This window comes from Pieris napi, chromosome 17 (genome assembly GCF_905475465.1).
Source record: "Pieris napi chromosome 17, ilPieNapi1.2, whole genome shotgun sequence".
NCBI classification, from domain to species: Eukaryota; Metazoa; Arthropoda; class Insecta; order Lepidoptera; family Pieridae; genus Pieris; species Pieris napi.
The window spans coordinates 8127190-8401420 of NC_062250.1; the positions used below are offsets into that span (position 1 = coordinate 8127190).

Below are 274231 nucleotides of genomic sequence, written 5' to 3' on the forward strand. Positions count from 1 at the left end.
AATAATAATGGGCCAAGTATTGAACCTTGGGGTACTCCTGATGTAATGTTAGTGAACATGCTTTTGTACCCGCATATTACTGTTGCTTGCCGTCTGTTAGTTATGTATGACTTTATCCATCTGTAAAGGTCACCACGTATTCCAAGGGAGAAAAGCTTATGTAACAGGATAATATGATCAACGCGATCAAAAGCTTTTTCTATATCCGTGTAGATAGCGTCAATTTGGTCACCCTCATCCATACCTCTCAGTATATAGTCAGTAAAAATAGTCAAATTAGAAACTGTTGAGCGATTTTTAGTAAAGCCGTGTTGTTGCTCCGGTAGTTGTTTAGTGATTAATGGACTTATAACATTATGTACTAGTTTTTCGAACAGTTTGCTAAAAGAATTAAGGATTGAGATAGGTCGATAATGGTCAATTCTGTTTTTGGAGCCTTTTTTATGAATAGGAACTACATGTGCTTCTTTCCATTTTAAAGGGAATGCACAGAATGTGTTAAGGGACAGATTATATATATGTGATAGTGGTGCTGCAAGTTCCTTACTACATCTTTGTAGGAAAACTGCTGGTATTCCGTCACTACCTGGACCCTTGTTTATATTTAAATTTTTTATAGCTTTAAAGACGTCGTGTTCCGTTATGTGAATGTTATTATATATGATATCTGACTCAGGTAGTTCAGGTAGGTCATAAGTATCGTCAGGAGAGTGGAAGACGCTGTTGAAGAATTTATTAAAACCCTCACAAATTTCAGGCTCCGATTTATATGACTCATCTCCAAGAACTAGCATACTAGGGTACCCAGATTTACATTGCCTCTTGTTTCTTAAGTATGACCACAACGCCTTAGGATTCTTAGCCATGTTATCTTGTACATGCTGTTCATAAGATAGCATGCACTTTTTGGATATACGCTTTTGCCTACTACGTAACAACGAGAACTCGTCATAGTCTCGCGGGTTCTTGTACATTTTCCAACGCCTATGAGCTTTTAGTTTTTCTTTTATGACGTGTATCAGAGACTTAGTGTACCACACGGGGTACTTATTATTGCATTTATTACGGCTTATTGGGACATTGTTTATAATAGTTCTATTCACAATATCATAAAATTTTGTTGTAACTTCATCTATAGTGTCTCCATTAAGATGCTGTGTCCAGTTGACCTCGCTTAGTTCCTGATTAATAGCTTCGTAATTACCGCGATAGAAATTATACTTTTGACCAACTTTTGGAGACATTTTGCGCAGAAGTAAGTCAGTTGCATCAATACTTAAACAGGGGTGGTGCATATCGGGCTTAACCAATGCTATGTCAGCTCTGGTATTATCTAGAGAGACATTACTTAATATTAAATCCAACACATTGTTACAAATATTGGGAATAAAATTATGTTGTGTTAGGCCAGAAGAATTTAACTTTTTTATGAAATCTTCGGAGATTTCTTGTAACTGGGTCGTACCCTGCTTTAAAATAATAGGTCCCGTGGGAGACCAGTTAATGATAGGAAGATTAAAGTCACCAACAATTATGAAGTAATCATTTGGGTTTGATTCAATTATATGACTGAATGAGGAAATAAACGTCATAAGTCGTTGCGGCTGCTTAGAATCGGGAGGTATATAGACCAATCCAATATGAAGATTACGCCGACCATTAGCTCCAAGTGAATTTTCTGGTATAGTAAGCCACAAAGTTTCGACGTTAGTGCAGTTCCATTCAGGTCTTTCATAAGCCTGCAATTTAGGAGATATAAAAATTAACAAACCTCCCCCATATTTTTTATGTGATGTTTCTTTAGTTCTATCACGCCGAAACATAGTATAATTACCCCCGCAAAGTTCGCTGTCGTAAAACTTATCGCTTAACCAAGATTCAGTTATTAAAACAATATCAAAAGTAGATAAGAGTAGATTGCGATAAAATTCAGTCGTTTTCGTCCGTAAGCCTCGCACGTTTTGATAGAATATGGTTAGGGTTTTATCCAACATTTAAAGAAAAATCTAAACGTACCAACGTTTATGCAAACATTTTTATTTAGGTAGGAAGATCTCGAATTCTGCGTTACTATTAATGTGAAATTGTAAATCAAGAAACAAAGCGCTGCTAAAACCACTGAAAAATACACGAACGATGCCGTAAAATAATTAGTTAAATAATAAAAATACAAATGCAAAGTTGAATCTAAGAAATTTTTGATAAATCCCGCTCCGAATTTATTGTAATGGCTGGGGACTCTTCGTTTCTGCGTAAAAAAATGCAACAGTTTCTGACCCAAACGAATTTGTAACCTTTGTTCGTAGCCATTGTTTTAACCTCTTTTAGCAGATATTTGTTTTCAGGGGTCAGGTGCTCGTTTACAAAGAATTTCTTAGAATTACCAGCCAAACCAATATCAGACGTTTGAATTCCTCGCCTTTTTCGTAAACCGGACAAAATTTTATCTTTAATGTCGCGAGATCTGAGACGAACAACAATTGTTTTTGGCTTTCCTGGCGTTGATTGCTTCGGCTGTACGCGATTGGCGAATTCAATATCGCCCGGTTGCAATTCCACGTCAGCATGTTTTGCAATTTTTTGTATTAGTGAGCGTGTCGACTCGTTGCTAGTTTGAGGTAAACCTACAACCTCAATATTATTCATTCGGTTCCACTGCTGCTGCTTAGAAATTTGCGATTTTAGTTCACTTACAATGGCATTGCTATTCGAGAGATCATTCCTTAGTATATTTAATTCCTCCCTTAGAGATTTTGTTTCTTCAACGAATGGAATCATGAAGGACTTAATTTCTTCTCTCAATTCCATAATAAGAGAAGCTTTTAGAGTTTCGATCAGCTTATTCTGTATGTGACCCAGTTTAGCGTCGATTGCCTGGTTAATTCCCTCTGCAATTACCTTCTGCAAGTCATCCCTAGACAAGTGCTTGTCGCTTTGTCCTGGATCCTTTTTATGACGCCTCGTGGAGGCTTGTGGATTTTCAGGCGATGCATCAGGGCAGCGCCGTCCTCTACGCATGCAAGGAGGACATATCCAAGTGTCACTTGATTGTTCCACTGTAAGTCCTGTACAGTTACTGTGACAACCTCTAAAGCACTGTATACATTGAATCTGCGTGCTTATGTCTAGGTCCTTGGAGCATGCAATGCATTTGAGCATTTTATCTATTCCTCAAATTTTCCCTTCCTTATTATATAGAAGAAAAAGGAAAATATAAAAATATAAAACAAAAATAAAACCTATATGTGTCGACACTCAGGATCGAACTGGCTTCAGTTAGATTTTACGTTAAGAACTTTTGTACGGAGCCACAACGTTCGTGACAAATGATCTGAATAAATCGTATAGTATGATAAATTTTAGTTGCGTGAATATCAATGACCTGTTTAAATAATATTTAATATTTGTATTTCTAATCTCGCACTCACTTTGCCACTATTGACCTTGCACTAAATCACTTCATGTATCCACAATATCACTTATTGTAGGTAAATGATCTCACTGCATTCTTGGTGGTATCATGCGTCGCGTATTGTTGACGTGGTCCTAGAAGATCTTATACGCACTTTTTCTGCTTCTTCTGGGGCTGACAATATTTGACAAGGTAGTTCTTCAATAACACAGTTCGATTTTCACAGTTAATTTGGGATTTACCGCTTATATTTATTTTAAACATTAAATTTATGGATACGATTCGTCAACGTGTACGCTACCCTCAACGCTTAACTTTTAACGATTTTCTTATTCATAAGGTAATATCGTTATAATAATAATAGTAAAAACGTCATCATTACTATAGTTATAGCAAAGGTTATAACGACATTGTCTGAATAAGTAATATCCGTATAATCAAAAGCTTCTTCTTAGGTGTAACTTTAATACTATACTATACTTAATAAACGAGAAAAAAAAAATATTCTTTTAAAACTTAATATTTCTATTTTAAAATATTCTTTTAGTTGAAGAGTAATAAAGTAGATTGTAGACTGCTTACTTTGTTATCTCGCAGACAGTTTTTCTTGGGAAAAACCTCGGTAAGCATTATATTATATTAAAAGATTTTTTGTATTAAGACCTGATGAAATTTTCATTTTCTTCAATCACCAAGTAAACAGCAAAAGAGCTAATCTAATGACCAACGTTCGAATTTGATTAAATTTATTGTTTTGAGTTGAGAGAGAGAAAACAATTTAATTATAGAAGTTTGGCAAATATCTGTAATCGATTTCAAACTAAGTTAAGTTTCTAATAGAAACTTTCTATGCTATTGAATAGATTTTTTAAGTCTCGACTCTAAAACATACCTTATGTGTTAAACTCAAACTTAAAATAACTTTACTCATATAAGTAAACAAGTACACTTATGAACGTCATACAAGAAGTTAAATTAATTCTAAATTTACATTTACTATTTAGCTCGCAAGTCAAGAGAGAAGAGCGGGCAATACGAACTGGCAAGAAACTTTACGCCAATCTTTTTAATCGCTATTTTTGAGTCATACAAATGGTTTGAACTGGAGCAAATCAATCCCAAGGATTAGGATCATTTAAATATTCGTCAAATTTATAAAAAGCTTTAGTGATTAATTTACTTTAAACGAGAGCTTTGAATTTATTTAGTGATAATTCTATAATTTTGCTCGGGAGGTTGTTGTAAAATCGAATACAATTTCTATATAAGGAATACAATTTCCATAATTATCTAATTTTTGTTGAAATAATTAAAAGTACATTTTTGTATCGGATGTTTTAATAAAATCCGTCATCGTAATTAATATTAAGTCCTGTATATTTTTCAATTACTAGCGTGTCTCAGACGCTGCAGGCAGCCGACGATAATTGCGATGCTGTTGACTTCATTATGCACAGCCAGATTCATTAAGGCTACATATTTATAGCTGACATCCTTATAATGTTATTGCACCCGGCAGGCTTTTCAGGTCTTAAGATGCTTAAGGGCTAGCGTACTACTTGTACTTATGCGACTTATATAATGTGTTTTTTTGTTTTATAGAACAGTGCAAATTGGTTATTGGAGGCTTGATCCAGTCCGTCCACACTTACAGTGCCAAAAGGCGCGCAACTAAAGCGTTTAAAAAATTAGTACGTTATTTTTTTTAAGGTTCCTAAGTTAAATTGGTTCGGAAATACCTCGTCAGGCAGCAGGTTCCACATGGTGGTGGTGCTCGGCAAGAGGCACCTTAAAATCGCTCGCACTACGGACATCAAGGATATTGGTGGAATTTTATAGTCTGCCTCGATGTCCGATAAAACTCTGCTATTAATACGAACAGATTTGAATTGTATTACGTAGATTAAACAAAGCTGTGTCTAGAGACGTCGATCAAGTTATTTTAAAACTTTATATCTAGTACTTAAAGCTCTGTTTATTAAAGTATAACCCCATAGACCGAGCTGAGATGTCAACACCATTCCAGCTAACAGAGAGAGTCCATTATAACAGTATAGGACAGTAGCGGCTACAACGCGATTAGAGTTAAGGTGAATTAATTTAAATCTTTGCTACATGTAGCAGCTTAATCTTATAACAGGAAAACTATATTATGAAAAAGTGGGCTTAATTTCAAGAAGTAGGTACACTTATATAATGTAAACGATAAGAATAAAAAAATAATGAACGCACGCCACAAAATATAAAAAATAGGGTTCTAAATAACCGGGTAAGAAAATAAAAAGTTTTCGTTAAGTGAGAACCTCCTTTGTGTATTACAAATATTAATTTGTCTATTCCTGAAAGTGACATATTGCTAGATGTTTCATTACATTAACGTCACGTTTAGCAATTCAATATTGTTATCAAAACTTAAGATCAAGGAGCCATATTAAATGTAATTAATATTCAAATAGGTACATGTAATGCTAATATGAATTGAATATTGTGAAATGCTTTTGATTAACAAAGGCACTGAAACCTTACATTATTCGATTTCACAAAGCTTTGACATTTTTGTCTACGATTATTTATTTTGAGTGTTCCTGTCCTTAGGGGCATATACTGTTGTAATATGATATTTTTATACGTAAGTTTGTATAAACATATCGAATATCTTTGTCAACTACTGCTATAGACAATAGTGTTGTAGATGCGTGATATTAAATATTCATTATTGTCTTCTTGCTGAAAAGGCGATATTGATAGAATTTCTTGGGATAAAAATTACAAAACATTATTTACTAGCTGGTGCCCGCGACTTCGTCTGCGCAGGATTAAAATAATATTTGTCCAAATGATGTAGCATGAAAGACATATATCTACTTAAAACTTTTTTTTAGACTATGGCTGGGCTAGCTTCGGCGCCATTAATAATTTATGCTTATCATATTGAGTTTTTATTATCAAATTGATTCAATCCTAATTTACGAGATAATATGACGTTTTAGAAAATGTACATAAATATTAAACATTGCTTAATATATTGCCTTATAACAATATTTTGGAAAATCAGTTCGTAACAATAACAGTACAAACAACCCTTATCGGTTGTCAGTTACATATAAACATTTTTTAATTTAAAAACACGCGTAGGTACGGTATAAATTTTAGTATAAGAATGTAAATAAAATCATACATCTGCATTGTATAATAAAGTATATAATTTATCTTATGCCAAATAACATACGAACTGATAAGCCCTTAAAACTAAGCAAAAATAAGACTTTATTACAATAATTTATGATTACCCAAGCTTAGTCTCAAGATAAGCGTTCAAGTCGAAGGATTACGACTTGACCTAGTTTTCACCAAAAAGCCGACTAAACACTTTTAAGATTTAAGGGTTTGCTTAAGATGCACAAAAGATTGGGTAAATTACGATGTTTTGTTAAAATACTATCAAAATTTGGAAGATTTAGTGCGAAATACTCAATAAATAGTTATCAAGTTACATTCTCCATATTATTATAAATAGAGGGGATGGGAACGGTTTCTCCAAGCTAAAGAAAGGAATCTCAACCAGTTTAACCACTGACTGGCTCGAACGCGCTATTGGCTAAAGTCGTAAAGTATAAATCTTTAGCGGCGGGAATAACTTCGTTGGCGCGTTTCAGGGTATCATCGAAGTGATTCGTAGACACAGATTGTAGATGTCGCTACAAAAGCTAGCTAGACTAGCAAAGTAAATTCAAACAAAATCTTAATGCATCGTTTTAATTAAAGTACTGTCGTCTCCATTGGTGGAATTGTTTACATTGATGAAGAGAGACTGATCTGTAGTGCGAATCTCGTAACTTAATGAGGTACTACTCAAGTTATATTGTCTTTGCGATGATTTCTACAGACAGAAAGAAATAATCCCATAATGTGAAAATACTTTTTATGCTACTTGCAAATGTTCGTTCTCGTAACAAACTCTAACAACTTAAACTAAATAACTTAGTATATCTATATATATAAAAGAAAGTCGTGTTTGTTACAACACTTATAACTCGAGAACGGCTGGACCGATTGCAATGGTTTTTGATTTGTTGGATTTGTTTCCTTAGCAGAATAAGCAATAAAATATCGGATAAGTTATCGAATAACAATAAATAAATTAATTAATTTTACGAATGCAAAAACCATATGGTGCCATCTGTTGACAAAACTACGCATCATTTTACGTCGAATTCGTGTCAGTTCAAGAAATTCCGATCTTGAGGTGAATGAGGAGATGCATAACCATGCTTTGATCCTGATCAAAAGATGTTGGATATCAGAAAGTGCTTAACATGCAGTATCGCCATATTGACGCTAGAGAGAAGATGCCTAATGTGTAAAACTGCCATTCTTCTTTCGCAATGGCAAGCAATAAAACACTTCTGTATTTGCAAAAAAGTTGTATTAATGTAATACTTAACATTAATGAAATCCTAAAATAAGTTAAAGTAACAACGATATTATAAGGTTGTAGGGCGGAACGAAGTTAGCCAGGTCAGCTAGTAATAGATAAATAACTTATACATTGAATTGGAATGAGTCCACTGGCTTTGCTACCCAAAAATGTGTCTTGACCTCCGAAATGAGAATCTTCCAGCGATCCCTGTGCTGTACCACCTCCCACCAATCTTCAATGTGGCTTTCAGCTGCAGCAGGTCTTCCTCTACTCTGTAGGTCTGACTTACTAAATAGAAAGTTTCTTTGTTCTTCTGCTATCGCCTTGCGAAGGTTGGCGATCATCATGGCTAGTTTAATTTTGGATGCCGTGCTTCTAACAATGACTTGATGCTTTGGCCAAACCATTGCTTATGGTTTTTCAACCAAGACGTGCGTGTTTGGCGTCTCTAGATTTCGTTTACAAATCGTAGCATAAACTTATTGAGTTAAAAGTCATATACATACGTTTATAATTTATTTAATAAGTAATTTAGTTGTTTTATTTATTTATTTTAATAATAAGTTATTTTATTTTTTATACATTCACGCCTTTTTCTGGAAGGCGTAGGCAGTGACCGTGGATCTTCATTTACTACAGTCCGACATACATCTCTCGCTTTATCAATATTCATGACAATGCCGATGCATGCTCTCTAGTACGTCCTGGTCCAGGTATGTACGACAAGGCCTACTTGACCACCATCCACGATTGCCTTGTAAATCCTACTCGTAAGCTGTTTCTCATTCATCCCTTCTAAATGGCCAATCTAAATTCCCATTCGTATCCTTGTCACTACGTCCTCTTTTACACAAAACTGCTCACGTATCTCATATATCCTATCACGTAATGTTTCACCACACTTACTTAACTCTCTCATTTCAACGGCATTTATTCTACTTAATTTTTTTCTCTGCCACACCCAACATGTGACCGTGCACGGTAGTCAACGTCCATTAAAGTTGGGACAAGCACCTCTCTCAGCCTGTCAAGCCGCATTTGAGATCTCTTGGCTTCACATAAAGGAATCAAAGTCAAAGTCAAAATCGTTTATTCATATAGGTAACACAATGTACACTTGTGAAAATAATGCTTCTAATTTTACATTTACTGCCAGTTCGCAGACTCTCGTTCCAAGACTCTCCGCCACTCTTTTTAATGGCCTAGTTTTTTGTTTTACACAATGTTTGTAAGGAGCTGCAACAGTTACCGTGTTCCACATGACTTCTTAAGTAATTCATAGTTAATTAATAATAATAAAATAAATTAAAAACAAAGATTTGTCCTCTATCAGCAAGAGGCATGGTGAAATAGGAGCACGCACTTACATTCTCGTGGGAACAACACGCAAATCATAGTCGAAACAATAAGGATCATAGATAATATAATAAGTAATGGTGATTTAAAAATCCATGTGTGCACTGCAACTCAAGACAATATTTGTTTCGCTGGTTACAACTTAAATACTGGTACTCTGGCCTTTTTTTTAAAAAGTAAAGAGAGGTTTTATGAATCAAAAGTGCTTTGTAAAAAGTTTATTTTGAATAGAGTTTGATTTGACTTTGACGTCGCGCTACGGGGGGCAACGGACTTTAGTACAAATACTATTTCAATAAATAAATAATTAATATCGGATCTCAAACGTAAACATTTGGGAGCGTGTTATTTTATATGAATATTCGCTTTGTTGATTTAGGACAACATTTATTTATTTTCGTATTAATACAGAATTTTGTTTGGAGTTCGATTGCTTGGCTGTCAATCATAAGAACTGAATTGCCCTACATGTGTTCTGCGTAACTATATATTAATTTTATTGAGGTTATAGTTTATATGTTTTGTATCTGTTTGTATGTGCTAATATCAATACACATACAAACATTTACAGAGAAAACATTATACTAGAATATACAAATATGCATGCGTTTTCGTTAGTACCTACCTATGCCAATTTATCCAGAAATAACAATAATTTTAAACAGTTTTGTTTATGTATTCCTACAAATTAACCATAATAATCTTTAGACCAGTGCAGATAGCCTCTAAAATAAATAAAAAGTGAAAAAAATAATAGTAGGATGAAACCTATTGGAAAGGGAGGATAATATTATAAAAATTAAAGGAAAAATAATTTACGGGCGATCTGAGGTCGGGAAGGGGTAGGGGGGGAGGTTTAAGGGTAAAAAACGGTTTATCTCGATTTCCGGCAAAACTAAAAGGTCCTATCGAAGAATGTTAAATGGCAAAGTTGTAGGTAATAAAAAGATCTAAAACTTTTGTATTCACACATTTTTCACATAACCTCAAAATTTATGTGAAAAATTCAAAAAACCAAGTTTTTGGTTTTTTATTTTTATCTTTTACAAAAATTTATTTTTTCAAAAGAAATTAGGTGAAAACTTACCTTTCTATGTCCAAAATACGCTGTAATTTATTTGACTAAAAATATTTATTTTTTCACCTTATTTTGAATTAATTTCAAAAAAACACCCTAATTTTCAATCGAAAATTCACCCGTCAAAATATCAGCTTTTTTCAAAACGTTGGTGTGCTTTCAGTTCGTTGAAATCTCTACTTTCCTATGGTAAAAAAAAATATATATATTACCATAGTAAATCTTCTCAGAAAATGCAAAAATTCGTATGCAGTAACGCCCAGACCCGTCATCCCGATCCAAGATTTTTTAATTCAATTAATTTAATGTTAATATAATATTATATATAAATAGTCAACTTTAACCTTTCAATAATATTAAAAAATTGGATCTGACTCTGAAATTTGTCGGATTGAAATTGAATCACATCATGAAACTTTATTCACTTGTTTATCTTTGTAGGACTCATGTGCTAAAGCTAAAGTACTCATTGAAATCTTGCTTTTCTTTTGAATGTCTTTCAGACGGGCGCTGACTAATTAAGTTAGTTTATGAATAATTTGACTACCGAATATCACAAATGTTTCGAAATAGTATTTGTTACTAATAGTTAACCGTTGGCTACATACAAGGGCATTGTTAGGCAGTTTGAGTGTGAAACTCTCATCTTTGAGGTGGTAGGCTCGAATAACTAAGTAACGAAATGCAATGGACTATGTGCGCAAATTACTTGCTCGTACAGTGAAGTAACAGTGAGGTAACCAGCATTTCTGAGGCCTAAAAAGGCACAGAATTTGTTAAAATTAGCCAAGACCAATGGTTTTTAATTTACGCATACATAATATATGGAATATACCGTACCAACTCGTTTACGACAAATACACGAAACATGTAGTTAACATCGTAATATTTGTTCAGTGAGACCGCACATTTGCATATTACTCATATCATTGTGTAACTGAAATTTGAATAATCTGGGGATTATTACGATACGATACTTCTATCGTAACTTCCAAAGTTAATTAATTTATCTTATTTATGGGTAGCACATATATGGAAGAGTTTTTATGATATATGTAATTCGGATACCTGCGCGGATTCTGTAACTTTGAATAGCGATACTGCGACTTCGGCCTCACTACACTGTTGAGTTTTTGTACCTCGTGAAAACTGCCTTCAAGTGCTATTAAGAGACTTACAAATTACTATACCAAAAACATCGGACTTGTTCACGCAACTGTGTACAGTACTGCAGGTACCTGGAATGAATATAATTTTGTTTAGAACAGGGGTAAACGGGCTAGAGGCCTAACCTAATGTTATGTACTACCGCTGCCCATGGACACTCAATGTCAGAGGGCTCGCAAGTACTTTTCCGGCCTTTAGATAATTGGTACGCTCTTTACTTGAAGGACCCTAAGTCGAATTGGTACGGAAATACTTCAGTGGGTTGGTTCCATATAGTGGTGGTGCGCGGACAAACTGCCTAAAAAACGCTTAGTTGTTGAACGACGTCGCGTTGATGCGCGTGGTATTTCGTATTCTGCCTCGACGTCCGATGATGAAACAGTTGCAGGTAATATAAGAGATTTTACATACAGTGACAAGCTTATAATCTTTTGCTGCTAATAGAAAATAATTAAGCTATTACGACTACTTCTTGTATGTTATCAGTGTCAGGCAAAACCATTTAAATGATAAGTTAATACCAAATTGGGTAACAAGAAGGTGGATTCGATATATAAATAATAATAATTTTATTATTTAAGGACTCAATCATAGGTCCATATGGCTATGTGGTACAATATTGACCTAAATATTATAGTTACGGTTAGTTTAAGGCATATTCAGTCATAAAAAAAAAACATTACACACACAAACACAGTCCAATTCCCGCTATAACCACTATGATAAAGAAACGCTTTTCTCATAATATAAAGTATATATGGCTGTAAAATTTAAAGATAATAAAAACTGTAGACTAAGATTGGATGTTAGGTTCTTTGAAGAAAGGTTATCTGAAATTTACGATGCCCCAATTCTGCAGGTTGGCTGCCGGTTTTAATTCTATGCTTCACCGGTTTCATCACAAAGAAAGTTATTTTTGGCTTCAGCGAATGGTTTAATACACATATGCAAACATTCATTATATCATTAATTAAAATATGGATTTAATTACGCCTGTTATAAATTAATTTTAGATTAAATAATAACATATGTACGTAGTAGAAGTTTCATTACTTTGTCATAGCTATCGTAATTCACACATTGAGCATACCATATCAGATCAGATTTCAGTCAATCCTCATTCAAAAATTTTAGGTTTATTTCCCTTTTTAGTTCTTTACGCACGTTTAAGCAGATAAAACATAAACTTTGCTACGCATCTTATCTTATTCCTTTCTAAACGAGTACGTTTTAGTACTGTGTCCTTAAATCTCTTATATCACTTTCATAAATTAATGAATTTGAGAAAAATATTATATAATATTAGTATATTGATATCGCTCCGTGAAGCCTGCGAAGTGCCGATGAGACTTCTGTGCTTCTGGAAGGAACTAAGCTGACTTAATTAGCCAGGACTTTACACACAACAGACCGATTATGGGTCTAAGTGCGGAAACGGAGTCCACCAACCTATAAATATTAGTACATATTAAAGCATGCAAATACAGGGGTCTAGGCTCAGAATATGATTTTGTCCCATTCGGTGTCGAGACCCTTGGTCCGTGGGGTCCTAGCGCTTTAAGGCTTTTTAAAGAAATTTCAAAAAGGTTTGTCGACATCACAGGAGACCGAAGATCTGGCAGCTACCTCGGACAAGGAATTAGTCTAGCTATTCAAAGGGGAAACGCTGCCAGTATCTTCGGAACCTTGCCTAAAGGAGTCCCTTTAGGCAAGGTTCCGTTTATTTTAATGATATATTTTAGTTTATGTTAAGTATAGTTATTTATTTCAATGTATATTATTTTATTATTATAAGTGTTTTTTATTTAGTAAGATAAGTAAACATTTAACGATGTTTAGTACATTGATAATTACCGTAAGTTTCAAGTGTATCTGATAATAATTTTACGTTAATAATAATAATAATTTCTTCTTCTTTCTCTTTGGGCCTTCTCTCTACTATATAAACATATCGTCGGTATAAGGCAGTGTTTTCCAACCTTTTTTGTGCCAAGCCCCACCTTAGCCTTTCTAAGATTCTTATGTCCACTATGTAACAAACATAATTTTAAATATTAATAATTTAATTGATCACTTAAGAAACTTAAATGATAGGTTTTAGTAATGGTCCAAGATCCCAGGGCCGCCAGACATCACGTATTTTCTGACGGATGAAATGTGGACGATTGGGTAGTGTAAGTATGTACTATGATCGTATGCCTACCTGCTAGCTTGGTCAAACGGCCAATTTCCAGGTATCAGGTAATTAAGGTACACAAAAACATTACTTACTTCACGTAAATTCTCATGGCTGATTTTTATATATGTTTTCGAGTGTATAGTTAAAAATAAATTGTCAATACTCCCAGACACTTTCCGTCGGCCATATTGCTTAACAGACGCTTTAAGGGTCTCAAAATAATTAGTCAACTTCACGTAAATTCTGACGCTCCATTTTTATATATGTTCATCCGACAACTATTTTAAAAGCTTTGACAAGAAGACAGACCGATCCAAGGGGCCAATCATCCCCTAAACTAAATTTTAATATCTCTATGAGTGAGAGAGCATTATCTACGCGCATGAGACTGAGTGAGACCGACTGCGCTGTTAAAGCCATGAAAATTACTTGAAAAATTATTATTATTCAAAAAGGGCAAGCAAAAGCCGTTTAATATTTTGAAGAAAAATGAAGAGTACCAACAAAGCATTTCACCGTTTTGGTACGTTGGATTTTGTTGGTGATGTAGATGAAGAAGAACGTGTATTCAACATAATACAAAAAATTATCTGTGATGTTTACAATTTTCCTGGAATAATTGATGTAGATGCTGCCAGACTACAGTTGTTTATCATTTACATACATGGTATCTGATATAAATGAAGAATTCAATCGAAAGAATTTAAGAAACTTCGATGCCAGTAACTTACCACCTTGTAAAAGTGAGCTTTGGCAACAGTTTCGACGGGCTAGCTTTGGAACAATGCAAGTATGAAGATGATAAATATTTTCAACCCCGAAAACAATGGCTGGACACTACAAGATGGTAAATATGATTTTCATTGGTTCGATGGAGATCAATTACCGGGTTTTGTCAGTGAGTCGCTGGAAGAACAATCAGGTAAATTATTTTCGTTTCTCATATTATTTGTATCTTTTTAGTTTTTTCAGACCTTCATTGTTTAACTTGTTTTTTACAGAGGAAGAAAATAAGGATAATGCTGATGATGACGATCACGATTTAGATATTCAATTTCAAGATTGATATTTGATGATGATGATAATGAAGATTAAAAGCCGCTGTTAAGAAATATTGAAGAATTAATATTTTTCCACTTTGTTTCCAAATTTCCAATAAATAATTAATTTAAAAAATTGCTGCTATTTAAATATAAGTGGTATTTTTAAAAAATATTTTTTAGTTCTAATTAATAAATTGAAAAAAAAAAAATGTCGGCTAACTTTAGTATTATTTATTATGTGTCAATTTTTTTCTTATTTTTGTTGCTATAATTTACTTGTCAATAAAAGTTCTAAAAATTATAAAATATCTGTTCAAGTAATTTTCATGGCTTTAACAGCGCAGTCGGTCTCACTCAGTCTCATGCGCGTAGATAATGCTCTCTCACTCATAGAGATATTAAAATTTAGTTTAGGGGATGATTGGCCCCTTGGATCGGTCTGTCTTCTTGTCAAAGCTTTTAAAATAGTTGTCGGATGAACATATATAAAAATGGAGCGTCAGAATTTACGTGAAGTTGACTAATTATTTTGAGACCCTTAAAGCGTCTGTTAAGCAATATGGCCGACGGAAAGTGTCTGGGAGTATTGACAATTTATTTTTAACTATACACTCGAAAACATATATAAAAATCAGCCATGAGAATTTACGTGAAGTAAGTAATGTTTTTGTGTACCTTGATTACCTGATACCTGGAAATTGGCCGTTTGACCAAGCTAGCAGGTAGGCATACGATCATAGTACATACTAACACTACCCAATCGTCCACATTTCATCCGTCAGAAAATACGTGACGTCTGGCGGCCCTGGGATCTTGCTCTATAACAGCTTTGTAGTACCGTAGCAAATCACAAGCGTCGTAGTCTAACTTACGTCATTAGCCGAATGTGATGTAGAATTTCGACTCGCCGGCACTCAACCGTTTGGTGTAATGGCAAACTACAGCGCTCACCTCACAGCTTATCCAAGAAGAGGCACGGGTTCAAAACCACAAAAGTCCAAATAGTTCAATTTAGTATTTTAATTTAAGATTTTAAATTTAAATTTCTCACAAAACTCAACACAGTGGACACGTCCAAGCGCTTCCGCGGTCCGGAGGGGAGAGAATTACACATTGTGTTAAGTGCTGAATTAACAAAATAAAATATACCAAAGTGGTGTGATATTTGAAGTTCCGTGCAATAAGGCATTGCAGGTACATTTCTGCGTCTGTTACAACTTACTACTTAAACATGTTTCTGTGCCTAGCCAACCGAAAAGTTTACCAACAAGAGCTGAACTCTCAGAACCTCAATTCTTTGCATTCTGTAGTCTGTACCTTCCATGTACTCTGTGGATAAGGCTCTGAAGGTAAGAATAGCTCGAGGCATTGTTCTAAAAGTCCTATATATAGTATCTGTATTTTTTTTGTATCTGTATTAAAATTTAAACTGTAATACCGAAGTATCTCTATCATCAGTGGCGTAACTATACCATCTGGGACCCGTGACAAATTCTTTTGATGGGGCCCTATCAGTAAAATCGTCACGTTGTACTCAGTTTAATTTTAATAAACTTCGAGATTTTCAACGTTGTATATGTCCCACTAATGGCCATAGGCCTCCTTTCTTAGGCGAGAGGGAATGACCTGTAGTCCCCACGCTAGCCCAATACGAATTGGAGACTTCACATTCATCCATAGAACATAGGGGCCCGGGTCCTTGGGTCGGGGGCCCGTGGCATTTTGTCAGCCCTACCACCCTATTGTTAACCCACTGTCTATCATTATTACAATTTTAGTAGCACAAACGCATATATTTTTAAGTCAAATCAGCTTAAAGAGTTGCCTGCTGTTGTTAGCTGAATGTTAGTTAGTGAAACTGAAAATAAATGCTGTCAGTAGAAGTATTAGTAGCTTTAAAAAACGTTAGTTCAAAGGCGTTGTTCGAATTAATATCTGCAGCTGATTTTCATCATCGTACATCGAGGCAGAATACCAAATTAAATTTACTGAAGCGTAACAATTCTTAAAAGGTGGGCAACACATTGGTTTACCTTCAGTCTGAGTGTCCAGGGGTATCTTCTTCTTCTAGTGCCTCTCCATTACTAGAGGTTGGCCGTCAGTATCTTGAAGCGTGTCTTGTCCTGTGCCAGATGCAGCAACTCTTCCGCAGTTGCAATACCCGTCCATTCTCGTACGCGAAGCCATGATTTCTTCCTCCTACCAACACGCCGTTTACCCTGGATTTTACCCATTATAAGTAATCGAAGGAGGTGGTCACTTAACATCAGTTCTGTAAAAAAACTTTTTAGAAAAAAATTACGCATACATCGTTAAGTTCACATAAATTTTAATAAACTATGTATATTTCATAACAAACTAAGCAGGGTTGAGGTTATTATAACTTTCTGTCGAGGGACCAAAGGCCTAAATAGGCAAATAATCCTATTTATCAGACTGTGAAAAACAACTTTTATATTACTTTTCAACATCTAATATGAATTTTTGTGTTATTTTTTTACACGTTATAATTTGTTTGGTGTTTTATTTATGGCATAGTGAATATATTTCGCAATTTAAGTCATTTAAAATTAACACATGTTTACGACGGGTTTTTTAGCTTTTTCCACAAAACGATTTATCCAAAAAATCTTGGAAAGGGCAACAAAGCAGTCGGAATAAAATAATTGGTATTTATAGTCTGCAAGATTAAGATATCCGTATGCTTTGGAAGGTTAAAGCCAACGCATGCAATTAATAAGATTGTTTTCCTAATTACCACTAATAAGAGTCTAGAAATCCTTCTCGGCTATCGGATTCAATTTTGACAAGTTTATAGGATCCTCCAAATAGTTCAAATATCTTATCAAGTGTCATAATTGGTATCAACTATTCGAAACTAGTAGAGAGTAACTGATAATGGAAGTTTTAACCAAATTTAGAAATAGTTCGGGTTAAACTTTTAATTACAACACTATTTACGAGTTACCATAGTACCATAGTAGTATAGTAGTAGTAGTAGTTTCTGTGTTAATATTGCGTGTAGCGTTAAGGTAATTGCAGTGAGTCAGAACAGTCTGTCCTACTAGAAAAAATGTGAATGTAATAGTTGCTGAAATGTAAGGCGAAATTCAATTTTTTCATCTATTGTTACAACAACATAAACTAAAAAATAAACCTTGGTGCCTGAAGAGACACTACTCAACTACGTTCATTACGTTCAACTAAACAACATCACAAAATATTAAATAATACAAATAAAATACAAAAACAAGCACCACATTTCGCACAGAAAAATAATGTGATTTACTTATAAGAGGTTACAGTGCAGCACTGGATTATTATTTTTGATATTAGTCGAAAGCTTCAGGTCTATAAAGTTTAATCTGCGCTGGAATTAGGTTGCCTAGATTACTGAATTGTGATTAGACAAGGGACTAGTTAAGAAACTTCGTCAAGTGAAAGTCACCCGATTAACTTGAAAAGAGCGAAGAGCTTAATGTGATTCTTATTAGAGCATTATTTGTGATTGTTATACAAGAAACCTTGAACTAAGTCGTTCAATAAAAAATCATTAATTCAATTAAAATCTGAATAATAATGATAAAAAGTCAAAACTTGAAACTACAGCTGAATAAACATTTTTTTTATCTTTACAACAACATGTATTGTTAAGTGTTAAGATTTATTCACTTATATTGTACTTATGTATAGCTAGCTAAAATTAATTAACTTTTGAACGAAGACAATAAAATTAAGAGCAATAACCATTTAGGTCTTGGCCTAAACTTTCTGTATCGGTTTTGCGATCATTTATTTTTTTGTATATGCAAGTAAGTGCCTGATATACGCCGTCGACTTTAGGGTTAGACATGACGGTTTTCTCATGATATTTTCCTTTACCGTACGAGCGATAATAATAAAGATTCTTTGTTAAATAAAGCATGATCGTTATGTTTGATAATACTTAGTACTAAAGTGCCAAGAAGGAAGTTTCGCGGCCCCGACTTTGGTGCATAATTGCAAAGTTGTCTCAAGTTTCAGTGATATTTTACCCAAGCTACTTGTACAATGGTTAAGTTCTTGTTAGTGGTCGTCGACATAAATAGCGAACTTTGTTAATTTCGACATTCTACGCCATTTATTAGCTAAAACTTGTTCAACCTATGTCTGTTTAAAGAGTTTACAAAATTAAAAAAATATGTTTTACTAATATGTAGATGTTATTACTTTGATTTCAAGCCTCATATTCATAGCAGTATTAATCTCCCAATAGTCGAAAATATTTTTAGATAGGTATATAACATTATTCGTCCAGTTTTCTCAGAAGCCATGATCATAAACTATAAAAAATATTATTTGAATAACAAAAAAACAATAACTAACCTTAAAATATAATAACTTAACTTAAAAAATATATTATTAAAAGGTGTTTAATATTGTTGCATCTGAAGAAAGTTTATAATATGCATATTAATATATTATTAGTCAACACAAAAGATTAGAACGTGTAGGTACGTTAGACTTTTAAAATCTACTGAGGTTAGGTTAGTAACAAGTCCGTTCCGCACGAAGTCTCGAAATTATAGTGAGTCAACGCCGGTGTTGCCACGCTTTATATAGGTTTCTGCTACAAGATGGCGTTAGTCCGCTAACAATATTATATAAAAAAATTGCAAGGCACTTTTTTATACAAGGCTCTGTACCTTTCAATAGCGATACGGTTCCCAATTTTTTACGTGATTCCACGGCGACAGCGCTGCGGATGTTGAGATTATAGAACATGTAGAATATGTTGATAGAACTATATGAAAATGCAAACAAATACAAGAGCTTCGCTTTTGGAATTTACAGAGAATCAGCTGGGTTCCAATGTATTTTTGTGTAACAGTGTGAGTCAAAGCGACATTGTTCTAAATTCAAAATTGCGACCAAAAACCTAGACAATGTATGCCGCGGTTAAAACGACTCCTTATAAAGCCATTTGGTACATACTTTTAGAATCAAGGCATACCTCAATAAACCCTCGGCCCGCGTAATGAAGTCAACAGCTTAATTACTACCGCCGTTGTTCGCGGAACTTTCTCCTTCACTTCAGACAGATAATTTTATAATTGTACCTCTTTATTATAAAAAAGATCATGGACAGAAGCAATTATATACGATCAAAAATATTATAATAATCATTTTCTCAGACCAAATATCTAAGATTCAAAAGTGACATTATGAGTGACAAATTTTTCATAACATTCTGTTACCAAGTTTAAAAGTAAAATTGTTTGTTACGTTTTGGTAAATAAAAACAATATTAGTGGTAAACATTTTTATACAATATTTGTAAAAAAAATTCAAAAATCTACAATAGTAGTAACAACTGAATTGAAAATCGAAAATTATTATATTATATATTTCATATATATATATATATTTCATTTATTTCAATCCGAATTAATAAAACCATTTTATGATTTAAAATTATATTACATTTGACCTACGAGATATGACAGTTTCCAATATTTAAATCGGTAATTATAATACAAGTTTCAGTAAACTTTTTTTTTTCTTTTTTTTATATTATGGCAATAGTTGTAACTTAGTAAACATTTAGTTTGTATATTTCATAAAATTACGGTGGTCGAAAGTCTTAAGCCTGGCTTCGTATAATAAGTTTAAATTCCGAACGCCTGTTGTAATGTCGTGAGATAGTAAACACAAGTCCCACTTAAGTGCCACTAATAAATGGTCTCCCGTTTTAGTGCAGCGTAGATAAACGTTTCTCCACACGTGTTACATTGTTTCTGGTTTTGCTTTTAAGACGATTTAATCACTGCTGCCCTGCGATTCTGTAACTCACTTCACGAACTCACACAGCGGTTTTTGCATCGGCGGTCGCTCTCAAATCAGGTGGGAGCTTGTAGTTTATTGTTTATCAGAATGCCAAATCATAAAATGACTGCTTCACGACTGATTTGAGAGCGACCGCCGATGCGAAAACCGCTGTGTGAGTTCGTGAAGTGAGTTACAGAATCGCAGGGCAGGATGGTTAATTCTTAATATAGGAGCTAAAATGTGCGTAAAGTTCTTTTACTACTATTACAAATAGGATGATTGTACAGTACTTTGAACTTCTTTAATTATCTTAAACTTTCTATAAGATTATTATTACAGAAGAAAAGAATTCGAAACGGCGAGTTGATGTTTCTAATGTAAATCTTATTTTAATAAAGTTTTTTTATTTCGTCTAATGAAACATATAGAATAAATCTAAGATAAATTAATACACAATTTCTTAGAGTTGTTAAGAATACACATATATAAGATATAGCACAGGCTTTAGAAGTAACAGATTGTATGCTTAGTGCTAACTCCAAAGTATGACCCGATTTTAGGAATCAATTGCACTGCATATTGCTGCTGCATATCACATTATTGGAATTGATATGTGAATTAAGTGTAATATAAGTTGCATTACAATCAAATAAATATAAATCACTTTAATATTAGTGTAATCCTAATTTCTGTAACTGAAAAGTACTACAGAAGCGTGAAATCTGAATGATATTTATGGATGGCCCAATAAACATAAAGTTACTTAATTCATATAACAATACAAATACTTGTCTGTCATATATAAAAATAATAATAGGTAAAGAACGAAAATATTCAAAATACTTTCACTCCATGGAGTGAAGACAAAAATGCAATATATATTTGTTATCTAGTAATCTTTACTCTTCTTACGCAAGTAGATGATGAGACTCTTTGGCAACCTGAAACAATTATGAGTAAAATCGTAACAGGCGACTCAAAAACATTTCTTAATATACAGTTCCTAGTTTGGACTCAAAACGCAAACCAAAAAAGGCGTGTACCGTTGATAACACAAAGTTTTCCAACAAGTTCCAACTTGACAAAGTAATCGTGTTATCTAAAAAACTTATTGATATCATCCAACTTCTAAGTTTGTTTCCAACAATTCCTATATTGTACTTTGGTGGTTAATTTAATAACTTTGTTATGTAACAGTCTTTTATTTACGTATTTACAAAAAATACTCATTTTCACAAAGCTATCTATATAAATAAAATATCAAATCGTCGATTGTCATTTGTTTTTACTATGTATATGTCAATTGTCAAACCATGGTAATGGCACCTATATCGAATTATTCATACGAAAAAGTTGTCATTTGTTTTAATTGAGATTAGCTGTCGCGACCGAATCGGCTTAAAGATCATTATAATAACCTACCTGGATTCATATAGACAAAATACTAAAGATAGGTGAGGGGTACCCGGGTTCGATTCCCGGTTCGAGGGCAGGTTTTAATTTTATTTGTTCTCGGCCTTTGGGAGGGTTGTGCGGTATCGGGCGAGTGCCTAAACCGTACATGGAGGACACGGTCGAATTTCTAAAGACAAGCACGAATTATAAAAAATCCTATACTTGACGCTGGCTAATGCACAAATCGTGACAGAGCCATAATAAAAAAAAAAGTAAATGAGCTCATTCTCGACACATATTTATATATTATCACTAGCTGCCCCCGCGAACTTCGTTTCTCCTTAAAGTGATTTTACTTAGCCTACCTTTTTGTTACATACCAACATGGAACATTTTGCTATGCTACCCCAGAGACTGTTCAGTTTTCCGGAATGAAAACTTTTTAGGTTTTACTACATAAATCTCGGCGTTCAAGTCATAAGTTTTAATTAACAAATAAAAATAGGGGTTGATCGTAGAGGAAAGGTGAGGTGAAAATGAAAAAGAGGTGAAAATTCAGGGTTATATGTATTTTTAATGCCACATAATAACAAAAAAAATTAAGTCACCCCTTATCACTTAGGAATTTGAAATATAGAGCCGATTCTCAGAGTTTCTGAATATGCATAAAAAATTTATAAGAACCAGTCGACCCGTTTCGGAGGAGTATGGGAAGTCGAACATTGTGACACGAAAATTTTATATATATATAGAGATTTTACTTTATTTACCTTTTGTACGTTTCTGTTCATGTAACCTCAACTGAAAATCATTGCTGAAGGATCACGGCTTGCCCGAGTGTAATCCGATAGGCACATCTTATAAGTTTTTGTGTGTATTTTATTGTTAATATTACGTGCGCAGTTTTGGTCTTACTTAATTTACCAAATTTCATTTTTGTTCAGCTATCGCGATATGTTAAATTCAAAGGGCGTTTTCGCTGTATTATCCAGTTCAGTGAGTCTCAAATTATATTTGAACTGAATTCTAAATAGAACAGATATTATGAGACAAACGTGAGTACTTTCTATAGGTGTAAGTTGCTCTCACGACTCTGACACTGACATATTTAGTGATGACACCACATCTTGAAACGCGTTATAAAAGTATACCGTCCGCAGCTTCACACTCTTTTAGCTACTCAACCTTAGCGGGCCTTCGGGTCGGCCAGTCCTTGGTCATTGAGGTTATTTTTACAGGAGGCAGACGGGCAAGTGGCTCACCTGATGTTAAGTGATACCGCCGCCCATGGACACTCGCACTGCCAGAAGGCTCGCAAGCGAGCTGCCGGCCTTTTATGAATTGGTACGCTCCTTTCTTGAAGGACCCTAAGTTGGAGAAACTGTTCACCATCTTTCCTCCATAAGACTGTATTATTCAGAAGGAAGGATAGTGTACTGTTCCTTCAACCTTAATTAGGATCCTCCACCAGTTTGACCATTGACTGCCCCGAAGGCTCCAGCCCGAGGTCGCTCTCGCATTTGACCGGGGCTCAAAAGGCCCTAACATATTACCTAACATTTAATTTTTTTTTAAATTTTGGAGGCAGTATCACTTAACATCAGATGAGCCTCCTGCCCGTTTGCACCCTGTTTTATAAAAAACTATTATAACAATGACTACATACAATTGTCAGTCATCGATTTCGATCATGCATTTGATCTTTTCTTTCTTTCTTTTTTAAGATCAAATCCTAAAAGCCTACCACGTATCTTCTAACAGAGATAACGATTCCGTTTCCAATACTAACTTTTCGTACCACCAATTGCAACCACAGCGCTATGTTAAACCATTTATAGTATTTATATCACAATACTGATATGTCCTTATAACGTCATTTAGATTTGCAATACATTATAAAACAAATCCAGAATCTGCAAGCCAGCCAGGCTTCAATATTAAGTATTCTTACCACGTATTTTCCAAGATCAGCGCTACGACTGTTAAAACATTAATAGAATCATATCAAAATACAGTTTTGTTATTAGAATGTCATTGAGATTAGCAATACATAATTTATTAGCTATTGAGTGATTTCAATCCAAGTTTGTATGTAGTCAAAGTAAAGTTTCAAGTCTATGTAACCTTGCCATCTATTTGCCGCACTAGAATTAATATTAATTGATGAACTTTGAGAAAACATAAAGCGTGCTCTCTCGCATACGAACACATTCTTCACTTCATTCTCACTCAATTAGAACTTTTCGAACAGATAGAAAAAGATATATCTAATGATATATTTTATTAGCAAAAGCATGTTTTATCCAAGAATTCGTAGCAATTTTACCTTATCATATTTTTATAAGGAAGCCTTTTGTGATGAGGGGTGACGTGACTCGAAATAAATTATGTTTATAGACTTATCTGAGAGTTGGGCTTATTAAAGTAAGACCTGCTAAATGAATAATAGCTTGTTGAATTTATTTATATCGTGTATAAAATATATTTACAGAATTGTACGGTTTCCATTCGTTGGTAGCTTACTTAAGAATACGTACTTGAGAAATTAGGTAGTCGATAGCGATATTTTTTATTAATCGAATAAAGTTTTATTTATATTTTTGAGCGCTGCTTAAGGCGTGCTGCCTACTACCGACCTAGCAACCAACAACCAACCAGCTGCCCACTGAAGTATTTCCGAACCAATTAGAAAGGGTAGAGCGTACCAATTCTTTAAAGGCCAGCAACGCACTAGCGAGCCTTTTGGCAATGTGTGTCCATGGGCGGTGGTTTCACTTAACATCAGATGAGCCTCCTGCTCGTTTGCCTCTCGTTACATAAAAAAAAGGGTGCGTGTACTTATGTACGCACGTAAGAAGCTATACTTCTTTGGCATTGTTAAAAATAGTTTTTGATTGCATGCAAATAATTAGTTACAATTAAATAATCAAAGACTGGAAAAGGTGTCATTATAGTCAATAAAGTTCAGTTTACATTTGAAAAATTAAATAAATAAATATTTATCATTATTTTCTTACATTAAGTGTAACATAAATTCTATTATTATTCGAATGTTGTTTTTAAATTTTGTCCAATGCCGTAGCATCTTCCGTGGGCAACTTCATTCTGTTAATTTTGTGTCACGGTGCGCGCGCCTCGTAATATTTCACTCTCATCAATTTTACATAACGAGCCTGAAGGAGTATAACTTCAAAAATATTTTAAGTGTAGTGCCTTTTCTCTATTAATTCAAAGCAATTGCTTCGCGTGCATTCAAAGTATAACTTTCACTTATACGCCATATACCATTGTGCCCTTAATTTTATTTATAAAATTTTGATAAATAGTTTTATGGACAGCCAGATTCTCTAATACATAAAACATTAGGATAACTTTTGATGTCTTTTTATAGACATGATACGCATGTTCTTCAAATTGCTATTTGTAGCTAACATAAAATAGTTTATGAATAAATCAATGAAAACATAATTTTGCATAACGTACGTAAATCACGCAACTCACCTAGTGCCTTATTTCGTCTAGATAAATGTTAAGCATTTACAAGTATTCCAAGATTTATGAGAAATGAGACAGGAAAGACGCGTCTAATATTTCCAGCGAGATTCAGAATGATAAACGGTCTGTTTGTGACGTCTACAGAGTTTCTATTGAAGTTATTTCTCATAAAAATAACTAGCTTGTTATTTTGAAAGGATTATTTACTATTCTATAGCCTGTAGCTGTGGCCCTAAGATTGCTTAAGCCTGAGGTGAAAATACATCGCCGGCATATTAATTTCTGAAACCATATCGGTTATAAACTAAGAATTACTTTGTTGTACAATAGGTCGCTACATTTTAATAATTGAGCGTTTCTCATCCCTGAAGTGATGTGTGCATTAATATTTTTCTTTCAAAAATTATTATGATACCTTCCCAATGTCATATTAATGTGATTTCTTGTTTTTTTCATCTACACAACTCTTTTGATCAATCGACTATGTATAATGCTAATAAAAAGTGTATGGAATTTTCTTCTAGTTATCCTTTCAAGGAAAAGGTGCTCTTCTCAAAAAGGGTTTGTGTTAGTTTAGGTACGTTTATCTAGGCTTACTGATAATGATGAAGATGCTAATATTGATCTTATGTAATATTAAATGTTATATTTCGGTAATCGGTCGAGACAACTTCTGCGTGAGTCTGTATTATGTAATTTTTTTTACTTATATTACAATAATGTACTCAATGTAGATCATAAGAAGAAGAAAATACACTATACTGAATTGTAAATTATCCCAAGTTGCCATCATTTATATTAATATAACATTCTAAAGTGATTTACAGATAGTATGGTCTTTGCCAACCCTTTTTTTTCTTCTGATTGCTAATATTGGTTTATCCTGAGATTCTATTCAAAATTCTCGTCAGAAATCGGTAAGACAAATATAACACATTGTTTGTAGTTTTATTAGTACAGATATCGAATATATAATTTATATATAGATTGATACCCCGTGCGGACGAGCACACAACGTGTTGGTTGTAGTCTCGTAAGAAAGTTATGAATTCATAGCTTTCTTACGTGACACCAGTGTCACACACTCCACTCCATCTCCGTCCATCGCCAGATTCAACAGTGATAAGCCGTGATGGTTTAATCGGTAAACATATACATTGAGATGAACCAGTCGCAAGTTTGTTAAATATAAATAATTAAAAGTAAATAATGAACGGAAAACTGTATCACAACTTAGAACGTTAATTACAACTAGCAATACGAATGTATCAAGTTTACACTAAGTACCGTTTGTGGTTAGACAGAATATTAATTACAAAAGGGATAAGAGTCGAGGCTCAGTGTTAAGTATAACTCCGGTATGTCAAATCCAATACGTTTATAATTAGTTTCCCTAAGTTTCGCTTGAAGTATCCTCCAATGAGATACTTCACACTAATCATAGATCTAACTTTTAGTATTCAGATTTCTGTTCGATAGTTAATAGCGTACTGGAAAGAAAAAAGGGATAACGCCCACCAGAAACCTGGGCAGATGGAATAAAAGAGATAGCGGGGAAGGATTGGAAAATTGTGGCGAGAATGCGAGACAAGTGGAAGAATTTGGAGAAGGCCATCACTCCGTCGAAGTTGGAGTGCTAAGTGCTTAAAAATAATGACACTTAATGTAATATGTAATGTATATGTAGTACTCGAATAAAAGCTATTTTTATTTTACTATTCAGATTTCTATGGGGTGTTGAGTAGACACTTTTATGCCTGTGCCTTGTTTTTTCTGTTCCAATGAACACTGTCTTATTATAAAACGTAATTTGAAGTACGGTATATGTTCCCAAGCTGCCATTCATTTTACATGGAAAGTAGATTGTAACGGTATGAAACGCTTTAGTAAATTTAATCCTCGTTTATAGCCAAGTATAACAAGTGTTTATATATTTATATAATCATGCTCCTATAATCACATATATTAAAACAAAAATCAATTAGAAATAGGAATATGAAAATTGCGGGGGATTTTACGAACTAAGTCGCTTCAGTATAGTGGGCACAGATTGCTGGCATCTTACTTTATTTAAAATTAATAGTAACGTGTCTGCGGCATTGACATTCATGGTGACTTTCAAAGCTAAACAGAAACCGAAGAGATAAGAGTGTTTTCATTTGTTTTTCTAACCTCAGTTATTTTAAAAGCACGCATAACATTGCCTATTATTATGTTCTACTTTTAAAAACAGTATGGTAATTCTTAATTTAAATGCGCATAGCATTTGTTACTTCAAAAAACTCTAGTCGGACCAAATTGAATAATCGTTGGACAGCGAGTTATCTGAGTCGGTGAGGGTTCAAAAAACCCTTATATAGGGTGAACCGGAAGTAGGCGAGCCAATCTCTAAGCCAATCAATTATTATCAAGATTTTGTCTAAGTAATAGGTAATGTGACGGCTACGCAGGCTTAGAACTTAGAAGTATGAAACCAAATTGTAGCCTATACTTTTGTTTTATTAAATAGAGAAAAAAAAGTAAATCATAAATAGAACACAATGTTTGTTGAAGTCGTTCAAAAGGCTTCGAGGGTTGCAATTGGATGTATTGTCTGACGTATGGAAGCTTGTGTGGGGATCTCGGAGCCGATTGAAGTGGTGAAATGAAAATTTTATATCTTTCAATATGAGGTTTATCTACTTTTAGAAGATTGAGCTAGTGGAACTTTTATTAAGGCATTGAACGTTCCTACCTTTAAAATGAACAATGATAGGTGATTAGTAAAGTGAGAGAACCTTTTAAATGTTAATTATAATATTAATAATTTTATAATAAGGATGAGTATAACTTTACGTAGGTATTAAAAGAAATCAATCAAAAAATCATTTATTTATAATAATAATAATAATAAATCCTTTATTTGCCATGATAGTGGTACAAAATAAAATAAAAACAACAACAAGAAAAGTCCGCACAATCAGCCATACAATAACAGGCATGCAAATGTCATAATAAGAAGTCATTTATGAGTAATTGTTAAACTTATGTTCTAAATACTCGGTCACGCTGTAAAAGGTAACAGAATGTACGTCAAAAAAGAAATATCCATTAAATGCTTCTAATTTTACATTTACTGCCCGTTCTCAAATCAAGGGCGTAGAATGAAAGAGAAGAAGTGGTAATAAACTCTCCCCCACTCTTTTAATCGCTTAGTTTTTTGTTTTACACAATGTTTGTAAGGAGCTGCCGCTGTATTGTATGCTGCGCAGTGCGCATATCCTAAATCGCTCGCGCATCAGCCTAGAAGATGCATCGCCATTTGGCTAAGCATTTAGTAAACAGATTACTGGAGTATAATAATTTAGGTATGTTCGTTGATATATAAAAAGAAAAGAAAATACAGAAGACAGTTCTTGTTTGTGACATAAAAATTTAATACAGCCACTTGCATTTTCTATTCAAGTCTTATGATTGTTCCCTTGGAAGTTTCCGAGTCAAGTTCATAAAAGTTTATATCTCGAGACAGATTTTCATTTGTTTTTCATACTAACATAACGAGACTAGAAAATTTATTAATATTAATATATGACAATTTTCTACTTCCATCGTTAAGGTTTTGTATACTATATAGTTTTTAAGGAACATTCACAAAATCATTTAATATTAATTTTCGATTGAATTACATTTGTACTCATTTTCTTAATTTTTATTATTTATTCATCAACAGATGCTGTAAAAAACGTAATAGCAAAACGATGCCATTGAAGTATATAGGTAATGTTTAGGAATTAATATGCTTGAGATACCCATTCACGAAGGCCCGCCTGTAGGAGGCTACGACACGTTTTAACGGATTCTGATGATCCAATCACTATAGTCAATAACAAATTATCAGCCGCACGGCAAAGCAAAATCAAAGTCAGACTAGGGTAAAAACCGCCTTCACCGAAATTGCCGGGTTCCTTTACTTCGGAGTACTTTAGGCGATTGGACTCGCAGAAGTCGCCCTTTCGCTCGCGGCCTCTCTTTTAATAAATAAAGTAATCTAATTAGTCAAGTGAGTTCTGTTCTTTATATATAAACCCAAGACAGATAAGTGATAACAAAAAGTTAATAGTACCACAATAAAGCGTCTTTTTATGACTACTATTCCCTGTACAATAAATACATAAACTCGTTCCTCACGATAATAAATAATCTTGCATTATATACATACAAGTATGCAGTTACTAGTAAGTGTGCAGTGGATAATGTTTATACCTAAATATGACAATAATTACTTATTTTAATTAATAAAATAGTTATATATTATCTATATACGTATAAATGAAACCCGTTTTCCGTTGTCACGACATAACATGAAAACGGCTTGACCGATTTGGCCAATTCTTTTTTTATAATATTCTTTGAAGGACGAGGATGGTTCTTACGGAGAGAAAAATTTAAAAAGTCTATAAACAACACTTTTGTATATTCCCATACATAATATTCGTAATAATACTTAAAAGTCAATTTGAACTTTAATACCATATTAGTCCGGTCAATTTAGACATCCAAGGTTACAGTAATTCGCACTTGGCTGAATATTGGTAGGATTGCTCAATACACTATTATAAAGGAAATGTGAAAAGTCCTCATCGATCCGGCACGTGCAAAAAAATTTACTCGGGATCAAAGTTCACAAAAACGGGTTTTTCGCGATTTTCAGCAAAATGGTAAGTTTTATCATAAAATTAGTTATGACAAAAATTGTAGATCAGATAATTATCTATAAAAAATGTCCAAATACTTTTTTCCTAAGAGCCACCGTTTTTGAGATATAACGATTCAAAAAGTTGAAAGAGTTGTAATCGTCATAATATGCACACGTTTCCACGCCACCTTTGAGGTAGTATACTTAGCGTTTTTTTTTGTAATGTGGTTTCCCTGGTAGGCCTATTCCACTGATCTTTTATGATTCTGTTTAATTTGAAACTATTGAATAACTGTAGATATTGACAAGGGTTGAAAATGATGAAAGGGGTGTAAATTATAAAAAATAAGAAAATTTATCCGTCTGAATCTAAATCATCATTAACTTCTGCTTTCTCTTGATCTTGTTCTTCTTCTCTTCCTTCTCCTTCTTCTCCTTCTTCTTCTTTATCTTCTTCATTCTGGGTGTTAATAAATTGTGCCAATAATGACACATCGCATGTCTCTTCGTCAACATCAATTGTTGGCAATTCAACATTGGAGCATGACCGGCCTTGACAGTTAGTACATGCTACAGAAAAAAACAGTCCAACTTTTTTTGCAACCACATTTAGCACTACATCCCTTTTTACAGTTGCAAAAAATGGTGTTTAGTAGTTTTTCTGGTGCAGGTGGAAGTAAAGTCTGAACTGGCTCTAATGAATTGTCGACCAACTTCCAACCCCAGTCTTTTCCAACAGCACGAAATAGGTTAGAAAAAATAGGTTACAATAAACACGTGTTTTCACTCCAGAGCGATGTTGCTGAAGGTTACACTGGCGTAGAAAATAAAGGACTGGGTTTTTTTTTACCCGAAATTTTCATATTTTATATGTGTAAGTCACACTGACCGATAAAACGATATTTTTGCTTGTATTACGGCTTCAGTGATGTATATACGTGGTGTACTTATACATATAATGACGATTACAACTCTTTTAACTTTTTGAATCGTGATATCTCAAAAACGGTGGCTCTTAGGAAAAAAAGTATTAAGACATTTTTTATAGATAATTATCTGATCTACAATTTTTGTCTAAACTAATTTTATGATAAAACTTACCATTTTGCTGAAAATCGCGAAAAACCCATTTTTGTGATCTTTGACCCGGAGTAAATTTTTTTGCACGTGCCGGATCGATGAGGACTTTTCACATTTCCTTTATAATAGTGTATTGAGCAATCCTACCAATATTCAGCCAAGTGCGAATTATTGTAACCTTACCCCTATTTTTTAGTCTAATTTGACCGGATTATATTATAAAGTTCAAGTGTTAGTGGAGGGGTTCCGGGAAGGTAAATTTTTATTTTTTGACATAATGTATTTGTTGTCTTATCAACTTTCTTTTTTTTATCTTAGTTAGACCGGTGTCCCGAATAGCAGAATAAGTATTTAAAAAAAATAAAGAATCGACTGTTAGGCGGTACGATATTCGCCAGGCCAGCTAGTAATTTATAAATGAATTATCAGTCATTATGTACATACGTAGGTAATATCTTTGACTATAATACTTTTTTAATAAACAAGCCTTTATCTTTTAGTCACACAATTAATTGTTGTCATAACCTTAAGAAGTATACCATTTGTATGTAGAAATAAAATTTACGAAACCGTAAACTTCACGAATACGAAAAGAAAACGTTCACAAGAAATGAGACCGTCAATAAAAACCTCGAATAAAGAGAAAGTTGTGGAAAGAGGAGGATGTAACAAAACCTTTGCGCTATAAACCGTGTGAGAGGCGCTCGGGGGCTACACAGGTGCTTTTATTGCTTTTCGAAGTGCCCAAACTTGATTACTTTCCATAGATTCATGGGTTTAAATCTAGACTAACTTGCCGTTATTATAAATCAAATCAAATCAAAATACGTTTATTCAATTTAGATGCTTCTTAGAGCATGCTTATGAATGTCAACAACGTTTACAAAATTCACGAAAGAGCAAGACTACGCCATCCGTAGACTTGAGACTATGTTTGGTACCATGGTTAATATTTTTGTACGAAATAAATATCGCAATAATGGAATGAAACCGTTGCGATTGAATCATATTCGAATTTTAAATATATACGATATAGAGTCTGGCTAATGAAAGAAGATAACGAAAAAGCGCGGCAAATTCAATTTTTTTTTAGTATGGTATCCCTAAAAGATTGATATATTTTGTGGATTAAACTTACTTGATACTTGATTTTATTTTATTATTTTTAACATGGATAGTATCTGTATTTCTATGAAATTAAGTTACTATCAATGTTTTTAACAGGAAATCTCAGTGAATCGTTAAGTTCGACAGCGCTTCAAAAGTTCTAAGTGACTTAGTTTTATTCTTTCCTAGTTTAGTATATTGTTCTCGCGGGACAACGGAAGGTAGCTATTACTTTATCAAACTTTTGAAACATTCCAAGACCTTAGATTGACCTCTTCACCGAATTATAAGTCATTGTCTCACTATTTAGTTAATCTTTTTTATTTTATTTATTATTTACACAATTTTGACGGTATTATTTATTGCGTCGACAATTGGGTAGCCTAAGAGCGATTCAAATTCTTATTGTTTACTTTTCGTGAGATATCATAAAGCTTTACTTGCGCTGCAAGTGTTTTATACTTTCAATGGTTTTCTAACAGAAGCAACAATGTTAATTTAACAAAAGAAGAACGCCACTAGTTTAAATAGAGATTGTTCCACCAAATGACAATGATGGGGCGCCGGTGCAGCGCACCCTTAGTCATAACGTTAGAGGATCACTAAGATACAACGAAAATTAGAAAAGACTTAAATGTATATCGGTTATGACTTATGAAACTTTTACGCTTTTTTTATTTTCTATTAATTAAAAAAAAATGTTATCAAAAATGACAATGACGATGAGGTTGGAATACGATACTGAAAAGAAAAAGAAACTAATTAATATTTAAATTATTTACCAACTGCCTACTATGTTTGGGATATTTAACAATTATGTAATCTCATAACCTTGTCATAACACATATTGGTATCGCATGTCGTTCGTATGAAGTATGTTTAATGTATGCAACCCGATGCAACCGCATTGCTTCAATATTCCCATTCCACAACGCTAGGTACAGGCGGAACGCAGATTTAAATAATATAAGGAGTAGGAAAATATGTAATAAAAATTGGCCTTTTTAAGTATTATACACACAGACATAATATTTAGTTCGCTACAGTTTGATAAACCTACTATAGGTGTACAAAAAGTTTACACTGTTATAAATTTAATTTAACGCGTAAAAAATATTTGTATCGTCTATGCACATTACAATTTCATTTATCTGTGGCCGCACGCTTTACACCTTTGGATCTACTCATTTACGAGTATGTTTTTACGTTAGATCATTTATGTATTAGGTTTATCCGAATGTATGAGATTATATAAAGAAGCGTTAAATCCCATATTTTAAAGTGCTATCAAACAAATACTTATTATTAGCATCTATGAACAGTTATGAACGTCAATATTTAAAAAAATAGAAGATTTAAATTTCTGTAAGAATTATAAAACAAAATTTCCGAGACCTTGCAAAGACGCCAGAAGTCTCCCACTTGCACCTTACTAGATACATCAGGTGAATTTTTAAAGTTCAGATGATATTACTTCTGGTTGAAGCCGACAGCAGCCAGCTTTATGTTATGATTTCATAAATTTGTTTGAATTTATTTTTAAAATATATCTTAACTCAGAGATTGAGTTACTTTATACATATAGAGTAGCAGTCCGGCTTTGTGCATATAAAATGAACGAAAAAAATGAGGATTTTTATTTATTACTTAATCTGCATAAAAATATTATGTTTACAAAAAGTAAACTGCGCGCTATTGTGATTCCCGCCGTACGCGTAGACTCCATAATGATATTATCAACCATTCATATTCAAATGTAATCCTAATAAATAATTTTGAAACACTAATGTTATCTTTTTGTTACACGTTTGGACTTTTTTAATTTATTAATAGTGAATTATGAATACACAAACAATTAATGAATGGTCTGAAAGATATAAATAATAATATGACAGTGTATTGATGTACAATGCTATTGCTGTTTTCCCGCCAATATCACACTTGGGTCGATGCGATATCACGAGTGTTGCGCAATGAGCTAAAAATGGACCCATAGCGAGAACAATATCAAAAGTTAAATACATAGTTACGTAACGGAATAGTATATCGTTTGGAACTAAACTAATATTTTGTCTATTAATTAGTATTTATGTCGTCTTCTCATGTGTGATCTCCTTAATTTTGTGTTGTCTACTTAATGACTACCGTTCTGCTGTCATGTTTGTATACAATTATTATTTATCTATGAAACTGTTCTAGGATACTCAAAATGTATGTTTTATTTCTTCTTTTAGTTTCTATTAAGCTGTTTGTTACTTTTTGTTAATAAATATATAACCGAAAGCGTTAATATACACCGGTAGAATACAATTAGTGTATAACCATACAAATTGTATGGAAAATCGATGCATTTAAACATATTAATTAAAATATAACGAAGTAAAATTTTCACGTTTGTGGTTTGGTACTATTTATATAGAAATCTCTAGAACTAATAATATATTTTAAACTTTTCACAGGCATACGAATATAGCTAGCAAACGCCAACGTACGGCAACATCTATCGTAAATAAAAAACAACTTATTAACTGATTGTGTATCTGTGTAAATACAATTGCTCAAACATTTACCTGATGAAATAAATTTAGTTGAAATTGTGCACTATCATAAATTACCTGACATAATTATTAATGCTAGAGTCATTTGCATATTAACTCATTTGCATAATTAAAACACCCTTACCTTGGGATATGTAATAACTCCTCTTCACTGTTAACATAATTTTGTTCCACGTCGAATAAATTTAATAAAAATAAAGGAATATTTATGAAATGAATGTTTTATGTAAGGCGCTATTCCTTTTAAAACCATTCATACATTTTTAAATTAATAATTCCATCCATAAAGTATATAAAATAACAGTGGAAATTTTACAAAACGAAATAAATAGTGTAATAATTTAATACAATCTATGTATACTTCACGATAATTCAAATTCAGTGAAAAGAACCTATTACATAATAAGGTTGTTAAGATTAAAATAGGATACAAGAAGCCATAGAAGTATTATATTACGGGAGCCCAGCATTCTAATTACTGATTTTCAAAAACCTACACGCCAGATATTTATATTATCTGTAATGAGAATTACAAATAAAAAACTATATATGAACTGAACGTAACGTTCGAAATTATTTTCATATAAAAAATTGTTTTGTTTAACAAAAGCTTGCCAACGCTTTTACTGATACATTGGAACATAAAGAAATAAATACATGCTTTAATGTGACAAGCACTAATAGACAATTATAACAATCACGAAGGGAAACATCGAATAAAATATTATAAAAACTGAAGAATAATTTATCTTTAAGTATGTATATGGTAACCATGATAACGATAAACTACTTCACTATAAAGATCAAGTTTTTTGTTTTATTGTATTACTTACATAAAAAGGGATTAAGTTATATGGTAGCATGCCTTAAGCGTGCCACAAGTATAGCGTGCCATATGATTTAAATCTACTATATAAAAATAAGTCGGGTTTTCCTTCCTGACGCTATAACTCCAGAACGCACGAACCGATTTCCACGGTTTTGCATTCGTTGGAAAGGTCTCGGGCTCCGGGAGGTTTATAGGAAAGAAAATTCAGGAAACATTTCAACAGAAAAGCGGGATCACCAAACGAAATGTTACATAAAACGAAGCCATCTGGTGGCGAAACGGAGTTCGACGAGTTTGCTAGTTCACCATAAATTAGAATTTCGCTGGTGGAATTAAAGAGGTTGGAACGACACTATTCTGTTTTAGATACAGAGCAAAATGTTCGATCAGGTGTATCTTATTTTTACATTCTAAAGAATTATGAAAAAATAATATTTAATAAGAAAATATCAAATTCAGGTTGTGATGCAATTTCGTGATCGCATAATATTATTCGAATGCAAATGAATGCAAGCTGTTTGCATACACTTGATATGAATGCTAAAAGTTATTTTAATATTTTCATAAATATTTAACTGCTTAGAGTATTTATTATAAGTACGAAATTAAGAAGCGCTTAGAGAATTAAGCTAAGAGACTAGAATTGTCAATTATGCTAATGTCCGAACCATAGAATGTCCAAACGCCATTTCATTGTCATTGTTATTTTACGTTTTCCATTTAGTAATTTTAAATATATCATAATATCGTAGGTGCTTATAATTTTCATCTGTGCTTTTATGTACATTGATAAATAATAACAATAATCAAATCTTGATAAATAATAATGATCTTTTAGTGAAATTGGTAACAAAATAGTTCAACTCAAAATTCTACTAAACAAGGAATTACGCTATTTTTAGTCCCACTAAAGCTTAGAACTTTAATATGTTACTTTATTATTTATTATAAAAATATATACAGAAAAAAAATAAACACTAGGCCCCACCGAGATTCGAACTCGGGATCTCCTGTTTACTAGACAGGCGCTTTAACCAACTAAGCCATGGCGCCGATGAACACTATACGCGAATTTATGGACTGGTTGACTTTGTTTAATTTAATTAGTTCACCTTGACTTGATTTGTAAAAAGCTACATATCTGTCTTGCCGCGTCATAATCCCGCAAGGTCAGGGATGGTTTACGGCAATGAAGATTGTCGTCTATATACGTAATAGGTATTTTAAACACAAGTACATAATAATTCAAAGCTTATTAATAAAAACTTTAATTTTGACAGGACTGCTTTTCGTCGAGGATTTTGTTATACGTTATACGGTTTGATAGAAATTAATTATAAAAATGGTTCGTAAGCAAATTATGAACTTTATTTTAACATTTGTTTCACAAATATTGTTAAACATTTAGAAACAATTTTAATATGATAAATAAGTAGGTACATATATTATATTATAATGTAATTTGTACCTCTAAAATTTGAGAATTCTCTCCTATTTTACTCTTTAATTACAATTTATAAAACGTTTTACATTTTTGTTTATATATATTATTATTTATGTTTTTTTTCTTTAGATTTTACTTTATTTAATTTTAGTTATATTTACATGTTTATGAGTTTTTTTGTTAATTTACTTTACCCACTGTAGGTGTTTCTTTTTTTATTGTTCCATATTAGGGTTGCCTTGAAGAAATCGCTTGTTAGCGATAAAGCTGTCTGCCCACTATCCAGGACAGACACCTTAAGGCCGCCCGTTGTCTAATAACTTACGTAACCTGCTTTTTTTTTGTTTTTTATGTGTATGATTTTGTATATTATGGTAACGAAGTGTAAATAAATAAAATAAATAAATAATAACCTCTATTTTATTATTTAATGATAATGCTAAATAACTGTGAACTGTAGTGTTTTTAATTTCCCGTCTTCAGCTTAGTTATAGTGTTTCTTATGTCACTCTTCATTTTGGTCTGTATTTATCTTGACTTTAACACAACTAAACAGCTGTCATTGACATTCCATGAATTTTGTCATTTTTGACAGAACCACAAGCTTATGACCGTCAATGCTGAGACTCTTATTTAAATCTTGGAACACGAATATTTGTATGTATACGATTAATAATAAAAATCTAATCATAAAACTCATTATTCTTCATTATATAAAGTGAAATTTTAAATTCATTTAAAGATATAATAACCTTGTTAATACAAGTTCTTAATAAAAATCCATTTCTTTTAATCTCTTGCGATGTTTGTGTTAATTAGTAGCCGAGCTCTCTGGTCTTAATAAATGAGGAGAGATGTGTCGTCATTAGGAGAGCTGTGACGTCATTTAAACCACGTCCCGCCAATAGTCTGCATTTAAATAATTCATTTGCTCCTCTGTGTTCGACGGAAATTATTGGCAATAACGCAATAATAGTTTTAAATATTGGGATTTTTTTAGATATTAGAAAAGCTTTTAGTATTATATGCTTTGATATTTATATTAATACAATAGCGACCCGTCCTGGCTTTGTACGGGCAACCGTATATTCGAAAAATTATAGACCTTCCCCATGAGTTCTAGATATTGGGGAAAACCGAGTTTGAGTTTGTCGCAAACAGACAGAGCGATGCCTCCAATTAACACTACTCTAACTCGAAATTCGTAGGTTTACAGGAGAAGCAATTGAATGAAAAAACTTGATAAAATCTTTATTATTACAGACATATTTATGATTTTTTTAATGTGACTAGCTGATTTACTCTTGCTTCAAACCCCATTTATAAAATATTGTTAATCTTTTTGGTTTTAAAGTTAGCACCAGTTAGCGGAATGTAACAGGTAAAACTCCAGTTCAAGATGAGAATACATTCCGCTAACTCACACTTGGCGGAATATATTAGGAAATGTTAGATAATACAGAAAAACAAATGAAATCCTATGAATAATAAAAAACAATATATTAGTTATGTCAAAAATCGAATTTGTAACTTGTTTACATTATTTTATCCAATATTTTCTCCTAATAACACCGATTTATATCAATTTATAGAAGTTGGAGTTTTGTAGTTTGGAATAAAAAGAAAATCTTCTGCCGTGTTACAAGCTGCTAATAAATATATAGCGTAATGTAACTCATGGTGTGTATGGACTTAGCGTTTTGTATTAGTAGATATCAAAGAAAAACAGGATTTTATCCAACTATTTTTGTTTTAAAATAGACAATTAAAACATGTACCTAATATTTATAATACTTCTGAAAAACATTGTAAAATTTTTATTCTAATTATGTAGCAGGAATGTATAAAATATGGAAACAAAGTTTACTTTAAATAGATATTTATTTATTTTGATTATAAATATTTATAAATGTCTTTTTAACACATTATGTACAGAGGTAAGAATATAATTATTAATTTAACTTAAAACTTCTAGAAATGAATATTCTTATACAATAAATCACAGTAGGAACTTAATATAAAGAGATGTTGAGGTCAAGCAAGAAGCCATTGACATTTTGTACTATTATAATTATAATTTAACAATTAAAAGTTCAGTTCAAACTTTAATTGTTTACGTAACTACAAGTATTTTTTCCGGCCCCGTCTAGGACCCAATTTTTTAAAGGATTCAATCTGCTGCCTTTCTTCATCACCTAAGCTATAAGCATGAGCATAACTCGGAACTCCTTGACTATCTGGAGAAGCTTCGATCTCTTTTATTTTATTCCAAGAAACTTTAACTTTACTAAAGTTCTTGGTAAAATTTTTTGCAACAATGCCTTTTTTAAAGCTTATAATAGTAGTTTTCGCTTATACATAATAGTAAATACTGATATGTCCATGCGGTGCGCTTAACACTTTCTGGAAATCGAAAACAGTGCATGCTTTTTTGTTGTCATTACCCGCTTTTAATTTGTTTTCCAGCTCTAGCATTCGAGCATATTCCTTCTCCTTCTGATGTTTTTCGTATATCTGGAGTTGCTCGTCAGTAACTGCAGGCGTGTTCTTAAATTGATGGCAGAGGTCACATTGATCTTTTTTAGGAACATGAAAGCCAATCTTTATATTATAATTTACTATATCTTTATATTGCCTTACAGTCTGCACTTTACTATTATAACCATTTTCTGTACACCATTCTGAATACATGTTAAATATTTTTGAAAATGATAATGAGGGATCTAAATATTTGATGGTTGAATTTTTCTAACATAGTAAGATTGCATCGGTGCAAAAGAATTAACATGATCTAAAACACTTTGTTTCATTTCGTCTGTAACTACTTAAGGTGATATCAGACGGTTCACTCGAATGATTGTTCACTCGAGTGAATGCTTCATTTTTTTTCATTCTATGTTCACACGGCTTAGACGAAATGATACAGAAATGAACAATCATTGTTCTTTCTTTTAAATATGTCATCGAATGAAGTCGTACGTCTTGGAATTAGTTTATATTAATTTGTGATCATTTAATCAAAGAGTTAACAAAAAAGAAGCAAAGAAAACGTCGAAGGTGGTGGGTGCGCCGTGCGACCATGGATTGAAAGAAGAAATTTATTAAAAAAAAAAGTAATGTATTTTGATCGTTCCACTTGAACACCATTTTGCCGCATGAAAACAATATAATAACACACAGAAAAAAAAAGTTATAACTTCGTCGACAACGTGATGTCCGTCGGCTACAGGACTCGAAACAAAATGCCCGATTCCGAATGAACGTTCTCTCAGTGTTCAGACCGTTCATTTCTCGTTCATTCGGAGTGGGAATGAAAGATACCGGATGCCAATATAGGTGATATCAGACGGTTCATTTTTTGTTCATTTTCACCTTTCATTCGGTACATTTCACTCGAAATGAAATGTCTGAACAAAAAATGAAACACGAGTGCCGAATGAATTCATTAGTGAACCGATCCAACAGTGTTGGATATTGGCATCCGGTATCTTTCATTCCCACTCCGAATGAACGAGAAATGAACGGTCTGAACACTGAGAGAATGTTCATTCGGATTCGGCCATTTTGTTTCGAGTCCTGTAGCCGACGGACATCACGTTGTCAACGAAGTTATAACTTTTTTTTTCTGTGTGTTATTATATTGTTTTCATGCGGCAAAATGGTGTTCAAGTGGAACGATCAAAATACATAACTTTTTTTTTTTAAATAAATTTCTTCTTTCAATCCATGGTCGCACCCACCACCGTCGACGTTTTCTTTGCTTCTTTTTAGTCAACTCTTTGATTAAATGATCACAAATTAAACTAAAACCAAGACGTACGACTTCATTCGATGACATATTTAAAAGAAAGAACAATGAATGTTCATTTCTGTATCATTTCGTCTAAGCCGTGTGAACATAGAATGAAAAAAAATGAAGCATTCACTCGAGTGAACAATCATTCGAGTGAACCGTCTGATATCACCTATATCCAACACTGTTGGATCGGTTCACTAATGAATTCATTCGGCACTCGTGTTTCATTTTTTGTTCAGACATTTCATTTCGAGTGAAATGTACCGAATGAAAGGTGAAAATGAACAAAAAATGAACCGTCTGATATCACCTTTACGGTGATGTTTATGCCATCAAAAAAAGTATCAAAATCAGTTGATTCATGGTTTTTTTGTAGAGCAGTATAAACAAAATCGTTACTTATGGAAAAAGTATTCAGGAACATATTTTTACATACTTTTTTAATGCTACTTTGTTTGTTTGTTTTGTTTGATTTAATTGGAAGATGGTAATGCAAAGTGTGTAATCGACGAACGTGTACATTTTCAAGATTCGTACAAAGTTTTTTACTTTTCTTAAAATATTTTTGCGCGTATTTCTTCAGTGAAAGTCATATAACAATTCAAACGACAACTGTTAGCACAACTTCCTTTCATCTGTCTTGCTTTTTTACAGACCCTCTCTTAGAAATACATTCCTGTCCCAAATTACATAAACGTTTTCTTTTTATAGTTACCCAGTCTTCTACATATATGTTGCGCTTACGCCCCGTGTCAGATCTTATCTTTGATTTTCTTTAACTTTTTGGGGTACTGGTCTCATTTCCTAAAGAAAAGGATTCATTGGATATCAAAGACGTAGCAACAGATAGAGGATTCACATCTAACTCTGAATTTTGTTCATTTGAAATTGTACGCAGAGGTGTGTCAGTTGTTAAATCTTCTTCGGAACCATTTCCCTGTATTAGCGTAAAGTCTTTAACAGTTGTCGACTGCTCTAAAGTGTCATCAACGTTGTCAGAACAATGACTAAAGTTACAATAAGGTGAAGGCATTGGAGTACGTTCATTATCATATTCACCATTTTCTGCGCCACATGAAATGAGGGATTTTGTTAAGTCTTCGTTGTTGTCTGGTCCATAGTTTTCTACGAACGGACTGTGTAGTCAGTATTATCGGAGATGGTTTTTGAACAACAAAAACTAAATTAGGAGAATAAGGTTTCATCGGTGAATCGTATGTTCACGTCCTTTATGATCTGGCTACGGGTCGAGTGAGCTGGAGAGATAAGTTGTCTTGAAAATAAATACTCGTTTTGGTCATTATATTTTCACTACACTATTAGCTAATTAACACATAAAAAGTGCACAAACGGGCGAAACACCGCTAACTGTCAATGTCGGCGAGAATTCCCCGCGCGTCACCCCGCCAATCTTAGTTGGCGGAATATATCTCGCGGGCTGCTGCCGTGCGTGCAGCATACACTCCGCTATATTGAGATAGTGGTTTGTCTACCACACGATTGCTGGAAGTACATATACTTAGCGTTATGTAAATCTCAAAACTTTTTTGTTTCTCATGATATTTTTACAAAATTTGGTGGACTTAATCCTTATAAAATAGTTAATCAAATTACGTGAAAAACGAAATTTTCAATTTTTTGAGTTAGAGTAGTGTAAGTTGGAGGCATCGAGAGATAATCGTGGTGCAGGACTTGTTTATAAATAATATTAGATGACCCGGTGACCTTCGTTTCGTCTAAGCGGTAGCCTACCAGTCAATGAATGTCGTGTTACAGATTAGCTCAATTTAAAAATGGAACAATTTGTGAGAGCGTGTCTTTGAATGCTTATAGGTACTAACACAAATTTTAAAATGTTGTTCTTAAATTTGAAAATGGAACAGTTTGCTTTTCGGATATTTACCTGTTTAGTCTTCATTCACTTACACACGTGTTGTGTTAATTTATTGCGAACATGACTATATCAAGTAAGTTTTGATTTAATGGAAGAATATTTTTTGAAAAATAAAGACATTTCTCGAAGTTTGCGGTGATAACAGACAAACAATTAATTTAATTAATTTAAATTAAATATCTTTTTCTAATTTTTGAAAATCATGCGATATTTAAGGTACTTTCCCTTGATATCCCATAGTCTTGGGACGCCCTTTATGTTTAATAACTTTAATTCTGTGAAAAAAGTGTTAATAAATAAAACTATATGATATGAATTTATACTTTATTAAACTGTTGGTTAGCTTAGATATCAAAATATAAATTTACTTTAACAGTCTAATCCAGAAAAATTCAAGGCGAGCTTAAACATTTATCCGTATTTAGAGTTTGGAATTCATCTCCATAATCCCGCGATTTGCATAAATATGTATTTTTAAGGATGGTCCAATATTCAGGAACAGGTGATGTTGACGGCACTTGTTTAACTTTCAGAAACGGTTTAACGAATGACTGATGAGCGGGGAAATTACCTGGTAGCCACACATGATTAATATAAATGCATAAATGCAGTATTGTACCAACACTCGTATTCAATAGTCGTGTCCTAAAGAGCATCGTTTCATTACAATACTCAGTACCTTATAAGGACATACCAATACCAAATAAGGTACAAGCCTTCTGGCAGCGTGAGTTCATGGGCGTGCCTTCCGTCCTTTGTTCTATGTTAAAGAAATTTTTTTTAGCAGGGACACCTTGTAGACAAAGGCTTAAGGCAGACAGGAGTAGTCATAGTTCGTTTTAAATACCCTTAGTGTAAAAGTGAGATTTTCTAAGTAGGATAGTAGAACTCTCTTTAATCTAAGAGTGAAATAAATATTAATTTACACAAATCAGTAATCAGATTTATGGATAACTTTAATAGATTATGGCGGATAGTGCGAGATTGTTACTCCGCCACGGGTAACAAAAATACTTCGTGTATTTAAAAATAGCGTCATAACCAAGCATTAACTAATGTCAATCCCGTACAGTGGCTGACATGAGTTTAAAAAAGAATTAAACAAATGCTAGTTAAAGTTACGCGTAAAAGTGATATTTGAAACTAATGTTGGTGAATAGTGTCAAAGAAAAAATGAATCTATGTTACGATAAGGTAGTGTTGCCATCTAACATTTTTAATTAAGGCTAAGTTATAGATTACCAATTCGATTTTTTCTTTATTTATTCTTTGAACTTAATATATTAAATTTTATTTTTTCTCGAGATTATCATATTGGCATAGTCTGTATGTATTTCTGTAATAAATAAATAGCTCTGAGGAGATTCTAGTTTTCTATTTGGTAGGCTAAGTAAAAAAATTATATTAAGGCGAAACGAAGTTCACGGTGTGTGAAAATTATTCTTCAATTCACTTTATAAAAGTTACAAAGATTAAAAAGTTAAATAAATATTGTATTTGGACTAGTCTAAAACATTTAACACGAAATCCGATTCAAATAACTCAAGGTGTCAAAGCGATTCAATTTCCTCCGAGCTATAGAATTACTCTGAGCCAGAAATTAGACCTGTATTTTCATTGTTTAAATTCACATAAAACCTTTATATAGCGGACTTTATTTAGCTAATTGAAAATAACAAAATGGTAATTACAGTTTCTGACAGCCGTAGCAATCTATTTTTTTTAAATATAGAAACACAAATTAAAACATATTTTACAGACAATTAATTGTCTTTGCAATTCTATTTCACATATTATTTGTGGTCCAAGACAAATGCTAGTCTAGTTGATAATTATAGGCATAAAACAATGGAATAAGTAAAACGTTAACTAAGCATTCTTTACAATTTCCACAAAGCTTCCAAAATTGTTAAGAATTTTTCGGAAATAAGACGTTATTTTACAAGTGTACCTTCTAAAAACATGCCAAATAAACATTATTTCAAGAAAAGAACGTACCGTTTCAAAGGCCATCATCTCACTATCAGGTATAAAAGAAAACAATATTTTATTTTAGTAGGTACATAGAATTCTTATTAAATAAACAAGACAAGACTGTAGAGATTAAGTTCCGTTTGTTTCTAGTTAACCTCCAGTTCAAAGTATCTTTCAGACGATTTTACAAAATATTACTTTGTTGAAGGACAGAGTAAATATACTCTAAGGTTAATAAACCCTTTAATAAAGAAGGGTTTATATTCACCTTTAAACAGCAATGTTGCCACGCTTGACTGCTAGACTGTAAATTTTTCGCATTTTTCATCAATTCGCAACAATAAATTTGTGATTGGCTTTATTTTTAAATCAAATACGCAACAAGTATTTATTGAGGATTATTTTATTGTTGGAAAGTTTTCTTCAAATTGTATTTTGTCTATAAACATTTTGACAGTCACGAGTTATGCAACCTAAGTTATGTTTCATATTTTAATTAATGATCAAAATCAAATGTCAAAACTATCATCTTACTTGTATAATTTAATCAGAGCGTTTTTTGACACAGTTTTATCCGGGCACCACCACTATATGGAATCAACTGCCCAATGAAGTATTTCCGAATCAATTCGACTTAGGGAAACTCATTCAAGAAAAGTGAACCAATTCTTAAAAAACACGGCACATGCGAGCCTTCTACCAACGTGAACGCGTCCATGGGCGGTGGCATCACTTAACATCAGATGAGCCTCGATTGCCCCCTATTATATAGATACTCCAATAAAATCAACAAAGTTTACCAAAATTTACATATACCTATAATATGCCGACATCACATATAATCGTAATAGGTTACTACTTAGTTTTAATAAATATCTCAAGTTACAGTTTTTTGTTAGTCCTGCGTCACAACCACACTACCCCTTAACTTTGTGATAGTTATAACCTCTTATTCTGAACCATTACAGTTACCACATTTCAAACAAAGTCTTTGAATGGAACATCTCTCCAACAACCTTTACCGAACTCGAGTGTTAAACAAAAGGTAAAAAAAGTTTAGATAAGTGGGGCTTGAAGACCGTGTGTGATTTTAGAGTCTGTGTGTGTCTGTGTGTATTGTTAAGTGAATAAATAATTGAACATTAATTGCAATTTAAATTATTAACTGATGATGTCATGACATGTGTCGCATTTCTTGTTTGCTAAAACAATTTTCACCTGCTGAATCCCTAAGCATATTGTCGTTGGGTAATAAATGTATATTGTTGTATTTATATTTACTAACTATAAAAAAAAAGTAAATAAAATCATTTAATCATATAGGTAACATAATGTACACTTATGACTCGTCAGTAAAGAAATACATATTAATGCTTCTAATTTTACATTTACTGCCAGTTCTCAGATCAAGGACGTAGAACGGAAGAGAAGAACTGGCAAAAAACTCTCCGCCACTCTTTTTAATCGCCATTTTTTTTATAGATTTATATAGTAAACGTATCAAATATTGTATAGCGGTTTTACTATATAAGCATTGCTGGCCAGTGGCTTCAGCATGCGACTTACATGCCTAAGTTCCGATCCCTGGCTGTGCACAGCCAATTGACTTTCTGTCTCTCATTCCATACTCGCTATTCGTGAAAGAATACACCTTAAGGAAATCAGATGGCCGAATGGCCTATGACTGGCCATGTCATACTCGTCAACGGTATTCTTGTGGTGACCGGTCGGACTAGAATTCGTGTATGCGATGTTAGTTATTTCGACTATGTATTTGGGTGTTGTTCCCACGGGAATGTAAGTGCGGGCTCCTATTTCACCATGCCTGATAAAGGACAAATCTTTGTTCTTAATTTATTTAATTATTATTAATTACTTAAGATGTCATGTGGAACATGGTGTAAAGGTTGCAGCTCCTTACAAACATGGTGTAAAACAAAAAACTTGGCGTATAAAAGTAGTGGCGGAGAGTTTATTGCCAGTTCTTCTCTGCTGTTCGACGTCCTTGATTTGGAAACTGGCAGTAAGTGTAAAATTAGAAGCATTTTATATGTATTTCTCTTCGACGTTCATAAGTGTACATTGTGTTACCTAAATGTATAAATGATTTTGATTTGATTTGAAATTGGCATGTCCCAAAAAGTTGAAGTATCAGGCGGAGATGACTGATCACCTACTTGCCTATTAGAAAAACAAATGAACACGAAACAGCTACATAAATCTGACGCCAAGACCGCCAGGTTGTAGTTTTTATTTTTGGTTACTAAAACACTTGAACCTTAATATCTTAGTGATTTACTAGTTACTATTAAAATTAATTAATTACCAACATTAGACACGAGGTAGGTACTAAGTATCTACCCGAGCGAGCTAGAGCGGGGATAATATATTCGTGTGAATGCCACGCCACTTGTAACAGGATCAATTTACGTTTCCACTTTCCACGATATTTCCTAACTGAATGATTCCCGGCTCAGCGCTCCGAATAACCAAATTAATCTGAGAAATATTGGATTGGCAACGTCGCGTCTAGATTTATTTAGAATACTTGCGCCCGAAACGAAATCTGATAAATGAAAAAGCTTCGATGGAAATCATAGTCGATATTCAATACGTTGTATTGCATGCATGAAGAAAGTTTACGAATACAATTGGGATTTTTGAAGTGAAACTTCTTTAGGCGCATGAGGGTAATTTTTTTAAAAAACGTCACGAAGATGTGCAGCGCTTTTGTCAAAGAATAGGGAGAGAGCGATTAATACCGATTGAGAGAGAGTGAAAAGAGAATTTATGAAATATTAGTATTTTATATTTTAAGCATAATAACTTATTGAAATCTCAAATGACGAATTGTCTTTTTGTTTGTACTTTCTCTTGTAAAATATTTTCAAGTTTCTGTTCATTGAGCAGATGAATTACACCCTTACATATCTACTTCTATGCATTCTACAAGCTTGATGATGAGGTTTCTTACACCTATTAAACAGTGTAGATAGGAGATATAGAAAGAAAAATGCATAGTTCACCCGGTCCTGGACATTAAAGTTGACATACGAACCCTTTAAAACTACTTCTAATGATGTTAATTAAAATTTAATACAAAATAATGGGTATAGATATATATATAAATTGCAATTAATTAATTGTACGTACTTGTTACATCGCTAAGTCGATAAACGGATTAAACGCTAATACTGACAACTATATTATATCACCCGTATTATATACCAGCAGACTGTAAATGGAGACAAATTAGGAATATTTTAGTTCGAAGTCCAATCCCCAAGAGAACACAATTTTGTATAGGTTTTATAGAACCAGGACGCCCAGAGAGTCATACACCACATGTGCAAGTTCAGTCGGTCCCTGGAGTCATGGCTGGCTTAACAAATTTAATTTCATCTCAAAAATACAGATAGGTTTACAGGAAATATCGATGGATGGTAATCAATTTGAATTACGAACTGACGCGGCGTTATTTAATCAACTACGCAGTTTATCAACCAGTTTGTATCGATATTGGATACTTATGACACTCTGATACACTTAAACCAATATGATAACGTAAATAATTGAATTAACAACGATATTACTATCAAAGACCGATAAGGTTTAAGAAAATCAACACAAGATACCTAATAGTAAAAATAAAATAGTTACATTTAATTTATTAGTTAAAAAATCTTAATTTATGTATGAAAACAACTAGAAGTGTAGGTCTCCAATAATAATAAAACCCGTTTATTTCCAATCTTGACGAATGTTTTGAACTACATTGTTTTAATTTGTAAAATTTCTGTATCCATAGCTCTTTTTCTCCATTCACTTCCTGCTAACGCTTCTATATCTTCTATGATCTATCTTTTTTCTAGGGCTCCCTCGTCTCCTTCTTTCTCTTGGTCCTTTCCGTATAGTTGTATTTTCAGTTATACCATGATTGGGCCTTCCGAAATCAGTGTTGCCCGCTATCTTTTTGATTTCTTAGTCCTAACTTGCGTAAGGCGTCCCTAGGTTTCTTTTACCTAAAGAGGCTTATGTCTTGTTGTATATATTGAAAAGTGTTTTATTTATATATCAATAAAGTAATTTCCATGTTTTAAGCACGCGAACTTCCCCAGGGATTAGTCAAACTTTAACAGATAAACTTTAAATATTGACATACTTTTCAACGGACTCCCAAAAATTGGAAGAAAGAAGTTTACAATACTAAACATGCAATTTTATTCTGTATTTTTATTATCTTTACAAATTTTAAAACAAAACTACATTACAAATTTTGCATACTGTAAAAACTGTGGTATGAAAAAGGATTAAAACACACACATTAAAACACTTTCTTTAAAATTTTTATAAAAGTAAGAATATGTTACATAATCTAGATTGAAATCGTAATATTTCATATACTAGAGTCACTACCACCATTGGTTCAGAATCGTATACAAATCGTGAATTTCAAAACATTCAGTCGCTTTCAAAACGTATTTGATTACCATAATATTGTACTAAGGCAGTGATAAAATACTCGATCGTCACCTAATACAATTATCTTTATTTTACAAGTGAGTCCAATGTGAATTTGGCCAGGGTCGTGAACAAGTAATATACGGAAACACTTCGGTGCCATTTCGGACAGCTGCGGGTCTAAAACTATTAAAATTCATGGCTTTATTCAATCACTATAAAATGTTTTATTCCTCCAATATTTTTTATAGCTTCGACATTATTTTATTGATGCTATAAAAGAAAGGCTTGCTACAACAAAAAGTTCATAAAAGTGTTTTACACATAAGTTACTGATACTGATTTAGACAAGAGGGTTTTTATTACAAGGATAATGTTATAGGATTCCTCAACTATAAATAATTGATGTGACGGCAAACATTGGGAAAAGTCAATACATATATTAAAACAAATTGCTTCGTGATACTGACATTAAACTTTCACTCTTCTTACTCATCCTGAGTACACCAAGTTCATAAGATCATCCGTGTATACAACTGTTTAATCTGACTTATTAATTTGCTCAAAGGCAAACAACTTATTGTTCAACATATAACGATTGAAGTATAGAATTTTCACGTCACACATATTTTTGGTGTAGTATAGTTTCATCTAATATATGAATGACAAAACTATCCTTCCTACTGCGTACAGAAATAAAGCGTGTAAGTCGCAGGCGATCTTCTTTATAACAGCTATACTATAAAAATATCAAAGAAACGAAGTCAGATGTCTAGCATAGGGAGCGGTAACTGAAAATATTCTCTAGAGATCACTACAGGTTGATATTCAATTAATAAAGCATATCTTTACCACCAAACATCTGTTTAAATAACTCAGCGAGATATGATACCAATAAGAGTAAATAATGTGACAAGAATAAATTATCCTGTCCTTCATACTTTATCGATTCATCGTGACACGTGAATAGTGAGAAATAGAGGTCACATCTGGCTGTGAGATTCCGTATATTTCGTAATTGGTCCTTCGGGAATTCCGTTGGACCGCCACGCTAACGTTGGTCACGCTCTTATTTCATTCAACGCGTTCAGTGGAGATTCAGAAATAATACGACAAAAATAGTTCGTTTTGTCAGAAGACATATTACACAGTGTTATATATATGTATTACTTACTGATTTGAGACTGATTCAGTTTTTTAACTATTAAAGTATACGTCATATTTCTTTAGTTTATATTTTAATTAGTTCTAATTTTATTATTTTCAAAGTAATAAGAGAGCTTATGAATAGGGGAATATATCTCTATATATAGGGTATAGGTTTCGGCAGTGAGCAGGTATTCGAGGTCGAAATGCCCTAAATAACTTTGCTGATCAGAAGAGCGGTCACGTACCATCGTTTAATAAATGATATTCAGCCCTCGAGAACTTTTATAGACTCAAGTTTCTGAAGAAGAATTATAATATTAGTTAATAATAATTTTTTGCATACTATAATAATAAATATATCAAAATTGTTAATTATTTATTCATAAGGTAAATAATTTAAATGTAGTTATTTATTTGAAACATTGAACAAAGTCGTGCAATTTGCTAATATGGTAGAAAATTTAATTCTGCGTTTTATTTTCCATTCGATCTTAGACTTTCATTATGGCCGGTAATGAAACCTTGAAGGCTGTGGTCAAGTACTATCTTGATTAAGTCATGATTACACATCTCAACTTACCTGTTCTCATTTATTTTTACAATATTCATATATGTACAAATATTGCAGATACTACATTCCTACGCCTAGTAAAACTTAAATAATAATATGCAAAATTTGTTTTAAAAAACCAGTGGCGGTACAAATTTTTCCTAATAAGTAGGTGATCCGCCTTAGGTGTCTGACACACGTCGGCGTTTTTTTTGCCTTTGTTTTCCTTTACCATACGAGCGTGTGTTAAATGCGCACATAAACAGAAATTATATTCACCAATTGGCACCTCAAAACCGGGATTCAAACCTACGACCACGGGGATGAGATTCGCACGCTGAAGCCCACACTACAAAATTGTTAATAGCACTACTAAAAAATATACTTAGCTAATATACCTAATTTTACTAGGAAAAAGGTCTAATTTGGCGAAAGAATAATTTAAAAACTTTTTGTCCACGGTCAAAAAATACTGATGCGAACCGGAGTCACTTAGGAGAATAGGTAATTTTAATTAAAGGTCCCTTTGTCAACATCCTGAATAAACAAGGCCCTTAGAACCTTTTTACGGACTCAAGAGGCAAACAGATGAAAAGATCATCAAATGCGACAGCGTTGTCAAGGGGGATCATTTTTAAAGTAGATTGCAGAGAGTCTAATTTTACATTAGGTTCATTGGAATTTGCCTTTGTCTGTGGATGTCTACATTAAGTTCTATATATAGACTAATATTTATTCTTATAGAACAATAGACAGGACCTGATGTTATGTGATTCCGTCGCCACGTGTGAAGTGTATTAAGAATCCTTTATTAGTTAAATTCTCGTAACGAACTTATCACATACTAGTAGACTCGGCCAAGCGTTGCTGTGGCTAAGATTTTTGTTATATTACATAGTAGTAAACTATTCAAGAGAAAAGGCAGGAGAACACCAATCCACCATGCTTTTTTTGTGGTTATGCCATTAAATTATTGTAGCTTATGTGAAACGTTAGTAATTATTTTGATAAGGATCAATATCTAGGTACGAATTAAGAGCCTTTTCTAGCGGTGGTATTTTTATTAAAAAAATTAATAAAAGGACGGTTATTGTGACGTAACTATAAAAGATAGAGACATGCTGTCGCGAAAAATTGTAGTACATCATTTTGTTCTATCATTAATAGTTTTCGCAGCGCACACGATTGAAGGAATATTTTTGTTTATTTTTTTACACCTTGGGTTAGATTATTCAAGTTTTAGTAAGCATCCCAATTTTTTTTGAAAATAAAACATAGCCTATGTCACTCGGAAATAGTGTAGCTTGCCAACGGTGAAAGAATTTTTGAAATCGGTCCAGTAGTTTCGGAGCCTATTCATTTCAAACAAACAAAAAATCAAACCTTTCCTCTTTATAATATTAAGTGTAGATTCAATCATTCTTCACTGTTATGAAGCCAGCTATTATGAAGTCCCTCAAAAAGGATAATTTGGGTACGCGGTACAGGGTATGACGTCATCGCAGTGATGACAGCCTCGGATTGTAGATGTATGTATTATGATGTTGACCAAACAGACTAAACGTGCTGGTTTGGTCTTTCGTTCATATTCCAAAAAAAAAAATTACATTTATTGTCATACATAGTAATACAGCTTTCATAGGTGAAAATAATTTTATATAAATAATGACGCTCTCTAAAAGTCTCGTACTACAGCAGTGGTCTTCAACAACACTCGACACTAAAAATATTCATTTTAAAAGCCGCTAAATTATTTTCAACATTTTTATATTTAATTTATTCTAAGTACGAACATGTAATGTTACTGGAAATAATGCATAACCGTTATGCGTTATGCCATAACGCATTTATGGACTTTTAATATTACCACATTCATAGAATGAGTTAAAACATTCAGTCATCACGCTGTTTTAACTGAAGTACTAGGAGCTGTGAAATTGAGTGTACGTTGGTTTAAATAGAGATGGGTAGTGTAAAATCGTTATTGTTTTGTTTTATTTATGAATAACTGCGTTATTTATACATGTTCGGAGGCCTCACGTGTACAAGACGGACATTTATACGTCAATATACCCGGGTAATTAAGGTGTCGGTTTCAATTCCTAGAGAAATAATGATTGTTATGTTATACCCACTTACCGTTAATATACATAAAAATAAACTAAACTTTAGGAAATTCAGTCGAAGTTTCTGCTTCATTATTATTTGAAGGCACCAAGAATATCAATTGTAGTTGTTAAGAGATGTAGATTACTCTATGGTCTATAAAATATTGTTTCAAAATCTTCCTTATAAAATCAGATATATTCCATGAGAAACTTAATATTATAATTAGAACGAAATGCACGTTACCAGTCGTCCTAATTTTATTCTTCTGGGCTCATTCTGATGTATATCTTTAAAGCCCTTTTAAATTAATTAATTGCGCTAATATTTACAGTTAATGATTACGGATAACACGGTAATTTACTAAACAATTGATTACCCACATACTTATTAGATCTCTTCAAATAATTTGTGCGCGGTTGGGCAAGATAAGCAAACTCGCTTGCCAAGTTGTGCGTGTAGTGGTATGTTCGAGTAAAGTGGTATATAGTTAGGTGGGATGAAAAGTTCGTAGGCTAACATATATTTTTTTTATAGAATTAGATTTGATTATTCTCTTGCCTTCGAGAGCGATACAACGATACGATTTTTATGGCCTACAATTTCGGCGATTCCGAGCGAGCATTCTATTGAGGTCTGAGAACTGAAAAAAGTCGCTGGGGACCAAATCCGGAGAATACGGTGGAACAACACTATGTGTGACTACTTGTTTTATCCTTGTTTTTGCTCCTTCCACTTCACCATAATCAACTGAAAGCGGTTCGAATCGTCGGCGGCAAACCCTATCCGAGCGGCTGGATCCCTTGGCGTTGCGTATAGATGTGAGGTCACTTTGCATTTACCATGAAGAGTGTTCAGAGGAGTTGTTTGGATAAACCTGCAGCTGAGTTTCATCATCGGACGTCGGAGGAGAATACGACATTCGACCATTATCACCTCGACGTCCGTCATTCAACATCTGAGTATTTTAAGGCAGTTTTTGCCACGCACCACCACTATATGGAACTAGCTGCCCACCAAAGTATTTTCGAACCAATCCGACTAAGGGTCCTGCAAGAAAAGAACGTACCAATTCTTAAAAGGCCGGCAACGCACTCGCGAGCTCTCTGTTATTGAGAGTGTCCATGGCGGTTTCACTTAACATCAGGTGAGCCCGTTTGCCCCCTGTTCTATACAAAAAATCCATCTCGGTGTAAAAATAACCGTAACAGAATATTGCTTAACATACTGAAACTTTTTATTTTACTGTAAATATTAAATGAGGGAATTCGTTTTAAGGAAAATAAACGTAATAAATTTGCTTTATAAACGTTTCACACCACATTAATTATATTTGTGCAACACTCAAATATGAATTCATTAAAATAAATGATAAATTTAAAGATAAGCGCGCGATTTTATACAAATAATAAATATTACGGGAAAATAAATTACAGTAAAGATATATCGAATAACAGTTCAATACATTTCTATTAGGGAAATATTTCAACGTTTATGGAATTTAAAACACATATTTCTCATTTAAAAACAAAGGTTTTTAAATAATACATGCAAAATGAAAACCGCAGAATACTCGCTCTATAATTACTGAATAAATTCTGTATTGTTCTGAAATCTTTACACATTTTGAAGTATATTCTTTACTTTATATGTCGTCACTGACATTCCAACCTTGTCATACCGTATATAATAATTAATAAACCAGTTGCGCTACAATACTCGGTCTCAGATTTCTGTGCCTGTTTCGTGGTAATATTTTATAGGCAAGTAGGTCGGTCTTCTGTAACTGACACATTCCTTCGAATTTGGAAAAACCCAAGTTTTTAAACATGTCGGTTTCCCCACAATTCCTTTCTTACGTGCCAATATTAACTACACACATTAAAAAAAAGTCCAAGTCGGTGCATAGCAAGGGTTCAAAACTACGACCTCAGGGATGATAATAACATATTTAAGGCACTAGGCCAACACTGCTATTATTTTTATTTAATGTGATGGCCAGAAATATTGTTCAGTATATAAGTTGAATTAAAGATTTAAGTTGGCGCCTAGTCGATAGTACTGGTGACCCCAGAGCTGATGTTTTCCTCGCTCAACGAATAAGTATCGCAATACAGCGAGGAAATGCTACCAGCGTTAAAGGTACACTGCCACAGGGACCAAACTTATTAAATCTGTTTTAATATTGTTTTTATAAATGTTTTATAATGTTTATTATTATATTATAGGTTAAGAAAATTATAAACACTGTATAAGTATATTTATAGGAATGATTATTATAGATGCATTTATGTACAAAAAAATATAAGCTTTATCGGAAATTATTGTATTTATGCTTTGAATAGGCGAAAAAATAAAGTCATGACAGCCACTGATTACGTTACGCCTAGAAAATTTACATTTAAATAAAGAATTTTGATGACTTAACATCTGTTATAGGTATGTACACGTATTATAACTTTTATGACACCTGGTAGTCTATAAGTCAGCCTTAATCCCCGCTTGCACAGCAATGACTTTGCTTTGTGTAAATGAAGAAGGCCGTGTAAATGAAGGAAAATCAGAGTCCATTTACTCTTATTCTTAGATTTAAATCTGCACCCTGTGTGAGACCCAGAATACTTTTATTAGAGACCGACACCCTAAAAAGTAGAAATATTTTCTACCAGTAACAAAATGTCAAAATGTTATTCTTAAATATAAACAAAAGAGATATTGTTAGAAATGTGTACATTAAAACACGACGAGGAGAGAGGACATTAAAAAGAGTATTCGAAAGGACAAGTGGAGATTGACAGGACACACCTTGCTGAGAAGTGGAGTAAAACTATAATGAGTTGGTAACCAAAAATTTTAAAAAGAAAAAAAAGTCGGACGGAATCAACAAACGGACTTAAGTTTGTTTTTAATTGATTGTGTAAGAAAAAGGAACTTGTCCCAAATAAAGGTTTTTTTAATTCTTACATAAAAGATTTGATTCTGTATTCTATTACTGTCTCATAGTAATTATTACCTTGTAGAGAACAAGTTATTACCGGCAATTACTCGCAACCCGTAGCCTGTAACTAAGAGGAAATGTAGCATTTGTAATGCTACGCACGCTACGCAGTTACGCTACGATTTACCTCAGATTTGTGTTAATTCACTTGTTTATTACGAGTTCCCAACTCAGCCGCTTTAAATTAACAAGTTTCTTGTTCTGTACTCCAATTGTATGTTAATCAAGTTCATATTAGAAGGTTTGGATTTTGAACAATAAAACCTAATTGTTCCCGTCAAAATTGGACTTTTATTTCTATAGATTGTCTAAAATGGGTTATTTGTTAATGTGTGGGAGAGTTATAATAATATATTATGTCTATAATAATACTATAGCTTTATTTTATTTCATAAAAACATACGACACGAGACATTAACAGTAAGTAATAAAATGTTGTATTTATATTTATGTGGGCCCTCCATTCCGCCATTCCGTAACTTCAAATTTTTCCATCGCGACGCATCTTTTCACTACGGTCATCGCAATTTCGTCTGTCCATCTGGTTCAACGCCGGCCTCTCGATCTTGTGCCTCGGCGACAGCCATTACACCAGCCTTTGTTTTCACCTATCGTACCACGTGTCAGGTCCATTTTGCTTTGAAGGGAGAAAGCATGATCTTTCTTTCTTTTTCGGATGTATCTGTATTTCTTATTATCTTCTATCTATAGTTTACATTTAATAAAAACGATCGTATAAATAAGCTGTCCATGCCCATCATAGGAACTTATTACTAACATAGGAACTAAATCCGAATTGTTACGCAATTTATGTTCTGTTATAAATAATATTATAAAATGATAAAGAAATTTAAAAGATATTAAGTCTAGACGGTAGACCATGATTTACTTAATAAAACCTATTTGCTCCAGCTGTAAGTGATAACTATAAATCCTAAGTGATATTTAAGATAAATCTTTGAGGTATGCCCGTATAATAAAATAAGAAAGCGGTCCCGAATTCCAACCACGTTCAAAGACAAAGACCGTTATCTTTGCGAATAATAATCTTTTATGCCGCTCAGCAATTTTGAACAAAATATTTATTGAACGAGATTATAAGTTACTATTGGAAAAGTTTTGAGCGATGTTTGTTCAGATCTCGTGTTTGCAAATATTTTTTATTTACCGATATACATTTTTATTTTCCCGGTTTTCCATGGAATGTTTCGGTTCCATCGTGATTTTATTTGTGTAAATATGTATGTGTAATGTAAGGCCATTTGACAGTATGTTATATGATAAAATTAAGTGTTATTCGTGAGTTTAAAAAGCGTTATAGAATAAAATATTGTAAATAAAAAAAATCGATTTTCAAACGTGTCACGTGACACAATTCGGTCACAGATTAGTCAAGTCGGCGATATCGTGGCATGCTAATAAATTATACGCCTACCTCAATATAATCCTAATACTTGGAGTTTAATTTCGTCGGAGTCTAATTTTTATGGAAATAATTATGTAACATATATAACACGTAAAAAACTTGTGGTTTGTTTACGTGTTAAGGCACGTGCATAGGGCCAGGTGCAACGCCATCTTGCTGAGAAAAGCCATTTGGCGGGTTTTTGAAAATATTATATGTTTAATTTGAATTTTAAAAAAAAACTTGGGATTGTATAGTATAAAAAATTGCCTCATTTTTTAATATATAAATAAAATACCAATTACTAATATACCACTCCCGTCCTTTTACATAAACGCACGAACCCTTTTAATTATACGAAACCCTTCCCTCGCGTTTTTTGACAGTAATTATTTTATTTATATGGAAGTGAAGAGATAAATAATGTTAATGCTAGTCATAGAGCAATAAAAGAAAATTATTGTAATAAGTTGGCCAAGAACAAAGGTAGACCCTAAGGGTAGAAGGTGCGCATAAACCGCGAATTTTATTGGATATAGCACACGAAAGTTTGGTATTCCTAAACTTCTCAAAGACAGAAACATTTCGGTTTGTTAAACGAATTCTTTATTTTAAATAGATCCTAGGCGTGGCGGTTATGCGAACTAATATTATAATCATTTTGCTACGTCATTTCATTTAAACACAAACATTGTTTACTCATAATTGTTTCATATATATAATTATTACTGTCGAACTATACTGACATATTGTACCTACATTAGAAAATGATAATGTAGCACTGCACTTCAAATCCCTCTACGGTTCTCTATCCGCACAGACTGTAAATTTCATCAGTTATTATACATAATTTAAATGATTACTAACATATTAAAAGTAACGTTTTAAGCTGTTTTTAATATTATGAATATCGGTAAGGTTACATTTGTATGACAGATATCGTAAATTATATGTAAGTTGATTTCGCAATGATTTAAGTTTTCTCATTTTTGTTTTACAAAACAACTAAGTGGTCAATAAATTTAGTACATAAACTAAAGAAATTATAATTGGGTCATATACATAGATGCTTTTGTGGGTGCATGTTAAATTTTATTCTCATTTATCCATTTAGATTAGCATCATTATCAATTTTTATGATAAAAATATTGTCTTTGTATGGTTCGATTCCAAGGTTTCATTAGTGGGATATTGAGAGAACTACATCGCACTTGCATACAAAATAGTCTTGGTCGGTATCCATGTTGCTTTAGTTGACGTTTCATAGAGTGAGGCGGAATCACAGAGAATATCTCGGAGACCAACCTTCGGCGGGCCAAACCCTAGTCTCACAACGACCGTGCGCTAGAAAAGCCCATAAAGGCCAAGCTACTCTCTCCAAAACAGTTGAAGCTGAGCTGTCTCTACAGGCAGTGAGATTCCATAAAAAAACGATACCGCTATTGGAAATTATAGAACGTGGATGCCGGTGAAGTCACACAATTTATATTTTTCTTCCATATCCCTCTCATAATGGAATCGTAAAGGGGTTGGAAAGAAATAATATTACTCGCTGCGTCGTTTGCATGACAATGTCTTTAACGAGTTCATTAGTCAACGTATTACAATACGCAATTAGTCCCTCACTCGTATACTCGTTGTTACTCTTTTATATAGCGTTTATAAGTACAAAGGTAATAACTATAATAAAGGAAATTTATATTCTAAATATATCTCAGAAATTATGAATTTACATGACTATACTAATTGAATTGTTTTTGTACATAGCGTATGTATAGCGAGGTTTTTTACGCCATTGACTTCCAATTTTATTTACACAAATTACTACTAAATAATCTATATATAAATAAAAATGAATCCCGCGATGTTCGCGCAAAACTCGAAGACGGCTAAATCTTTTCGAGTATTTTTTTATTCCTTGAACTCTGAGGAATATTTAGAATAATTGGAAAAGATAATAATAATAATAAATAGTTTTATTTAGTATTTAGATTTTTCGGAAAAGCGAACAGTGTCTATGGGGTAGCACAGCAAAATTATCCATCTTGGCTACTAAAAAGGTAGGTTAAGTTCAAAAATATTAAGGCGAAACGAAGTTCGCAGGGGCAGCTAGTTTACAATATAATTGGTGTAACAATAATATGAACAGCGTGCATTATTCAAATCAAATCATTTGAACGTCACCCATATGTGTGATTATAAAGTATAAAACATTTGATAGTTTATACGATCAAATTGCGTTTTATTAGAAATTTGCAATCATTTCATAAATAAAATTAAAGCGTGTATAATCTAAATATCTTTACAATGTGAATTTGAACGAACTTGCTCGCCAACTCACCATAAAACAGTATGTGAGTCGACTAAAACGTCACCATATTCTAGAGCTAGAAGACCGGCAGTAGCTCAAGGCAGTAGATGAGCAAATGCAATCAATGATACATGTAATATAAGTGATACATGTAGTATCTTATGTTACATAATAAACATATTTAATGAGAAGTCACTCCACATGACAACAACACAGCACTCGCTAGCCTTAGGGATGAAAAAAAAAACAAAATATTGGTATAGGTAATTGTAGGTGCCCATTTGCTTCAGTATCACTTAACATCTCGTTAGCCAGTTGATTTAAAAAAAAGTTGGTAATACCGTCCAAATATACGGTCAGGTAACCGCCTGGTTTTTCCAATATAGCTCTTTTTTCTATTCTATATTTTTTTAAGTATAGTAAATAATCGTTATATATCCTATGCAATAGACAAAATTCCCTGCAGGTTTTATGCTGATTTTGAATCTTAGATAAGAACTGGTAGACCGACTTTATCTGTGGGTTACGGCATGAAGCTATCAGGACTTAATGACGAAAGATAGGGTCTGTTAACGACACCGGTCGGTGTAAATTTTAGATTAACCTATATATATATTTATATAGATTTATTTTTATTGTATTTACGATATTTAATACGTCAGTTAATTAATCATACACTTGAGGTACAACTCTGCGTGGGTTATCGTTCTTTTTTTTTAGAATACTCACCTGATGATAAGTGATACCGCCATGATGTATCCATACTGCCAGAAGGCTCGCAAGTGCTCTTTTCTTAAAGGTGATGTGGTCTGCACATGTTTTATCACCAATTAGGTGATGCTTCTAAACATACGTAAATTGTTGGGTCTAAAACATGCCATGGTTTTCTCACGATGAAAGTATTCCTTTTACGTAGAAGAAAGTATAAGAGCTTATAAAATGATGTAGAATTCATATATTTTACGATCAGACAAAAAAGATATAAGCGATCCGCGATTCAATCTAGATATTTTGGTAATTTATTGGAACACCTTTTGTACCTGTATGAGTAATTAAAACACTTGGATGTGACGATGCGAAACGGTTGAAATTGGGTCAATTTCCGTTTATCACGACTCCATCCCCTATAACCAATTTTTATGAATTCTTAAATATAATCTAAACAACATAACATATACTTAATAACATACGGACTATAGTACATATATATATATTTTTTTGGTTATTTGATTTAACAATATAACTACATCATATTAATGTATTTTGCCCTGTTATTAATTAAAACAAAAAAAATATAATAATTATTAAAATATCTGCCTCTTTCAACACTTCGTAAATACAAAGATAGAAAAAAACAAATCATTTCGTTAGTTAAAACAATGTTATAATATTTAAAATAATGTAGAGATAAAAATGTTAGAACAATTTATAGTTTGTTATGGATGAAATGGAAACACATTTTTAACTTATACCCTTATATGTAAAAGATAACTCCTGATGATCTGAGATCCTGATACCTATGAATTTTAATGCACATGAACTTAAAACGAATAAACACATTTTTTTGTTTTATTTATGATACAGTTGTTTAATAATAGCATTAATATAACAAAACCATTTCTGTCACAAGCTAACAGCAATATCGGAAAAAGTTACGGAATGATATTTCTATTAGAACCGAGAAATATGTCGCTTGCAGGAATGTCTGCGCTTCGTTTAATCTAGTAAATCCTTACAGCTTACTTTAACTTATTACTCTGTGGAGTTGTAGGTTTCCACTCTATCCCTATACTAGGATTCACATAAAAGGTCCACGCCATATTGTATTCTATTTTTAAAACGTGATGCTCTAATAAAACGTGGACTTTATGGTGATTACTATGGTTACAATTTATGCATGGGACAACATCGTAACCATGGTAACGAGACATAGGTTAGTATAATGAAACCTATTCCTGCTTATGGCTTAAATAGCTGTTTTGTCGTTGTCTTCGCGTCACTTTAAATAAGAAGCTCTGTATGAGAGCTTACTTTCTAATTATCATAAATATTTTTAAGAGGATTAATACTAAAAAACATTTGTAAACTGTCTTGGGTGAAGGCCCGAATTCGATCTCTATGTACATGAAATTCACCCAGTCCTAAGTAAATATGCCATATATAATAAATATGTAGGCGTATGTTAGTTTAGTCTCGCAACAACATGCATATTGAACAAGCTACTGGCCAGCTAGACCCGACTCGAGGCCAATTAAAAATCTTGTTTTTTGTACAATCTACATGCCTAAAACGCCTTGTTATTAGTAAATAAATATAATTATTTCAATATTGCCGCATCATTGATCTAGGCGCTTCACAATTATGGTAATGAAGGGGGCAAATCAGCTTACGGGTCAGCAATAAAAGGCACTTACTGCAAGCCATGGAAAAGTTACCGGCATTTGAAAATTTTAAGAACCAACATTGGTTGTTTAAGTTCACATATATTTAAATCTTTTACAGATAATCAATCGAGTGGTACAGGAACATTACAAAAACATAGTGAGGAGAAATAGAGAACGAGAATGGGCGAAATTTTAGAATGATTATGTTAAATGGTATGGCTACAGTATCAAGTTTCTATTGAAACTGATCTACGAGGTAGATATTATTATAATGCAAGTGTGTGCGCATATCTACGCTCTTATTGTCCGCGAAGTATGTGTCTCCCACACACATGAATACCAACATTATATTGCGCTTATCAGAGATATAAAAAACCAGTGACGACCTTTAGGTCTGGGACTCATATCTGTTTCGTTAGAATTGTGTCATTTTCATCGCACACACTCACTCGGTGTTAAATGCGTGCAAAGAAAAATCCATTGACGCACAGCCGTGATTAGAACACACGACCTCAGTTTTAGAGGCGCACCTTCGAGCTACTAGACCAAACTCGTCAACAGTTTAAAAATAGTAGTCCCTTGACGTTCTTTTAAACGACTAAACAAATGAGGCATTTAATTCCAGTAGTGGAACCTGATGAGCACAAAAAACATTACCGGCAGAGCGTTCAAATATTACGTTACACAATTTTTGGAGATTATTGACCCCCCTCCCCCATATAACTCCCGTAACGTTTTTCAGTACCCAAGTACAGTACTGTACCCAAGTATAGTAAAACGTTTCGTGACCACCTAGTGACTCTTCAGTTACTATTATGTGGTGTAAGTCGAAAATAATATTAACAATAACATGTAATTCAATCCCCGCCCCGCATCGTAACGTTTTACAAAATGACCCCCCTCCTCCCAAAATTCGTAACGTAATACTTGAACGCTCCCTTACCTTGTAATGAGTAGATACCTACATGCTTTTGTAAATGTATGAAAGAGTTAAATATGAATAATTCATCTTCCGTGCAAAGTTTTGTGAGCTTTGGCGAGCTCGAACAGGTTCTAGTTTCCGAGGAAATTGTGCTTGAAAAATTAAGTTTTAATACCACTTTCTTTTGCTTAGAACCTTTTGAATCCTTTGCTTGTGTACTGTTATTAACCTACATAATTTAAATGCCTTATATGAAGGGGTTTTTTAATTAGTAAAAGGAATTTAATATTGCATTACGCTAGGCGAAAACTAGTGGGCAATCTACAAAGAACTATTTTGACTAACTATTCGTATAGAATCTTTATTTCTGTTAAAAATAAGTGCACAGAAACATTTGTTTACAAATAAAATCTCTTTGCATCGACTATTAACAATTATACAACACAAAAATAAAAAAATATATTATTTATAATACATAGAAACAACAATGAATGATAAATAGAAGTAATTTAACAAATGTCACACAAATTTTATTTTATGAGAAACACGATTTTCTATAGAAACACGTTCCTCGTCGTACTCTGTAAAATGTTTCAATGTCAATGTTAGTAATGTAATGGCACTACTAATGATGTCATTAGTTGATAGGGAGTCCTACATCGAAAACCAAGTTTAACAGTAGGTTCCAATCTTGGGACTACGAGGCAAAAAAGTAAAATATGAATCGCTTTTGAAAGAATCGTTAAACAATGCCTTGATAGAAGTGAAGTATAACTAACTAATTTGTCTAAACACTACAATAACCAATGAGGTAGAGTCTAGCTAATGAAAGAAGATAATTGAATTATTTGAAAACTTTCGGATGGCAACACAGAATGTCATTGAATTTCTTAGGTTTGTAGGATTTATTGTCTTGATACTTCATGCAATTACTAATTTTTATTACTTATATATTTTTATTCCAATAGTTAACAGGTATCATAAACTAAACTTTGTTTTATAATAGTTTTAGTTTTCCATGCAATGTATTACTAGGCACTAGTCTAGTATTTAATTTCATAGAAATACAGTTACTATCAATGTATAAAATAATAAAATAAAATCAGGTATCAAGTAAGTTTAATTCACAAAATATATATCAAACATTTAGGGATACCATACTAATTTTTTTTGAATTTGCCGCGCTTTTTCGTTATCTTCTTACATTATCTAGACTCTACAGACAATCAAAAACCTGAAACTTATTATTGTAAACATCTAAACAATTTCAAGTGTCATGTGTCATCTGCCAAAAATTCCAGTTACCGCTAAGCGCGACACAACTTTGAGTTAATCAGAGTAATAGAACTCGCTGTTACCTATTCCTTACAGTTTTACTAGTTTAATGAGACATTTACTAAATGTAAACGATTTCTCACAAAGTGTTGAAGAGAACTAAAAAAATATTTTAACGGAAATAGGAATAACATGCGAAAGTCGTATTTAGTTCACGGTTCGTTTTAAATTGCAGTAACAACATGCAACGTAAATTATGATAGAAAAAGTTCATTTTATTTTAACGAGATTTTTCTAATACTTTCAAACGACTAAAGGTTTTCTTTAACGCTTAAAAATCATAATATTTATTCCTGTAAGTTTTGTATAAAAATTAACGTCAGTAAAAATGTTTCTTAAATTTCATTTACTGCCAGTTTTGAAATCAAGGTTGTAGAACGGACTAAAAGAACTGGCAAGAAGCTTCGCCACTACCTTAATTGCCAAGTTTAAGTATTAAAGAATGCTTGTAACCACTTCACCTTGTGACATAGAATTATGATTTAACTAATAAAAAATAAGCTCCGTAACATTAAAATAAATATAATATTAATAAAGATAACATTTTAAAAATAACTGACCCTGAATTATATAGCTCAGAGTTTTTCGTTGTAGGGAAAGTAGAAAATGAATTATAAACAAACAAAATAAAATTGAATAAAGCTCTGTAATAAGCGTGACTTGATAAAAATTGAAAAAACTGTGAAGAATAAGTCGTATAAAATAAAATAAAAATTGTGATCACATTAATCTATTATTATTAAGTTTATACCTAATCATTTATTTCAGTTTTTTAATGATTATTTTTATTTTTATTACAATGAGATAGAAAGAATGAAAAACATTTATTCAGCCACATCACATAAAATTAAACTCTATTTTTAAGTTACAAACACATACACATATGTCAGTTACAATATTAAAACTCATAAAAATAAATCAAAACTTATATTATAAAAGTTGGAAATGATTAACCAGCATTATCAAATGAGGAAAAAGTAAAAAAAAATGAACAAAAACTAGGCACCACCGAGATTCGAACTCGGGATCTCCTGTTTACTAGACAGGCGCTTTAACCAACTAAGCCATGGCGCCGATGATCAGTGACTTGAAATTTAAGTACAGACTCTGACTTGTAGCTCATTGAAAGATTTCGTAGAACATATTATATTAACATAATTATATCCACAAATCTTATTTCTTCTATATTATAAGGTTAAAAATATATTTGTATTAATTTAAATAAAACGTGTTTACCAAGTATTTTCTACACTGCCTAATCGAAGGAGCTTTCAACTTAAATTTAAAAAAATATAATTTTGTATTTTATAATCAATGTATCTACTACTTATCATTTATTGCCAATATTTGCTATTGGTTAATAAGTATTATCTCTAACAGTTTATTATTTAGATAAATTCATAAAACTTTAATCTTTATCGTACTCTTCAACAGACAGTAAAACGTTATTACAATAAAAAACGTATTTTAGTTCGACAATAAATGCGACTACATGTTTAATAACTGTAATAAGATTACAAATGTAGAAATATTATAATGTATCAATTTGCCACTAAAAAGTGAAGATGGTTTTTTTTATATCTTAGGAAAAAATAAGCAAAACATGAAATTTGAGTTAGATTTGTTTAAAATATAAACTGCGCCTCTAAAATCATAGTATACATTTCATAGCGGATCTATCCAGGAACAGGACTAACCTTAAATGGGCACATAATATGATTCGCTGCATTACATTTGAATTACAATTACGAATACATAGATTAATGCACCTTTTTTATTGTCTTTTGAGTAAACTGACAAAAGTTCTACTATTTGTTAGTGCCTATAGTAATTATTTAATTTTTTCATAAATCTTTAGCTTTTTTTCCTAATTAATATCTTATGTTTTCTTTTTATTTGTTTGTTAAGATACATTTATAAGAATAATATTATTCAAAAACCAGACTGAAAAATTTCTTCAATTGTCTTGGCACATAAAGAATTTTCGAAAAGAATATCTCGAACACCGTAGACATATTTTATAACATATTTTTTCTGAACCGCCACAGCGTCCTCTAGCCGCAGGTATTATATATTAATTCATTTCGCCAGACCTTATAAAAAATCAGTGACAATAAATAATATTTATTAATAGAGGTAATAAATTAGTGACTAAACTACACAAATCGAAATCCTATTGAAAGTTTGTAGTGAATCCATTAGACCCTAACTTTATCTAGTGTTGTTTCCCACGGTGTCCCGACGCCCGGATAACTAATTAATTAGCATTGTTTAGGAGGCAATTTCAAGCTGATAAATTTATTCTATACAGAACTTTCGCTAATAAAATTGTACGGTATTACATGGTCCAATTTTAATAAAATTATAAATATAAAAGCGATTTTATTACACTATTTACATAACTTCACGTTTTGAGTGTCGCTCTCAAAACTTCGTAAATAATTACTGCGCGAAAATAAATAAAATAAAATGTAAGACTTTTTATTTTCCTCCGACAATTGAAGTACAAAAATACAAAAAACTTAACAAAGATTCTCGTTGCTACATGATTAAGCGGTGTTGGCTAATGGTCCTTATGTGCGCATTAAGCACTCGCTCGTACGGTGAATAAAAACAAATGAGGAAACCGGCATGGCTTAGACCAGAAAAGTCGACGGCGTGTGTCAAAACAAATGATCACGAAACAGATACATGAAGCCCAGACCTAAAAGGTTGTAGCGCCACTATTTATTTTTTATTGAACGTACGTTCTTTGACACTATAAGTTACACTTTTAGTCAGAACATATTATTAAAGCTATAAATTAATACACCTATAGGGTTAGGCCGGCACGGAATGAGAGTCTAATGGCCATAGACAAAATTAAACTAATAATAACGTGCCCGTGACTACAGACTATATTTTAGAAATACACAGAGTGGATAATAAAGTTAAACCGTGAACTATTTCCATGTTAATGATTTGAAAAGTATGAATATCGCAAAATTTTGGCTCCACAGACCTGATCCACATATGAATTGTTGGAGCCGTGCCAATCCAGCCTGCTAGTTTGAAATTATTTTTAAATGAGAAACGTGGCACTAAAATTGTTTTGCACTATGGTCTCTGTAGAGTATACAGACAATAATTAAATTAGTTTACACAGATTATTACGCTACAATAATTATTTACCGCCTTTCTTGACCAAAAAATCTTGCTAAAATACAATGAATGCAACTTAAGCTGCGAACGGAAGCTATGTATTATTATTGCTACTTACTAACGCATTTAAACAAGCTACACACATCGTATATTTGATTTTACCGCATCATGAACGGTGTTAGTACGCAGGTGATAAATTACATGTCATATCATACACGTGACTCGAAAAAGGGCAAATTGATTACCAACATGAAAGAATATGCTTTCAAATTAACTGCCGACTAGGAATTTGGGTTTAACGATTTTTTAATTCACTTAAATATATACAAAAAAAATTTGAATAATAAACGAAAAAGCTTCGATGGAAATAATTATTATAGTTGACATTCAATACGTTGTATACATGGCATACATGATTAATATAAACGAATACAATTAGAATTATTGTTAAATAGCGGTGTTGAGTGTCCCATTGTGCGACTATTAATACGTAATGTCTGCCTGTGCTGTATTAATAATGTTTCTTAATAGGGAAATACGGCTCTTGATTATTTTATTTACATATTTATTCACAAATAATACATACACTATCCTTACGTAAGTCAATACGATAATGTCGTAAAAAATTAAAATATAATAAAATACATAGATAATATCGCTAAAATACACAATATCGCTAGTGTAAACACACTCTGCGAAGTTATAAAGATGTCGATAGTGTCGGAGACAGTATTCAGTAGGCGCAACGTCTTTGGTAACGGGGATCAGCCCTGCGATTCTGTAACTCACTTTTCGAACTCACACAGCGGCTTTCGCATCGGTGGTCTCTCTCAAATCAGTCGTGAAGCAGTCATTTTATGATTTGGCATTCTGATAAGGTGGGAGCTTGTAGTTTGTTGACAGCGCACAGTTGAACAAACTGAGTTGCCTTTTGTTTCTCAATATTAGTGATGTGGGTGGATTTTATGAGTATTTGTGGCAATATAATATTATTTATTTATCTTACTTTGTATATTTTGAGATTTTTTTTCAGGCATTAGTTTTTTCTTACGGTAACAATCACATTTAATTTTACAAAGGATTATGCTGTGTCCGTGATAAGTATTCTATTATCATTATCTTCTTCAGGTGCTACTTTATTGCTAAAGGTTGGATGTTAACAACTTGAATAATTGTCGAGTATCTTGCGCAAGTCCAAACAGTTTCTAATGTGATGCCGGTCCACTCCCGTACGTTCCGCAGCCACAACTTCTTCCTCCTTGAGCAGCTTCATGAGCTACAACAAGACGTATCGAAGATGACGCAGAACTGTCTGAGATATAAGAGCATCTCTGCAGTCTGCATAAAAGTTCGTGTCGTTCCGATTCGTTGTAGGACTCTTTCATTCGTCGCTCTTTGGATCCAACACCACATCTCAAAAGCTTCATGGTGCTACTGGCGTAGTACTTATTTCAGTTTATTAAAATAACCCCGGACCTATTAACCGGATCGTATTAATATTAACGTTTACACTGAGATCGACTTTAAAATTGCTTTAGAACTAGACTTCTTCACATTATTAACGATAGCTCTTTAAATATACTTGTCACTATATTAAAATGTGAAAGATTTATTTTATACAATATTCGGATACAATACATAACTCATATGTACAAATTCTTTACAAAATATTCGACATAACTACACAATGACACCCCAAGATGTCCCTTACACAAAAGCTTCGTTGACCCCTGACGGGTCTACCTTCTTAGAAGGGATCGATTAGGGCACAAGGTAAAGGGGAAATTGAAAAGATCCAATAGTAAAGGGTATGTAAATATCATTTAATAATAATGCTTCTGTATTTCTAATAGACTACGAAAAGTAAATTTTCCTTCGCATAACCTTAGCCCAAAGATGTAGAAAATTACGTGGCCTGCGGTTCATTGTGTTTACTTAAATTGGTTATGCTTAAACATGGTAACGTTAAATCTAAATTGTTTCGCTGACAATTAGACCACAAGCCCATGAACAAAAAATACCTGTGAAATGACCCAACCTGAATTACGCTTAGAAGGCTGTTACTATATCTGAAAATAGCTCTGAGCACTATGCCGTCATTTCTGAGCGGTACATGTGAGTACGTGAGTGAATGGACTTTCTCAGGTACAATGGGGGAATTTCGACTAATTATTAATGTACGGCTTTGTTATAAGTGTATAGATGATTAAAAATAAATGTCGAAAAACCTAGTGCCGTACATAAGTGATGGTGCTGGAAGTCGGTACAAATTTTTAATTCGACGACAGTTGCAGAAGCAATATAGGTCATTTATTACTGTACGGCATTTGTGTGATTCCTTTTGGACACATATACAGATACTTTACTCGTAAACGCCGTACATATTCCCAGCGGAGCGGTCGAAAGCCAAGGGTCGGAACCCTACCCCTACACCCATATACCCTAAGGTCATTGTAAAATGTACGGCAACATGTTCAAAATATTATTTAACACGGACAATAATGTTTTATAATTATGCCGTCCAAATATTATAGTTAATATTTGTGTAATTAAATATTTATCGAAATTTCAGGATTTACCAAGTTCTTACTGCTGTAAGATCAGAGAATAATGTACGGCAACTTGTTTTTTTACATAATGTTACTAATAAATGACATACTAAAGGCGGAAACACATTATTAAAACGCCACGCAACGCAACGTGTCGACAGTCGACACCCGATGTGCATCGTGCACATTACCAACACGCGACATCATGACACGCTTGCAAAATGCAAATTCAGGATTCATTTAGTTGACAATAGTTAAGGTGTTAAGTCGCGTGCTAATTGTGCTATGTATTTAATAAATAGCGCGTCAGATGAAGATTTGATGCATATTTTGGGTACATATCTGATACTATATATGACCAAAATTGTCATAAAATGTTTTCAAACTGTTCTTTTCTTCCTGCGACTGTTCAGCTTCTACTTCTACTTTTGTATTTTCTCTTTCTGTCATAATGTGTGTGTATGTGACAGTCTTGTAAAAAACTCGAACGACTGACGCGTGGCGTCTGGTGTTGTCAAGAAGCACACTGCGCACAATGCGTCGCGTCGGGTGGCCACCATTGACAACACATCGATCTGGAATGTCATGCTCGGGCGTGTGCACAATTTGATTCGACTCAACACGCGTCGCGTTTCATCGGGTCGCGTGGCGTTTTAATAATGTGTTTCCGCCTTAATACAACTCGGACCGCCCAAGCTAATACACGTGCCACCACGGACATCTGAAATCATTTTGTTTAGATTTAAGAATGCTTAAACTATAAGGATCAATTTTAGTATAATGATACTTCTAGTCTCAACTTCCAGAGAGAAACGTGAACCACGTTTCTCTTACCTAGCACTCTCTATAGAACTAAGCGACACAATACATCATACCATTTAACAAAGTTAATAACTTTTCTATTCACCTACTTAGACTCTGAAAATAATTTAAATAGCCTATTTTGTCAGTATGAAAAATAAAGTGTTGGAGTTAATCTTATAGCATGGCTTCAAAAGCGTACTGGAGTAAACTTGTAAATAATTATTTTTTTATGATTAAAAATATTTATTTTTATACATGACGTAACTCAAAACGGTCACAGATAAGTGGAATCAACGATGACGTACTCTCGTACCATGCTTTTAATTAACATGTATAATATGTCTGTTTCTAATACTGTCTTAGATTTTAATTTCGTCGAAGACTATTTTCGATCGAAATATAATATATGTGTGTAATTTAAGAATGATAATTAAAACATTAAAACTTGACGTTAGTTTACACGCATGGTGCGTCACAGTGCGACGCCATCTTGCCTAGAAAAGCGTTTTGGTGGGATATTTAAATTATGAATGCTTCATTTGAGTTTTTTAAGCCTTATAGATTTAAAATATCAATTTGTATATTATGTTACATAGACTAAATCTCTGAAATGTTTTGGTAGCTTTTTCTATCAAGAAAACAATAACCTTAAAGTTTTAACAACAAACAAGAAAAGAACAAAATAAGCTTGTTAAAGTAAAACTTTATAAGCCATCCAATTTTTCCAAGAGGCTCGATTTGCCCTGTGCGTAATGAGATCTATGAACTGCGAGATATTTCCCGGCTGATTGCGTTTCTCCATCTTTTCCGACCTTCAGCCGTAGATTGGTTTAACTTTACTGGATGACTTATTTAGCAACATTTTGAAATATGGTTGACATGTTGAGGGAATTTATACAAGTGATAGAGAAAAGTGTAGTTATTCCAAGTATTAATATTAAAGAGTATAAGATGCTATTAAGAGTAAAGTTCTATTTAATTAATTCAATTACGATATTGCAATTAAGGATTTTGTGTAAATATCTATTTATTCGATTTAATATATCTATATTAAATCACTGCGCCAGTGAAACAAAACAAGATAATTTGCCAAATTTTAAAATGTCTAATAATTAAAATTATGTATTTTATAATTTATTAGAATTCGCTAAAAGAGTTCGCTTGTTCGCGACAGCGTAGGCAACCGCAAAATCAGGCCTTTTTATTCATCATTATATTGTATTTTAAGTCAAAGTCATTATGAAAAAAAAACACGAAAAATTAGAGCTATATAACGGGCGGACATGCCACCCTGTTGCTAATAACTGGTAATGTGGGTATACTCGAGATATAAACTGTACGAATTATATTGTTATCATAGTGACCGTAGTGTATAATTTAAATGTTTAAAGTATAATATTTTTCGTTTCACTCTTGAAAGCTGCCGCGATTTACAAATTATTACATACTATTTCAGCTGTAACACATTCGTAATATGTATATTAAAATCATTAATAACTGTAGTAACTTAAATTTAACCCAGCCCGAATGTTCTAGTCTACAAATAAGATCAAATTGAAAGAAAAATTAAGCAACTTTCACCCGCACCATGCTACAGCGCACATACTATATGATACTGTAGTTTTATACTTCAACTACGCATAATGCGTAGATTTAAGACGTGAAAACCTTGAAGGACACGATGACGTGTTTCGTTTGATTGTTATTAGTCAACAACATCTCGAATCACCCGACACGATGCATTGGTTCGTTTGACCAATCAACGAAACACACCGTCTTTTGTTTATATTCTAACCTACCATATCGACAGATTTTTTCTATAATGATAGATAGTATAATGCTTTTATTTTCTACAGTAAACCATGACCTCTGATATTAATAAAAGAGAACAAATATCAATCAATGTTTGAGTTAAGCTCGTCGGTTCAGTTTTCCTTATTTATAACAAAACTTCACTCCCTACGGACTTCGAACGAACTACGAACGTGAGCTTCGGAACAGCTTCTGTAGAACAGTTTGACAAGTCTTTGTATTTGTACGAAGCTTGCCTCTTAAATATTAATTATGTTAACTCGAGACCGCCTTTATAGTTCAGTTGTATTCAAATTGTGTTTGACTAGGCGGTATTCGACATTTAGACGATTTGTTAAACTTAAAAAAAAATGAAGCAAAAAAAAAATTAAATAAGGTAATAAATATTAAAGCAGAACGTCTAAATTGGACCAAAAAGGAGATTTTGGATTGGGACGATGCGAACCTAGTTCAATTTAACACAAATAAAACCTAGCATGTCCAGATTGCTCTACGGAGAATGCTGCATGGAGCTACACAACCAGATTCCGTAGATACGCTGAAGTTTTTACCCTTAGTTTCACCCCATCATTGTTGACAACCCGGAGTGTTGTCAACAATGTTTGACAACACTCCGGGTTTTTCAGTTTTTTCAGTTTATTAAAATAACCCCGGACCTATTTACCGGATCATATTAATATTAACGTTTACACTGAGATCGACTTTAACATTGCTTTAGAACTAGACTTCTTCACATTATTAACGATAGCTCTTTAAATATACTTGTCACTATATTAAAATGTGAAAGATTTATTTTTTTCTACAATATTCGGATACAATACATAACTCATATGTACAAATTCTTTACAAAATATTCGACATAACTACACAATGACACCCCAAGATGTCCCTTACACAAAAGCTCCGTTGACCCCTGACGGGTCTACCTTTTCTTAGAAGGGATCGATTAGGGCACAAGGTAAAGGGGAAATTGAAAAGATCCAATAGTAAAGGGTATGTAAATATCATTTAATAATAATGCTTCTGTATTTATAATAGACTACGAAAAGTAAATTTTCCTTCGCATAACCTTAGCCCAAAGATGTAGAAAATTACGTGGCCTGCGGTTCATTGTGTTTACTTAAATTAGTTATGCTTAAACATGGTAACGTTAAATCTAAATTGTTTCGCTGACAATTAGACCACAAGCCCATGAACAAAAAATACCTGTGAAATGACCCAACCTGAATTACGCTTAGAAGGCTGTTACTATATCTGAAAATAGCTCTGAGCACTATGCCGTCATTTCTGAGCGGTACATGTGAGTACGTGAGTGAATGGACTTTCTCAGGTACAATGGGGGAATTTCGACTAATTATTAATGTACGGCTTTGTTATAAGTGTATAGATGATTAAAAATAAATGTCGAAAAACCTAGTGCCGTACAAAAGTGATGGTGCCGGAAGTCGGTACAAATTTTTAATTCGACGACAGTTGCAGAAGCAATATAGGAAATAGGAAACACATTATTGTGATTCCTTTTGGACACATATACAGATACTTTACTCGTAAACGCCGTACATATTCCCAGCGGAGCGGTCGAAAGCCAAGGGTCGGAACCCTACCCCTACACCCATATACCCTAAGGTCATTGTAAAATGTACGGCAACATGTTCAAAATATTATTTAACACGGACAATAATGTTTTATAATTATGCCGTCCAAATATTATAGTTAATATTTGTGTAATTAAATATTTATCGAAATTTCAGAATTTACCAAGTTCTTACTGCTGTAAGATCAGAGAATAATGTACGGCAACTTGTTTTTTTACATAATGTTACTAATAAATGACATACTAAAGGCGGAAACACATTATTAAAACGCCACGCAACGCAACGTGTCGACAGTCGACACCCGATGTGCATCGTGCACATTACCAACACGCGATATCATGACACCCTTGCAAAATGCAAATTCAGGATTCATTTAGTTGACAATAGTGAAGGTGTTTAGTCGCGTGCTAATTGTGCTATGTATTTAATAAATAGCGAGTCAGATGCATATTTTGGGTACATATCTGATACTATATATGACCAAAATTGTCATAAAATGTTTTCAAACTGTTCTTTTCTTCCTGCGACTGTTCAGCTTCTACTTCTACTTTTGTATTTTCTCTTTCGGTCATAATGTGTGTGTATGTGGCAGTCTTGTAAAAAACTCGAACGACTGACGTGTGGCGTCTGGTGTTGTCAAGAAGCACACTGCGCACGAAGCGTCGCGTCGGGTGGCCACCATTGACAACACATCGATCTGGAATGTCATGATCGGACGTGTGCGCGCATGGGGTCGTACAATTTGATTCGACTCAACACGCGTCGCGTTTCATCGGGTCGCGTCGCGTTTCATCGGGTCGAGTGGCGTTTTAATAATGTGTTTCCGCCTTAATACAACTCGGACCGCCTAAGCTAATACACGTGCCACCACCGACATCTGAAATCATTTTGTTTAGATTTAAGAATGCTTAAACTATAAGGATCAATTTAGGTATAATGATAATTCTAGTCTCAACTTCCAGAGAGAAACGTGAACCACGTTTCTCTTACCTAGCACTCTCTATAGAACTAAGCGGCACAATACATCATACCATTTAACAAAGTTAATAACTTTTCTATTCACCTACTTAGACTCTGAAAATAATTTAAATAGCCTATTTTGTCAGTATGAAAAATAAAGTGTTGGAGTTAATCTTAAACCATGGCTTCAAAAGCGTACTGGAGTAAACTTGTAAATAATTATTTTTTATGATTAAAAAATATTTGTTTTTATACATGACGTAACTCAAAACGGTAACAGATAAGTGGAATCAACCATGCTTTTAACATGTATAATATGTCTGTTTCTAATACTGTCTTAGAGTTTAATTTCGTCGAAGACTATTTTCGATCGAAATATAATATATGTGTAATTTAAGAATGATAATTAAAACATTAAAACTTGACGTTTGTTTACACGCATGGTGCGTCACAGTGCGACGCCATCTTGCCTAGAAAAGCGTTTTGGTGGGATATTTAAATTATGAATGTTTCATTTGAGTTTTTTAAGCCTTATAGATTTAAAATATCAATTTGTATATTATGTTACATAGACTAAATCTCTGAAATGTTTTGGTAGCTTTTTCTATCAAGAAAACAATAACCTTAAAGTTTTAACAACAAACAAGAAAAGAACAAAATAAGCTTGTTAAAGTAAAACTTTATAAGCCATCCAATTTTTCCAAGAGGCTCGATTTGCCCTGTGCGTAATGAGATCTATGAACTGCGAGATATTTCCCGGCTGATTGCGTTTCTCCATCTTTTCCGACCTTCAGCCGTAGATTGGTTTAACTTTACTGGATGACTTATTTAGCAACATTTTGAAATATGGTTGACATGTTGAGGGAATTTATACAAGTGATAGAGAAAAGTGTAGTTATTTCAAGTATTAATATTAAAGAGTATAAGATGCTATTAAGAGTAAAGTTCTATTTAATTAATTCAATTACGATATTGCAATTAAGGATTTTGTGTAAATAGATAAATTAAATCACTGCGCGAGTGAAACAAAACAAGATAATTTGCCAAATTTTAAAATGTCTAATAATTAAAATTATGTATTTTAGAATTCGCTAAAAGAGTTCGCTTGTTCGCGACAGCGTAGGCAACCTCAAAATCAGGCCTTTTTATTCATCATTATATTGTATTTTAAGTCAAAGTCATTATGAAAAAAAACACGAAAAATTAGAGCTATACATATAACGGGCGGACATGCCACCCTGTTGCTAATAACTGGTAATGTGGGTATACTCGAGAAATAAACTGTACGAATTATATTGTTATCATAGTGACCGTATGTATAATTTAAATGTTTAAAGTATAATATTTTTCGTTTCACTCTTGAAAGCTGCCGCGATTTACAAATTATGACTTACTATTTCAGCTGTAACACATTCGTAATATGTATATTAAAATCATTAATAACTGTAGTAACTTAAATTTAACCCAGCCCGAATGTTCTAGTCTACAAATAATATCAAATTGAAAGAAAAATTAAGCAACTGTCACCATGCACCATGCTACAGCGCACATACTATATGATACTGTAGTTTTATACTTCAACTACGCGAATTCGTAGATTCAAGACGTGAAAACGATGAAGAACACGATGACGTGTTTCGTTTGATTGTTATTAGTCAACAACATCTCGAATCACCCGACACGATGCATTGGTTCGTTTGACCAATCAACGAAACACACCGTCTTTTGTTTATATTCTAACCTACCATATCGACAGATTTTTTCTATAATGATAGATAGTATAATGCTTTTATTTTCTACAGTAAACCATGACCTCTGATATTAATAAAAGAGAACAAATATCAATCAATGTTTGAGTTAAGCTCGTCGGTTCAGTTTTCCTTATTTATAACAAAACTTCACTCCCTACGGACTTTCGAACGTGAACTTCGGAACAGCTTCTGTGGAACAGTTTGACAAGTCTTTGTATTTGTACGAAGCTTGCCTCTTAAATATTAATTATGTTAACTCGAGACCGCCTTTATAGTTCAGTTGTATTCAAATTGTGTTTTTAGGGATGTTTGCTTGAGGTTGACTAGTTCAGAATTACTTGGTCGATGTTAAAATAAAACTCCCTAATTACTTGTAGAGAAGAGGTGAAGATGGAATAATGAATGAATGAATGATATTTATTTACAAAACTGTGTACAATTATACTTAAAAATTATCCTACACTTACAACTAATATTGACATGTGGTGCCAAGATGCGGAGCGTTGATTGGTTGCGCAGGTACCAGAGTAGGCGATAAAAATGCGGCGCGGCAAAAAGTTGGTCTTTTTCTGCACGCAGCCGTCGAAGCGTACGAACGTGTTCTTCTCAGAACACTTCGGTATCGTAGCAATACGATAACGCTGAAAACTGTCCTTTTCAGGACAAATTATCGTATCTCGACTAAACGTCTAACAACTGTCCTTTTCAGGACATATTATTCTTGTTTCACGACGAAAACGTTTGACAACTGCCCTTGTCAGGGCAAATTACCGTGTCTTACGACACGATGAAACTGTTCTTTTCAGAACACACGACCGTAACTATTCTGATATGTTCTTGTCTGAACACATCACTGTTTCAATACGACACGTTAATCAATCACCTACAGGATTCCCCCTCTAGCGAAGCGTACCGGCAGGCGTATAACGCGGCCTCGGCGAGTTGTCCTTGTAGGTATTGTGTTGTTCCCAATGTCTTGTTGTTTCAGGTCGTTGTCGTTTTGATGTTTCAGGTTGTTATCGTTTTGATGTTTCAGGTTGTTGTCGTTTTGATGTTTCAGGCTATTTAATGGTTCATGTGTTTCGTTCGCACTTGATGTGATTTGCTTGTTGCAGGTACTCGGTATTGTATCAGTGGGCACATCTGGCTCGGCAATTGTGTAGGCGGGTTTGAGTCTGTCAATAGAGATCTTTGTTTCACGGTTAGGTAACTGCAGCGTGAATATCTTGCTGTCTCGTTTTAGCACGCGATAGGGTCCGTCGTAGGGTGCTTGTAATGGCTTCTTTACGGCGTCTATGCGTACGAATACGTATTCACATGTCTGCAGGTCGCGGTGTATGAATATAGGTTTTGTGTTGCTGTGTGGTTGGTTAGGCATTGGTTGCAAGTTACGAATTGCGTCGCGCAGCTGATCGATGTAGGCAGAGTCCATAATGACGTTATCGCGGGTCGTTGTTAAGAAATCACCGGGTAAGCGTATGTTGCATCCGTAGGTAAGTTGGGCGGCGCTTACGCCGGTGTCACTTCGCATAGCGGCGCGTAATCCAAGTAGGACGGTTGGTAGCTCGTTAATCCAGCTTCTTGCGGTCTGTAGTCTTGCTTTCAATGCGGATTTAAGGACACGGTGCCATCTTTCGATGATACCGTTACATTGTGCGTGGTATGAAGTTGTACGCGTTTTTTCGATTCCGAGTAAGCGAGAAAGAGATGCAAAAACTCTGCTTTCGAATTGGCGTCCTTGGTCCGTTGTTATTGTAGCAGGGCAACCGAAACGGGAAATCCAACCTTCGTATACTGCTTTGGCGACGTCTTCGGCTGTTATTTCGCATAATGGGTATGCTTCGGGCCATCTCGTCGCTCTGTCGATCATTGTCACTAGGTATCGATGACCGGTGGCCGCGGTAGGTAGCGGACCAACGATATCGATGTGCACGTGTTCGAATCGTTCGGTTGGTGAAAAAATTGATAATGGACTTGTTGTGTGGCGTTGTATTTTAGCGCGCTGACACTGTAGGCATACTTTTGCCCACTTGCCGACATCTGCGTTCATTGAGGGCCAAAAGTAGCGTTGCGTAATTAATTTCCTCGTGGTCTTTATTCCAGGGTGGCTAACGTTATGTACTGCGTCGAATGCGGTACGTCGGTATTCTTCAGGTAGGTACGGACGTATGCATGAGGTTGAAGTTTCGCAGAGTAATTTGATGTTTGACGCGGGCAGGTTAACTTCCTTGAAAGATAGGTTGCTCTGTAGACTGAGTGCTTGCATTGTATCGCTATCGCGCTCTTGAGCTATTGCAAGTTGATTGTAGTCGATCGGCGATGGACATGTGATTGCGTCGATGCGTGATAATGCGTCTGCGGCTGCATTTTGAGACCCACTGACGTGTCGTATATCAGTGGTAAATTCGCTGATATAAAGTAACTGTCGGGTGCGTCTCGGTGATTCGCTGTTAGTATTAGATTTTGTATAAGCGAATGTTAGCGGTTTGTGGTCCGTGTATATTATTATTTCACGTCCCTCGAACATTTTTCGGAAGTGTTTGACAGCCATATAGATGGCGAGTAGCTCTCGATCATATGTACTGTAGCGAGTCTGTGCGTCGCTGAATTTCTTCGAAAAATAGCCGAGTGGTTGCCATGTGTTTTTTACAAATTGGTTGAGTGCGGCACCAGCTGTTTTGTCGCTCGCGTCGCTGAATATAGCAAGCGTCGCATGGTGAGACGGATGAGCGAGTAAAGCGGCGTTTTTTATGCTCTCTTTACATGCTTCATACGCTTGCGTCGATTCAGCGGTCCAGTCGATCTTAGTTTTATCACGTTTCTTGATGTTGTGCAGGTAAGTATTTAGCGGCGCTTGTATGGTGGCGGCGTCTTTGATATTTTCGCGGTAGAAGTTTATCATACCGAGAAAACGTCGCAGCTCTTCTACGGTTTGTGGCTTTGGAAAGTCTGTGATAGCCTGTACCTTCTCTTGGGGTGGCTGTATTCCTTCCGCCGTGACTTGATGACCGAGGAATTTGACAGTTGGCTGGCCGAAAACACATTTTGATGGGTTGATCGTAATGCCGTATTCTTCTAGTCGCTGTAATACGGTGCGTAGGTGTCTTCGGTGCTCATCCTCGTCGATTGACGCTATCAGTAAATCATCAACGAAAGGGAATACGTAGTCGAGTTCGCGCAGTACTTCGTGAATGAAACGTTGGAATGTCTGGCCGGCGTTCTTTAGGCCAGGACACATGCGCGGGAACTCGAAAAGGCCAAATGGTGTGATTATGGCGGTTTTCTCCACATCTTGCTCGCTGACTGGCAGTTGTTGGTAGGCGCGGTTGAGGTCAAGTGTGGAGAAAATTTTCTTCCCTGCGAGTTGGTAAGTGAAATCACGTATGCGTGGTATGGGATACCGATCGGGCTTGGTTATGGCGTTGAGCCTTCGGTAATCGCCACACACGCGTAACTCTCCACTCTTCTTAGGCACGACGTGAAGAGGTGATGCCCAAGGGCTTTTGCTTGGTCTGCATAACCCTTGATTTATCATGTTCTGAAATTCTTTCCTGACCATTTCGTAGCGATGCGGCGCAATGGGGCGTGGCCTGCAGTGAAGAGGCGGTCCATTTGTTTCAATGAAGTGTTCGACGGAATGCTTAGGACTTAGCTTCATTGAAGTGAGTCTAGTTGTGCCTGGGAAATCTGCTAGTATGCTGTGGTAATTTTGCTCAATGTCTATACTGCGAACTGTAGGTATGCCCGCAGTACTGAGTTGAGCGTTAGTTACCAGCTGTGTTTTCCCGTCGATCAATCGTCGTTTTTTTACGTCGACAATGAGGTGGTGGTACTGTAAGAAATCTGCTCCCAGGATTGGCTTGGACACATCTGCTACGACGAATTTCCATGTGTATGGTCTTCGGAGGTTAAGATCGAGTGTGAGTGACTTCTCTCCGTATGTAGGAATTACAGTATTGTTGGCGGCGTAGAGTTGAAATGGCAGTGGTTTTTCGCGTGAGCCTTTTTTCTTTGGTAGCACGGAGATATTGGCTCCTGTGTCGACCAAAAATGTAAGTTTCGTTACCCTGTCGGTAACGAAAAGGCGGTGTGATGATTCGGTAACGCCAGTTCCCGCCGCGGCCAGCGTTACTTTTAGTTTTCCGACTGGTTAATAGGCTTGACGCTGCATGGTGGTGCGCATTTCTTCGCGTCCATACCGTAGCGATGATGGTAATAGCAGTACGGCATTGGAGATTTTTTTCGGCTTCGGTCTTCCATCTGCGACTCTCGTTGGTTTTCGTTGTGATGTGGAGATGCGTTCCGCGAGCGTGATAGGTAACGGTGGCGAGAGCAACTGTTGCGGTAATTGTCGCGAGGTTGTGCTCGTAGCTCAGCAACTTCTGAAGACAATCTTCTTATTTCACCGATGAGTGTGTCGATGGTTGATTGTTGCGGATGAGGTGGTGGCACGCGGAGCGACAGTGAAATACCGGAGACTTCTTGGCTCGACGGTGTTGATGAAGTTAGACGCTCTGCACCGGAATTTTCTGTTGTCGACATCTTCAATGTTCTTGGTGTTCTTCTCGGGGTTGTTCTTCACGGGGTTGTTCTTCACGGGCTTGTTCTTCTCGGGGTCACCACTTTAGAGATGTTGCTTGAGGTTGACTAGTTCAGAATTACTTGGTCGATGTTAAAATAAAACTCCCTAATTACTTGTAGAGAAGAGGTGAAGATGGAATAATGAATGAATGAATGATATTTATTTACAAAACTGTGTACAATTATACTTAAAAATTATCCTACACTTACAACTAATATTGACATGTGGTGCCAAGATGCGGAGCGTTGATTGGTTGCGCAGGTACCAGAGTAGGCGATAAAAATGCGGCGCGGCAAAAAGTTGGTCTTTTTCTGCACGCAGCCGTCGAAGCGTACGAACGTGTTCTTCTCAGAACACTTCGGTATCGTAGCAATACGATAACGCTGAAAACTGTCCTTTTCAGGACAAATTATCGTATCTCGACTAAACGTCTAACAACTGTCCTTTTCAGGACATATTATTCTTGTTTCACGACGAAAACGTTTGACAACTGCCCTTGTCAGGGCAAATTACCGTGTCTTACGACACGATGAAACTGTTCTTTTCAGAACACACGACCGTAACTATTCTGATATGTTCTTGTCTGAACACATCACTGTTTCAATACGACACGTTAATCAATCACCTACATGTTTGACTGTTATTGCATTGTTATGAATAGGCGGTATTCGACATTTAGAGGATTAAATAAGGTAATAAATATTAAAGCAGACCGTCTAAATTGGACCTCAAAGGAGATTTTGGATCGGGACGATGCGAACCTAGTTCAATTTAACACAAATAAAACCTAGCATGTCTGTATTGTAAAGACATAAAATTCTTAAGAATTGACCGTCACCTTTCAGTCTTAGATTGCTCTCCGGAGAATGCCGCATGCACAACCAGATTCTGTAGACACGCTGAAGTTTTTACACCATCACCCTTAGTTTAACCCCATCATTATTGAAAACCCCAGGTGCCGCACTGCACGTATTGGAACATCGTTTCTTGTAAAAACAGCAAGGGAGTGGAACTCCTTGCACCTTTTTATCTACTCTAGACAGTTTAACATGGGTTCATTCAAGCGGCGACTAAATAGGCATCTTCTAGACAGGCGTGCCCTTAGATAGGCCGCATCTCACTTAACATCAGGTGGGATTGTGGCTAAATGTCTGTCCAGTTCTGTATTAAAAAGTGCGTGCGTACAAAGTACACATGTTAGAAGTGAAACTTCTTTGGCAAACTAATTTTTAACTCTTGTTCATATTTATACAAATCTAAATCTTTCTAGATTTCCGAGACTTAAAAAGGAAGATATGTTAGGAATTTAATGAATTTAATTGTCATTAAAATATTAAGTTTAATAAATTTTTTTTTTTAAATTTTTCTTAGATAATAAAAACACGTGGCATTTTAATTTACAATTCGTCATTTGAGATTTCAATGAATTATTTTGCATAAAATATAAAATACTAATATTTCATAAATTCTCTTTTAAAATTATTACGAAATTTTAATTTTAAAAATAGAATTTCTATAAGGTAATTCACCCTCCTCGCTCTCTCTCAGTCGGTCTCAATCGCTCTTTCCCTTTTCTTCGACAAAAACGCTGCACATCATCGTGACGTTCCGTAAAAAATTTACCCTCATGCGCCTAAAGAAGTTTAACTTCAAAAAGATACATAACAAATTTTTCTTAATATTAAGTTCGTGCACCATACTGCGTGCAACAATGTTTATATTATTTCTACTCATAAATAAAATACTTATTAAATAAATAAACCAATTGCGTTGGAAGCAGGTAATATCGTGAGGATTGTCACTGATTGATGTGCTCATTTTCTCGGCCCATAATAAGGTGCCCCGACAAATGTTGGAGGCAATTTCTTTGGCGACAAACTCACACCTACGCTGATGTAATTATATTTCACTTTCTACCTGTTCTACGTCAATCCTTTTTAGTGAGTTGTCAAATGTAACTCTGAAAAATGTTTAGAGTAACTTTGTTTGTCAATGACATGGATGACCTGTAGTATAATGAAATAAAAAAACGTAAATTATTCAAAGCAAAGACACAACCTTTTACCTCAGATCCGTATCTGTTTCGTGATTATTTGTCAATCTAATAGGCAAGTAGGTTATCAGCCATCTGTGCCTGACACACGCCGTCAACTTTTTCTGTAAGGTCTAAGACGTAACAATATTATCCGTCACCGCACGAGTGAGTGTTAAATACTCCCGTAGAAAAGTTCATTAGTGCTAAAAGAAGATCCAAAGATCGAACCAACGACCTCAGAGAGAGTCGCACGCTGACGTCACTAGTACAACACTGCTCAGTGCTCATAATACAAATAAGTATATATTATAGATACTCGAAAATTGAATAAACCGCTTGTTTTTTATCAGAGCATGGGTGCATTTAACATTTTACAGGTTGAGACGATTACGATATAATAATGGAAAGGTAAATTAAGAAACGTATAGTTTTAAATTTAGAATCTTATTGGATTTGTAAAAGTTTTCCTCCAAAATCTCAGTATAAGCAAAGATTGTAAGTGGCCAATAACTTTTTGTCATCAAAGAGGTTGCTTTACCTGATTATGAAACAAGCAAATGTATCTTTCATAAGATATCGAACAGTTTGCCGCAAGCTAATTTGATTTGTAAATTATCCGTCTCTCCACAGATCAATCGCAGACTGATTGCATAATGTAAAGATACAATATTCCTCAGCAAGCTTATATATTTAACAATTTAATTCTTTGTTTTGGATTTCCTTATACTGGAACAAGATCCAATATCTTTTTTTTATGTATCACAACATTGTATGCGCACGATGTAAATTCAGTTAAAGGGTTCTTATATAAATTTATTTTACTTATTAAATATGTACCTACTAGTTAGACATATGGTATCCCACCTCAAGACCTCGTCTCACACGATATTCAAGTGCATGGGGGCGTTCGACAAGGCTGTGTACTCTCGTCACTACTTTTCCTAGTTGTTCACGACGGGATAGAGAACAATATCAGACTAAGCGCCGTGAAATAGAGTGGGGATTAATCAACATCTTAGAAGATTTGTATTATGTCGATGACGTATGTCTGCTGACATGAAATCCGAGTTGGACGACCAGGAACGCGAGGCGGTATCTGCAGCACTTAAAACCAAAACCAACTCATTATAGGTCAAATTTTATTATAACGAAAACCAGCCTTGCAATTTGCCAAAATGTGTATTACAAGCCATAAATGTAATTAACTCGATTCTTAGTAGACAAAATATAACAATTACTTTAATGTCAAAGTGCCGCAATATAACATTATTAGTAGATTCAGGGTGAATGCGGTTTGTGTGAAGGAGTTAAAAGCTTTCAAACACACGATCACCGCACGCTGTAACAAAGGCACAATTTACGTAAATCGGGTACAGACGAGTACAAAATTCAGGAATGATTACAAACCAGATTACGGAATAGTGTTGAACAGTCGCGGCCACAATGCCTTTTAAAACTTCTTTCTCCTTACTAAAACAAATCGTTGTTATTATGCCATATAATTCATAAGTAATTAAATGTTTTCGGGTTTTCAATTAGAAATATTTATATTTTTGGTGTAGTTCCTGTTAAATACATATTATATTAGTAAAAAAATTATAAGGTTGTTCCTTTTTTTGTTGGTTTTTGATATTACAAGTACATATTTTGATTTATATTTCCAGTTTCCATGTGATACCAGGGCCGGATTTAGAGGTCTGGAGGCCTCGGGGCAACAAAGGAGTAGAGGCCCCCCTGGCTCCAAATTATTTTCGCAATTTTAACATTTTTTTTAGTCGAGTTTTTCAATCAATAATATATTGCGAAACCAAGTAGGTAGATTATTTTAGTATTTAACAAACAACTAAAAATATATCAAAAAAAAAAAAGATAGATAATACATAACTGAAAGAACATGAATCAAACATTGGTTGTAAATGTTTTGGCAATCAATATTTAAATAACGTTATTACAAATAGCATTTCGATAAAAATAATTACTTACGTGCTTAGTTGTTCAATATTACGTCCTTTCTCTTAGTCAACAAACCCCGGTCTCCCCTAATTACAAAAATTTCGAAGTCTTTATGTGAGGCCCCCTCATTTGTGGGAGCCCTGAGGTTGTAGCCCCGGTTGCCCGCCCCTAATTTCGGTCCTGTGTGATACCATTTACTAATAGGGTTCTTAATACTTTTCTACACTGTTGTTTACACAGTAATGTAAGTGCATATTTCACCGTGCCTTGCTGTAGATCGTTTGGTTTTCTTATTTATTTATTATTTAATTAAAAAAGCTTACATGTGACAAGGAGCTTGATATAAGGTTGCAGGCTTACAAACATTTTGTAAAGAAACCTTGTAGGTTTAATAGAGATTGCCATTTTTTTTCGTCCGTTCGTCACCATTTATTTGAGAACAGTGTTAATGTAAATTTAAAAACAAACTTTACTGACGTTCAGAAGTGTACATTACCTACATTAATAAATAATATTTTGTTTTCGTTCTTTATTACTTTCAATTGTGATAGCTATACCAATGCTAATAGTTTTCTGATTTTGATTTTATTTATTTAATAAAGAGCTGATCTAACCTTGGGCACGCGCAATACTGGCGTCATAACGCAGTCGCTACCGCTATTGAGAGTACTGCTCTTAATTCATATCAATGTTTTTCTAAAATGAAAAGTGCTTGCAGTAATAACAATAATCCAGTGGTCTTACTTTGGGTCTTGGCTTTGGACGCGTTAGGGAAAAATGATGAGAGTAAATTTTTACGATGCGCGTCACAAAAAACCGACACCCTGAGGTCAAATAGTACTTTTTAGTTTTTTTTTGTGATATTTAACTAGATAATTCGTTATAATATAACTTTCAATGTATTAAATAACTTTTTTTCTATAGTTAGTTATTTCTTCAAATTTTGAAAAGCTTTTTATCGTGTTACGCCAAGGAAATATAACTTCGGACGCGTGTACATAATTACACACACTTTTTTTTATTGACAAGTAGGTGATCAGTCTTGTCGTCACACACGACATGCCGACTGCTTCACGATATTTGTTTTTACTGTATTAGCGCGCATAGAACGTAAAATCTATTGATACAACCGTGATTCGCACGCACAACTGATGGAGTTTATACCAGTCCAATCTTTGTTGATGTTTAAATAACATATTATTTTCTAGTCTAAATCCGAAAGTTGTATGTAAATGTACTTTATTCTTGTCTGACACAGCTGCTTAATGTTGATATGTTCAGTGACTTTGCTCATTTCATATTCGGCCGGAGTTTTAATCGTTTTATGGCCCACCTGTGCATTTTAGGTATATGCATTAGCATACTAAATTATTAGTACGCTGTTCACTGAATGATTATAGCTTTATAAGTTTTAGAGGAGTAGAGAAAATTGAACATCACCAAATTTTCGTTTTCGCCACTACACATTGTTTTTATAGAGAAGATAGAATATATTTACTCTTTATACATATATATATATTTTAAGCTTTTTCCTTACTAGGGTTTCCTTGAAGAGATGTAGCGAAGTCTCATATAAACGTCCACTTTTTGGGTGTAAGGCAAGGTTTACTCACGATGTTTTCCTTCACTGTTCGAGCGAATGTTAAATGCGCACATAGAAAAGTCAATTGGGGCATAGCCGGGAACCGAACCTACGACCTCAGGGATGAGAGTCGCACGCTGAAGCCACTAGGCCAACACTGCTCTAACTCTAATTAAATTTATAGATTCTTTTTATAAATGGATATATATATACACAATAATGATTCTTTAAAATTCTAAGTCGAGTCTTAAACAATCAAATAGGATATAAACTTAAGACGAGGTAAATTATATTTTGTACTGAAAACAATATGCGAGATTCTCGACGTCGTTATAAAACTTATTTTCATAATCTCCTTATTCTGACTTACGTAAATTGTCAAAGTTTTTTTTTTAAATATTTACTGAGTTAGCGATGATTGAGAAATGTTATACCAAATAAAAAATAGAGCTTTAGATTGGCTAGTTAAATTTAAGATACGATTAAAGGAAAATTCATTAAATACATCTTTGATTTGATTTGTCTACATTCATCGTAATATCCAACTTGATAAAAATTTACTATTTTGAACTCATATTAAACGAAGAAAAGATCTGTTTTTGTTAGATAAACTCATCTACTACGTGTGTGCCGTTGGCACAAATAACACAAAAGATATAGTTTACGTTATAAATAATAGAAATAAAAACACTTTAGAATTCAAAGTATTAATATAGCTCGTTGGAATAAAGGTTAGCCAATTTTCTAAACAATGAAAAGGACAGTTACAAATACTAGTACGTGCTGTGTTATAACAAAATGCAATTAAAACAAGCTTCCGTAGTTTCTTGCAAAAAAAATCGTCTCCATACAGGAACAAAGATAAACTATACTACATCTAGGGAAAATTCCTCGAATTATATATTTGACATAATTTTGACGGTTTGTGACTGAGACTGGTTAGTTTTGCTTTTGCAAAAACATACTTTATTGGGTTAAAACGCGTTTTCATAAAGGTGGGAACTGACCAAAGTTACGAGGTGTAATTTAGCATTCGCATCGAGCGTGTTACGCATCGAGCATGTTACGCTGTGTTCTAAAATCGGCGTAACATGCTCGTCAAAACACTGGCGGCGAAAGTGGCGCCGCCAGTGTTCACGAGATGTGATAGTGATAATGTTGATATCTTTCATTCTATTTAATTATTGTTTCATCCAAATTAAGAAGAAGAAAAAATGTTACTGGACATAAAACTTATTTAAAAACACAGGCGTATGAGGTGGTTTGTTATTGATTGCAATATTAAAAACCAAATGATTACTGGACAGTATAAAAACTTTGTACGCAGGTCTCGATTTTGAAGAACTGTTGAATTTAATTGGACCAAAAGTACTTAAAAAAGACACAATTTACAGAAAATCATAATCATGATCACTCGCGACGTGCGACGCGTAATTACTGAACCGCGTAACAGTCTAAGGATTCGCCAAAAAACCGACAGCCGGGTGGAGCACTCAAAGCGAGCAACGAGCCGCTCGTTGCTCGCTGTGCATTCAATGCCCTGTCATGTATTCGGGTTTATATTTACCTACTTGTAATCGAAGCATTATAATTTATAAGCCTTGGTTTATCTGCCATGAGTTAGACGTTATACAAAAGCGAGCGTATTCGTAAAATATTGTTATGACTTTTGCGCAGAGCGCGTTACCGGTTACCACAGTCTATCCACAATATTGTCTAATAGAAAAATATGTATAAGATTCCCGACGGGCACTCAACAATTCTATTCGCCTTGCATGCAATGCATTGCATTCGGTTACATGTGAAGACTGTATGAAGTATTACTTTCCAAGCTCCCTTGGGCATGCAGAGATAAAGTTACACTTCGATATCTCATGAAGACTCTTTTAATCAAACAAACAGTTACCACTATGTACACTTTGCAAAGTAAAACAATACCGCGTTTCCAGATGCAACAACTGCCATTGATCGGGATGATAATCATCTAATTATCTAAAGATTGTTCTCAACGGTACGAAAAACGGGATTCTCCGTAAACTAAAAAAAAGTCCTTCAAATACCTTGTCACTCAAATAAAACAGCCAATCTTATAACAAAAGAAACAATGTGGCAATTGTAATGCTTATTTATTAATCAATATAATTCAATTTATATCACATATGGTTAAAACTATAAAATTGAAATATAACTTTATTCTCACTCTATAATTTATTTATTTAATATTGTATTTCTAAAATTAAATTTTACTTCTGACACTAGATCTCAATTGATCTAACCCAATCGCTACGGCGTCCATTGCAGTGCCCGGAGCGCACATAACACCATATCCTCCGTGACCATAGCAGTGAACTACTTTCAACCCACTAACCACCTCTGATTCCACCCTCACAGGTACTCTATGAGGCCTCAACCCGACCCTTTGCCCCACAATCTCCACATTCTTTAACGCCGGCAACAGCTCAACACATCTCTCCATTATAGCTGCAGCATCATACTTACAAACTTTGGTGTTATAGCTATCATATTGTCTCACACCTCCCAGGGTTGCTATACCATCCTGTCCCGGAATTATATACGCATCGTAATCGCCGTAAAAAGCAGTCTTCAACCATGGAGCCTTTACCTTAAAGACTTGCCCACGAATTGGAACTAAATCGTTATCTTTGCACAAATATTTAGCTCCCATCCCCGTGCAATTGAATACTAAATCATACTTAGGTAGTGATGAAAAGCTTTCTACCTTCCCTGTAATGATTTTACCGCCTTTTGCCTCAAATGATTTCTGCATCCAGGGTAAGTAGCGATCGCAACCAGTTTTTACAGTTGTGAAATAGGATCCATACCTCCAACCTTCGCTTACGATCTTCAACTCGTCCTTATCGACTGCCCGGTAAATTGGCACTATGTCCTCAATCAATCCATTTCTTGTAACGTGATAGTTTTCTTTGGAGAATATGTAGCAACCGACGGATAAAACACCAGCTTCTTCAGCCTCCCGAGTTTTGAGTATGTCCTGCCAGAAGTACCAAGACTTATCGATCCAACGTTTCGTGATCGCTTGCGTGGGGCCCCGAAAGCTAAGGCCAGGTCGGAAGATCCCTGCAGCAACGTCACTAACAGTGTTCTCTCGAAATTCGTCCGAAATAATTGTAATATCGGCATTTCTAAGTTCATCTTGTAATATTTTGGAAACTGTCAAACCTATAACTCCAGCGCCGAGGATGGCAATTCTTGGCGCGTTTTTGTCCATTTTATTGAATCTGAAAAAGAATAAAAAAGGTTCTAAGTGAGTACTAAAGCTTTCTGTCGTAAAATAATTTCTGAACTCAGAATACTTAATATGCCCTTAGGGTTATGTTACTTGTCTATACTATAATATTATAAAGAGTTGATTTTTGTTTGTTTGAAATGAATAGGCTGCGAAACTACTGAACCGATTTCAAGAATTCTTTCACCGTTGGCAAGCTACACGTTTCCCGAGTGACATAGGCTATGTTTCATTTTCAAAAAAATTTGGGATGCTTACTAAAACTTGAATAATCTAAACCCAAGGTGTACAAAAAAAAACAAAAACTTCCTTCAATCGTGTGCGCTGCGAAAACTATTAATGATAGAACAAATTGATGTATAACAATTTTTCAGGACACATCACTATCTATAAAAGTTTAAGTTTAAGTTTCGTCACAATAAGCGTCCTTTTATTAATTTTTTTTATTAAGTTACCACCGCTAGAATAGGCTCTTTATTCGTACCTAGTTAGTTACTTAGTATTGATCCTTATCAAAATAATTACCAACGTTTCACATAAGCTACAATTTAATGGCAAAACCACTAAAAACGCATGGTGGATTGGTGTTCTCCTGCCGTTTCTCTTGAATAGTTTACTACTATGTAATATAACAAAAATCTTAGCCACAGCAACGCTTGGCCGAGTCTTCTAGTAGGTACAATACAAGTAAAATAATTGAACTTTATTAACAGTTTCACGGAGTTAAATTATATTTTCATTCTATTATAATACAAAGTTCGTATACAATAACACTTTAATTATAACCTTAATATTGGAATGCTTTAAATCTAACCATCTGTTACATACATAATGTAATAATTATTTTATTCACGATATGCTATTGCTATTATTACTTCTGCTTATCTTATGAACGCGAGATAAATTTAAAAGAGTAATGATATTGACATTAATGCTAAGGATATACTTTAGATGGTAACCATAATTAATAGTTCCGTTATATTAGCCAGTTTTCTTGTCTATACCCAATGTTTTACTAAGGATGATAAGATTACAACAAGCACCTCTGATATTATGTTTTTATAAATATTGGCAATCTAAGGTCGTTAGTTTATCAGTTATATATGTATATTATATACATATATAAAACTATAGATTTTGTCTGTCTGTGGAAATTAATATCCAAAACTACCTAACGAGTGTCGCGGTTACATTTAAGCTTTGTTTATGACAAACCTGATGTCTCGAAAAAGTTACTTCATTGAATTGTGCTCAAGCATTCGCCTGTTAAAAATGACATAGCAAAAGGTTCCTAGACGGGCCTGTATCTATATGATGAAATAAAAATGTTGGAATTTGTCAATACTCTCCACCATTGATTAATAGGTAATAAGTATCACACCTAATACGTGGACAGAATGGATCTCACAAGGTGCAGAGTCAAACCAAAATTCACGTGAATCACATCGCGGGCTCCCGATGGGCGAAACCCATCTAAAAATTATATCATGTAAAGTATGTGTGTCGTACTAACAACGTAATTAATACCAACCAAACCAGATTGTAGATCTAAATGTCAAGGTTTACTATATTTTTATCAAGTATATACAAATAAACGACGTAAAACTTATATTTAATTATAATTCCTATTTACAGATTCACGACCACCCCGAAAAAACTACAACCAGCTTTCTTCAAACGAGAAACTCGACAACAAACAAAGTGAAGATATTCATATCGAGGAAGCTGAGATAGATTCAGATGCAAGTAGTACTGACCTGGATGAGCGAGACACGCGTGGAGTCTGCCCGCCCTGTGCGCATGACCGATACAACAATAACATACGGCAAACGCACGACGACTTCAGTGACGACACAGACTACGGTACGTGATAGATTTCGTCAATAACAATAATATTAAACTATGTAGACCATTTTATGTTTTTTTTAAACTAAATACTGCAGTGAAGACTCAAGACTGACATTGTCTCTAGAATAATAATTACTGCCGACTGTCACTTTGACAGACAAGTCAATCGTCAGTTGATACTTGATAGCTGATTCATTGGTCAACTCTTCGTATTTCGCGTATGTTTGGGAATGTGTTTAAACATTTAATAAATAATCGCAAATATCCGGAATTATTTTGTGCCAATTATTTTAAAATTAAGAAGAAATGGCCACGTTAAAATCGGATTTAGACGATTATTTACTTCAAAATGAAAGCCGTCGAAGTTATAAATTCAATTTACCCTTTTCGACGTCGAACTTTTTTACCAGAAGTAATGAGGAAACTCCTACCAGCACGAGCACTACAGCCTCTTGGTTTGAAGAAGTACAGAAGGAATATTTCACACTGGTAAGTGCCATTAAGTATTATATCTTTAATACTTTGTTTACATATACTAATGAGGTCAGCCACAAGTAATGTTTTGATAAAATACATTATTGTTTCAGACTCGAACACAGCGGTTTATGGGCTTCGGTATCTGTTTATTCTTTGGCATCCTATGTTTCATATTGTCATTTTTGTATATACCTATTCTTCTACTACAAGCAAGGAAGTTTGCATTGTTGTTTACTCTGGGAAGTCTCTTTTTTATTTTTAGGTAAGTTTGTAGTATAATGCAAAAAAAGCCAATGACTCATAAACCAGTTTATTACATCAATGCAATGCTAAAACAAGGTTATTAATAAATATATTTCATTCTATACATTTAAAAAACCATTTATTTCCTATAACAAACCTGCATTTAACTAGAACAGGTTTGAATTTCACTTAAACTAGAATAAAAGTTTACATTCCTTTTCATCCATTAAATTTTAACATGCACTGCATTGTTCATGTCATGCAATTATAAAAGCAAGAAACAAACACTTATCATATTTTAAACAGTTTCAGTTTTCTATGGGGGCCTTGGTCACACCTCAAATCTCTATTTTCAAAGGAGAAAGCATTAACAACATGTCTGTATGGCTCAACTCTAATTGCCACTTTGTATTGTGCATTGCACCTACAAAGTACACCGTTGACAGTCATCTGTGCTGTGGGTCAAGTGCTGGCATTGCTTTGGATGATGATGGGATCAATTCCGGGTGGTGCATCTGGAGCAAGATTGTTTGGAAGCGTGTTTAAATCATCCGTGTCCAACACGCTACCCATATAACACAGATTTTATAGTTTTCTACATGGATTAGCTAATATGTTGGAACTCCAATTGCCTATTAGATTTGCCATACTCCTAAATGCTGCTAATTCACATAAGAATGGATGTGGTTAATGTGACCTCTTTCATAGGTACTTAATACCTTGACTGAATTTATGAAACTTTCAATGAATCTTATATACTGTAAACAAACTGTTTTATAATTATTTATCATGTTCTTTACACAATTACTATTTATTAATTGAATATATTAGTCTGTGGCTTATGTGATAATAAAAATTGGTGCTGATGGCATTATAGGATACTTTAATTTAACTTTTAATCTTTATTTTAATGTAAAAAGCGCAATTATTAACTTAGACTTAAATATTTTATCAAATATTTTGTATTAATATGTAATAATTTAGTACTATTATTACATTTGTATCTATTATGCTCAGTTTAAAAAAATTATAAAACATCATTATAATGGTAATATTTTATTTCTTTACAATTTAAATGCAGAATTATACTTGTTTTTTCTCATTTTAAGTAATATTATAATTAAAATGTACATAAATATTGGTGCTATTCATTAAAATTCCCCAAAAGATAAATCTAAGCAATATGTAAAACAGCTGATTATATAGTGCGTAGTGTAGTATAATAAAGTATGAAAATTGATCATAGTTTATTGGTTAAATATTTTTTTTTTAAATCAGACACATAAAATATCATGCTTTTAATTTTAAATCATCCTTTAGGAATGGTACTTAAAAAATATATTTTATTATCTAATCATCATAAAATACATCAACTGCCTGAATTGCATGTTTCTAATACTTGGGTTTGATGTTGATGAATTGGTAAGGGCTATGTTTAAATTATTCTGTAACAGTTAATACAGTATATTAAGGATAAGTGCACATTGCTGTACTGTAAGTAAAGTTTATATACTGCAGATATTTTTTAAAATTATATTAAAGTATTTTTTATTTTACTCTAACATATTGGATTTTCAATGAGACGTGTTTGTTTCAGACGAGGCATTGACTTGCAATGTTTGCGACAGATCGTTTCCCTCACGTCGTCTGCTAAGCGACCATCAACAGAAAAAGAGGCACTTTGGGTAATTGCACTTTAATATAGCTATATTTAAAAAAAGCAAATGCTGCCTTCGTGGCATTTTTGCAAGTGTAGGACTACGTTCAGATTCGACAAAATAATAACTACGATAAAAAACAAAACATGCAGAATTGCATATAAACCATAGAATGCATTTACTAAGGGTTTACCTGGTACATCTCACTCCTTGTACAAAATCGGTTTATCAGTGCAGGCGTTTTCAATATTAACGTGATAAAAAAGCATCGTTAATTTAAAGTATTGATAAATTGCAGATGCAGCTCGTGCGATAGTCTATTTCCATCTCTGATGGCACTCGAGCACCATAAAGAAGAGTTCCAGCACTGGAGTGACGACTCTTGCTGCGACGCGTCACGACACTCTTCTGACAGCGAGTCGGACGACTGTCGAGATGATGGTCGACTCATATAATGCCGCCACCTCATTATTGCCGGGGACAGACCGCAACACTTGGGCACTTTTGTTTAATAACTGCTAGTATGGAATACTAAGATATGAGAAAATATATTGCCAACTTTTCAGTGGTACCAAAATGCTAATTCCAACTGATATGAAACAATATTAAAATTACTGTATAATTATGGGTGTAATGAAATATCTAACAAGTCTCACTAAAATTATAGATTGTACTCTAGCCGCAAGAATTAAAAGTTGTGTATCAAATTGGACTAAAAAGATTTACAGTATGACAAGGCCTATTGTTCTTAGCATTAAAAATATCAATAATAGAAATATGTACCTACTAATTTCTAAATGTTTTATGAAATATAAAGTGAAGATTTTACATATCAATGTTTTGCTGTTGCTTTCTGTGAAGTTATTCCCGGCAATAATGCATATTAACGCGTTTACGACTGATGATCTGTAAATATTATAATAGGAGCTTGTGAACGTTTTGAATATGTTGTGTAACAAACCTGTTAATACAATTCGTTCACGACCTCAAAGTACTGTATATTGTTTTTAGATATTAAGATAGGTATTATTAGACGCCACATTATTTTAACCTAGTCAGGCCCAGCCCTTATCAAGATAAGCGTAAAATTAATAATACTCAAATCATTTTAAATGAATATATGTAGGCGCTGTTCACATTTTTCAAGGTGAGTGCAGTTTGTAGCAGTAGATACGTAATGACCGCATGGTATTATTTCTTTTTATACCAAAGGTTAAAAATGCTACGAATATTATCTAGAAGGTATAGATTTTAAACAGGGCATAAATACATGTCAGAGAAAATAGGTTTCAAATATTTTTGTATAGAGATATTTCTAACTAGATTAAGATTAGGATTCATAAACCTACATAAACTTTTAATTAGAATGTCAAATTTGGTAAATGTAAATGTGATGCCTTCTCTACATAAGAATTTTATCCATTTTCGTCTTACGTAATAAGTTTTATTTAAAAAATCATAGAGAATGGCATGATGCAATATTGTAAATATCAATAGTACATTATGATATATCAAGGATGTATCTAACAGTATTATAGATGTAGTGAATTATGTAACTTTGTACAAATAAACTGACCAGTGACATCTTTTTATATTTTTTTCTACTTCCTTGGCAAGCTGGTAGTCACACTAGTATTTTCAGGGGTCCTTTAGTAGACGTGAAAGGTAGAAATAAAACCAAAGTTGAAAATATGTACAGAAATGTTATATTTATAGGAGTCGAGTCGCGCGTGGCCTTGCTTCGGCTCGGCGCGCTCGGCTCAGTATCGTCCGGGGGAGCGACGTACACATTGTTTAATTTTTCATATAATCGAGTAATCACGAATACAAATCACGAATCTCTTACGAAAGCATAATACGAGTGAGTCTAGTGGCGTGGCGACGCGCTGCGCCCAGCCTAGTGAGTCCAGTCAGTAGAGCCGCCTTCGGCTGAGTCCGTCCGCGTGCACCGTAAACGTAGTACGTACGTACTGGACAGGGCGTCACAAACGAGAGTGGCATGCGACACTCGCTTCAATAACATATCAACTCAATGATATCATACAAATAAAAATAAAATCGTACCACACGACGTGACAGCGTCTCGGACGCGATACCGGGACGAGATAGAGGCCTATATCTAGTTAGTCAGAGTCGAAGAAACGCTATAACACACGCAAACCTAAACCGTCGATAGCGTCGCCGCTCGGCGAGCGCGGGGTCGGCCGAGCGAAGAAACTTATAATGAAATGACCTATGACGAGTGATCCGCTTCGCCGCAGTCGGAGTCAGAATCGAAATGTAAGTTGACGAGTCGGGGTCACGGCCGGCCGAAGCGAGCGGTGGGGCCTCGTCCCGTATGGCGACCGACGGCGACCGAGGGCCCTACGCTGTGCCGTTCACGAGCGGCTCGCCTTTGGGTTTGGCCTCGCGCTTGCCTTTGACCGCGCCCGCTCGCCCGCCCTCGCCGCCGCCGCCGCTCACGCCGTTCTTCCACCCGCCGCCTGAAAACATTCATGCTTACATTATTGCGTGCTTACAATAATTTACAGTCGTAGGTTAGATTTATTTAAGTTATAATCTAAAAATCTTACATAGAACGTAAACAATAAATTATTTACTAAAAGTACTAAGACACTAAAAACACGCTATTAAAAACCCTATATATTAATTAAAAATTAGAGTCAGACACGATCAAAAGCTCATATTTAATATTAATGTGTAAAAAAGTTAATTTACTAAAAAATTCACACACTCCCACTAATATAAGCCACATATAGAGTTAAAATTAAAAATACACGATTTGTTACTTTAAATACCACTTACTAGTTTAACATAGGTTCGAGAATCTCAAGTTACAGGTGCATGCATAACTATCAATGTATGCCTGTGTGTGTGTATATGTTCCATACAATACGTCATAGCGCAGGTATATTTTAATAGACGAAATAGTGCGTGCAGATAAGTGTAAATGTATGCGTGCGTATACCTCCTTGCTTGCGTCGCCTTCTCCTGGAAGTAGCGGGTTGCTCTTCGGTGTTCTGCGTCCCCTCCGAAGACACGGATTCTGCACACGTCACCACTACACTACACTACACTACGGCATACTCAATACCAAAACATGCCCTCTTAAACTATTTGACAAAATTCTATACTAATTAATAAAAATAATAAAACTATAAATATAAAAATAAATATATCAAATAATTGTAAAAGATATGCTTATACCGAAATATCCAATCATAACATAGGGCATACCCAAAAATAAATTAGTATTAGCAGTTTCAATTAAAAATAATTCATGCAAACCATACCAAATTAAATAATTTTTAAATATTAAATAAAAATATCATTAACACATCAGCTGTTATTTAAGAATTAAAAAAAAAATCAAAAGACAGTCTACTTTACATCCATGTCATCAAAATAAACAAAAAAATGTTACTGTACTATATTTAGCAGATGTAATATTTTCAGATATTAGTATACAGAAATTGGAGTTTAGGCATTGAATACTATAAAAAAAGTTAATTTCTAAGAAAAAAGCAAAAACACGCAAGCAACATGCACTAAAGGTGGGATTCAGAGTCCAGACCTAGCGCTACTACCTACTTTGAATCTGGGTACGTCTTTCATAACCGTTAATTCAAATTAAACTGACGTCACGTGCGTGTTCAAAGCGTATAAGCAGTGTTTACGTACCTCGATCGGCGCTGGAAACGTCTTGGCTGTCGAGAGGTGAGCTGTCTTCATCAGTCTGCCGACGGCCGGGTTCCCTCACTTCGCGGCCCTCACGCCGTCTGCCGCTCTACATAAACAACATTTAAATTCACATTCATTCAATTAAAGTACAGACGCAAGCAAAACAAAAACCTGAAACTGATTTTATTGAAAAGCTTATCTCATATACAGTCAAACCTGGGTAAGTGAAAAAACTCTATAAGTGAGAGTAATAGCGGGGACCCGTCATTTTAAACTCCCAAAACCTCTATTAGCGAGAAACGGGACCTCCGTAAGTGAGATTGCTACTTATCTATACCTCTCTATAAGCGATAGTCGAGCTTCATCAAGCTATATTCGACAAAATTTATGAGTTAGAGAAAAACATTCAAAATACAAAAACAGGAACCCAAACGAAATTGACGGATTTTTTTAAGTGTAAATAATTTTTAAATAAAATATTTATATATATATTTGTATATATATATAAATATTTATACATAATATTTATATATTTGTACATAATATTTAGGTATGTTATCTAAAGCTGGCGGCTTCATCACATTTACACTTTGTGCTTGTGTAGTGTCTGTGAATAAGCGCGAGACGTGATGTCAAACTAAAATGTTGATCTTTATTGTACATGTTGATCTTTTTTTTAAACATAACCAGTGCAATCTCGTTAAATGGTGCACAATGTTTTTAATTATTTTAAGCATCTTAATAAAAACAGTTTAATGAAAAAATGTTATATTTAATTTGACATCAGATGCGACTGGGGTTTCTAAGAGGAGTATTGAAAGAATAGTTAGTGAAGTAAAAGTGAAGTGTGTTGAGCTAGATGGAGCTTATGTCGAAAAATGAAAAATTATTTACACAAACTACTCTTTTACGTTCTTGGTCGGACTTACAACTTTGGGATCCATATAAAATATATTTGGATTTTTAAACATACTGTATAGTGAAATTGCATTAGTGTGAGTACTGTGAACGCGCCAGCTTTCGATAACCGACCTATACCTATTTACTACATTCGTAGGTACTTGCTGTGACATGTTATTGCTGCGTACCCCTATAAGAGAGAAAAGCTACCCATGTACCTGCATTAGCGAGAAACCTCTATAAGCGAGAATGATATTGTGCTCCCTTGACCTCTCGCTTATCCAGGTTTGACTGTACATGCATTACGCATATTTTGCAAATTGTTTAAGATCATTGAGTCATAAAAGATATAGTTCAGTTTAAACATTATTTTTTTTATTTTCTTTAGATTTCTTGAATTTTAAAACATTTTCAGTTGTATCCGTTTAGCCGTATGTTGCTACTTCTTTTGTAGAAGAAATATAGTTCAATACTAACATTTTCCCTCTGGTCTCGCGGAGTGTCTCTTGCATCTCGTGGCGGTCTAGGATGGGCACGCCCGTTCTCTAGTGGGACGCGCCTCTCTTCGCCGCGACGCTCACTCGACCTGATAAAACAATTTTGATTTAAATTACTACAAGCACATTTCTGAGTCTATATGTATCTCTATGTATATCTATATATATAAAAGAAAGTCGTGTTTGTTACAACACTTATAACTCGAGAACGGCTGGACCGATTGCCATGGTTTTTGATTCGTTGGATTTGTTTCCGTCCCGAATAGCAGAATAAGCAATAAAATATCGGATAAATTATCGAATAACAATAAATTAATTAATTAATTTTACGAATGCAAAAACCATATGGTGCCATCTGTTGACAAAACTACGCATCATTTTACGTCGAATTCGTGTCAGTTCAAGAAATTCCGATCTTGAGGTGAATGAGGAGATGCATAACCATGCTTTGATCCTGATCGAAAGATGTTGGATATCAGAAAGTGCTTAACATGCAGTATCGCCATATTGACGCTAGAGAGAAGATGCCTAATGTGTAAAACTGCCATTCTTCTTTCGCAATGGCAAGCAATAAAACATTTCTGTATTTGCAAAAAAGTTGTATTAATGTAATACTTAACATTAATGAAATCCTAAAATAAGTTAAATTAAAGTAACAACGATATTATAAGGTTGTAGGGCGGAACGAAGTTAGCCAGGTCAGCTAGTATTCATATAGATTTAAGTAGTAAGAGGTACTTTTAGAACTAATTATCCTCTTAAAGTGTTTAATAAATCCTTTATTACTAAAATGTAATCAACGTTTCATGAATGCCTTTAAAGTCGAATCTAGACAATGGCTTTAAAGAAAAAAAAATTGAAAAATACCTGTTAATTCGCGGCGGCCTCGTCCGCCCGCGGTAAGAGCCTTCGCCGCGTTCAGGTCGATCATCTCCTAGTTCCGGTGTCGTGCGTCTGCCGCCTGCAAAATTATAATGCTGCTACTAATACCTTGTAACAATTGTGAAAGCTTTGCATTTTTTGAACTACAAACAATTTTATTCTATTCTTCTACGGTTACTCTTAAGGGAGAGTTCAAGTATTACGTAACGTATTTTTATGGGTCCTTTTGTAAAACGTTACGATGCGGGGCGGGGATTGAATTACGCGTTATTGTTCATATTTTTTTCGACTTACGCCACATAATAGTAACTAAAGAGCCACTAGGTGGTCACGAAACGTTTTACTATACTTGGGTACTGAAAAACGTTACGGCGAGTTACATGGGGGAGGGGGGGTGTCAATAATCTCCAAAAATTGCGTTACGTAATACTTGAACGCTCCCTAAGTTATAAACCATAAAATCATACACCAACAAAATACGTAAAAATATCTTAAGATTTCTAGTAATATTGCATTTTAAAGAAATTTAACGATAGTCTATTTTCACCATGAAACCATGTATGATCCATCTATTATTAATATTCAACATAAGTTACTAAAACTGAAGTTCCCCACTGGTTAGACGTTCATTACGTACCAGGTGGATATCTCTGAGTAGAGGGCGGAGGCCTCATGCGTCGTGCTCTTTGGGCGGGGGCTCCACGCGGAGGCGGGTACGACACCGAGCTGCCTCCCATTACCACGCGCAGCTGCTGGTCTATCTCCTGCTTCTCCGCACGGAGCTGCTCTACTTCCTGAAACACACATTTTCTAGTCAGATCTGACTTACCTTTTTTTATTACGGTACTATAGCATCCATGTTAGTCTTATATGCGAGTTTGCGAGTTTGTTTAAAATACAGTGTAAAGTACAACGGCATTCGCTAAAACGAAAAATTCTTTATAACGTAAACATGAGTTAAATTTGTTTGGATTAACGCAAAACCCATACATTAATACACCCTTTATAACGGAACAGCCATTCTCTATTACGAAGTAATGTTCTCATATTTAGACATCAACATACTTAAGTGTAATTTCTTAAAGAAAGACTGAAAGACACCTGAGGTCATAAACAGCTGTCTCGCGTTTGTTATTGTTAATTGCATTAACACGTGTACCATTATTCTTAGATTACATGCCTGTAGGAAATTTTGATCGAAGTACAACAAATATTGGCATAACAAAATACGTCAAGCAAAGTTAACAGAATATATGTATTTAGAATAATTTACCTATTGATAATAATAAAATTAGAAATTATTGTAATTGGTTAAATTACACTGCATTTCTATATTGTCAGTTACCTTGAGATGTGCCACGTGGTACTCCACCAGCACCTTGGCGTCGGAGATGTTCTCCCTCGTGCCCACGAACACAAACGGCACCATGCCTTCCTCACGGGGCCCAACCGGTTGCGGCTCATTGTCACCTTCTACTTTCACCTGTACATGACACCTCAATATTATATTAGCTTTTCGCGACTATCTTATGTACATAAAATATTGTCGTCACTAGTTAACTGGGTTATTGACCTGACCATACATGCAAAGCAGGTCATTTCGCTAGCTTAGCAAGCATGGTTAGCCAAGAACACAGTTTAATATAAAAAGTTTACTTTTCAATTTATTACATGAATCAAAACTAAAAGTTATGTTAAATACACATTTAGCAAAAAAAAAATTTTTTAATAATACGTAAAAATAACCTTAGAAAAAAATATAATAGAAGTAAAGCTCATAAAGAAAAATATTACAAATTAAAGAATTTTTAGAATGCAGAAATTAAACAAATTCTTGTCTTCTTTTTTTGTTATACTTAATTCTATCATCTTTTATAATTTTTAATATTTATTGAACTTACCCTGACAACACCAGTCTTGTCCACTATCTCTTGTATAACTTTTCCGTTTTTACCAATCACCTTCCCCACCAGCTGCCTTGGCACCTTCACCATCTCCTCGGCGTACTCAAGTAGCGCGCGAGCAGTACGGACAGCTTCGGCAGACTGACAAACAAACACTTCATATTCATAACCATATTTTGCCGGTCCTTTGATTGTAAAGTAATTGGCGCTACAACCCTTGTGCCTTCTGTGCTTGACACTCGCCGATTTTTGCTTGTAAAGCTACGGTTTCCTAGAAAAGCGGTGCCGGCCGGTATCTAACGGCCGTAATGTAACGTTGGGTGACGTCACCCATACGTTGTCTATAAATAATATCGGAGTAGGTTTACTAGAGAACGTCGAGTATCACCGTAACGTCAAATAGCGGTGGTGTCATTTGCATGACGGCCGTCATAGCGGCGCCGCATATTTAATTAATACAATGACATGGACGAGCGAATGTGATGAACAATTAATTGATTTTGTTAAAAATCATGAAGACTCATCCAAAAATACTAATAATGCTACGTCCAAATCGTCCATTTTTCACCAGTGCACGACCTAACGCTCGAGTGAGTACTGAGTGACTACGTTTGAATACGGTCGCACTATCTATGAAACCACAGCTTGGCTACTGTAAAGACGGCCATTAGTTAACGGCACCGCTTTTCTAAGAAACCGTAGCTTAAGGCTTTCCAGATTTCTTCAGATATTTTTCATCACCGTATAAGCGAGTGACAATTGCGACTTAGAATAATCCATTGCGGAACTGCCGTCATTCGAAGACACGACCTCGGGGTTGTGAGTGGCAGCCACTAAGACCAAACACTGCTCTTGTTTTATTTCTAGTGATATAGGCTAATTAAAGGTGGATCTCACCTCTCCACAAAGCTTGAAGGTGCAAGTGAGCTCTTCCAGCTCGATATTGGTGATCCCAGCAACTTTCCGGGCCTGCTGAATGTTAGCACCATGCGTGCCAATCGCCAGCCCCATTAGATCTTCGCGGACGCTAAACTCGTCCGTGTACCTGAAACAATACCCAAAATAAATAAGCTCGGTCCAATCCAATAACTATCAGTTTGACTAACAGAAGGCATAAACATCAATCAACATAATCTTGATACCCGACAACATTTTTTAATTCAATGCCTTACTGTTAATTACCATTACAATATTACCTTTTTATTTTTGAATATTTTATATGCCCAATAGAAAATACATTATAACAGTTGGATAATCATTTGGAAAACACAAAAATTTTATGACTCTAAACATAAGTTTTAATTAATATATTTATCTTTAAATAGAGTCCTAGGTAATATTTGTATTTATCTTTTATAGAATAGTAACGTAATACTAACCCGCCTTGATTGTGTATTTTAGTTGACTCCAGCTGCCTGGCTGCTTCTTCAGTCTTTTTCAACAGTAATAGCTTTTGTGTTAAATTTCTGAAATAATATCAATAATTGCTTATAATTATATTTAGTATGGACATATTTCTGTGACTGACATAATAAAAACTTCTCTATAATGTAAACTTTATATGTAATTTATATGCAATCGATAAATCTGTAGGAAATACATACTACCTATCCGGGCAATATCTCTGAACCCTTGGCCCTGTATTTTCCATTTACTGTAAGCACTAGGTTTGCATAAGCAGTGAGTCGGCTGCTTTAACAACAAACAAGACGCTAAATGTTAACTGAGCAAATAGCGTCTTACGGAGTGCTATAATTACATGTTAATAGTATATGTATACTCAAACTCAAAATATCTTTATTCAAGTGGGTAACCAAGTATACTTTTGAATCGTCAAGTTAAATTAATCGTAAATTTACATTTACTACCAGTTCGCAAGTCAAGGGCGTAGAGCGGGTAAGAAGAACTGACAAGAAACTTTCCGCCACTCTTTTTAATCGCCTCTTTTTTATCGTAATATATATACTACGACATATTTTTTGGTTTTAAAAACCAAAAGTAACCATACCAGTATTTGTAGTGTAAATGAATTTATTTAGAAAGCTACTCATCCTGTGTTACTATAAATTTATTTATAAACGAGAAAAAAATACAAATATAAAATGTCGATCCAAAAATTCAAACAAGCTATGTAGTGAATGAGGAAGTAAGTGTATGAGTTATTTACCTGAAATGCATCTCGTGGAGCATCTGCGCGCGCTTCTGCGAGGTGTCACACCGAGAGATAACAGCGAGCACGGCGCGCTCGGGCACGTACCAGACAAGTGCCGCGCCGATCGCCTTCTGAAACTCCTTGTGCGCATTCTCCACTTTCGCGCTGTGCATATCGTGTAGGCTGGAGATTAAAAACTAGTGTTAAATAATACGTTCTAGTATCTGTAAAAGGTTTGTTATTAAAAACAATTCAAAAGTTTCATAATATTAATTTAGAAACGAATGCAGTGTAGATCGAAAGCATACTTTCATTTTGAATGCTAATATACTATACTTCACTTTCTAGAACTTAATATTTTTATGAAAGTATCAGTTTATTACTTTAATAATAGACTTATCATTGGTACTTTCACAGTACTAACTAAATATTTGCATCAACCAGGGACTCTGTAACTTCAAATAGAGATACCGACAGCGACCGCGATTTGTAAAATGGTTTTTTAATACAGTTGCTCAAAAAGTGGCGTATTGCAGGGACGTATAGCGTTCGGGATGTGGGCTATTACACACTCGTGCTTTTTCTTTACCTTTTCCGAACTAGTGCGTTTTCTTTCCCAACTGTCAAGATAATGTCTATTAAAAAGAAAAAAACAACCACGAAGTTTTTACTAAAAAAAATGATAGAAGTTTTTATAATTCATGCAAATATTTTAAAAAAGAAGCTACTCATTTGTTTTAATATCAGATTTAATGATTTGATTCAATGAGTTTTAGGTTAGGTTTCATTTCATTTCATCTCATTAAATTTCATATCAATAAAAAAATTCTACTGAAGATTTGGCTGTATGGGCATAGTTCCCTTTGTCTGGGTGAAGAAAAAAAAAATCTCTGCTCATATTCTTTTACAGTTGGCGCCATTTTCCAAAAATGTTCTTTGCTAGTTTAGTTGTTTGTTATATTAAATATACATGAACAATCATACGAAATTAATAATAGTTTGTCTCAAACAGTAAATATTCAACCTAAAACTTCCCCAGTTAGTAAAAAAACTGTAATTTCAATGAATATGTGAATTATACCTTTTATAAGAAATAAATGATTAGTTAGTTGAGGTTATTGTGTTTTAATATTTTATTAAATTGCTTAATTTTTTCGCAACTGTATTAAAAATAGTCGTTCAGTACACGTGCGGAACCATCATTGCAGCTCGTTCCGACTGTGAACCCTCACCTTCGGCTGCGCCTCGGCTCGGGTAGACATTTGTCGGAACTCTTTGCAATGACAAGCTTTCCGCACTCGTAATGAAATATACTATTTTGTTACGCGCGCTCCCAAGGTTGCAAAATCATCGCCACGAGCTTGCATATAAATACGTTAGGGTCGATATCACTGTCGCCATTGGAAGTTGCAGAGTAACGGCCTAGGTCTTAAAAATCTGAGACAACGAAATCTTAAGATATACATACTAGTCTTTAAGGTCTTCGGGCACGGGTATCTCGAACTTGTGAAAGGTGTTCTTATCAATGGGTGTCTTGGTCTGTTTCACCCGCAGTCTGTCTCTTGGCACAATCTCTGTATAGCAGTTGTCCCACTCCAGGTACTCTATGACCAGGAATTCACCCCTCATCATCTGTAAATAAAATTATTTTATTACTTTCGAATTAAAAATAACACTAAATACTTTCTTAGAACTGCCAAATGGAAGACTCCTACTTGATGTGACATTTCAGTCTAAAGGCCGATTTACATTATCTTAGTGTTTAGGAGAGTGCTTTAGGATAGTACTTTAGTTGAAACATGTAAACGCTACTTGCTTTAGTAAACGCTACGCTAAAGAACTTGCCTTTCAAGTTGTACTAAAGCACTCTCCTAAACACTAAGATAATGTAAATCGGCCTATAGACTATTTGATTTTATAATGCGTGTAAGAATGGCGGAGAATTTCTTGCCAATTTTTCTCGCCCGATCTACTTGGGAAGTGGTAGTAATATAATTTACTTTTTTTAATATTGACGTACTTAGGCATATTGTCACCAATATGATTAAATAAAATTTAATTTGTTTTAAATGCTTTCATGTAATTTCTTCAAAAATCATTTGAGTATACAAAATTTAATAGTCAATGTGTTTATTAATAACTGACAATGGTACTAATGCTGTTGAACCCAAATTAGAGAAATTCAATGAACTGTATAATCCATTGTGAACTGTTGAACATTCCATGTAGTTGCAAGAATAATTATTTATTTCCAATATATCTATAATATATATTACGAAAGCAGATTTACTGCAATTTACTTCCCTCCCCCCAACCTTGTCAGCAAAAGTAAGCAAAGCTAAAAGCTTACTTTAAAGTACTTTAGTACTTGTAAAGCCACTAAATACAAAATTGAAGAAAAAAAATGCCAGATTAAGCTGTAAAATATTTTAATTAAATATTTATCGTGTAATGTAGTAATTGTTGGTACAGACTTAGTTAAGTCTTGACAACAGATTAGCGCTGTACTTAAACATACAAATTTAAATAGCATGTAAAATTAAATTGTGTTCTTACTAAAATACTTTGAAGTAGAGTAAACAAAAGAACAGTTGAACACTAAGTGAAAGTATTGGGTCATCGGAAAAATACATGGCTGGAACGATGTACATTGCGTGATTGGTCATCAAATCGTAAAAAGAGTAAGTGGGATCCAAAGCATAGTCATAATTATCCGACCAGCCAAAATACGCTAGCATGTTTAAATATGATAGAGATTAGTACGGTACCTACTTACGAAGAGTTTATAGGTACTTACAACAATAATACATTACGAACATTACTAGGCTTGTAATGGAAAAAATGAGTTAGGCTACGAGGATATTTTTTTTTATTTATTAGTATTATTAAATATAATACTCTATGTATTATATTACATAACCAAAAACCTCTTAGACACCCTTGTGAAGAACCTAGTGATGTGGGTAGTATAGTGGATATAGTGATATAATAGCAAGGGAAACCTTTCGCCCTAGTAAGAGTTATTTGCACGATCGTTCTAAAGGGAATTAAGTGCGATATGTAGAAAATTAAGCGTTTCATCGTATTTATTTAAGAAAGCTCCGAGTTGCAATAAAAATAATATATAGGATACAACAAAGACAAATATTAAAGCATGACTCAAAATCAAGATTTAAATAAAAAATTGGGTAACTCTTAATTTCGCAAAAGGGGACTTCTAAATCTATGTAGAAAAATCTTCTATAAACTCGATAAAAGACAAAGGAAATGTAAGAGAAACGTGAATTATACCGAAAACACATGGTATTTAGATAATTATTATATTATATTGTACGTGAATAAAAGAGAACGTAACTCAAAATGCCGCGTGTGAATTTGGGCCCGAAATGTGAATAATAATTGTAAATTTTGGTCAGATTTCAGTTCCACTTTTTTATTGTAAATTTTCGTGTAACGTGTATCAAAAATTTAACATACATGACCAACCTAATTCCCTAATTCAACAATTCAACGGCAAAAATAATAGGAAATCTTGTTCACATACGAATAGAAATAAAATAAATCTTTATGAAAGTTTCACTAAATTTAATAGATTTACGGTCTTACTAATAAAAAATCACTATACATGCGTTATGACAAGGTGATAGTAATTCAGTGAATAGAGCTTGTACAGGGCATAAACTCCTCTTTGACTAATAATCGATGTGTATTGGTTGAATAACAAAACGACCCTTATTTATTGTTACCCTGGCAACCCGCCGTGTTTGATTGACGTTTGATTTAATAATTTTGATACGACTCATAATTCTAATGTAAGTTGTATTTATTTTATCAACCAAAGCAATTATATACACATTTACTCAATATACTAATAACATTTTATTATTTGCAGCTAATAGAAACTCCAAAACCTCAGACAAAGAGGACTAGAATTTTACATAAAAAGCCGCGTTCTGCAGTACAAAAGTTAGAAGAGGTTAGTATCAATGTGATAGAGAAAGGACTATTTCATTCAAAATCCCTCAACGATCATACTTAAATTTTTTAGGCATCTCAAATAGTGGAAAGTGCCAAACTCCGCAACACGGTAGTGTTCCAGTGTTACCAGGAAGAGCACGAAACAAAACAAAGGCAGATGGCTGAAACACATGAGCTCAAACAGAAGCGACTCGCCGAAGCTCACGAAAGGGCTAGACAGAAGCATCTTCTAAGGCTCAAATTGTTACAGCAGCAATTAAATAAATAATTATATACTTATAAAAAAAATAAAACCCCCGTTTTAAATGAAATATAACTTTTTATTTATTTCAAGTCCTTAACTATCCACACCTATGTAAATAAAACAGCCTTAAAAATATGTTTCAATAAAAGCAGCTCTAGCAGCTTGTCTAGCCAGATTGCTTGGGGGCGTCTAGGTTGGCCTTGGTTCTTCTGGAGCATTCTCAGTGTCATCAAACGTAACATCCAGGTCTTCTTTGATATCAATAGCAATATTGTGGAGGATTGCCAGTGCTACTATATATAATTTGGCATTTTCTAATGACACTGAGAAGCCATGAAGAAGACACCTAAATCGAAAACTCTCCACCTCTAGTACTCTTTTCGACATCAGCTCGCACTCTGTCACAGATCTTCATAACATACTTCTTTGAAAAGCGGTATTTTGTTTTGAAATCGCCATGCGAAAGTAATAACGGATTGCACCGAGTTTGGTATGTTCTTTGACTTTCCTTGGAGGCGGCAAATCTTCAATCGTATGTATTAGCTGCATATCAATATTATCTAAATCTTCTATTTGATCTATAAAATCTATTTTCAACAAACACAAATATCTACTAACTTAAATCTTTCCTTGAACTAAACAGTCAAAAAATGCTGTCAAACGCGAAATCAGATGAAATTACGCAATTTTTGTCTTATACACCCGTTAAACTAGGCCTCTGCGTTGTATAAGCATTGTACAAGTCTTCATACAAACCAGACACTTGTTATAACAGCAGTATACACCAACCTTGTCAATTCAGACATTATTAGTAACATTTTTCTTATAACAGGCTTATGCGATGTGCATAAATCTTTATTAGTAAGACCGATTATTTTTAAGCTGCTTAAAATCAGTTTAAGTCAGCGTGCGTAGAACGCGTAATACATTTTTCATGTATAACACGCGAGAATCTTAATCTAGTGGGCGGTTAAAAATGCGTATTTAAAGATTTCAGTGTGTCCTAGTTCTCACTCAAGGTTGCCGCAGAATGTTGCGGCATGCAGTGATCGAAATTGTAACTTATTGGTCACCTCGTTAGACAAAACAACATGGCATAACCACAAACAATCTTTTATGGTGGATATATAATATATTATTGAAATGTCTCATTTAAACTAGCGGCTATTCCCGGCTTCGCACGGGTGGACATTTATTTTTTAAACATTTTTTGTAGATATTGATAATGTGTTTTTTTTGTTTTATAATCAATAGTTTTCTTAGCGCCTGCGATGAAAGATATTTCATAGGCATTTTTTTTACACCGTAGGGAACACTATTGTACTTAACTTGCAAACAAATATTTCATCTTTATAATATGTATTAGTATAGATACTATAGATTACTAGCAAACATAAGACTCCGAAATGGGCAACGATTAAAAAAAATATTAAGTTTAAATAACAGAATTACACTTATATTATTGGAGGGGCTTCAAATATATATTTTTATATTATGTCAATATATTCGTAATTATTAATTTATCTGTACATTTACCATTCACATAATATAGAGTAAAGGAATTAATAATTCACGTTTGTACTACTATTTTTAGAACTATGACAAAATATTGATTTACTTATAAAAAATAAGTATATAGGCAATTATTAATGTAGTCATTTTTACATAGTTCAATCTACCGCATTAACAGCTTACTAGGTAAAGCACAGGCATCCTGCATCACCCTTGGATTGGTGGTCTCCAGAAAAGATATAACGATTTTGATTTTGGAGGCACTAAAGTCTGATCACCTAATTTCCTATCAAAAAATATATGAAACATACAGAAGACTATGGTGAACTTTAAAAATAATATTATGCTTTATCTCTTTAGATTAGACAAAAGAAAAGATTCTGATGAAATAAGGGAAATGTAAGACCATTAATTATAGCCAGGCACCCAAAAGAAAATAAGCTAAAATGAATGAATAAACTTATTTCTATTGCCATTACATTTTTACTACTACCTTTTGGATAAACGATAAAGATGCATTTTACTCTAAACTAGACCCGATTATTGCAAATATTAAAAAAAAAGCTTTAAGCTTACAAATGATAATACAATTTAATTGTTTTTTTTTAGGATTGCTTAGCTAAAAATAAATTATATGAGTAAAATCAGATGTGATATCTTGAATACAGGAAATCGTAATCGTAAGTTTGCTTGATTAAGCTAAAATGTAACTATAATTTGTTTATTCACATTAACATTATTTTATACATACAATACAATAAATGTATGTAACACTGGTCTACTAAGATTTTAAGACGCAACCATATTTTTTCTAATATGATATGCATTTAGCTCTAGCACTGAACATGAAATCTTTGCTCTTAGGTATAGATAGTTCAAACAAAGATCACTAAGTACTACATTTGTCACTTTGTCTTGTCATATGGAATTATAAAATTGATTTTTTTTTAATCTCTAACTCAAGTTGGTCTGGTTATGGGTGAATAATTCAGAATCAAAAATGCAGAGAAAAATTTCAACATCATCAAATACTCCTAGAAAATTGTCTAACAGGAATTAAGATAAATTTAAGTTAATTGCTTATGTTACTATAGGATTGGGTAAAAACAGTTTTAATATGAATAATAAATATTGCTCTGCCAATTAAAAACTTTGGAATTAGTAATTTCCAATATCTTATCAATTAAAATATATCAATCAAGAAACTATTAATAACTAAGTTACTGATTGTAAAACATTAAAATCTTCTAAAATTGATGGTATAGCCATTATGGTATTTTTTTTCATTAGTTTTAAGCAGAATATACACAAATTAAATTTTAAGGTGTATTTAAGATTTTTCAAAGTTAACTATATTATGTGCCAATATTTAAAATTTTGTGTGCTTATTTATGTAATTTTGATTAACTCTAGATCATAAAACCAAAACATTTATACGCATAGATTATTTAGAAAAACTCATTTCTTCTAAAAGAGATTTTTATGTTGTGTTGTCACAAAAACTTCCAGTTTAAAACATAAATCTAAGAAACAAAAGAACTTAAATTTACTTAGTTCAAATTGTGCCACTATTTATACTTATTCTACTGAGATTGAGTCAGACTTATTTAACATAACAAAAAATAAATACATATTAAGAGGACTAAGACAATCTAACCGAAACCCATACATAATTTTTATAAATATCTACCTTGATATTTGCAGTCCACCACCCACATGCTTCCTTTTCATTTGATCTCGCTAAAACTTCCACCTCTTGGTTTTCCACAAATTCTATCTGTTTGCTTGTATCTTTAGGTGGCAAGAAGACTTGCGAAAATGGGAACTTTGATTCTGGCTGCCAGCTGCAACATTGAAACAATGTAAATAGCGGCGAGCGTATTATAACCAAATATTGGAGAAACGCTATAAAAAACATTGATAATGTTAACTTACTCATTTTCAAAGGCTACGAGAACCTCGTTGTCGAGCACGTCGGTGACAATGGCCTAAAATAAAAAAGAATTATAAAACATTGATGCTTTCATACAGATGGTAGTCCACAAGAAACAAGATGTTTCATTGTTCCAGCAGGCGAAATATGCCTGTAATATAATTTTGCGTTAAAAGCTCGATGACGGTTTCACTATTCCTGTTAAAAATATTATAGGTAGCACGAATAAAACGCATAGAAAATTCACGCCCTGTCAGGCGGACATGGCGTCCATTCCAGCCGCGATCATCTTCCCGGACAAAATATTTTTGTAAGTATATGACTAAAGATTAAAACCATATCCTAAGAAATCTAAATTTGATTAACAGGAATTAAATGTACGTCTTTTCACTTAAACTATGGCGTACTTCACGATTTACAAACCTTATAATAAGCACCATTTTCACCGTACACCTCGACCGACAAATCCTCCATTTTGATTTGAAAGCGTATTTGGCGTTTTCAGTACAAGAATGAAGCACCAAATGATTTTATGGACCAATCATAATTTAGAACAACAGCATAGACAAGTCGGTTTGTTTTTCTGTTTATTACTGGCAATTCATAAGTAAAACACCGCGAAATTTAAAATGTTCATTTATTATTTGCTTTTATGTTAAAATGCCTAAAATTATATCAAAATCTGGGTGTCATTGCGTGTGGCAAGGAAAGTTAATGTTGTAACCGAGTGTACAAATAGTTTCGAACGAACAAATTGTATTTTTAAATAGACGTGAAAATTTTAACATAAAAAAAATAAAAAATTAACAACCAACGAATGAAAATTATAAAAAATGTCAACAAAAAATATTTGTTTTCTGGAGTTACGTTTACCTCTCATCAAAATCCAATACAGTTTTGACGTATGGAAGTCAGACTTAGCGCTAATTCTCGTTTCTGAATGTTACCCTAAGTCTCATAGATGTATTTAAAGCTTATTATTATTACCATCTTCTTCTTATTCTTGCAGGATTGACTGATTTCTCAATGTTTACATTTTAAGCCTTGGAATAAGCTGATTAAAGCTTAATTTTATCAATTTTTAGCTATAGTCGAAACACCCTATCTTCGCCTACCTTAACCAAAATAAAATGTCAATTTGTAAATGACAAAAAAGTTGCCATCGTGTGTTTTCAAATGTTCGTTCTACAAAATCGAGCCTGTGGTATGGGGTTTTCTATATAGAGGTTAGTAAACCATAGGGATTTTACCCTTTTTTAATCATTTTTCTTTATTCTTATTAGAATTACATAATATATCATGTGTTCGAGAATATAACGAACGCTACACAGAAGAACGTACAATGTACATACTTATTTTTTTTTAATTATTTTCATAAGTTTCATAATATCCTTAACTAATATTTTGTATATTTGACAACATAACTATGTTTGACAAATGGACATATGCCACACATCTTCTAAACAATAATTCTTCGTTCAATATTATTCTGTTTTCGTTTTCTTTTCATGAAAATAAAATATAATAATAATTCGTTTTTATTTCATTCTATATGAAAATAATCTTTCTTAAACGTTAAAATTTATAAATTATTTTGTTTATTATTTTATCATATTAAATTAATAGTAAGTAAACTATTGCCAACACGATAGCGAATCCTACATTGTAAGTTACTTTAATTATATTGATAAGAATTGTAACGTTTTATGCTCATACATTCAGTCAAAGTAGATTTATCAAATTAATGGATAATAGGTACATAAGTAGTGCTAGAGGAGTCTTACAAACAAATATCGATGTCCCAGATTTATCTAAATAGATCTACTTATTTTTGTGAATTTGTCAGAATATGGGGTCAAGAAAAGAAAAGATTATATTGGTCACGGGAGGAACTGGTTTAGTAGGACAGGCTATAAAAACTATAGTGGAAGAAGAAAGAAAACTGGGATCTCAGGAAGTTCAAAATGAAACATGGATTTTCTGTGGCTCAAGTAACATTGATCTTAGGTGAGTTTTTAATGTAATCTCCTACCTCTTTGGTATTATTTTCAACTTATTTAACCGAAAAAACTTTTATATTAGTTACACTCTCTTGAATTAATTAAAAAAGTTTTTCAAAAAAGGTCCATATATTACAGTATTCTATGTACACGTCATGTCAAAAAAATTAGTCTTGTCAATAGAAAACATTCCTTTTCCACCATCCTTTTTTATTAAATTTGTTAAATAATATTTAATGTCAACACATAAAATAATACAATAACTCGAATAAATGATAACCTGATTTATTGAAGTAATAACTGTTTACAGAAAGAAAGATGAAACAGATGCTTTCTTTGAAAAAGAAAAACCTACACATGTAATCCATTTAGCTGCAATGGTTGGAGGTCTATTTCACAATATGGCTCACAATCTGGATTTTTTTGTAAGTTTGAGATCTATACTTTTAGATGCTTTACATGTATAAAAACATGGTGATGTTGTTGCATGAATTATCTACCAACACAGATTGCCAACCATAACTTAAAAATTAATATTCCACTTAGATAAAATTTATTTAAAGAACTAGACTTAAATTTTTTTATAACACAAGAGCTTTACAGCAGTTGTGGTAAGCTAGAGCCATAATGTAAATTAAGTAATTTTCTGTATATCCATGAAAGATAATTTATTTAAATATGTAATCTAAGATAATATTATATTCCTATACTCTATATAAACTTTTACAAAGTCATAATACTGTTTTTGTGGGAGTGCCATGCTGCTGCTTTAGGGCTTCAGCCAAATGGGCAGGCACGACCGGGGCAGTACCACTGTCTCACAGAAAACTGGCGTGAAGTGATGCAATAAGTTCATCTTATTGTACTCGCGTTTCGTGCGGTGAGTGAGACTCCCGGAGCCCATCAATCCCCCCCCCCCCATAAGTATGAAGATGCAGTTCAAACAGAGATTACCCCAAGGGGGTACCACACGTTTACGCTGTGGAGAATCCCCTTCTGGGCGTCCATCATCGGAACAATTGGTATTCGATGGTGGATGCACAGGCTGCCCTTCGTATTCTGGGGGGGGCAAAAACTGCTCTAAAAACTTATGCATTAATAGGTTTCGATCTCGGGGCAAACGGAAGTATTTACCTAAGGCAACCCCTTCCACGCTCACGGTGGACTTTACAAATGTTAGGGGGCTAAAAACTAACCTAAACGCGGTTCACTTTTACTTAGAAACTGCGAAGCCGGCCTTATTCTTCCTTACTGAGACTCAGATATCCTCCCCGGCTGATACTTCTTACCTCTCCTACCCGGGGTACAAATTGGAACATTCATTTGTGCCGCGGGCGGGAGTTTGCGTGTACGTCAGGGAGGATATCTGTTCTCGTCGCCTCGGGACGCTTGAAGGAAGGGACCTATCTAACCTCTGGCTGCGCATAGACTGCGATGACCATCCGCGATTCTATGCGTGCCTGTATAGGTCCCATAGCGGAAATGACGAAACTAACCGACTCATCGAGCACATTCAAATGGCTACAGATTCCCTGCTCGAAAGGGTTCCTACCGCTGAAATCGTGATACTTGGCGATTTTAACGCCCACCATGCCGATTGGCTTGGCTCTGATACCACCGATCACGCGGGAAGATCCTTTCACGACTTTGCTTTAGCCTACGACCTGACACAAATGGTCCCTGCGATTACGCGAATACCAGATGTGGATGGTCATAAACCCTCTTTGTTGGATCTTCTGCTGACTTCACATCCGGAGAACTATCAAGTCTCTGTTGACCCGCCATTGGGTTCATCAGATCATTGTGTGGTCCGGAGTATTGTGCCTTCTACGCGCCCTTCACGGCCCCGCTTTTTGGGTTGTCGCCGTATTTGGCACTACAAGTCAGCAGATTGGGACGGGATGCGGTCTTTCTTTGCGTCCTACCCTTGGGGGCCTATGTGCTTTTCGTCGGAAGCTCCAGATTCCGTCGCTGCCTCTGTCGCCGAAGTGGTTCTGCAGGGCATGGAACTCTTTATTCCATTTTCTGCGGTGCCGATCGGTGGCAAGTCTCAGCCCTGGTTTAAACGTTCTTGCAAGGCGGCCTCGTGTCGAAAGCGAGAATGCTTTAAGGCATGGGCGGAAGCGGCGAAATCTTGTGATGCCAATACCAGCGAACTTAAAAAAGCATATAACTCAGCCTCCAGGTCCTTCAAACGGGAAATCACTAAGGCAAAGTCAGAGCACATTGCCAGATTTGGCGAGAGATTGGCCCAACTCCCTTCAGGGACTCGAGCCTTCTGGTCTCTCGCCAAAGCTGTCCAAGGGAATTTTTGTCAGCCCGCTATTCCACCACTGCACAGGGAGGATGACTCGCTGGCCCACACTGCGAAGGAGAAGGCCGACCTTTTAGGCTGTCTCTTCGCGTCCAACTCGACTTTGGATGACCGAGGAAGATCACCACCGACCATTTCGCGGTGTAATTCATCGATGCCGGAAATCACATTCCGGCAACGTGCTGTCCGCAGAGCACTATCTTCCTTGGACATTCATAAGTCGAGCGGGCCGGATGGTATCCCCCCAATTGTGCTGCGTACTTGTGCTCCTGAGTTGGCTCCGGTCTTAACGCGCCTTTTCCGGTACCTGTACTCGCTTGGCACTGTCCCGAAGTGCTGGAAAACCGCTTCGATACATCCGATCCCTAAAAAAGGCGATCGCTCTGATCCGTCCAACTATCGCCCAATAGCCATAACCTCCTTGTTCTCCAAAATAATGGAATCCATTGTTAACTGCCAGCTCTTAAGGTATCTAGAGGGCCACCAGCTGATTAGCGATTATCAGTACGGCTTTCGTCGTGGTCGTTCGGCTGGTGACCTTCTTGTATACCTTACACATAGATGGGCAGAGGCAATTGAGTCCAAGGGGGAGGCGCTGGCGGTTAGTTTGGACATAGCGAAAGCCTTCGATCGGGTGTGGCACAGAGCACTGCTCTCGAAGCTTCCAGCCTATGGGCTACCCGAGAAATTATGCGATTGGATCTCCAGCTTTCTGGCCGATCGGAGCATCAAGGTCGTCATCGACGGAGCATGCTCCGACCTTAAACCCGTGAACGCGGGGGTCCCACAAGGCTGTGTTCTATCCCCGACCCTGTTTCTTCTGCATATCAATGATATGTTGCAACTTAGCAACATTCATTGCTATGCGGATGACAGCACTGGGGATACTTTTTACACTGGCCGGGCAGGTATTTCTCGGGCAGATGTCGATGAGTACCGGAACAAACTTGTGTCTGAAGTCGAAACTCTTCTACGTGGAGTCTCAGACTGGGGCAGACTAAACCTAGTCCAATTTAACCCCAAGAAGACACAAGTTTGCGCGTTTTCCGCTAAAAAAACACCCTTTGTCGCTACTCCTCTTTTCGAAAACACTCTTCTTAAAGCCACAGCCAGCATTGGAATACTTGGCGTTGACATATCGAACGACGTTCAGTTTCGCGGTCACTTGGAGGGAAAGGCTAAATTAGCCTCCAAAAAGCTTGGTGTGCTCAGCAAGGCGAGACGGTACTTGACTCCGGGCCACCGCATGCAACTATATAAAGCGCAAATTCGGCCCCACATGGAGTACTGCTCTCACCTCTGGGCGGGGGCTCCCCAGTACCAGCTCCTTCCACTTGACCGTATTCAACGCAGAGCGGTTCGAATCGTCGATGACCAATCCCTTTCCGAGCGGCTTGATCCTTTGGCGTTGCGTAGAGATGTGGGGTCTCTCTGCATCTTCTACCGCATTTACCATGGAGAGTGTTCAGAGGAGTTGTTCGGATTAATACCTGCAGCTGAATTTCATCATCGGACGTCGAGATAGAATACGAAATTCCACCCGTATCACCTCGACGTCCGCCGTTCCACAACTGAGCGTTTTTCAAGGCAGTTTTTTTGCCGCGCACCAATTCGACTTAGGGTCCTTCAAGAAAAGAGCGTACCGATTCCTGAAAGGCCGGCAACGCACTCGCGAGCCCTCTGGCATTGAGAGTGTTCATGGGCGGTGGTATCACTTAACATCAGGTGAGCCTCCTGCCCGTTTGCCCCCTGTTTTATAAAAAAAAAAAAAAAACAGCTATATATATAGCTATAGTTATATTATGTAATGTACATACTATATAATTCTATTAAAACTTCAATTTTCAGAGAGATAACATGAGTATAAACGACAATGTTCTTCATGCTAGCTTCAAATATAAAGTTAAAAAAGTGGTTTCATGCCTGTCCACATGTATATTTCCTGATAAAATCACATATCCTATTGATGAAACTATGGTGAGTATTAGGCACCATACAATAAATTATATTTTATGTGAAAATTCTTTGGTTGAGTAAGCAAATTTCATTGCTTCATGGTATTTATATGGAATATAATGTGTACAACATGTATTCTTATTGGTATCTTTATATATAAATATGCATTTCTTCAGTTGTAACTATTATTGTTCTATGGGGGTTTGAACCCAGAAATAAAACATTAAATGTCACAGCTATGAGTTTTAATATAAGTTATATAATATTTATCAATTTATTTGACAATACAACATAAACTCTATTGTTTAGTATTTAAAGCTAAATGTTTAACCATGAGGTTCCTGGGTTTCCCATCTAGCCTGTTTTGGCCCATGTTCTAACATTTACACATAACAATTTAAACCGGCTTCACATAACAATTCAACCCGGCTTTATTCACTTTAAGTGATCTCTTCCAGGAAACTCTACATAGTATAAACATTTTTCAAATAAAATAAATTTTGAATATTGTTCTTAGGTACATAATGGCCCACCACATACCTCCAATTATGGCTACAGTTATGCTAAAAGGATGATTGATGTTTTAAACAGGTACTTATATTATCTTTTGTTACTTTAAAAGGCATTATCATAGGTTACATAAAAATGCACAAATAACAACATTAACCAGTTCATTTTAAATTCCATATCTTTATGGTTAATCAATCTTCATAGATAAATAGGTGATAAGCTAATTCTGGAAGTTTTACAGTTTTGACTCTAAGCGGAATTCAGAGCCTAGACTTCGCACTAAGTATGGCCCTTATGTTAAATAACCACAAACCAACTGCCCACTGAAGTATTTCCGAACCAATTCTACTTAGGGTCTTTCAAGAAAAGAGCTTGCCAATGCCGGCAACGCACTTGCGTGCCTTTTGGCAGTGTAAGGGTCCATGGGTACCATGTTACATATGGTGAGCCACCATTTGCACCCTGTTCTGTAAACAATTAATTACTTTATTCAAAAGTAATTCAAAGTCTGTTCGTGACATTCTAGTAAAGTATTTGAATAATATATCATCTAATTCTTTACACAATGAAAATTGCGGCCAAAAACGACCGCACCCAGATACGCATATTCCTTTTCTTTCTTTTTTTGTTTTTGATTAATAATAAAAAAAGCGCTACAAGCCGCCGCAGCAAGAACAATGTCGTCTATTGCGAGTGAATACTGAATTGTTCGTGTAGGACAGTATTGCCTAGTTGATGAAGTTGCGCCATATCGCTCAAGATTGTATTGCGCAGTATTGATGCTTGTTGCCGTTGCCGTAAATTGCTTGATGTAGTCGTGACGTCATAGTTGACGAGTATTGACTGGAATTGAGCAATTTTAGTTGCCCGTGTAAGCGCACCTTTAGTAATACATAAAAACAATTCGTATTTGAACGCTATTGCGTTGTCTGTTATTTTTGTACTGTACCAGTACTTAGGTTGAATTTTTTTACTTCTTTAATTCATATCTTGCGTCATTGAGGCATCTTCGTGATAAAGCACATGCAAGCATGCGCAATTTGTAAAAAAAATTAAAAAAATGTGCGTGTACTAGTGTACACACGTTAGAAGTGAAACTTCTTTATGACCTTATTTTTCGAAAAATTATCTATATGCAACTAACTTTACAGAAATTGGTTAAATAAAGTTAAATTAGATAAAGTTTAACAAAAGGCTTTTAAAATCACAGACTTTAATACAAATAATACAATTATTTCATTTTACCTTATTACCACTAAGATTATTACAGAATTTCATAAATTGTAATATGTATAATTTTTAGTATCATTCTTATAGTTATTATAAATTTTTGTTATTAATAGTTTAGAATCTCTTCAAATCAACCGTGGTAGGGACGAGAAAAAGACGCGCGTAACGGTCAAATGTGACACGTAACCGAAACATGTGACGCGTAACCGAAAAATGTTACACTAAATTTTTTTCCAACCCCGATAAAGAAGTTTCACTTCAAAAACGGATTTCTTGAAAAGTTCGGTACGTATGACGAGTACCGACAGTCGAGTTTATTTCTCGTACAACAACGTACACAGCTCTGCAGTTTTAACTAATTTCGGCAACTTCAAAAGTTCTTTTTAGTACCTATTTAATTGTTGTCATTATTGAGGGTGGGTGTAATGCTATGTAGAGTGTATCACTGTATGAAAGACAAGCTGAACCAAAGAAAGCCGAGTGATTTCGACGCTTTAGGGGATTTGTCGTTAAATCGAAGGATGTTACACGTAGTTTACACTGTAATTACTAGGCCAACACACATTTTTTTTAATTTCAGAGGTTACCACGATCAGCATGGCTGTATGTTTACATCAGTGATTCCGTGTAATATATTTGGTCCAAATGACAATTTTTCGCTTACATCAAGTCATGTTATACCCGCGCTGATACGAAGAATGGACGATGCTATGACTAATGGTATGGTAAATAAAAAATACTGTGTTAACAGATATGACACACATTCAGATTTTGTGAGACAAAAGGTCTCGGTTTGTTACGAATCCTGGTGCTTATTTTCATCCAGTCTTGGTTCCACTATACTTTAGTGTAAAAATATATAACAGTGGCGCTACAACCTTTTAGGACTGGGCCTCAGATACTGTTTCATGATCTTTTTTTTTTTATAGCCGCGTCCACACCGAACAATCCATCGCTATCCGATCGCGCGCGGCATGAGCGCGATCCAAATGTGCAGGCGGTGCGGACGTGTCGCGCGCTTCAAACCGCGTGCGATCCATTTGCTGTCGGTTTTTTGTTCACGCTCAAAGGGGCTTCAGTCACTTGCCGCGCGCGGTGTGGACGGTTGTGATTTTGAATCGCGTGATCCACCGTTATGGATAACCCAATACTGTCTTTTTCGTTGTCGTAATTTTTGTCATAAATATACAAGTAAAATGTAGCTTGTTGCTGCTACGGCTATTTTTCGTCGTCGTTACACATGTGACTCCATAGCCAGACAAAGTTCAACTGATTCAGTATGGATCCTCTGGAGCGTGTTGGATCAGCCAGTCAGGATCGCTGAAAGATTGCTGTCGGATCGGCCTAGTGCGATCCACGCTCCACACATCGCGATCGCGGATCGCAGGATCGCCGATCCATTATGGATCGTTCGGTGTGGATGCGGCTAATAGGAAAGTGGGTGATAAGCCTTCTGTGCCAAACAAACGCCGTCGACTTTTTGGGTCTAAAGCATGCCGGTTCTCTCTCGTACAAACGTTTTTTTTAACGTACGAACGAGTGTTAATTGCGCAAATATAATCTCTATTGAACGATCTCTGCGTTAAGAGTTAACAGTACCTACTAAATAAACAATTTTTATGGTTTCAGGTGACAAAACATTCTCAGTATGGGGAAGCGGGGCTCCATTACGTCAATTTATTTATTCATTGGATATCGCAAAGTTGTTTGTGTGGACTTTGAGACATTACCAAAGTATTGAACCACTCATTTTATCAGGTAAAAATGAAACGGAGTTCTTGTCAAACATCGTGAAGTATGGTGCGTTTTCCAATTATAGCACTAGAGCGCATTATGCGGCATAATGCTCAACGTTGAATGTTCCAACTACAGCAACGCTTCGCACAATTGAGCACTCTCAAAACTAATGCTCTCGCGTGCTTCTCGCAATAAATACCAACACAGTGACAGAAAATTGACCAGTGTTTTTCATTAAGTTGGCATTTATCGAAATTTTCGTTAGTAAATTTTATTTATTGTTGAAAAATTTGTAAGGCTTTCGTTTCGTCGTAGATTTTGAAAATAATTAAAGTTATTTCAAACTGCTAAAAAAAATATAAGTATGGATGAAGGTATAAATAGTTACTTTTTTTATATTCCACATTTAAAATATGAGTACAATTTTATTTTAAAATTCGGATCTGTAAACAAATTTATTTTACAGGATTATACTTTTTTAAACATTGCAATGGTTTTGAAAAAGTATATAATTTTTTTTGAAATCATTTAAAAAAAATTACTCAAAACGTAAATGATGTAACTTCTTACATGAAACTATATTATATTTCACTGTTAATTTAGCTTGTTACCTTATATTCTTTAAAGGTTTTCTCTTATTTCAGTAAAAAAATGTTAATGAAATAATTTGATTATTAAAATAAGTGTAAAAAGTTTTCAACCAATTATTATTGTTAACCACATTATTTATACATTAATGAGGTTGCTAACTCTATTCAGAAAATTTTTTTTTTCAACACGGACTTAGCGCAATCTTCTGATGCATTTGAAAACTAATTCACGTTCCAATTAAGCTTCAGCATTATGCGGCATTGAGTCGCATTATGCTCTGTAATTGGAAAACGCACATGGTTTCTATTGTTTTTGGTATTACAGAAAACAATTTTTACTAATCTGTGAAGAGTGTGAAGCCATATAAAAATGCAATAATGCATTACAATAAAATTGTTATACATATTAATTAAATCTAAAACTGCAAGAAACATTTTGAAAGAGTTAAATTGTAAGGAGAAAATAATTTCTTGTTTAAAAGTACCATAGATATGCGAAATCTTAATTTTAAACATATTCATAATTTTATTTAATGTTTTATTTGTGTTATGCGTTACAAATATATTATTCATTATCTGTATTTAATTACACGATTGTTCGTTTGGTGGCGCCAGTTTTGCTTGGTGATCACTTGGCAGACTAAGCCCAAGTTTGGACTTGGGTGTTTCTGAATACCAAAATGAATGAAAGAGATGAATTTTGACACGGGACACGTATTTTAGAACGTTATTCGTTAAACCTAGTTCAATGAGCTGTCAAACCGTTTATTCTGTATGAAGTTTGACATGTTTGACAGCTGTCTAAAATATAGACCTTAAATCTTACACAGTTTCTCATTTCAGTGGATGAAGAAGACGAAGTTTCTATTAGCAAAGCAGCCGAAGCTATTAAGAAAGCTCACGGTTTTACCGGTGAAATTATATATGATACTAGCAAAGCGGATGGGCAGTTTAAAAAGACTGCGTCTAATAGGAAATTGAGGTCATTGTATCAAGAATTCAGCTTTACGCCATTTGAGCAAGCCATTCAGGAGACAGTCACGTGGTTTAAAAATAATAGGGAAACTGCTAGATTATAATAAATTATTTATTGGTGTTTTTGTTTTATTTTATGTTAGTATTTTCCTTACTAGGGTTAGCGCTTAAGGCTTTAAGGTTAACAATATAACCTATTGTATATGCTATTGTTTTTTTTGTGTTATATATTAATTTATTTATATTTATGTAACTTCTTTTATTTACAATCAAGTATACAGTATTTACAATTTTCTTAACCTACAAAGTAATAATAGAAATAATTAGTAGGCCTTTGACGCTGGCAGCATTTCCTCGCTGTATTTTGATACTTATTCGTTGAGCCAAGAAAGTGCCAGCTCTGGGGTCACTGGTATGCTATTGTTGTAGATAAATAGCAGCTGAGTTTCACTATCAGTCGCCAATCAGTTCATCCGTATCACCTCGACGTCCGTCGTTCCACAACTGAGCGTTTTGTAAGGCAGATTTTGCCGCGCACCAACACTATGTGGAACCAGCTACCCACTGTAGTAATTCCAAACCAATTCAATTAAGGGACCTTCAAGATAAGAGCGATACAATGCTTAAAAATCCGGTACTGCATTTGCAGCTTTCTGTCTATTTCACTTTTAATCAGATGAGCCTTTTAGCCCTTTGTTCTATAAATGAAAAATAATATTAGTATCATGATCTATTTGTTTTCAAGCACGTGGATAAGTTTCGTACGTGTATGTATGTTTGTCCTGACATTTCTCGGAGACTAAGATACAACACATGATTTTAAATCAGATTTGAGAGAGGATATCTCTTATGCTACACTTTTATAATTGGCTGTATTATGTAGTGGGTTTTTTAGAATGAAACAAAAACTCAAACTACAATTATGTACTTATATAATATACATTTTAATACATGATCTAGTTAATCTCATTATATAAACCAAATTATTAAATTGCAACTCCTTGTTCGTCATAGGTGACGAATATCTTCTCAATCGCGTTTATGTAGGCGGCTGTTCTCACGTCTATACCCAAATTGTGCGTAGACGCAGCTTGTTTTACGTTCTGCAAAGCAAGAATCGATCGTAGTAGTAAAGTATTCTAGGACATCAAACCTTATTACGAATAATTAAGTGTTCGAGAAAGTAATAAACAATTTACTTAGTTTATTGTTAAATTATTTTCATCTGAAAGCTGTAAAATCATTTGTTCTATGAAGTTAGATTACTCGGTGCTCAAGTTCGAGATTTATTCGATTATAATCTACGGGACACTATTGGGTGCTGCAAGAAACTACTAAATTATTGTTTTATAAAGCTTGCCCATTTTAGTGTTTACGTTGCCGGAATTAAAGGGAGGAAGGAGTATTCTCTCTTATTAAATAATTGGGGGTCTTTCCTCTCAGGGTAATCATTATAGTAACATACCTCAAATACACCAAGACAATTTAAACATATGTCCTTAGAACTAACTAACTAACTTCGTTAACAAAGGAAGATTACTAAAATATAGCGAATTTAATATTGCAGACTTAGGGCTTCAGGGTTATTATTGTAATTGATACTCCAACTCACATTGCAAGCGTTGATCATAGAATATTCCAGTCCTGATGTTACAATGTGGTGTTCGCTGGCGCCCGACATCAGAGATTGGAACAATGGTGTTGGCTGGATCTTTGCGTCTATATTTGAATTCTTAAGGGATTTCTCCACTGAATCTGTTAATTCAGTTATGGCTTTAGAATAGCCTACGTGATCACGCAATTTATTAATTATTAGGTAACGAATTTAAATCCTTTATATTAATTGCATTCGACGACTCATTGGTCTAGTGGTTAGTACCCCTGACTGCGAATCCATGGGTCCCGGGTTCGATCCCCGGCTGAGACGAACATCGATGTAATGAGCATTTGGTGTTGTGCTTAGGTCTTGGGTGTTTAAATATGTATTTATATGTCTATCTATCTATAATATGTATGTATATCCGTTGCCTAGAACCCATAACACAAGCTTCACCAGCTTAGCATGGGATTCGGTCAACTGGTGTGAAATGTCTTAAAAAAAAAAAAAAAAAAAATTAGATGATACTTTTCTTATAGACAAGTAATCACTTTCTTACAAAAAGCGTCGGCATTTGGATCTAAGACATGCCGGTTTCCTGATTCCTATTACGAACCAGAACGTCCTCATAGAAATAGAAATCACTAGCTGTCGAGCTAAATCGCGCCAACGACATTAGGGGTAGGTAGGGTAGACCGAGGCGAATCGGATCACAGGGCGAATCGGATCAAAATTAGAAATCTGTTGATAATTCAAATATCACAATCACATAGAACGCACTCAACCGGCGTTTTGTGTCTCTCCATTTACTAAGCACCTACCCACATAAGCAGTATTTCGATCGCGCTTGTGGATCAGTGGCAATGCCGATCGTCAGCCACTCGGTTTTTTGTGTGTGTCGCAATTTGGCGCTCATCTAAGGTACGCGTACTTACGATTTCTTTGTGTCATATGACGGATTTGTCTTAAAATTCAACTACATTGGCTTATATTGTTAAGCAAGGTGTTTATATTAAAGAACCAATTAGCTTTTAAGTATAATCTTAGAGGTTAACGTCTAAAATATGTATTTCAAAAGTCCTAATTATGGGGCTAATCGGATCATATCCTTAGGAGCGAATTGGATGATACTTTTAAACTGATTTATTACATGTTTAAGGTTATTGATTCATATTTATTTCATGACCGCCGGAGAATGGTCACAAGAAAAAATGAAAGAGGCTGTAAATAAAGTCCAGAACAAAGAGTTTACCTTACGTAAAGCTGCTAAGATTTTTTCAGTACCGTTCACGAGCTTACAGAAAAAAAGGACCATATATATGTGAATTATGTGCCAATAATCAAAATTGATCTTATTATTATATATTTTTACTGATTCCAAAGTTATTTAACACTATACCTTAAAATTTTGTTATATGTTGTGTACGATCCGATTCACCCCGACAGTTGGGGCGATTCGGATATTTTCCTTTTTTTAGTTTTTAATAGGTAATTAAGAGAATATATGTATGATTTAAGTTTTCAAATGTTTGTTTCATAGGTTATTAATACTTCTTACGATTTTATCAATAAAAATAACATTATATAACACTTTAGTATGATTTACTCAACCTCAAAGAAAAAGTGATCCGATTCGCCTCGGTCTACTATATAGTGTATACCCAGTGGCGTAACAATAGGGTGGCAGCCGGCAGGGCTGGCAAAATGCGACGGGCCCCCAACCCAAGAGGGCTTCTGCCAAAAGAGATATTATTTTCTATGGATGAATGTGAAGTCTCCAATACACATTGGGCTAGCGTGGGGACTACAGACCATTCCCTCTCCTATACAACGTTAGAGTACGTTGAAAATCTCGAAGTTTATTAAAATTAACTTCGACGACTTATTAAGTGATTTTTGCTGATAGGGAATTTTCAAGGAATTTGCCACGGGCCCCAGATGGTATAGTTACGCCACTGGGTAGGTATACCTACAGGCATGCAATGCCTAACTACGAGATTAACTGTACACTAACGCGGTGTCCTGCGTAAGCGACGAATACGACGCGACGCGACGCTGTGAACGCGACCAACGAATTCAAATCAACGGCATACCCTACTTACGGCCTATGTGACAGTCTGCGGCGAGACGCGACGTCACGCGGACTTGTTTTGAGGGCGACCACACGCGACACTACGAACTATGAAATGGTTGATTCTGAAGCGTTGATCGCGTGAGAAAAGATTGTTGTGAGACAAAAAACATAAACATTATGGGAATCGTTTATTAGTAACACTCCACAATATTGTTTAAACATTTTAGAATCGTTTCTTAATTTTGGATATAAATGATGGAACTCGCCAAATGTGTTTCTTTGTAAAAATATTATATTTGTTTTTTTTCTATGCTTTTTACGATATTTTTTTAAAAGTCTATATTTTAAGTATGAACTTTCGATCAAAATTGTACTGTACTTTTCCATGATTCGAGAAGTAATGACCAAATTACGTAGGACATTTGTCGCGTGTAGCATCGCGTCGCATTACGTCGCGTCGTGTTGCGTCGCGTCGCGTCGTATTCGTCGCTTACGCAGGACACCGCGTAAGCTACATATACCTACGTTGTCTGTCATAACACAGAATATTTTTATGGAAACTAAAAATTGTGTAAACTTTCTTTGGAAAGATAAAACTTCAAATACTGTGATTGGCGGATTGACGTATTTTGTCTAGAGTTAATAACGACATCGGGGAAATTTTGTGGGATTCAATGGCTTGAACAACTAACACTAATTACGGAAAATTTCTCACCTAAAAGCGCAGTATTGGAGTCCCTCCAGAACTTAATACTCAACTTTCCAAAGCTGACGTGGTTGATGTTCTTGAGATACTCGAAGTATGAGACAGTTACGCCTCCTGCATTCGCGAGCAGATCTGGAAGACACAGGATCTTCTTCTCGCGGAGGATGACGTCAGCAGCTGGAGTTGTTGGGCCATTAGCGCCTTCCACTATTATCTGGCGTAGTCCAAGAGTTTAAAATCAGATATTTCTTTATGAACGTTTTGAGAATATAAGTCATTTGACAGAATAAACGTTTAATCTATACTAATATTATTTATATGTATTATTATAATATAATAATATCATTGTAAATTAAATCCATGTTTTATAATAAGTCCGAGAGTTAATTTGTTTTTTATTTTGTTAATCTCAGGAATTTATGGTACGAATTTAAAAAAAAAAACTTTGTTTTAAATTACGCTACGACGGTTGTAACGTGTTATTCATGTTATGTGGAGGAAGGATGGTGAACAGAAGGCCCCAGTGGCTAAGGTCGAGAAGTGGTAGGTTATATCTTTAAGTTTAGCGATGGAAATAATTTTTTAGCGCACAGGGTATTTTTCAGGGTATCTATTTATTTGTGAAACAAAACAGATACAGCTCTATACAATAAAACAAGTAAAAAAATAAAACATAAAATAAACACATTGGATGTATCCACAAAAAGTTTCACTAATAAAAAATAGGATACAGAGCAAAGCAAAACAAAACATGACAAAATGTATAAATCCGGAGAGCGGCAAACTAGTAGCTACAACAAAGAAGAAAGATACAAGGATTAGGACATTATTTTTAAATGAAGCAGTAGAGGAGTGCGAAAAAGGGTTTAAAAAAGGTATGATGTCATCGCAGTGACAATCAGGTTTTTGCTACACATACTAGCGATGTTCATAAAAAGTCACAATGAGTAACTATGAAATGCAACTATCTTTTATTCAATGTTATTTAATTTTTCGAAGCAGTCATCGTTCAGGTCTACTTTGTTTATCTTTTTTCTAAATCTAAAATCCTTTTTAATCTTGTTCCTGACCCCATATAAAATCGGTTACAGCAGAGAGTCTTCTTTGGTGATTTTCTTATTTGGTGATTACGTCAACAGTAATTATTTAGGTACTTATTTACACATATTACCCACACATAGTCTATGCTTGAAAAATAAATGCATTTTTATTTTTTAGGGATTCCTACAAAAAAATATACGTTTATGTACTATTATTTTTGAGAGGTTTGCTTACTTTTGCTAAAGGGGGGGGGGGATACACCATTACCTTGCAATTAAGTTTTCCTGCGTTTTCATGTGTGATGGTTTTTTCAAGGGCAGCCACGACAAGTATATCACACTTCTCAAACATCAGCTCAGGCCCACATTCCTTGGCGCCTTGGAAGCCTTTGGCACTACCACGGTGCTTTGCCTTGTACTCTTGTAGTTCCTAAAACATCTAATACTTCATATAAAATTCTCATGTCATGTTCGTTCCTATACTCCTCCGAAACCGCTCGACCGATTCTTATGACATCTACTTTTCATCCCCCTTAAATGTTAAGTGTGGTCCCATCCCTAATTTTTTCTTTTTTAGACAAAACTTATTGTTTTTATTTTTTTATGATACAGCATACAAAACTGCTATTTTTTATTATAGTAAATAGTTATTTTTGTTGAACTAAAAATCCTAGAAATAGTATACGTGGCAAAACGACGTTTGACGTTTGACCAGACTATCTAGTTTTATTATAAAAATTTAACGAACGAAAACAACTATCATTGTAATAGCATCTTTATACCATTGTTCTAAAGTGCATTTTACATTGACGATTCTTTGATCCTGACCTTACAGTTGATCCCTTCAGGGTTGCACAGGTTGCAGTCAGACTCCAAAACTCCGATAACCTTCACACCACTTTCCTGGAAGTGGACTCCTGCCCAACTGCCCACGTTGCCGAAACCTTGGATTATCGCAGTCTTTCCCTTTAATATTTTAAATAATTAAATTAATACAGTTACAGTTAAACTGAATTCAGATAAATTATATTAAAGGAAAAATAAGACTTTTAAAATAAGCTTTGATTATCACAATTTTATATTTTAGTGTAACTATAAAACATTTTTTACCATTAACGGGAAAATGTATGGTTAATTAGTTTCGGTTTTTGCGTGCTTTAAAGCAAACACAGTAATGGGTTGACTTTATAATTCGAAATGTTTGAAAATTTGTGATAAATTAAGTAACAAATGAAAAATTTACGAAATATTGATTAGGGAGCGTTCAAGTATTACGTAACGCGTTTTGGGGGGGGGGGTCCTTTTGTAAAACGTTACGATGCGGGGCGGGGATTGAATTACGCGTTATTGTCAATATTATTTTCGACTTACACCACATAATAGTAACTAAAGAGACACAAGGTGGTCACGAAACGTTTTACTATACTTGAGTACAGTACTGTACTAGGGTACTGAAAAACGTTACGGCGAGATACATGGGGGGGGGGGGTCAATAATCTCCAAAAATTGCGTTACGTAATACTTGAACGCTCCCTTAATAAATGAATGATAAATGATAAAATTTTAATTTTTTATTCGGTAATTTATCTTTAAAGTATCTGATATGCAAATTAAAAGTCCTTTACAAATTACACACCGACGATGACGCAAAAACCTTTTGGGAGCTAATTCATATAAAATACCTTGAACCCCGGTTCCAAGTCTATAAGTTTCATCCACTGTTCGTCGTGTATGAACTCACTGATTGTTATGAATACACCACGTCCAGTAGCTTCTACTCGGCCGCGAATACCTCCGCCATTTATGGGTTTGCCAGTTACGCATGCTGCTGCGTTGATATCGTTATAACCTGTAAATAAACAACGAAACGATTGTGATTATGTCCGTTTGACCAATCACAAACTCAATGTTTCGTTTTGCGATTTCGTTTTACATTCTCACTTCCAGTTAGAGAATTTTGGCGAAACGCTTACTTTTAGGGTATTTTTTTAACAAAAAAAGAATGTTATGGAACAAATTATATTGTCACCAGGATTATTTAAATTTAATTTATCATTCATTATTCAATTTAAAGTAAAACTCTTGCACCATGAATGGTATTTGATATTTTTAAAGTAGGTAATATGAAAAATCATATTTTTTTTGCTTTTTTAGATTTTTCTTCTGTGGTCAATATACTTAAAAGTCTTACCTAACGTTTTAATATAGGTGTCAACTATCCAGGACATTTCTCTTCCAGATGTGTTAACATCAGGAGCTGGGACATCTATTCCTGCACCTGCAAATATTATTTGTCTAAGTAATCATTTGTTTTTTGAGGACCCAACTTGGTAAAAGAGGTGTAGGTACTTAACGAATTATAACATTATTCTCATAAATCGACGTCTCGATTTCAGCGGGAAAGAGTTAAAATTTGATAAAACATTGTGTAAGCCGCCTAAGTAGGCTGATTTAGTTCTTATTAGTCAGTAGTTGAAATGCTAAAACTAATGTTGTAACTAAATTATTTAATATAAACAAATACTTAATGTGGAAATAAATAAAATATTTCGAACGAACGCCTATTTGACCCCGATATATCTATCAAAAAATGCCATGAGATGAATATTTTTATGCCAACGAAATTCGCGGTCAAGACATTTAGATCAGGCAGATAGTAGTATAAGCGGCGATCTAGGCAATATCCCTAGATCGCCTCGTGTGTAGGCAAATCGTACCCGTAATAGACGTGTTCAGTGTGCTTCTTTTTTTTTTGGAATGGATTCTCGCTGATGGCCTTTACAGCTCAGCTCGGGCTGTTTTGGCGAGCGTAGCTCGGCCTGAATGGGCGTGTTTTCCACGACTAGCGCAAGGGCGACTCCTGTGAGACTCGAACCTCGGCTTGGGCCGTCGCGGAGTGGTCAATCGCCTGAAGGGCAGGACGGAAGCTCACTGGAGTAAGCAATGTACGCAGTAAAGTTCCTCGCCTTGCCCGATGAAGGCGGTTTTTTACCCTAATCTGATTGTAGAGTATGCTACTGCTGATTCGAACTACGAGCCGATTTCATCCCCACTACCAGTGTCCCGATATCGCCACTGATTTTAGAGCCGTGTGTAGACACTTCAAGTCAATATCACTCAAAGTTGTTTAGAATTATGTTTACCTATGTAATGCTTCTTCGCTAATTCTAGGGTGTAGCGTCGTGTTATTCTTTGTAATTCAGCCACCGTATATTTCTTTGGGTTTATCTAAACACCTGTAAATGTAAGTTGTTTGTTGATTACAGATACGTGTCCCAATGGCTTAAGGAGCAGTGGCAATCTAATTTCCAAGATCTATTAATAATCATATTTATCCAATTGAAATAAGGAATTGTTACTTTTTATAAGGATCTGATAATTCTCTACAATATATGACAAACTAATATTTCTAGACTTAAACTTCATATAAATTATAAGTGAATAAGGGATGTATTAGCCCATTCTGGATCTCAAGGATTTGAAAAATTCATAGCCGAGCATAAGTTTTTAGTAAGAATCGATTACGTCAAGTAGGTACCTCCTTTGGAGCCTCCAAAAGGAATATTGGAACAAGCACATTTGTACGTCATGAGTGCAGCTAGGGCTTTCACCTCTTCAAGATCAACTTGGTCAGAAAATCTTATACCTGTGACATTTAAAATCTATAACAGTAGCCTCCAAAAAACATACAAAGTACTTTTTTGTAAGTATTAAGTCATAAGCCCTGTGCCTTCAGGAATAATAAAATACGTTCAGAAATTAGTTAGTTTCAGAGTTAAACGAAAAAGGTTTCGTACTGATCGATATCATCGTACTGTATATCCGTATGGGGTGGGGAGGCATCGTCTTCAATGCTGAAGAGTGCCCAACGTGCCATTCTTAAGATATCCTATGGAAAACCTGTTCCCTACTCAACTTCAAAATTGTACATGGAACATGGAACGGTTAGACAACTATACGCCATAGCAATATGCAGACTTTTTTGGAAACAAACATAGACTACACAACAACATACATAAACGCAAACCTACATATAAGCTAGGTACCTAAAAAGCTCAACGCTTTTTCTCCTTCTTTCATCTTTAACCACTTTCTTAAAAACAAAATTTTCACTAACTATTCAAAACTTTAAATTATATATATATTTTATTTAGTAAATTACTAATAATCTTAAACAACATCTCAACCTGTCCTATGCTGAAACAGATATTCTTATTGAGCAACAATAGTTTAATAAATTAATGTAAGTGTTATAATTATCAAGTACCGTTACAAGTCAAAAGAAAGACTCTAGCTGGCCATGACTCAGGAAACCTAAATATCCTTTTTATTATGTATAATAAAGCTTTCTTTCGTTCTAGATAGGTTAAGATTTTTCATACACCTACCTATCTTAAATAGAATGTATTATTGTCATAAATAATACTGTATAAAAGTGTTGCATCAGTCATTGCTGAGAGCTGAGACCGAGAGAGATCTTTAAGGATTTTTATTACCTCCTTTACAAGGAAGCCGATGTACGCTATGTTGCGAGCGATACGCGTGTATGATTTCGTAGTCTCCGTTCTTGCGTTGTAAGGGAAACTCAAATTGTAAAGAACTGTTGCAAGAACCCATAACCTGAAATTTACAAGGTTATAGCCGAATTTAATTTTAAAATGTGCGTACTATTAATTACCGCTGGAAGATGGAACACTGAATGATGTATATTTAAATACATATAAAAAATCAATGCAAAAATATTTTCTATTAGAGGTTATGGGTTTAATAAATATATTATTATTGTAGTCACGTACAAACTAAGTTTAAAAATAGGCTCATCTATAGGGTCTGTTGAACTAAGTTAAGGAAGGAAACTCGATCTAAGAAGTACCACCTACTTCCGAAATCCAACTTAAATTTATGAAATAATATGTAACTTATAGCTCTAGGAACTGCACACTAGGTACCTACCTAATATAAATTGACACAAGTGTGGTGTCGGCAAGGAGTGCTCTATCTGAATTTTTAGAAAAACAATATTGTATTATAAAGTTCATGGTCCAAAGTGTTCCTCACTTAATTTATTTTGTTGTTTTCTTTGTAACAGTTAGCCTAGATTAAAATGATTTTATTTGTATTAATATCCCTGAATATTACATACTTGTTTGTGTGAAGATTTTCTTATTGGCGCAAAGTTATTTATATTTAGTACATAATTTAGTTATAAGCTTCTTCTTAATAAATAAAAATAATGTATCGATATCTAGCAGTCGGTATACCTTCCAATTCTTCTATAAAAATATAACTTAATACCTTTTAACTTCAGGACTTCTATCCAGATTATTTAGCGTAATACCAAAAAATATTTAAGAGCGAAACACACCTTTAAAATGCCAGCAACACGCTGCTTACGTTTCTTGTCTGATAAATGTGTATATTTTTTCAAATAATCTTCAAGACTTGGTTCACACACTTTCACAGCGTAGTGATAGAAGTATTGGACCATTTTATAAAAACTCGGGTTTGGATCTTGTGCTACATCTTTTAATTTTTCAGGAATCTCATAACTTCTAACACTGATCAGTAGGGGACTTCTTTTTAATATTAAATTTAATACGATATTCTTATTTAACGTTATTAATACCATATTTAAATTATTAATGACATTAATGTTATAATTAACAATTGACTTTTATTATGTAAAAGGTTTTACTAACATTATTTCTTAAAAGGCAGTGAAAAGCAATCATTACGGGCAAGTATAAGGTAGTGACTTGCGGAATCGAGCATGGACACGGTCGTGTGTTGTATGTGTACACTTATGTAATGGCTCATGATTGAAAGTTAGTAAGGGGATATCTTGATTCCCCGTAAATTTGGGGTAAAAACACCCAAGTTGGCATCACTGCGATACGCAGTAAAATAACATCAAATGTGCGGAGCCCGATGCGCGCTATGCGTCACTTACACGTTATTGAACCTCTAGGTGTCTAGTAGTGAAATTTAATTTTAGATAGATTTGGAAGAACAACGCCAAACTGTATCTCCATATTTTGCTTTATATTGGTTTGCCCCCATATGGTAGCAAATTTAAAGACGTATTTACGACAAAACCAAGTATTTTGTTTTGCAAACTCTACAAAAATCAAAACAGCTTGTTTCTTAAATTTCATCATTAAGAATTAAATCTTAACAGGAGTAGAATGAGAGAGAGCGCCCAGATCTTAACACCCTACAAGGACTTAGTTTGACATACTCAAGGGACGACTCTTGGATGTCCATTCTAATATGTTTTAGGCATATCGGAGTCCCACTTAATACTAAGTATCTTAGAATAAGAACTTTAACTACAATTCTCGGATATCTGAAAATGTATTGAATTTCGACTCTGAAAATAACCTATAGACAATATGCCATACAGAGTATAGTAGTTTGTGTGTCTTCTGTGCAAATCACTGTATTGCCTAATAAAAATTATTTTCTCGGTATCAAGAAAGTATGTGCGATAATTCTAGTAAAAACAAATGGTAAGTCGTAGATAACGTTAAAAAAAATGTTGTTTGATGATTTAATTAAAAAAAAAAATCTAATTTTATGTGTGTATGCTTACAAAATTCATTTCGTTAATGTTTAATGCATAAGAACGAATAAATGAATTAATAGACATAAATAAATAATTTATTTTCACTTATCAAGCCTACAAATCGGGTTGTTTTGGACCATCTGAAGGTCCACTTTGGGTCCAACCAGGTCCCTTATATTATTAAGGCCATATTTGATCATAGTTGGACGTTCTAACGAGAGCCCCCACGCAATCACGTTAACATCTTCAGGCAGGCCCATGGGTAGAAGCATTTCTGGTCGGAAAACTCCGGAATTTCCAATCTCAATCCATTTCCCAAGACCTGAAAAATTAAAAGTAGTTTTTTTTAAATAAACGTTTTTCATAAGTTGTTAGATAAAGCATTACTAGTACTTCTCAATATTCAGGATTCGCGATTCTCAATACTTATGACTTCCTGAGGTTATAAACAAATGTATTTTATGGTATAGAACGTTTAATAACTCTAACGTTTGTATAATGTATCGTTCGAAAGAAGTAAACTATACAAATTGTATGGAAACTCCATATTTTAAGTTCTTAAAAGGATGAAATTATTTTATTGTCTAGGTGACTAGTGTGTTATAGTCTTGTTATTGGTAGCGCCATCTAGTGCATATAAAAGTTAATGTAACTGAATTGACACACACTATTTTGTTTCCATTACCATTCATCTTCCACTGCACTAAAATGTAAAGTGTGTTTCAAGAAATAATTTTTGTTCTAATAGACTATGAGACTAACATCAGAACAATTTTGTAACAATCATATTTTATTTTAAAGTAATATTATTATTATTATCATAGATTAGACCTCTTTTTTAACAACATTATTATTTTATTTATTTATTTATACTTTATTACCTTATTCAAAAACATACACAACAAAAATAAAAAAGCAGGTTTCAAAAGTTATAAGGCGACGGACGGCCTTATCGCTAACAAGCGATTTCTTCCAGGCAACCCTAATGTGGAACAATGAAAAAGAAACACCTACAGAGGGTAGCTACGTAGGTAGAGGGTACTATAACTAAAATAAAATAAAGTAAAGTCTAAAGAAAAAAATAACAATAATAATATGTATAAACAAAAATTTAAAATACAATAAAAAGGTTAACAGAGTCACAATAATTAATATATATAAGCATATTATGTACTTCTTATCAAAAATACGTCTTACCAGTATGATACGCGAAGATCTCCATACTTGGTTCTGTATATGGGTTGTATGCTGGTTTGAACTGTAGCTGGTGGAAGCCGAGACGCGAGAAGAAAGCATCTAATTCGCTAATGAGATCTGCCAAGCCAAGGCCTCTTGCTGCTACCACGCCTTCCACCTGGTGGAATTCTGCTAGATGGGTAGCATCGAGGGTTTCATTACGGAAGACCTGGAACATATTTAAATTAAAAAACCACACTAATAAGGAATTCATTCAAAGCATTTTTATAAAGACTTTTTTATTAAGATTTTCACAATATCTAATCATTAATTAGTATAATGGCAGTGATTTGTATGATAGTTGTTCTGCTATACTTAAAGCATAAGAACTAATCAGATGTCTTTTAGCAATTAAATAAAAATATATAACACAAAAACTTGTTTTATTTCCATGTTTTTATTACTTGTTATCATCCAATTTATAGATAACGAGAAATTTATTTATTGAATGACAATAAGTTCATATTAACAATAAATTCATCAATTTTACAATAAAAATAATACCTTATCTATACTGAAGTATTTCTGTGGTTCGAACTTAGCCTGCTGAGCAAGTTTGTACAGCATACGTGCACTGACTGCTGTTGTGTGGGTGCGGAGCAAATTCTTTTGAGCCTCTTCTATCTTCCAATCATATATGTAGCCCTACAACTCTCATATAATACATTACTGTGTTACAATGCCTTATTAGAAGTATTTTTATAACAGTGGTATCATTGACAGTAAAGCTCTTTCATGCATGCATTATCTGTACAGTTCCTGGGTCAGGGGAAGGTTTTAAATAATATAAAATATAATGTTTATTACCACTTGCATATAACAGAAGATTTAATGATAAATAAATCAAATTGTCAATGGTAAATGAATTCTAAAGAGTGTTTGCGATTTAGCTCTTAGGTTTTAATTCTAATTTAGGAAATCGCCACACTTACACTTAGAAAATGATATAATTTGATATATTTTGTTTAAAATGTTAAAATATGTAAGTATATTGTTAATTACAAAATTAAGGTGAATACTCAACATAAAAATGCACATATTAACAGTGTACAAATGAAAACTTTTTGTCATCTACACCTCTAAAATAATGGTTAATGACACAGAAATAACAATGTATCTATAAATTATAATATTGATGTATTACACTTCTTTAGAACAACACATTATTTTAGCTTCTTTGACTTACAAAATACTATGAGAGGTAATGTATCCATAATTAACATTAGAACACATGCTTTCATTCAATTTCAGCTATAAAACTAATTGTTACATTATAAGTTTAATCAAGTGGGACTAACATACCTGTGATCCATAGCCTCCTTTGCTATGCACTTTTTTAACTTTTTCTAAGTAATCCATAGGAAACTCTGTACTAGTAGCAGGTGATGATATGAAGAATGTATCATGAGCATCCCTAGCAGGGTGCTGCTGTGGTTGGAAGAGGGCATCAAAGTTCCAGAAAGAGCTCTCAACATATTGGTTAGTTGGCATCTCCGTAAAACCCATTTCAAGAAAGATTTCACGGAATTCAGACCTCACTTTAAGGAGGGGATGTAGGTGACCACATGAGGGTGGTTGACCTGGACATAAAGAATAAGCTTGACTAATTTGTTGTAAGTGTTCTTAAATAAAAGTTAACATTATTAATTTTTATGTTTTAAATGGTTTGTGTACACTATTTTTATAATTGGAAAAAAGAAAGGCTTGCCTAGTCTTTTAAATATCTAACTCTAGATACATTAAAAAAAACTTCAGGCAGTGGTGGTATCAGGTAACATGAGGTGAGCTGCCTGCCCGTTTGCCCTCTGTACTTTAAAAAAAACTTACCTAGTGCATCAAAATTGTATGGCTTAAATTGTAACTCTTTCCATGAACCTGTCATCAGCATTTCACTTGTTAAATCTGTCTCTAATTTCTTTATAGACGTGGCAAATTGTGGGCCTTTAGTCAGTTCAAAACTTTTTAATGTGATTTCTTGGAGTAGTTTTCGTTTTTTATAATCATTCCGTACATTATCTGTTAAATTATCTATACCTTTCCTAATTTCAATCAAATTTTCTTGAACAGTATCGGATATAGTTTCAACTTTACGTTTAACTAAAGGTGCACCACCTGATTTATCTATGTAAATCCAACCAGCTGACATAGCTTTGCTGAATCCTACTTTTGCATTAGGTACTTTCTGGAAGAATAAAACATTAAGTAGAGTTTAAAATTATACATAGAGAAAGTAAATAGTGCTTTAGGACAGTTACTACTAGTCGAAAAAAATAGACTCGTAACCTTCATAACTTCAGCTTGTGGCGAGCCATCATCAGGAATATTTCTGTATAAAACAGCTTCGTGGCTTCCCTGATCAGCGACCATTTGTCCTTCTTCCGTTAATCCCCATTTCGTAGACTTTACAGCTTCTGAAACGATCATCTCTAAAGCCTCAATACTTTTTACTGCACCAACAATTTTCTGATGATCTTCGTTAAATTCATCTGCAAGTTTCAAAGTGTTTACTTTATCACATTTATCTAAATAATGCAAAATTCTTTCATTTAGTTCCATGATTTCGGGTTACTAAGTAGTATAAATTTAAATTATCTCAATATTTTTGGTTATAAGAATTAAAATATTGTGAACGAAATTTTGAAGATGTGACAATTGAAAGCCGGTCACTGCTGTCACTGTCAAGTGTCAAGTATTGATTGTACTCGGTGTGAAATGTTTGGAAGTCAAGACTAGAATCATCATTTATTTAACTTAAATTGTTTTCTTAAAATACTTAGAAATAACCAGCAACTTATTTTTTCGAAATTTTGAAAATTAGATCTAGTGCGTGTGATCACGATTTCTTATGCGACCTTAAATACCAGGACCGTTCTCTTTTCGTACAGATTCTATCATAAATATTGACTAATTATATATCTAAATATTTGTATAAACATGATTCTCGAACAAACAATTATTGTGGGAAAAACGATTATGAGCGATAAGTGTAGACACAGTTCATAAATGTTTACTCTCTAATAGTTATTTAGCCTGTGCAACACACGCATGTTCATCACTTTATAATTTTGCTTTTCGCTCTGCCGGCGCGGTGCGACAGTTTTTTACATTATAAAATATTAATTCCTTGTTATTATTAATATTATTGAAATTTATTAAATATAAATCGAATTAATAAGTGTTAATTTCCACGATTAAAGTATCGGTGTTATAATTTTAAAGGTATGTAGGTATTAAATTTTATAATATTTCGAGTGTTATATTTTCTGTACTTGTGTACCGAAACAATTTAATTGTTACGTCAGCTGTTTGTAAAATGGAATAAATTCACAGTCCACATCCAATGAATTGTAACAAATATTGCAATTATATTTTTTAAAGTCAGAAAATAATATTTTATCGAGGAAGCTTAAATTTTACTTCGATTGTAAATATTATCGTGTCGATTCGTCATCGGTTAGTTTGTATACCGTACCAATTGAATTGCGATTGGAGGCATTTCTTCTATTATTTATAAATTTAAAAATCCGTTTCGCCGGGATATAACTTTAAATAACAAGGGATATTTTTTTAACCATGTGGCTTACACGTAATGTAGTATAATATGTATTTTTTTTAATATTACAAAATAACGTATGACGTGCAACGTGAAACTTTGGGAATGTTTTATAATTCACTAGTTGTGCTGCGTGTTTTGCCTCACATTTATTACGTCGAAGCGTTCTTCGATAATTGGACTGTCTAACACAAAGGGAAATTTAATTCGAAACAGTTCCTAAGACAAGTAAGTTCAGTTAAAGCAATATCACGTCACCAAAAATGTATCAAAATGAAAATGTCGCAAATCTCGAGTCTCAACAAAATATTCCTATTTGAGAGTTTCCGTTCCGTGCGTTGCATAAACTGTGAAAGTTACACAAAAATATTGTACGACGGAATTATTTCTTATTAAATTTTATATAAAATAGTCCATTACCATATGCCATCCTTTAATGTGACTCGCTATAACCAACGTTGTTTTTAAGACATACGTTATCACACCTAAGTAATTTAAAAACAATTGCTCTGGACATAAAATTTCAATAAATAAGTTAGATGTTCATATTGTTTAAATAACTCGACAATGCGCGGATATATGCGCATGGGTCTTAAATTAGCGTGTCAACAATTAGTTAACCAACCAATACATTTTACCCAGACAGTACTTGATCCTGCGTAGTGCGCAGTTTCGCTAGTCCGTTCTATAAATAGCCTTCAGGTCCATCATTCAAAAGTGGATCTTTGTTCCAGCAGTGATTTATTAGCGTTCAAGCGGTTTTACCTAAATTTGTTCTTTCATAGATGTCTCGCCTGGACCTGGTGATATTTGGTGCGACGGGGTTCACGGGTAAACATGCCGTGATGGAGATGAGTCGACAGTTGAAGCAGTATCCGCTTACGTGGGGTATCGCTGGACGCTCCCAGAGCAAGCTGGAAGATGTGATCAAGGAGGCGTCACAGAAAACTGGTAAGAGCTATGTCGTTAATATTTATTACAACGAATATAAATTCTAATAATACATATTGACTTACACGCGAGCACTTTATCTAAAAAAAATCTTTAAGGTTATTTATTAATCAATAATTTAACTCGACGTTTCAAATGATTGACTGCAGTCCGCTCTCGTTAAATTCTTGTGGCGCAAACCAATGTTATTATTATTATTAAATGGCCAACGAGGTTCACCCGAATGTAATAAAAGAATCTTTTGTGTTCGTGTGATTCGTATCGTATAAATGTGTCATTAATTTGGATGGGTAGCGATATACAGTTTTTTAATACATTTTATTAAACGCTTATATAGATACAATGTAAAATACTGAAAGTAGGGAGCTTGTTGCCATGGTTACGATTAAAATGGTAACCATGGTAACAAAGACCGAACTGTCTTTATTTACAAAGATTAATTAATACGTTAAGATGACCTTCACGTCGGATACGTACAGATCACGCACAATGTACAAAAACACGTAAATTATCATAATTTTTTCAAGGTCAGGCTGTTAAAAATTTTTTTTTGTACAAAGCGTAAAACAGGTTTAAGTGCCGATTCTGGAAATGCAACTTGGTAGCGTCTCCGATGCTCGAAATTTAGTTGGAACTCCGATCAAACAATCTATAAGTAATAGTTATCTCTTTTTTATAATAACGTCTGCGAAATTATGGAGTTAAGGTGGGCCAGACAATAATGAGTTGCGTGGGTAAAATGATTCACGATCATGAATTATGTCAAATTCTTTCATAATTCTGTCATTGCCAATGACGGGGATATCATAGATACTCGATGAACCTGATGTTAATACATTTTACATATTGTTACGAGCTAGGGGATCTGGTAGAAAACGCCGTAAATTTCTTCAAGGATTTATTTCCAATAAAAATTTGTTTACACTAAAAACCGGAAATTACGCACGGAAATTTACTAATTACACATACACAAAATACTGTCAGTAATTACTTTAAATACACCCAGTACACAGTACTTTATCACTTGACTTCACTATATTCACACTTTATCTCTTTGGTGTTTATCTCTTGAAATCGCATTCGCCACTCTGTCGCGTATGATACGCGTTCGGTCTAGAATATTCCTTCATCAAAGGGGTATAACCAGGCCTGAAAACGCCTGAAAACGGGTTTCCTGAAATGTGTACCACTCGACTACACTTGTTCTGAAGCTGCCGGAAACAATGTTTCAGCCACCTGATAACTAGGGTAACATTTTTTAAACGCTTTATATTAGCTTCACCTGTATGTATGTATGTATGTAACCGACTCCTTCGGACTCGAATTTGACCCACTTTAAACGGACAGATTTAATTCAAACTTTGTACACTTATAAAGAATCAGCGACAATATAATAATTTCATAGGTTTATATCGAAAAAACAATGAAATTTAAGTCCACAAAGCACGTATTGCTGCTAGGACTAAAAAGTGGAAAATAAATTTAGTTTAAAAAACCCACGCTTTTTCACAATAAAACCAGTATTTTTTGTTCATTAAGATTTTCAGCCTAAATTAGGAATTATTTTTCACTTTTTAGTTTGATGTGCTTTAAAAGCATGTTTTATAGTTTTTTAAACTAGATTTATTTAAATTACGATTTTCTAATATGTGATTGACTTCCTGAAACGGTCAGAAATCACATTCACAGCCTGCTTGTAAACATTGTAAACATTGTAGTCAACCCGTCTTCGTAACAATATTTCAATGTTTAAAGCTTTGTTGTTATTGTTGTCTCAGAACTATACGTGTACCTGTTTTAGCAGTGTGCAATTCAAAATGTACGATGCGTCATTGATTTTGTTCAAAATGCCAGATGGCTCTTTTTTATTCGAATTGCGATGCAGTTGCCCGTCTCCATGTCTGCTCAAGGTTGTGAGCAGGGCCGCGCCGACCCCCGGCAGCGCCTGTGTGCGAAACCCATGAAGCGCCTCCTATTTTTTTATAGGGGGGCAAACGAGCCTGCGGGACGACCAAAAAGGGCAGTCATCGCAGCCCATAGACATTTTAGTGGGTGTGTTGCCGGCCTTTGAGCCTTATTTGAGGTTTTCGACCTATTTTTACGAATCTTCAAGTTTCAATGTATTTTTTATTATTTGTCAATTTTGACCGAAAGAAAAATGTTCTTTAGTTTAATATAATTACTTAAATAATATTTTCTTAAGTAGGTCCGTCCGCTTGCTAATTGCCGTGAAAAATACCAAAAACGCGAATTAAATTGTTACATACTTTATTTATTATGTTATATCTAACTGTTTTTAAGGTCAGGTTTCAAAGGTGTCTTTATGACATATTTTTTAATAAATCCCATCTTTTAGTAGAGGACGAAAAATATTTATATAATTCTTGCACAATATCAAAAAAACCCAGTCGTATGATGATTGAGGTTAGCAGCGTCGTTTACTATTTAATTTAAACTATGGCTAGCGCACAGTACATAAAAAGCGCTGGGATTTAAATCCAGCAATATTCTTACCGTGCGTATTTGAGCCATTATCAAAGCCTTGTCCCCTTAAATGGTTTATGTCCAAATTAATTTCGTTTAATTTTTCTATTATAAATGACGTTACTCCAGCGCCATTTGTATCAATAATAGGACAGAAAGCAAGGAAATGCTCTCTTATTTCCAACTTTATAGTTTCCATGTTAAAATTGACAAACCTTATTATCATACTAATTTACTCTTCATGTGAAACGTCAGGAGTACAATCCAGTATTATTGAAAAATATTTATTAATTCGATATAAATTTAAAATAAATGTTGAATTTGGTTACCGAGTATAAAAATTAGTTCATTTTGGATTTTATTAAGGTATGTCGGCATATAATTGAAATCATAAGACAAACACACTCAAGAAACTCACGGCGCAGCGGCCTTTCTTTTGATTCGCTAAGCTCTTGAGTAATTAACGTAAACTAAAACCCAAAGCGTAAAATGACACTTCAAAGTTCAAACGTACGTAAGAATATTGTAATGTAACATAAATAATTTCGGTGGCGGCGCCCTCTTTGTCTTAGCGCCTGTGTGCACCGCACACTTCGCACACATGGGCGGCGCGGCCCTGGTTGTGAGGTATTTGGAGCTCAATACAGGATACCTTCGTTATCTAAGAAATTATTAACGAATTGATAAATTAATTGTTTATTAAATACCCAAGTTTCTATGATACGAGCGACATAGATAATTAATAATAATAAAACATTGGGAACAACAAGTAATTTCGGACTCAAAAATATATAGAACGCGTCTACAGAACTTAGTATCATTTTACTTGTGATAATATTTTTAGCTGTGTTTATTAAATTAGCTCTTGGTCTTTACCAGTCATAGGTAAAAACGTAATTTTAGTTACTATGCGATAAGTTTTACGGTATATATGAAGATTAGCTTTTAGATTATTTTTTTTTAAGTTGTTAGTTTTAAAATTGTATTATAAATAAATAAATTTTTGTTTATTTAATTACACTAATTTCTTTGTTTTCTGTAAGCCATAAGGCCGTCCATTGCCTCCTTAATGTTATCTCCTTGTATATGTACTATTAATGCAACACTGTTAATAAATAAAAAATAAATATATGGTTTATTCCTTGATGAAACGCACTTTAATTGATAAATGTCAGTACTTTCTAGTAGAGGTTATCGGTCAGATAAGAAATACACTGATAAGGATTTATTAATACTTAAATTATTTATAAAAAATACTCGTATAATATGCAGTGTTTACATTGAATGAATCTACGTAAATAGTAATAGTAGATATACTGCGTTCGTTTTTCATATCTGTTTTGTTAAGTAAGGTTAATCAACCTCCCATAACATCTTTCGACAATTGCAACAAAATTATTATGGTATTGGAAGCAACAAAATAGTTAGAAAATCGAAACGCGGACAAATATGTGATGATCATAAGAATATGAATAAATGATTTTGACTTGACTTGACCTATGTTGTACGGTTATAGGACTGGAAACAAGGTATATTTGATAGGAAGTAGTTTCCTCGTTTATGTGTTACTGACCTCTTAAACGCGTTACATCATATTTAGGACGCGTGTCGCCATATCAACATTTGTATTCATTTTGCTGGGAATTCATTTATACGTATACAACGGAATAAACTAGGAGAGACGGATAATTATTCAAGTGGGGTCACCTGAGGTTAGACTCAATAACTACGTACAGAAATTATAATTATAATGCAGTCTGGAAATTATATTACAAACTCGTTAGCGAATTCCAATCTACGACGCGGTAACAAAAGGTAATTTTGAGATTAAATTATTATGTGTATACTAAAGATGAAGCTTTTACACGTTTCTCTTTAGTAAATAAAGAAGTTCTAGCTAGTCCCAACACTAGGGAGCCCCTGTGTTGTGGGTAACTAGACAATTATCCCGTCGTACATGGTAAATAAACAATAATTATATTTAAAACATTTTTGTAGTGAACTTCTTTAGGCGCATGAGGGTAAATTTTAACGGAAACGTCACGAAGATGTGCAGCGTTTTTGTCGAAGAAAAGGGAGGGAGCGATTGAGAGAGAGTGAGAAGGGCGAATTACCTTATAGAAATTCAACTTTTATAATTAAAATTTCGTAAAGAGAATTTATGAAATATATTAGTACTTTATATTTTATGCAAATTTTTTTATTGAAACCTCAAATATCGAATTGTAAATTAAAATGCCACGTGTTTTTATTATCGAAGAAATAAATTTAAAAAAAAAAATTATAACTTGTATTAATTTTCGACACTTAATACTTTAATGACAGTTAAATTCATTAAATTCCTAACATATCATCCTTTTTCCCTCCCTCTAAGTCTCGGAAATCTAAAGTTTTAGATTTGTATAAATATTAACAAGACTTAAAAATTAGTTTGCAACAAAAGTTTCACTTGTGACTTTGTACTTTGTACGCACGCACTTTTTTATATAAAAAGTAGACTTAAGGCGTGAATGTATGAGTATGTGGATGGGTATGTGTGCGTATTATACACACTGTTTTTGAAAGTTATTGCAGTTTTAAAAAACGTCAAAACTAACCTTGAAACGCCTCCACGGATCATTTTGTATGAAACATACTTTGGCATTACCCGAATTGTCTTTTGTTTATTTGTCTACAGACAAAAAAAACTTTAATAATCCTTCGTTTCAGGTAATGACCTATCGGAAGTGAAAATAATAGTGGCTGATGTAGGCGATGAGAAGTCGCTTAAAGAGATGTGCAGTCAGGCCAAAGTGTTGGTGAACTGCTGCGGGCCCTACCGGCATTATGGCGAGCCGGTCGTGAAGGCAGCTATCGAGTGCAAGTCACACTATGTGGATGTGTCAGGGGAACCACAGGTACAAAATACTAATCTATATATATAAAAATGAAACCCGTTTTCCGTTGTCACGACATAACATAAAAACGGCTTGACCGATTCGTCTGATTTTTTAATAATATACCTTGAAGTTCGAGGATGGTTCTTACGGAGTAAAATTTAAAAAAATTGAGTGAAAAAGTCTAAAAACAACACTTTTCTATATTCCCATACAAAATATTCGTAATAATACTTAAAAGTCAATTTGAACTTGCATAAAGTTCAAGTGTTAGTGGAGGGGTTCCGGGAAATTTTTATTTTTTGACATAATGTATTTGTTGTCTTATCAATTTTCTTTTTTTTATCTTACTAGCTAGACCGGTGTCCCGAATATCAGAATAAGTATTTTAAACAAATAAAGAATCGACTGTTAGGCGGTACGATGTTCGCCAGGCCAGCTAGTAACTAATATAACTATTGGGTATAGCCGCATATTGGGTATAGGGTATAGCCGCGCAACATCGCTATGTGGGAACCAGCTGCCCATAGAGGTATTAAATAATTCGACTTTGGGTCCTTCGAGAAAATACCTTACCGATTCTTAAAAGGCCGGTAAAGTGCCTTCAAAGTCAAAGTGGCATGCACCATGCACGGCGGTAACTTAAAATATATAATAATATAAAATAATAATAAATGTGACGTTGAACAGCACATGTCAACAGCGTTTCTTGACCAATCACAAAGCTGTACGATCCGTCGTCATTATGTTTTTCAATTTGAATTTCGAATAAGGTTATTTTAAGCTGCATTTACATTTTAATGCTGTTTACAGTTTGGGCTCGGTCCGATTTCTGTCTGGTGACATATTCTTCGTATATAATTTGGATTCGACATATTATCCAGCCTTATTTGCAATCATTCCAACTCACATAGTTTATCTAAATAATAGGATCGTATCATTTTTATAATTTGACAAAGAATTAAAATTTGTAATTTTATATATCTTAATATATATATTACTAGCTGATCGGGCAAACGTCGTTTTGCCATGTATATCATTTATAATAAAAAAAATAGGGGTTGATCGTAGAGGGGTGAAAGTTAGGGGTTGTATGTATTTTTTAATGCTGTATCATAAAATAATCAAAACAGAAAAAAATATGTAAAAAAAAAAAATTGGGGTGGACTACCCTTAACATTTAGGGGGATGAAAAATAGATGTTGTCCGATTCTCAGACATACCCAATATGCACACAAAATTTTATGAGAATCGGTCGAGCCGTTTCGGAGGAGTTTAACCACAAACACCGCGACACGAGAATTTTATATATTAGATTTATTTTGATAGGCGCTTAAGACTACAATAATATGATAACTATACATTAACATAAAAAAAGGATTGAAAATGTATTCTGTAACTTCTAATGACCATGGCGACCACGATTTGTATTGCACGAAACCACGGAAGATCAGCGCTACGGGTATTGAGGGAACTACATAGGAATTGCATACAAAAACGTCAGCTCACGTCAAATGCTTTTATTAGATTCTCGATTGTTTAGTTACTTTACATACGTATATATAAATTGTATGTTTTCTGTATATTTGTCACAATATGCAAGGTTAGATGATTGGTTACATTATGTCATCATTATTAGAGTTTTTTTAATACAATGCAAATGATTTTAACTGACTTCAAAGACGAGGAAGTTTATAACTAAATTGCCGGTTTTTTTCATAATTCTGTTATGCTTATTGAACCTACAATTTGCACCTACGAAGTATATACAACGTTAGCCACTGAGACCGTGGTCCAGCCAGTCCAGGATCTACCCTTTAGTTGGAAGAACTGTTCACCGTGTTGTTTAGATACAAAAATATTAGACATAGACATAACATTTATAACATACGAAAACACACACACACAAAATAACAAAACTCAAAGAAAAAATAAAATAAGACATATCAAAAAAATAAATAAAAAAATCCCTTTTTTGGTCGGTTCGCTTCAAGTATGCAATGTGTGTGTGCTGTGGTTGTAATTGGCCCCGGCTCAGCATTATGCTGAGGAGCAGAAAGTTCCACAGCGCTGGTCATTCTGCCAGAGACCACAGCATTATATTATTTTTTAATTGGATTCCTAGTAATAAAGGAATTTCCTGTGTATTTTATGCTACTAAGTTTTAAGCGTTCAAGTACAAGGAAATACACAAGGCACGTAATTTTCCTATTTGATCTTCCCGCGACCTTGGCCTAAAATTTAAATGTTTAGGCCCGTCTATAGGTATAAGCTACGTTTAAAAACTACTTACTAAACATCTCATATAAATTCTAGATTCAGAGTCAGACAAGAAAGGAAATATTAAATTTGTATTACTTTCAATATATATCTATTAATTTACATTTAATTTACATCATTAAACAAATATCTGTGTTTATACCCACTCAACATTCCACGATCGAGAGGCGTAAATACCTAATAATACAGACGTAACTTCACGACCTATGTACCTACATTAAAAAAGGACAAATATGCCTATCAATGCTGGTATACTAATATAATTATATAGTGTAGTCGTATCACGTATGTCATTAACTATATTCAGGTCCCTGACAACGCAGGTGACCTTGTAGGTCATCACGAACGGTTAGGGTTCAAGGTTATCTATATATATATATATAAAAATGAAACCCGTTTTCCGTTGTCACGACATCACATGAAAACGGCTCGACCGATTTGTCTGATTTTTTTTGTTGTGTTTGTAATTGTCAGGAGAAGGTTCTTATAAAAGAAAAAAATATAAAAATTGCGCGGAAAATTAGAAAATTCAAGAATACTTAACCACCATTCAATTCGAACTTTTTGGTGTAACCTTATGGTGTTTGACATAACACAACATTGACAGAATGCGTGCTGCAAATATCGTCAGAGGATGTAAGAAAAATGAATATCGTTCAAAATAAATGCTTCGATCGGAGTTATTATATTGATAATATAATAATATGCGAGCCAGAAAAACAAACAAAGAATGTTGTATAACATAAAGCATTAGAATAATAAACACTTTGTTTCTGAAATATTTTTTAATTCATTATCCCAATTTGAAATCAATATTCATAGTTAAGACAGGACAACGTCTGTCGGGTCCGCTAATAACAATATATAATCTATATTAAACGCCTGACACCGAACCGCGCAATACATTTTCATACAATTCGTATCGATAGATAACGTATATGATTAAGATTTAATATCATTCAGATGATTATAGAAATGTATGAGTGGTGTTAAGATTTTGTTTTAATTTGAATCGTTTAAATAATTCAAAAATGTTTATTTCATATAGAAACTAAAATTATATACAAAAATCGGTTGTCTGTAAAGTCGGTTTACTGACGATAGTTGAACGTGACAACGTCACGAATCGCTCACTCAAGTAGGAGAGAGACAGATGTCGAACGCTGAAGAGCGCGGAGTCCGATTGTGCCTCTCTGTCGCTTCGCGCTCTCGCTTGCACTTCAAGCCTTAAATGGAACGCCTCAGAGCGAGGTAACGCCGCATGAGTCATGTTTTTTCGTGCGTGCAGCCGGCTCCATCGATTTATAAGACGTTGTCACGTCAATAATAGTAAATACAAATTACTTGAGCCAGTTACTTAAATGGTATTAAATATCTACGTGTATTGAGTGAATAACTGAATAGGTCTCTTGGATAACCCTAGTGGCGCCGCGTTGTGGCAGATTCAGGCAACACGCGGGCGTCAGTGCGATCAGCTATACGGTTTACGTTATTCAATCAGTTGAAAACGTTAAAAAGTTCTCTCAAAAACGAAAAAATGGGTGGTACGAGGCACTAATGTAGACTATGTGTATGTGTGTGTGTGTGTAATGTTATATTATAGAAGCCTTTAAATCTTAATTAAGTTCAGCCATTGGTTTAATTATTGCTTTAGTCCTATCCATTGGCTACTTTATGGGGTCTCTGTGTCAGATTTAGCTTCATAACAATAGCTAATTCTCAGATAACAATGCATCTGGGTGATCTTTTCGCTATCGAATTTTTTTATATGTAATACATATTATTTCCTTTTCCATTATAGACTGGATTTACTATATTTCCATTATAGTAATTCCAGTGTAATAAATGCATCATTTGACTTTATTGGCGGCGCGTGCGTGCTCAGCTATCGCAGAATGCACTTTAAAACGAAATACACGCGAGCAGTAATGAGAGCGTGTGGAATTTATTAAATTGTTTGGTTTCTGTAGAAAAATCTAGAATCACAATTTACGTTTTATTATTTAAAGGTCTATGTTATACGCTCTTGGTACATTCGTCATTTATATACAAAGTTGGCACGATAATTTATATAACACTAGCGGACCCGACAGCCATTGTACAAATGTCGAATAAAAAAAAGGGTTTAATTATGCGAACAGAAAATTTATATACATACATACATATAAAGATTTGTAATGATATTTTATGTAATCGATGAGTTTTTAAATAAACATTTTAAACAGCTTTAAACGCGATTTTATTAAAATATTTACTTTACTGGACAAACGTCTAGGTAATAAATAAATATCTTCTAATAAATTTTGTCGTTAAGATTGTTCTGCAGCTATAGTGTCTCGCTCATCTCCTCAGAGTTTTAGTATGCCTCTACGGAAACTAAAAAGGAATAAACAACTTCTTAAATAAGCCGAAGAAAAGTGACTTGCACGAAAAACATTTTTTTTTTTTTTTTTTTTTTTATATAATAGGAGGGCAAACGAGCTTGCGGGACGACCAAAAAGGGTAGTCCACGCAGCCCATAGACACCCATTTTAGTGGGTGCGTTGCCGGCCTTTGAGGGAGGAGTAGGCTCGTTTTTTAAAAATTTGGAGGTCGTATCTCTGAGGGAAGACCCCCCCCCGGGAGCCGATTCCACAGTTCGCTAGTTCGCAAGAGAAAATGCCTTGTGAAGCGGACCGTGGAAGACCTCCAACCATCAAGATGATGCTGGTGAAATTTAGAGGTCGTTCGGCTCGTACGGTGTTGAAAAGAGGCAGGAGGGATCAACCCAAACAATTCTTCCGAACACTCTCCGTAATAAATTTTGTAAAAAACGCAAAGAGACGCAATGTCTCTGCGTAGCGATAGAGAATCAAGCCGATCAGTAAGACATTGGAGATTGACAATTCGACAAGCCCTTCGCTGAATTTGGTCATAAGGAAGAAGCTGGTATTTGGGAGCACCGGCCCAGAGATGCGAGCAGTATTCCATATGAGGTCGTACTTGAGCTTTGTAGAGCTGCATACGTTGCACCTCAGTGAAATACTGCTTAGCCCTACCCAAAACACCCAGCTTTTTGGAAGCCAGTTTGGCTTTTTCTTCCAGATGACTGCGAAATTGGACTTCTTTCGAAATGCCAACCCCAAGGATACTGAGGCTGTGTGACGAACTAAGGAGAGCGCCTTCAAATTGAGGAGATACGACAAAAGGATCTTTCTTGGCAGAAAACGAACAAACCTGAGTCTTTGTAGGATTAAACTTAACAAGGTTGTTACTACCCCACACAGAAACCTTCTCCAGAATCGACTCAATTCCGAGAACAAGTATGTTGCGACTCTCATCGACTTCAAATCGAGACATGTTCTGATGGCCGGAATATAATGTGTCGATGGTGCTGTCGTCTGCATAGCAATGGATGTTGTCGATATTCAACAGGTCATTGATATGCAGAACGAACAGGGTCGGCGAAAGGACACAACCTTGCGGAACGCCTGCATTGATGGGTCTAGGATTGGAACACGCTCCGTCAACTAGGACTTTAATGCTACGTCCTACAAGAAAATTTGCCAGCCATCGGCATAAGCCATCGGGCAAACCGTATGACGGAAACATGGCGTAATCACTACCCTTATATTGCATGTAATAAAAATATTGTATCCTATTTTGTTTATTCGTAGTTATTTACAGTATATCTATTAGTAATAAACGAACCAGTTTCCTTTAAAATATTTTGTAAACGTGAAAATCAAATTGATAATTACCTCGCCAACGCAGTGATATCAATGACTTATATTTTGTGTAATACATGAGTCATGCTCTAATATGTTGAAGACTATTCAAGGTCGTGTTTGTAGACACGAGAAAGAAAAGTCTAGACTATTTTTTTATCGCTTCTGCTTGTGCTAGGTTAATAGGTAGTTTCATTCGTTAATCCATACCTGCTACTCTGGAGCTCTCGAAATATAGCAGACTTATGCTTAGCCATGTCTGTAATACTCTCTAGTCCCCTGCCATTGTGTCCAGGGACTTTTTTCTATCTCTAACATTTTTACTGAAAAGGCACATAAATTAATTACTCTTTCGTGAACGCGTCCCGCAAGATAGGCCCCGGCTACATCGGTAATATTCCCATTTACATTCATGGGTGAGTCGGTTCTTTGATTATTGTAACGCCCAGACCCGTCATCCCCTTCCCTACTTCTCTATTCATTCAAAATAAGGTGAAAAAATAAATATTTTTAATCAAATAAATTACAGCGTATTTGGGACATAGAAAGGTAAGTTTTCACCAAATTTCGTTAAAAAAAAAGAAATTTGTAAAAGATAAAAATTAAAAACCAATAACTTGGTTTTTTGAATTTTTCACATAAATTTTGAGGTTATGTGAAAAATGTGTGAATACAAAAGTTTTAGATCTTTTTATTACCTACAACTTTGCCATTTAACTTTCTTCGATAGGACTTTTAGTTTTGCCGGAAATCGAGATAAACCGTTTTTTACCCTTAAAACTACCCCCCCTACCCCTTCCCGACCTCACTTCCCGGAAATTATTTTTCCTTTAAATTTTATAATATTATCCTCAATTTCCAATAGGTTTCATCCTACTATTATTTTTTTCACTTTTTATTTATTTTAAAGGCTTTCTGCACTGGTCTATAGACCCAACATACATAACAGCCAACGAAGGCATTGAGACTTCGAAATCTACATATTTTCGTAATTGCTAAACGTAGACTGCGAACCCCGAACCACAAACGTCTTGTGATTGTTGGGTATAAGTGTGTATTTCGATTAAATTAATTATATGTATCAATAACAATTTCATTAGTATAACAGTATTGTAAGCATTTATATTAATTTCAGTTCATAGAATCAATGCAGTTGAAATACGGCGAAGCGGCACGTGAAGCGGGTGTGTACGTGATCAGTGCGTGTGGTTTTGACAGCATTCCCACTGATCTTGGGGTTGTCTTCTTGGAGAAAAAATTTGAAGGTAACATCTTGTTAACTCGAGATTTTCGGATAGCGCTAAGAATCTAAATAGGGCGTATATTTGTTCATTATTATTACATTATAGCTGGTGCCTGCGACTTCGCGCAGGATTAAAATAATATTTGTCCAAATGATATAGCGTTAAAGACATATTTTATCTAGGTACTTTAAACACCAGAAGCTATAAAAGTACCTATTTTCATTTAGAAATCATTTGATTACTACCAAATGTGCATTTGAAATAAATTATGAATTTTTATTGTAGTTATGCTTCTCTATTTTGGATATAATGGCTTACACATAAGACAGTAGTGTAGGACTATATCCATTCTACATTACATATGTGTAACTCATTTCGTTTTGGGCAGCGCACGCCAGAGTAGTCCGCAGTTGGTAGATTTTTTCTTACTTACTATTTTGGACAATTCACACAATATCTTTATAAATTGTAGCCTATGTGTTATTCTGATGTGTTAGTTATATTATTGTAAAGTTTTGTAAAATCCATTCAATAGTTTTTACGTGAAAGAGTAACATCCATCAATACTTATAAACCTTCGCGTTTATAATATTAAGTAGGATTTTATAAGTCAAAGTTTCGATTATGACTCTTAACGCCCTCTTTGACATAGAGTTTTTTTTAATAGAAAGTGTGTGTGAGAAATCCCGTAATTCTCCATAGTTATGTAGCACAGCCACACACAAACGACGTTCGGGTTTCACAACCTATGATGAAATGAGCTAAAATGTTTTTCAGGTACTGTGAATTCCGTGGAATCGTATCTTAGTTCGGAGGCGAAGGGTTCTGTGACCAGCGGGGTGATTAACTATGGTACCTGGGAGTCTTTAGTTTACGGGTTAGTACTATTATACTTAATATTTGATGTGGGATCTTTCTGCGTCTTCAACCACATTTTGATTTACCATGGGTAATGTTCTGAGTTATTCGGATTAATATCTGCAGTAGAATTTCACTGTCGGACGTAGAGGTAGAATACAAAATTCCATTCGCATCACCTCGACGTCCACAACTGAGCGTTATTTAAGATAGTTTTTGCCGCGCACCATCACTATGTGGAACCTCAAGTCTCTCCTCCAACAAAAGAGGGAACAAAATAAAATTTATATAAATAGATAAATGTGTCAGCAGATGTACTGATTTTTTTTGATTCGAGAATGCCTTAAAAGTCCTGATCAATCAATAATATATATTTATTAAATTTCAGAATAACACATTTAAACGAATTGCCGAGTCTGAGAAAGAAGATCTATCCTGAAAAGTTGCCAGAGTTTAAACCGAAGCTCAAGTCTAGGTATGTTGCCATATTTTTACACGCTTTATATTAGCTTCACCTGTATGTATGTATGTAACCGACTCCTTCGGACTCGATTTTGACCCACTTTAAACGGACAGATTTAATTCAATTCTTTAAAAGCGTGTTTTTTAGTTTTTTTTAACTATATTTATTTAGTTTAGTTTCATTTATAGCCCTTGAAGTTATAAACGTCAAATATATTTTTTTCACTTCCAACCCCAGTTGCAAGATAGTCATGTAACGGGGGCATGGTAAAAATGTCTGTCTTAAATTTTTAAAAGGTCGGCTACGCAAATCTAAGCTATATTTTTTAGTGGCATATTAAAATGTTTTTTTAAATTTATTTATCACTATAATCTACTAAATTCTTAATAGAATTAAATAAAATCTTCTTGAACAGATCAGTCATCCACCAGCGCCTATCTGGATGGTGCCTTCCCTTTCCGGGATCTGACTCATCCATAGTATACAGGACGCAGCGTACTTTATTGGAACGGGACGGAAAACGGCCCGTACAAATTAAAACATACGTGAAATTTACCAGTCTTTTAACTACGCTGGCTGTTGCATTCTCTTCTGTGATGCTGTTTTTATTAACCAGGTATTTATCACAATTTATGTGTGTTTGTGCGGACGGCTAAATGTTTTTTTTATTTTGTGAAGGGCGGGCGTTGACACACAAAGTTTGAACTTGTATACAGTTTGAAGTGTTTTTACTATGAATGATTATCTATTTGGAACGCTTATATATAATCTGTGAATGAATAACGAATGCTATTTTGTAAAAATTTAAATAAAAATATGTAATATAGCGTGAACCTGTGCTAGCCCCGGTGGAGGAGATCATGACTCTCTATTCTTGTTTCCGGTCACTTACCACTTGATAGGAAACCGACATTTTTAACAATTCAATTAAATTGGCATATTTCCGAACACTCTTAAATTTATTATCAAAATATCGGTGGCTTTCGGTGGCACCAGAACCGTGTTCCACCAATGTCGACGTCGCTTCCACGCAAAAAATATAAACGATTTTAAAACAAATGGTGTCTTTCACCAGTATAATACTTGAAACAGAACACGACCAACCAGGCTCCAAAAGATAAACCACTCCTTATATGGAAATTGTATTCGTTTTACAACAAACTCCCAAGCGAAATTAGAGAATTATCACTAAATAAATTCAAAGCCCTCGTTAAACGAAAATTAATCAATAAAGCTTTTTACAAATTTGACGATTACTTAAATGATCCTAATCCTTGGGATTGATCTGCTCCAGTTCAAACAATTTGTATGACAATAATTGGCGATTAAAAAGAGTGGCGGAAAGTTTCTTGCCAGTTCTTCTTACCCGCTCTTCGCGCTTGATTTGTATACTGGTACTAATTGTAAATTTACAATTAATTTAACTTGACAATTCATAGGTGTACTTGTTTTTACCTACATGAATAAAGATATTACGAGTTTGAGTTTGACTATTACTAGAAATTTTTAGATTTATTTGAAATTTCTCCTCAGCCCTATATTTTCTAAGAAAGTCAGCGATAGCATAATATGTCAACTAACTTTTATACTATACAAAGACAAGTTACTATAAGACAAACTACCCACGGAATTTATTGTGTTTTAACCAATATCTAAAATGATTCATGGGTAAGCTTTGGATATATGATTTTTCAAAGTTTACGGGTCATGGATGCCTTAAAAAAAAAAAATTATTATGAATGAATGGAGTGCGTTTATTGTATTTTTTTTGTATATACGCCTGAAAAATTGTATTATTTTTAGATTAAGTTTCACGCGAGACCTTCTCCTTAAGCACCCACGTTTGTTCACCATGGGTGCCGTCACCCGCGAGGGCCCCAGTGAGGAGGTGATGAACAGCACCATCTTCTCGTTTCTGCTGCTGGGTGAAGGATGGAGTCAGGGGTCTGATGTCACCTCACCGCCCAATAAGAAACTTGCAGTTAAGGTAGACTTTTTGTAATCATGTTTATTTACATAGCAATTATATATTTTAAACATTCATTATATTCGAAGAAACCGCTCATCTTTTGACTTTATTTTGTTTTTCTACTGTTTTGTGTTATTGCGACGTAAATAAAGTATTATTATTGTCTTTTATTGACATAACCTTTACACATTTAAAGAAAACACTTTTTAACCGGATTGAAGTTATCTATTATTGTAAACTTATAATTATTTTACATATATTTTTTTTTTACTTTTGACTAATCACATTCGAATGTAACGCACAACAGTTTTTACAATACGTTTTACAATTTTCAGGTGTCCGGTGTGAATCCCGGATATGGTGCGACAGTTGTAGCTCTCTTGTTCTCGGCACTCACAATACTTACTGAGAAGGACAAAATGCCAAAAGAGTAAGTATGTTTAGACGGATAATTTACGCTGTTCCTCCGAGATAAGAGTCGCGGAAACCACAACAACTATATTATTTAGACTACTCGTTCAACATGCTTTTGTTAAATTTATCAAAAGATTATATATATCTCGCTACAATTGAATTAACGAGAGTAACCGCGTCACTAATAGACCTGGGTAGAAGCCTTTAAAAATAATAAAAAGTGAAAAATAATAGAATGAAACCCATTGGAAAAGGAGGAGAATATTATAAAAATGAAAGGAAAAATAATTTACGGGTGATCTGAGGTCGGGAAGGGGGTGAGTTTTTAAGGGTAAAAACGGTTTATCTCGATTTCCGGATAAACTAAGTCCGTTGAAAAAAAGTCAAATTGCAAAGTTGTAGATAATAAAATGATCTATTACTTTTGTATTTTATATTATTTTCACATAACCTCAAAATTTATGTGAAAAATTAAAAAAAAATTATTTAGCTTTTTTATTTTTATCTTTTACAAAAAAAAAATACACAAAATTTGTTGAAAAGTTACCTTTTTATGTCCTTAATACGCTGAAATTTATTTGATTTGAATTTTTTTTTCAGCTATTTTGAAATAATATGCTTTCTGTTGCTTCAAAAAGTTTCTTGTTTTATTAAAAAAGTGTACATACAAAAGTTTTAGATCTTTTTGTTATCTACCATTTGCCATTTGTTTTTTTTTCCATAGGAAATCCGGAAATCGAGATAAACCGTTTTTACCCTTAAAAACTCACCCCCTTCCCCCTCCCGACCTCAGATCGCCCGTAAATTATTTTTCCTTTCATTTTTATTATATTCCCCTCCTTTTCCAATGGGTTTCATTCTGCTTTTATTTATTTTGGTTTCAAAAATTATCGACCCTGGTCTATAATATTGATATATTTCAGGGGCGGAGTTCTAACCACCGGTGTGGCGTTCAGAGATACAAACATTATCCAACACCTCCACGAAAATAATCTTAAGTTTGAAGTTGTTAATGATGAATTTAAATAAATTAACGTTGTTTTTAACATTACAACATTAAAAAAAACAATTTTAACAAGTTTTTGTTATATTCGTGTAAATTGTTCTTTTTGTATTTTATTTGTTATTAAATAAGAATGAAGAGTGAGAAAAATATACATGGGAAATGGTAATTCTATAATATAATCCGGGTGTTGAAACGTCGTATTTTGAAGAAAAAAAAGCGTGGTCTAATTAAAAACATAGAATATATAAATCTCCAGGATTTAGACATTTACAGAGCATTTATGTTCAATCAGTATGATTCTCGTTCGACTTGAAATTCTGGCTAAGTTTTGTCTCTGAATCTTACCCTAACTTGCAACTCTTTAATGTCATGGCAAGTCCTATTAGTAGTTTTTTTGACAACCATTGTGGTATCGCGCTACAATTTTTTAATTTGCATACTCAGTGATTTTGAAAATTCTCATAGATTTTATTACTTGTTTATGAGTCTAAAGCTACTAACTGTTAGTGGTGCTTATATCGCATTTATTACTTATATTATTAATATGTTATTTTAATGCTTACTAAGTGCGTAAATTGGTGTATATTTTTGTAATTAAATTAATGAATATATGTAAATGGTTTTTTTATTATTGAACCACCTTTTTTATCGAGTTTATTGAGTTCGATAAAATCCTATAACAGCCCTGCGATTCTATAACTCACTTTACGAACTCACACAGCGGTTTTCGCATCGGCGGTCGCTCTCAAATCAGTCGTGAAGCAGTCATTTTATGATTTGGCATTCTGAAAAGGTGGGAGCTTGTAGTTTATTGTTTATCAGAATGCCAAATCATAAAATGACTGCTTCACGACTGATTTGAGAGCGACCGCCGATGCGAAAACCGCTGTGTGAGTTCGAAAAGTGAGTTACAGAATCGCAGGGCAGTCCCGCGCACGCTTCTTTTGTATCGAATCAAATCAAAGAAAGACATGCTGACGTGACTACTATAACTTGTTCTGTTCTGTCTTATTTAAAAATCCTTATTTATTATATTTGTACCTACATTAAATACCTATTTTATGTATCTTGGCCAGAAACAGAAGTCAGCGGATGAAAATGAATGTCTAACTGGTCAGTTTATTTGTACGCTGTGATACCTTTATATATTTTGTTAAACTTATAGGACACATGCAGGAAACGTACAATTTATTGAATTAGTAATTTAAGTTTTTCTAACAACATTTTCAAATTGGACGTAAAATATCATGAATGATGAACTTCGAGAATGACAAAACAGCATAAAAAACATAAAAAAGTATTACATAATACATATGTCGTTCAGTAGTAGTAAAACATTGCTAATGCTATGTAGTTTTATTAATCATACGATGCAATCTACCAGTTAGTAAATTACTCTTTAATCAGTCGTAGATACCTACTTGAATTGATTGTCGCACTATATTATTTATTTTGTGAGAACTTTAGCTTTATATGCATAATGTCAATAGAACCCTAATATATTGAGTTTGTTAAAAATTGCAATACAGTCGCTTTTATTTGCGACCGACCAATTACGTTGTGGTTAGTAATTATTGCAAGTAAAGTAATTTCATTTATTAGACTATACTATCGTTTTTTATTAAAGAAACGATTTGTTATGTATATTCAAATGTATACTAATTATGGAATTATTTCAGCTTCAATAGCTTTAGTCTTCTAAAAAAAGATTTTTTCGAGAAATAAGACGTATAAAGGATTTATTGTAATATAAAATACTTTTCAGCCCAAAATATCAAACATAAATTAAACGGGAATCGTTCTAGTTCAGATTATTATGATAAAGACTTTAATGATATTTTAATTGACTTGTAATGTTTTGGTTCACACACAATTCGATACACAGACAAATCGTAATTTATGGACCACGTTACCTGTTTTGTTGATTAAATAATTATTGATCCATCATCTTTCCTCCGGAGCTATTATATAGTAATCAGTTTTATCTTTACTTTTCAACCTTAGAGGGTCTGAGCGAAAGGTCACTGGCGCGCGCGTCCTCCTCGGCCCTCCGTTCCGGGGTCAAGGGAGGCGGAGAGGGGTCTAGCCGTATTACTACTTAAAAGTTTTCGTAAACGCATCGTTCGCAGCCAAGCGACATGTTGCGACGCTACCGCAAAGTCGGCAGCGTAGCTCCGGGCTGCTGTTCGTAGCCCCTTGTTCCGTCAAATTGTTGCTGGATTAAATGTATCCCTAATGTCACTTAACCTTATAAAAGTTAAAACTTCACAATATTAATTTAAATTTGCAATAGCTTGCTTAAAATAGCTTGCTGCAAAATGGACATAAGAATGCGAGCAAGGTCGGAACAGATTTTATATTTTTAAGATTTCATCTCACAATAACTAATCTGTAAAATGAAGAAGCAACATATTTAGTTACCGCTTTAAAGAAACAATAGAAATAGTACTGCAAATTAATAAATAAAGAGTTAAGAGAAGATTAATTAGCAGTTGAAGTCCAAGGAATTAAAATACACTGTGAAAAAAAACCGACTAATGTGAACACTGACAATAACCTAGGCTGACTTTCGACATGAACTGTAATTTTCATGCAAATGTAGATTTCGACTTCCTACAAACACTATCGTTATGACGTCTTGACTGAGCCCTCTATAAAGGCTGGTTTACGCGTAGGCAACAACATGCGACAGTGTCGCATGCTACAAATAGAAAGCATTTGTGGCATATGTGGCATATGGCAGCCTATTTTACGCCGAGGCAACATCGTGCCTGGATAATTTCCAAATCATTGTGCTGTTTATGGAGTGTTGCTGGTCTATCTACTTATTTGATCGATGGGATACACTATAGAATATGGCTGATCAAGTTACAAGCTAAACAACGGAAGAAGAGACGTTGGTGGAAAAGAAGATTACTTCAGAACGGCCCACGGACTAGCAACAAAAATGAAGGCAGACGATGAAGCTTTTTTTAAAAACTTTACCAGAATGTCAAATGAGGACCTATTTTTCTAAAGTTAAGTAAAAAATTAATTAATTTTAAAAAATTTAGACCTAATAAAAATAAAAATTAATTATTTTTTTTAGGTCTAAATTTTTCGTTACACCACTCCACAACCGATAATTCTCACTTTCCAAAACAAATATAAATAAAAACATAACCTACAAACTGTTTTGACGCACGAAAAAAGTCGCATAGATTCCATTCTGCCACAGCTGCACACAAGCTGCGACAGTCTGCCACATGATGCAAGGTGTTGCCCTGCCGCACGGTTCTTGCGACATTTTTAACTTTGTACAATGCGGCCTTGTAGCATTCCGCAATGCCGCAGTGTTGCCCCGGTGTAAGATAGCCTTTACGGCGCGCGCGCGCATTTGTGTTATTCATTCGTTAGAAGTTGTGTGTGTCTTGGATACTAAATTCGGAAAATGTGAGTACATAAAAGTAATCATACACGAAAGTGTGGAATTAGCCATAACGTTAACTCACGTTGTATATTTAATTAAATTAAAATTAACACTATTAATTTTCAATATTATAATTGTTTGTGCAAGTATATTATTTTATACTCCAGTTATTATAAATAACAATCAATAAACCAATAAAATATATAAATAATTTAATTGTTGGATTTTATTTGACCGCTAAAGAATAGTTTCACCCTGCAATATTTTAATTATGACCGTACTCGCCAAGTTAGACTGCGATGTCTCTCATGGTTTCGGAATTCTTAACTGTTAATAACATTTTTATTTGCGTTGTAGATGTCTCGCCTGGACCTGGTGATATTCGGTGCGACGGGGTTCACGGGTAAACATGTCGTTATGGAGATGAATAGACAGTTGAAGCGTTACCCGCTTTCTTGGGGTATCGCTGGACGCTCTCAAGCCAAATTAGAGGAGGTAATCAAGGAAGCCGCACAGAAAACCGGTAAATAAATGCAACATTTTATGAACGAATTTTATTACGACGACTTACGCAAACCACTTTCACAAGGTCACAAAGACTACATAACCATGAATTATATTTGCATGTATTACACCTAAACTTTAATCGCTAGTTGAACAAAAAAAATTTTGAGGTTTCGTAATTAACAATTTAACCTGATATTTCATAAACTTAATATGTAAACCGGTTATTTGACTTAGACAAGCATAACTTTTCGATCTTACCAACTCAAATTGAGTATTGTTGGCCTAGTGGCTTCAATGTGCGATCTCTTATCCCCGTGGTCGTAGGTTCGAACCCCAGCCGTGTACTAAAGGACTTTCTGTCTTTGTGCGCATTTTAACTCTCGCACGAACGGTGAAGGAAAACATCGTGAGCACCTTAGACCCACAAAGTCGACGGCGTATTTCGGGCACAGAAACTTTATCACGTAGGTACTTGCCTAAGTGATAGAAGAACAATTGAAAAAATCTGAGATCAGGATCTAAAAGGTTGTAGCGCCCCTGGATTTTTATTAACTCAAAGGCAATATATACGAGTATATCAGGGAAAGGAAACAACAAAGTTTATTAAACCATATATCAAATATGCCAATAGAAAACTAGCAACATTGCCGACACAAAAAATCCATAACACGCCATTGTCTTTGGTTTATGCAAGTATCTCGTATACATTTTTTTTTATATAATAGGGGGGTAAACGAGCTTGCGGGACGACCAAAAAGGGCAGTCTACGCAGCCCATAGACACCCATTTTTAGTGGGTGCGTTGCCGGCCTTTGAGGGAGGAGTAGACTCGCTTTTTGAACATTTGGAGGTCGTATCTCTGAGGGAAGACCCCCCCGGGAGCCGATTCCACAGTTCGCTAGTTCGCAAAAGAAAATGCCTTGTGAAACGGACTGTGGAAGACCTCCAACCTTCAAGATGATGCTGGTGAAATTTAGAGGTCGTTCGGCTCGTACGGTGTTGAAAAGAGGCAGGAGGGATCAACCCAAACAATTCTTCCGAACACTCTCCGTAGTAAACTTTGTAAAAAACGCAAAGAAACGCAATGTCTCTGCGTAGCGAGAGAGAATCAAGCCGATCAGTAAGACATTGGAGATTGACAATTCGACAAGCCCTTCGCTAAATTTGGTCAAAAGGAAGAAGCTGGTATTTGGGAGCACCGGCCCAGAGATGCGAGCAGTATTCCATATGAGGTCGTACTTGAGCTTTGTAGAGCTGCATACGTTGCACCTCAGTGAAATACTGCTTAGCCCTACCCAAAACACCCAGCTTTTTGGAAGCCAGTTTGGCTTTTTCTTCCAGATGACTGCGGAATTGGACTTCTTTCGAAATGCCAACCCCAAGGATACTGAGGCTGTGTGACGAACTAAGGAGAGCGCCTTCAAATTGAGGAGACACGACAAAAGGATCGTTCTTGGCAGAAAACGAACAAACCTGAGTCTTTCTAGGATTAAACTTAACAAGGTTGTTACTACCCCACACAGAAACCTTCTCCAGAATCGACTCAATTTCGAGAGCAAGTATGTTTCGGCTCTCATCGACTTTAGATCGAGACATGTTCGGATGGCCGGAATATAATGTGTCGATGGTGCTGTTGTCTGCATAGCAATGGATGTTGTCGATATTAAACAGGTCATTGATATGCAGAACGAACAGGGTCGGCGAAAGGACACAACCTTGCGGAACGCCTGCATTGATGGGTCTAGGATTGGAGCACGCTCCGTCAACTAGGACTTTTATGCTACGTCCTACAAGAAAATTTGCCAGCCATCGGCATAAGCCATCGGGCAAACCATATGACGGTAGTTTCGAAAGAAGCGCCCTATGCCAAACCCTATCAGAGGCCTTAGCTATATCCAAGCTAGCGGCCAATGCCTCTCCCTTACTTTCCACAGCTTCGGCCCATCTATGAGTTAGATAGGCAAGAAGATCACCAGCTGAGCCAAAAGTAAAAGCCATACTGACGATCACTAATTAGCTGGTGCTCCTCCAGATATCGCAAGAGCTGCCTATTGATGATAGACTCCATTACCTTGGAAAATAAAGAAGTGATTGCGATAGGTCCGTAGCTGGATGGTTCAGAGCGGTCACCTTTTTTGGGAATGGGATGAACATGGGCAGTCTTCCATGAGCTTGGAACTACCCCCGAGGAGTACGAGAGTCGAAAGAGCTGTGTAAGCACCGAAGTCAGCTCAGAAGCACTAGTCTTAAGAACGATCGAGGGAAGGCCGTTAGGACCACTTGACTTGTGGGTATCAAGGGAGATTAAGGCCTTCCGCAAACCAATCTGTTCGAATCGAACTTCAGGCATAGAAAACCCGCAATGCGGAATAGTAGGCGGTAAGGTCCCTGAGTCATTGAGCGTGAAGTTAGATGCAAAGAGAGAGCAAAGGAGCTCTGCTTTCTCTTTCGCCGAGTGAGCCATCGAGTCATCCTTCTTTCGCAAGGATGGTAAAGAGGGCTGACAAAAGTTTCCCTGAGTTGCCTTCGCCAATGACCAAAAGGCTCGAGTTCCAGAGGGCAATTTCGCGAGCTTTTCACCAATTCTGCCAATATAATACGATATTGCTTTAAAAATTTCTCGTTTAAGGGTTCGGGTAGCCGCGTTAAATTTCTTTTTATGGAGAGCTACATCAGGATCCTTTATGGCCATTGCGTGAGCCCAGATTTTATAGTACTCTAGCTTAAGACGGGAAGCCTCTTTGCAAGAATGGCCAAACCATGGCCGAGATTTACCACGAATGGGAACCATAGAGTAAGGGATATAGAGTTCCATTGCTTGTAGCACCACATCGGCGACAGACTCAGCGCTGGCGTCAGGATCACTACCCTTGAAGCAGACTTGCAACCATGGGTATGCTGCAAAGAAATGACTCATGTCATCCCAATTGGCCGATTTGTAATGCCAGACACGACGGCATTCCGAAAACTGCGGGCGGGTTTGACGCCTGATTGGCACAACGGTTCGCACCAAGCAGTGGTCGGAGGACCCAAGTGGGGCATCCACAGTAACCTCATAGAAGTCTGGGTGAGAAGTCAGCATAAGATCTAATAACGAAGGCTGATGGTCAGCTCGGTCTGGTATTCGCGTAGGCGTTGTGACCAGTTGAGTTAAAGCATATGCAAGAGGCAAGAGCGAAAGTATGGAAGCCTCTTCCCGAATAGTCGGTCGTACGAGAATTCAACCACTCAGAATGATGGGCATTGAAATCACCCAGTATAACGACTTCAGCAGGCGATAGAGACAGAAGGGAATCGAGTGCAGTTTGGACATATTCTATAAGTCGATCGACCTCGGCGTTGCCGCTGTGTGACCTGTAAAGGCAGCAGTATATGCGGGGATGGTCAGCACATTCTACGCGTCCAGCACATTCCTTGTGGGTACAAGGTAGAAAGTTCGGATTCTTCCAAATGTAAGAGGCGACGGAAATTTATATCCTCACGAATGTAAACGCATACACATATGTGGTATACATTTATAAACTTATCTTTAATGGATTTCAACGTTCTTAGCATGTCAGCAGCATAGCATTCGAAATGTTATGATCTTTATAAATCACCGTTTAAATCAAACATCGATCAAAATAGATCTCTAGCGTAGCTTCAGTTAAATGAATGGTAGGTATTATCCTTTATCTGTTTGCAGGTAGCGATGTGTCAGCCTCAGTAATAATAGCTGACGTGAACGATGAGAAATCCCTTAAGAACATGTGCAGCCAGGCCAAGGTGTTAGTAAACTGTTGCGGGCCATACCGGCATTATGGGGAGGCGGTGGTCAAAGCTGCCATCGAATCCAAGACACATTACGTGGATATTGCTGCTGAACCCATAGTAAGACAAGTTGAATAGAATCTTTAACGGACTGAAAATACTTTCTCATACATCAATACGTCTACACTAATATTATAAAGAGGAAAACTTTGTTTGTTTGATTGTAATGACCTATTCATTACAATCAAACAAACAAAGTTTAACTCATAAACTACTGGACCGAATTTAAAAATTCTTTCACCATTCGAAAGCTACATTATCCACGAGTAATATAAGCTATATTTAATCTACACTAATATTATAAAGAGGAAAACTTTGTTTGTTTGATTGTAATGAATAGGCTCATAAACTACTGGACCGATTTTAAAAATTCTTTCACCATTCGAAAGCTACATTATCCACGAGTAATATAGGCTATATTTAATTTTGAACAAAAATAGGGTTCCGTAAGATTAACCCTAATGGGTTTTTCGGACACAAGGTGTAAAAAATCAACCAAAAAAGTTACTTATTTTGCGTACCCTGCCTAAACTATTAAAGATAGAACCATAAAATGTTCTAAGTAATTGTAGATCTTATAAATATCTACAAAAAAGTCCGCAACAGACTATACCTATCTATGTCGAGTGAGGCACAATAACCATAAATGATAAACATGGCAAAACGACGTTTGCCGGATCAGCTAGTATCTAATACATAAATAAATTATCTTTTTAAACATTTCATTCTCTTAGTAATAGAATAGAGTCTGGCTAATGAAAGTTGATACTGAAAAAGCGCGGCAAATTTAAAAAATATCATCATGGTAGCCCTAAAGTAAAAAGGAAAGTTGGAACAACTCACTTTGATACTTTGACATTCATTTTTATTTTACTAGTGGATGCTTGCAATTTTGTCCGCGTTATGAGGAGATTAAAAGTAGCTTATATCGCTTATACCGGTGAGTGAAGATAGTTCTTCTAAGTACTGGTTCTGCGATTTCATCATATCTTTTTGATCTAAATCTGTGACCTTTTCAATTGCTTGTTTTACTTCAGCAGTTCGTGCATTATCCTCAAGACTATCTGTAAAAGGACAATAATATTATCTAAAGTAACTAACACTAATATGTATTTATTTAAAATAAAAAAATATCAAGACATTTTGACCGTACTAACATTTGTGTTGCAAAAAAATCCAGTATTTACTTTCGTTAGCCAGACTCTACCAATAAAATGAATTGTAGCTTTTAATAAAACAATTTTTAACCGGATTGAAGTTATGTATTTACAACAATTTTTCATAATTTTAAATTTAACCGACGTTTCGCGTCCTCTATAAAGGACACCGTGAGCCATTTCTGCCAAAACCCTTCATCTTTTAGTCGATACCATGCTCCGGGGAAATAAATACAGATAATACAACTTTTTCTACAGCTGTGATACTTTTTGACATTCATGATTCAACACCTTTTGTCTTCAGTCACCGTGACCACGCACGCTGTAAGCACGCGAAACGTCGGTTAAATTTAAAATTATGAAAAATAATTGTAAATACATAACTTCAATCCGGTTAAAAATTATTTTATTAAAAGCTGTAATTAATTTTATTTTAGATGACGTCATGTTTTGTTTTCTCTCCATTGTATTCTTAAAACTTGTTTTATAATCCTTGATGGTTTTACGGTTCATGGTCCATTACAAAAAATTAAATTTAACAAAGTCTGACAATCTGTTTTGTATCGCTTTATATTTAAACAAGGTTTGTCTTTTTGAGTTCGTAAACAAAATGCGATTTTAGTATATGTTAACCTGAGATCCGTTGATAGCATAGCACAGAGAATTGCTAAATTTAAAGAATTTTAATAATAGCATCCACAACAAACGGATCCCCTTGTTTGATGCGTAACAGTCCCATACAAATGCACGGAAAGTAATATTAAATTGTGTGTCACTCATACGTCATGTGAACTGTTTATGATTACCTATATAGTAAAAGCTTAAAAGTATTTTAGTGTTACATACGGCCAGAAATGTTTACATTACAAACGAAAATATTCTGGCGAAAACGTATATATAGGGTTCTTATTACACTATATAAAAACAAAATCAGCGCTGCAAAAAAACAAATACAGATTGGTCTTCCAATCTGTATTTGTTTTTTTTGGAATGGGTTACGTAATAGGTAGAATACACACGTAATTTTTCAATTTTGGGTCTCCTCAGGAAACAAATCGAAACAAAGGCGTTTCCTCATGACGATTCCTATAAAATAAAAAGCCCTTAATGCTCTTTAGTTTCCAAGCTAAAGTAATATATGTAATAGATATCTACACTTGATATCCATCGGCAAACAGTTATTACAAGATTTTACTTAAACAACTAACACCGGATTTTCTTCCATATAATATCTATACATTTGTCTAAACAGTAAAATTTTGTATCTTTAATTTACATTTCGTTTAAATCTGGTAATAAGTAATTTAAACTTTCAGTTCATAGAATCTATGTACCTTAAATACAACCAAGCTGCACGTGAAGCTGGAGTATACGTGATCAGCGCGTGTGGCTTTGACAGCATTCCTACTGACTTGGGAGTTGTCTTTCTAGAAAATAACTTTGGAGGTAAGTACTTGGAAGGTGAGGAGTGTAAACGAGGTTTACTATTGTTTATTAACTATCAACCAAAGTTATATAGTTTTAGATTTTAAATTTAAAAAAAAAACGTGTATGTACTTATGTACACGCGTTAGAAGTTATACTTCTTTGGCGTAACAGGATAAAAATCTTTTCAAAATTTTTATTCTATGTTTGTAGAAAAAACTACACTAATAATAGAAAAAACTAAAATGTTGACTGTAGCTAACTTCACGGTGCCGGTTCTTTGTGACGGCGTGTGCGCGCATCGTAAAAATATACTCTCATCATTTATCCCTAAAGTGCCAAAAGAAGTAGAACTTCAAAAACATCTCAGTTCATTAAACTTTATAGCGAAAGAAATTTACTGAACTTACATATCGTAACATTATTTATAAGGAAATGAAATCCCAGGACTATGAATATAAATAGAGAATCACAGTAGTCACAATTACACACACGCAATTTATGTCTTTAACTTTTAGAACGTAAAAACTCTTAAGGAATTTCCAAGTTATTACTACCGACCTGCCCTGCCTGCGGACAGTCGTGACACGTTCATTTAAACCTTACCTACCTTACCACCTTACCTTTAAAAATTTTATACTAAAAATTTCTCATGAATGTTGTATATTGGTGAATACCGTCATAAATTTCGGCAGGAATTTTTTGAGCGCAACAGACACACAGGTATATACAGCGGATGAGTCGGTTTTACATAGTATAAAATTTAAAAGACGTAGTGACAAGGATGCGAAAGCGAATGTTTAGATGGTTAGGCCATGTAGAACGGATGAATGAGAAGTAAGCCGCTTCTCTTTCATCCGTGGATGGCGAAGTCGTGTTGGCTAGGCTTTGACGGACCTGTACCAAATCTAGCAGATAACAGACAAGGGGATTTTTTTTTCTTTCTTTACTTTACAATTCCGACTACCATAAAAGTCGGCTTAATGACACTCACAAATAACGTGGCTCTCTATTACCCCCAAATGTTACCGCCTCAAACCTCACGATATACGTCTTATAGAGAGTAGGGAACATTTCAAAGTATCGCTTGTTGGCGAGCAAGATACTACTAGTCCTTCAAATTACCAAGGGGACTAATTAACATTGATTTAATTCAATTTATCGAGTATTTTTCAAATGATTGGAAAAAAATTCAAATTATCGAGAGTCGACTGTTTTTTTTTTATTTTTTATTTCAACGTTTCCAGATAATTCCCCGACTATGTAGTTGTCGGAGGTGTTAAAAAGCTTACATAAATGTATTGGTAACCCGAATGTTTACTTTCTATTACTATATTACTACTCTACTACTACCTATTTTTTTTGGCAACCCCCTGCATGACCCTCACAGCAAATCCCAAAAAGATGCCCCTCAACCTAACATTGAGCATTATCAAACCCGTCTCCGTATTCAAACTCGTCTCCGTTACCTTCATGCCCATAGCTTGCTCAGCGTTATACCTGTCGTATCCATACATGGGACAGTCGGTCAGAACATGCAACACTGTCTCTTCAGCTGCATCGCCACAAGGACAGGCAGCACTTTGTCTAACCCTGAGTCGACTGTTTGTAAATAGTGTAATAAAGTCGTGTTAATAATCGATTTTTTTATAATTTACTTACGTTAAAACATACATAAAGCAACGAAAAAGACAATTTGTTGTTCTTATAAAAAATTTTAAAATATATTTTCAGGAATAGTGAATTCAGTTGAATCATACATTACTGCTGATGTGTCAAAACACTTAGTAGGAGGGGCAATGGTGAACTACGGCACGTGGGAGTCTCTCATATATGGGTTCGTTTATTTATTTACTACTATGTAAAACATTACAAATACATTGAACCTCATTTATTATGTATGCATACAAGACCGTGTGCCACGAATAGTGATCAGTTCTTCATGTTCACGCTATTGACCAACACAATGGTTTATTCCTTTTGGATTTATAATGAGTTTGACAGAGAATTAAATATCTACGTAACCGTACTTGTATGAATTTTACAACACACGTGGTGATTACGCGGATGTGGTGGAAGGATGTTGATCTCTCCCTCCAACGTACGGAGAGGATCCATCATACAAACCACTAACTTGACCGCCCCGCTATGGTTATAAACTAAAAATAGACGCTATTGTATTGATTTTAGTTGCATAGTAGACGTCGCGATACGCATTCCTTACAATTTAAAAGTCAAGCGAAAACCGTTAAAACCGATAAACTTCGTCAAAACCTTATATATAAATATACATAATACAATACAATACAAATTTTCTTGCTATTATACTTATGCCCTTTTAGCTAACTCAAAACATGGTTTTTTCTGAGTTTTACTTCTGATTGAGCCATATTGGTTATAGCTTATGTATTTATCGTGATTGATTCGTTTAAAATTTATTACAGGTCAAAACCTTTTTTAAAAGGTTGTATTTATGTTTTAGTATTAAAAAGTTTTATTATGAACGGTGGCTTAAGTGTAAAATATTGTTATGTTGTCTCTATATGGTCGTTTCAAAACAAAAATTTCTTAATTCCTTACATAATATAGGTACTATGCGAGCACACACTTATTAATTTTCATTGTCTTTCAGTATACTAGACTTTAATAAATTACCCGATTTGATGAAGAAGATATATCCCGAACAGATGCCAGAATTTAATCCAGAACTTAAAGCCAGGTATTTCAGACGTACTTACTAACTGCTCAAATGAGCTATATAGCCGATGTAAATAATGAAATTTTTATATAGTTAACTAACATCAAAGATTACGAGTACAAGTATAATAAGTGTTCTGTGAAATTTCTCAAAATCTCTTCACTTCTAAAATTAAGAGTTCTCTATTTAATTATCTATTAACCAGTTATATATCTACGGTCAAATCCTCTGAATTATTAATTTACTCTAAATTAGTGAAGCACTTTAAAATCATAGGGCATTGAAAGACTTTTATAGCTGATATTTCTACCTTAGCTGATATTTAAATCCTTACTATTTAGCTAAGTAACCGTACACTCTTAATGGACCAGTGTGTGAACGACTTTTAATCTACTATAACGAGATCGTGTCCCAAGTTTATTACCTTCATACCGTGAGTTAATACCGTTTACAGAAATGGCAGCCATTTTTATACAGCCAATTCATGCACACCCATACATACACATAATTGCTAGCTAATTTTGGCCAAATTTTGTTTAACGTTTTTATTCATTCGTTTTATTTTACTGTATACTTATAAATACTTCTTTTCTTTCTTTTTTTCTACCTCGAAAGAGTCTGGTCGTTACACAGGAATTTCACTAGTGTCTGTATCAAATGCAACAATGTAATTGGTTTATTTATTTATCAATAAGGAAACATGACACATTACAAATACAAGATATGTAAAAAAATATAAATAAATAAAAAAATATATATACGTATATTTCTATACAAGTTATAATTATAGAAGTGTCCTTAAATTTAGTTGAGTAACACAACTAAAAATGAAATGGTAACAATAATAATATTCATTATTAAAAAAAATTTAATTATACAATTTATAGAAAAGGTACATATCAAATAATTGGAAATAAAATATTAACATGATTTAATCGCCATACCATCAGAATTAGTAATATCAAAAGGAACATGACATGACAGACTACTCTTCTTCACTCTTGTTACAGCGGAATCAATAAATGCAATTCTTACAGGTATCCATTCCATCGTCGGTTGACTGGAAGAAGTTTACCTCTCTTCGGCGCAGACGCACCTATAGTATACCGCACACAAAGAACCTTGTACGAGAGAGATGGAAAGCGACCGATCCAACATAAGACTTATATCGAGTTCGCTGGCATTTCGTCCGCGATGGCAGTCGCCTTCTTTGCGTTGATCGGCTACGTACTCCTCAAGTAAAATATGTTTACAATATATTTATTTACAAAAGCTTGCCAACGCTCACACACTGATACATTGTTTCAAGAAAAATAAAATACAAGATTTAACGTGATAGTGCTTGACTAATAGTAAAACATAAAAAACACTAGCACTCCGGGAGTGCCGGCAGAAGTGAAAACTTCAATATTAACGTTGTGTTTACTTATAAGTATAAAAGTACTATCATTTATGAGGTAGAATACAATGTTTATTTTTTGCGCTATCGTACACAAATATGACAATTTATATGTTGTTATTTATAATATTATATCGTTATTTATATATTACATTAAATTTTATCTCTCAGAAAAATCAACTTCCATCCATAATTTCGACGACTTTTACACCATCGTTATTATCAGAATCATCATCGCAAATTTTTACAACTGATACAATTGGTTTATGATAACTGAAGTAAGAAACAAACAGTTTTGATTCGAACCTATTTAAGTGTCTAATAAAGACCGCATCAATAGTAGTTTTGTATTTCGTTGTGCTAAAATTGCGATCATTTGACATAGTTAAACCAAATTCATTATTTAAAAATTCAACGGTAGAAAGAGTGGGAGATAATAGTTCCTCTCCCTTCCCCTCGATCTTACGCTTTTTCGATCAGCATCACGTGACCCTGACGCTAGTTTGAAAGTTTTTACCCATACAAAAAAGTGCTCAGCGCCGCTAAAGAAGTTTTCACTTCAAAAACAGTGGCGCTACAACCTCTTTTAGGTCTTGGCCTCAGATTTCTGAATCTGTTTCATGATCATTTTTAAATCTAATAGGCAAGAAGGTGATCCGCCTCCAATGCTCTAATTTCCGAATCCTCTGAGCGAGGTTTTACCCCGGGCCGTGGAAAGAAAGAAACTATTTTTTTAGAACTAAATTGAAAGACAGACGAATTTTTTATTCATAATAACAGTTTTTTACTAATTTTAACTTAATTATAGTGGCATTAATAAGTACCTAATACATTCAGATTGATCAATTATAAAATCCGCACAATCAGCCATATAAAATTAGGCATGCAAATGTCATATTAATTTTTATAAAGCCATAATGATAAGTTAAGTTATTTATAATTGTTGTCAAACTTATAGTCTAAATACTCGCTCGCGCTATAAAGAGTTGTATTTCATACATCTTACATAAGTGTTGGGTATTTTTTTTTACAGCAATTACATCACTTTATAATAATTAAAGTTATACATACAAATGTATATATCAATAAAACCATCCAACAATAATCCATTATAATAATAATTATGACATTTTTCATTTTTTCTTTACACGATGTAAATTAAATACTTTAAAGATCAAGTCGCATTATTGTATGAATTCTTGTACCCAAATCGTGCATATAATTTTTGTTAATTAGATTCTGTGACTGACATACGTTGTTTCCCTTCAGTAATTCCGTAGCTAGTATTCAAAGTGAATTATTTCGTTCTTTAAAAAAAATTATAACAATATTTCTTATTTCTATTGATTACCCTTGTGTTCTTTTGATTAGCTAAGATAAATAAACGTATGAAACGATAATTAAATAATGTATGTTGTGAAGATACTTTAATTTTTGGAAGTCGAATTGATAACCGATAAAAAACCCTTGGTGTATTTATCGGAATCCAAACACACATGAGGACTTAAAACCATAAAATCTCGATACATAAATCATTATCGACAACTTTCGTTTATTAAACTTCTATATATAACTTGTCTTTTTTAATTAGAACAAAGCTCGAACAGCTATTTGTGAAAAGGGGTATATTCTGCCAACATCGTGTTTTAAAACGAATAAAGTAAAGAAAATATTTTATATTTCTGACCATAAACCCTAGACTACACCATGACCGTATACAGTTTGAAGCTTTTGCACAAGATATTTCTATATAGTATCTGCCTTATACATTTTTAGTCTGTGCTCGACAGAATTAAGTTTTGTTATTACTTTTATAGATTAAGGTGCATTCGGAATCTCTTCCTGAATCACCCACGTGTTTTTACGTTGGGTGCCATCACCCGCGAGGGTCCTAGTGAGGAAGTGATGAACAGTACTATCTTCTCATTTGTGCTGTTTGGTGAGGGATGGAGCGAAGGAACTGATATCACCACACCACCTGATAAGAAACTGGCTGTTAAGGTAAATTTATATTATTTTACAGAATTAGCCTTAATGTGGAAATGAGTATACGAAACGATGACGTGTTTCGCTTGATTGTGATTGGCTCTGACGATCTCTCGTGTCACAGATGTATGTCAAGATCCTGCGTATAATCAGACAAAATCACTACGATCCAAATACTACTACTTATCTCAAGTCAAAATCTCGTCTGGAGCTCAGTCAAATGTCAACTTCATACATAAAAATAGAGTTTGACAGCAGCAAAAACTATTTATTTTGGATTCGATCGATTTAAGTTGAAAAGACATTCTAGAATACGGGCTTCTTTTATTTTATATTCTTAAGGTGGGAACTGACCAACGTTACGAGGTGTAATGTAACATGTAATGTAATGTTACACAGCGAGCATTCGTGCAGTTAGTACGTCGTGTTACGGGGAAATCAGCGAGCAACGAGCCAGTCGTTGCTCGCTTTGAGTGCTCCACCCGGCTGTCGGTTTTTTGGCGAATCCTTTGAGTGTTACGCGGTTCGGTCAGTACGCTCTTTGTCAAAAGTCGTCCCGAGCGCACGCGCGTCGCGAGTAATCACACGTCAAGCAATTAATCAATAAAACATGGAGTGGAACAAAGAAAAATCTCTGTATTTTTCTATAAAATGGAAGAAAAGAGGAAGTGTTGTGGAACCCAGCTCATGCAGAGCAAATAAATTCAACAGTTCTTCAAAATCGATCGGAGACATGCGTACAAAGTTTTTATACTGTCCAGAAATCATTTGGTTTTTCAAAGTTGCTATCAATGACAAACCACCACATACGCCTCTGTTTTTAAATAAGTTTGATATCCAGTAACGTTTTTTCTTCTTCTTAATTTGGATGAAACAATAATTAAGTAGAATCAAAGATACCAACGCGTCCTCGCTGTCGGCCATCTCGTGAACACTGGCGGCGAAAGCGGAGCACAGACGTTTGACGAGCATGTTACGCCGATTTTAATACACAGCGTAACATGCACGATGCGTTACACGCTCGATGCGAATGCTACATTACACATCGTAACTTTGGTCAGTTCCCACCTTTACGTGTCACCCCTCCCGGAAGATAACACAATCATGGATAAAATATAGTTACTAAATCAGGCCAGATACTAAGAAAGTAACAAAAGGTGAAGGACAAAAGGTCCGCTCTGTACGTCTGCTTCTAAAACCCAAGGATCCTCGACCAATCTCCTAAACCAGTTCGGCCACAAGCGAACGCCTCAGAGGCTGATGTTGAGATGAATGAATTAATTTACAGATCGCTATGATTTCAATTATATAAAAGAGATACTAAAAAAAATTACATTTATATTAGGTTGGGGAAAAAGTCTTTTCGCATTATAGTATGTATGAACTTGTAATAAAATCTCTTTGGCTATACTATTTGTATCTGGCTGGTTTTCGTATCATTAAAAGTTTAAATTTTAAACAAGATAATTCCAAATTCAAATTAGGAAAATGTGTGGTTTTTATTTATTTTTCGTACCGTCAAGATGAGTAGTCTAATGAAGAAATTCGATTTAAGATTCATTTTAAAATTTTATTACAAAAAAGGTAAAAATGCAACGCAAGCCGCGAAAAAAATTTGCGATGTTTATGGGCCTAGTGCAGTGTCTGTGAGAGTAGCACAAATTTGGTTTAAGCGTTTTCAATCCGGAAATTTTGATGCCAAAGATGCACGTCGCTCTGGTCGTCCTATTACGGATAAAATGGATGCCATTTTTGAAAAAGTGGAGCAAGATCGGCATATCAGTAGTTACGACGTAGCTGAAGAACTGGGAATTGACCACAAAACAGTTTTGACGCATTTGAAAAAAACTAGGTACACAAAAAAGCTCGATATTTGGGTACCTCACGAGCTCACTGAAAGAAACCTAATGAACCGTGTACTCATTTGTGATTCTTTATTACTACGTAATGAAACCGAACCATTTTTGAAGAAGCTGATAACTGGTGATGAAAAGTGGATCACGTACGACAAGAACGTGCGAAAAAGGTCGTGGTCAAAGGCCGGTCAGGCTTCACAGGCTGTAGCGAAACCCGGGTTAACTCGCAACAAGGTGATGCTGTGTGTGTGATGGGATTGGAAGGGCATTATTCATTATGAGCTGTTACCACCAGGCAGGACCATCGATTCTGAACTCTACTGCGAACAACTGATGAGATTAAAGCAAGAAGTTGAGAGAAAGCGGCCGGAATTAATCAACAGACGGGGTGTGGTTTTTCATCATGATAACGCTAGACCTCACACATCTTTAGCCACTCGGCAAAAATTAAGAGAGCTTGGGTGGGAGGTGTTAATGCATCCGCCGTATAGTCCTGACCTTGCACCTTCAGATTTCCACCTGTTTCGGTCTCTTCAGAATTCTTTCGGCAGTGTCAGGTTAACATCACGAGAGGACTGCCAAAACCAATTGTCGCGGTATTTGATCAGAATCCCCAAAATTTCTATAGCAATGGTATCATGTCCCTACCTACAAGATGGCAAAAAGTTATCGAACAAATCGGTACCTACACACTTTAGTTAAATGTAAATAAACTATATTAAAAAATGTTGTGAATTTTCTTTAAAAATGCGAAGAAACTTTTTCCCCAACCTATTATAAATATTCAGTGTTTCACTATTTTAATATTATGACTTTACTATGGCAATAAGTAATTGAAAGTGTTCTGTTGTAAAAAGTACATGACATTTTTTTATTCCAAATTTGAATTTACATTTTTTTTTTTTGATTTGACATAAAAAATAAAACGCAATAATTAGCGCCGAAAATAGGTCATAATTGCGAAGGCGCTAGTGTCGTCAGAGATACGCACAGCATTTTTGTATTGTCATAGAAATGGCGCGCATGTGTAAAAAAAATCGGCAAGTTGTCATAGTTTTGTTTAGAGCTAGAATGGATACATACATTATGCTGTTTTCACATTCGAGTTTCACGTTATAAGAATAGATTAAATATAAATGTATTACAGGTTTCAGGTGTGAATCCCGCATATGGTGCGACAGTTGTTGCTCTCTTGTTCTCGGCACTCACAATACTTACTGAGAAGGACAAAATGCCAAAAGAGTCAGTATTTCATTCATAATATTTTTTTCAATCTAACGTAAATTGCGAAAACCTATCGTTTTAATTACTTTGCAATATATATTTATTCATATTTTTTGTGAGAAATGTATAAAGTACTTCAAAAGTCCTATTTGTTTATTAACAGATAGAAGTACAAAAAGACATTAGTACGTAAACTAACTTAATAAAACGTTCTTATATTTTTTTCAGAACTGGTGTTCTTACAACGGGAATTGCTTTCAAAGATACCAACATTATCAAACACCTCCATGAAAATAACCTAAACTTTGAAGTTATCAATGAAACAGTTTGAGAATTAGATTTAATTTATTTTAGTATTAATACAAAATGTGTCTCTTTAATCTTTTTAACAGCATTCATTAAGATCATATACTTAAGCCATTTAGTTAAATGGGTTTACTATTGTGGCCATTCACCAACTGGCGCTGAAAAGCGGTGGAAACAGATAGTGCGCTCAGACATGAGCTGCCGATTAAAGAGAGATACTATTGATACAGTTGAGAGCCTAAAAAGATATACTGCCGTATCATTGTGGCTTATATCTTACCTTAAACGAATCGTTACCTAATCATGCATTAATTTCATACTTAAGTTACATAGATATTTAGGTATAAAATTCTATAATTGAGTTTAAAACTCAAAGTATGTGAAGTATATGTTAACGGGCCATAGACAAAAATATATTGCGACGAAATAGTCACAAATGGACCAAGCGTGAGTCATTTCCATAAAAAATCGTTTGGAGTTCGTAGGTCGTGCCTGTTGAAAAGTGATTTTGTTCCAGTATGACTTATGAATGATTTTCAACTTAAGAGTAATGTTATAAGAATAATGAAGAGATCTTTTGAATTTATTGGTATCGGTATAATGGCTATTATTTTATTAATGCGTTATTATTTTAAATAAAATAGATTTTTCTATTATGTTTTTTATTTTATGTATATAGAGGAATTTTGAAAACATACAAGTAGTGTTACGTTCTTTTACATGAACATTGAATAAACAGCTTAAAAAAATTGCGTAGCCGACATTTTTAATAATATGTTGTTACGCGCTTGTTGTTTGTTTTCTTACGCGCTCAAAAATGTTCATTATACTCAAATATGTTTATAATAGGTACTCAAAAATGTATGCTTCATAAATACAAATTTAAAAAATACTGAACTATATCTCTTGTACTCTTGTTTAACAACGCTCGTGCGTCATGTTGAAACATCTCTGGCAACCATTATTTATCGTAAACAGGTAATAAAAAATTTTAGAAAAAAAATACTCCAAAAAATTAGCCACTTTTTTTAGAGCTGCGATAGAATCTCCGTTTTTGTGAGTTTTATTATCGCAGTTAAGTACGTAAAATGGAAAAACATATGATTTTAATTGTTGCAGCGCCATGAAATATTAAGTAATGACTTTATTAATGTGGTTGGTTCTTCAGTACACAGTTGTTAACATCGAGTTAACGTTGTGTTGCGAACATCGGAATGTAATTTATATTTTATAGTCATATTAAAAACTAAACCTATACAAATGGCGGAAGAATGTGATGTAATAATTTTTGGAGCGAGCGGCTATACTGGCCGATTCGTGATTACGGAGATGATACGAATATGCCGGAATTACCCGGATATCCGTTGGGCAATCGCTGGTAGATCTAAACCAAAATTGGAAGCTGCTTTGTTAGTTGCCAAGAACAACGGTAAGATTATTAAATTTAAAACAGTCGAATTTCAAAACTTGTGCGTGTAAGAGAAAATATTTATGTATCGAACCGATTTTGATAATCGCTAGCGCATGTATTTTTGGTAAAAAAACACCCGATACCATTAGGCAACAATATTGAGACTTTCAAATAACATGATTAAATCTTCATAAACTGTATACATCTAATAATAAAAACTTTAAGGCTAGCAGCATTTCCTATGGAGTTTTTAATATAAAATAACGCTTTATACATTTTATTTCACTAGTATTGGATTGATATAAAAACAGTGGCGCTATAACCTTTTAGATCTGCCCTGCGATTCTATAAAGGTGGAAGCTTTTAGTTTATTGTTTATCAGAATGCTAAATCATAAAATGACTGCTTCACGACTGATTTGAGAGCGACCGCCGATGCGAAAACCGCTGTGTGAGTTCGAAGAGTGAGTTACAGAATCGCAGGGCTGGGCCTTAGAAATCTGTTTTATGATCATTTGTTTTTCCTAATTTTGCTACTTGGTGATCAGCCCTTTGTGCGATTTTTAGAGGTTTCGCCATAGTACTGTAACATAATTTATTTAAGAAATCATCTCCGACGGTAACGCCCATAACTCGGTCCTAGATGCCGATCGAGAAAAACAAATGAGATCGTACTAAAATAATTTCACTATTTATTTATTGTATACATTATCTATACCTATATATAAAAATGAAACCCGTTTTCCGTTGTCACGACATAACATGAAAACGGCTTGACCGATTTGTCTGATTCTTTTTTTATATTCCTTGAAGTACGAGGATGGTTCTTACGGAGAGAAAAATTAAAAAAATTGAGTGAAAATGTCTAAAAACAACACTTTTCTATATTCCCATACAAAATATTCGTAATAATATTTAAAGGCAATTTGAACTTTAACACCATATCATAAAGTTCAAGTGTTAGTGGAGGGGTTCCGGGAAGGTAAATTTTTATTTTTTAACGTAATGTATTTGTTGTATTATCAACTTTTTTTTTATCTTACTAGCTAGACCGGTGACCCGAATAGCAGATTAAGTATTAAAAAAAAATTCAGAATCGACTGTTAGGCGGTACGATGTCCGCCAGGCCAGCTAGTCTGAAATAAAAAAGAAGTTTTTAACAGTGTGGCTGAAACATAAACTGGACACAGTTTTTCTGTCCATCAGGAGGTCGAACAGATTTAAATAATTAACTTATCCTGTATAAGTGGTCAAAAAGTCGTGGATCAAACGAAAGTAGGGGATAGATGAGGTCATCAGCTGCAAAAAATTGTCCTACGGGAGGTCTCTAAGCTCAAACCCTGCAGAGTTATGATTTATTTTGCGTTTTATAAGAAAATTGACTTTTTTTACTAATTCTTATTAAAATTCGAAAATATCTACATCCTGTATCTTTTTCATAATATCCACTAGATTGGTACTGATGTGTTCTTGCGTTAAACATACTATTTATAGTTGTTTATTGAGTGTATTGAAGATAATATTAAGTTATACGATATAATTTTTTTTCAAATCAAAACTTTTTGTTTACTTCGGACCCCACTGTGAAAAAAATTACTCTACCGAAAAGTGACCCTGTATTAGAAGTTTTGGCGCATCTAATATCTTTCTTAGGCTACGGCTTCAGGGATGAGAGCCGCACCCTGAAGACACTAGGCCAACACGGCTCTAAGATTTTACATGTGGGATCATATTGAACTCGCCTCTGTAGCTCATCTTGAGGATAATGAGCACTATTTAACCTAATTCTTAGTTACAACAGAATAATTAGAGATGCAATAACCGTGAAGTGATTTTATTTTTGGTCCATAAATTTTTGAATGTTGATGATATCAAGTGCTTTAGTCCGGATTATTTAACATTACATTATAAAACTTATATTCGTAATAATAATTATAGAATAATTATTAATAGACGAAAATTGAAGACGTCACAACGAAGATATGATGACTGAAATGGAAATGGGTTGGTCATATAATAAGAGGTATAGAAAAGAGGAATAAAAGGATCATATATTTGTATCCAAGAAATAAGAAGAAAAAACGAGACACTTTTGAAGGACGAAATAAAAATCGTAACTGGGAAAAAATTTACAAAAATAGCTCAGAACAGAGCAGAGTGGAATGACATGGAGGAGGCCTTTGCCGAAGTTGGGCAAACACCAACTCACTAGAGTCACTAGTTTATGATCAAATTTATAAAAAAATCTGTCTGAATAAAGGCTTATATTACTATTTATTTTTCATAGAACATAGTGTATGTTCTGTGCATTTGAATAATGCTCGCTTTAAATTTTCAGGAGAAGACGTATCGGGTATCCAAATAATAATAGCTGATGCTGAAGATGAAGAATCTATTAAGGCAATGTGTCGTCGCTGTAAGCTCGTAATGAACTGTAGCGGACCGTTCATGTGGTATGGAGAAGCAGTTGTTAAAGCAGCCATTGAATGTAAAATACATTACATAGATGTGTGCAGTGAATTTACGGTAAAGATTCTAATATTCAATATGTAAGGTGGACTCACATTGGTCCGTTGCAATTCCTGGCTAATTAAGCCAGCCCAGCTTCCAAAAGCTCAAAAGTTTCCTGAGCACTTCGCAGGCTTCACAGAGCGATTTTACTGCTCCGAGGATTGCTACTCTTTGGGACCATGCATTTCAGGACTACTTGGGTGACTGATTCTCTCCAAGGGACTGTCCATCGCGCCAAGGACAAAGAGATGTTTATTTAGGAGGCAATGGCGCGTAATTGTCCCTATCATTATTTTGAGATTGATTCTGTTCAGACTGCTAAAGTCGCTTTGTCACTAGGGGATTTACTGCTGACAGTGCCATTTTAGTTCAATGGGGCGATATTTTTGGTGAATTCAGCCCTGCGATTCTGTAACTCAGATTGTTTATCAGAATGCCAAATCATAAAATGACTGCTCCACGACTGATTTCAGAGCGACCGCCGATGCGAAAACCGCTGTGTGAGTTCGAAAAGTGAGTTACAGAATCGCAGGGCAGGTCCGCACATTCGAGAAGGGCAAGGGAAGGAGCGGGTACGGGCCAGCCGGAAGCAGTCCGGATGATCTCTTTGTAAGCTCGTCAACAGCATCATTGCTGAAAGCTCCACTGTGTCCTTTTATCCACTGTTGTGGAGTTAATGTTCCATATAAAAAAGGTGTTATAGTTTCACTGTCCATTTAGAGATTTTTTGGCGTTCCTAAAGTTCTTGGTTTACCACGTTGTGATCTCATAATTCCTGCGAATCAAATTATATAATCTTTTTTTAATCTAAAGGAAATTTACACGAATGCACCAGCTATCGGAATAACTTGTACTTGCTTTTTTGTTTGTTTTTGTTTTAAAATTTAAAGTAAAATTATTACTTGTATTGTTTAAGTTCTTGGAAACCATCAAGAAATATGACGCCGCAGCATGCGATAGTGGTGTATTAGTGATCAATGCGTGTGGTCTTGGATGCCTAACTGCTGACCTGGGAGTCCTTTTCCTTCAACAGCAGTTCCAAGGTATATATACCACTACTCACACCATCTACGCAAGTTTTGTCCTGCCAAAATTATATTATTTAATTATTAACAAAAAAATATTTATTTATAATTCTGACCGGGGTATATATTTTATGATTTACTAGAAATAAATGTTGGGGTTGCAGTCTATAAATAAATTGACTTCAATTCCAATTTCGCCAATGGACGAGTAGTGCTACGCTATAACGTGACGTACACCCGTTTGATTTAACATTGTAATCGTATACTAATAAGTAGTATCTTTAATTTGAAGACGTAATTTTAATGGTAAACTTGAACTTGGTGTTCTTTTATCGACATAATGATAGTTCCAATTGTTACAGGAACATTGAATTCGGTAGAAGCATATCTGACGACACAGCCTGATGTGATCAGAGGCTTGCCAAAGAACGTCATCAGGAATAGTACGTGGGAGGCTTTGGTCTACGAGTAAGTACTTTTTGTACCTACTATTATTCTAGGAGAATATAATGTTTTTAGTTATAGTCGGAACAGGACAACGCCTAAAGAGAACTAAACCTTTTGAGTTTAAATATTGTGTAGTGAACACGAACATAGTGTCAAAACATTATATAACACTAAGACTGTTAATTAATGTTACCTTGGCTTAAGCTAACACAAGTATTGTAGAAACTTAAGTCAACATAATATTACTAGCTAATAGTCATAATTATTTTATAGGCTAGATTGTAAAGTCGCACTTTATTCTAGGAAAAAAATTAAAGAGTTATATTGTAGCATATACGAGTAGGTACGAGTACACATGTCAGCCATAGAAGGCTGATCCCCTATTTGCGTTTTAGAAAAAGCTAATTATCACAAAACATACAGAAATCACGCGCAACCTTAAGGTTGTAGCCACAATTAAAAATAAACATATTTTTTCTTACTATATAAGTTCATCTAATTACAGTCATATATGAAGTAGCTATTTATGCGTCTATTTTATTATTAGTTTCTAAATCAAAACTGAATATATATAATAAGCTGTAAAATGTCAAGTGTTGCGTCGGAGTAACCAGTACCAGTTAACCCTCTAACTGGTTATCAGATATAAAAGCAGGGTGGTGGTGCGGTCGTTCTCCCTTCAGGACAACAGCGAGATTCCATTAAAAAAAACATGGTCGGCTTCACTTCTTAGTCGCTCGCATCAGACATAATAATAATAAAGCCCGTTTTATTTCCAATCATGACAAAAACAAATAATAATACATAGCTTAGATTATTTTAAATTCTTATACATATTTTTTTTCTTTTGCTGTTAATTCTGTATTCGCATCAGACATAGACGTTACTTATTATTTATTCTTGTTCATTATTTCATATTAGAACAGCGAAGTTATTTTAGTGCGAACTCATTTGTTTTTCTTTTAGTAATTTTATTTTATAATATCTAACTATATATTGAACGCAACTAGACCGATATATGGTCAATACAGTCGGAGATGTTTTCTTTAAAAAAAATTGTTACAGTATGATGGCGAAACCTTTTTGGGGCAGTTCAAAGGTACAAGGAGATCTTAACTTGGAGCCGGAATTAAAGACAAGGTATGATGGTCATATGTACTTTATCTTAACGTACACACTTAAATGGGTTATTAAAGAGAATAAATAGTTAGTTGGAGTCGTTAACGATATGATTATCAAAATTAGCTTCCAGTGTAGGTCCTCCTGATACGACCTGGGAGATACGATAAAAATAGGTGTCCATAGCTGTCTTTTATTGATCTGTGTAGGTTTCTGTATCATATTTAAAAAAAAAATTATGCCTCTTTGATATCAATTTGAAAGTCTTCTTACACCAGGATTTGCAACACTTGCAACACGTAAGCCTTAATCATAATAAAAACATGCAATTTAAACATGAGTTTGACAAAGTGAAAATTACTATATTTCATATAGATAATATGTCGATGGATATGCAACATATGAAACGTACACGTAATGTTAAATTTTTATCTGTATTATCGAACTTACCTTAACAACGCAGCGATTCCCTTCTTGTAGATTCGTTATTTCTTGCTATTTCTCGCTCTTCAATTTAAAACTAAGTAAAACACAATCTTATGGTGTTTTACTTAGCTTTAAATTGTATTTTGCTATGAATATCACAATTGATTCGATAACTGTAAGTTATGTTAAAGCAAACAATAAAACATACATAATTGCTCATTAATAACTAAAGGCGCAAATTTTCAATCACAACTGTTTTCAAAAGAGAGTTTACTTTTTAAGTAGGTATTTCTTTAATGTTGAATCAGCGCTATTACGTATATACTACGAATTTATATATGTGGATATATCTTTAATAAAAAATGTATTTGTAATATTAAACAACAACGGAAAATCATCAAAACGAAAGTAGTTTTAGAGGTTATGTACCTACTAAAGACAAATAAATTGTTTCGACTTTCATTTTATTATTACAGGACTTTCGTGCATAAGAGATTCAACCGCTGGTGCATTCCATTCCCAGGGTCGGAGGAAATCGTTGTTGAGCGAACCCAGAACTATTTTAAACATTCCCGTCCAATACAGTTTAAGCGTTACCGTTCCCTACCATCTCTTTTCACTTCTCTTGTTTCCATTATTGGTGGCTACCTCATCCTTCTCCTATTAAAATTCTTCGGTTTATGTTCTTTCTTTATAAAATACCCAAGGATCGCCTCACTGGGGTTGGTAACGTATGGAGATCCAGATGAAAAGATAATGGAAAGACTGAGATTTGATTATCTGATGGTGGGAGTTGGTTGGAAGGGAGATGTAAAGGGACCTCCGTGCGAAGAGATGATAGTTGAAGTTTACGTGAGTATTATTGTTTATACTAGCTTTAGATAAATTTTTATTTAAGACATATTTAGTTAAACCAATTTTTGAAGTTATACTTCTTTAGGCGCGTTATGAAAAATTGATGAGAGTGAAATTTTACGATGCGCGCACCGTGACACAAAATTAACAGATTGAAGTTAGTGGCGCATGTTGGCACGCACGCCGCCTCTGTTCACTGTGTATTTATAATATTTATAATATTTATCCACATGCTTTGAGTTTCTACATTTAAAACACCTGTTTTGCGATTTTATATGTGCGTCTGAATTATAATCAGAAATGATTTAAATTGAATATTTAAATTAATACTAATTAATATTAGAAAATAATAATAAATATCGCATTAAAACTAAAGAAACAAACTCCGCTTTCTATATTAGTATAGATGATTAATTAAAAAATCAGTAATAAATTATTTTTGTTGCATTCTCTATAAATTTTGGTTTTTATTTAATAATAATAATTTAATATAAATGTTCCGATATACACTGCGACCACTGTACAGAGTACCGTCAATTTAGTATACTGTGAAACCGTTTCTCTATAGCCAGCTATACTGGTTACAATTTAAAACGGAACGCAGTCCAGTATACTAGTCAGCTTCGTTTTTCGACACAGTTTTCAAATGAGTGCATCAAAGTTTTTCAATTCAACAAGAAAAACTATTATTGGAGTATTATCGCATTAAAAAAATCTATATTAATATTAACTGTCAATTGAATTAATACTACAAAGAAAGTAAGTTAGAATTTTAAATGTTTGTTATTAAACTGTAAGTTATATCAGCCGTTAGGCATTCAAGTGGTTTTGATTGATCACGTGATCAAAGCACTGCGAGTACCTTACCTCGAAAACGCCAGTGCTCGCAGTAGAAGTATAGCGGGGATTTGTGACGTCATATATTTCCCTAGGACGCTGCGGCTGTATACTGGCAGTCCATAGCGGAACGAATTTTTGAACAGTGGGAGCACTATACAGTACTCGCAGTGTATATCGGAACATACCCATCTATGTATCCTATATACCAATTTTTATTGGTTGACATGGATGGCTGTCGTGGTGTTTGATGGTGGAACGTAGTCTATTCGACGATAGGGCTTTACAGTTTTTCATGCTATACCTCTTAGGACAGATAACATTAATTTTAATCTTTCGTACCTATACCAAGGGCGGATCTAGAACTCGTGTCAGTTCACAGATTAAGTTTATTTTTTATAAATAAGACCGTAAACACAAGATTTTATAATCTGTAAATAATCACTTGCAATAGCTATTTAGTTATCATTTAAAATTGTAAAACAGTTATACTAGATCACAAGTGGGAGTTACTCGTATGTCCCCCATGGCCCCCTCTTGAGTCTTGACCATACTCGTATAGTTAATTTTGTATATAATTTATTAAAATTTAATCCGATAGTGATGTTACATAATATAGTTCTCGTAACCTGGTACTGCACCTGAAACAATTATTTCTGTCGAACTCAGAGACGCGTTTACTACTGCGCTACTGAGGCGGCTACTAGTTTATGATATTACTAACATAGACAAAATGAACATTCTGAAATGAATAACGTAAAATAATTCATAGCGTCAATATGGTAACTCTCAGATAGTTAAACTATAAAAATATAAGGGTCTTTCACAATGTATGGATAAAGTACCAAATAGCTATGCAACACATAAATTATTTGGAAGATAAATTGTGCTATTTGACATTCATCGGACTCATAACTTTTGATGGACTTTATGTGACGAATAGCGCTATCTGACAGTCGTGAAACGCAACAATAGTGTTTATCCTACCAATAAGTAATAAATAGCTAATTTGGAACTTATCTGTAAATTGTGAAACATACACTAAGTAATAATTATTACGTCAAGTACCTACCGTTAATATGTCAAAAGGAAGAGAGTTGCTGCCCACAACACAGGGAATCCTAGTAAACTTTCTATTTTACCTGAACATCTTTTTTTATTGTGTAATAAAGTTTTTTCCTTCTTTCTTTATCAGATCTAATACTATGTTATATTTTTTTTTCTAGCCAATAGGTAAACGAAATGCGCCATACGAGGGAACGGCGATTGCTGTAATCTATTCTGCCCTCACTATTCTTACGGAGAGAGAGAAAATTCCCAAGTATGTATTTATAAGTAGCAATTATACTATGTACACAACATTTTGGGTATTCGTTTGATCTAAAAAAATTATATTCTTGCACCTTGCTGTAACAACTTTGCTCTACGAATTCCGATACCTATAAAAATAAATCAGTCTTATAAGACTCTTCTATTAAATATTAGTTACTAAATGAATTTATTGTAATTTAATATGGCTGCATGTGCTGTTGTTTTGAATCTATACTACCGTGCTGTGACAATGCATAACAAAAAATATACGTACAATTTAATTACACTTCAAATTTAAGTAAAAACTAAAATTTGAAGTGTAATATTTTTATTATCTTTTTATTTTCGTAAAATTTATGTTCACCGTAATTGTCATGTATTTTATAATAGATAGATTGTAACTTATGCTATAGAAAATTCATTATATGTGACGTTGTGTACTTAATGAATAATAATAAATGAACAAAAGACGAATGACTCAAAATGATCGCGTCGCGTGTTTGTGATTGGACCATAGATGGCGCTGACTCTGTTTTAATTGCAGCATAAACATAATTGGTCAGGAACTGATAAATTACTTTTAAAATCAAGGTATTATAAATTAGATTGTTATTTCTAGGTGTGGAGTTTTAACACCCGGAGCAGCCTTCAAAAACACGTCAATTATTGATAAATTGAATAACGATAACTTAAAATTCAAAATCAAGGCCACGAATAAAATTTAAGGACAAATTACAAAATGAAATTTGAATTTTATGGTTTTTTATTTTAATATAATTTTCTGCTTACTATTATATAAATGTTTTGTCATTGAATAATTTTAATTATAATTTTAGGCTTCGGGTTTTCCGTTTATATATTTCACCAAAGTCCTTATATAAATTGTTTTAATTTCAAAAATTAAGAAATATAGAAATTATGTACTCAGACTTTAAAAATAAATAAATAGTTTTTCTAAATAATGCCGATTTATTTGATCAAAGTTTACCCCAGAATTGTCAATACTCTCTATTTACTACACTCTTTAAATTAATTGCTACATACAATAAAACTTCAATTGAAAATAGAGCAATTAATTTATTGATGAATTTAAAATACTTAACAATACAAAAATGTACACACAGTCAAATCTAAAGACCAATTGTAATTATATACAGTTATTTTATATCCTGTACATTACTTAGAATTATTGTAATGTTGCTTAATAAATAAGTTTTAGCAGCTTTGGTAAAAATATTCTATAAACGAAAAGCATTATACAATGTAAAAACGTATAAAATTGAGTTGGCATTTATTGAAAATACCCAGCCGTTTAATTCAAAACCAAAGTTTTATGTGATGTTCAACTTCCGTACAACTGTTTTGTGTACAACAAATACCCCGGAGAAACCGGCATGTCTATGACAAAAAAATCCATGTTAAATTAGCGCTAAATCTATGAAGTTTATGATCGCCCGAAAACTATTGGAGAACCCAAGGAATTTATAATATCTGGCCTTTTTAAAACGGCCTGACTAAACTATTTTAAATACGCCACCATTTTTAAGTCTGCACTAGTATTTGCCATTTTGAAGAATATGTTGCCGTAAAACCATCAATTGAAAGTAAAAAAATCAAAATCGGTATTTTACTGAACCACAGACTAACATTCCTCTACGTTATATTTCCGTATCTGAATATACATAAATGGCCTGGGTATGTTCAATTTTAATGTTGCAAACTTAAAGTAAATAATCTCATTCCACATTTAAACAATGAAGCACCTATAAAATTATTAAAAATCTTATAAATTAACAATACGCTAGCATCATTTTACGCAAAAATTACAAAATATTAAATTAATTATCTGCAATCATTACGACTAACGTAATTCTAATCTACAATATGAAGCTTAATCTATTTGAGCTTACATTTTGACAGGGATATTTATCATCGTAGACTAGCCACTGTTCTCAAAACCCTGGGAAATGTTTTTATTACTATTTGCCAAAATTATACATTAAATATAAATAATTAATCGCAATACGTTGCTCGAAGACGGCTGGAACAATTACAGTATTTTTTTATTAATTCCTTGAACTCTAAGGAAGGTTTTTTTGAAAAATTGAACGAAACATCGTGAACGCAAAAGGCAACGAATGTTCCATAATATGTTAGCTAGCTACTAAAAAGGTAGGCTAAGTAAAAGAATCACATTACGGCGAAAAGAAGTTTGCGGGGCAGCTAGTATTAAATAAAATTTTAAAGATTTCTATTGAATTGTGACATACATCCTAGTTCGCGATAAATCTCGTTTCCGAATCGCCACTAATTTCGGTGTAAGACTATTCAGTAGGACCTTTTTAATATTGAGCGGTAACTGTCAAAAGATTCTTTAAGTTACGGATGGCTGTCACTGGTTATAGTTGTAAAATTTTGGCACATAGTCGAATGATATTATAGATTTTCCACTTTAATGTCAATTATCACTCTAGCTCGATTCTCGGCTGTTTTCATTAGAGCCAATGCCGTGTGAGGTGGAAGGTGTAACTTCTGGAGCGACTATTAGACCTTCTTTGATCCGCTTCTTTTGTTTCATTCGTCGATTCTGAAACCAGATCTTGACTTGCGTCTCATTCAGTTGTAGAGCGGAGGCTATTTCTATCCTTCTCGCTCGCGTGAGGTATTTGTTGAAGTGGAATTCCTTTTCCAGTTCTGTAAGCTGTTTGTTGGTGAAGTTGGTTCTGCCGGTGTTGTTCAAGTTGAGGATGGGGTTGCTTAGCATTTGACTGCCAGTAGGGGTTCGCATCCCATCCTGGGGACTTCCTAGGACACCTTGATTCACGAAGTCCGCCGGAGGTATCATCAGTTTGGGTACTGTAAAGAAATAATACATTTAAATTAGGTATTTATTTATCAAGCTAAACTAAGAATTGTTGTTTAAAGTTTTGAGGGGCCTGCGGAAAAAGTTTATAAAATATGATAAATGATGAATGATGGCATTACAACCGTTTTAGGTCTGGGCCTCAGATTTTTGTATCTGTTTCATGATCATTTGTAAATGTAATAGGCAATTAGGTGATCAGCCACTTGTGCTTGACGCACGCCGTCGACTGTTTTAAGCAACCGATTTCCTCACGATGTTTTCTGTCACCGTTCGAGCGAATGTTAAGGGCATATAGAAAGAAAGTCCATTGTTGCACAGTCGGGGATCGTACCTACGACCTTAGGGGGCCTAGTGGCTTCAGTCGCCACTAGGTCAACAATGCTCCAGATGTTATAAATACAACCCAAATATTGTTTATCAGGAATCGGACCCAGGTTAACCACTGAGTCAGTGCGATACAACATACGTAAATTTCTATATTAAGACTTTTATGGCATTTTATGGCTTGATTGGTTCATCAATTTTGTGTATTCAATATCTAATTGCAAATTGATTTCATATATCATTCAATGCTAATACATAATTAAAATATGTGCATAAATATTATGAATCAGTCCATCCGCAAGTCAATGAACCGCACGACTTTTTGTCTCGCATTCGCAACTATTTATACAAAAGCGACGTGGGATCTGACTTATGACAGGTGTCAATTTTTTCTAATTCAAACGTTGAGATAAAAGATATTTCAATGCAGGCTCTTAGCGGCCCCCTGCAGCGGGGTAACCTGCAGGCCGAAAAGTGAAGTTTTGACGTTTATTATTGTAGAAGAGTAAACAAGAGCGTGGTGTCGGACATGTCGGGTTAATGTGTCTTTAAATTTGTTTAGGCGTTTTGTATTCCTTGTTTGTGATTGACAAAACGTAGACAACCTATGTTAAATACTTTGTTGCTTTTTATTATAAGTTTTATTGTAAAATAGCGTACTTTGTGGTACCAGCGTGCGACTCTCACACCTTGAGGTCAAAGGTTCGATCCCTGGCTATGCTCTAATGGACTATAAAGACTAGACAAAAGTGTATGTGCATATTTAAGACTCGCTCGTACAGTGGAGTAAAACGTCATACCCTATTGGCGTGTCTGGCAAGAGCTGAAGACCACAAAATTGAATACAAATTCCCTAAAGAATTTTCCCCCTAACCGAGTAGTGGCCGACTGGAATAGGCTTCCGGAAAGTATAATTAGTGCAGCCTCTTTGGACTCTTCTAAGAATAGGTTGGATAATTTCTCCAAATCCCCAAATACGCGCGCATCAGCTTATTAAGCTGCTAGTGTGTTTATATACATAATAAATAATAAATGAATTCACTCAATTAACTGTTATTGTTGGATAGTGCATTTTAAAAGTTGTGTTTTTACTGGAATTGGTGTCATAAATTTCGATTTGTCTATGCATCATATAGTTTCATTCTACACTACAAGTGAGCTTTTATATGTAACTAGCAAACTCGGCGAACTCCGTTTCGCCACCAGATGGCTTCGTTTTATGTAACATTTCGTTTGGTGATCCCGCTTTTCCGTTGAATTTTCTGGAACTCGGTTAACCGTGGAAATCGGTTCGTGCGTTCTGGAGTTATAGCGTCAGGAAGGAAAACCCGACTTATTTTTATATAGTAGATGTAATGTGATATAACAATCCGGATATATAACTATTTAATAAAACGTGTTTCAACCGACCTATCTAAGATAACCAATCTGTCACAAATAACGAAATGAAAATATCGCATGAGTCGCAAATTAACAACCCTATCGGTCCAAGTTAATCCCTTGTTTTCGTAATTGACACGTCTCACTGTCCGCCTGTCCAGCCCATGTGCCCTCGGCTTATTAGTTATTTAATTAACATCTTAATAAATGCCTATTTTATTACACTAGCTCTTGCGCGACGTCGCTTGGTAACGGAAACATGTCTAGAATAAGTTGCTTGAGTTCAGGCATGAATACAGTTTTTATAAATTCTAACGTGATGTTGTAAAGGTGACAGTACCTACAGTATTTTGATCTGTATTCATTGTATAATAAACGTCTAACTTTTTTTGAAGTTATACTTCTTTAGGCGCGTTATGAAAAATTGGTGAGAGTGAAATTTTACGATGCGCGCGCACCTGAGACACAAAGTTGTCAGTGTGATTATAGCGTGAGCGAGCGAGATGGGAATAATATAATAAAGTAATAATTATAATTGTTATTAATATTAATTAATAATTGAATAATATACTAAATATTAAATATTATTAATTTTTTACGTTAAATATTAATTATTAATTAATTATATTTAAAAAAAATAAAGAAAGCCAAAGAAGTATAAATTCTTACGCGCGTACATAAGTACACGCACCCTTTTTTTATTTAATACATGTGTCTTTACTAAGACATCATGGAACATTACAATCTAGCCTTACTTAAGACTAATAAGTAATTTAAGTCTTAAACCAAGTTTATTAATAAGGATTTTTCTCTGTGTAGAGCACTTAATATTAACGTGCACTAACACTTATTATAAACGTCTAATAATATTCATTGATTCGGTCACGACGACTAATCTGTATTGCCATCGATTCTCCCACATTACGGGACGTTGGCGAATCTATTTTTCTAAATGGGAAGCCATTATAAAGTAAGAAGAGACTGGCAATTAAAGCAGGAGATAATGCACAAGAGTCCGAGCTGATTCGGTCACAGGCTGTATTGAGACTGGCCAATGATTGTCCCATACATACGGGATATAGGCGAATCTATGTTTTGTATAATGTAATATTTTGTTTTTATTATAATGCACAATTCGCAGTCTTCATTACTGAATGTCGTGCCTGTATTGAAAAGCCCTAACCAATACCTCGAGTTGCTTGTTTACACAAAAGTGTTCAAATACCCTTTTTTCTCCATTCCGGTGGAACGTAAGTCTCACACTGTTCAAATATAGCTATTGCTTGTCTTTCCACTGATGAAGGAAGTCGCTTCAGTAGGAGAGAAGTTCCTACGAACGAACTTATATACGTACAAACTTTATATCTTTTTTTTAAAGTGGCCGTTTGGTTTTAGCGTCCGATTTCGACCTGTTTCGTGATTATTTTTCTAATAGGTAAGATCAGTCAGTGGCTGAGATAGCCATCGAGTTTTTGGTTCTAAGGTTTCCGCATGTTCCTTACGAGTTGATTGTGCACATAGAAAGGATGACAGTTAAAGGCTCAAATCAATAGGCCAAATTTAAAAATTAAAAAAAAATTACATTTTATTAGGCACTGTTCCAATTAAAATTAATTTAGAATTAATCTAGTTAATGGTGAGATTCAGAGTCGAGTCTTGGTGTGAAATATGACTTGTATAACAAAATCTAGTACGTTTTCGACATATATTCACATTCAAAATCATTTATTCATTTAGGTAACATAATGTATGAACGTAAATAAATAACCACATATTAAATGCTTCTAAATTTACATTAGTTTTGAAATCAAGGGCGTAGAACGGACGAGAAGAACTGACAACAAACTCTCCGCCACTCTTTTTAATAGCCAAGTTTTTTGTTTTACAAAATGTTTGTAAGGAGCTGCAACCATTACACCATGTTCCACATGACATCTTTAAGTAATTAACTATACTAAAAAAAAACATAGATTTTTCCTCTATCAGCAGTAGGCATTAGGAGCACGCACTTAAATTCTCGTGGGAACAACACGCAAAGTATAGGAGTCATGCTTAGCGCTGCAACCCTGAAAGTTGCCCTGTCACAAAGGTAATATGTTTGGTAACGTGAGACACTTGTCCACTAAACCGACGCAATCCGTTAACAAAACAAATACTGGCGGTTGTGTGTCTGTTTGTGCAATGCCCGAAGCACTTGAAGTTTCGGGTGCAAATGCATTATGAACGGTTAACTTAAGTTGTTTAATTTAAAAATGTTTTAAATTGAATGAAGAGAAACACAGTATTTATCAAGCGCTTTAAGCACCTGAAAATTTTTGCTAATCTTTTCATAATCGTTATCAAAATATTATTTTTAACGATTTTAACAACGTCCCAATTGAAATCGTAAATAATTTCTTTATCATTCCTAAATACTGTTAGTAGGTGACTAAGTTTGTGGATTGTTCTTATAAATTAAGTTATTGAATTGTTTACTATCTAAACGCGACAGATTAAAATATGAGAGGTTTCCTTTTTATCAAGTTTCGCTACAAAATTCCATCATTAAAATTTTGTTACATAGTTCCATTTTAGCATTTTTTTCAAGAACGCTTTACGCCATTGTGATTCGTTTCTAACCTATCTATGATGTTTTTTATTTCAAAATATACATAGTGGTACAAAATCTTGTCAAAGTCAAGTCAAAATATTACACTTATTTATTGTAAATTTAATACATAAAATTTACTCTAAATTTACTTGAAGTACCTACTGCCAGTTCTCAAATCAATGAGATGTATAATGTAACTCTCCGTCATTTATTTCAGCACTAATTATTTCAGCTTACTCCATGCGAAATTTAATGATATAAAATAAAAAAAAAAGTAACGTATAGCCCCATTTCCAATGGGTATAACCAAATGGAACACATTTATATTCATCAAATTTCAAACAAAGTTGTTTATCGTAAATCGCCGATAAATAACTAAAAACCAACGCTACAACCTTTAAGTCTCGGTACAATTCTTAAGTAAAATTATTACTAACAGCATCTATCTCTGTCTGTATCTGTTTCGAGATCATTTGTTTTTCTAATAGACTAGTAGGTGACCAACCTTCTGTGCCTGAGACACACCGTCGACTTTTTAGGTCTAAGGCCTGTCGGTTTCCTTACGATGTTTTCTTTCATCCTACGAGGCAATGTTAAATGCGCACTTCCACTGAAAGTCCCACAGCCGGTGTTCGAACCGCCATAGGTTTGAACCTTAGCTATTGGGAGTCACGCGCTGAAGACACTAGGCCAATACTACTTACAAATTAATACTTTTTCCAGCGAAAGATTTGGTTAACAAAACGTCTTAATTTTGTATTTCTGGTATTCCATTTACAAAATATAGCGATGCTTGCGTAGCGCTGACGAAGTGGTAATATTTGCTTGTAACAGGAGACGACTGACGGTACACCACTAATCCATTACGCGCCCAAATGTTTGCGCAGGCGAGTTGCGTGTGATTCTGTGCGCAAACACCGCCCGAGTCAATATTGCGTGATTCTGATCAAGGTGAATCTTATATTGTGTATATAATTTAATGATAGCTAGACGATATGAAGGCTAAATTTAAGGCTCTGCCCGCCTCATTTTAATTTCACATATATTTAATATATTAAGTAAGGGAGCGTTCAAGGATTACGTCACGCAATTTTTGGAGATTATTGACCCCCTCCCCATGTAACGCGCCGTAACGTTTTTCTGTACCCAAGTAGTAAAACGTTTCATGACCACCTAGTTACTCTTTATACCTAAAAGCTACCATTATGTGGTGTAAAGTACCTACTAGAAAGTCGAAAATAATATTAACAAATTCAATCCCCGCTCCGCATGGTAACGTTTTACAAAAGGACCCCCCAAAATTCGTTGCGTAATACTTGAACTCTCCCTAAGTCTCTAGAGCAGTGTTGACCTAGTAGCTTCAGCGGGCGACTCTCATGCCTGATGTCGTAGGTTCGAACCCCGGTTGTGAACCAATAGACTGTCAGTATATTATGTGCGCATTTTACACTCGCTCGTACGGTTAAGGAAGACATCGTTAGAAAACCGACATGCCTTAGACCCAAAACGCTATGGTGTGTTTCACACGTAGAAGACTGATCACCTACTTGTCTATTAATAAAAAAACAAATGATTACTAATAGATACAGAAATTTGAGGCCCAGCTCAAAAGGTTGTAGCGCCAAATGTTTCTTGTTATTTATTTATTGTATATATAATCCAGACACATTTAGCAGAAACAGATACATTTCTGTATCTGTTTCATGATCATTTGTCAATCTAATAGGCAATTAGGTAATCAGCCTTCTGTATGCACACGCCATCGACTTTTTGGGTCTAAGAAAAGCCGGTTTCCTCACGATGTTTTTCTTCACCGTTAGACCGAATGTTTAATGCGCACATCAAAAGAAAGTACATAGGTGCACAGCCAGGGATCGAACCTACGACCTCAAGGATTAGTGTCGCACGCTGACACTAGGCCAACACTTCTTTAAATCAGTATAATTATTCTACCATAAAAGATAAATATAATGCATTCGACAAACCTTTTAGTAAGTCGTATTATTGTCAATTAAATTGATACGGACTTAGTCATTATCATACCTAACACATAATATAAAACGCAAAACACATCGTTACAATCAATATTCCCACCAATTATGCAAAATCACTTAACATTAACATTCAACAAAGTTGTTATCACGATATTTGCTGTAATAGCTTGCAAATAACCCCATCATGCGGGTGGTAATGGCTACACAGATATAATGGTGTCTGAATTGAGTATAATTCAATCAATTCAATTGTTAGGGCCATGTACTGGCATGTCAACGCCCTGACGAGTAAAAAAAATTGGAATTTGACAGCTAACTGACAGCTAGGGGAGCGGGAATGCGTGCGATTGGTCGGCGATTGGACAATGCGGCAGATGCGCTCGCTTTTTAACCGCCATGTTTGCTTAAATTCTTTTAGGTAAAAAGTTGGAAAGCAGATGTTAATTTGCATTAGATAGTTTAAGTAGATATGTAGAAGAATTTGAAAATAGAATCAACTACCATTAAACGCTTAACTATTGCCATATTTCCAAACGATAACTATTCGTCAGATAATATTTTGCTTATTATGATTGAATCAAACCGGATACTTTTTAAAAGATGGTAGTAAAACGGACGGTGCACGCTAGGTATCTTTTAAATGTAACCTTTTTTTTATCGATAATGTATTTAATTTATTAATCGTATAAAAGCATTACAAAAAGAATCAAATTCAAATACTTCTACAGTCTACGTAATTCGTCAAACAATGAATACAGAGTCTTCAATATGGGGTATTACAGATTTATACAGTAAATAATATTACATAAGCAACTGTGAGTTCAATTACATTTCCTCTCAGTTTCGATTTTCAAATCGTTCCATAGCCTATAAAGTTTTGTTATTATTTTAATCTTATCAACAGCGCTTTTAACAATAAATTATACAGCCGAGCACAGATTTTTATTACAACAGAAATGTATATAATTTCTGTTAAGATATATATTTTTTAATCAAGAAAATAAAAAAAGATAGTGTTATTGCCAGTTAGGCAGTGCTAACACATTAATTAACTATGTACCTACACATAATTCTCGCCCGTAGCTTGTAGCAACTAATGTCAAAATGGTTTTTTTTAGATAAATTATTATAATTGTTTACTAGATTTTTGCATCTAAGTATTTAGCTATAGCTTTGAGTCCACCACAAGCCAAAGGAAATTCGTTCGAATTCCGCAAAAATATTAATAATTTACCTCCATACATTACGAGTTGACGGTTTGACGGATCACCCCGTATTTACTTGGGGTATGGGGAATGGGGCTGATGACAGGATTATCTCGTTTACCGTTCGGAAAATATCTCAATTACGGTTTGGCCTAAAAAAACAAAAATACTTAATTTACTGTATCAACCGCTGTAGCTTCGATGTCAGGAAAATACATGATTTATTCTAATACGCGTTGCAGACCAAGAGCTAAGCTAAGTTAGTTTAGCTTAGCTCGCATAGCTGACGCAATTTTCCATACGTCTGTGCAGACCGCAAACTATGCGAACTAAGCTATGTGAGCTAACTAAAATATGCGAAGCTAAGTTAGTTGTGTATGCCGATGCGCAGCTACACGAGCTAAGCTAAGCCCCTCCCGCTACCCCGCACACCCTTTGCATATACTACGCAACACTGACTGAACTTTGGGTTAGCTGTTGGTGTGCACGCTATTTATTTCTAGCTTAGCTTAGCCTAGCTTGCTTGGCATAGCTTAGTTTAGCCTTGGCATAGCTTAGTTTTCGGTCTGCAACCGGCTTAAAAGTTATTTAAACCATTTAAGTCTATGCTGATACAAAGAGTTATGGATTTTCTTGTATGTTTGTAAAGAATAAATTTATTTGATTTAAATTCAAAATTTCTTTCGCCACTATACCTGTAGCTATATGTTTTACCAAAATATTTAAAAAAAAAATGCGACGCTGAGACAGGCCACTAGTGTACAGTATGTATTTAAAGCAATAACCTTTATGTGGATATTCAAAGAATGCCACCCTTAAATCTACGCATTTTTATGTTTAATAATAAGTATAGTATTCTTTAATGGCTATTAATGCTGATCACAGTTGAAACGTCATACGTCGAGTTACGGAGAATAAAATCGCATTTATATCTGTCAAAGAATGACAACATCCGGTTTTATAATATAGATTATATTGGGTGTCTTCTGTACACAGACAATTAAAATAAATTCTATAATTATGACACTGTCCGTATGAGCTATAAAATTAGGCTATAATAATTTAGTGTCGTCAACGCGCTTTTAAATCGGTTAAATATTTAAATGTAAGTTGTTGTTTTTTATATATTTAGTTTTAAAATCTGTTAAACTATTATTCCATAATATAAGGTTGGATATCACTCACAGTAGAAGAGAGTGTGAGGCGACCCATGAATTGAAATAGGGATGTTGTTGTACAAATTTTGATAGACCAAAATTATATTATGTATAACTTGTTGTATGACGTTAATACCTCCTGTAATTAAAATAAATCTTTTGTCTCTTTTTATTACAGCGTAAACACAACTTGATTGAAAGAGACGAAATAGTACTTTAGTTATAAGGGTGCAAATTGAATAATTTAGTTTTAAGGGATATGAAAATAGATTCATTACAAGTTAATATTTTGAATTTTACAATTAGTTTTTAAGTAACAAAGATATAAGGTTACGATATTTTTCAAGTATACTATGTCTGGTATAAAAATATAGAATTATAATAATGGTAACAAGACGGGAACAGTGTGCGATCAATCGTGTGTGACAGAGGACGGTTGGCTCCCCTGGGTTTTGTCCAGGGGCTGGTAGGGCTACGAACATTCCTTTAATTGTAAATAAAAGGTGTTAGCAACATCTTGTTTATGGCCATTTAAATTAAAATCTAAAAAGGAAATATTTGGTTTACCTTAGCTAATCTCATTATTATTATTGTATTTCGTTTTATATTAGCTGTTTCATTCTTACTTTTATAATAAAATTTCTTATCCGTGAAACAATTCAAGGACAGGTCTGTATTTATAACATGTATATTTTTGTATAATGTATAAATCGCTGATGAGAAATTTTAAGTTAAATTCAATCAAATATGAAGTTACAACATAAAACTTAATTGAATTGTCCTGTGTTCCTTTGTGTTATAAAATATATTTATGTATAAAATGTGAGTATGTTAACAATGGCAAATAATTTCGGCTTTGTACATCGAGAAAATAACATAGGTATATGGCGTTGAGGTATTTGCTACCGTGGCTAATAAATGTAGTAGGTACCCCGTTGGTTATTACTTTAGATATCCTAACGTTAGCCAACATAAAAAGTAAGTTGAAAATTACTTTTATATGCATTTGTAGTGTTCCTAATGAAGACTGCTATGGTTTATAGTTTATACTTTATACAAACCACAGTGGTTTTCTAATGTAACATAACATAATTTTATTATATTACTAGCTGACCCGGCAAACGTTGTTGTAAGGAAACATTTTTTTTTGTTCAATAAAAATAATTATCTACTACGTATATATTAGTATTAGTATTTTATTACTAAAAAAAATAAAAACAATTTTTTTTTGGGGTGGACACCCCTTATCACTTAGGGGTTTGAAAGATAGATAGTAGCTGATTCTCAGACTTAATGAATATGCATAAAAAATTTCATAAGAATCAGTTGAGCCGCTTCGGAGGAGTATGGGAACGAACATTGTGACACGAGTCTTTTTATATACATATATAGAGATTCTGTAAAATAAATAAATTTGAAAAAAAACTTGTATTTTAGAGTTACTAAACTGTTTCGACAATCCTTTAAAAATATTTTAAACAGTTGTCAAAATTCTAAACGCCTTTAGCAAATCAAAATGTATAAAGCACTGTCTAAAGTGAACTGATATGGTAATATGACAGGAATAGGCGATGTATGTAAGTTTAGGGAAATCAGAAATACAACCTCTCAAACTTGTCTGTAATTTAAATTTATTACAGTTATCTGATACGTGTCTACTCCGATAAATATCATAGAATCTGTAATACTTAAGAATCTGAGATTCTGAGAATGATTTATCGCAATAAATACATAGATAAAGGCACTTAAGACAATGCATCCTAAAAATTATTACAAATTTAATAGACATATTATTGTCAATAACAATATTAAAAAAAATATATAATTGGCGGCAGGCGGAAGAATTATATTAGGCTCCGTACTACGAAATAACGATAAAAGGGGATGATAACTTTGCCAGAACAGCCTCAATCTTATATAATATCTTTTTATAGTAACATAGTTCATAAGTAAAATTATTAATAACCCCTATTAATTTGCTCCATAGATTTTTGCAATTTGATTTTTTTAAATTATTATGTTTTTAATTACAACCGTTAGGCGTTACTACCTTTTTGGTGTAGGCCTCAGATTTCTGTATCTGTTTCGTATTAATTTGTCTGTCTAATGGACAAGTAGGGGATCAGCCTTCTGTGCCTAACATACGCCATCGACTGTATTGGTCTAAAGCATGCCGGTTTCCTCACGACGTTTTCCTTCACTGTACGAGTATTAGATGCGCATAGACGCATAGTAAATTAGTGCACAGCCGGATAAAACCTACCACCTCAGACGGTTGAGAGTCGTACGCTGAAGCCACTAGGCCAACACTGTTCAAATTATTAAAACAAACAAGTTATAAACAAGAAACAAAAGAATATAAACATATGAATATCTAAAACAGCAGTAAATAAGTTTAAACCTGATTACAGAAGCATACAATATTATTTCTTCTTTTGCCCTTTAGTAATATTGGAAATATTGTAAATCTGCTGACTGATTTGAGCGGGACCGCCGCTGCGAAAACCGCTGTGAGAGTTCGAAAAGTGAGTTACAGAATCGCAAGGCTGAACCTATTACTAGATCTGAAAGTGCCAAAAAATGTATTATTGACACATTGAAGGATTTCGAGGATTAGGTTACTCGTAACAAAAATAAATGTAACACAATTTTATTTATCTTTGGCTAATCTAATCTAAGTGTAAAGTCACGTATGCCTGTTATATTTTTATCTTAAATCAGAGTCATATCAGCTTAAATATTCGCCAACATCCCCAGATTATTTTCACAAGTACTTAAAGAATAATCACTTAATTGAATATATTTTACGCATTTACGAATGAATTCAATGACTTTCACTCGCAGCTTCGTCACATTTTTCGTCGTTATATCGTTATATTACAGTCTATATAAAACCATTATTAACAATACATATAAACCTTTCTTAGGAATCACACTATCTATATATAAAACTGTATAACATTCTGTTCGGTAGTTCTTGAGTTTATCCCGTTCATACAGTCGTGGCCGTGGAATTTCATTTTATAAAATGTAAGGATTTCCATATCTCGGCTTTAATTAGTTTATCGTTAAAATGTACATGCATTTTGGTCATGCATAAAACACTTAATCATAATAATCCCTCTATTAGTCCAACCTAATATGGGTCTTGACTTGATTACCACAATTTTTGTAATCATTTATTTTATAAACTAGTCTGGTTATCTAAATGTTCCGGACATATGTTGTTTGTTTTAGACGAAGGTCTCCTTACAATCGCCTTTACAGAGCAAGTATTTATCGCCCTAAACCCTTAGAACATAGAACTTGAATATAGGGATTTGAACGCATCACCTCAGGATTGTAAGCGCTTCAACTACCAACACTTACCTATTGCTCGGTTATAGGAGTATATAGGTAAAATATGGTTCTATATAACCCTTATGTATGTCCAGAAATATATGTATAAAGCATACAGAAGTAAATGGTGGAAAGTTGTGGTTTAGTTATAAATATTATGTAGGTATCAATATATTGCCTAGAAGTTAACATTAACGCATATTAGGCCGCCAAAGTCCATGCTGATTTTGATACGTGTTCTATGCTGCTTATTGTTTACGTGTAAATAAATAATATTGTTGTTTTGTTGATAATTTATGATAAAATGCTATCTATATGTTATTTATACAGGGTTATTGGTAATTCGTGTTCGCGTTAGGAGGTGACTATTTATGATAATTTTAACCCCATATGCATTATAAAAAAGAGACTCATATTTTAGCATGTTTTTAACTTTTTTCATAAAAAGTCAAAAATGGAACACAAAAAATTTACAGTTAGGACAATATCCAGACAAAAGATGGACTTTTATAGTATCGAAATAGTTCGGCTCAAGTCGTAAACGGCGAAAGGTAGACCGAAAAACGCCGGTCCAACGACATCATCGGCTGTAGCGAGCAAGCAATGGTCCATCCATCCAAGTATCGAAAAATAACCCTAAACTGAAGACCAAACAAAAAACTGAACTTTATATAAATTTACTTAAATATACTTTGTGTTATGTTGTTAATATATATAATATACAATAAAGGCTTAATAAGATAATAATATACACAAAACGTTAAGGACGAATCAATCATATCGAGATCCAATATTGAGAGTTACAGAAAGCAGTGTTGGCCTAGTGGCTTCAACGTGCGACTCTCATCCCTGAGGTCCGATCCCCGGCTGTGCACCAATGGCCTTTTGTCTATGTGCGCATATAACATTCGCTCGATCGGTGACGGAAAACATCGCGAGGAAACCCGCTTGCCTTAGACTCAAAAAGCCAACGGCGTGGGTCAGGCAGAGGAGGCTGATCACCTAATTACCTATTAGATTTACAAATGATCATGAAACAGATACAGAAATCTGAGGCCTAGACTGAAAGCGGTTGTAGCGCCACTGTTTTTTTTTTTTTTTTTATGAGCTACTGTGCCTACAGTATCTGTCTCTATTCATGACGTAATTACAATTTACCATCTAAACATTTTTTTTTAAATTTACGTACGTCTTATAATAATCTTAATGTATCACTTATGTATCTATATTTTTGTTATAAATCGCTCTTATCGATATTTTATCGAATATCCTGGTGTACTATATCAATAACATTAATTTATATCAATGGTCAGCGATGTCCTTCGGTAACTGATAAAAATGCCACGAGATGTTATCTTTTGTTATCAAATTAATAAGTTACAAAATTTTATTGAAAATTATCTGTCAATAGATATTTCAAAATTTTATAAATTTTAACTATAAAAGTTAGTTCCTCCAACTATGATTACGTTGTCTTATGTAGTTAACTATTATATATAAATAACATAATATATTAGGTTGGATTGGGGGTTTTGAGTCCAATTGAGTGTTCTAATTATGTGTCTTATTAATTTTTTTTATGGGACTGGAGGCAAACAAGGAGGTGGGTTACATAAAATAAAGTGCTACAACCGCCCAAGTTCCAGCAACACCAGGAAGTGCATTGCGGACCTCAAAGGAACGGTCTTCTCTAGTCCCCTTCGTTAATCATAACGGATCGGAAAAAGCTGGATTGGCAGCTGGTTCCATAAAAAGGTGGTGCGCAGAAGGAATGTCTTAAAAGCCCAAAATCGACGGCGATGAAATAAATAGGAAAGTATGAAATATTAATAACTGATCTAATAAAATGTTTAAAACAGATACAATCTGAAATCGAAAGGATTGTGGCTCTATGAATTATGATAATTTTAGTTTATCTTGAGACAGACTATATATTATTATCATCAGGCGCTAACGAGCGGTTGTTGTGAAGTATTGTTAAATTCAATAAACTAGTAAATACAAAGTGAATCCTATTGAAAAGTGCATCCATTACTTTAATAAGGTACTGTAAACAACATACATTGGAGTTCTTTCTCAGGCATCCCGATTTATTGAGAAATTAGTGAAATACATATACTGAACAATTTATATTACAAAAATACCCTCACAGATATTAATTTGGCGACAAAATTTTTTTGTTTTTACCCGTCATTTCTACCTTTCTCGTTATCTTAATCAAACTTAACTATGGACGGTGTCATCTGGGGTTGTTGTGTGCCCATTGAAGGAAACAATGATTCTAACCTTGCTTGTTCTCAATGCGTAATGAGATACCATTATGCGTGCATGTCTCTTGATGATAGCACTTTTAGTTCTGAGATGAAAAATGTATGGACTTGTCCTGAATGTGTGCTAAAATTATATAAAGGGTTGCACAATGACAATACTCCAGTCCGTAACGTCAACACTTCGAGAGTGACCAAGCGAATGGCATCCCAGTCGCCAATTGTAGTTGGTGAGCAAGGAATCACCCGTGAGGATATTCATAACATCGTTCAGGACGTTTTTAAAGATACCTTGAAGGACATATTTTGTAAAATTAACGAAAGCATAACAAACGTCCTCCAGAAAGAAATGGATCCCTTCACGAAACAATTATTTGCCATGAGCGAGTCAGCTAAACTAATTTTAGAACAACAAGTTGAACTCAGAAACGAGTGCGAGATCCTTAAGTCTAAAGTAACTGTACTGGAAAGAGAAAGAGAAGATCTTCAAGGCTGCATCAAAGATCTTAAGCTGCGTTGCGATAATACAGAACAATATCTGCGTCATAGTAATATTGAAATACAATGCATTCCTGAAAACAAAAATGAAAACCTGTTAGAGACGGTCTCTATGCTTAGTAAGGCAGTGGGCTGTGAGTTGCATGACAAAGATATTTTAAGCTTTACACGCACCGCAAAGGCTAGCCGTACCAGCACTCGCCCGCGATCTATAGTGGTTCAATTATCGTCCCCGCGTATTCGTGACAACCTACTGGCTTCAGTGTCGAGATACAACAGGAACAACTTAAGTAATAAGCTTAGCACAACAGTTCTCGGCTTGCCTGGCAAACCATCACCGATTTACATCAGTGAGCACCTATCGCCAGCTAACAAAGCCTTACATGCGGCTGCTAGATTGAAGGCGAAAACCTTGGGATATAAGTATGTGTGGGGGCGCAATGGCCGCATATATTTTAAGAAGGTCCGATGATTCGAGTTACATCTTGGTGCGCAATATGGACACTATTAATTGTTTAGAGTAGGTTGCCTTAACGCCCACAGCAACAATAACAAATAAGATCTGTATGTTTGGTTTAAGTTTGTATTACCAAAATGTTAGAGGTTTAAGAACAAAAACGCATTCCTTTTACTCTCAAGTGGTTTGTAACAATTATGATATTATAGTTTTAACTGAATCATGGTTAAATGACTCGGTCTGTAGCTCAGAGCTGTTTGATGAACGGTATCAGAAATCTGGGTTCGAGTGGAACTGCCGGCGCCGCATTCCTTTCATCAAATTGATTTCTGTGTAGTTTACTTTCCTCCACCCGTCAACTATTCTATGTTAAAAAAATTTACCACAAATTGCAATAAAATTTTCGAATACTCTGTACATCATTGTATTGTCGGTGACTTCAATTTAAGAGATATACGCTGGAGCAATTCTAGTGGTGAATTTTATGTCCCTCCCTCATGTAAACCATTTATCGATTTCATAGATACTAATAATCTAAAGCAACACAATTCTATACTTAATAATTGTAACAGAATTCTCGACCTTGTACTTACTAATATGCCATTGTGTGAGGTGAGCCATTCATGTGGTGTTTTGAGGGTTATAGATAAACTACATCCTCCCTTGGATATTGAAATCTCCCTAGCCAGCAATCCTGAATTACCTTTTAACATAGTCACGACTAAACGTAATTTCCGTAAAGCTAACTATGACAATATCTTTATTGAGTTAACAAAGTGCGATTGGGAGATGCTTTTCGCTGGAATTGACGATGTCGACTTGATGGTAAATGTTTTTTATTTGAACATACGAGATATAATCAATAAGTACGTCCCTTTAAGCAAACCTAGTAAAAATCACTATCCTCCATGGTTTGATCGAAATTTAATTCGAACTTTAAAAGAGAAGAATAAAATAAGACTACGTTATAAAAAATATAAAAACGCAAGGGACGGGTTAGAACTGACTTTACTAAGTAAAAGATGCAAGAAAATGGCCAGTGATTACTATAAGCGGTATATTTCAGATATAGAAAACAAAATAGACACAAATCCTAAATATTTTTGGTCATATGTAAAAAACAAACGCTGCGGCACTAGTTCTTACCCCTTGGCTATGTCTGATGGATGTACTTCTACCTCTGACGGTTACCAAGTCTGCGAACTTTTCTCCACACACTTTAAAACGGTTTACACTCCTAGTAACAACATTAATTTTAGCCAAAACAAGGAACAGAAATCCTTATTTTCTAAACTGGATAATAGTGCTTTTTACTTGTGTCCGCCGGTTTTGAATTATGAAACTCTTCTTAGGAAACTAATGCATTTGGACCAGTATAAGGGAGCTGGCCCTGACGATATCCCGCCCATTTTTATAAGCAAATGTGCTAAGTATTTGGTTGAACCTCTACTTACAATATACAATAAATCTCTTTCCTCAGGAGTTTTTCCTGACAAATTTCCGGAAAACGGCTAAAGTGGTACCTATCCATAAGTCGGGGGAAAAAGAGCTGGTAGTGAATTATAGACCTATTTCTATTCTTTCCTCCCTTGCTAAAATACTTGAGTCTCTCGTATGTCCATATCTTAATAAACATTTTGAACAGTTAATTGCTTTATCACAACATGGGTTTATGCGACGTAGATCAACCACAACTAACCTAGTTGAGTATACTGAATTCATAAGTGATGCATTGGATCGTGGTCTCCAAGTTGACACGATTTACACAGACCTCAGCAAAGCTTTCGATCGAGTTCCTCACTCTATACTTCTGAATAAGTTATCTAGCTACGGCTTATCACCACCTTTTCTTAAATGGATTGAATCTTACTTAAGTAATCGCAATTTTTTTGTTGTCGTTAATGGCTTTAGCTCCGTTATACAGAACATAACCTCCGGTGTACCGCAGGGCTCTCATCTAGGGCCAATACTATTTAATATATTTGTAAATGATTTATCAACTTGTTTTAAGCATTCTAAGGAGTTTATGTATGCAGACGATCTCAAGCTTTGTCGTGTTATCAGTGGTTTCGAGGATTGCTCGATGCTCCAATCTGATCTGAATGAAGTGACTTCATGGTGTGTCTCCAGTGGTATGGAACTGAATGTCCAAAAGTGTCATTTCGTTCGTTTTGCTAGAAAGAGGGATGTTATAGTTTACAACTATCATATGGGTAGCTCGTTACTTCGAGAGGAAAGAGTGGTTCGTGACTTGGGGGTACTTTTTGACAATAAGCTCACTTTCTCAGAACACCAGGACTTTATAATTCAGAAGGCTTCTAGAGTGCTTGGTTTTGTCATAAGGAATACAAAAGGGTTTCGAAGCACCAAATCGAAAATTCTAGTATACAACAGTCTCGTGCGGAGCATTCTAGAATATGGGACAGTTGTATGGAGGCCGCATTATGCGACGCATATGCTACGACTCGAGAGAGTACAAAAGAGGTTACTGTGGCATCTGCTTTTCTCCAGTGGCATCTCGAAAAAAAAGTTGCCAACGTACGAAACGAGGCTGGCGCACTTTAACATGTTGTCACTGGAGAATCGCAGAAAATCAATTGATATATCGTTTGCATTTAAGATATTCAATAATCTGATTGATTGCCCGAACCTCCTATCTAAATTTAATTTTCGTGTACCCTCTCGATACCCCCGGCATCCCATTGTTCCATTTGTCCCTCCTTTCCGTAGAACGCGATTTGGTCAAAACTCACCGATGTCCAGATTAAGCATACTTATAAACGAGCTAGGTCTGGATATACATAGTTGCTCACCTCACAGTATAAAATCGATTTTTGTTTAGTTTTTTTTATTGTAATTAGAATTTTTTCTTTGCTAAGTAAGTGTTTTGTTTTTTGTAATCAGAATTTTTTCTTTGATAAGCAATTGTTTTTGTTTTGTAATGTTTGTTTTGTTTAATAATCTCTTTTTGATCTCTATATATGTATGCTATGTTTGCCTATAAGTGCTTGGCACATTAAAAATTGTATTTTGTGTTTGTTTCTACCAATGTCTCAGTGTGCCGAGCGTTGGCAAGCTTTATCAATAAAAAAAAAAAAAAAAAAAAAAATATATATAAGTAGCTATATAAGTGCCTCGTCGTGTGCCAAGTATTTTGTTCATAATAAAGAAAATAAACACCTATAAAAACCAATTGATTTTTTTAATTTCATTTTTATTAAATAGAATATTGTTTTAAAAAAAATATATGAAAATTAAAATGTGCAATTTATGATGAGATCTGTGATTGCTGTTTATTGTCAACTGACAAATAAACATGACATTTCTCTGGTCAACAACCAAGAGTAAGTAATTAATGGCGCCAAGACAAATTTAACGTTAGACGTTTGTTAGTGCTTTTTAAAACTAAAATTAGTCATTACGACCTCTTTGATATCTACAAACATTTTATAGGTATATTCATGTAACTTTTAACTTCGGAATTACTTTAGTAAGAAACATTGGGCATTTTCATTTTCAAATGTAGACAGACATTTCTTCAGATAAGATAAATATGGCGCTTTGGATTGTCCATAACTAACAGACAGAGGATTATATTATCTCGGGAAGATTTATAGAGTATGTTACTTGCTTATCATGTGAGTATCTGTGAAAAATCGAATTATCATTTTCATTTTATGATCATCATCCAAATTTTCATTTTTAAATTCGCGATTTCATTCGCTATATTAAAATCAGCTACATACCTACAGTAGATAACAATATAAAACAAAGGCTTTATATAGGCGGTTTCACCAGGCCTCATTATCGCTCGTAGAGTGATTTTATACAGAATTAAAAAAATATTCTGGGACACCCTAGTTACCCACCAATATCAATCGATTTATCAAGACATATTTGTTATGGCATGGAAAGTTTCGGAAAGGCATTACAAAATGGTAGCCTTCTTCTGTTAAAAGATTAGAAAACGGATCCAGAAATTACTTCAACAAACAAAGTTTACCCCTACGTAATATTATAGCTATGCGATATGTGGGAAAAGACTAAAATTTCTTGGAGAATACAAACAAATGACGTTACATGTATGGCGCAATCAATCACTACTATCTCCGGTAATTTATTGATAACAGCCTAACAGCTACCGTGATAAGGATGCGTTCAATTCAGTTTGGCAGCGCATGAGCGCTAAGGTAGGCTTAGGTTGAAGTATTGTTTTTAGCAGTCAAAATACTTAGGAGGACGCAGTTCACACTAGACTCTGTACCTTTGTCTAATACCAAGAGCGAACTAATTCTATCAGCTGTCAAATGCTCATCGGACTTTGACAACTGGCAGAGTTAGTGCGTTGTCAACTTTAATGTGACATACCATGTTTCAAATACAGTTGAGATAAAGGTTACTTTTATTCGCATTTCGACTGTAAAGTAAAATCTCTCGTGTATTTTGTCTCGTTTAGTTATATGGAACGGGACACAAAAGTGATAAGGACAATTTCTTTACAGCTTTTTGTATCTCTCGTTTATGAGCATGTATTTCTGTCATGTCATGCCATGAAAATATAATTTTGTGAAAAGTTAGTTTTTGAAGTGAAACTTCTTTATCGGGGTTGGAATAAAATTTAGTGTAACACTTTTTCGTTACGCGTCACATTTTTCCGTTACGCGCCATCTTTTGAAGTGAAACTTCTTTTTCGACGTATGGGAGAAATTTGGTAGCAGGTTACGCGCCATGTTGCTTTTTGAAGTCAAACTTCTTTATCGGCGTTGGAAAAAAATTTACACACATTTGTCACATTTTTCGGTTACGCGCCATCTTTTTCTTGTCCCTACCACGGTTGATCCGAAGAGATTCGAAGCCATTAGTAACAAAAATATATAATAACGATAACAATGATAGTAATACTAATAATTCTATTACAATTAATGAAATTCTGTAATAATCTTAGTACTACATAGTAGTACAGTAATAAGTTAAAATGAAATAATTGTATTTGTATTCATGTCTATGATAATAAAAGCCTTTTGTTAAACTTTATCTAATTTAACTTTATTTAACCAATTTCTGTAAAGTTGCATATAGTAGATCATTTGTCGAAAAATAAGGTCATTTTCAGTTTCACTTCTTACGTGTGTACACCTAGTACACGCACACATTTTTTTTAAATAAAACATCTGACAGGAGCAAATTCTTAAAATAGGTATACTAGAATAAGTTACGAATTACTTATTGAACTAAAATGTGTAACATAATTATATATTGAACACAAAAACTGTGCGTATTAATAAAGTTTAAATAGCGAGAACTATAAGAAAGAAAGAAAAAGATGTATTTGATTAAAGTACTAAGAAATACAATTTTATATTAAAATATAATTTTAGTCAAAATGGGCCCAACGCAGCTTTAAGCTGTTGTTGTCACCAGCAACGCTGATGTTTAGTGGACCCATACTATCTTGAGGCTATACACATTGAACAAAACAAAAATGTTAACAATAAAAAAAACAAAAATATGAAACACAAACATAGAACATAAAATATGAGACAATGCACCTAAATTCCCAAACCCAGACTGACATTCCAAAAGATAACTTTAACATTTCATCTTGAAAGACGTAATACCTTGGATGTCACGGATGTGGCAGGTTATTTAAGCATTTAGTTGCATTCTATCGAAAACTACCGCGAAAACATGCTGTTCTATGTTTAGGTGAAAAAAAAATAGAAAATAAAATATGTATTCAAAAAATCACATGTCGATTAACTATTAAAAAAAAAATTAAACGTAACACGATAAAGAGAAATAAATATTCTAAAAATATTATTTGGTTAAAAACTCAATTATTTTTATCGTTAACGGTGATAATTAACTTAATTATGGATCCTTACTGGAATAATTAAAACCTTTTTATCCAACTGTTTGCAAGCCCGTTATTTAAATACCTCAACAAACAGAGGAATTAATGAAAGAAATGGAACATACTTAGAACATAATATTATTAACCTCGCAACTATTGAACTGTTTAAAACTTGTCCTGGATTTGTGAAAATACTTTTTAGAGGCATTTTAGATAAAATAGTTTTATAAATATTATAATCTATTATCAAAATATAATTAACGAGTCAGCTCTGACTCATTTGGTATTGTTAAAATTACTGTAATCTCATTACATTAGTTTATATTTATCATACGAGAATGGCAAGTTCAAAAAGTGTCAACGAATCTCTGTACGAACGTGGTAGAGGATTATTATTAGCACTGCCAGGGATTGATTTACCTGATGTAGAACACAGTGCACGTATTATATTAATTACGGTTGGACTTGGAGATTTCATCGCCTTCCTCTTTTACCGTTTTAAAAAATTCTTTTACAACACCCCACGTGACCTATATGAAAATGTCAATCAACTACGCATAATTTTAGGCCTGCTTCAGATTTTATTATACATTTTGTACGCATTCCTAAACGATGCTACGCCTGGTGACATTCTTATTTTGAAATTTATAGTCTATGAAAGTATAAGTTTTATTAGTCTGTGCATCCCGTTGTTATCTATGTGTGCATCAGTGAATTTGTTTTGTGGAATATTATTCTTTCCAAACGGATCAAATATATTTACGTTGAAACAAATATCACAATTTTGTACTACTTCTGTTGTTTTATTGCATTTTTATGAATTGTTTTTTGTTTTTCTTATGGATTATTTTCATCAAGATTTAGTTGCAACTGTACTAACGCTTCGATTAACTATTCATTTGTTAGTTTTAGGTATGTTATTAGCGATTTTGATTGTTATATTTATATTTCGCCTCCCTGACGTATGTGTAAATATATTATCAGTCGATAATATACATATTTTGTTTCTAACTGTGTTACTTGTAAGTGATTCGATTTTGGTAGCTTTTAAGTTTGTTCTCAATTTAAATCACGAAAAAAATGCAAGATATTTGTTTGTTTGTTTATTTTGTTTACGTATTCAAGTGGAAATCGTTTGGTGTATTTGTTACAGATTTTTTAAATCTATAATTGTAACAGATATCTGATTCTTTTAAATATTTTATCTTTGTAAAAAATATTAAGTCTTAAAGGCGTTACCAAAAAAAAATACTTCGATTATTAAATAGTTTCAATTTTATGTATAGTTTGTGTAAATAATATATTTTATGGGGTGAATAAACAATTAGTAATCAATAGAATTATAATATTTGTCTACGTGTAAAGATGACTCATAATAATCTATACTAGTAATACTCCCAAAGATATTTACAGACTACTTAAATTATTAATGCTTCATCTTAATCATTGCTTTTAATCGAATTCTATTAAGTACATCCGATTCAATAATTTTTCGGTATATGACGTGTTTGTGTGTATACAAGATATGTATATGATAAATCATTCATTGTGTGTGATATCAGTAACGTTTATTATGTTCACATCCTCATTCTCTAATTTTTACAGATATTTTAATTAGAAATGGCAACATTTTTAATTATAAGATAAAATGCTTCATGAAAGCTAATTCATTACGTGTGATTAAATCTGATGAATTAAAGGAATTTAAATACATAATTGCAATCTATTTTTACGTAATTGATGTTATGAACAATGTTGTTAAAGATTTAATTGTGGAATGCACAAAATAATTAAAGATTTTTAATAGTTTTAAAATAATTTTAGAGGTACAATTTGAGATTTTCAAATAATTAGCGTAGTAGCGTGGACTGAATTTCCGCTCCTAGATGCTCATTTGGTCCGTTTTGTCTTAAGCAATTAGGATACCTAGACGTTTTATCTAAGTCTTCTAAGGCTTTATAACTGTAAAGTAGCTCTAGACGGTTATAATGGTGGGAATAATTTCAACTCAGAGTTCAGATAACTGTGGTCTAAAATTTAAATTGCAAACCGTGTGCTAAAGATAATGTATTTATATATTATACGTTATAATTTACCTATATCGGTAAAATTGTATCAATCTGTGCGTGTTGTGTACGTACAATTAAGAATGGGACAAACCTTTACCATAACTTTAATAATTTAGCAGAGAGTATTCGATTTTAGTTTTTTTATTATACAAATATTTAATGTTAACAAATTTAAGTTAGTTTCTTTGAATATGGTAATACCAAATTCAAGGGAATGTACCTTTCCAAAAAATAGTGTTACCATACAGCATTTAATACCAAGTCTGGGCAACTGTATTATGCAGTACTGCCATGTTTTTTAGAATTATCCAGTCCAATAAAAGAAAGGTTATATTTGTTGGTTAAAGTAAGCGATCGGCGTTATCGTTACGTGTTTGAGTGCATCGTTATCATGGAGACTGAGATGTAAAGTTTAATTGATTTATTGAGTGTTGACAGGTTACCTGGCCTGCATCCGGACTTACTCAAAATATAATAAATTACTGAATACCAACACGCGATAGCGGATGATCGATCGCGGGTCCCTAATCGATGTGACAGTTGACAGCGCAAGATGGCCGACCAAATGTCAAACGTGATGACTTCATTGTGTTGGTAGTATTGTTAGGGAAATTTTTACCGTTATATTAATCTTGATACTATTGTATCTATTATAAATAGAAATTGTACAGGTTATTGTTTAAATAAATAATAACTTTATTTACATAAACGATAAATAAGAATTATGAAATTAACCAGATAGTAGATCAGCTAATTCATGGAAATAATAAATTGCATATTTGAAGTGTAATTAATTTTCATTTAGTAATATATATATTTGTGTGTAAATAAATAAGATTTGGATTGCGGATATAACAAGAGCTCTATTTATCTTCTGTCAGTATTATGTTATATTTACAGATATCTCTAAATGCGATAAAATTCTTCTAAATCTCATATCTACAACCTACCCATAGACATAAATATAGTATCCGTGAACTTTCTTTTGGCCTAAAGTTAGATGTCAAATTCCGAGAGTAACGTTAATCTGTGTCCCCAACAAATGTTTCTGTGTCTGTCTTTAATCTGTGTGCCTAATACAATTTCGGTTATTATGCTACAACTAAGTGTCATAGTCGAGACTTGGCACTAAGTATGACTTACGAATGTCAAAAATGTAATGACAATATGGCAACCATACTTAGACTCTGAATATTACCCTAAAAAACAATAGAGTCTTTCAGATTTCTGTATCTGTTTCCTAATAGACAAGTAGGTGAACAGCCGTTCACCGTACGGAGGTTTTACTCCACGTACCCTGGGACGTACGCTACTCTTAAATATTACCCTCACTCTTGCCTCAGGTGTCACAAAAATCTCAAGGTTAGTGACATTTATCTCCACGCTATCAAACAATTTCGCGTAGCTACAAATCAAAAATATTTTATCATATTTGTATCACATACTTTGCACTCGAATCCACGTTTATATTGACAAAGTCCATAGTTGATTTAAAGTATCAGAAGGTAAACAAGAAGTCGCCAATAAATCGTGATTTCAGGTTTACGACCGATAGGATTGAACTGATAGTAAAATACAATTTTTTCAGTTAAATTTAGTTACATTACTTTTTATTGCTAACATTTTTTTTATAAACTGTCTTTGCACAAAGACATCATTTAACATTACGATCTAGCTTAACTTAATTATAAATATAACTAGCCGTTTCGCGCCCGCTTTGCTGGACGAATTAAAATAAATTTTATGTTTCATTATTTTTATTTTTTTTCATATTTTTATTATTCTTCTTTTTAACTTCCCGCTAAGAAAATTGAAATATTTCGAAAATCGAGTTTTTAACAGATGTTGACGTTTAGAGGTTCTAGGAAGCCTCCCCGAATGTTTCCGCGGTGAAGTCCGTATGGATAAATTTTCATAAAAGTAAAACAGCAATAAAAAAATGAAGGAACGTTGGAATTTAATAAATAAATAGCCATAAACCATCTAGGAAAAATTTCGCATCGAATGGTGGTTTTATGTCGATACGATCAGTGGTTTAGGCGTGATTGAGCCTCAAACGAAGACCATTTTCATTATATATATAGATATATATTTTGGCGATGGATTACATAATACCTATATACAAAAAGAGTCAAATATTTACACAAGGAAAAAATCAATTGAAAATACTAAATACGTTTGGTTTCAGACAAGACAGTCTACAGATACGGGAGGCTTTTTCATATTCACGCACACACGTGCATACACATACACACTCAAATTATCTAAATATTTATACTGTTATTATACAGATTTCTTTTCCTGTATATTTTAAGTAAGTTATTGTTCTCTTGCAACTCGGAATGGTCTGTAAAATATGTATAATATAATAATATGCAACAAGAGATTTAAAAGTAAAGTAAAGTACTTCATATAAATAATATAATGTGTATTTGCATACCTAGTAATAATATATACAGGGTGGCCAAAAAGTCGTGGATCAAACGCAAATCCCATATAACTCTGCAGGGGTTGAGCTTAGAGACCTCCCGTTGAACAATTTTTTGCAGCTGATGACCTCATCTATACCCCTATTTGCGTTTGATCCACGACTTTTTGACCACCCTGTATACTACTAGCTGACCCGGCAATAATCGTTTTGCCATGTAGGTACATATATTATTTCTAGGAAACATTTTTTTAGTTCAATATAAATAACTATCTACTATAATAAAAAATAGGGGTAAATTATCGTAGAGGAGTGACAATTAACGGTTGAATGTATTTTTGTATGCTGTATAATAAAAATAATAAAAACAAACGTTTAGGGGTCCGATTCTTAGACTTACTGAATATGCTATACCTACTGTATAATAGATACATAACTTAGAATGACTCTTTCAGAAATCGCTTTGAAAAAATGGTTATGGTAATGGTAAATGGTAAGTATTAATTCGCTCAATTAACGTTATCTGGCAACAATTTAGTAAAATCTAGATCAATAAAAATCCTATACGATGTTAACAGATTAGATATACAGTGCCACTCACAACGATAACGTTCTAATCATTGATGTTATCTAGCTAATCCGTGTGACGCAAATTGATAATTTTATACTTATTTGAAATAGGTAAACAAATATGTTATTAATACACGAAATGGGGCGTTTATCAGTGAATTACTATGATTATAAATGCAGTAAGTTACAAGTTAAAGCGTACAACAATTTAATTTTAAGGATAAATATGTTTAGTAAGTATAATAAGTATATCAAGGGCGGATCCAAGCGTTTAGTAGTACTATTGTATTATTTATTATTAATTTCATTATTTTACAAAATAATATAGTAAAATCATAATATGTTAGATTAGAAAACCGCTGTGGTTTATATAAGCCAAGGTCCTTATTCATTATTGTAATTAATTATGTACATAAGGAATGCAATAAAGATTTGAGTTTGAGTTTGAGTTTAAATGTAACCATAGCAGTCTGGTTTTTGAGCGCGACAAATGCATATGAAAGTAGTTGACAATCTTGTGGCATACTATAGTTTGTTGAAAATGGACATTTTCTTGCTTGCTTCTTAATGCTTCTATCTTTTTCGGTCCGCTACACGAATTAGAATACTACCAGGAATCCGTACAAAAATATGTAAAATTTGGTGATATGAAATAATTTATTATTTTGCTAATTTTTAAATTTTGATATAGTTGATGTTTTTTTTTATGATTGAAAATATCTATAGCTCTACCGCGTACATTCTCCGATTTGTATTTCAATATTAAGTTTTCGTACCACGTTATGCCAACTTCATAATTATCACAATCGACACTTTGTTAATGCCAATTCTGGAAATCGGTTACTGATTACGGAGTAGCGCTGCTGTCTTAGCATAAGAATGTGGTATTACTACTATTTTATATATAATAACGGTAAAAATTAAAGCTTATACAAAAATCCTTGACTTTGGATTTAATGGTAAGATAATATTAAATATCACAGTAAAAAAAAAATCTACATTCGAATCGTTAAAATTAACTACAGAGTAACCCTGCTGTCTTCGTAGGTCCTTATTCTTTTGAGCGCTTTTAAAAATGTCATTCTTCACATAGAAAAAATAGTTTGACAGCTCTTGAAACTAGGTTTTTTTACATTTTCTAAATTGTATTAATTAGACTTTATTTTCACTAGGAAAGTCATTACGATTTTAGGTTAAATGCGCGCGGATCCCTAACATATCGTTATTAATGACTTAAATATCAAGAGACCGTCCCACGCCGTCATTCGACTTATATCAATACAAAACAATGGTATCTATAGGAATGCGAGTATCTCGTTGAAACTTTAAGTATCTAAAACTTGACATTTTTAATATCTTTGAATTCTGTTAAATTAAAACATAGTTAATCGATTCTTCTTTTGTTTAGCGGGTTAATATTTAAATTTCAGTAAGTACTGTTTCCAAAACGATTCCTAGAATGACTAAATTATTCGCTGCTATGGAAAGATAGGCATAATAACTCTTCATAAAGAAATTATAAAAAATATAAACACTAAAGAGGACTAATGTCATACTAATTTATAAAAACTATAAAATTTAAAAATGGAATGGAATAACAGACCTCGACTTACTCGAAAGATGACAATAAGTTTACACACCAAAAAGTTTTGACTTTGTAACAATGTTTCTATTATCTATGGTAGCATCGAGGTTTTGGCGCCACTTAAACGTGAAGGAAAAATAAATCATTTGAAGTTGAAACCCAATTGGTTATAGTTTCTGCACACGACTGTGTGATACATTATGAACACATATTTTGATTAATGCTATATTGTTAGGAGGCTTTAAGTATATATAATTCTGTAAGTATAATTTAATTTATTATTTTAAGATACTTTTATATTAATTAAGAAAAATCCACGCTACACACGGCTGTTTAGGTCTAAGCCGGTTTCTTCATAGCCATAGTCCAATCGGTGCACGGCCGGGAATCAAATGTACACAGCCGCACGCTAAACCACTTGGCTGACACTGTTTAAAATTACTAAAGAGGGTCTAATTATTAAAGATCACGTTGTTTTATGTTTTATTGATGTAATCAGACCGAGGCTAACTGACAATACCCGAAAAAAAAAGCAAAAGATTTTTCTTTGGACCACACAGATTATAACTATAATTTTGGAGTTTGCTGCTATATATACTAAAAATTTATTTTTGAAGATTACTTATCTGTGACCAAGTTGTTTGTTGTCATAGAGGGATACGTTCGAAATACAAAATTGTAACAGTAAGTTGAAGTTTTCGTACGCGGATTGTAGAATAGTTGCCGTCGTAAAACACGAATTGATATAGGGGTTGCTAGCCTAGGGCATAGTCTAGGAGACGTTCATCTTTATATTTATCACTTAAATTAATATTACGACAAACGTAATTATTTCATTTTGGTAAAATAATTAAATTATTCTGTGAGCTTGGTTCGTGAATATACATATTTAATTGTTCAAGTAAGTGCTAGTGCAAGGGCTACCCGGAACAGATCACCGCGCATGTTTTTAATTTTTGTAGTTTATTTTAAATAATATTATTTAATTATTGTGCAAACGTACATATTAATAAATAAGTGGTAATAAAATAATATTATAATGGTAATAAATATCAATATTTTGACACCAATTTTCTAATAAATTAAAATGAATTCAGTCCAACACTGTACATTACGTTTTTTTTACTGGTGTCTAAACTTATAAAAGAAAAAAACAAATTATAAACATAATTAATTTTCATACAACTAATCAAACGAAGAAAAAAAAGCGAAAGAAAAAAATTGTTAATAAAAATTTTGTACGAAATCTCTTAGAGCAGAATATTTTCGTGCGTGGTTCGCGTGCGAGCGTTTCTGATCATGATAGCGGCCCTTACCGCCTTCCCGCCACCGGCCAAGGGTCGAATGGACTCCTAATCGCTTTACTAGGTCTATGAGCTGATATTCTCCAATGCATACGAGGTAGCGAGTGACGCTTTGAAATATTAATAAAAACTCTTCTATTTATATAGTATATCTTTAAATAGCAGTAAAGTATATGTAAAAAATTCCTCAAATAGTAAAGTGTCTTTCATTTTACTGTTTTAATTGACTAAAAAAACATGGATGACAGGGTTGAGTATAATTTTGTATTTGAGTATAATTTTAATATCAATAGTCAAAATCCAATACGTTTGTCATACGGAAGTGTCGCTTCGCGATACACTTTACTGCCAAAAGGCTCTCAAGTGCGTTGGCGGTCCTTTGAGAATTGCTCTCATTGAATCTCACCATGCTATCGTAAATATCAGTTTCAAGTATTTGTATTATGACACTAGCTTCCCCCGCTTAAAGAATTTTTGCTTTTTACCAAAACATAGACAAGGAGAGTGGAACATATGGAACATTTTGTTAGCTACTCCATAGAGACATGTTCGCCTTTCTGGAATAAAAACTTATAAACTTTTTAATATTTGTTCCAAGTATTCTCTTTATAAGAACCTTCCTCAGAGTTCAAGGAAAAAACTAAAAATAATTAAAACATATTTTGCACACCCACAAACACACCCTCATGTACATACCCTCATTTTCATACAATACAGCCGAATTAGGTATTACTTAGTCAAATGTATTTAATATTTTTATTGATTTCTTCCTTTGTGAATCTCTTTGTATATATATTCCATCTTTGGCTACATCTTTACTATAATTGTTTTTTATTATATATAATTCATGTTAGTTGTTGGATTACGAAATAAATAAATAAAATAAATTTTGAAGTACTTTTTCAAAATTGCAGAGCGCGATTCTCTCATGACTCAGCCCATCGGCCTATGCAGGTGACTTGCAAGCGTTATTAGCTGTGACCGCCACTTAATGATTGGCCGAGATTCGAACCGGCGGCCGCGCTTTAAAAGCATTGAGCTATTATGTAAATATCGTCATAAAATTATGATTGTAATAGGACCTTTTTATCGTGTAATGACCGAGGAATCGCATTACTTTGTTGCTTTTATATTGCGACTTCAAAGGAAAATCTTGAATTGTATAATGTGTTATTTATTCCTTGAACTCTGAGGAAGGTTATTATAGAGAGAAAATTAAAAAAAAAAATAGTTTTATTTAGTACTTAAGTCTTAAAAATAGTTTTACTTAGAACTGTCTCTATGGGGTAGCTTAACAAAATGTGTCCATATGTTGGTATGTAGCTACTAAAAAGGTAGGCTAAGTAAAATAATACTAAGGCGAAATAAGTTCGCGGGGGCAGCATCATCATTCTAAATTCACATTCAGTGTAATTACACCTTCAATTAAAGTACTCTTTTGTTTCTTTCTATCAACTTGTTTCCTCTGTGATGAAAAGAGACAGATAAGTGAAAATCTGTTTTTGATTTTTTTAATAATGACGTAAATGTTACTAATGAATTTTGGACGATTATGCAACACTACGACTGTTTTTTCTTAAAAGATTTTTAATCATACACCATGTACCACTGTATAACTATAATATAGTTACCCACAGCACGGGGGCTCACTAGTGCGGGACTCGTTAGATCAATGTTGTCACAACCTCTATAATAATTATTATTTATTCTGTCACGAATAAATAATAATTATTATTACTATAATGTGCATTCGTTTACTTTCCAATCAGTGCTTATTTTTACAAAATATTATTTGAAGGTATATTTAATCTGTATTGGACTAAAGCGTGACTAAACGATTTTTTCCTTTTATATAAACAATTAATTTGCTCTTACGAAGAAAAATCGTTAGGAAACGGCCAAATCAGACGCAAATATCGACATTGCGACCCAAGCAGCGACGGGCATGAGGCACATCTGATGCTAAGCGATATGCCCAAGGACATTCGCACTACCTCGTAAGTGCGTTGCCGGCCTTTTAAAAATTGGTACGCTCTTATCTTGAAAAACCCTAAGTCGAATTAGCTCGGAAACACTTCAGTGCGATTCCGGTTCAATATAGGGTCATAGAATTATATTTTATAATTATTAACATATTATATATCGTATATTTTATGTCCGCGATGAAAGGATTGTGACTTATACTTCTATAGTCCTACTATAGGCACCGGCCTTTCACAAATATTGTCAATATCAGCAGTATGTAAACCTGCTAAATGTAATATTGTGAAGAGGCAAATAAAATTTATTATAATTATAATCTATTCAATATTCATGTATAATAATTTAAGTAACCCATTTAATGCCAATACTAAGTTGAATTGCATAGAAATCGCTCCGCAAAGTCTTAGGACCTGTCTCAGGTCCGATAGCATCGTCCATGTGTGGTCGTTTTTTGCAACGTTTAGCGTGACTCGCGTATTACTGACGTTATTTTGACATTTGAATGTACGGAATCTAGATAAAAGGTTAAGCCAATGTTTAGTATGGATGTTTGTTACAACTTACAACATATCTAGGTGTTTTTATTATTTATTCCGTATGTCGGAGCGATGGCGTTGTTGTCAGCTGTCATTGTCATTATGTCACAGAGCTTATCAATTAACAACGTCAAAGTCAAATCAGTTTTAAACCGAAAAATTATTGTTTCTTTTATTTGCCAATATTTCTAGATTAAATAATTAACCACTATTCTAGTACTGATTATATCAAGCTCTTATTATTGAGAGTTACTTATGTAGCGTTAATTTCTTTATTTGCTAAGCGTTATCTATTTATATATCACAGTAAAGTTCACCACAAAAAATCATTTTTTGCCTTTTTGAACATTGATTTTACCAACCAAATTTATAATACGTAATTTCACTGATAGTATGTTAAGTTGAATATGAATATTTTTGTTACAGTACTCAATACATAGACCACAAAGAATGTCCTTATAAATTAATCAATAGACAAGAAAAATATTCTATAATACGTCCGGTGCAAGACACATAATATACTGGCAGAAATTAATTGAATAAAGTAAATTCTGTCAATTTGTCGTGTCATGTAAAGCGTTGTGACATAGTTAATATCAGGGCGAGCTCCGGTATAAAGCTAGTCATCGTGCTTTGCAACTAATGCCTAGTATAAGAGAGGTTGTAAGGATATATTTGACAGTTTAACTGTCAGTTACTATATTATATTTTTATTTTACTTTTTTATGTGCTACGTACTATTTTTGAATTTATGTTTTTATTATATTCGCAGACGCTGGACTTGTATGCGAAATCGCGGGTCTACACGTATAAGTTTAATCAATAAAATAAAGAAAAAAATCCCTTATTTAAGAAAAATCCAAATAAAATCCCTTAGAGTCGTCTTATAGCTAACAATCGATCTCTTCCAGGCAACCCTAGCAAGAAAAGGTACTAAGGCTAATAAAGTGCGAGAAGTGCATAACTAAATTACCAAAAATAAAATTACAAGTACAAGGGTATAAATAAATAAAATGCATTTAGAACGCGTTTATAATATTTATTTGTTATATTAAGTCCAAACTACCACATCTTATAAAAAGGTCGACGTTAGCTCCTCGCCTATAATGAATTTAGATTCGTGCAAACATTTGCCTTTTGTCATTGAACGTAAATATTTGGTTTCTCTCGGATGAAGGTCTGAGGCAAGATCTCGCGCAAATATTTGATTAAAATAATTATGGTTTCCAAAAACAATATATGAAAAATGCGTCGTGATTTCCTAATGCCTAGTGTAAGAGACCTTTAAAAATAATTAACGACTAAAATATAAGAGTATTTCCTTCAACTTTGAATTTGTTCCGTTTGGAGTAGACTCTTGGGTTTTAGTGTACAAGAGCTAATTAAAGATTTAAGTTGGCGCCTGGTAGATGATATCGGTGACCCCAGATCTGGTGCTTTCTTCACTCAACGATTAAGTATCGCAATACAGCATTTGCAGCCAGCATTAAAAGTACACTGCAGGGACCAAACTTTTTAAATAAGCTTAGTATTTATCCATTTTTAATTATGAACAGATCTTAAATTATGATTAAGTGTTACGAAGGAGTTCATTGTTGATTTAAAAGAAATCTATAAAAGACATGAAACCCAAATGTTAAACTTAAAAAAAAACTATATTTATTTCGTAAAGTAATAGAAACTACAGGTAAAACATAATTTATGTGTTGTATAGACCATTTATCATAGATTTGGAGGCATAGACAATTGCCTTATATTGTCTTTGATATAGGTTATATTTGATTACTTGAATTTTCAATATTCTTAACATACATAGTAGAAATAATAATTCTAAATGGATAAATAAAAAAAAATTTTCTTTTTAAAGTTTGGTCCCAGTAGCAGTGTTCCTTTAATGCTGTATTACGATAGTTATTCGTTGAGGGAGGAAAGCATCACTTCTAAGGTCTTCGACTTTATATTAAGCGCGTAATACAGTGCCATACCTGGATAAGAGAGAATACGTCACATATCAAGTTAACATCTTTAAAAAAACAAGTATGTTTTCTTAATTGTGAATTAATGAAACTTAAAATATCAGTAGTCGGCACGCGAACACGGCTAATCCGACATTAGGCCGACTGTTTGTTTTCTGTCACGCGACGGCCGGACAAGGGTGACAAAACTTGTATACACGCCATTTTTTTATTGAATCTAAAAAACACTATAACGAATAAATAAATTACGCATCACGTTGTTTGTCCGCTATGGACCCCTAAACTACTTAGCCGATTTCAATCAAATTTGCACACCGTGTGCAGTTTTATTTAACTTAAAAGAAAGGATAACTTACATATATATATATATATATAATTCTACTGTACGTGTGTATGTAACTGAACTCCTCTTCAACGGCTGGACTGATTTGAATCATATTTTGTGGGTGGCGCCCTGGATGTTTTAGATTCATAAAACAGCCCGGCAGTTGGAGCTGCAGTCGGTACTTTCATACTTTGTTTAATGTTCTAATCGTTTGAAATATCATGCCGGACAACGTTTGTGGGGTCCGTGGGTAATATTAATAAAAGCGTCCTTTGCTTCTTAACATTCTAGCCGGCCATACAGTTTTCACAGTAGAACTTAACCAATAACCTCTCAATGCCAGAAATCTCGCGAGTGCGTTGCCGGCTTTTTTTATTACCTATATTTTATTTTTGTTGATTTGGTCTAGGCACTTCTTGCAACCTTAGTATTTCTCTTTTTAAGAATTTTACCTTACTATTGCCTGAACGAGATTGATTGTAAGGCCGCCCGTTACATTCCTTTTACTTATGTTATATGTTTTTATTTTATGTAACGAAATTTAAATAAAATATACCAACGATATTCTACAGTCCATTATGGTATAACAGTTTTGAGAACTAACCGGAGAAGGGCTTTATATACATTATCTTACTGTCCTGTTAAAAATAACTGAAATTACTGTTTCATTGTATTCTATTAGTAACTAACTTTTACAATTTCTTTTTTTAACTTAAATTAATTTGAATGATAAAGTGACAGTCGGCTGTTAGCAGTGAAGCATGTCTACGGGGTGTCAGACACTTCTGTCAGATCGTCAGAGTCGGGTCACAACCTCTGACACACCAAATAATTTGATAGATTTCACATACCGTCACGAATTAATAGTTTTGATTTAAATTGTTTCAAGGAGTTAAATCATTCAACATGCATTATATTTAACTGTTTTTTATTTCGACATTACGTTTTCTATATGAAGGTATTGAAATTTGCGACAGCAATGAAATTTAATAAAAAATTGAAACAGATGATCCAATGTAAGTAGCATTGGTATTGGTAGGTATGTACCTACTTCCTCTCTTATTCAGCTGAACAGAGTTATTAAGAGTTTATGAGTACTTAATATGACAACCCTATTTTAGGATAAGTATACCTATTATCGCAACTAAAAAACGAGTTTAACTGTTAATTAATTTGGAAATTAAATTGCTCTTTTTATATTATATAAAGAGTAATTGCAGAATAATTAATAATATTCTGCAATTTACGAGATATTTAATGCAAAACTGTTATTTGCAATTTTAATTACAAAATAAACATAATTTAAGACAGAAGAGACGTTTTTAGAAGTTTAAAAGTGTAATTAATCTAATATTTTTTCCAACATTAAAAATACTCGTCGAAAAATTAATTTTACTATATTAAAGAACTATAGTAATGATAAATCGTTGCATAGATGATAGACTCTAATTAGACGTGTGTAAGTGTCAAAGAGATTTCGATAGAGACGTCTATACCGTGACAGGAGGTGACATATCGCCACAGACAATCTAGTCTAGTTATTACAGACTATGGGTAAGTAAGAAATTTTTAATCATTTTCGCTATGTCGTTGCAACGTTTTGTTTATTTACTAGCTTTAATTATCCTTTTTCTGAGATTAGTCCTTTGGTTAAGTGTAGTTTATAACGAGGGAGCAAGAAAAATGGACAAAACTTATCACAGAATGGTACCCTTTAGACGGAAAGAGACATAGAGGAAGACAGGCTAAGAGATGGGAGGATGATGTTAAGAAAATAGCGGGTTCACATGGCCTCGCACTGCAAAAATTAGAAAAGACTGGAGAGCCTTAGAGGAGGCCTTTGTCGGAAGACAAGTTGTAACCGAACTACCGTTTGCCGATAATCAATAGATATTAAAATTGTTAGTATATTAGTTAAACTCTAGTTAATAGTCAAAATGTGTTTTTTAGTCATAAGTAAGTTAATTTTAGGCACACGAAACTACTCTGTGTAAAACTTGTTAACAACAATAAAGGCTTTTATTTATTTATTTATACCGAGGGAGATGGCTGATGAAATGTCGTCAAATTGTTCTTACAAAAATGCTAGTTTCCCTAACTGTTTCCTGGCGATGTATTCTTTACCTTAAGGTAAAAATATATTTTTGTTGTTGTAATTTTTAGTCCAAATAATTTGTTTGCAACATTCTATAACTAGTTCAGGCTATATTTAATAAAGTAATACAAAATAAACGTCGTTTACTTGTTACAAATTGTTCATAATTTGTCGTTACCTCATTAAAAGTTACCAACAAGAAAATAATGAATTAGATGTCATAATATCGGTTTAATTAAAAAACGCTTGTACGCATTTATACGAATTGTTAATAAGTCACGAAATAACAAGTAGTAAATGTTACCTGTCATATATTAATTGGTCTTTAATTAAGCGATTCTTTTAATTACTGGTGCAGCCTTGATTGTCTTGTATTAAATTTTAATAAGGTTATAATTTCTAAGGTTTTTAAACCCGGGCGGGGCCTTAAATTTAAATATGGAACAGTATTTAAATGGAAGCCCTATGTTATGTGTTTGAAACCTCCGTATCTCGAATAAGCACTGTATAGTGTTCCTGCTATATAGTGGTCTATATAGTGCTGTATAGTGGTCTGTAACAACCAATATAGATTGCAAATGTGATTCAGAGTTGATGATGCTGTGTTTTGTACCTAAGCTAATGACATCGGCACTACGGTTATAGAGAGAACTAATTTAAAATTGTATCTAAAAATCAGAGATCATCATCAGACTATGAGAGTTATGGACTAGATAAGAAGCCAGAACGGCCGGGTTGAAGAATAAAACAATAAATAATAGTTTAAAAACTCACTCCGACGCAACTATTATAATTTGATTATTTAACGAGAATTAAGCTCGGTGGCGGTTGATGTATAAATAATTAATTAATATGAAATTATTATTACTATTATTTGGTTTTATTTACTAATTATTATGTTCAAATATATGTAAAATGAAACACTTTGTTTGAAGCTGCGTAACAACAGCTGGCTTTAATTGTTTAAAACATGAGCTTATAACTAAGATAACATTAGGGGTAGTGGGACGCTGGATTACCTTGGACTTAAAGAGTTCGTAAATCTAATTGACACTTATGTTATTGGATATAGTGTGGTAAAAACTAAAGGGCTCATATTGGCTTCAAGCGTGCGATGATTGTTTACGCTTTTAATTATTAACTAAAATATATATATGTATCTTAACTAATGTTAGTTACATAACACAAGTATGGAATTTTTAATTTCTGTTGTGTTTTTTTCTGGCTAGTGTATACATTGTATAAGCTAGATATAAGATATCATTTAATATTTTTCTTCAAGTTTTCGTAATGATATACCTACTGTATATGATTTTCCGTTGCCGCTATGTTAGGGGATTCTATTTTATTTAATTTCTGAGTTTAACCTATTAAACACGATAGTTATATACAATAAGTGCGTAGCATTCGCGAATATCTATAGGTAGGGGCAGAGTGGAGACTTACCGCTAGTAAGTTCAAATGTTAAAAGCGTTATGAATATAGGGGCTCATGAGTTATTAGAATCCTACATTCAGAAATGTAATATAAATCTTAAATAGATTAAATCTGAACAGGATCTTAAATAAACGTGTCGAAACCTTTCACTATAGTGTGATGTTACAGTAATTATTATGTATTTTAATTATAAGTCAAATAAGATTTTACACTCTTATTAAAAACGCATTAGATTTATTTTTTAATTGTTTATTATTTTATGTGTAAACATACTACAGCATACTTTGTTATCAGAATTGATATCTGTTTGTCATCATACAAATCATTTCAGAATAAATTTGATAAAAAGCAATACGGGAATGTCCCGTAATATCTCATTGAAACAAGAGCAAACATAATCACTTAATAAATGACAGTTTTTTTAAGATTCCAATCCAGGATCCAGATACAACTTTGTAACCAACTGAGTCTAAGAACTAAAAGTAGGTGCATAGCTTTCAATATACATATTAGTAAAATTATTGTTTTAGTTTTCTATCAGACCTGAGGTTACTTGGAACCTAGGCACTTTATGATTTACAACACTTTACAACTTTATAATTGATGATGAACAGTATTAATTTATAAAAGCTAGTACCTACTGTGTCCATACTTATATAGGTACTTCGTAGTGAGGCCAGAGGTTCCATTCCCATCGAATAATAATGTGCAGTGATTGGGTTACGGGACTTCAAACAACAACATGATATTTTCAATAATAACTTTTAATTGTTCAATAATTCTTAAGAAGCTTACCTGCTGGCTTGGGGACGTTCCGTTTGACCTGCATCCACTTATACGTAGGCACAGCATGCTGCGGATGAGTCTGGTGCGCCACGTGGTGTTGCATGTCCCCCTCTCGAGGGAACTCCCTCATCCCCCCAAACTCCTCCTTTGGGACGTACGGAACCTCAAACTCCCCACACGGCAGTGGTGACCCATGACTATACTGCATTGTGTCATCCACAAAGTGCATGTTATATTTTGTCTCTAAATAGTGATTGTCTAATTTATGTTCGTGAAGCATTTCGTCTTGTCTTGGATCTTCTCTATGTTTAAATGTCTCTGAGTGCGGTGGTAACGGCTGGATTGGGTATTGGGGCAATTCTCCATAATCCAAGTTCGTGTAACACAGCCCTGTGTCCGTGCTTATCACTGGGTTCGTTTCAGGCTGTCCGTGCAGAATCGGTTCATAATAGTGCGTACTTGGCTCGTAGTAGCCCTCGTGATAACCCTCATACGGGGTCTGGTAAGATCCCTGCTGATAGTACTCAGCGTTGTACCCATTCTGGTTATTGTACATCCCGATGTCCATAGTCATCATGTTTGTTATCGAAACCGAATTACATTACACACATCACTTAACCGGGACTGGACCGGCCGTCCGCTTGCCCGTCAGGTGGAACGAACACTGAACGCGAAAGAAACACCACCACACGACAAATTAATCGTCCGTCTTCTTCTCACACGTAGTGAATCGGTAAAAGAAAAGGATGGAATGAACCAGTGATGCAACTTATGATAAGCGGATAAGAAACGTGATTTTATGAGACTCGTTTCACGGCTGTGGTGTATCTTGTAACATTCTTTGCGTTATACTTGTGACGTTGACGGGCGCGTACTGTGGGTAACTAGCATGTTTTTGCATGAAATGGGCGGAGTTTGAAGAAGGGGCGGACTCGAGGGGATTATACGGGCCAATGGCTTTCCGGGTATAGCATCTCCATCTTGGATTGGTTAAAGCGAGATAATAGTTGCGAATCTGGGAGGCTGGGAGCGAGTGCTTTTTATTTACCCCGTAGTGAATGGTCCAGCTGACAGTTAGTGGAAATAGTTCAATTTATTTGTTGGACGTAAATCGATGGAAGGTGTGAAATGCTGCCATGTTCGCGGTTTGTTCAGTGGCAGATGTTATGTATTCTTATTGTCTGAAACTGTGACGAATCATTTATGTAGCTTATTGAATTGTTCACATTGAATTATTTCAAGTTTAAATTCAGATATTATTGATTTCTTAGCAAAATTATGTTCCTTAGAGTAGCTTAGTTCTAGATTATGTCAATTTAGGTGATTTAAATAAAAATACCTATGCGTGCATGATGTTTGATTATGGGTATCTATCTTGGATAAATGTAGCGAAGTGTGATAGGTCGGTATAGATGATTTAAAATATTACAAATATTTTGTGTTTTCTTGCTAGATACCTACCATATAGGTCAATAATTTACGTAAAAACAGAAACGTATCGCCTTTAAAATAAATAAATAAATCAGTGGCACTACAACCTTTTTCGATCTGGGCCTCAGATTTCTGTATCTGTTTCATGATGGGATTCAAATAGGGAAGGTGATCAGCCACCTGTGCCTGACATACTCTAAAGCATCACGATGTTTTCCTTCACCGTTCGAGCGAATGTTAAATACGCATATAGAAAGAAAGTCCATTGGTGCGATGCCGGGGATCGAATCTATGACCTCAGGGATGAGAGTATCATGCTGAACTACTAGGCCTATTTAGAATTATTGTTACTTGAAGCCACTATTTATAGGTTAAGAATATTATAAATACTGTATATTTTTGAGTAGGTAATAAATCTGCATTTAGATCTAGATCGCATAATTATGAAATTGAAGTTTATTTTACGCATGCAAGTTATTCAATATAATTATCACAATGACAGAAAAAACCTTAAAACAAATTGATACTTTGATCTTTTATCTCACTTTAACGATGTCTCCTTCTACCGGAAACGTTCGTTATCCAATAATCATCAATTACGGAGTCCAGTGGCAGGTAGGTATACGGGCAATTATTATGGAAAGTCGAGGATTATTACTACCTACGTAAATTTTTGAGTTTATAAGATTTAACTATGTAAAATTAAGATTCTACTTACGGAATTAATTTCAGTTTTCACCAATCTCTACAATGATTCATGAGGAAGGTTTAAGTATATATTTTTTAATTTATACTAAAATTATAACGGGGAAAAGTTTTTGAGGTTGTAGGGGGTAAACTCTACCTACTCTACTCTAACGATTTTGTCTAACTTATAGGTATATTATATTTTAAAAAAAGGCCGTCGCGCCTATCTTTTGTCTGTTCGCGGTAAACTCTTATATCAATAGGGGAATTAATTTCAGTTTTCACCAATATCTAGAATAATTCATTAGGAAGGTTTAAGTATATAATTATTATTTTTTTAAGGATTTCGGGTCACGGTTGTACTTGCGATGCCGGAATGTCCCTAGATGGTTAAATCTAAAATGTAGTCACCAAACGAAAACAGTAATCATCACTCAATGATAAACAAGAAAATAAACTAAGAGTAGGTAGGTATGTCAAAATAGTATCGAAATGAGTGTTCTAGGTCTGAAATTGAAAGATAGAGTAAAAGTAGAAGAGATTAAAGACATGACAAAAGTTGAAATGCTGTTACTTCTAGTAAAATATTGAAATAGAAATTGACAGGACACATTATGAGAGAAGACAAAGATAAATGGAAGAAAAAAGCGACGGTAAGACTTCCTCGCTATAGCAAAAGAAAACGAGGAAGACAAAAAGATGGGAGATAAGTAGAGCAGCTGGCCCTATGGCTACGTAAAGCTAGACACCGAGAAGAGTGGAAGGTCTTAGAGAAGCTCATGGGCAAGCTGTGAAATAGTAATTAACCGGCTTGCCGATTAATTATTAGTGTTTATAGTAGGTACTTCACATTTGTATGTACCTACTAGGATAAGTACCTATCCCATAAAGTATTTTACAGCAATAAAGGCTTATTATTATACAGTATAATATAGTCTTGCAGTTATGATATATTATGCTTGCCAATATCAGAACACATTTTGAATATAAAACTTGAAAATAGCGCAGGCGAAGCAACGGCTTGTAATAGGAGGCAAACGGGCAGGAGGCTCACCTGATACCGCCGCCCATGGACACTCACACACACTGCCAGAAGGCTCGCAAGTGCGCTGCTGGCCTTTCAAGAATTGGTAAGCTCTTTTCTTAAAGGACTCTAAGTCGAATTGGTTCGGAATACTTCAGTGGGCAGCTGGTTCCACATACCTAGTGGTGGTGCGCGGCAAAAACTGCCTTAGTAAACGCTCTGTTGTAGAACAGTTGTTATAAAGAGAAATAATATTTAGTAATCTTGTGATATACTCAGAAAATATACCGAATTCATAAATTTATTTTTAATTACTTCCTAAAGATTTATATCAAGAATTTCATAAATAATATAGTAGCAAATTTTGTTTCTTACTTTAACTAGACTTAACTATTCAATTAGGTGCGGCTTATCAAAATCTTTTACTAAAACTGATAACATATACGAATTTAAAAATACTTTGCGATAATGCCCACAGACTTTACCATTATTAATCAAACACGTCACAACACCATGATACCATTTCAATAATGACTAATAACCCTTTTATAAAAATGTACACTGGAAACGCACCCGTATTTACTACGAATTACAGATCAAAATACTATAGCACAATTGACGCGACATTTTACAAGACAAAAGTGTGGATTATGAAATATGGATTCTTTATCAAAATTCAAGCTTAATAATTTTCTTTTCGATTGCTGTTTTATTCCAGACCTTACTACCTGGTGTTAAGGTTGAAATTGGGACGCTATGAATAATTTTAATGGTGCCGTTTTTATAAAGACATCCACTGTCACGCTGTCCTTAAGACGATAATTTTGACTAGATTATAACGAGAAATGGAAGTAAGATTATCTGTCGAGCTTTAAGTGCGTTTCGATATCAATTTATATTTGTAGTAGTCTGTGGGAGTCGTTTATAGTTTAGAACAGTTTCTGAACTGGTTTCTATGACAACACATCAATGTTTTAAAGCAATATGTAGGTACTTGTGATATACTTAAAACCAAGTTAGTCAAGAAGAAGAATGGTTCTTTACGTGTAAGTTTTATTACCAATAAACTTCTAAGGTACCTACCTATCAATTAGTTTTTCATCGTATTAATTAGTTAAATCAGTTTGTGATGAATTACTGTTTTATTATCTAAATATATATAGCACTAGCGGACCCGGCAGACGTTGTCCTGCATGATATTTCAAGCGATTAGGATATGAAACAAAGTATGAACTATAAAAGTACCGACTGCAGCGCCATCTGCCGGGCTGATTTGTGAATCTAAACCATCCAGGGCGCCACCCAAACGCATACAAAAAAAAATTCAAATCGGTCTAGCCGTTTAAGAGGAGTTCAGTGACATACACACGTACAGTACAGTATTATTATTATCATCTTTATATAGGTATATGATTCTATCATAATAGATATATATAAGTTAAATCAAATTTCATATTATGTCTCAAAGGCCTCAGACCGCAGACGACAGAGCGCCGTCTCTCTGCAGTACCTACGATATATATAGTATTTATTTATGTACAGCATACATGTAAAAAATAATTATAATGTATATATATACTTACCTACATATTACATACCTTAAACTACTAAAAAAATTTTTTTTACCTTAAACTTACTTTTCATCTCTTAGCCTTTCCAATTGTTGACTGCTCAAGACATTTCGTGAGCGCCACTTAACCAGCAGGGCATACCTCCGGGATCTGAAACACTTATTGCTTGCAGGTATATGGAAAACAATGATTTATCCATACAAATATTTCCGAAGGCATTAACCAATAGAAATGAATAGAATGCAAAGGAGTGAACAATATGTGATTGTGACCATGTTTGCTGTACGGATGTCGGAATTGCGCATCATCATCAACTGGAAAATTAAATTTGTCTAAATATTATAGAAAGATGAACAATATTTATTTTCACGCATGAACATTATTCAGACAAATAAAGTGAAGGTGTACGATAAAAAGCAAAAATGGTATACCGGTAACAGTACCTACCCAGTACCTAAGTGGGAAAAAAAAAGTGAGGCACACAAACTAGAAGATAGAGATGGAGATGATGGAGGGAATTCAAGAAAAGGGATCGTCAACACACCCGCTAGCTCCCGACGTTACAGGTGTCCATGAACGGCTATTTAAAGTGGCCTAGTCGTTTGCCTCCTATCCCATAACTATAAAAAAAATAGTGCGATCTGAAAGATAGCGGGAACAACGTGGATTCGTACTCCTAGAGATCGCCAACACTAGAAATCTTTGTTTGCCGGTAGTTAAGTAATGGTAATCTTTAGTATCTAAAGTATAAATAGACACTAAAGATTACCACGTAGTTTATGCAGCAGTAAAGGCATTTTATTTATTTGACATAAAATATTGTACCAACATGTAACTTGCAAACCCAAACCATGATTTGGGTAGTTGAAGATGTAAGAGAATCACGCCAAGTAGAAAATTTGCGTGAGATCCCGCGAGATAGGATCTTGCATGTCGCAAGTTTGTCCCGTGTCAGAGAAAGATGGATAGCCTCCGGGGACGCTCCCTAGAGACTATACCCCACTATATCGAAAATTATACCGTATCGTTCTTTACCTACATGATAGAAAAATCGGCAATTTATGCGTTTAAATATATTTAATCGTATCGACTTCTCGTACTGGTAGACATTACTTAGGTGAAGCATAAAATCTAATTAATTTGAGGGTTCGATTCTTAAGGATAGAGATACAAAATGTAGTACCTAGTAGAAACATTATGACAGCAGCTATTTCAGATTATTTACTGTAGAACTTATACAAATTGTTACTTTTTAGCTTCAAATTAAAATTTATCAATAAACTACGAGTCCCTTAACGCTCATTATTAATATAAGAAAGACATGACCATATTAAAAGAACCTTTATAGGTTGGTTAGGTCGGTAGGTAAGGTTATTATAAGAATCATAAATTCCCCAATTAAAGTTATAATCCTCCCAGTAACTATTCCTTCCGAAAAATAAGGAATTAAATATTTTATATCAACTTGACAAAAACAAATACCTACTAGGGTTATTAGGTAAGCAATTTAATTACAATTTATATACCCCCAAATTTAAAAGTTATGTATTGAAAAATAATTATCACATGTAATAAACCATAAATTCATAATTTCGAGAAACCGCCAAAAGTCAAAACGCTTTTCTAGGCAAGATGGCGTCGCGCCAATCTCCACGACGTATGATAGACCAGTGCCGATAATTTTTAAAACCTAAAAAAATTACAGTAGGATGAAACCCATTAGAAAAGCAGGGGAATATAATCAAAATGAAAGGAAAAATAAATTACGGTCGATCTGAGGTCGGGAAGGGTGAGGGGGGGAGTTTTAAGGGTAAAAAACGGTTTATCTCGATTTCCGGCAAAACTAAAAGTCCTATTGAAGAAAGTTAAATGGCAAAGTTGTAGGTAATAAAAAGATCTAAAACTTTTGTATTCACACATTTTTCACATAACCTCAAAATTTATGTGAAAAATTCAAAAAACCAAGTTTTTGGTTTTTAATTTTTATCTTTTACAAAATTTATTTTTTTCCCACGAAATTTGGTGAAAACTTACCTTTCTATGTCCCAAATACGCTGTAATTTATTTGATTAAAAATATCTATTTGTTCACCTTATTTTGAATTAATATCGAAAAAACACCCTAATTTTCAATCGAAAATTCTGACGTCAAAATTTCAGCTTTTTTCAAAAAGTTGGTGTGCTTTTAGTTCGTTGAAATCTCTTCTTTCCTATGGTAAAAAGATATATATATATTACCATAGTAAATCTTCTCAGAAAATGCAAAAAATCGTATGCAGTAACGCCCAGACCCGTCATCCCCTTCCCTACTTCTCTATAAATCTTCTTTAAATTATAATCAGATGCCTATTTATTACTATTTTAAGATAACTTATATATACCTGAGTGACCTAAAAAAAAAATTTAGCCTTTAGATGGGCTAAAATTTTCGTATTTCATAGAGAAGTAAGGAAGGGGGTGACAGGTCTGGGCGTTACTGCATACGATTTTTTGCATTTTCTGAGAAGATTTATTATGGTAATATATATATTTTTTTTTACCATAGAAAAGTAGAGATTTCAACGAACTGAAAGCACACCAACTTTTTGAAAAAAGCTGAAATTTTGACGTCAGAATTTTCGATTGAAAATTAGCGTGTTTTTTCGATATTAATTCAAAATAAGGTGAACAAATAAATATTTTTAATCAAATAAATTACAGTGTATTTGGGACATAAAAAGGTAAGTTTTCACCAAATTTCGTTAAAAAAAAAATATTTTTGTTAAAGATAAAAATAAAAAACCAAAAACTTGGTTTTTTGAATTTTTCACATAAATTTTGAGGTTATGTGAAAAATGTGTGAATACAAAAGTTTTAGATCTTTTTATTACCTACAACTTTGCCATTTAACTTTCTTCGATAGGACTTTTAGTTTTGCCGGAAATCGAGATAAACCGTTTTTTACCCTTAAAACTCCCCCCCTCACCCTTCCCGACCTCAGATCGACCGTAATTTATTTTTCCTTTCATTTTGATCATATTCCCCTGCTTTTCTAATGGGTTTCATCCTACTGTAATTTTTTTCACTTTTTATTTATTTTAAAGGCTATCTGCACTGGTCTATGAAGCCTGTACACGTAAACAAACTTCAAGTAAAAACATGTTAATTAACATTCGTAAATTACACAAATACACATATTATATCGATCAAAATCAGTCTCAGACGAAATGAAACTCCAAGAGAGTATTATTAGAAAAAGATAGGCCAGGTCAAGCCATATTATATTTTCAATTTTTTTTTTCATTAATTATTATTTACATTTTACTCTATAACGCTTTTTAAGACCAGGACTTTTAATAACAATGTATTGTAATTTTAAACTGTCACATAGCCTATTCACTGTTTCATTTATGGTTATTAGACAATTAGACGATCACCTTTTTCTGCTTGACATACGTTTTTCTTCATCACATATGTGCGCTTATAAAAAAGAAACATACCAGCAATTATAAAAAAAGAGATAGCTTCTTTACCACTACGGTTAATTATAAGGAGAAAATTGTGCATCTCCCGCCAACATCTATCCCGGTGGCATTTCATTATCTATGGCTGATTGTTTTGAAGGAATCAATAGACAAACATTTGCGCCGCTTATCTGTACCGGTGACTTAATAATAAACGTACTTAAACGTGTACGTGGGAAGACTGGTGAGAAATTTATTGAAATATTATGTATTAATTTACATACAGTTGTTATGGTTATTACTCCCGGGTTACTTTATTTGAAGAAAACAAACTCAAGTTTCTGTTAAATTTCATAGTTTTCGTAACCAACTTATTTCGCAAGCATTTGGTTTTAATTGGGGCCTTTCATTATAGAATCGCTTTCTTGTTCATCATAAAATAATACAATATCATACAGATAATTTTTATGAAATAAATTTATTTGACAATAACGTTTTTGTCATTTTATATTGGGACATAGTTTTGTTTAATAGGTCTATATGGTAGCAGTTCCTTACAATTTTCGAGCTAGATTTGGGGGTGGTTCTTCCCAGTTATTCTCGATCGCTTTGAGTAATTTGGGAACCGTAGATGAAAATTGAGATTTTATTGACGTATACAAGTCTACATAGTTACCAATACCATTGGACTTTCATTTGATTTGAGATAAAGCAGCCGTGTAACACGGCAGAGACAAAATTGATATTTTTTCAGTTCGCAGTCGGTTAATGTGTGGGGATATAATATATTAATAAAAATAGCAATACATATTTAAGTATATGTTAAGATTTACATGTTAGCATGCGTACCTATGGTGCGGTCACCGCGGTGGTAGGATTATTATAAAAATAGTTACAAATGTCAGCTTTTAATATCTTAAAAGGCCGGCAACGCACTTTCGAGCCTTCCGACAATGTGACTGTCCATGGCCGACGGTATGACTTAAATCCGGTGAGCCTCCTGCCCGTTTGCCTCCTATTACATAAAAAAAATTAAAAAGAAAAGGTAGTAGGTACTTTCCCATAAAATCTTTACAGGCGAGCCCCCATATCACAAACTTTAATACTTCTTATAACTGTAGTCAAGACTTACATATTACCGCAAACACAAGCATAGAATTAAAGGAGTTCCACAATAGGCATCGCCATATCAAAAAACTTATTATCAATCTGTCGCATTCACAACGTAATTAAGTGCATTGGTATGATAACTACCTATAAATGAGATTAAAGACCGTTAAATCTGTTAATTGGTCCATAATTAATCACCCGCCATTCTGTCGACTGACAGCAGTAAGCCCGCGCTTTGATTGCTGTCACATCTGACAGTTCAAGGTCGTGACAGTTTGAACTGTACGGTAGTGTATCGCGGGTCCTGATAGCAATAGGGAATATAAATATAAATTATGATTTTAAAGTATAAAAAGACATATGAAGATATCTGCCGCAATTTTAAGGAAGAAAAATCTTAATTCCCGTCCCAACGATCACTTTCCACACCTAGCCTTACAAAAACATCCACATAGATAATAATTGCCTTCTATGACCACCGTTGTATCTAATCTAGTCTATGGAACACAAAATTTATTAATTGATAAAATGTGGTTTTAATCTATTGTAAATTATCTTGTTATATTAATAATAAATCTTTATTCATAACAGAAAATTTGTATGATAAGTCTGTTTATTGTTTCAATGTTTTAATAATGACGTTTACTCAACGTACATGCAGAAACAATACTTAGTTTTTCACCCTATGGTTAGAAAACAAAGGTTAACTTTCTGCTTGGACGTATTTGAAGATATCAATTTACAAAAGGAAGGTGGTTGGTCTTTGTAGGCTAGAGAGGAATGAAGCAAAATGTAATGTTTGTGTTAAGTTTAAAAAAATATTCGCTAATCATGATAATTTCATATTTAATGTAGTGTTTGCGTTTGTTTGTAAATGAATTTTAGTTGCTTTATGTGTTTTTTTTATGTAAATTTTGTAATGTTAACATCACTGTTATGGGTAATGTTTTTCGTTTCGGTAATCGTGTTATTGGCAATGGGCTGGTCATGTAACACGATACCCCAACAACAGATAGACATTAAAACCAACAATGGAATAAATGGAAGGGAACACCCGGGAAAAGAACTGGGCAGGCCAAAAAGAAGGTGGGCTGATGACTTAATAGAAATATTAGACTGGCAGACTATTGGCCAATTTAGAGAAATCTGGAAAGCATTCGAGGATGCCTACAAGAGGGGTCCATATCCACAGACTACTAACATATTACTATAGTCGAATTTTTAATTAAACGAAGTCAACTGACGTTTACGGTGTTGTCAGTTTTTAATGAAATAAAAATAGTGTTGTGACAAAGTAAAAACCCGTGAATTAATGATTGGTGATGGCACTAGTCGCCGCGCCGCGCTTTGTAATAAGATGTCAAAAAACTGATTGTAGTTAGGTACATAGTACTAGTACCTAACTTATATTAGAGCACTTTTATACAATTTTGAAATAGAAATAATGTTCTTTTATTGTTTGAAATGATTGACTATTCACACTCATTGTTCATTCATCTGATTGAACAAGAACTGCCCTGCGATTCTGTAACTCACTTTTCGAACTCACACAGCGGTTTTCGCATCGGCGGTCGCTCTGAAATCAGTCGTGAAGCAGTCATTTAATGATTTGTCATTTTGAAAAGGTGGGAGCTTGTAGTTTATTGTTTATCAGAATGCCAAATCATAAAATGACTGCTTCACGACTGATTTCAGAGCGACCGCCGATGCGAAAACCGCTGTGTGAGTTCAAAAAGTGAGTTACAGAATCGCAGGGCTGAACACATCACTATTACTTTAAATATGGCAACATTATTTTACAAAGTGACATTAGCTACTGTCAGTTGGCTTCGTCTAATTAAAAATACGACTATATATGTACTATGTACTTTGAAATATACATTAAGGACATGGAAATAAAAAGGCTATATTTTTATTAATAGTGTTATTTGTGTGTCAACTATTGTGTACAACAAACAAAATAAATCTATAAACATAAATTTGAGTCGTCAGATATCTACGATGAAGAATAGTTATGATCGCTTTTATATATTTTTAGTAAAAGGTAATTTATACTATATCAGTGATAGACCATAAATATAAGATATGAATGTCGTAAAAATCAAAAATGTGGACATAATTTCAATGTTTCGAGATATATGATTTCTGTTATCAAACACTGATAACATTTTGTCGCTACTTATCGATAACAATTTTTTATTTTTGTTTTCATTCTTACGATATCAAAACTTTTTTTAATAATAATATTTTTTATTAATTTTTAATGTCAATCACATAAATACTTCATAGTTGGTTTTTATTTGTGTTTTCTATTTTATTATGTACTGTGGCGTCGCTCTCCAAGCACAGTTTTTAGTGTGACAAGACAGTGTAATTATATTTCTACTTAAAGTAAAAAAAATATTTGCTTATAATAATGACACAAATACCTAGATAGATCAATAGATAGAGCAAATACCTTGCTAGTTTGAAGGACAATTAGTCGATTTAAATTTATCATATACATATGAATGAGCGTACCAATTCTTATAAGGCCGGCAACGGATTCGCGCCCTCTGGCATTAAGAAAGTACTTGGGTATCACTTAAAATCAGATCATCAGCCCCGTTCTAAAAAAATATAGAGATTTACCTACTAAGGTAGTAAATTTGTGATATATCTCTCGTGGAATAGTGACCTGTTTACAATATTTTTTTTAAATAGCCCGTTAACTATAGCTTGATTTCCTACCATTGACTAAACTGCCTGAAATAACTCAACAAAGTGTTTATTCGATAAATATAATGTCATTTATTGGGGCGTAATTTTGATAAAGTCCTTAATGTACCGGTATCAGACTCAGAGTTATGGCCTTGTAAATGATAACTTATAATAATATTTAATTAAGTACATTTGTATTTGGAATGTGAACTGAAGTTCGGTACATTACGAACTATTTCCAATATGTGTGTATATTCTAGTAAAAATAAATTGATAAACTTGCGCAAGAATTGATAACGATTTTGACGATAACAGTTGGAAAAATCCAAAACGTTTCAACCTTGTAATACCTGTCTAAAATTATATTCGAAATTTGAAATTTTAAGTAGGTACTCGACTCGTACAAGGCTCGTGTAGACTATTGTTGCAAACATTTCACATCACCATAAACAATCCAAGACTAAGCATTTAGTCTTTTTAATATAAGTTTAAACTTCTGTTAAATAATTTGTTTTCAAAATTAGTGAATGTTACATATTATCAATTAAAGGTTGATTTTGGTAATTTTGTTAAAGGGTTTAGCAGTTGTGTTGAAAGAATGATGATGAGACCACCATATGTTCGCGTTTATATAGGTATACACATATATATTTTAATAAATGGTCTCTGCACAAAGACACAATTTAATATTACGATCTAGCCTACTTAAGACTAATAGTTAATCTAAATTTCACCTGATTTACTTAATAATATTTAACAAATTAAATAAAAGACAATAGTAACTATTTATAAGGTCAATTGTAATCTTATACTGTTTGCCTCCCAAACTTAAACCTGCGTTAGATTTTACATATTCGACATTTGACGTTGCTCTTTAATCTATGTCAATTACGGCTATTATCTATGGTAATTTTGACAGTTTTATCGTGAGGGCTAACGGTAGCTAATCGCGTAATCCCAGATAGTTCCAAAATTAGTTTACATACGGCTCACTTGTGTTTTTTAATTATTGTAAGGGATAATACTAAAATTATATATGCGGAAAACGGACGGGTGACGCTGCTACTTTAACAAATATTCGACGCTGGTGTTTATCAATATGTTTTGGGTTAACCTATTACTGTCCCGTTTTTTAATAGGGTATAAAACAGAGAGAGACAGATAGCAGTGCAGATAATTAGACTGAAGAGCAATTAACATAATTACGGACGACACAGTAACCGCACATTACCACGGCACGCACATCGACGAATGTCTAGAACGTAATAATTTATTTCTACTCTTTTCGCGGAAACATAACGAAACAGAGATATATTATTACCACTCTTAATTTGTTTTGAAATTGTCGCATTAACTTTTAAGATTATTTGGTAGATTTAGTGTTGGCCTAGTGGCTTCAGCGTGCGATTCTCATCCCTGAGGTCGTAGGTTCGATCCCCAGCTGTGCACTAATGGACTTTCTTTCTATGTGCGCTTTTAACATTTGGTCGAACGGTGAACGGCATCGTGAGAAAACCGACATGTCTTAGACCCAAAAAGTCGACGGCGTGCGTCAGGCACTGGAGGCTGATCACCTACTTGCCTATTAGATTTAAAAATGATCATTAAACAGATTCAGAAATCTGAGGCCAAGACCTAAAGAGGTTGTAGCGCCACTGAATTATTTATTTATTTGGTAGATTTAGAATCTAAACTAAAACTATATTTATGGTTGTTGCTCTCTATTTTAGTAAAATTAGGTAAACGAGTATTAATAACACTGTGCACATAATAATTTCCGTAGAATAAAGATATCCTCGTGTTTCTTTATAATAAAATGTTTTGCAAAAATTCTGAAAAAAAATTACAATCACCTATCAAATTAATTGTTAATAAATACGGTGCTTTCCACAAATTTCTAGATACTTGTGTTGCACGTAGCCCACTGTTTTAAAGTAAGCTCGTTACATCCTTAGATGTAGACGAAGTCACAGGTAACACCTAGTTTTTTATACTCGTGAATCGAACCCATCAAGGCGAGCATGTCCCATCTCAAGTTACAACAAATGTCAGGCGTTCAAGATAATCAGACATTGCACGCTGTCAACTGTTTTTTCAAGACCGGAAAATGTCATAGTCTTATTTGTTTATCTCCAGACCTTGTCAAATGCCTCCATCTCGTAATTAGAAAGACAAGACGATTTTTTTCATATTAATTGACCAATCACAAGACAATGGTGACGTTGAATTTTGAACTTTATTGTAATTGAATAGAATTTCAAATGGAAAGTTGTGTTGTGCTATCCACAACTTTTTTGAAATATTACTTTTCGGTGACGAAGCTATGCTTATGATAGCCGTGTTTTTTGTTTATGCCCTAATGCTTGGAGTGTGTTAGGTGATAAGTTTAATTTGTGTTGATACGGATCAATGTTTTGGTTTTAAATCGTTTCAATGTAGCAGCGAAATAGCGCAATACGTATACAATAAATTATTTAACTATAAATGTTCATTAAAAAAAATGGTAGGTTTAAAATTGCTATAAGTTTCCAGGACGTAGAGCAAGCGTGAAGTAGTTTATTTACCCCAAGAGCGGATCTAGAGGATCGTCACTCAAACCCTTTACAGTAAGAACAATAATTAGTGTTCGAATTTCGAAAGCAAATCCATTCTAAGTTCTGCAATCAAGAAAAGCATGCTAACTCCTTGGCATGCTTTTCAAAAACTATTCATATTCTAACTATATTGGAATGTTAAAGGTATTTTAAGTTATTTTGTAATTTAATCTACAAGTTTTTGTATGTATGTCCGTGGTGAACCACATAACGCGCGTGCGCATCGCGTATCGATTACGAGATTGATATTTATCTAATTGGGATTGAGAGGTGTAAGGAACTTATTGATTAGATTTTCTATATCTTGTTTGTATTATAAATATTAGAAATAGATAGACAGAATAACGCTAGGAATAATTATGATGTTAATTATCAATTATTATATTTCTTAATATTTTGTAAGAGCAATAAGAATAAGAATTCTCAGTTTATATTTACTTCTACAATGGTATATGTAGCTTATGACTGCGTAAAATTCCTATTTCTATGTAACATCGTGTAGCCCGAACAGTACGCTGAGTAAAATCTTTAAAAAAATAAGTAAATAGTTGCAGGAGTTAAAAATAATTTTATTTTGGTCTCAAACATCAAGTTAAAACGAGGACAATCAGATACTTATGAAAATATGTTGTAGAAAGGATATACACGTGTGAAAATCAGATGAGAACTTCCGAATGTGCAGCGCTAACCAGATCCATGCAACTTCCTCACAATCAAGAAGCCCGCAATATCGCAGCACACAACTCACGAAGGGGACTCTTTGTATCGAAGAAATCGCGTGGGTCTTGTAAATTATAAATACATTCTTTTTCTTCTTCGGTACACTCTTGACAGAGCGACGTTATCGCTATGTAGTCATATTAGAAGTGGCAGATGTAATGTGCTTCACGCTGATGCACTTATTGGATAAACCTCCTACGGCAGACTTGATCTGATCTGATGTGACCTTCAGCGCGGTGTAGTGTCCACCTTCCCTTGTACGACAAGGCGTTCTATGGACTGAACACCACGCCGCGATACGTGTCCGAAGAATGTAAGGATGCAAGATTGTGCTGTTGAGAACAGACGCTGCTTAATATTTGTACGTAACGTTTGTACGAAACCCCAAGAATTCTCCTCCAGCACCACATTTTCAGAGCGTCTATTATCTACCTTTCCACATCTCGCAAGGTACACGTTTTAGCCACGTATAGATAAATGTATTTATATTTATACTAGCTGACCGGGCAAACGTCGTTTTGCCATGTATATCATTTATAATAAAAAAATAGGGGTTGATCGTAGAGGGGTGAAAGTTAGGGGTTGTATGTAAACAGAAAAAAAAATATATATATATATATATATATTTAGGAGTGGACTACCCTTAACATTTAGGGGATGGAAAATAAATGTTGTCCGATTCTCAGACATACCCAATATGCACACAAAATTTCATGAGAATCGGTCGAGCCGTTTCGGAGGAGTTTAACCACAAACACCGCGACACGAGAATTTTATATATTAGATAATGTACGAAAAATGCAACCTACTTGTTTCCATTTCTTTTAAACATTTTAATTGAAGTCAAAAATAATGAGTGAATGTAAAAAAGTACTAACTGTTTCGACAAAATTCGTTTTAAATATCGCATTTTGTTTCCACATATCGACATTAGCTATCTTAAATTCCTGATATTTTATCAACAAATAAATTTAGCGTGTTCTCCAGGGAATTGAGTTATTTTAAGCCTAACTGTACAGGTAGTATCAAACTATAATCCATTGCAATCTAAACCTTATTAAAATGCACAAGAGTTTTAACTTCCGCATATTAAGCGCTGCCGGTTGGTGGTCGGTTTTTTTATTAAAATGCTTTTATCCTAATACTTAAATGGGCTCTGACCATGTTTACAGAACACAATACCAGATTATAAGTTATCTGTTTTGTAAATTGTATTACGGAAGTATCAATTTCTTTAGACTTTTTTGTGCAAGGTTGAATAAACGTCATTGCCGCGTTTTATTTGGTATAAACCACAGATAACACATCTACCTATATATGGTGAGATTCAGAAATGACACAACTGCTGTATGTCAAAATCCAAGACATTTTTGACGTATGGGAGTCATTATTAATTAAGTATTATTATTATTATTTTTATGTAGCCAAGTTCACATTTCAAGGATCGTCATGCTCACTTAAATGTCATTGCTTGTGGCGGCGTCCATGCGTCGGGTTGTCTCTCTCCCTAAAATCTGGCGAGGGGGCCGATGGCTGGCCATGCGTCATGCTCGTGAACGGGTGCTGCTGTGGTGCTGCTTGTGGTCGTACTTGAATTCGTGTATGCGGTGATGTTGGTTATTTCGACTATGTGTTTGCGTGTTGTTCCCACGAGAATGTAAGTGCGTGCTCCTATTTCACCATGCCTCCTGCTGATAGAGGACAAATCTTTGTTTTTAATTTATGTTATTATTATTAATTACTTAAAATGTCACATGGGACATGGTGTAATGGTTGCAGCTCCTTAGAAACATTTTGTAAAACAAAAAAATGGCTATTAAAAAGAGTGGCGGAGAGTTTATTGCCATTTCTTCTCTCCCGTTCTACGCCCTTGATTTGAGAACTGGCAGTAAATGTAAAATTAGAAGCATTAATATGTTAAAACTGACAAGTCATAAGTGTAAATTATGTTACCTATATGATTAAATGATTTTTTACTTTTACTTTATACTTAGCCAAGCAATGATGTATGACAGGCACATAATATATTTTCTCTTCAAAGAAAATTAATGGTGAAATAGACTGTGTCTACCCGGGGGAAGAGGCCTCACTCAAAACAATTGCTGCGAATCGCTTGACCTTTGGATAATATCTATGTAATATACCGTAACCACTAAGCCACAGAGGCAATTCAAACTAAGCAAGTTTGTGAAAAAAGTTTCTTTATTATCAAAAGTATCAATGAGAATACAAACATTGTGGAAGCATTGTTGTGAGCAGTTTTGACAGGTTTATTGTTTGTTTTGAGGATTAAGAAATCTCTTTTGTTCGCCTGTGACTTACACCTGAGCAATGTTAAACTATGACAAAATAGTAAACAATACGTACCTATGTCCAAGTTTTATTTGAATAAAAATTGCTAGAAAATTGTATGGTATGTTTCGCGAGTTTGTGTTTATTTATTAACAAAAATATTATACAATTAAAAGTGGTTTTTTATAATATTACCACCAAACCTATATATTAAATTCACTAAGTACTTTTTTTAAACTCAAGTTGGTGTCGCTCTGAGGCGAAAAGTCGAGAAAACTGCTGCTGCGAGACCGTCAGCATGTTTCCGGGGAATGGGAAACATGCTGACGCTGCACTTAAGAGTTAGTAAAGTGAATAAGCTCCTGCCGTCTCGCTATTCATAATCATGAACCAAATTTAAATAAAGCTGTTAGAGGTTCTAGTGACCTAAAATCCCCATCCAAATCATCATAAAGTAATGAACTTCTTTTGTAATTTTTCGACTTATAGTATTTTACATAGGGACACCCCATTTGACGCAGCTGGTTTCCAAGGAGGAACAGAGCACCCTAATGATTGCCACAGGACAAACACTAACCTATTGTGTGGTTCCTGAGTGAGAGATGTTTTAAATGGCGTAAAAATATTTATTATCAGTCGCGTGCAACAAAAATACGTGTCGATAAATTGTTTATTTTCGACTTTCTATATACACTACTGTTAATGCATCTTGTCTAAGCGCCCTGGTGGTATCGCTCAAATGTTATTACAAGAGCATCGTTAAACTTAGGCAGTGACAATGTCCAACCACATCTTATTTAGAAGGGTGTTTTACCTTATAGGCCAGATACAATGTAACATGAGGATGCAGGGAATAATTTCATAGTAGGTACAAATATTTCGATTATCAGATGTAGGCAATATGACAAAATAATATTATCTACCAAATCATGCCCTCAATTAAGTAAATAAAAATCATTGCGTATCAACGTTGTCACCTAATCCTGATTTTAGAGATAAAGATCTTGCCTGTCTTTACTATCATAATATATTAGCAATTAATCAATTTTTATTTAATTTCTTACAAGGTGAACTTATCGCTAGAAGATAGTGGCTTTATCGTGCGGTTTGTGAATGTTTTTAAAGTATGTTCAAACTAAAAAGTTATTACTTCATGATAGCTGGTATATTCATAACTTGACCACTAAAATTTACGTCATTTCAGTCAAATTGTGTTTATCCTGTGAGGAAAAGAGATAGAAGAGTTTTTTAATGAAGAAGAAAGTCTTTACAAGAAAACGTTATCCATTGTCAATGAATATGCATCTAAATGAGGAATAAATAATGACAATTATGCCTATGATGAACACGAAAAGCTTTGACCTGTCGGACATCCGACCGGTCTTAGTAATCTTTTGTATAATAGAATAGAATGGGCTTGGGAGTTACACTTGTGGGGTATAATATATTGTAAAAACATTAATATATTTTTACATTATTCGTCGTGGTATCATAAAAACTAAAAAGGCTTTTCTAGCTACTGTGATATTTTACTAACAAATATACGACAATATCGTGCGCATTTGCGTGATTATTCGTTGAGGAACTTAAGAATATAATGTAAATTTAGTTAAAGGCGCTTTTTAAGGCTTTACCCGTTATTTCGTGGGTTGTTTTTGACATAACTTACCTACTTGTTAGCATAGGTGTTTTGATACCTAGGCGTTTCTGGGTTTATAGGCTTTTACAAATTCCATTCTTTAATTGCAACACCGTGGTAACTTGGTGTTTCCAGGTCCTTATATTACTAAATGTATAAAATAAGCTCTTTACTACAAAATTACGGTTTTATTATAAAACGTTTATTTACAATATACAATCTAGAAGACATCTTTATAATAATTTGGCAACTTTATTAACTTTTAGATGAACACGTTCAGTATTATAAATATAACCTATGTATAATAATTATATGTAGTTCATTGATTTCCCATTTCACAATATTAAGTCTTGGATCATAAATTAAGTATGGTAAGACAGAAGCACTGATACACATACCAAATACACACTATCAAATTTATACGATTTATAGACCGTACTATCACTATTATCACAATAGTTTAATAAAATAAAATTCCTCTGTATTAAATGTTTTGACGAATCACCCAGCGTGGTTAAAATGTTAAAATGCGATACTACAATTGCTGATTAATATTTAATTAATCTTTTAATCTAGTAATTAACAGATTCTTATATAAAAGTTCCGTGGTAAATTTGAGATATTTTTAATCCAGCTAATTTATTACTATTAAATATAACTTCACCTAAATGTAAATACATCATTATTTTTATAAATATAAATAAAATAATTTATTGTGTATTCATATGTGTACGTTGAACAGTGGCCCTAAAACCGAATTTGTCGTCAGCTGTGTAGTGCACAGTGCGTTGTTTGCCGTCAGGGTCGACAAATGTGTAGTACCCCTTCACTGACCCGCCATTTCTACTCTCTTGCGCTGATTTTGAGTCGCCCGTCTTCTTATCCTGGGATACGATATTAAATGAGTTTAGTTTTTATAGAAATATTGAAAAAAATCAATATGTATTTAATATAAGGACTACAAATAACCTTCTTACATAATAAAATATTGCTTGAAGACCATTCGGAAGCATAAGGATTGTCTAAAGAAATCGATGGATATCTTAACTATAACGTCTTTAGCACTTACTTCCAAAATTATCATAATAGGATCTTCATACCTCGTATGTAAATTAATAAATTATGGTTTAATTTTGCTATAAGACCAATTAATACAAATCATCAATGCTCTTATTTCATAGTTTTAAGTACAATAGACAGTTCCATTTAAATAAATTTTTATAAACTTCGATAACTTGCAACTATACGTTATATAATTATGACCACACTATCGTAATATCCTAGTGTTGCAGAGATTTTTCGCAATATTTTGGAGATCAAGTGTGTCATGACGTGATTAGCGTATTAAATATTGCAAGATTTTAATACTTTATCTGTCCTTGCTAATGAGTAACTCAGCGAAACTAAAGACAATTGTCAAAGTCAGATGCCGGATCATGTGACGTGCGCTGTGCGTGAATTAATTTTGAAAAGTGACAACAGATGTTAGAATCTTTTAGTGATGGGTAGGACAAACAAAATTGAAGTGTTTGTATGTCCCACCTTATTTTAACAAATGAGTTAATACATTGTACCACTTCATTTGAGGATTCTGTTCTGTACTGTTAGTTCCTTTATGTACGATACGTCATGCGTGTGGTTGTGAGGTGTGGTGGAGTAAAGAGAGGTGACTGAGGTTGCCACATGACAAATGAAGTAACAGATCTATTGATATTTGGATAATTAAAACTATATTTTCGAATTATTTTGTGGATTTATTTTGATTTTGTAACCGAAAAAGTTAAAATTTAGATTGCTATTAATTAAGTTAAAATATTAAGCTGTATTATAGTTATTTTTATAGATAAAATATATTATTCGAAATAGCTATTATTGCGATATACACAGTAAAAAAATCAGATTAATATTCATAATTTTTATTAAAACTTTTGAACCACTTGTTTTTAGTTCATGAAAAATGTGATAAATAAAATTAGGTATTACACAAAAAATAGGCATTTATTTAAAAAAAGATAAGAAAATAAGTTTAAAAAAGTTTAAAAAATAAAGTCACATGTTGTAATTTAAAAATAATAGCATACTAGCTTTTTTTCCACTCAGTCTATTTCTCCTTTCTGAAATTATTTGCCCAGATTTTGAAAATACACGTTCGGATGGAACTGATGTAGCACATATGCAAAGTCTCTTTTTTACGATTTCATATAATCGTGGATAAGCAGTTTTTTTCTGTTGCCACCATATAAAAGGGTCTTTATTTCGTGGTAAGAGTGGTTCCTCTAAATATTTATCCACTTCAATAATACCTCCGGCTGTAGGGTTTGTGTTTTTAATTATTTCGTCTACTTCTCTGTCAAAATCAGACCAGATGTTACGTTTCTTTTTCGTCAACGGCTCAACAACTACGGTTTCTACTGGATTTTCAATTAAAATTTCAGCCTGCGATCGTAAAATTACATTTGCGACCAAATGTTTTAAATTCGTACAAGCACGCCCGTAAGAAAATTCGTTATAAAATCCATGTCTTTTAAACCTCGGATCTAACAATGTACTCTCCGCAAATATGTTATTATCCTCGATGTTAAGAAATCTGGTTGTTAGTTCATTTAATAATACCTCAGTCATTTTCTTGACTGGCTGAGGCATTTCTTGGGATAAAAATCTCCGACATTCTTTATTTAAGGCGTTGGATATTAATATCACGCTAGAAATTGTGACGTTTTTTTCAGAACTCATTTCTTCCGTGACGTCCTTAAAAAAATATAAAATCTGTTTTGAATATGACATAATTTCTATGTCATCATTATTTAAGTTTGCTATTTCGGGATATTCTAATGTTATTACAGACATAAGACTTTTTTTTGTTTCGAGCACTCGAGTGAACATATCTAAAGTTGAGTTCCAGCGGGTTACCACGTCTTGCTTAAGCTTCAACTCTTTTTCCTGTAATTGTTTCTGCATAGTTTTAAGTCTTTCCGACGCAAGTGGACTTCGTCTAAAATGTTCTACTAAGCTTTTGATTTTCATCTGCGTGGGTTTTATTTCTTTTAAAGCCAACTGAACTATTATATTTAAAGTATGAGCAAAACAAGGAATCTGTTTCCACTTCAGTAATTTTACGGCTGCTTTTATGTTATTAGCATTATCTGTTGTTACAGCTACAATCTTATTTGTGATATTCCAGTCCTCACACATTCTCATTATTTCATTTTTTAAATTTTCTGCAAACTGCCTATCCGAGTACTGATAACATTCTAATACTTTTGATTCTAACTCAGTTTTATCATTAAGGAAATGAGCTGTTAGTGATATATAGTGTTCATTTGGCTTTGAAGTCCATCCATCTGTTGTTAAAGATATGAAATCTGTGCCTTCCAGGCATTTCTGAACTTTTTGCTTTTCGATATTATAATAGTTTACCAAAAGAGCATTTGATAATGTTTTGCGACATGGTATGGTGTAGTTTGGATTCAGTCCATGAATAAAATTACGGAATGTGTTACTTTCAACAATGTTTAGTGGCAAATAGTTTTTAGCAATAAGTTCTACTAAATTCCTGTTAAGCTGTTCAGATTTTTTTGCAGATAGTGGTTTAAAAAAATTGGTTAATTTTGTATTAGTTGTTTTGACTGGTTTTTCTATAATAGTTTCAAAATTTAAACAAGCGGTATCGAAAGCAATATTTGGTTTTGTCAAAGAGTTTTCAGTCTGTGAACTTGCAGGCAGTGAAGGGCAAGAAGTAGAAGGTTGTGAAGAATAAGAAGTAGAAGGCTGGGATACGTCATCTTCAGTTTCTTTGATTTTGTATTGGTGGGATGCAAAAAACACGCTGGGATGTTGGGATTTTGTGTGACGAGTTAAGTTGTAAGGACCACCACCTTTATAAGACATAACTTTAGCGCAGATATTACATTTAGCCTTAAAGTTTTTTAAATCAGTAAAATATTGCCATGCTTTTGAAGATCTCTTATCACCAGTGTCCATCATATTTCTATAAAGCAAAAAAACATGCATTTAAACTCTCATAACAGCACCATCAGATAAAAAAATTAATGTCTTCGTAGATCACTGATTTGCCCCACAAAATTTTATTTATAACTTAGTACAGCATAGGCATTAGGCATATTACCCTTCATTTATAATTAATTTAAATAAATATACATTTACACATGCATAACAGTTAAAATTAATTTCCCATACATTTTTTCTTCTTATGTTAAATATACTCATATTTTGGCGGCAAACCAGCGTCCTTGTAATAACTGTATTGATATTAACTTTTAAGATACTTACCTACTTAAAAAATGGAATTCAAGCTTTGAATAATTCTTCTTAGGGACAAATAGTGTACAACTAATACAAACAACAAATTAATCACTTAAACAGAATTAAAACAATAACAAAGAGAATTCGCGCTAAGGTAATTATGATGATATTACTAATCGCGCGAAAGTTAGAACTTAAGAAGTACAAACTACGAACGAACGAGTTAATTTTTTTTTCGCCCTTGACGCAAGCTATAGTATTTCGACCATAAAATAAATAAATAAAAAAGTCAAGTTATTTATGGAAACAAAAACAAATTACAATAATATCATGTCACAGTGAACAGTCACTGTTACTCATTCAATTAATATCGATTTAATCAGTTTCTCATCTGACACGATTTTTAATTATTGTCATTGTCCTACATGCGATGGGAGAATAAGACAAAACAATTCATCTCAACCGTTCACTCATTCATGACATACGACTCACCGCCTCAATCACATTCAGCGCCTAGCCCGCGTTTGAAATACCTCAACGAGTTTGAAGCGGTACAAAATGTGTATTTGAGGTGATGCGACATTTGACAACTTTGAGTGTGACATTTGAGGTGCCTCATGTATGAGGTGCGCAACACTAGAATCTTTTAACATTATATTTTTTTGTAGGATATAGTTGCAATTTGTTTATAGTTGTAATTACTAAAAAGTAACTGATGAATTAATACAATCATTGTAAGGCGAGTTACCCAAAACGTCTTTAATATCTATATCAAATATCATGAGCTGTCAAACCATCATTTCTATGCGTTTCGGGCTTAAATTTCGTAACAAGAACATGATTTTGATTCCTACGCATTTAAATTTGCTGTATTATATTCAAGACCTTGACATTGAACTAGATTACTATGGCTCTGGTGTAACGGTGCGATCTTGATTACAATATTTGCAATTTAGAGATACCAAACTTCAAGGAAAATTTCATAACATTACCAGCCTGGTGGACGTAATAACTTTACAGTCACATTAATACAGCCATAATAAAACATACGCACCATTGTGGGAACACATTTCCAAAATACAAGATAAGCGTTTTGGTTAGATTTTATCAACCGTCAGAATGTTACAAATTTTAGTATAATAAATCTTTGTACCAATTTTTTTTTAGTAAATTCAACACAAATTTTTTACGTTAGAGAAATTTGATCAGACACTAACATCCTACTAGAGCGGGAGTTTTTTTTATATTTTCCTGGCGACACATATAAATTACAATTACCTACTGCGAGAACGCCACTATATCGCGCTAATAAAGTGTTACGATCGCTAAGTATAATATTATATACTACTAGCTGACCCGGCAAAAATCGTTTAGCCATGTAGGTACATATATTATTTCTAAGAAACATTTTTTTAGTTCAATAAAAGTAACTATCTACTATATCGTAGAGGGGTGACAATTAAGTGTTATATGTATTTTTGTATGCTGTATCATAAAAATCTAATTAAAAATTTAGGGGTTTGACCGCCCTTAACATTTAGGGTGATGAAAAATACATGTCTGATTGTCAGACTTACTGAATATGCATAAAAAATTCATAAGAATCGGTCGAGCCGTTTAGGAGTATGGGAACGAACATTGTGACACGAGAATTTTATATATTTTTTTAAGCTTAGTCAGAGCCCTTCTGGCCAGTCAATGGTTAGACTGCTCGAGGATCCTCCCTATAGGATGGATAAATAGTCAATTTTCCTCCACACCCTCATTGTGATATAACTTATCCGTTTTGCGGGCAATATATTAAAATTTGTTTACTCTACACGAATCTAAATACGATAAAATTAATTCCTAATATAAACTCACTTTCGCTCACTTTCACCGTATATGCGTATTCCGGTAGAGGCCTTGCGACGTTCATGAATATATTAGTGATTTGTATGTCACGAGATATTGCCTGCAGTCATCATTGTCCAACACAAGGGCTTTGTACAGTGTACACCCTCCTTTTGAATCATTTCGTCTATTGAATCTCAATATCTCGTAATTTAAAAGATCACAGCGTCGACACGGCTTTTGTTTCAACGACGTTTTTATCGCTCAAATAACTATTCCTAATAATGTATGATTTTCACCCGTCACAAAATCTATAATAAATTTTCAGAAATTTAAAATAATGTTAATCGTATTATTGGACACGTTTCCCTACAACAACTTAAAGACAAAATTTCTATTACAAATCGTGGCAATATCTCGTAATATGTTACACAACTATAATTTGTATTTAAATTAAATTAATACCGTTTATTTCTAGTCTATTTGTCATGCTATAACGATTCAACATTCTTAGAAAATATTAAACAAACACAGTACAGCGCTAAGTATCACTTCCTTATGTCAAAACGTATTTTGACAGACGAGAGCCCTGGTTAAGTTTCGATCCGTATCTTAATGTCAGCCAATTATTGAGTCATTGAAATGGTATGCGGACTAGCCCTACTGAGTCAAGGGTTCGTTGGTCATATGAAGCTGTGAATTTGGACACTAGTTCAGCAAGCAAAAGGCCTAGTCCAGCGCAATTACTATGTAACTTCCAATATAGACAGCGACAACACCCGACGTTTTTGTATGCAAGTTGGATGTGGTCTCTCAATATTCGTTGTGCTAATGTCGCGCGGAACAAAAACTCAATATTGAGATCGGAATAGCTGTATCTATTGCAAGTTACAGAATACTGGTGCACTTTGTTTCTTGACATCTTTATACGATAACCAAAAGTTTCTAGTAATGCGGAAACCTAAGTTTTTAATAGCAAGGTTATTTTATTAATTACACTTCCCCATTAATTTTATTTGACAGTTTAATGTTGTCATTACTTATAGGTACAATCTCTTCCTGAATCCACTTGTTGGGTCTTCAACCAAACATCAAATCAACGATTGATATAAGATGGACTGCAGTTACATTTTACTGAGTGTTTCGGTAATCTGCTAGTTTCGAGTAAAAGAGTGAGAGCGCACTATACCCTGGTCCAATAGAGGTGTTGCCGTCTTCAAGCCTAAGGATCTGATTAGAGGCGCAAAAATATCGTCTTTGCTCTGCATCCTCCGAATCATCCTCCCAAATATGCTGTTGATATTTCTAATGATTCTATATAAAAGGAATCGTAACTTATTCTGAATTCGTTATAATAAGGCCCTTGTAATGTAATAGTGGAAACAGGATGAGAGTCGCACGCTGAAGCCATTAGGCCAAAACTGCTCTACATTTAGTTTAGCTTTAATATTTTTGTTTTTTTTTGTATATAACCGAAATTAATTAATTTTATATGTACCTTGGAGGGGAATCTAGTCACCCATACAGGTTGGTGGTAGAAGGGAGATAATTAAAGGTTCTATGTTATTTTTTATGCCAAATCATAAATTTGGAGTGGGCCACCCTTATCACTTTGAGGTACAAAAATAGTTCACGACCTATTCTCAGGGCTATCGTTCGCTATAACACGAAATTTAATATATATAGATGTTAAGGTGGTCTCTGTCTACCACTGGAGAACAATGCCCGTACTTCCCGACCTAATAGAGAAACATCGATACTGATTCCGAGTGTTGTTATTGGGTTAATGTAGTTATCTAAATATTCGTTGACCTTGAGATCGCGCGATGCAAAAACTATTTATTGGGATAGGGTCGACATCGGTATTATTCAGACTACGGCCTCTTGCATTAATTATAATAATAACACGGTTTAAAAACAAAATATCTAATATATGATCTGAGATTATAAGTAATTCTATGTAGATATCAAGATATGTAGAAAGTAAGCTTCGCATGTTAGTTTTTACATGTTCTATTGTTTATCTGTTAATTATGTCCATTGTCGCATTGTGTTTATTATCCAGCAAATTCATCATTATGATGTTATTTTTATACAAATACGCGAGTATTACTAATATGCCTGATGTTTATCGTCACAGAACCTGTAATATTAATTAAGTTTTAATAAGTTTTAATATATATTTTATCTATACTAATATTTAAATATTTTTGTTCGTAACGATATTAAATACAAAAACGTGTGTGTACTTAATACTTATGTACACGCGTTAGAAGTTATACTTCTTTGATGTAACAAGATACAAATCTTTTCTTTTTATCTTTCGCCTTATTCTACGTTTATAGAAAAAACTACACTAACAATAGAAAAAAAATAAAATGTTGAATATAGCTAACTTCAGGGTGTCGGGTTTTTGTGACGGAGTGCGCGCGCATCGTAAATATTTACTCTCATCATTTTTCTCTAACGCGCCAAAAGAACTATAACTTCAAAAACTGGACTGAGACCAAAAACTAATTTACCATTAGAATGAACCTATATGCGTGTGTAAAGCAACATAGGCAGCTTGAATCATTATCACGACGCTACAACCTTTTAGGTCTGGGCCTCAGATTTCTGTATCTGTTCCGTGGTCATTCTAACGGCAAGAAGGTTATCAACTTTCTGTGCCTGATACACCACCGTCGACTAATACATGCCCGATATCCTCACGATGTTTACATTAATCGTACGAGCGGTGTTAAATGCGCACATAGAAAGAAAGACCATTTGTGTACAGCTGGGAATCGAACCTACGACCCCAGGGATGAGTCACACGTTGAAACCATTAGGCCAACACTCGTCTATCAATTATTATAAAAGAGACACTACCTTATACTGTATAATGTTTTTAGAATTAGTTTTAGATAGACATGAAATATATTTTAACAATAACACTGTGAAATTATTTAAATACTGAAGTAGATTACGATGTAATTATAATTAATTTGCTTAAATTGACCTTATTATTTTATGAATGAAATAAAAGTAATATTGCAAGGACACAATGCACGTGCCATTTCCTTAAATATTCAATTTATTATTAATTTAAAATAATCATAAAAGTGAAGGTTTAATATAAATTAACGAATAACTTTTAATTTAGTGAGGTATGTCAAAAGGCGCCTACAAATATATCAAATGTTTTAACTGATTCAAAAATAATTTCAGCAATGATAATTAAACCAACGCCAATCAAAACCAACGCTTAGCTGTGGAGGATAAGAACTGTGGAGCTTAAGAATAAGCTCAATAAACAATAAACTACAAGCTCCCACCTTTTCAGAATGCCAAATCATAAAATGACTGCTTCACGACTGATTTGAGAGCGACCGCCGATACGAAAACCGCTGAGTGAGTTCGAAAAGTGAGTTACAGAATCGCAGGGCTGGTTAGCTTCTAAACGACCCCAAGTTATTGGAAATACCTCCAAGTACCTGGTGTGGCATAAAACGCGAATAATGTCCCTTAAAAATGCTTGGTTGTGAAGCAACACTCCTGCAATTATTTTATTGATATTTCAATAGACAAAGTCAATAAAAAACACAGATTTCAGACATAAATCCACACGTCTTTAATGTGGACACTGCCTGATTCCCAAGGGAAGTTAATCATGAAATTTTGTTTGCAAAGTTAAACATAAAAAATTTAAAACATTTTATGACTTACATGCACTCCATAAGAGAACGTGTACTGTGGATGAGAATCGTAAGGCCGGTCATTTAACTCCACATTCTGCGTATAATACGCCTGGTTCACTGGAGCTGGAACTCTTTGCAACCTATATGGCTCTAATATACCACTTTGTACACTCTGTTTCAAGTCTGAGCCACGGAAGTCAGGGAATAAGTTCTTTGTGTTTGGGTTCTGCAAAAAGAGTTTTTCTGGCCTATATTGAGCTGGGTATGGTTGGAATGAGGGTTGTGATAAAATAGGCTGGTATTGAACTGGCTGGGGTAAAAATTGCTCTTGCTGCTGTCTGATTGGTGGAGGCTGTATCGGTCGTCTCAAGGGCTGTAATTGGGGACGGGTGGGCTGTTTTAATCCAGTGTATTCTTCTACAGTCTTGGGGAGTTCCCGAATTGGTTGACTGAAGTCTGTATTAACAAATCGTTCCACTTTAGCCCGTTCTTGTTCTGGTAGTTTCGTGTCTGCGTCGTCGATGTAGGAGACCAGAGCTTCTTCGAGTGTTTTGTACGTGTTGTAGGCGTATTCTGGACCCTTTGCCCCTGGACCTGTATCGTCGTATCTGTTCTCGAGAGCGAATCTTCTTTGAGATTCTGAAGCTGCTGAGTAAGGTGACTGAGTGTTGACGGCTACGCCCAATGTGACGCTAAGTATCTGAGAAATTAACGATATTATTGCAAGTTTTAACGACAATTTTTTTTATTTAATAAAAACCCTCTCGTAGTAGTATGTCATAGCTTTGACGACTCATTGGTCTAGTGGTTAGTACCCCTGACTGCGAATCCATGGGTCCCGGGTTCGATCCCCGGCTAAGACGAACATCGATGTCTTGGGTGTTTAAATATGTATTTATATGTCTATCTATCTATAATATGTATGTATATCCGTTGCCTAGTATCCATAACACAAGCTTCACCAGCCTAGCATGGGACTAGGCCAATTGGTGTGAATTGTCTTTAAAAAAAAAACTAGCTTGTTTAAAAAAATGTATGCTAATGAAACAGATACAGAAATATGAGACGCGGAACTTAAAAGCTTGTGATAAACAAGAAATTACAGAAAACTTTCTTAAATCAGTAAATTATTTGATTATTCATAAATTTTACGTTGTAAGTATATCGAAATACGATCAAAATTGAGAAGAGAAAGTCAAAAAAATTATATAAACGAAAGTTGAGTAAACTTTCTTGTTTTTCTCATTTGAATTGAATTCCTCAAAATTAAGCCGAAAACGTAAAAAATACAATAAGTATTATGATATAATCATGTGTAAAAAATATTTATGTAAGAATCTTACATTCGCAATTTAATTTCAAAATACTTACAATAATTCGCAACATTTTTAAAACTTGTAACACTAACACAGATAAAAAATAAATGTCAAAATTGGCGCGCTTCAAATGCGGAACACTGTCAGCCGCGGCGGAGTCGCACGGCGAGTGACCACTGTTTAAACAATCAATCAGTTAATGAATGCAAAAAGTTTTATTCGCTACGATTCCGGACGTTGCAGAAGCATGCGGAAGAAAATATTGTATTTTAACGTATTACTTTTTTATTCCAAATAATTTACATATAAGGATTTTAAATTGGATCATTAATAATCAGAATTTTAAAAAATATCGTCCTTGTTGATTGGTTTCTCTTATACAAGCAGTGTTGGCCTCTTGGATACAGCGTGCGACTCTCATCCCTCTTATCCCGGTTCGGTCCCCAGGTGTGCACCAATGGACTTTCTGTCGATGTGCGCATTTAACACTAGCTCGTACGATAAAGGAAACATCGTGAAAATCCGGCATGCCTTAGATTCAAAAAGAGCCAGGAGAATTTAGGTAATTTGCCTACATAGATAAAATATTATATTCTATGAACGTAAGTGTTATGTAGTAACAATATGATACCACTGTAACGAGGTTTAATAACTGTATGGGAAATTGTTATGTATCATTAGTAACACTGGCGATAATATTGCGTATATAATTTTTTATGGAAAAGGCAACTTTCCTTTAGTCTAGATAATATATGACAGAAATATAACATTTTGCATTCATATTTAAGAGTTGTACTTCGGTGCCAGCCTTATTTTTTTCTGAGCGAAGCAATGCCGAGGCCTTTGGACATCACAATTCAAGAATAGTCTGGTATTAGATAGCGACATAAAGTTTCGCGCGCTTTAATCTTCAATAGAAATTATAGTATTTTCATCTACATATATACACCAGAGTTTCTGTACTCGACGAAACTCTCGCAAAACTGTTTCTACTTCATATCCCTAATGGGATATCAACATCATATCCATCCATAAGGGATATGAGGGGTATGATGTTGATCATGTTGAAAGTATGGTGGATCTGTTGTTTTAGTTCCGTAACATAGTAATCTATGATATATAATCTTAAACAACAGATCCACCATACTTTATCAAAATGCTTATAAACATATACATTAACATTGTAATAGAAACTATGATACACTAACAAATGCGCTTAGAATATATTTACGAAGTAAAAGCTAAAGACACAAAAGGCACAGAATACGCTATGAATGCGAAGGGCTAACCGCTGTACAGTCGTTCATTATCACCCAAACCCAATAACCTATCTCAATCCATAATCCACCAATTGAGGCAGTAATCTTAATGCAAATGTAACAAGTGTGCCAATAACCAATCGACGGATGGTAATAGCCATCTGTCGATTGGATTGTCTTCTTAGGGTTTGGTTATTGGGATGCAGATAGGAGATCGATCGACTGTCACGGTCTGATCTCAGATTGTTTTCAATCTGATTATTGGGTTCGGGCGTAAGAGATAACGGTTTTTTAAGGTTTACATAAGTTCACGATAGAAACGGAGGCTGAAACTGGTCTTCAATGCCCTATACTTTCCTCAATGAAACAAGTAGGGTGTTTTATTTAATATATTATTATATATTATATAGTAGTCAGCGACTACCCGATTTTTATATTCAAAAGGGGTGCGAGTTTGCAATTGCTAAGCAACAGTTTTGTTGGTGAATTTATAATATCTTTTTTTTAATTTTATGAATTTAATGTATCAATTAGAATTTAATAGTAGGTACTTTCTAGTGAAGTGCACTTTTTTATTGAGATGGAAATTAATATTTTAACATTTTGTTAATAATAAGTAGCAGTTAACATAACCTATTTAACTATGTATATCATATGTAGAAACGAATTTATGTTTATTGGAGATATATACGTAAATACGATACGATATATTATACGTTTCTCATATTTTTTAATAAAAATCAAATTTAGGACTAAGTCATTATTTTTGCATGTTTATATAAAAGTTTGCTAATTCATAGCAAAAAATAATAACATCATTTAATTTTCAATTGCATAACAAAATATGCCACGAAATAAGTTAAGTAACTCGTCCTACTTTACTTGACATGATCTCACGTGATTTCTTTGTTAATGAGATTGGCTCAAACACAAGTCTATATTGTTTTTACTGTAGATCTAAGATACTTGTATATTAACATCTTAAAACTTAGACTACTTGAATGCAGTGCCTGTTATAACATCATATTTTTATTTTATTATATTATTTAAAATTTTAAGGATAATAATTCTTAGGGAGCGGGATAGGTACCTAAAAGTTACCATTATGTGGTGTAAAGTACTGGAAAGTCGAAAATAATATTATCAATAACTCGTAATTCAATTGTGCACCGTAACGTTTTACAAAAGGACCCCCTCCCCCCCAAAATTCGTTACGTAATACTTAAACGCTCCCTTATTAGGTAATATAATTAAGAACAAATAATATTGTATAATTAAAATAGTTCTTAGCTTTTAATAATATATAACCAAATAATTAGAATGAAATATATGAAATTATTTCTTTGTAATCGAAAAGTTTGCTGTAACGTTTATTATAATGAAAATGGGGTAGACTTATACCCATGCCCACGCTTGACCTTTCCCAAAAAAAAATGTCGGGATTCTAGGAACCTAACACCTCTATTTACTAAGCCTTCCCAAGGCTGTTTTGCCGTTGAATATTGAAGGCAGTTCTTCAGTGAATACCATTTAAACAGATTTTTGTGGCATGGCTCGCGGTAAGCAAATCCATTTAAATTAATGTTGATAATAGTTATGTATAATTTTATTTGTTTTTTAAAATTGGGTAGTGTGGTTCTAGGTCGTAAGTGCGATACCCGAGCACCAATAGCCGCGTCCACACCGAATGATCCATCGCGATCCGATCGCGCGCGGCATGAGCGCGATCCAAATGTGCAGGCGGTGTGGACTTTCTATGTGCGCATTAAACCCGCGCTCGTCCGGTGAAGGAATACATCGCGCGCAAACCGAGCATGGCTTAGAATTAAAAAGTCGACGGCGTGTGTCAGGTATGAGGGCTGATCACAGTTATTAGAAAAAAAAGGTACGTGTACTTATGTACGCGCGTAAGTAGTTATACTTCTTTGGCATTATTAAAAAATAGTTTTTGATTGCGTGCAAACAATTAATTACAATTAAATAATCAAAGACTGGAAAAGGAGTTATTATAGTCAATAAAGTTCAGTTTACATTTGAAAAATTAAATAAATAAATATTTATTATTATTCTCTTACATTAAGTGTAACATAAATTCTATTATTATTCGAATGTTGTTTTTAAATTATGTCCAATGCCGTAGCATCTTCCGTCGGCAACTTCATTCTGTTAATTTTGTGTCACGGTTCGAGCGCATCGTAAAATTTCACTCTTATACAAAAATCTAAGGCCCAGAACTAAAAGGTTGAAGCGCCACTGGTTTCTTTTTCTTTATAATTGGAGGTATAGTGTCTCTTCTTCTTCTTTTCTTAATCGTAAAAAAAATATAATTTTTAACTCATAGCAACAAAAGGTGTTATATCATCTGCCAAACGCGACAAAATTACGTGCGTGAAGTCACGTGGTACACCTTCTCAAAATTCAAATTTCATCGCGTTTAAATGTCTTAATTCATTATTAAATTTATGTTAAAACATTAAGTGAAATCTCTGACTTCCTGAATACATCATCGGTTCTCACACGCCTACAAGGTTCTTCATATATTTAAGTGAAAGTAACGACATGCAGAACAAATTGTTTCAAGGTCACGTAGTAAATTCCACAGCACTCGTGATCAATGAAGACACGCCTTTGTTTGAGGTCAATTAAACAGACCTTCAAACCACAATCAAACATTTATGTTATACATTTTAATTAGCTTTTTAAAATTTGCAATATCTACAGGCTTTAAAAGTGTTCAAGTTTCCTCAATGGGACGGAAATAGTTGTACGTCTAGGCTACAGAAATGTTCTGGTTGCTTTACTGAGGTACATATAACATACCAAAATTTTAAATATATTTCATAAATAAATAAGGAGAATGTCGTAGCCCATCACAAATAACTTGTTTTTCGGTTTTATGAATTACGTAGAATTTCATTTGTTAATCCTCCTTTTTTCTTACACCTATATTTTCTTTGGCTAATTCCTAGACTATATTATCGTCGGAAGTACTAAGTAACTTATGTGCGTATAGATTTTATCATTAGCAAATAGCACTTGTAACTAGTATGATCAAGTACAATTTATTTCTATTTACAACTTTTTCAAATATTTAAATTTTCATAATTCTTTATACATTATTTCTTTGAGGTTTTGTCTCTGTTATGTTCAATCCTATAATTTGTTTAGTGTTTTACTGTCGCAGCCATACATTGGATAGTCAGTAAGTACAGTGTTGTAAGTACTATCCTCCTTAGAACACTAACAAAATCCGGAACACAAAAACCCTTGATTCGCAATAACGCGGCCATTTTAACATAACACATAAAGCGTGTAAGTAAAGTATGTAAATGTGCTAAACAAAGAGCGTCAGCTTCAGAGCGTCTTAAACCGGAACATTATGATAAGCTTTGAACATTTACTTAGTATTTATCTAACCTTAACCTAATACTATCAATAAAAGATCAACCAATTGCATACAATTAATAACTGGTTATGAATGAATAATGATTATTGGCCGGCAACAACCATAATTGTTGGGTTTGTTAGCCGGAACATAATGATCAAATATAAAGCAAGGTCAATTGATTTTTGATTACAAAATATTGGTCTATATTCGTCTAACAGTTACAAATAACGGAACTGAAATATTATAATCCAAATAACCCATTGAACATTGTAATTCTAATGGCAATATAACGAAAATTTTGGAATATCATTGAATATCTTTCTCGTAGTTATCTCTAATGCTATTTCTATGTTATTGTGTTGTGGTAGACAGTAGGAACGAGTAGCCCCAAATGCTTGCGTGCTTTCTGCAGAGATTCTTACTGGTCGTATAGCTCTATTAAATGCCTGCCACAGGGATCAAACTATTAAAATATGATTGTTTTTTAATAGTAATAAAAACATTTAAAGTTTTTTTTCGTTATCTGTCACCCGATATTAAATTTGAGTAATATTAATTATTGCATAACATTCCGTTGTGGTCATAGTGACCGGAACCGCCAAAATTGTTTTCAATATTAAAAATGGCAATACCGACAAGGCTAGCTTACGACTTATGACGTAATTATTCGATTATCCCACGTGAAAAGTATAACGTTGTAATAACTAGGTTACAAAACAATGTACTTTGTTTTTTTTCTAAGTGGCGTTTCAGTTTTGGATAAGCTAATAAGCTATACAATAAGGATAAAGAGTAAAGACGCAAGGAAGAAGTGGCATTCTTCGTTCCTTGCATATTTGTAGCTTGATACATGGACAAAAGTTCTTAATTTTAAATTGTTACAATACAAGTTTTTTAATTGTTATAAATTACTAGCTGACCCAGCAAACGTTGTTTCGCCATGTATATTATTTTTTAGTTCAATAAAAATAACTATCTACTATAGTAAAAAATGGGGGTTGATTGTAGAAGGGGGAAATTAGGGATTGTATGTATTTTTGTATGCTGTATCATAAAAAATATAAACAGAATTTTTGGGGTGGACATTATCACTTAGGGGTTTGAAAGATATATAGTAGCCGATTCTCAGACTTACTGAATATGCATATCTAAAAAATTTCATAAGAATCGGTCGAGCCGTTTCGGAGGAGTATGGGAAAGAACATTGTGACACGAGAATTTTATATATTAGACTAGTGGACCCGACAGACGTTGTCCTGCATGATATTTCAAGCGATTAGGATATTAAACAAAGTATGAAAGTACCGACTGCAGCGCCATCTGCCGGGCTGATTTGTGAATCTAAACCATTCCCAGATCCCCTTGAACAAACACAAAAAAATTCATCAAAATCGGTCCAGTCGTTTGAGAGAAGTTCAGTGACATACACACTCACAGAAGAATTATATATATAAAGATATAAAGCAAATGATGACATTAATTTAACAAATGTTTGATGTCCAATATAACCTGGAGTCTCAGTTCAAAGTACTTTGGTCTATTGAATGATAGAACACATGGTGCCTCATCATGGATGATGGAGTATTAACTGAGTGCATCTACCAAGGGACAGCTAAACTTTAGTGTACGAACTTTTATTTATATTTTCATACTTCTATAACTGTTAAATAAATGATTCATTTGTTTTTTTGTATTAGAAATTAGTGTTACCCTTTTATGAAACATGAATCAATACTGGTGGTTAAGTGGTACTCATGGGCGTTTGATTCTCTGCGAACCAATAGATTATTATTTGTTTTCCCATTGATGGAGTTTTATTTACCCTAAATAGTATTGAAAATGTTCGTACGGTATAGACCACAAGCCCATGAACAAAAAATACCTGTGAAATGACCCAACCTGAATTACGCTTAGAAGGCTATATCTGAAAATAGCTCTGAGCACTATGCCGTCATTTCTGAGCGGTACATGTGAGTACGTGAGTGAATGGACTTTCTCAGGTACAATGGGGGAATTTCGACTAATTATTAATGTACGGCTTTGTTATAAGTGTATAGATGATTAAAAATAAATGTCGAAAAACCTAGTGCCGTACAAAAGTGATGGTGCCGGAAGTCGGTGCAAATTTTTAATTCGACGACAGTTGCAGAAGTAATATAGGTAATTTATTACTGTACGGCATTTGTGTGATTCCTTTTGGACACATATACAGATACTTTACCCGTAAACGCCGTACATATTCCCAGCGGAGCGGTCGAAAGCCAAGGGTCGCAACATATGTCTGATTAGCATATAGGTTCGATTTCCAGACGAGGCAAGTAGTTTTAAAAAAATCTTTGAATGCAGAATTACTAACTTTTAAAAATAACATAAAGTTTTCTTTTAGTAAAATACCCTATCTGCGATATTTAAGGTACTTTCCCTTCATGTCTCATAACTTTGGGACGCCCTGTATTATATTTTGATTTTTGTTAAAAATATTTTTCCTTTACCTCTCTCTGCTGGTACGATAAGGCTGTAAATATACTTTAAAGCCTTATGGTAGTATACTCAGATATGTACAGTTATTAATGACCTTAAGGGACACCTCAAACGTCGTCGAAATTTTTATCAGCTGTAAAGAATAATCTGGAGTAAAATTTACGGCATCTGTTTTTTTTTGTTTATTTATATTTGTTACATATACAATAACAATAATCTTTGAAAATATTACTCCCCATATTACTCTAGGAGCATTTGAAAAGTCATCTAAATTTCGGAAATTTCATATATTTTTTATCATAATATTTTTATTTGTTACCATTTATAATGAACGGCTATAATGTACAACGGTAATATTTAGTAACATTATGTAAAAAAACAAGTTGCCGTACATTATTCTCGGATCTTACAGCAGTAAGAACTTGGTAAATCCTGAAATTTCGATAAATATTTAATTACACAAATATTAACTATAATATTTGGACGGCATAATTATAAAACATTATTGTCCGTGTTAAATAATATTTTGAACATGTTGCCGTACATTTTACAATGACCTTAGGGTATATGGGTGTAGGGGTAGGGTTCCGACCCTTGGCTTTCGACCGCTCCGCTGGAAATATGTACGGCGTTTACGGGTAAAGTATCTGTATATGTGTCCAAAAGAAATCACACAAATGCCGTACAGTAATAAATGACCTATATTGCTTCTGCAACTGTCGTCGAATTAAAAATTTGCACCGACTTCCGGCACCATCACTTTTGTACGGCACTAGGTTTTTCGACATTTATTTTTAATCATCTATACACTTATAACAAAGCCGTACATTAATAATTAGTCGAAATTCCCCCATTGTACCTGAGAAAGTCCATTCACTCACGTACTCACATGTACCGCTCAGAAATGACGGCATAGTGCTCAGAGCTATTTTCAGATATATTACAGCCTTCTAAGCGTAATTCAGGTTGGGTCATTTCACAGGTATTTTTTGTTCATGGGCTTGTGGTCTAGTACTACGTAATATTTTTGCCAAACAAAAAACACGGCATATTTATGCGGTAGATTATCTGGTAATTCTTGGTTCGCGCGTCCAATCAGTCACGTAGTCCAGTGATTATCCCGAAGCCAGGTATTCATCGGACAGTACATACTAAGGTTAAATTCAACAGCAGTTAGGACGTCTGAGATTTATTGCCTGATGTTAAGGCATTCTGATTAGGTGGGAGCTTGTAGTTTATTGTTTATCAGAATGCCAAATCATAAAATAAATGCTTCACGACTGATTTGAGAGCGACCGCCGATCCGAAAACCGCCGTTACAGAATCGCAGGGCTGTTGTGGAACGACAGATGAAGTGATATGGGTAAAATTTCGTATTCTACCTCGTCCGATAGTGAAACTCAGCTGCATGTGATGGACCTGATGACCCGAACAACTCCTCTGAACACTCTCCGTGTAAATGCGGTAGAAGATGCTGAGATACCCCACATTACGCAACTTAACAATTTTATTCAGATATGGTCGAATATTTATTTCAAAAATTATGATATAAAAATGCTACGGAAATGGATAATATTCATAAACGTGAGGGTTTCATCTCGTGCAAAAAGCGGCTAATTCAGCCGAAGCCCGGCTCCGATCCATCACCCTGTCACATGCCATTAGCACTACCCTGTTGTATGGCGGACTGAAAGTTACTTCACCAACTTCAAAAAAGAGTGGTTGTTTTACTTTAGTAGTTGCTTGAATCGACTTTCGATATCTTTGTTGAATTCTGAAAACACGCACCGGGAGTTTTATAAATTTAAATAGACAATACATCCACTGATCCGAGATTATTATTATTTTTCCATGAATCAAATTAAGTTCTATTCCACCACATATGTGGAACCAGCTGCCCACTGAGGTATTTCCGAACCAATTCGACTTAAGGTCCTTCAAGAAAAGAGGGTACCAAGAGCGTACTTCTGGCAGTGCGAGTGTACATGGGCAGCGGTTGGGCACTTAACATCAGATGAGCGTTCTGCCCGTTTGCCTCTTGTAGCATAAAAAAATACCCCTGCTGATGGTTTTTATATATCTTTAAACAAACTATGAAATATATACATTTTATTTACATATGTAATATATAAAGTCATATTAATCAAAATCCTATGTAAAAATGAATTATATTACAATAGTATAGAATTTTAATGAAGTACTAAATAGAAAATGTTTCATAACAACATTGTGGGTGGAATATAAGTATAACCTTTACATTACAACCTTAGACCCATTATTCTAAATACCACTAGAAGTAGGTTACTACATTTATAATTCATACTAAAGATAATAAATGAATAATTATTACCTTTGTTTACCAAAAGGAGTGTTTAGCTTTAGGCAATTATCACAACGGCACAGAACGATTATTGTAATGGTTATATTAATGTAGTTTAATATTGTTGGCAGACAATTTAAATAAGAATTATTACTTAGCTTCTAACACTATATAGAAGTACTAGCGACATACGTTGTCCTGTACATACGTCTTACATACAAAAATTCATTGTCGACTCCAATTAAACACACAAAAAATTTCATCAAAATGTGTCCAGCTGTTAAGGAGTTTAATTACGAATACATGCACAGAAGATTTATATATATACATCAGCTGTGTATTCGCTGTATATGTAAATAACCTAGATACCGACTGCATCGCCATCTGCTGGGCTGATATGTGAATCTAAACCATCAAGGGCGCCACCCAAACGCATAGATACAAAAGTCCCGTTTAAGAGGAGTTCAGTGTTCATCTGACTCTAGATTCTGTAGTGAAGTATCCAATTTAATTAACAAACCTTCTGTGCATTTTAAATGTTGAAAGTATTTAGTTATCATATCAGTCTTATCACTACATAGTATAAAACAAAGTCTCTTTCTCTGTGCTCGGTGTGTTTCGGATTTTGATGTATAATAACATCCATTAAATAGTGGAGAAATACTGTTATTTGTAAGGTTTCTAATGTGATGTCGTAAATAATTAAATTTTTTTCGCTTACATTGCAAACGCAGGCTGAACCCTACGAGATTTATTAATATAATGTACTAAGTATTGTACACATTGAAAAGGTCTACAGAAAACTCCTCGATGGTATATGTATATCTCTTATGGATATCCCACAATAATTTTTTTTTGTCATTAATTTGTACGACAAATGATGGCTAATTTTCGAAGCGATTTTAACCAATACAGCATTAATCCTTATTCAATTAAATATGTACCTTAAATAAATTGTTGAACGAATTTAGCACTTTGAATTTAATTATATAAGATAGAAACTATGTTTAAAAATTTTCTTGAACTTGAAAAATGCTTACTTAACCTTTGGCTATAAATGGTCAGTCGTGATCATCATTGTCAAACTTTCTCGTGCCCATACGGATACGTGTAACGCACAAGCAAATATACAAGGAATACCACTATCCATACTGTTAAGCTTGGCACTAAATTATACGTTATATGCTGTACACATAATTATAACTAAGGATATTACATAATAGTGCTAACTATTACTATTGTTTAGTATTAATGTTTTCTCAATAGCTAGGTTATAATGTACCGTAGTGTCAACAATTTTGTTGCGTTGCGTGAACAATATATTATCAATGATTAATTAGTTGTAAATTTGTTCGAAATCCTGGTGAAAAGAAAAACTGTGAATAGTTCGTGTTTTCACTGTACTATAAACTTCTTTTTAATAATAAAAATACGCTGTACCAAACTAATCAAGGATTAGTATTGAATACCTTTTGTAAAGCTACTAACTCCTAGCGCGGTGACACTGTAAAGAAATTTCTGAGATCGACTACCACTGTTTATCATGTTCCGATGTGATATATTACGTAAATTTGAATGCGGGAAATTGTTAATTTGAAATAATTAATGAATGATAGATTGTGAGAAGTTATGGCCGTAACTTAACGTAGGTAAAACACATTTAATTACTCTATTTTAACATTTGTAAGCTATCGCGGAATATCGGTAAAAGGAATATAATATCCATAGCGCTAAATAACATGCATCAAGAGCACATGTGCTCACCTCAAAAGAACATTGTTGATTTTATATGTACCAGTTTTCCGAATACATACAGAGAAGAAACCTAATCCCCTATTCAATTACAATAAAATAACGTCTAAAAGCCGCGACCGCGCCCCATTGACTTTAAACCCTCCTCAAATATTCAAGAGGGGTTCAATTTTATAGAGTGATAGCCTTTCAACGCTTCACCGCCGCCTAATCCACGGGTTTTGCTTACAGATTTGTAAATTAATTAAAGACGGCGAGACGGATTTATGATTAATTTTATAGGTATAACCTTTCGGTGCGACTTTTCCGGATAACAATTTAAGAGGTTTAAGTGATCAATTTGAATTTGTATATTGTTTGCACATTTATAACATGCATGTTGATAAATGAAGTTAAATTAATTGAAATATTGAGTGTCCCTTTACTCGACAGTGGGCTTAATGTAACTTCAAAAGCCACAAAAATGTGTGAAGTACCTATACTTAAGCGAATTAAAAATAAGATGAAACATTTTGATTATATTATGTATAAACAAAAATAATTGGCCGTTTCATTTGTTTCAATGAAACACCGTTTTCGTTCATAGAGACTTATTTGTATTGCTGCAGCTGAGCTAATAATTATTATCAGTACACATATAAACGAGCTATTACTATAGTTTCAATAATTTTTCAGTCGGTTTAAAACTTTGCTTAGGAAGTATCCGCTGCCCAGCTCCCTTAGTTGTAATAAAGTTTTTATTCTTACCACGTTAGAATGTATGTAATTGTAATATAATATTGGGTTAATATAATTGAATGTTTAGTTGGATTGGCACTTAAACCAAATAAGTTGTTCACACGTTAAAGTTCCAGCAGAACTGTCAAAGTTGTCAGCTAACAATGTCAATTGCAAGTTCCAACGAGGCGAGTTGATCGATCGCTTCGCCACTGGTTTTTGGAGTCTTTAAAGCAATAGATTTAAATTGATACTGAAGTTAAAATTACATTAGTGACAAGAACCTAGTTGCACTAATGTAATTTTATATAGCAGTTCGTATTATAATAAATAAACCGTCGGGAAATTTAAGGTAACCCGTATACAAATAAAATATAATAAATTAATAATATATTCAATGTAAATCTAATGTTGAATTATTCATAAATTACAATTACTTAATAAATAACTTAATACAATAAATTAACTATGGCCAATGCCAAATAAGTCTTATTTTACTTAAATTCTTGTGGTATTCAAATCGAGTGTTCCTACATAAAACAACTACGTATTTAATAATATTTTAATTTAATAAAGAATAGTAATTATTTTTAAGTCACAATTTAAAACAATAATATTAATTGAAGGCCGTCAAATTGAATCAAGTATTAACGCTAAAATATATGTTTCACCACTTTCCGTACTTTTTGTCATGCGTTGAAATTTTTGCATCGGCTTCTATAAATTCCGTGTAGAAAAATATTGAGCGAAAATCCATTGAGTGTATTAGTAGGTTCGCACGTGCGTCTCCAAACTCGGATGTCCTTGTTCACTTGATCGATCACCGAATTACCGAAATTCACGAGAATTACATTTTATTTCTGAACGAATTTCGGAAGATTGACGTTTTCGTTAGGCCCGTATTGTGTTTTTGCGACGGGATTATGTTGGAAATTGAGATGTTTTTAAAATTCTAGTTAATTTATTTTTAGAAGGACACAAAAATACATGGGTACTTCAATTATAATTTTAGATTAACTTTGTAAACTGTACATTGGTGTCATCTTAATATCTTTAATGACGAAAGATTGTATTATATTCTCTATGAGTTTTTTTACCTTCAAGGGTATATCAATAGTCTTTTTTATTTATTTTGTAGTTGATAAGCCTTCTGTGCTAACAACAAACTATTTTTATCGGAAAACAAGCCGTCGGCGTACATGTTATGCAACCAAAAAAAGCAATAGAGGAAGCAATATCTGTATTATATATGTGATTCTTACACTGTCTCTTCAGGATGATACGAATGTGCCAACAAACAGAGATTCAATAATTTTGAATTGCAAATAGAAATATCGATAAAGAACTTAAGTAATTGCTGTAGAAATAGGCCGCAGTTTTTCATATATTAAATTATTCTATTATTATATTAGTTAACGTAAAATTGTAAACACCGTTAGATTGTAATCTATCTCGCGAGATTATAAACTGTCGAAAGATTGTGAACCTCAGCGTACTGCTTACAATTTAACGTATTATTATTCGGTAGATTGTACTACACTAACTTAGTTATCATTCAAACTTCTTTGGTCAATTACAGATTAATTTTACTTCCCAACAATTTCATATAACTACCGAATAATAATACGTTAAATTGTAAGCAGTTCGTTGAGGTTCACAATCTTTCGACAGTTTACAATCTCGCGAGATAGATTACAATCTAACGGTGTTTACAATTTTACGGTGACACATACATTCAATATTGTATCTCACACGGCTTCGTCTATGGTACTGTAAGTAATTTGACTCATTTTAGCTGTGACGGGTGAAAGTATGATTGTTCCAGAAGAGTTCAAAGACAAGCCAAATTTTGGCACAAATCACAAAATCCTCCTTAACACATTTAAGTGCTTGCAAATGCATTGTACTTAGGTACGTTACTACATTTGGAGTATATCTTTTCAATCTATTATTAAAATAACAAAAGCGTGGTAAAAATCAGTAGCATAGTGGTGGATGTAGTTGAAGGGGGCAGGGGGAGGGGTGCGACGACATTTTGATGGATCGGCCGCTTTGTGCGCGGACGTGGGACAGCCATTGTGTATATCACTTTATTCTGTATATTTTCGGATTTCCCCTGGATTTATATTATTTATTTTATCGTATGTATAGTTATTGTTACATAAAGGCATTTATTAGGTTTTAATATGTGCGTAACTAATTTGCTCCCACAGTAAAGGTAAAGATAGTATGAAACCGGCAAGGTAAGGCGTTAAAAAATGCATTTGCATCTACGCTTTTTAAGCCTACATGATTGTTGAAAATAATTTTATGTCCGGCATTCAGCTCACCGTGTATAAAAGATTATATCAGTATAATTAAATAAGTTTACTAAAGATTTATTTATTTATTTACAAGTCTTGCCCTAATTTAGGGTCACCTTGACCTTAAATCAACAATAATGAATAAAACAAACGACAAAAAATTACAATATGAAAAAAACAAATAAATAATTATTATAGGCACTAACAAATAGAACTTTTGTCAGTTTGCTCAACGGACGCTCACTAAAAAAGGTCCGGGTAAAGCAATTAATAATATGTAATTAATATGTGCCCTTTTTAACAGATTTATCCTATGTCTAGGCACATAATATAGGAACGGCTAAAATCCTAACAGAAGCT

General features: G+C 34.0%; 11 protein-coding genes and 2 non-coding genes across 22 annotated transcripts; 4 read left to right on the plus strand and 9 right to left on the minus strand.

The window, feature by feature from the left end:
- Nucleotides 1-36581: 36581 nt before the first annotated feature.
- Nucleotides 36582-36655, minus strand: Trnat-agu. The gene has a single exon. It is a non-coding gene; the product is annotated as a tRNA-Thr (tRNA).
- Nucleotides 36656-65331: 28676 nt separating this feature from the next.
- On the minus strand, nucleotides 65332-65405 carry Trnat-agu. The gene has a single exon. It is a non-coding gene; the product is annotated as a tRNA-Thr (tRNA).
- Nucleotides 65406-88958: 23553 nt separating this feature from the next.
- Nucleotides 88959-92274, minus strand: LOC125057868 (D-aspartate oxidase). The gene is made up of 2 exons (XM_047661794.1): nucleotides 92121-92274; nucleotides 88959-90355 (listed from the first exon to the last, which is right to left on the minus strand). The coding sequence occupies exons 1-2, from the start codon at nucleotides 92183-92185 to the stop codon at nucleotides 89332-89334; spliced, it is 1089 nt and encodes a 362-aa protein (XP_047517750.1). The 5' UTR covers nucleotides 92186-92274; the 3' UTR covers nucleotides 88959-89331.
- Nucleotides 92275-92397: 123 nt separating this feature from the next.
- Nucleotides 92398-94069, plus strand: LOC125057869 (protein transport protein sft2). Its single transcript, XM_047661795.1, has 3 exons — nucleotides 92398-92700; nucleotides 92799-92950; nucleotides 93238-94069. Exons 1-3 carry the CDS (start codon nucleotides 92518-92520, stop codon nucleotides 93506-93508), a joined length of 606 nt encoding a protein of 201 aa, XP_047517751.1. The 5' UTR covers nucleotides 92398-92517; the 3' UTR covers nucleotides 93509-94069.
- A 2203-nt stretch (nucleotides 94070-96272) lies between these two features.
- On the minus strand, nucleotides 96273-112824 carry LOC125057867 (fragile X mental retardation syndrome-related protein 1). Of its 3 annotated transcripts, none has more exons than XM_047661792.1 (15): nucleotides 112696-112824; nucleotides 112275-112327; nucleotides 112030-112183; nucleotides 106074-106237; nucleotides 104621-104788; nucleotides 103833-103919; nucleotides 103351-103498; nucleotides 102451-102594; nucleotides 101895-102032; nucleotides 101187-101343; nucleotides 100535-100628; nucleotides 99648-99756; nucleotides 98271-98376; nucleotides 97558-97635; nucleotides 96273-97072 (listed from the first exon to the last, which is right to left on the minus strand). In XM_047661792.1, exons 1-15 carry the CDS (start codon nucleotides 112744-112746, stop codon nucleotides 96954-96956), a joined length of 1770 nt encoding a protein of 589 aa, XP_047517748.1. In that variant the 5' UTR covers nucleotides 112747-112824; the 3' UTR covers nucleotides 96273-96953. The 3 variants fall into 3 exon arrangements, with proteins under 3 accessions (XP_047517748.1, XP_047517747.1, XP_047517749.1); XM_047661791.1 differs by having other exon boundaries at nucleotides 97558-97650; XM_047661793.1 differs by lacking the exon at nucleotides 97558-97635.
- A 601-nt stretch (nucleotides 112825-113425) lies between these two features.
- LOC125058008 (GDP-L-fucose synthase) lies at nucleotides 113426-123704 on the plus strand. 5 transcript variants are annotated; one of them, XM_047661999.1, is made up of 8 exons: nucleotides 113426-113498; nucleotides 114119-114279; nucleotides 114583-114697; nucleotides 118435-118563; nucleotides 119060-119133; nucleotides 120863-121002; nucleotides 121906-122040; nucleotides 123453-123704. In XM_047661999.1, the coding sequence occupies exons 2-8, from the start codon at nucleotides 114122-114124 to the stop codon at nucleotides 123686-123688; spliced, it is 987 nt and encodes a 328-aa protein (XP_047517955.1). In that variant the 5' UTR covers nucleotides 113426-113498; nucleotides 114119-114121; the 3' UTR covers nucleotides 123689-123704. The 5 variants fall into 5 exon arrangements, with proteins under 5 accessions (XP_047517955.1, XP_047517957.1, XP_047517954.1 ...); XM_047662001.1 differs by lacking the exon at nucleotides 113426-113498 and adding an exon at nucleotides 113516-113616; XM_047661998.1 differs by lacking the exon at nucleotides 113426-113498 and adding an exon at nucleotides 113729-113937.
- Nucleotides 123705-124493: 789 nt separating this feature from the next.
- LOC125058052 (glutamate dehydrogenase, mitochondrial-like) lies at nucleotides 124494-134854 on the minus strand. The gene is given in 11 exon segments (XM_047662059.1): nucleotides 124494-124687; nucleotides 125197-125339; nucleotides 127971-128175; nucleotides 129270-129431; nucleotides 129830-129967; nucleotides 130684-130850; nucleotides 131193-131279; nucleotides 132145-132237; nucleotides 132540-132647; nucleotides 133498-133621; nucleotides 134367-134854. Coding segments are annotated over 11 exon segments (1608 nt in total). The 5' UTR covers nucleotides 134631-134854; the 3' UTR covers nucleotides 124494-124570.
- A 789-nt stretch (nucleotides 134855-135643) lies between these two features.
- Nucleotides 135644-139460, minus strand: LOC125058053 (phenylalanine--tRNA ligase alpha subunit). The gene is made up of 6 exons (XM_047662060.1): nucleotides 139086-139460; nucleotides 138630-138984; nucleotides 138105-138382; nucleotides 137307-137447; nucleotides 136764-136971; nucleotides 135644-135888 (listed from the first exon to the last, which is right to left on the minus strand). The coding sequence occupies exons 1-6, from the start codon at nucleotides 139356-139358 to the stop codon at nucleotides 135668-135670; spliced, it is 1476 nt and encodes a 491-aa protein (XP_047518016.1). The 5' UTR covers nucleotides 139359-139460; the 3' UTR covers nucleotides 135644-135667.
- A 391-nt stretch (nucleotides 139461-139851) lies between these two features.
- Nucleotides 139852-159218, plus strand: LOC125058054 (saccharopine dehydrogenase-like oxidoreductase). Of its 2 annotated transcripts, none has more exons than XM_047662062.1 (10): nucleotides 139852-140021; nucleotides 141141-141306; nucleotides 146500-146687; nucleotides 153789-153918; nucleotides 154675-154774; nucleotides 155144-155230; nucleotides 155634-155834; nucleotides 157022-157205; nucleotides 157523-157617; nucleotides 158525-159218. In XM_047662062.1, exons 2-10 carry the CDS (start codon nucleotides 141141-141143, stop codon nucleotides 158628-158630), a joined length of 1257 nt encoding a protein of 418 aa, XP_047518018.1. In that variant the 5' UTR covers nucleotides 139852-140021; the 3' UTR covers nucleotides 158631-159218. The 2 variants fall into 2 exon arrangements, with proteins under 2 accessions (XP_047518018.1, XP_047518019.1); XM_047662063.1 differs by lacking the exon at nucleotides 139852-140021 and adding an exon at nucleotides 140452-140583.
- On the plus strand, nucleotides 140612-188973 carry LOC125058055 (saccharopine dehydrogenase-like oxidoreductase). 3 transcript variants are annotated; one of them, XM_047662064.1, is made up of 17 exons: nucleotides 140612-141072; nucleotides 162374-162539; nucleotides 166208-166392; nucleotides 168806-168935; nucleotides 170649-170751; nucleotides 171547-171633; nucleotides 172650-172850; nucleotides 174829-175012; nucleotides 178001-178095; nucleotides 178306-179812; nucleotides 182132-182319; nucleotides 183221-183347; nucleotides 183692-183797; nucleotides 184842-184916; nucleotides 185798-186173; nucleotides 188240-188334; nucleotides 188944-188973. In XM_047662064.1, exons 2-10 carry the CDS (start codon nucleotides 162374-162376, stop codon nucleotides 178406-178408), a joined length of 1254 nt encoding a protein of 417 aa, XP_047518020.1. In that variant the 5' UTR covers nucleotides 140612-141072; the 3' UTR covers nucleotides 178409-179812; nucleotides 182132-182319; nucleotides 183221-183347; nucleotides 183692-183797; nucleotides 184842-184916; nucleotides 185798-186173; nucleotides 188240-188334; nucleotides 188944-188973. The 3 variants fall into 3 exon arrangements, with proteins under 3 accessions (XP_047518020.1, XP_047518021.1, XP_047518022.1); XM_047662065.1 differs by lacking the exon at nucleotides 140612-141072 and adding an exon at nucleotides 161908-162039; XM_047662066.1 differs by lacking the exons at nucleotides 140612-141072; nucleotides 162374-162539; nucleotides 166208-166392; ... (4 more) ...; nucleotides 174829-175012; nucleotides 178001-178095 and having other exon boundaries at nucleotides 178408-179812; nucleotides 188247-188334.
- Nucleotides 188974-189381: 408 nt separating this feature from the next.
- On the minus strand, nucleotides 189382-230209 carry LOC125058056 (homeobox protein Hox-D1-like). The gene is made up of 2 exons (XM_047662067.1): nucleotides 229359-230209; nucleotides 189382-191180 (listed from the first exon to the last, which is right to left on the minus strand). The coding sequence occupies exons 1-2, from the start codon at nucleotides 229924-229926 to the stop codon at nucleotides 190795-190797; spliced, it is 954 nt and encodes a 317-aa protein (XP_047518023.1). The 5' UTR covers nucleotides 229927-230209; the 3' UTR covers nucleotides 189382-190794.
- An 18576-nt stretch (nucleotides 230210-248785) lies between these two features.
- LOC125058075 lies at nucleotides 248786-259841 on the minus strand. The gene is made up of 3 exons (XM_047662102.1): nucleotides 259707-259841; nucleotides 258364-259035; nucleotides 248786-249443 (listed from the first exon to the last, which is right to left on the minus strand). Exons 1-3 carry the CDS (start codon nucleotides 259719-259721, stop codon nucleotides 249270-249272), a joined length of 861 nt encoding a protein of 286 aa, XP_047518058.1. The 5' UTR covers nucleotides 259722-259841; the 3' UTR covers nucleotides 248786-249269.
- On the minus strand, nucleotides 250061-253459 carry LOC125058074 (E3 SUMO-protein ligase ZBED1-like). Its single transcript, XM_047662101.1, has one exon. It carries the CDS (start codon nucleotides 252568-252570, stop codon nucleotides 250609-250611), a length of 1962 nt encoding a protein of 653 aa, XP_047518057.1. The 5' UTR covers nucleotides 252571-253459; the 3' UTR covers nucleotides 250061-250608.
- Nucleotides 259842-274231: the final 14390 nt, after the last annotated feature.

Bases quoted from the DNA above. Each gene is read 5' to 3' on its own strand.
- LOC125057868 (XM_047661794.1), bottom strand. From the start codon at position 92,185: ATGTTATTGTTGTATCGGTCATGCGCACAGGGCGGGCAGACTCCACGC. The intron at 90,356-92,120 runs GTCAGTACTACT...ATTCTTTTTCAG, and splicing joins CGCGTGTCTCGCTCATCCAG to ATTCAATAAAATGGACAAAA.
- LOC125057869 (XM_047661795.1), top strand. From the start codon at position 92,518: ATGGCCACGTTAAAATCGGATTTAGACGATTATTTACTTCAAAATGAA. The intron at 92,701-92,798 runs GTAAGTGCCATT...TTATTGTTTCAG, and splicing joins AGAAGGAATATTTCACACTG to ACTCGAACACAGCGGTTTAT. The intron at 92,951-93,237 runs GTAAGTTTGTAG...TATTTTAAACAG, and splicing joins AGTCTCTTTTTTATTTTTAG to TTTCAGTTTTCTATGGGGGC.
- LOC125057867 (XM_047661791.1), bottom strand. From the start codon at position 112,746: ATGGAGGATTTGTCGGTCGAGGTGTACGGTGAAAATGGTGCTTATTAT. The intron at 103,920-104,620 runs GTAAATAACTCA...ATATTATTTCAG, and splicing joins CTCCACGAGATGCATTTCAG to AAATTTAACACAAAAGCTAT. The intron at 98,377-99,647 runs GTTAGTATTGAA...TTGTTTATGTAG, and splicing joins CGCGAGACCAGAGGGAAAAT to AGCGGCAGACGGCGTGAGGG.
- LOC125058008 (XM_047661999.1), top strand. From the start codon at position 114,122: ATGGGGTCAAGAAAAGAAAAGATTATATTGGTCACGGGAGGAACTGGT. The intron at 114,698-118,434 runs GTAAGTTTGAGA...TTCAATTTTCAG, and splicing joins CTCACAATCTGGATTTTTTT to AGAGATAACATGAGTATAAA. The intron at 118,564-119,059 runs GTGAGTATTAGG...TATTGTTCTTAG, and splicing joins ATCCTATTGATGAAACTATG to GTACATAATGGCCCACCACA.
- LOC125058053 (XM_047662060.1), bottom strand. From the start codon at position 139,358: ATGGAACTAAATGAAAGAATTTTGCATTATTTAGATAAATGTGATAAA. The intron at 138,985-139,085 runs GTTACGAGTCTA...TTATTCTTCCAG, and splicing joins CACAAGCTGAAGTTATGAAG to AAAGTACCTAATGCAAAAGT. The intron at 138,383-138,629 runs GTAAGTTTTTTT...CTTTATGTCCAG, and splicing joins ATACAATTTTGATGCACTAG to GTCAACCACCCTCATGTGGT.
- LOC125058054 (XM_047662062.1), top strand. From the start codon at position 141,141: ATGTCTCGCCTGGACCTGGTGATATTTGGTGCGACGGGGTTCACGGGT. The intron at 154,775-155,143 runs GTTAGTACTATT...ATTAAATTTCAG, and splicing joins TGGGAGTCTTTAGTTTACGG to AATAACACATTTAAACGAAT. The intron at 157,618-158,524 runs GTAAGTATGTTT...GATATATTTCAG, and splicing joins AAGGACAAAATGCCAAAAGA to GGGCGGAGTTCTAACCACCG.
- LOC125058055 (XM_047662064.1), top strand. From the start codon at position 162,374: ATGTCTCGCCTGGACCTGGTGATATTCGGTGCGACGGGGTTCACGGGT. The intron at 170,752-171,546 runs GTTCGTTTATTT...ATTGTCTTTCAG, and splicing joins TGGGAGTCTCTCATATATGG to TATACTAGACTTTAATAAAT. The intron at 172,851-174,828 runs GTAAAATATGTT...TTACTTTTATAG, and splicing joins ATCGGCTACGTACTCCTCAA to ATTAAGGTGCATTCGGAATC.
- LOC125058056 (XM_047662067.1), bottom strand. From the start codon at position 229,926: ATGATGACTATGGACATCGGGATGTACAATAACCAGAATGGGTACAAC. The intron at 191,181-229,358 runs GTAAGCTTCTTA...ATTTCTTTACAG, and splicing joins GAACGTCCCCAAGCCAGCAG to TACCCAAACTGATGATACCT.
- LOC125058074 (XM_047662101.1), bottom strand. From the start codon at position 252,570: ATGCATGTTTTTTTGCTTTATAGAAATATGATGGACACTGGTGATAAG.
- LOC125058075 (XM_047662102.1), bottom strand. The intron at 249,444-258,363 runs GTAAGTCATAAA...ATCGTATCCCAG, and splicing joins CGTTCTCTTATGGAGTGCAT to GATAAGAAGACGGGCGACTC.